The 288358-nt window shown below is 39.3% G+C and overlaps 1 protein-coding gene across 4 annotated transcripts; it reads left to right on the plus strand.

The window, feature by feature from the left end:
* The first annotated feature begins 143312 nt into the window (after positions 1–143312).
* LOC149163036 (uncharacterized) lies at positions 143313–145093 on the plus strand. Of its 4 annotated transcripts, none has more exons than XM_089435908.1 (4): positions 143313–143457; positions 143588–143880; positions 143968–144018; positions 144626–145093. In XM_089435908.1, the coding sequence occupies exons 2-4, from the start codon at positions 143613–143615 to the stop codon at positions 144826–144828; spliced, it is 522 nt and encodes a 173-aa protein (XP_089292034.1). In that variant the 5' UTR covers positions 143313–143457; positions 143588–143612; the 3' UTR covers positions 144829–145093. The 4 variants fall into 4 exon arrangements, with proteins under 4 accessions (XP_089292034.1, XP_089292036.1, XP_089292035.1 ...); XM_089435910.1 differs by having other exon boundaries at positions 143971–144018; XM_089435909.1 differs by having other exon boundaries at positions 143313–143452.
* The last annotated feature ends 143265 nt before the right edge of the window (positions 145094–288358 follow it).

Consider the following 288358-nt stretch of genomic DNA (forward strand, 5'->3'; position numbering starts at 1 on the left):
AGTAGCCAGTTTGCATTGATGCCATGGTGGAGGCATATGACTCCATAATTCATAACAGTGTTCAGGATGTGGTCTCGAGACTGGATGACAAGTTAGTAGTGAGCTCCCATTGGCTTTACAAGGTAGAGCAAGTTGTAGATGGTAGTCTGGACAAGCATAAGGCTAGATTTGTGGCCCGTGGCTTTTCACAGTTAGAGGGGATTGACTATGATGAGACCTTTGCCCATGTTGTAAGGTACTCATCAGATCTATATTGGCACTATTAGCACAGATAGGTTGGAAGATACATCAGATGGATGTAAAGATAACCTTCCTTAATGAAATGATTGAGGAAGAGGTGTACATAGAGCATCCTAAAGGTTTTGAGACCTTTGACTATGAGTCACATGTGTGTCGGCTCAAGAGAGCATTTTATGGGTTGAAGCAAGCACCCTGTGCTTGGTACACTGGGATAGATAGCTACTTCACTAGGTTGTGCTTCATGAAGATTGAAGCAGATGCGAACTTGTACCACATAGTGGTGGAAGGTAAACTATTAATCATTTTAGTTTATGTTGATGATCTCATACTAATAGGTGATGCTCAAATGATCAAATATTGCAAGGAGGACCTTGAAAGAGAGTTTGAGATGAATGACATGGGGCTCATGCATTAATTTCTTGGCATGGATGTATGGCAAGGAGATGGGAAGTTGTTTGTGTCATAGGGAAGTATGTCAGTGAGATACTCAGGAGATTTTGCATGGAGAGAAGAAAGCCTATGGAGACTCCTCTAGCTGGTAACTGGAGAAAGGAGGATTTTACTTCAAGGGACATATTGGAAGATATTGTTTACAAGAATCTTGTGGGTTCACTCATGTACTTGATGAACACATGATCGAATATGTGCTATGTAGTTAACTAGCTTAGTCAAGTGATCATTACACTTAACAAGTTGTATTGGAAGGCAACAAAGCATGTGTTGAGATACCTCAGAGGTACTTCTCAATATGGATTATGGTACAAGCAGACAGAGGGAGTGAAGCTTCAAGGATTCACTTATGCAAATTGGGAATGAAGTCCATCCGACCAGAAGAGCACATCAGGAGGGATCTTCAGTATTGGGCCAGTGGCAGTTTCTTGGTATAGCAAGAAACATAGATCGGTTGCGCTCAGTTCAGTAGAGGCAGAATACATGGCTATGAGTCAAGAAGCATGTGAGGTCATATGGATGAGGAAGATAATGGTTGTTTCTTTTGTTCGGTAGATGTATTCAACTGTGATTTACTATGATAATCAGAGTTGTCTCAAACTCTCTGAAAATCTATTTTTTCATGATTGTTTGAAGCATATTGATATATGATATCATCATCTCAAAGATTGTGTATTGAGGCGATTATGTTGTTAAAGTACAATCCCACGAAAGAGCAAGATGTTGATATTTTGACAAAGAAATTGTCAAGATGTAAATTTGAGTTTCACAGAGACAGGATGGGGGTAGATGATAATCCCTTTCTTGTTGAGAGGGAGTGTTGAGAAATGGCAACAAGAAATTCCAATTTAATTTGTCCTTGAATTAAATTGAGAGTTAAAATCAAATTCTATTCTCATAGAAACTTGTAAATAGTTAATTAAGTTTAATTAACTTAATTAGCATAGGAATTTCGAGTTGGAAGTCTTTTTGTAATCATGTATATGTTCTCCCTATGTTTTAGGGGTCCCGTATGAGTTTAAATTAAGTTGGAAATTAGATCAATCAGATTACTGAGTTATGTTCAGTTAAATTAGTTCCAAATTGTTTTTGGAACTAATAGAGAGTTAACAAATAGTTGGTGCACTAGTGCATCCACAAGTGTCATACTAGTTAACTGAATGTTCTCTCATCGAAAACTCATGCATGTTGATTCTGAGAAAGTCCCAGTTGAGACTAGAGTGTAGGGACAGTGTATTATCAGTTGTATTATTTACTGGAGTGTAAATATCATGCATGCACCAGAGATTGATCCTATGTTTGGATTGCACATTTTTGGAAGCATGAATTCCCTTTAAATATGGGATATTCATCCTAGGAATTACGCAAGAGATTATGGGTTGGAGAGTTGCAAAATTGGCTAAGTGTTGGCCAAGATCTTGCTTGTGAACTGAGAAAGTTGAGCATACTTGTGTGTAATTGTTCTAGTGAGAACAATCTTTGGATATTCACTCATATTTCTAATATGTGCAACACAAATAGTGAGGTTTTGAGCAGTGTCTTTCCCTAGATACATCTTGTGCTATGTGCCATTGATTTATCTTCTTCTTGTTCATATTTTTTTCATAGATCTATTGGCTTCCGCTGGTTGAAAGTAGAAGTAGATTCTTGTCATGTGCTTTAGTACATTGCATGAGCCTGTGAATTTACAGGATTTTCTACACCCTTATGCAAATGGAAAGTGGCAAATGTTAACAAGTATTAGAAAAATGGATATCAGAACATTTAAAATGTGACAAAAGAAATAGTTGCGACATTGGATGGGTGTGATATGGAACGGATGCGATATCGTATTCAACTGCCTTTAATAACTTTATTAGATCCATTATATCGAAGGTTTGTATTATAGATTCGATATCATAGGTTTTACAATTGTTACCATTTAAAAAATTATGATATACAGGTGGACGCGATATTCCGATAAGACCATAGTTAATACGCATATCGTGTCCACTTATCAGAAGGGATAGTATGTCGGAGGTTGGAAAAAAGGCCTATCGCAGATCGAAGGTGAATGAATATTGGATGTTAGAGATCGCGGGTGAATTATTATTTTCATATTGGAGCAAAGGCCTTTAGGGATATCAACGATTAGAGGGGTTGTTGTATCACAAATCAGAGATCGGGGAAATATGATATTAGAACTTTCAAGAGGTGACACATAACAAAATCTTCAATATGAGATTCTTCGATATGAGTGGAGGAAATGATGTGGCAGATGGGTCCAACAGATATCACAAGTTTCATAATGTGACTAAAAAAACTCCAATATGAATATTTCTCTAATATCATTTTTTTATACGTGTTATGAGTTATTTGTGTTTATATTCATCAAACTTTGATTATAGAGATTTTCAAAAGAATACTCTGATAACCTAAAGTTTTGCTATTTGTGTATTAAAGAGTAATTTCCACACGTTGTAACATGAGATTGGTTTCTGGGGATATTTTACTCATTAATCTAATATTTTTAAAACAAAAACATATTTACAAATTTTTTAACAAACAAAATTAATTAAAATTAGGCAAACTATAAAAATAAAACAAATATAAATAAGAATAAAATTAGACTTGAAATGAAGCAATCACACTCAAATCCTACATATAATAAAAAAAAGGTCCCCGTGTCTATTATGATAGAATAAAATGGGGGTGTTTTGTTTTCAATACAACAGTAGGATAGGCTTGTAAATATCTAAAAAAAATATTGATAGAGGTTATAAATCTACCTCTCAATGTGATAAACGATAGACTTGAATATTATTTTTGAAACTCTATTTATAGTTATAAACAATTTGTTTTATTTGATAACTTTGTTGTGTGTTATCTCAATGCATATATAATCCTTTGGAGAAGTCGTGTTGTTACCTACATCTCACAAGAGGGCCCCCTAGAGTTGTAAGGTTTTATTTTTTATTTAAAAATTCAATTCTGCATTTTATATCGTGTTTAATTAGTTCATCTAACTGTCAAGTTTCGATTTTGAATGAATGTTTAGCACTGAGTTTAAAGTAGGATTTGTTTAATCATTTTATTGTAGGATGAATCAGTGAAGTTGAGATCTCTTAGGCACATGAAAACTAGTATGACAGAGTGTGTTTCAATTTCCAATTAGTGTGATTATAGAGTTAATTTCTCTTCTTCTTTTTTTTCAGAGTGATTTATATTTAATTTCATTATTAGTTAAGCAAGTGTGATATTTTAATTCAAGAAAGTGTGATATTTATTTCAAGCAAAGTGTGATATTTCTTTCAAGCAAGTGTGATGTTTCTTTAAAGTTTGATATTTCTTTTAAGAAAGTGCAATAATTTTGATTTCTTTTTTGTTAAGAATGACATATTTACTTTCATGTAAGAGTGATATTTTTTAGAGAAAGTATGTGCATCTTGATATCTCAATTTAATCTAGGAATTGATTGAATAATAATGACTCCTATCAAAAACAATGAACATACATTTCATCAATATACTAGCCCTAGTCAATAATTTATGTGGTACTTTAACATCAATTAAATTACCAAATAGTAACCCATATTGGAAATGGTAGTCAATGGTGTTTTCACCATCATGCACATGACTCTGATTCTACAACTATTGATACACCTCCTTAAATTCCTCATCCTATGAATATGCCTCTTTGTATACGTCATGGGTGAATGGATCCATGTGCATAAGAGTCCCCAAAGTTGTAATCTTTGATGTGGGTGGCCTTGAAATCATGTCTTCCAACTTGTTTGTGCTTCCCTTCTTATACTTGATCGCCAAATGAAGTTGTTGTAAAATCCCTATCCACTTGTAATGCATGGTCTATTATAGCTTGCTCTGGACCTACAAGCACTGTAATGGCTGGTGATCTGTGTGGATTATTGTCTCCCATTATATAGTGCTTTCACTTCTTCATAAATTACACCATGGCATAGAACTCCTTGTTGTAGGTAGAGTAGTTAAGGACTAATTCATGAAATAATTCAGAATGGTACCATATAGGCCTTCCTCCCTGCATCAAGATAATTCACATAGTATACCCACTCACATACATCTCCACTTCAAAGGGATGTTGAAAGTTTGGTAATGCTAGAAATCATGCTTGACTAATCTTCTTCATTAACTCCTCGAAAGTCCTTTGTTGACCTTTTCCCCATTGGAAATTCTTTCCACTTGCTGTTATGGTGTGCAGCGGTGTTTCTACCACTGAAAACAAGGCTATGAATTTTCTCAAGTACTATGCTACCGCAATGAAACTCCTAACCTTAGAAACATTATTAGGCACTAACCATTTCATGATGGCCTCCATCTTGGAATCATCTATCTTCAACTCTCCTCCATCGATCACATACCAAAAATACACCAAGGAATGCTACACAAAATCGTACTTCTTGATATTTACTAACATCTAGTTCTTCTTCAATGTTTCCAGCACCTATGTCAAATGTGAAATATGTTCCTCCCAGGTAGCACTATATACCAGAGTACCATCCAAATAGACAATAACAAATGAATCTATAAAAGGGTGTATTACATCATTCATTAATATCATAAATGTAGCTAATGCATTACGTAGGAAAAATGGCACAACTAACCACTCATACAAACCTTGTAGGTTTTAACCCTATACAGAAATTACTTGCATACGAATTCTAAAACATAGAAAATAAACAATGTGAGAGCATAACACATAAAACACATATAGACAAATATTTTCCCCTGGATCCCAAAACGGGGACTACCAGCTTGATTTTGCATTATGTTCCTTTCAATGTTACAATACATATTTATACATGTCGAAGCATCCAATACAATGGATCGAAAAATATCTCGTCCAAAACCATGGAACAAAAACCATCGCGTCCAAAACCATGTGCGAAAAACATGCACAAAACCATAGGTAGGTCCACCCAACCTAATATAGCATCCAAAAAACAAAAAATTCTGGGGCGCTACCCTGGACCCCGTAAAGGGGGGTTACATGCACCCCTCAAACCCCCTGTGACCCCCCCACTACACAATCGGTGCAACAAAGGGGGGCCTTTGCCCCCCATCTAACCCCCTGATTAACTACGTGGGCTAGTCTTGGAAAGAATATAACACAACCCAACATTGTCCCACTTGTTATCTTCTTTCCACAGGGGGCCACAAGAGAGCTTAGTCATTTATCCAGTACTGAAATGCCCATTGTTTCTCTACACCAAGAGAACTTCTTAGAGCTCACATATTTTGTCAATGCATCTGCAGTATTCTTCAAAGTCTCCACCTTTACCAGCAACACCTTTTTGTCTTCTATCATATCCCTCAAAAAGTGATACTGAACATCAATGTTCTTTGTCTTTGAATGATATGTAGGGTTCTTTGCCAAGAAAATTGCACTTTGGCTGTCACAGTCTATCCTTATAGCTCCTTATACTAACCCCATACTTGAACACAATCTCTGCAACCAAACTGCTTCCTTGCTTGCATGAGTGGCTACAATGTATTCTACCTCTGTAGTTGATAGTGCCACTACAAATTGTTTCTTACTCATCCAACTGACCGCACCTCCAACTAGGTTAAACACATACCCACTTGTAGATCTTCTCTGATCTAGATCTCCAGCCCAGTCTACATCAACAAAGCCAGAAATATTCAACATTCTGTCCAATCCTGGTCTTCCTTGGTAGCACAAACCATAATCACTAGTGCCATGCAAATACCTTAAAACCCGCTTCACTACTGTCTAGTACTCCTTCCCTAGTTTTGACATAAACCTGCTCAATACTCCCACTACATGTGCAATGTCTGGTCTAGTACAAACCATTGCATACATCAGGCTACCGACTGCACTTGCATATGGAACACGGGACATGTCCTATTCCTCTTCTTGTGTCTTGGGACACTGTTCAGCAGATAACCTCACACCTACAGGAATAGGAACCTTCACCGGTTTACTATCATGCATATTAAACCTCTACAGTATTGTCTGGACATACTTCCTTTGGTTTAACCAGAGCTTCCTCTTTTCCCAGTCTCTTTTAATTTCCATGCCCAAAATATAGTTTGCAGCACCAAGATCTTTCATGTCGAATTTGGAGGAAAATTGGGTCTTCAAATCCTGGATAATTTCTTTGTCATTTCCAACCTGCAACATATCATCCACATATAAGACCAGATAAATAACACAGTCACAAATTAATTTAAAATACACACACTGATCTGCTTTACTTCTGGTGAAGCCAAGTCCCCATATAAATGTATCAAATTTATGATACCATATCCTTGGTGATTGTTTTAACCCATATAGAGACTTCTTTAACTTGCATGTCATTTCTTTCTTACCCTTCACCGTAAAACCTTCAGGTTGCTTCATGTAGATCTCCTCTTCCAGATCCCCATGAAGAAATGTTGTCTTCACATCCATCTGTTCTACCTCAAAATCAAAAGCAGCAGCAACAGATAAAAGTAATCTAATAGAAGCTACCTTGGCAATAGGAGAAAAAATATCACCAAAATCAATTCTTGGCACCTGAGAATAACCTTTTGCTACCACCTGAGCTTTGAATTTCTCCACATTTTCTTCTGCATTTGTCTTCTTCTTGAACACCCATTTGCTACCACTCAGTTTCCTTCCAGCCAGCAACTCCACCAAATCCCAAGCCTCTTTTTTGTGCAAAGATGCCATTTCATCAACCATGGCCTCTTTCTAGAGTTTGCCATCCTCTGAATCTACTGCTTCATTCACAGTTCATGGATCATCATCAGTAACAGATAAAGAAAAAATTGAATAGAAAGCAGATGGACTATACCTTTCCGGCTGTCGCCTTTCTCGAACTGATCTTCTCAAACCCAGAGTTTGTGGCTCTTCATCTTATGATTCCTCCATTGCTGTAGAGTCTGATTCTTCCTCCTTAAGCTCAAACTCTATCTTCTGAGGTTCCTTTGGTTGGAATTCATGTTTAATAACATCTTTCACCTCTCTAAACACCACATCTTGGTTGTACACAACCTTCCTTGTTACTGGGTTCCAAAGCTTATAACCCTTTAAACCATCCTTATACCCAGTAAAGATGCACTTTTCAGATTTACTATCCAACTTGGTTCTTTTCTCCTTTGGAACATGTACATATGCATCACATCCAAATACCTTCAGATGTGAAAGAGAGGGAATCTTACCAGTCCATACCTCTTGTGGAGTCTTATCCTCAAACGCTGATGAAGGTGATCTGTTGACCAGGTAACATGCTGTCTCCACCGCCTCTGCCTAGAATTCCTGTCCTAACTCGGCACTACTCGGCATGCTTCTTGCCCTTTCCATCAAAGTCTTGTTCATTATTCCTGCAACTCCATTTTGCTCAGGTGTGTATGGAGTAGTCTTCTTTCGTTCTATACCACACTTCTTACAGACTTCTTCAAATTCCTTGTTGCAAAACCCTCCACCATTATCTGTCCTCAACACCTTTATCTTCTTCTCTGTCTGGTTTTCCACCAAAGCCTTAAATTCTTTAATCCTGTCAAAGGCTTTAGATTTCTTCTTAAGGAAATATATCCATGTATTCCTTGAGAAGTCATCTATAAATGATACATAATACACAAACTTACCCAGTGATGGAACCTTCACAGGTCGAAACATATCGCTGTGCACAAGTTCTAATATATGTTTCACCCTTTTACCACCAAAGGGGAAGCTCACCCGATTCTGCTTCCCATATACACAATTTTCACAGAAATCAAAATCTAGAGAGTTATTACTCATACCTTCTACCATACCTTTACCATGAAGTACTCAAATTCCCTTCTCTCCATTATGTCCAAGCCTTTGATGCCACAACATGGTCTTCTCTCCAGAGACCACTAGATTTTATGCTCCACTTTCAGGAACCACAAAATTGTTGCACCCATCAACAATAGTGCTACCTTGCAGCTTGTACAGGGTTCCACTTCGAACTCCCTGCATCAATACTAGTGCCCCCCGAACCATCTTGTAGGTATCCTTCTCGAACACTATTTTTATCCCTGCATCATCCAGCTTACTTACAGAAATCAAATTTCTGGCCAATGCAGGAATATGCAAAACACCCAGAAGTGTTCTAACCCTTCCACCTTGCAACTTCAACTTTACTTTTCCATGACCAACAATTCTAGCCTTCCTATCATCCCCTAATAAGACATCACCACCATCGTATTTCTCATACTCGCAGAACCACTCTCTATGAGAAGTGAAGTGAAAAGATGCACCTGAGTCAATCAACCATGCCTCATGATCTACATGTGTACTTGAAGAAGCCAAGTACACATCCCCACCTTCGTTTGAGGTGGTTTTCACCTCTGTAGAAGGAGCATCATTAGATCCCTTTCCTTTATCAGGAGCTTTAGATTTACAGTCCCTTTTGTAGTGTCCTTCCTTTCTGCATTTCTAGAACACCACCTTTACAGGTTTTCCTGGAGATTTAGATCTCCCTCTAGATTTAGACCTCCCACTCGATGACTTATTTTTGTTTCTGTTCTGGGACCATCCTCATATAGACAAGGCATCACCATTTTGGCTCTCCATATTTTTCCGTCTCATTTCCTCTATTAGCAAGGATGAGACTATTTCATCAAACTGCAAGGCAGTTGCATTGTTGCCTATTGCAATAACCAGACTATCCTACGAATTTTCTAGAGAACACAACAAACTGATGCACTTATCTTCATCTAAAATTTTAATATCAACAAATAATAACTAACTTACCACAATATTAAATGCGTTTAGATGCTCTGTCACTAAGTCTCCATCTTTCATCCTTAGGTTATACGGCTTTTTCCGCAAGTACAAATTATTCACCAAAGACTTAGATTGGTACAAAGTTCCTAACTTGTCCCACAAAGCCTTCGCCGTAGCTTCCCCTAATACATTCAGTAATACTTAATCTGAGACACACAATTGTATTGTGCTCTTTGCCTTCCGATCCAAATTCTTCCATTCTTCATTGGACACTCCCGTTGGTTTAGTACCTGGATCTACCACGATCTACTGATCTTTATCCACCAACAGATCCTCCATCTTGAGTTTCCATAACTCAAAACTCTGACCATTAAATTTATCGATCTCTATCTTTCCACCGCTCGCCATCTTCTTTCACCACCAGAATCGATCCTACAAATCTCCCACTGAACAGGGTCTACCATAGGTCCGAGCGAAACCCCTCAGCAACAAAGGCATCCCCATGAAGCCAAAATAGCTCTGATACCAATTGTAGGTTTTAACCCTGTACAAAAATTACCTGCATACGAGTAGTAAAACACAAAAAATAAAAAATGCGAGAGCATAACACATAAAACACATATACACAAAGATTTTCCCCTAGATCCCAAAACCAGGTCTACCAGCTTGATTTTTCATTATGTTCCTTTCAATGTTACAATACATCTTTATACATGCCAGAGCATCTAATACCATGGACCGAAAACTATCGCGCCCAAAACCATGGACCAAAAACCATCGCGTCCAAAACCATGTGTGAAAAACCTGCACAAAACCATAGGTAGGTCTGTCCAACATAATATAGGGTCCAAAAAACAAAATTTTTTGGGGCGTTGCCCCATACCCCATAGAGGGGGGTTACCTACACCCCTCAAACCACCTGTGACCCCCCCACTATGCAATCAGCACAACGAAAGGGGTGCTTTGTCCCCCCTCTAATCCCCTGGGTAACTACCTGGTTTTGAAGGTGGACTTCCAAGTATCTTCTTCTTTGACTAGAACCTAGTGATATCCAAACTTCAAGTCCCGCTTGGTGAATTACTTTTCTTGTTGCAACTGATCCAACAAGTCATCTATCCTAGGCAAAAGGTATCTATTCTTGAGTATGATTTTATTCAACACCCTGTAATCTATACACATCCACCAAGTCCCATCCTTCTTTGGCATAATGATGATGGGTGACCCACATGGTGATGTACTCGGTCAAACGACACACTATTCTAGAAACTCCTTCAATTGTTTCTTCACCTCACTTGCTTCTATAACATAATTCCTGTATAGCCCAATATCTGAGAATGGGGAGTCTGGCAATAGTTTAATCTCATGCTCCAATTTTATCTTAGGTGGTAACCCTTTAGGCTCTCATAACACATCCTTGTATGCCTGTAACAACTCCTCCAATTGGTGTTTCTATTTCTTACTGCACCCCTCCAGGGATGCCTTGCTTATTATTGACTCCTCTTCAGATTGACTTTCTCTTAAAAGTAATAAAACTTACTTCTTGTTGGAACTGATCAATTTCTTGGCTTGGTTGGCACTTACCAGTGAAATTTTCAACTTTCCATTGTACACATTGATGTTCAACAATTCTCCATCCTTGACGAGTTGATACTAGTTATATATCCTCAGGAATATTGCATCGCGCATGTACATGTATGGACTTCAAAACATGAATCAACATACATGAAGGGGAACCACGTCTAGATCTACTTCATCAATAAAATCAGCATTGATAAAAAATCTAATTTTACATTGTTTTGTTACCTTTGGCTCTGCATCTTTATTTACCCATCCCAGTGTATATGGATTTAGATGATCACGAACTTCCAGCCCAAAATTATTGACCAACTTTGCCGCAATGAGATTTTCATATGATCCAGAGTTAAATAGAGCGTCAATATTTTTCTTCTTAACTTGTATCTTTATATGGAAGAGCTTGGCCATTTCTTTGTCTTCCTATTTGTTGGGATAGGGTCCCTATGGTCAATTTTTGTAATAGTTTTTATTGAAGAATGTAAAGACTCCGCGAAACATGGAATCAGAGTGCGAAGATAAGTAAGAGTCAAAGGGGCTTTAGCCCCTTTTATGGGTAGGCGATTGGTCTGTTTTGAGACTCACCCATGGTCCACGGGCCATGGTATCGTAATGAAAAGGCTATATATATATATATATATATATATATATATATATATATATATATATATATATATATATATATATATATATATATATATATATATATATATAGATGAGTCATAGCGAGTCTAGGAGAATAACTTTTGATAGAGAATAATTTTTGTAAGGGAAAGTTGCTAAGGCTGCAAAGCTCTGTTTCTTGTACTTAGGCAAAATGGGAAGACTCCTATGACTGAGTGCACGGAGACCTTGGTAAGTTTGCAGCTGAGCGCGCAGGGCCAAAAGAGTCTATACCTAAATGTTAAATCTAATAAAGACAATTTTGGATTGAATCTATTACATATGTTCCTTGTTCCTTATTTCTATTTAAGTTTATGCATCTTCGCTCAATGATCCGTTTTCTATGAATTAAAGCTTATTTACTACACAAAACTGTGGGATCTATAATATTTATGCATGATAAGGGTAATTAACTACCTTTGTGAAGTATTAGATTGATCTGTTGTAATTAATTTTTCAGAAAAGGGTATATCTACGCGAAGGCAGATCTAGGGATATGATTTGTTGCGTGAAAGTAGTGAATCTATACCTTTTATGCAAGTTAAGTACGATCATGTACCTTCGTGAAGATTTGAAGGTCATTTCGATAGAGTTGTAATAGTTGGCAGTCAGAAGGCATATATATGTGTGAAGACAAATCTATGCTATAGATCCTTAGGAAGAACATCACATAGGCCTCTGGATGCAGAAACCTGGTTCTAACATCCCCCAATACTACTTCGAGTGAGACTGCAACCTGCACTACGCACATTGTTGCCAAAAGGGCCAGCAGTTAGGGTTTTGTTGGTTGGCGCGAATAACTATGAACTTGGGCCAGCCCCCCTTAAGCCAACAAATGGTTCTGTTGTTGGAACCGAGGATCAATTTTAAGAATGTGTGATGTCAAATAACTGGTTCCCTACCAAGAAAGAAATTTAGAAGCAACTCGATCGAAAGGAACATGCATTTGTGGCTTAGGAGAATATAAATTTGTGGTTATCTAAGGAGCAGTGGTTGAGTAGATACCTATACTCAAATGAAACTCGGAACTTTTTATATTTCTTCCCTAGTGAATTGCATGAGTGGTTGTCTAGATTGGTAGATAGTCAGGGTACATGGAGGCTTGAAAACCCTATTATGTGGACTCGAGAGTTGGTGAGGTGCTTGGAAGCTTCAAAAAATAACATCACATAGGCCTTTGGATGTAGAAACCTAGTTCTAGCATCCCCCAATACTACTTCAGGTGAGACTATAGCCTACGCTACGCAGGTTGTTGCCGAAAGGGCCAATAGTTAGGGTTTTTTTTGGTTGGTGCGAAAAAGAGGATCATGAAGTGAAATGTATTATGGATATTGGTTGAGATGGACCTCCACACAGTGATAAGTTGGAGGGAAAATTTATATCCAACCGTTTTTGAGCATTTGTGGGCCTTTGCAGAATTTAAGGTTTACTTCCATAATGTATCCATCCAGGCGAGGTGAGACCCTAAGAAGATATGTCACAAGTTTCCATACTTAGTTACGGAGGTTGATGTGTAGGAAATCGTGGGACTTTGGCTAGCAGAGTAGCGGGAACCCACAGAGCTTGGCACAGGAACCAGTAAAGGAGGAGAGAGCTCCTCCGCATAGACAATAACTTAGCAGAAGAAGAAAGAAGTAGATCAAGCAGTGTCACACGAGAAGGTTGCTAAAAAGAAGAAAGACGTTGTTTCTAAGGTAGCTACTACAAAATAGCATGTTGAGAAAGAGCACACCAAAAAAGAGTACACAATGGAAGTCGAAGCATCAGATTCCAAGCACACTGAAGAACATGAATAGTTTGAATAGGGAGGAGATGGAGGTGATGAGCAAAGAACTCCCTTCAAATTGCATAAGCGGACCAAGAAGACAACCTCAGGACCCAGGAAAAAGAAAAAGTCATATAAACAGGTACACATGGATCCAATGGTCCTCACTGAGGGGGACTTGGACGAAATCGGGGATAAGGTCTGCGATACCATGGCATATTTGTGGACTCAATTTGAGCAACTATACATGCATACACTGGGGAGCATCTAAACGGATTTGTGCGAGCTGCATATTCAAGAAGGCATAATTTAGGCGAGCATAGGAAAAAAGAGTGGTGTTCAAGTGAGCCTACCACAAGAGAGCGAGAGCATGTTGGAAACAGAATGGACTCTGGACCTCAGAGTCATTCCCTTGCCAAAAGGTACATTACATGCAAAATCATAGGAAGACTACACCTAACTTGGAAAGATCAAAGACATGGGTGTGAATTTTGCCACACTCTCACTTCACACCCTCCACGCACTTCATCAATGGGTCTCGGATGAGCTTACGATCAGAGAGAAGCACGCACTCTCAGTAATCAGTGAAGTTAAATTGAACAATGAACAGATATTCACTGAAAAGGCTTAGGATCTTAAAGAAAAATAAGAACTAGCAGTGTGAAGTCAGAGCCTAGAAGCCATAATTACACAAGCATGTAACTCAGTACCAGAGTTACACATTCTAGAGGATGTGGCAGTAGCGGAAAAGATTCGGAAACTGGCTGCTGCAGTGCAGGAGTGTAAGGATGAGATAGGCAAAGTCACTTTTGATTTTCAGATACAAATCTCAGAACTGCAGTTGAAACTATAGCCGACTACTCCGCCAGAGGTTAGGTAGCAGTGCAACACAGCCATCAGGGAGCATATGTCTATGTTAGATACTGTAGTAACAACTACCATCATGTTTTTGAAATCACTATGGAGTTATGGACCATTTGTAGGAGGATCCAAACCTGTAAATACTACGTACGAAGATCCGAGAAGCACAATAGAAGTACGAAGAGGTCAAGGTGATTGTATGCACTTTGGCACCAGTCCAGTGCTTCACATGCTTATAGGAAGGGAAGCTACTACAGGCATATGTTGAGGAGCTATAGCACAAAGAATCATTTTTAAAGGCTAGAATTCAACCATGGATAAAGGAAGAAAGCTATATTTCTCTGTCTATTTAGGAGAAGATGAAGACTTTTCAGCAAACACAAAGGACCATGCGCCTCACAATGGAGGGGCCAACTATAGAGAAGTTGTTCGAAGAAGTGAAGCAAGCCACATTACAGATCATTGTGGACCTTGACGTATTGAAGATGGAGTTCAACAAATTCTACCACAAAGTGGAGAATCTATTTGAGTGAATCGAGGGCGAGTCACCATATTTGTGTTGGGGGCCCGTTGGGATAGGGTCCCTATGTTCATTTTTTCATAGTTAAGTCAATTTTCATAATAAGTTTTTTTAAAGAATGTAAAGACTCCACGAAACATGGAAGTAGAGTGTGAAGCTAAGTAAGATTCAAAGGGGCTTTAGCCCCTTGTATGGGTAGGTGATAAATTGGTTTTGAGACTCACCCATGGTCCGCAGGCCATGGTATTGTAATGAAAAGGCTATATATAGATGAGTTATAGTATTCTAAGAGAATAACTTTTGATAGAGAATCATTTTTGTAAGGGCAAGGTGCTAAGGCAGGAAAGGCTTGTTTCATGTACTTAGGCGAGAAGGGAGGGCTCCTGCAGCTGAGTGCGTGGAGACCTTGGAAAGTCCACAACTAAGTGCGTGGGCCCCTGCAGGTGAGTGCGCAAGATATAAAGAGTTTGTAAGTGAATGCTAAATCTAATAAAAAAAAATTTGGATCGAATCTATTGCATTTGTTACTTATTCCTTATTTCTATTTAAGTTTATGCATCTTCGCTCAATGATCTGTTTTCTATGAATTAAAGTGTTATTGTGCGAAATTGTGGAATCTATAATATTTATGCATGATAAGGGTAATTAACTACCTTTGCAAAGTATTAGATAGATCTATTGTAATTAAATGTTTGAAAAAGGGTAGATCTGTCGGAACGCAGATCTGGGGATACTATTTATTGCGTGAAAGTAGTGAATACATACCTTTTATGCAAGTTAAGTATGATCGTGTACCTTCTCAAAGATCTGAAGGTCATTTCTATAGAGTTGCAGTAGTTGATAGTCGAAAGGAATAGCTCTACACGAAGACATATCTAAGTGATATATCCTTGGGAAGAACATCACACAAGCCTATGAATGCAGAAACCTGGTTCTAACATCCCCCAATACTACTTCGGGTGAGACTGCAACCTGCGCTATGCAGGTTGTTCCCGAAAGGGACAATAGTTAGGGTTATTTTGGTTGGCACGAATAACTCTAAACTTGGGTCAGGCCCCCTTAAGCCAACATTGTTGCTAAAGGCTACTCAAATTCACCTCCTTCTGCATTGACATAAAATGATATTCTCATCCACGTTTGAGTTTCTTTCAACTTAGTTGCTTGAATCTGTAGCCATGAGATTCTTCTTCTTGTTCTTTGGGTTTAGCTCTAGATTCAACTTCTAAAACTTCTCCTCTATATGGCCATCAATGTTGCAGTTGTTGCTAGGATCTTTGCACTAGTGTGTTGTGGTTTTTGTCTTTTTATCATTCCCCCCTTTTTCTTCTTCTTCCCCTCCTTAGAAGCTTCATGTTTCTCATATTGTTTCCATCCACTTAATTGCACTCTTTTCATGCCTATGTTCTTTAGGTATTGTGCATGTACATAAGTAGCATCCACCAATTTAGGCTTGAAAAAAATCACTTTCTAGCGTAGATGGTAGTGCAAACCCCCCAAATACTTGAGGAGTACATCTGGGTTCTTTGGATAGATACCCAACAGTATATCCATATTTCATAATTATGTGGTGTACTCATGCATGCTTTGGCCCTATTTTTGTCTAAAGTAATGCCATCAGATCCACTAGTCCTCCATATACCGAATGGGATAAAATTGTGACTTAATGAAGGTTTTTAAATCCTCTCACTTAGTCACTAGGGGTTTTCCCTTCAACCTAAGGGTTTTCGTGTGGCTCTCCCACTAGGTCAATGCATGGCCCCTTAATTTAAGCCATGCAAATGAGATCTTATTCCCTTCCATGATCTGATGGGAATTGAAATAAACTTCTAGGTACTGGAATTAGTGGTTTAGATTTAGAGTGTCGATCTTACCATGGTACGGCTTGATATTGACATTTTCTTCCATTTTAAACAGGGACTATGATTGGTTCATGACACTCAGAGTGGCTTGATCTTTTTCGAGTTCTTTCTTCAACTAGTTCTTCATTTCTCCCTACTCTTCTTATCCTCATTCTGATTTGTCTTCTACATTTGAACCCCCATATTCTCGAAATATCCCTAGCTTGTTGTTCAGGGCTTCCATGAGGAGGTTTGCATTGCAGTTGATATCTGCAACTTGTTGTTACAACAACATAAACCTCACCTCTAGAAGATCACGAGGTTTGTTTACAAATTCGTCAGCCATGATTAGGGTTTTATGATTTTTGACCCCGTCGATATAGATCCTTTTAATATCCATAAAATAACCAAATAAACCCACTATGATACCAAATGATCCATAAACTACCATGGATATTCCACTAGATGGTTCATCACAACAGATTTGATAATAATATATTTAAATTCTGAAATCTTACACTATTACAATTTTATTAAAGTTCTAGATTTGTAAATTTAAATGTAATTAGTGCATGCATGTGAATGGAAATTACACAGAAAAGTAGAGAATGAAAAAATAATCTCACACACACACAAGACACAAGATATGCTCTGGGAAACTATTTTGGTAGAAAACCCATCTAGAAGATGAGGTTGTTTCGCTTTCTTTCTCTAACTGGAAAATAAGGTTGCAAATACAAAGAAGTAATGCATGTGACCCATGTGCTACTGAAGTGCATAGATATTCTCTATGTTATCTACCTCCCATCTCTCCTATCTATCTTTTCTCAACTATGGAACAAAATTATCCCAAAAGAATGGAATGCCTTTTCCTCCTAGTGGCTCGGTTATAACACAACAAAGAGTTACAATATAAACTCTTCTAGAGTCTTTTATATTAAGAACATGTGGCTAGACCCTTTTCTATGAATAACGTGGGTTGACACGAAATCCTCCCAAATTATAGGTGTGAAAACAGGAAGGTCAAATTTAGAGTGGCATAACATTTTCATATGGACTCCAATTAACGCACTTCTGGCACCGTTGGAAAGATCTTTGTGTGTAGAATAGCGTGAAAATGTGTGGAATTATTGTGATAGATTTTTACCCCCAAAAAAAATTGTTTGATTCCTCAAAACTCTCCGAGAAGGTTTCAGACCCTGTTTCACCAAACAAGGTCCTGGCGGTAAAAATGGTCCCATGTTCTGATTCCTCCACTTTTTCCACTATGAATGCATCAAGATGGATTAAAAAAATATAGTGACCTAACATGGATCCAGGAGTTTTGTTGAATGATAAATATTTCATTTCTCCATTAAGGGGTCATGTTAGAATAATAATGAAGAAACTCTTGAAAATCATTATATAGAAAGCCTACTTGGGGAATTTGACATCTAGTTTAAGAAGAGAAAGAAGCGCATAGATTGGTGAAAAACAACCTATATATCTCTCCAACCGAGCAATGGATTCAAAACATCTTACCATATTTTCAAACCCTATAACATGGGTAGTTCACATGTTGGGTTTGAAATCCATTCCTTTAGTGCTAGTGTGGTGCATTTACTTCAGAGGCATGCTCACATGGGAGGCATCCAATAAGATTCTGATCTTTAATACTCATCCTGTTCTAATGTTCATTTTCATATTTTTGGTTGTGATTGAAGGAATTATTTCTTACAAAATTATTCATGTGGAATATATAGAGAAGAAATCCAAAAACATTTAAAAAAATGGAGAGAAATTGTATCAAAAAGGACACAGAGATAATGTTAGTTGATTTATGTTAAGCATTACATTTTTTCCCCTGCTACTCTATGGTTTGGTTATATAATTTAAGTGTGGATGGAGGATTTTTTATATGGATGTACCTCGTCCCTTCAGGATCAGTGCACAATCTCATTTGAGGTAGTTGTTGTATAATAAAGGTTGGAAATGAAACATATCTTGGCAAGTCGAACCTATTTATTTTCTTGTATATTGGGATTGTTTGAACTACATGTTTAAAGATTTATGTTGTTGAATGAGGGAAAAGTGTAGCTTGATAGCTGATGGCCAAGCTATAGATAGCTATGACAATATGTGGAAAATATTTTATTAAATTATGTGACATCCTTGGAATCTTGGATGGATGTATTGAGCCTCTATTAAGCCTAAATAAATCAATAGGGATATAATTATTTTTGTTAGAATTAGCTACTCTAGTAAATGAACAATTGAAGTAAAGAAATCCAATACAACCGTCAAGGTGGAGATGCTAATATTGTAGTTGAATATATCAAATTTATGCATGCTTAGTAAAGTAAAATTATGTTCTTGGATCTTTTTGAGATTTTTGAAAAGAAACACATTGAGTCTATTCAACTCAATATGTGGGTGTAAGGTTGTTAGAATTGACTACTCTAACAATTTTTTAGTGAAATATTCAAGAATAAAAAATCACTTGATGATTAGTATATCCCTATCAGGAGGAAAATAAGAAGAGAAATGGAAGTTCCTAAGTAAGGTTGTGCATGATTCTAGAGCAAGATCATGTGTGTTAGGGATAGGAGAGATATTGGAAGCATTTGTGTTAGAGGAAGCAAGTGACAACACTTTTGTTAGAGAGAGAATGTGTGATAGCAATTGTGGCAGAAAGAAAATGGATAGTGCTTGTAGGAATGTTATGGTTGCAATGGATATTGGAGTAGTAGTTGAGATGATGGAAAATTTTATGTTTAGTTGTGTAAAATAAAATAAACTCATGACCATGATTTAATATGAGTCACACATTGTAATTATAACAAGCCTACATGTAATTTGATGTTTTTATCCCTGAAATGTTTTATGTACTTGGTATCTTCTTAATTTGGAGTGTATTGTATCTATATTTGTAACAACCTCGAGTTGATTTTCTATGTAAATAAAATAAGACAAATGTCATGGGACATGCATTCCAAGTTTAATGGAGAGAAAAACATTATAGTGGGAATCACTTGTGGTTTATTAATGGCTATGGAAATTGGCAAAGGCATTGGAAAAGGAAATTTAGAGGCAATAAATGGAAATTTAGTATGAGAAATAAAGGAAAATAGGAGAAAAGGGACATGAAGAGACACAAATATGCATGCAAGGGAAATTAGACAGAAATTAGAGGAAAAGGAAAGAAAAAGGAAAAAGGAAAGGAAGAGAATAGAAATCAAGGATCAAAAGGCATTAGAGAAGCAATTCACAACTTTTGACAATTCTATCTTTGATCACAGAAGAGAGAGGAAGCACTTGGACACAAGCAACCAAGAAAGGGAGGACATGGAAAAGGTTGGAAAATAAGTTACAGCAAGAGGACATTATAGGTAACAGGTTTCATGTGTGATTTAGTTGTTGATATTCGAATGCATGGTACATGCATCTAGCTATTTGGTTGCTTTGTTTTCATTGACATGGGATTTTCCTAGATTGATAGTAGTTTTCAGCCTTGCCTTTCCATTTCCTAGATATTCATGCTGTTGTGGTTTCCTTGTTTGGTTTAAGCTTTGGATGGTTGGTATACTTTAGATCCTTGTGAGGTGGTCTCGGGAAATTCCCAAGGGTCAAGGGTGGATATGGGCTTTCTCCTGGAACTCTTGACGGATGGGTGGAGATAAGAAAATTCTTCTAGTTATGTTGAAGAAAGATGGAGGGAATCCAAGATTGTCTGGTGTTTATGATTTATCAACCAGTTTAGGTTAAATCACCATGGTTGAGGGTTAAGGTGGTTTGGCCTCTAGAAGCACTGGTTGGTTCTATTTTGGTTTAACCCATATGATCCCATATTCATGCTTGGAATATGGCACGGGGATGATTTAATGAAAGAGAGATTTGGTTCAACCTAATCTATGTTTGGGTGGTACATGGAAGTCCCTGACTTGTTTGGCATTTGCATATGTTAATATAATTCATCTCCTTATTATGATCAATGAGCACATGTATTAGTTATTGCATTTATTTAATGATTGATTTGCCATGCATTCATACTAGTTATATGTTTGTTATAGGCATGGTTAAATGATGTTCTCTTGTTATGGATCTTGTTCATGATTTGATAAGCTATTCAATGGTTATGTGAATGCATGGCATAACTAGTATTTTTGCAGCTAGTTTGATAGGGCATTAAGCCTTCTTGATGATTCTTTTATGAAGTTAAGGAGACTTGAACATATATGCATTCATGAATTATATATTATCATGTTTACCATACGTTTGACGAAATTTTCTCATGTGTTTGGAAACTTATGAGAAATATCTAGCCTTATTATTTATCATATAGACATTCCATCACTTTAAACTTGATTCTGGAAGGTTCTGGGCTATTTTGGGTAGTGGCTTATAGAATAGCCCTAAAAATGTTGCACTAATGTCACAGCTGCAAGCATGGAACTAGTAGATTTTGGCTACAACCACACAGAGGGGGTCTTGTGTATGAAACTTATGCATGTAGTTGGGTTCTGAGTTCACTTAAAAGAAGTTCCATCTTAGGGGTTGTGGTCTGCCACCGAGGTGATTTGATGTCCCTGATAGGTTTCAGTAAGTTTCCAGTTAGTAGACCCCACTTCCATAACTCGAACTTGGATTTTGGGTCACGTCATAGTAACTCTCAGCTCATGTTTACCTAGAGATATTTTCAAAGCATATAAATGTGGAATGGGGTGGTTACAAGTTGGTATCAGAGAAAGGTTGCAGCACTGGACCTTCGGGTAAATGCAGATTGCTATGCATGCATTCAAATTGTCTATGTGTTTATCATGAATGCATTTTGGTTATTTATTGTTATGGTTATAATATCCATGTATGAGTTGTTATTATTGTGATATTGTATCTTGTTAATCTAGATTGGCCTATACAGATGCCCTCCCCTAAGATACCTTGAGATACCTTTTTATTATGTTTTATACAGCTAACAATGACATATTAAAAGAAATATAAGGCCAAGTGTTGGCTTATTGGAGCCTGACCCAGGTTCAGAGTTGAGTTAGCTAAACAAATCCTGCTACTACTGGCCCTTTCAGCAACAGTCCACATAGTGCGGATTGAGGTCTCACCCAAAGTAATATGGGAGGGTGCTAGAACTAGGTTTCTGCACCCTAGAGATGTCTGATGAGTTCAAGTGATCTGCGGTTCAACCCTGCACGCAGGTCGCTTTGTGCACTTTCTTGTACCTCACAGCCAGATATACTGCCTTCGCGCAGCCCTACTTGGGGGCTGAACACTGCCCTTCTGCGTTACTACCCAAGACCTTATTGGTATTCCAATGTTAGTTGATTATTTTAGCCTACTTGCGTGTTTTAAGTTATACTTAACAACATAAACCATTCATGTGCAGTAAATAAACAATATATTTGCAAATTATATCAAACATGCATTAACCCAAGAATAGAGACACAAAATTATGATAAAACTTCTCTTTATTAATTCCTTCCTTGGTTACAGACTTGACTCCACCCTATGCACTCAGCTGCAGTGGTCTGCACACTCAGCTGCGGACTACTAGTCCTTTGTGCACTCAGCTGCAAAGCCTTCTCCTACTCTACAACCCAAAGACACACTTCACTCTACTTCCTTAGACCTTCTTCTCTTTATTACTCTTCCTCTCTTTACACTTAAAGCCTCACTCTATTTATACAATCCCATGGTCCACGGACCATGGGTAGGTCTATCCAGCCGACATTACATTACAAAACTAGGGCGGACAACCCTGTGACTCTATCATACTTTTCGCACTCCGCGCCCACAATTTGCGGAGTTTTACAACAAGTTTGGGTCAAAACTTGGGATTTGAGCCCTAAAACATGCCTTGGAGGGGATTCCATGCCCTATAGGCCCCCAACACAAAAACTGTGACCCGCCCTCAAGTCACTCTTTCGGTGTGACGATCTTTGCACAGAGTCCCTCCAACTATTCTCGAACTGCGCAGAGGTCAGCAGCGCACTAAGCTACTACTTGTTGGATCTGTTGCATGTGATGTTCTAAGACCTCTATGTCTGGAGTGATTCCCATTAAAGTGTGCATCCCCTGTATGTGTGAAAGCTTGCCTTCAATGTCTACTATAATGGTGAAGACCTTGTCGATCCAATGTTGGATGCGCGCTTTGAGAACTACCTCCTTATGTCATGTCACATCCACCTGCTCCTTTAGTGCTTTATCCTGCCACATCCTTGCAAGCCGCTGGGTGAGCACCACTGTTTACGCAGTTCCTCGAACACTGTCATACTATTTTTGGGGTTCTCGTTGCTCTGTCTCTAAGCGTTGGATGTTGGGGTCCTCTTGCAGAGTGGTTAGGACCTCAAGTGATTCTTCCAACATGTTGGTGCAGTCTCACACTGCACCTCCAATTTCCTCCAATCCCACTGTGATAGCGCTAGTGTGTTGTTCTCAGACTTCCGAGGGAGTGGATGGCCTCACATTTAACCACAGCTTGGCTGATCCAAATTGGAACCTAGAACAATCTCTAAGTTTTCATGAACTCTGTAAAATTCATGCCAAAGTTTCAAAGTCTTATAAAGATCGAGCTTACCAGAGATATCCTCATAACAGTTGCAATTTGTGATCAACACAAACCAATGAGGACCCTCAATCAAGTACGCAGACCGTCGGCCCATGGTAACATGTGTTGTCACGAATTAGTAGAATGGGAGGTCATTTCAAGAAATGGGGGCAGTTTCTGATATGAAATTAGCAACAAGTCGCATATCGTCGGGTAAAACCCTCGAAGAAGGAAAATCCCCAAGCACCTGGACCCAAAAAGTTATAAAATGTAATGGATATCATGCTGATTCCATCAGAGGTGGGATCCCACAAAAACCGATAGAGTATCAGAAGGGCTTCAAGCAATAAGCGATTTCAACCAAGTCCCACCCGATGCCATATAATGGGTGCCATGCGTTCGGCTGAAGAGAGAGAAAACTGCTCACATCGGATGAGTAAACATCATGTTAGTTACGCGCTCGATATGGACGAAGACCATAGGATCTGGAGGCTCCAAATCAACGATGAAAATTCCTTCCGATGGACGACCAGACCTGACGAGGTAAAGAGACAGAGTTGTATAGGATTTGAAGTCCGACGTGGATGATGCATTGGCAGAAGGATGTGTTTCGTGGGAATTCTTGGAGTTAACGGAATAAATGGTCATTTTGAAAACGTCCAAGAGAACTGACACTCAGTTCGTTATGAAATGGGTGACCACCTCCCTGTGAGGCATTATATAATGATGATGACGCAGAACAGAGGAATTGAAATGGACAGAGGTAGGGGAACCAGAAAGCTGGGAAGCAGAAGGAATAGTCAAAAAGCAAATTGGCTTTAAAGCCACAAGCTGACAGAGAAAGAAAAGAGCAGTTATCCAGTAAGATAGAAGCAGAAAGCTGAGAGCAAAGAACAGAGAGAAGAAATCGAGCTGACCTATAGAAGAAAAAGGCCGCATCGAGACAGAGACAGAGAGAGAGAAAAGAGTCTGTGTACTCCAGAGAAGGATTGAGAAGTTCAAGCGAACTTCTCTGTAAAGACTTGTCATGTATTAAGTCTCAAATTGGACTCATACCATTGTGACCCATAGGAGGTCGAGAATCAGTAAAGAGAGTCTGTGTACTCCAAAGACTTGGGGAATCCAAGTACAGTCTCGCTGATATCCATCTATTGAGTGATACTGAAATTGAGTTCACTGTTATAAAAAATCTTCTTTGAAAACATAATAGAGAGGCCACCACTAAAGGCTAGACCAGGACATGTAGCCCAAGAGTATTGTGTGAACTCCTTATTAAACTTTTTGTGTTTATATGTTTTTTCTGTTGTGTTTTCTCTAACTGCTTCATTGTCTGTGTATTTCTCAATCTTATCAATCCGTTACATCAAATAACATAGGCACATCCATGCACATGAGTCTGTAATACCTTATTGTTTTTCTTCGATCAATTTCAAATCAAGTGGTATCAGAGCTCTAGGTTACTAAGGTTAGACGAGCATGTGCTGGATTTTGTTGTTGAATGCTAACTAGGACAAAGCTCAAATTAGGAGAAGGAGAGTTGGTTGAAGCTAACCCATAAATTGGAAGAGTCTACCCTAAGAGGAAAATGTCAGAAGAATGTCCCTTGGAATCAGACTCCCAGTTCATGGATAGTTTCATGTCCATGAGAGCCATGGTGGAGGAAATGTATAGAGAATTTAAGAAGGGTAGAGATGAAGATTCAGCAAACTCCAAAAAAGATAAAGGAGTAGAAGAATCTCTCCTCCATGATGATTCTAAAGGAAAAGGGAAAGAAGAAAAGCTTCCCACACCTCCTAATAGCCCTGAAAATAAAAAGAAAACATCTTTGATTAAATTAGATGTTAAATTTGATTTGGCGATATATGATAGAGATTTGAATGCAGAGACGCTGGATAATTGGATTAGACAGATTGATGTGTATTGCAGGGTGCAAAACATTGACTCAAACAAAAGTAAGATTCAGCTGGCCAGCCTACGCCTTGGAGGCACTACCTTGGTATGGTGGGAAGGCAAGACACAACCTGACATGAAGAAGCATGGTAAAATTCTTTTTTTCTGGAGTGAATTTATTTCTGCAATTAAAAAGCAATTCTATCCACTAGCTTATATGCAGCAAGCCACGATGAGCTAGCAAACTCTTTTCCAATTAAAAGGGCAAAGTGTACAAGGTTACACTCAAGAATTTAGAAATTCTAGGAATTTCTTTAAACTCACCTAAAACTCTACTGAAGTATATAGGTGGTCTACATAGCTATTTAAATCACACCATTCTCATGTTTAATCCCACTAGCATAGATGAGGTATCTATTCAGTCTACACATCTAGAGGCTAGAGGCAAGAATGTGAACCCAAAAGTTGGGGGGTCATCAAAACCCATTGCAAGCAAAAGCAAGGAAAAGAGAAAATAGAAATGGAAAGAGAGGAAGACAAATGTTGTACAAAAGACCAAGCCTTTGTGCACTCACTGCAAGAAGGATGGACATGATGATGAACACTGTTGGATTCTACATCCGGAGCTGAGACCCAAGAAGTTTGATGGAAAAAAGAAGAAGACTACTGCAACTATTCAAAAGGATTTGGGGTTAGACTCAGGAGATGAAACAACAATCGCGGCCACATGTATAAAATGTTGTCCGCTTTAGAGAATGCAGAAATCAAGAAGCAGGTACAGGAGCTGCTCGAGAAAGGGTTCATAAGACCTAGCACATCACCATGTGGGTTTCCTATTGTCTTGGTGAGAAAGAAAGATGGCTCATGGAGAATGTGCATTGATTACCGAGAACTGAATAAGATAACAATAAAAAATTGCTATCCCCTTCCTCACATAGATGATCTATTAGATCAGTTAAAAGAAGTTGTTTATTTCTCCAAGTTGGGCTTGCATAGTGGCCACCATCAAGTCAGAGTTGCAGAGCAAGATGCATGGAAGACTGCTTTCAAAAGAAAGAAGGGATTGTATGAGTGGTTAGTTATGCCTTTTGGCTTAACTAATGCTTTTGCTACTTTCATGAGAGTAATGAATGATGTACTCAGGCCTTTTATTGATGATTTTGTCATTGTATATTTAGATGACATTATTATATTTAGTAAAACATGGGAAGAACATTTGAAGCATGTCAAGCAGACTCTAGATGTTTTGAAAAGAGAGAATCTCTATGTTAAGCTCTCAAAATGTGAATTTGGGAAAACATCTTTGAATTATTTGGGTCATATTGTACGGGGTGGTGAATTGAAGATAGATCCCTCTAAGGTTGTAGTCATTGTAAACTGGCCTAAACCCAAATCTGCTATAGAAGTTAGAAGCTTCTTAAGAGCGGCACAATATTGGAGAAAGTTTGTTTCTAACTTTTCCTTGATTGCAGCTCCCTTACATGCTTTAACTGGATTGAACAAGATGTTTAAGTGGGGAGGAAAATAGTAGAAAGCCTTCGACACCTTAAAAGAAAAGATCAGTATATCACCAGTACTAGCACTGCCCAATCTTCAAATACCATTTGATATTGAAACAAATGCTAGTGACTATGCCATGGGAGCAGTGTTGATACAACACGGTAAACCCATATGTTATCATTCTGAGACATTTAATTCTGCAGTAGTTAATTACCCCACATATGATAAGGAATTGTATGCATTAGTATAGAGTGTGAAAAAGTGGAAACATTATTTAATGGGCAAAGAGACAGGCATACATACTGATCATCGACCACTTCAATATTTACAATCCCAAACTAAGTTGCAGCAATCAAGACACTATAGGTGGATGGGTTTTCAACAATAGTTTCATCTTGTCATCAGATATAAAAAGGGCATACACAATAAAGTTGCAGATATGTTGTCTAGACCAATCATAAATGCATCTATTATACTTAAGCATAATTCAGTATTGCATGAAAGCTACATTGAACAATATGCTCAAGATATAGATTTTAAAGATGTATATGCAACCTTAAGTCGTGGAAAACAAGTAGAAGAATCAGATTATCATGTTAAGTACCAACTCTTGTATCATTTTGGAAAGTTATGCATTCCACAAATTGAAAGAGTAAAGATGATTTGAGAAGCACACACTTCTCTAATATCAGGTCACTTTGGTGTAAGTAAAACAGTTGCACAACTACAAAGATTTTGTTATTGGCCAAAAATGAATGAGACAATTTCTAGATATGTAAGAGGGTGTACTATGTGTGCTAAAAGCAAGCCCAGCAATAGAAAACTAGACTTGTACACTCCATTACCAGTTCCTTCTCATCCTTGGGAAAGTGTTTCCATGGACTTTGTTGGGGGACTGCCTAAATCTAGAAAAGGTCATGACTATTTATATGTTATTGTGGATAGGTTCAGCAAAATGTGTATTTTAATACCTTGTAACAAACAGATTATAGCTAAACAAACAGCAAAGTTGTTCTTTCAGCATGTATGGGTTCATTTTCGATTACCCACTTCCATTGTATCTGATCAAGATTCCCAATTTGTTGGGAAGTTTTGGTCAAGTATGTGGGAATTTATGGGCACCAGACTGAAGAAGAGCACAACCTTTCATCCACAAACAAATGGCCAAACAGAAGTGGTCAACAGGACAATGATCCAGTTGCTCAGAGGCTATTGCAGCAAGCATCCCAAGTTTTGGGATGAACATTTATGTTATGTGCAGCATGCTTACAACCGTGGTAAACATTCGTCTACACAGATATCTCCTTTCGAGACCTCTTTTGGTTTCACACCAAGGTCTCCCTTGGATTTTGTCTTTGGTAAAGACATAGAGGTTGATGGACACAATGATGTGGATGAGGCAACCAAGTTCATTGAACAAATCCAAGAGATTCACCAGCTAGTATAGGAACAACTAGAAAAGATCCAAGCCAAGTACAAGGCAAGGCATGATAAGCATCGGATTGAGCATAATTTCTAAGTTGGTGATCAAGTCTAGCTGTATATCAGCAAGGACGGAATGCAAGGTGAAGGTAAGAAGTTGAAGCCAATAAGGTATGGACCTTTCAAGTTACTTGAGAAAATTGGTGAGAATGCTTTTGACCTTGATTTGCCAGCTTACATGCACATCTATTTAGTTGTTAATGCAGAAAGCTTGAGACTATTTGAACCTTCATTGATTGAAGATCCTGAAGAGTAGAGTCAGTTTCCTTCTATTGATGATATGTTACCTAAATATCTCAATGAATTACAAGAAGATACAGTTCTAGATAGGAAGGTGAGAACTACACGCAGAGGGGATGTTGAGTACCGAAGGATTGGACTCAAAGGTTCAAACCAAGCAGTGCGAAATGGATAGAAATTGGGCAAGTGAGGAATTTGTACCCTCACTTGATTGATGCTTAAAAACCAACTTTTGGTGGTCCAAAATCTTTTTCAAAGGGAAGGTCATGATCCGAATTGGATCCTAGAACACTCTCTAAGTTTTCATGAACTCTGTAAAATTCATGCCAAAGTTTAAAAGTCTTATAAAGATGAAGCTTATCAGAGATATCCTCTTAACAGTTTCCATTTGTGATCAGCGCGGAGCAATGAGGACCCTCGATCAAGTGCGCAGACCGTCGACCCATAGTAATGTGCACTGTCACGAATTAACAGAACGGGAGGTCATTTCAAGAAACGGGGGCAGTTATTGATATGTGATTAGTGACAAGTCGCATATCGCTGGGAAAACCCCTCAAAGAAGGAAAATCCCCAAGCACCTGCACCCAAAAAGTTATAAAATGTAATGGATATCGCACCGATTCAGTAAGAGGCGGGGTCCCACAAAAACTAGTAGAGTATTAGAAGGATTTCGAGTGGTAAGCGGTTTCAATCGAGTCCCACCCAATGCCATACAATGGGTGCCACACATCCAACGAAAGCTAGAGAAAACCGCTCACATCAGATAGGTAAACATCATGTTACTAACCCGCCCAATATGGACGGAGACAGTAGGATCTAGAGGCTCCAGATCGATGGTGGAAATGCATTCCGATGGACGACTGGACTTGATAAGGTAAACATATAGAGGTGTACAGGATTTGAATTCTGACGTGGATGATGCATTGGCAGAAGGACATGTTTCGCGGGCATTCTTGGATTTAATGGAATAGACAATCGTTTTGAAAACGTCCAAGAAAACTGACACTCAGTTTGTTATGAGACGGGTGGCCACCTCCCTGTGAGGCGTTATATAGTGATGATGATGCAAAACAGAGGAATTCAAATGGATAGAGGTAGGGGAACCAAAAAGCTGGAAAGCATAAACGAACAATAAAAAATATGATTGTCTTTAAAGCCACAAGCTGACAGAGAAAGAAAAGAGCAGTTAGCTAGTAAGTTAGAAGCAGAAAGCTAAGAGCAGAGAACAGAGAGAAGAAATTGAGCTAACCTACAAAAGCAAAAGGTAGCATCGAGATAGAGATAGAGAGAGAGCAGAGATTCTATGTACTTCAGAGAAGGCTTGAGAGGTTCAAGCAAACTCCTCTGTAAATACCTGTCATGTATTGAGTCTCAGATTGGACTCATACCATTGTGACCCATAGGAGGTCGAGAATTAATAAAGAGAGTATGTGTACTCCAAAAACTTGGGGAATCCAAGTAAAATCTTGTGATATCTATCTGTTGAGTGAGACTCAAATTTAGCAGTCTCACTATTGTAAAAACTCTACTTTGAAAACATAATAGAGAGGCCACCACTGAAGGCTAGACCAGGAGATGTAGCCCATGAGTATTGGGTGAACTCCTTATTAAACTTGTTGTGTTTATATGTTTTTCCTATTGTGTTTTCTCTAACTACTTCAGTGTCTATGTATTTCGCAATCGTATCGATCCATTGCATAAAATAACATAGGCACATCCATGCACATGAGTCTGTAATACCTTATTGTTTATCTTCGATCAATTTAGAATCATTGGTGATCTAAAGATTCAGCTCCATATGAACCTTTGTCATTTCTTCCCTGGCCTCATTGACTCCTGCTGCTAACCTATGGATCTGCACCTCCACTGGTAGATCTGTTGGGATGGCCACCTCTAGGATGCTTCAGCAAGAGTTGTCTATCACCCGCACCAGCTATTGATTTTGTGACACCAATTCATTGTGTTGCAAGCTGATTTGTTCCATATTTATCTTCTACTCGCTGAGGACTTGGATCGTGCAGCTCTCCTTAGCGCACAGCTCTACTGTTATCCCATCCTGCAATAGATATAATGTTTCACGGAAAAGGGCAGCTAGATTAACATTGGGACCTTTCATCGTGCTAACCGAAAAACTGTCGGCCTCATTTGATGTCACTAGAGCCCCTTCTAGAAACACTATTGTTTTTTCCATCTGTGCGCGCAACATCTGCTCTGCTGCCATGGATCCTACTACGAGGTTGGTTGAAACAAAACCAACCTGAGGGGGGTGCACCTGTAATTCCTGCAACTGTGCTTTGAGGGCCCCCAACACAATCTGGTTCTCCTACATGAAATCATGCATGATCTCGCTGATGTCATGCAGATCACCCTCAGTTAGGGTGATCGGGTCAATGGATAATTTCAAGGCCTTGACATTCTTCTACACTCCTGCCCGTTCTGCTGGGTGTTGGCACTTCAGCTGTGTGGACACGGTTCATGGGTTCGTGCCTCCTTCTTCTGTTTCTGCTTCCTCTGCTACCTGCCCTTGTGAAGGCGTTGCTTGGCCCTCACCCACCTTCACAGCTGCTTCATGTGCTACTACTGCTATGGCCTTTTCCTACTCGGCTGCTTTATGTGCCACTTCCTGCGCTTCTCACACTTTAGATGTTGTTGTTTCCTTCTGCCTTTTCTCGGCCAAATGTGCAATGTGCAACTTGGCATCATCTTTCTTCTTTTGCACTGCTAACCTCTCGAGTTCTGCAATGTTTGGGGCACACCATTCTAGAGGCCATGCCTCCAAGACATTGAAAATGGTGTTGTCAGTGGCTACAAAGGGTAGTTCTGTCCACTGCTTCATCGAATCCTTGTGCACCCTGATATATATGTTATGCATGTCTGCCTTAAATTTTGCAAAACTCTACAGACTGTTGTACACTGTGGGTGACAAGCACGGCTTATGGTTGATCCACATTTTGATGTTCATCTCCATGATCACCCAGAAGATCTTGCTGTCGCATATCCTTGTAGCATCCTTTGTGGCCCAAAGCAAAGCATACTTCGCGACCTCTGGTAATTCTCTATCAATTATGGATAATTGACTGTCCTTAGGAAATTCCCCTGCTACGAGCACTATGGATAGCAACAGCCATGCATAGTGGAATGTTTTGCCCTGTTCCTGGGCTGCGCGACAATTTTCTAAAAATTCTGTGCAGAGGAATTCAGACCAGTTCAACTGGACCCCCTTCGCACATTGCTCGACCAATGTGACCACCAGCGCAGGTACCTTGTCTACGCGGCACTTCCGCATAACTTTTCTTGTCATGATTTGGGTTGCTACGCGTACTGCTTTGTCCTTGATGCTGGAGATGGCATAGCTCCTCTTCTTCTTTTCCAGCTTGTACTTCATCTTCATGGTCTCCGCAATGGCCAAATCACTACCCTTTCCTTCCGATATGGTCGTGGGGTCCTTTCCTTTATATGGAAGCCGGGAAACATGATGAATCAGGTATGCCACAATGGGGATGGGCTCCTCTAGCCATAAATACCCATCATGCACCAGGTAGAGCAGCTGCCTAATGATGAAAATGGTTATTGGGGCGCGGTGGAAATGCGACACCCATAGTAGGTTCAGCAGCCCAGCCTTTTCCACACCGCGCAACCACTTCCATGGTTCTAATGTTGTCACCACCCCCGCGGTGTTCTGCTTCATGAGATTTCTGGTCTCAAGGTGAGGGAACTTCTCGCGGTCAGCGAGGTCCCAATCTTCAAATTTCATGGTCGGCATGTGGCCCAGGTGCATGCCTTCAAACATAATTCCATCTAGGAGGAGCAAGGTCTGGAGTGAACTCTTGGTCTCGTCCAGGTCCTTGGGCACTTTGGCCTTCCCTTTTCGGGGGGGGAGGGGGGACATAGGCAGGTAGTTTTGTCGCTGAGTGCAAAAGTTGAGTATCTACCTCCATGGCTTCATCTTCTTCTTCTGCGATGAGAAGCTCCTGCAAATTTTCTTCTTCTTCACTTATTTCTATAGTGACAACTTTCCCCTTCTCTTCCATCGATAGTTTTTTCTGTAGCAGGTTCCGCAGGGACACGCATTTGGGACCCATTGCTTGTTTATCCTTCTTGGTTCTTTGAAATACGTTGTGATTTTGGGATCTCTTCCACAATCTCAACACTTTCTAGGACATCCTCCATAGTTAGGGGTTGCGTGGCCTCATCGGCGGTCACCTCTTCTATCCCCATACCATCCTTAGTTGTTGTCATTATAGCTATTCAACAATCCATCACTCGCGAACTCAGAGACTTAATCAACGTTTGGCTCACAATACTCAGGGCTCTGCTCAATCGCTCAATTCAAAAATGACCAAGTGTTGTTTGCTGGGCAGCCCTTTGTATTTTATAGCGCTTTTTGAATTTGAATTCAACTGTTCCCCCCAATTCTAGTTCATTAATGCTTTCTTGGCAGTAGATTTTCCCAAATCTTGCCCATAAGTCGTGTCTTAAATGCCTTCCGCCCGCTCCATTTGGCCTTAATTCAAGCATCCCATCATGAATAGTGACTTCAATGGTCACTTTCTGGCCAACCCACTCGGCAGTGCAGCCCCTCATGCATGGTTGCAGACCTTGTGACTCTCTGCTTCTGCGCGCATCTCCAATATCACGCAGCTCCCAGGTAGAATAGTTTATAGTCCCGCGCTCCCTTCCAACTGCCTGGAGTGCTAAGACTTTCCTTCCCTTGGCTAGTCAGGTGGTCGCACCACCCATGTAGAGTTCCATCCTGTCCTCCATCATGGTTCCTAGAGAATCCCCACCTTGTATTGTTACGGTCGGCATCGTGCACTTCACCATTTGCAACGCACTACCTTGGTCACTATGCTTAGAAATATGTGGTCCAAGCCAAGGCATTAGACTGATCAATTCGCGGCAATAGGCCTTAACCCTGTCATCATGATCGCACGCCTCCTGCCTTACCATTCTGGTCTTTTTGCTGAGAAAATCTTTCTTTATTTCGTTCTCCATCTTCTTGACTTCCGCGTCCATCAAAGTGCTTTTCTTCCTTAACCATACTCTTTCTTCTTCAAGTTCATGGAGTCAAAGCTTTCCCTGTTGGATTTCTTCCTCAATTCCCATGCATTCTGTTCCTTGCGATTGTGTGATCCCTCCTTTTTGGGCTTCGTGAACCGTCATATCTATAGGTGCTACTGTCCGCGGACTAGGCTTCACATGCTCCATAGGGATTACAACATCTACTTCATATTTCAGCTTCAAAAGCACCCACGTAGTCAATGTTTTGCGCATGGTCCTATAAGCCCATGGAACCACTGGTACGTGTAGGTCCCAGTCATTGTGCTTCACATGGTGGACCGTGTTCAACACTTCACATACTTTGTTAAAGGCTTCCACGTGGATAATATTTTGTGCGCTTGGTCTTATCATACTTCCTGGTTGTTTTTCGCACCATCGTCTTGCCCACTCCTGCTTGTCGGTTGTGTTTCCTATCGCGAGGACGGTGTGCATTCATGCAGGTTGCACACCATATGCCTGTACCCATCTAAAAAGGTGGGTGCGCTAGTTGTTTCATCCATCCTACCTCGCTTTCATCTACATTTGAGGCTTTCCAATCTACATGAGCATCATCCCTTTGCATTCATGCCAGTCATCAAAATTTTGCTAATGCGTACCCCACCACCTTACGGGCATAGCCCGCAGTGCCCATTTCAGAGTGTCGAAACGTTGTTATTCCGGTACTTCTCTTTCAAATTGGTTTAGGAAATCCTCCACCTTGGTCAATCCATCATACACAGGAAAATCTCTTACCTCTGTTGTCACAGGGCACAGCAACCTTGTCATCATGTTGTAGTTGAGCATGGTTACCTCATGTAACTGGTTTTTCCATTGTTCTATCTCCTCGTTCGAATCTGAGGTGCAGGAGCTTTTGCACTCCCACAAAATCCTCCCATCCGTTGTTGGATTCACAAAGTCCTGCTCCTAAGCGGTTATCTTGTAGATACAGTCTATATCATCGTTGTTGTCGTAGTCACACACTGGATCTATGTAGCGCAATCCTTCCATAGGGTTCAAAGGTACCACTATGCGTAGTGATGTTTTCTCAAAATTCATCTTCTGCCCCTTTAGATTTATCAAACCATTCATGTCAGTGGCCCAATCTATTCCGAGTAGTGCGAGATAGGGATTGTTGTCATCAACAATCTCTATCACTTTGAAATCTACAAGTGCGCTCACACCTTCGATATCCACTGTTATTCCCTACAATCTTCCCATGGGTAGGATCTTTTGCTAGTTCGCCATTCACAATTGAATAGGGGACCATTGCAATGCGGGCCTACCCATGTTCTCCCATGTCTTCTTTGGTAGGACGTTCACATCCGATCCTAGATCCAAAATCACTTGATCCATTTCATATTCCTCGATCTACGCGGTCAATCTCATCTCTCTTCCTGTTTGTGTTGTGTGCTTCCTGAGCTTTCAGACTACGCGCGGTTCTCCTAGCATAGCCCCAACACATCTAGTGATGAGTTCTTGCAGTCCCTTCATAGCTTTTCTGTCACACATCAGCTTCATGCATGTCTGAAAAAATGTAGTGAGCATTGAAAAGTCCATTTCCGGTTCTAGTTTGTCTTTACTTCCTAAAGTGGAGGCATCCGCAAAGCTCTTCTTAGCCTCCCTGAATGTCTCCTTAGTGCACTCTAAATCAAATTTTGGTTCCTTTTTTGGACCCTTGCAAACCCAGGCACTCTCTTCGGGTTGCTTGCCTTTGTCATCTCCTGTTGTAGTACCACTTCAGAGCACAATATTTACATTCGGGTCTTCCTCACACGGCTCAGACCTCATCATTCACAGGTTCTGAGTCGGGGGAGGTTGGAGTGCTCCTTTATCGTGCAACCTTGCTATCAACGTGGGACAGTCCTCCATCTCATGATCAAACTAGGTACAATATAAGCATGATGGTCTTGTAAGATTTGTACAATCGTGGGCATAATGCCCTGGTCCTCCGTAATTGTAATAGATTAGTTGTATGTGCCCTCTTCCTGGTCCCATTCCACCTCGACCGCGTCCGCGCCTTTGAAATCCAGTGCGCGCCATCCCTGCATTTTGATTGAGGGCCCATGTTTTGTTCTGAACTCTATAGATAGGAGTCTGATCCATCATCAATTCATAACTTCTACAGGTGCGCTCATCGTGGCCTACTGACCTGCAGAAATTATAGAAAAATTGCTAGGAACTCTGCGTACACTTCTGTAATAGATGGTAGTTATCTGTAGCATGCTTTCCTCCTATCTGAAAAATCACACACCATAATTTAGGCGCTGCACTCGGTCCTACCTGTGCGTCTAGTCTCAATGGTAGTGGTCCTCCTGCCGCCAGGTAGTTCGCGAATATTGTATAATGGTCCTTGTCATGTCCCTGGCCTTCGCACTTTACACACCATACCTCCTCGTGCGGTTCTGGGCAAGTTGTCCTGTCTTGTTTCAAAATCTGCATCTTAAGGCATAAGTTTTTCAAATGCGTGTGGATCTGTTGGACTCCTAGGTTAGGATCTTGTATCGAGGTCTCATGCAGTCTCATTGCGATTTCCAAGGCCTTGGCCTGAGTGGATAACTTCAGCTGTGAGAGCATGTTCCATAGATGTGACATTAGCAATGCTACAACCATGCATGTTGTTGCCCATCCATCAAGGTTATGTTGGCTTCACAAATCACACACTTCAGTCCCTAATCCTACTCCCAGGGGGTCTTGCCTGGAACCATTACGATTTCCTTAAATCCAATAATCTACTGTGTCTCTAATTTTAGCCTTCTAATTCCCTGTTCATTGCAGCTTGGATAACCACAATCCCTACGTTTGGATTGTCATTGGAATGCTTAATGTAACACATTAGTGCGTGATCCTACAAAGCACTCACCAGTGTTACTTTCTTTATATTGTCATCTGTGACTGCCTACGCTTCCCATACAACCTTTACCACGAACCACAACTAGTCAAAATCTTTGTTCCCTACTCCTTAAACACTGACAACTTTATCATGCTCGCCATATTGAACTATGGTGGTGGCAGAGGTGGTGTGGACGAAGACAGAGTTGAAGATGGTGAAACTGGTGGTGGTGTAGGTGGGGGTGGTATGTGCAGAATTCACTGCTTTATCAGACTTATTGCACTTCTTGGTGAAACTTTTGCAAGCTCTTCCTCACATTCCAGTGGTGGTAAAATTAGTGGGCTAGACTCTAGTTATGCACTACCTTCATTTCTGTAGATCCTCCCACTCCACGTAGCCCCAAACATCAATTTATTCGCATAACCCGCTTTTCACACAGTAGCATTTTAATCCAAGTGTTCAAATATTTAACATACTTACCTCGCGGTCCTTTGAAGAAGCGTCATTCCACCTCGCTATAGCTGAGTGAAGTATCTACCGTGAACTCAGTGATAAACCCTCCTATAATTCAATCGAACCAATGGTCCACAGTGCGTGCGATCTTATCTTCTAATGCTTCCAGCCGGCGCACCAACTCTGGAGTCCACACAAAGGGTTTATCGATCCTACACCTTCCTTGACTTTTTTCTAGCTTCGTGATCCACTCATACAACTCAGAGGGGAAGGATGCAAAGAAAATTTCATGGATTTCTATATAAAAGTAACAATCTAACCACTCTTCCTTTGGTAACCATGGATTCTTGTCCTATGCCGCGAACTCGTGAATCTTTCTTTCCAACCACTCTTCAATTCCTTTCTTTATCGGATTCCAATGATACGATATCAGAAATCTTTTATGCAGATCCTGGTCCCAGCAATAGAACCATTTGTTGGCTTATTGGGACCTAACCTAGGTTAAGAGTTGAGTTAGCCAAACAAATCTCAGTACTACTAGCCCTTTCGGCAACAATACGCGGAGCACGGACTGAGATCTCACCCAAAGTAGTATGGGAGGGTGCTAGAACCAGGTTTCCACACCCTGGAGAAGTGTGATGAGTTTAAGGGATCTGTGGTTCGACCCTACACACAAGTCGCTTCGCACACTTTCTCGTACCTCAAAACTTGATATACTGCCTTTGCGCAGCCCTACTCAGGGGCCGAACACTGCGCTTCTGTGTTACTACCTAAGACCTTACTGGTATTCCAATGTTAGTTGATTATTTTAGCCTACTTGAGTGTTTGAAGTTATACTTAACAACATAAACCATTCATGCGCGGTAAATAAATAGTATATTTGCAAATTATATCAAACATGCATTAACCCAAGAACAAATACATAGAATTATGATAAAACTTCTCTTTATTAATTCCTTCCTTGGTTATAGACTTGACTCCACCTTGCGCACTCAGTTGCAGCGGTCTGCGCACTCAGTTGCAGACTACTAGGCCTCTGTGCACTCATCTGCAAAGTCTTCTCCTACTCTACAACCCAAAGACACACTTCACTACAATTCCTTAGACCTTCTTCTCTCTATTACACTTCCTCTCTTTACACTTAGAGCCTCACTCTATTTATACAATCCCATGGTCCGCGAACCATGGGTAGGTCTATCCAGCCAACATTACATTACAAAACTAGGGTGGACAACCCTGTGACTCTATCATACTTTTTGCGCTCCATGCCCGCAATTCACAGAGCTTTACAACAAGATTAGGTCAAAACTTTGGCTTTGAGCCCCAAAACATGCCTTGGGGGGGATAACATGCCCAACACCAGGAGATGAAAAGAACAATAGTTGAGTATAGTTCATATGACTTTCTTTATAGGCCTAAATAAGCCTTAGTAGGATGGGAGAGATCAGTTGAGTGTCAAGGAGAGGGGAATTCTCCGCGTTTGGTAGACACATTGAGAAGTTTGAAGGAAGCCAATGAGCATTTGATTGAGGCAAATTAAAGGCCTTCCAAAGCTCAAGAAAAGAAAGCCTAAGTTAATGCAATAATTCTTTAGAGCCTTTCAAATTTTTAGAAGCAGGTACAACTAGGGATCAATCATGGACAGGAGGAAAAGACAAATGTTGCAGATGAAAGGAGGTATCATAAGGCGTATAGGATGGACATGGATGATATAGTGAGAGGTGACATATCCTTGGATACACCTAACCAAGGGGCTAGCACTCATGGATCTTATTCTAGCTCTGGTTCTGAGAGACATCATTGTCATCATCACCAACATCCTTATAGGAGGATTGGAAGGGGGTACTTTCCAGAGGATCTCAAGAAAGAAAAGCCTCCTACTTTTGATGGGGAAGTGAAGAAATCACACGCTGCAAAAACATGATTTCTTGGGATGAATAAGTTATTCAGGTTGCATGATTATTCAAAGAACATGAAGGCCCATATAGCTACATTCAGTCTCAAGGGAAAGGAAAACATATAGTGGAAGGATGTTAAGCAGGTCAAAGGCATTAGGAAAGAGCAATTGATTTAAAATGATATTAAAAGACTCTTGAGGAAAAAGTACTTGTTTGAGAGGTAGTATGATGGAAACGCCAAGGAATTCTATGAGATCAAGATGGGTTCCGCGATAGATGAATAGTACATAACAAAATTTCTAGAGATGTTGAGGTATGTGCCCTACCTCAATGATGAGAAGACAAAGGTCCAAAGGTTCATCAATGGACCACCATTAGCATTCAAGGAAAATATTGTGTATGATGAGCCTCGGTCATTGGAGGAAGTCATTAGAAATTTGAAGCATTGATATGAGCAATGTAAGTGTAAGTTTGAGTTCAAGATGGATTGGAAAGGTAATGAGAATACTAAATGAAATTGGCCTAATAATTGAGGACAGTATCAAGATGCAGGCAACAAGGAGATTATGGCACCTCATAAGAAGTTCAATGCATCTAAGAGAGGACATGGATCTTAGCCTGAGGAGCAGCAAAATAAAGGTGATGGAAAAAAACCTTTGAGGTTTTGGACGTGTGGTGGACAACATCATAGGAAAGATTTCCCATTGCATCAGGATGGCAGGCCTCATATTTACAGTGCTCGAGAAGCACAGACAACTGGGGATGTAGGCTAGAGCATTCCCTAGATATATGCAACAATGAATGATAGGAAAACATACCATCATGCACCTATTATCGAGCTGGAAGGTAAGCTTTGTGATCAAGTTGTTTCTATTCTGATTGATCCTAAACCAAATTATAGCTATATTAGTCCTGAACTTGTGGATCATTGCTAAGTGAATAAAGAAGTGCGTGCAAAATCTTGGTTGGTGCAGTTGGCTATAGGGACCAAGAGAAGATTCCATCACTAGGAGAGATCTTGTGCATTTGATTTGAATGCAATGCCTAAATCAACACATCTAAATGTGCTTCCTTTGGGATCATATATCATGATTTTGGGCATGGATTGGTTGTTCATTCACAGGACCAAGGTGGACTTTTATGACAAGGCCATTGAGTGCCTAGACGATGATGGAGAAAATAGATTCTTGCAGGGAAATATGCCTACATCAGTGAGAATGGCTATAGTTATGTAGGCCAAGCATTATCGCAGGAAGGGATGTTTATTTTTTTCAATGCATCTTTCCATTGACAAAGGGAAGGACGCTAGCGATACTAAAGTCCTTAGGAAGTATCATGTCTTACATCAATTTCAATATGTGTTTCTTGGAGATATTCCAGAGATACCGTCTCATAGGGAGGTGTAATTTTATATTGATTTGGTACTAGGAGTAACACCAACATCTAAGGCACCACATAGGTTGATTACTCCAGAGTTGGTGGAACTGAAGTTTCACCTTAAAGAGATGCTTGAGAAGGGATACATAAGGTCAAGTGTGTCACCTTGGGGTATGTTAGCTACCTATACCAATAGGTTTCATATTTCATGATTGGCTATGAAAGGTCCAAATATGCTCTGCTTTGATGATTCAAAGATCACATATTTCCAAGACAATCCAATCTGTGCTTATAGCTTGGTGTGGACTTAAATTTTGATGGATGGTCCAACAGTCTAATCTGGATCATTCCATGGTTTAAATTTGCAGTTGTAGATTAGAGAAAGAAGTCTGTTCAAACTGTTTAATCTTGGCAGATAAGTAGTTCACGTAGAGAAGAAAAGGCTCCCAACAGCTTAATCTGGGACCTTGGAAGAAATAAGGGTAGAAGTAGATAGAAAAAACAAGACAAAAAGCCAAATAAAAGAAAAGGCAAGTAAGGGTTTGCAAGTCCAAGTGCACCCTCCAAGAAGAAATAAAAAATGCTAGGCAAAGTAGCTGGGTAAGTAGATGGGGTTGCAGAAGTGGTATTCATTCCAGATTGAATCTTGCTGGTTAAAAGAGAAAAGCAAGGCACAGGAGCATGTCTAATTCCCCAATTTCCCCTTCCACTCTTATTACTAACATCCCTTCATCCATGGAGATTGATGAGAAATTTCTAAGGTTTTATGATGGTTCTTGTTCATTTAAAAGCCACATTTCCTGTGTAAAATTCTTTTCATTTTGATCTACTCTCTAAACTAAGTATGTTTCAAATAAACTTAGTGGTTTCCCCTTCATTTACCCTCTCATACATCTTAACCACTAACTCTACTATCTAAATCCCCTATGTCCCCCTTTCCCTACTATAAATAACACTAAGGTGTATAAATCCCAGCACTATGTACATATCCTCCTCTTGGCACTATAGCCAAATAAATGGTCAAGGGAGACTTTAGTCCATCTGGGACTGTGGTCAACCCTATCTTGGAGCTGCTCTAACCTCTGGTTATGAGCAGTAACCTTTTCCCTCAGCCCTCACCATCCCTTTGCTCAAAAACACAAAAAACCCCTTTTTCCCTTGCTAAAATCACCCCTATAAACCCCTTTTTCTGATAAAAACCCTTGACAAACCCTTGAAAAGCCGAAAAAATCCCAAAACACATGAAAAACCCACTTTCCTATAGTTCTCCGCCCGAAATATTAAATTGAATATTATAATGGGCCGGCGGGCCCCCCTCAACCTGCACGATCCGTCGGAGGACCCGCCAGCCGTCCGATCTCCGCCGCCCAGATCTAACGGTGGGCGGTCATTTTCGTCCCCCGACCTGCCGACCTTTAGCGTCCGGGGAAAGTGGTTTCCCGCTCCGTACCCTGGACGCGTGTCAATCGCTGGGGTTGTTCGGAGCCCCCCTCCCCAATACCACTCACCAGCAAAGGCGGTGCGGGGAACCCGCTTACCACTATTCCGATACCGCCGTCCCTTATGTCATCATTGCGTCACCCTGACGTTGTACCTGTCACCCACCACGTGCCATGTGATCCTCCACGTACCCCTGCCACCTTATTCACCCGCCACTGTGTCCTGCCACCCGGCTCACACCTCAGCAGCCACGTCTCCTCCGTACCCGGGCCCCACCATGACGTCATGCTGACGTCATCGGCGGAAAAGCGCCAAATGCATACTTTTTCCAAATTTAACGTTATAAACGACCAAATGAGCCGTTTTCGGTCATTTTCACATGCAAAAGAAGTAGCCGTTGTCGACCAGCTGCCGCGAAATTTGTCCCCAGCCATCAAATTCGACATTTCGACCGCTACAAGTCCAGAATTCGACGGCATTAAACCTCCACAGCCCGGCCCGCAGGCTTCCAAGCTAGTTTTCCAGGTATTTCACCAGTTTTCCCCACTTTTGCCCATGCATTCCAATTCTCTGTAAATTCACCATTAAAAAACTGGTAAAAATCCTAAATTCAACTCTGCTTGTTACCTAAAGTAAACCCAAGCAACCTGCACCACCCCTGAACTATAATTCGGCATTAGAGCGGTCATTCCACGGGCCGAAACCATAAAATTATCCTCGAGGGGCTCGGCATTGTTCCCTTTTGCCGAGTACAGGCCAGCTTGCATTTTCACTGAGAAAAACACTTCAGACTTGGTCTGTATTGGTCCTATTTACTCAAGCTTTTCAAAAAACCTTGTAAACAATTGCCATCACCTTATTTTCAAATCAAGTTTTACAATGGCCGCTTCTGCATCCTCATCCCTCAGTGTAGCTCCATTGAATCCAACAAGTAGAGTGCTGGAGACCTTGCCATTAGTTGACAAGGACTGTCTTATTGAAGACTTTGAGGGCAACAGGGACTTCTTGCAAACTTTCAGTCAGTTGAGAGAGGACTATAAAGATGGTCATGGCACACATGGGATATGGGAGTCAAACCTACCATATTATTGTCTCCCAGCTGTAAATGTCTTCCCTGAGATCATTCACCTATGTGCTGAAAACTATAATGGGCAGCACAGAACTGTTAGCACTCCATCTGGAAGAATCCTTTTCTACATTAATGCTGAGTCTATCAACAAGATGTTACATTTTGATCAGACAGAATTGCTAATCCCGTTTTCCTTGAGCTATTTGATAGAGACTGGTGAAAATATGACCAGTGAGTAGATTCAAAAGGTCACCAGAGATTTCATGAGACCTGAGTGCCAGCCTGCAGAGCCACCTCCCTACCTAGGTATCCATTTCAATGACATAGGCAGGCTTTTACTGGACATGATTGCCTATGTGCTGGGATACAAAAACAATGAGCATGTGGACAAAACGATGCTGGTATTGCTATCTGTATATAGCCCACGCCAACCCCCTGCCAGGAAATATAACTTTGCTAAATTCATTGCCAATAAGATTCATGATCAGCTAAGCAAGGTGGACAGGCAGGGGGTCTTCAAGTACTCAGCCTATATTTAACACCTATTCATGTACTACCACTCTGAAGCCTTCCCATGCTACATCAGAAGGCTGGATCAGAAAGGGGAAAGAAGATCTGTTATCTTCTGGACCTCTGTCTTTCATAAGGTCACAAACTCACCCTATACTTACTGTGAATTTGTTGACCAATTTGTATACCCAGTCTCTTGCCTGTTAATGAAGTCCCCTCCTCCCAGGGTATCAAATGAGATAAAGAAAGCTCTGCAGCTTTCTAGAAAATATAAAATAGGTGACTGGTACCTATATGAGAACCATACTGTCATTAGGATTTATGGCTGTGAGCTCTGTCCATACAGGCTCCCAAAATATGTACCGATGAGGTTATTTGCCTTGGAATATTACAGGCAGTTGATTCAGTCAGACCTCACCCATTTCCACAGCGCCAAAAGGAAGGCCCACCTCAAGTTCAAACACGAGTTGGGCCCCTTCATCATGAACAAAAAAGAAGGGTGGGAAGAGGCAGACCTAACCCTCAAGGATAAGTACAAGTTATCCTATAGTTTTCGGTGGGTCCATTATGACCCCCAAGGTTTCATCACTGATAGAAGAAACAAGTATAGGCTGATAGGCATTAAACATTGCCAGTACCCTCACATTGAAAAATATGCCAACCTGCAAGAATGGCAGATGGACACTCTAGTTGAAAATCTAACTGAGGAAGAGAGAATGCTAAAGAGTAGGAGGGAGCGTGAAAAGACTATTGACCTAGACTATGTGCAGCAGGTACCTTTCAGACCGCCTTATTCAATAGGAGAAGGGACCTCGGCTACAAATACTGCATCATAGGCACCTTCTACATCAGCACCAGTGTTAGATAAAGGCAAGGGTATAATGGGTACAGAAGAGGAGGTAACGAAAGAAAAGCCTGCCCCTGAAACAGAGCAGCAAACAGGGCAACAACAAGAACAGCAACAAGGGCAAAATGTCCCTCCACAGACTCAGCTACCAGCAGCTCCAACACTACAAATTCCACCTCCACAAAAAGAGCCAGTAACTGCCCCAATCTTACAGACCCCAGCACATGAGGAAAGGGGAACTAAAAGACAAAGAGAAGAGTCCACTCCTCTCAGTGGATCCTCCCACCAGCCAGAAGCCAAAAGGAAAAGAGTAGACTCCCCAGAGGTGGAAGACATTACTGATGATGTCTTGGATAGTGAAAGAAAAGACAAGGAGGGCAGTCAACACACAGGTACAAGCTCCTTTCAGCAGGAGCAAACTTTACAACACGGCTTAGAGGTGTCCTCCTCTTCCCAGCTGAACAAGAAGCCCAAAAGCACCAAGGCTTCCTTCAAACAGATAAAAGCTCAGAATGAGCTGCTAAGGGCCGAGGTCTACAAGCAATTCGTAGATGCAACACCAGCCCAGCAAGAGAGACTATCATCGGTATACGACATTCAGGAGGAGAGACTGCTCCTGAGTCACTTCAAGCCAATGGGGCCGGAGCCTAAGACACCTGCAGATTTCATAAAGACAAGGGTGGAGGTCCTAGCCAGGGATATACAACCCATGGACCAGATTGAACTCCACAGGCAAACTAGAGAGATGGTCTATACGACCCTAATAGAGAAGGCCACCTTGGCCCATGAGCTGAAGGAGTCCCTAAAAAACACCAACACCCAGTTGGATTTTGAGAGATTGTCATCCCAAGCCAAAGACAACAGAATAAAGTCCCTGGAGGAGATCATCATCGATCTAGGACATGATCCTAGTGATCCAACGGGTGTAAAGGCCCTCATGAAGAAAAAAGATGATGACTTGAATGCATTGAAGAAGAGGTTGAAGCTGCAGCCCACAGAGCACCCTCAAACAGCAGAACTCCAAAAGAAAAAACGGGTTGAGGACCAGCTAGACCTCCTAATGCAGCAAGACCAAAGGATTAGGGAACTGGAGAAAGATCTGGAAGGAATATTAAAGGAAAAACAAGCAGATTCCACTTCCCAAGCTCCTCCAACTACATCAACTACAGCAGCAACTTCAGGGGCAGCAGTGCCCCCTACAGCAGAAGCAGCAGGAACAGCAGTGGCACCAGATGCCAGTCCAAGTATAGAAGAATTGACCAAGGCTGTCAGAGCAATGGAGCTCCAAGCAGACGAAATAAAGAAGGCCAAGGAAAAATTGGCAGAGCTGGACTCCAAGTACACCAACTCCAAAATGACTGTAGCAGAGCAGGGCAGAGAAATAAAGGCCCAAAGAGACAGGATAAAAGCCTTAGAAAAGGAGTTGAATCTAGATACAGCTATGGCTGACATAAAGAGAATCCTATGGGCTAAAATTGGCCAATCCATCAAACAGCAGTGGAGGTCAATAAAAATAATACATGAGCAGATGGATTTGATGGGCCAAGCACAAGCGGAAATTCAGAAGGCCAAAACAGTACTAGGAAACAAAACAGAACAGGCAAACAGGATGATAGACTTCCTGAATAGATAGGAAAGGGAAGAATTAGCAGCCATAGGCATTCCCAACAGAACAGAAGCTGTCCTCTCTGCCAAGAAGGCACTAACTCTAAGAAACTATATACAAACAGTAGAGAGGAAATTTTTTGAAATGCAAGCAGATGTGGAGGGATACAAGGCCAAAATGGGAGTGCTGCAAGCAAAAGGCCTGCCCAGCTTGCTAAGTGGTGCAGGAAAGCTGATCTCCCTAGATCAAATGGCCAACAGAATGGAAACCACTATTGAAAATCAGATTATTGCATCTGGCAGTACATTTGAACCAGCAGGGCCTCCTACAGGACGGAGCATATATGAAAAACTTGAAGGCCTGTTCTTTATTGAGAATGAGGTGAACCACCTGTTTGAGACCCCTCCCAATCTTTACAAACATACAGAGGCAGAGGAAACATTGATAAAAATACGCAGACATCAAATGCCTAAGGAGGATTGGTGGCAATTCATGCTTCAGATTTTGCCACGATAGCTTCAGTCATTCGGCCACTGCCAGCTCCAGGTCACTTTAAAGACAGACAGCATGATAAAGTCAGCATTAAAAGCAGCTGAGTAATGACTCATCACATAAGAAGATGACAGCTAGCCAAGTTTTGAACAGCGCATCTCCAACCGACTCTAACAGCCATAAAGACCAAATATCTTCTGACTATTTGACAGATGAAGCATAAAGGAATTTCGGCTGCATTCACTCCTTCAGCTACTGCATTTTAGAGATTAGCATATGATAAATGAGATATTAACTCATTTCGTTGATATTTTTGATGTAAACTTTTGTATATAAACTCCCCTGAGTAACTCATAAGGGGTTGGTAATTTTCTCTATGAGAACACTTGTATTGTACACTTTCAATTATCTAATACAAAGGGCTGGATGAGCTCAGTGATTTCCTGAAATTATTTGATGTCTAGAGGATGCTCCATGTGTTGATGCAGAATTCCTGTGCTGTCTGACGAAATAACAAGTTTTCTTCAAAACTCTGTTCTTGTTTTTCTTGTGTTGATCAAATCAAACTTATTTCACACTAAGCTAGCAGTAAAAAGAAAGAATAGTACAAGATTTGTTTTATTACACCTTGTGCTCAATTTTTGCTGCTGTAAATGTTTGTCCTCAGGGTTAAATATGTACATGAATTCTTAATTGCTCATGTGTCTGTTAATTCTTTATGTATGAATATCACCTAGAAATTCTTAAATGCTCCTAGGTCAATATTCTCACTGTATTACTCCAACAGTTAAACTGCAAGATTCTTAATTGCCTTGCACTAACTGGATACACTCCATTCCATCACTATTACAAACGTTATTTCTCATACACTAATCTGGCTCTGCAGCATCACTACAGTATCACAGCAACACATCAAACAGTTAAAGGACCACTGACTCCATAGCCCAATGGACTAGAACTCTTTGGAAATTGCACAAGAACCTAGACTGAAATTATCATCCAAGCAAAAACTCAAAACAGACGTGAACTTATAGCTAGCCTAAAATCATCACAAACAAAGATAAATCAGAAAGAGAGAGCCCTCTCTGATTACAGTGTGGCTAGGCACTGTAATCCAAAGATTGGTTAGTGGTTACCCCGGCCGTATTCCCTTGGGAGTCATAGGGAACAACCTGGGTGTTAACATAATTGGCGACTCCACTGGGGAGTGCTTGAGATTTTTCAATTACTATATATCTTCCATAGCTACTATCAAGCCTGAAATCAGTCAAGAGGCCTTTAATCTGTTTCTGTATCACATTAACAGCTTTAGGGAGGAGCTTGTTTAGGGAATCTTCATCTTAGCTCTGAAAATATATAGCCATTCCAAAATCTTCATCCAGTCCTTGCAGATATAAAAATTTCCTACAAAATCCTAAAAAACAGTTAGAAGCTGGCTCCCAAGAAAAATCCACGGCACACTAGGGCAAATCCTGATCCTAATCCACCCATCATTGTTGATAATCCAAATACCATCCCAAGAAACATTAGGAGGCAGCAAAAGCAGGAGCAGCCTGCTGACTTAACCTCAGATTCAGATCATCCTAACCTTATCTCTACCCCATGCAAGGTCCTTTTCCGGTCTACCCCTAGTACCCCTAGTTCACCATCCGCATCTCAAAGTCCCCCTCTCACATCTTCATCCACTGCACATATCCCCTTGACCAACACTCTAGGGTCACCCCTACTTGTCACCCCTGTGGTACCCACTGTTCCTATTATCCCAGCTACTCCTGTTAATCCTCTAAACCCTATAAATATGGCTAACAGATATGCACCCTTGCAGATACCAGCTAATGTTGCAGCTCTGCCCCAAGATTACCAAACCAAAATCTCATATTTTGACTCCAATGGTCCTCTGACAGCTGTTCAGCATGCTAAGAGGATGCAAGACCATTTTGAGACCTATGAAATAGATGATGACAGTGTCAGGATGAGGATGTTTGTTCAAAGCCTAACTGGGGATGTTAGAACTTGGTTTAGATCCCTGAATGCAAACTCCATCACAACACCTGATGAACTGTATCAAGCCTTTACTAGTAGATGGGACAAGAAGAAAGATCCTTTGCACATACTTGGGGAATATGACACTATCAAAAGAGGTCCCCAAGAGACTGTTTTGGAGTATTGTGCAAGATTTAACAATGTATATAACGCAATTCCACAAAATTTAAGACCTCCTCCTGATTTAGCCTTGTACAAATTCCCTGATGGTTTTGACCCTGACATGGCCTATCAATTGAAGGAAAGAGATCCTCAATCCCTTGCAGAAGCCCAAAGGGTTGCTGTCACAGTGGAAGCCAACCTGATTGCCAAAAGGAACAGGGCAAGGTTGGAAAAGAGGACTGCTTTCAAGGAGGAACCCTCTACCTTTGATCAGAAGCTGGATGCAATACTCAATGGAATGAAAAGATTGGGGGATAGAGTGGAATCGGTTGAGAGAAAATCATCATGGGAAGCACCACAAAACAACCCTCCTAGGAATCCAAATTTTAGGAGAAATCAAAACCCAAATGTCAGCAAGACCAGTGCTGACCAAGACATAAGACCCCCTTTCCAAGAAAATTATGCAGAAACTTCCACATCAATAGAGCCCAATGAAGATCCTGAGATTAATTTATTGGGTCTAGATGGTGAAAGTCAAGTTTTCCTAACACAAGAAGATCATGAGGATGATGAAATCAAACTGTTCCAAACTAAATCATGGGAATCCTTTGACTTCAAACAAGGCTATGACACTGCTGTTTATGAAGTCCATAAACAATACAAGCTGAGGAGCAGAACTGTGAATGTAAACCAGCCTGAAAAGATAAAGGATAATCAGCAGCCTGAAAGGGTCATAGTCACAGAACCTAATGACAAAATAAATTCACCTACAGAAGAAGTGATTGTTGAAGAGATCACTGAACCACTGTCCTTAAGACAGCAACCTCTGGCCACTTCATCTTCTCATCCTAATTTAAATGTTACTCCTCAAGAGATGAGTAAAAAGGATAAGTCCCAAAGTCAAGATAAAAATCAACAAGGAGATTTAATGAACAAGGAAAGGACTGTCACCTACAACCCCAAGGCCCAATCTGAAAAACCCTTTGACTTAGAAACAGAAATTGGCAAAATAAAGATAGCTATTCCTCTCTTGGAACTAGCCAAGCATGACATCTATAAACTACAGATCAAGAAGTCCCTTCAACTCACTAACAGCAAAGATGATGTCAATGTGTTAGATGACACTCCAGAATTATTGTTTGGCCCAGAAGTGGATGGAAAAACAATAGTTACAGGGGTACTACCTTTTTATGTCAGCTTACATATTCATGACAAAATACTACACAATGCAATGTTTGACTCAGGTGCCTCTCACAATCTCATGCCAAAAGCAGTCATGGAGAGATTGAATTTAGACATAACAAGACCATACAAGGACCTGTTTTCCTTTGACTCCAGCCAAGTCAAGTGTTTAGGTCTCATAAAAGACTTATGTGTGTCTCTGGTTCAATACCCAAACAAGACAATCCTAATGGATGTGGTAGTTGCTGATATCCCACCTAAGTATGGGATGCTGTTATCAAGATCATGGGGAGCTAAACTCCAAGGTTCCCTACAATTAGACATGTCATATGCCACCATCTCTGTTTTTGGGCAACCAAAAAGACTGTACAGAGAAACACTTATGAAATACATGGTCAGCAGTGAAGAAAAGCCTCAAAACTTTCCCATATATGCTGTCCATTCAGACATAGACTCATACATTCTCTTCAATGACACCACAACTCCCCTAAAAGGTGAGGTTGAAACCAAGATATTCATACAAGAGGAAGATTCGAATGAAAGTATTACCACCCATGAAACAACAGTCAATCAAACACTAGATGTTGCTGCTGCCCTAGTTGTCAAGAACATCCAATCAAACGATGAGACTGTCCTAGAAGACAAGCTAGATGAAAAACCACAACTTCTACTCACATTGCCAGCCCATGAACAGATAATCAAATCTCCTTCCCAACAGGATATTCTATGGTTCCTTGAATTTGATGGCTCGGTCAACAAGTTAGGGGCAGGAGCTGGAGTTTGGGTACACAACAAAGAAAATAGTCATGCAGAAGGCAGAGCCTATAGATTAAACTTCAGATGCACTAATAACATGGCAGAATATGAAGCTCTTTTACTAGGCCTCAAGTTAGTAAAGTTCTTGCAAGCTGCCAGGGTCTCGATCATGGGTGATTCAGATTTGGTCATTCAACAAGTGAAGGGAAACTTTGTCACCAATGACAAAAGACTAAGGACTTATAGGTCTGCTGTTGCTGAGGTACTAAACTTTTTCTCTGAATTCCAAATTACTAAAATTCCCAGAACCCACAATCTACATGCTCATAGTTTAGCCACCTTTGCAAGTACCTGCAAGTTACCTTTTGAGCCCCATCATTGTTTTACAGCTGAGGTAAAACACAGACCCTCTATTCCAAACAATGTCAATGATTGGCAAGTATTTGAGGATGACAAGCAAATAAACCATTTTTTAACTCTGCAACAAGAATTTGCAGGATTAAATATTGACACTGATAGAGCAAGTCAATCACAAATACTTGATACAGCAAGTCAATCACAAATACTTGATACAGCAAGTCAATCACAAATACTTGATGGAGCAAGTCCATCACAAATACAGTTTCAACAGATTGCTCACCCAATATCACCTAGAACTGCAAAACTAATGCTGAATCCAACCATTTTCAACGAGGAAAACATTCAGCAAATTCAACAAATTAACTATGAAGAGGTGGCCAATGCTGAAACTGAAATCATAGAGCTGAAAGACAATTTTCTTCCAACGGGCCTAACTCCACTAGAAGACATCTTTGACTCAAATGACATCCCTAGAAAACCAAAAATGCAGCCCTTAAATGCAGCCATTGAAGAGTGCAACATAGGTACAAGTGACAAGCCCAAGATAATTAAATTATCTGCTTCCTTACCTTCTGACCAAAAGCCAAAATACATTGACCTCTTCAAAGAGTTCCAGGATGTCTTTGCATGGAGCTATGAGGACCTAAAGTCCTATGACACCTCTGTAATCCAGCACACTATCCCTCTCAAACCTGATCAAAAGCCCTTTAAACAAAAATTGAGGAGAATCAATCCTATGCTTCTCCCAGCAATGGAACAAGAGGTACAAAAAATGTTCAAGGCAGGCATCATAGCACCAATCAGATTCTCTGAGTGGATCTCCAACCTGGTCCCTACAAGAAAGAAGACTGGTGAAATTAGGCTGTGTGTGGATTTGAGGAATCTGAACCAAGTATCCCTTAAAGACAATTACCCCTTACCCAAGATGGATCACATTTTACAGAGAGTAGTGGGGGCTTCCAGAATTTCTCTACTTGATGGATTCTCAGGTTTCAACCAGATCTTAGTTCACCCTTATGATCAGGAAAAAACAGCATTTACAACCCAATGGGGAACTTTCAAATATGTAAAGATGCCTTTTGGATTGAAAAATGCAGGGGTAACTTTTCAAAGAGCCATGGATATTGCCTTTGCCAAGGAGATTCATGACTTTTTAGTCATTTACCTAGATGACCTTACACCTTTCTCAAAATCAGACCAAGAACATATAAAACATTTGAGACAGATCTTCCTTAAATGCAGAAAATATGGAATTTCCTTAAATCCCAAGAAATCCCTATTTGGTTTAGAGGAAGGTAAGCTGTTGGGCCACATCATTTCTAAAGATGGCATAAGAATTGACCCAGATAGGATACAGGCTATCCTACAAATGCCCCACCCACGGAATGTCAAAGAGTTGCAAGGATTCTTGGGAAAAATCAATTTCTTGAGAAGGTTTATCCCAAACTTAGCAGAGCTAATCAGATTATTAAATAACATGCTAAAGAAAGATTCAAAAGTAAAATGGACTGTTGAAGCCAATCAAGCCTTTGAAGGTATAAAATTGGCCCTTACCCAAACCCCAGTGTTGACCAATCCTCAGTTTGACAGAGAATTTATCATTTTCTCTTTTGCCTCCCAGCATACTATTGCTGTTGTTCTATTACAAAAAGATGACCAAGGTAATGAGAAGCCAATTGCTTTCTTTAGCAAAGCTCTTAGAGATGCACCTTTAAAGTATCAAATCATGGAAAAGCAAGCTTATGCTTTAGTCAAAGCAATTAAAGACTTTAGGATTTATATCCTTTATTCCCATGTTATAGCATATGTGCCAAGTCCTATTGTCAAAAACATTCTCACCCAAGAAAATTTAGAGGGCAGAAGAGGAAAATGGATTGCCAACATCTTGGAATTTGACATTGAGATAAAACCTACAAAACTGATAAAAGGGCAAGGCTTGGCCAAATTAATGACAGAAACAAATTTTCAAGCCTTAGATATTAACCAGCTGGACAGTGAACCAGAACTGGCGACTCCAAAGATCAATGTAGCCTTTGAACAATCCCCCTGGTATTCTGATATCTGTTATGTGTTACAAAACCTGTGTGCTCCCCCAGGACTGTCCAGAACCAAGTGTAGATTCTTAAAAATGAAGACCTCAAGATTTTGTGTCATGGATGGCAATTTGCTTTGGAAAAACCATGAAGGTATATTGCTGCACTGTTTAATTGAAAATGAAACTGACAATATCATAAAAGAATTTCATGCAGGTGACTGTGGTGGACACTTGTACTGGAAGTCCACTGTGGACAAGATACTAAGGGCTGGATATTACTGGCCCACCATGTTCTCTGATGTCAAGAAATTCATCACCTCATGTCATAAATGTCAAGTGTTTGAGGGAAAGAGACAGTTGCTGCCACTTCCTTTAAGGCCTATTGCAACAGAGAGACCTTTCCAACAATGGGGATTGGACTTCATTGGGGAAATTCATCCCTCATCTTCAGGCCAACACAGATGGATTTTAACAGCAACAGACTACTTCACTAAGTGGATTGAAGCTGCCCCATGCAGACAAGCAAATGATTCAATAATTATTCAGTTCTTGGAGAACAACATATTGGCTAGATTTGGCTGTCCTGACAAAATAATAACAGACAATGTTGCTGCTTTCAGATCCAAGAAAATGGTGAACTTCTGCCATAAATTTCACATCACTCTGGGCCATTCCACTGCCTACTATCCCCAAGGAAATGGCCTTGCTGAGTCATCAAATAAAAGTCTGGTAAACATCATAAAGAAAGTACTTGAAGAGAACAAAAAGAATTGGCATAAGAAGCTTGTGAATGCCCTATGGGCAGATAGACTAACAACCAAAAGATCAATTGGGACCAGCCCATATGAGTTGGTTTATGGATTAGAGGCCAAATTCCCCTCATCACTAGGAGTGCCTGTTATGAAGCTTCTTCAAGAAAGCCAAGCTGAACCAAATGATATGCAAAGAAGAATCAATCAAATCATATGTCTGCAGCAAACTAGAGACCAAGTTTTCAGCAGAGTTCAAGTTCTACAAGAAAAATTAAAGAAGGCTTTTGATAGAAGAACTAAGGCAGAAGATTTCAGTGTGGGAGACAAAGTCCTCAAGTGGGATGCAAGGAGAGAAGACAAAGGAAAACATGGAAAATTTGATTCCTTATGGAGAGGACCATTTGCTGTCCAAGCAGTGCAAGGTAACAACACTTACTTCCTAAAAAGTCTGAATGAAACTGACTTGGATGAAGGTCCTGTGAATGGCAGGATGCTGAAGCATTATTTTGACTATTACCCATGAGTACAGCCTGAGGCTCCCTTGTATATATGCAGATGTATATATTATTTTCTGTCTAGATTGTAAAAATGTAGTTTTCCAAGTTTATTGACTGTCAGCAAAAGGAAAATAGAATCAGAGGTCTACCAACAAGGGAAGCACACAATTTTGGCACTTCAAAGCAGCAAACTTCAAGACTGGCAAGAGCAATCAAGGAGCAAGGCAATCTGACCTGTTGTTCTTGGTCTTTCAAATGAAAAACCATCCCCATGTGGAGCCACTGTTAGCTACCTATACCAATAGGTTTCATATTTCATGATTGGCTATGAAAGGTCCAAATATGCTCTGCTTTGATGATTCAAAGATCACATATTTCCAAGACAATCCAATCTGTGCTTATAGCTTGGTGTGGACTTAAATTTTGATGGATGGTCCAACAGTCTAATCTGGATCATTCCATGGTTTAAATTTGCAGTTGTAGATTAGAGAAAGAAGTCTGTCCAAACTGTTTAATCTTGGCAGACAAGTAGTTCAGGTAGAGAAGAAAAGGCTCCCAACAGCTTAATCTGGGACCTTGGAAGAAATAAGGGTAGAAGTAGATAGAAAAAACAAGACAAAAATCCAAATAAAAGAAAAGGCAAGTAAGGGTTTGCAAGTCCAAGTGCACCCTCCAAGAAGAAATAAAAAATGCTAGGCAAAGTAGCTGGGTAAGTAGATGGGGTTGCAGAAGTGGTATTCATTCCAAATTGAATCTTGCTGGTTAAAAGAGAAAAGCAAGGCACAGGAGCATGTCTAATTCCCCAATTTCCCCTTCCACTCTTATTACTAACATCCCTTCATCCATGGAGATTGATGAGAAATTTCTAAGGTTTTATGATGGTTCTTGTTCATTTAAAAGCCACATTTCCTGTGTAAAATTCTTTTCATTTTGATCTACTCTCTAAACTAAGTATGTTTCAAATAAACTTAGTGGTTTCCCTTTCATTTACCCTCTCATACATCTTAACCACTAACTCTACTATCTAAATCCACTATGTCCCCCTTTCCCTACTATAAATAACACTAAGGTGTATAAATCCCAGCACTATGTACATATCCTCCTCTTGGCACTATAGCCAAATAAATGGTCAAGGGAGACTTTAGTCCATCTGGGACTGTGGTCAACCCTATCTTGGAGCTGCTCTAACCTTTGGTTATGAGCAGTAACCTTTTCCCTCAGCCCTCACCGTCCCTTTGCTCAAAAACACAAAAAACCCCTTTTTCCCTTACTAAAATCACCCCTATAAACCCCTTTTTCTGATAAAAACCCTTGACAAACCCTGGAAAAGCCGAAAAAATCCCAAAACACATGACAAACCCACTTTCCTATAGTTCTCCGCCTGAAATATTAAATTGAATATTATAATGGGCCGGCGGGCCCCCCTCAACCTGCACGATCCGTCGGAGGACCCGCCAGCCGTCCGATCTCCGCCGCCCAGATCTAGCGGTGGGCAGTCATTTTCGTCCCCCGACCTGCCGACCTTTAGCGTCCGGGGAAAGTGGTTTCCCGCTCCGTACCCTGGACGCGTGTCAATCGCCGGGGTTGTTCGGAGCCCCCCTCCCCAATACCACTCACCAGCAAAGGCGGTGCGGGGAACCCGCTTACCACTATTCCGATACCGCCGTCCCTTATGTCATCATTGCGTCATCCTGACGTTGTACCTGTCGCCCACCCCGCGCCATGTGATCCTCCACGTACCCCTGCCACCTTATTCACCCGCCACCGTGTCCTGCCACCCGGCTCACACCTCAGCAGCCACGTCTCCTCCGTACCCGGGCCCCACCATGACATCATCGGCGGAAAAGCGCCAAATGCATACTTTTTCCAAATTTAACGTTATAAACGACCAAATGAGCCGTTTTCGGTCATTTTCACGTGCAAAAGAAGTAGCTGTTGTCGACCAGCTGCCGCGAAATTTGTCCCCAGCCATCAAATTCGACATTTCGACCACTACAAGTTCAGAATTCGACGGCATTAAACCTCCACAGCCCGGCCCGCAGGCTTCCAAGCTAGTTTTCCAGGTATTTCACCAGTTTTCCCCACTTTTTCCCATGCATTCCAATTCTCTGTAAATTCACCATTAAAAAACTGGTAAAAATCCTAAATTCAACTCTGCTTGTTATCTAAAGTAAACCAAAGCAACGTGCACCACCCCTGAACTATAATTCGGCATTAGAGCGGTCATTCCACGGGCCGAAACCATAAAATTATCCTCGAGGGGCTCGGCATTGTTCCCTTTTGCCGAGTACAGGCCAGCTTGCATTTTCACTGAGAAAAACACTTCAGACTTGGTCTGTATTGGTCCTATTTACTCAAGCTTTTCAAAAAACCTTGTAAACAATTGCCATCACCTTATTTTCAAATCAAGTTTTACAATGGCCGCTTCTGCATCCTCATCCCTCAGTGTAGCTCCATTGAATCCAACAAGTAGAGTGCTGGAGACCTTGCCATTAGTTGACAAGGACTGTCTTATTGAAGACTTTGAGGGCAACAGGGACTTCTTGCAAACTTTCAGTCAGTTGAGAGAGGACTATAAAGATGGTCATGGCACACATGGGATATGGGAGTCAAACCTACCATATTATTGTCTCCCAGCTGTAAATGTCTTTCCTGAGATCATTCACCTATGTGTTGAAAACTATAATGGGCAGCACAGAACTGTTAGCACTCCATCTGGAAGAATCCTTTTCTACATTAATGCTGAGTCTATCAACAAGATGTTACATTTTGATCAGACAGAATTGCTAATCCCGTTTTCCTTGAGCTATTTGATAGAGACTGGTGAAAAGATGACCAGTGAGGAGATTCAAAAGGTCACCAGAGATTTCATGAGACTTGAGTGCCAGCCTGCAGAGCCACCTCCCTACCTGGGTATCCATTTCAATGACATAGGCAGGCTTTTACTGGACATGATTGCCTATGTGCTGGGATACAAAAACAGTGAGCAAGTGGACAAAACGATGCTGGTATTGCTATCTGTATATAGCCCACGCCAACCCCCTGCCAGGAAATATAACTTTGCTAAATTCATTGCCAATAAGATTCATGATCAGCTAAGCAAGGTGGACAGGCAGGGGGTCTTCAGGTACTCAGCCTATATTTACCACCTATTCATGTACTACCACTCTGAAGCCTTCCCATGCTACATCAGAAGGCTGGATCAGAAAGGGGAAAGAAGATCTGTTATCTTCTGGACCTCTGTCTTTCATAAGGTCACAAACTCACCCTATACTTACTGTGAATTTGTTGACCAATTTGTATACCCAGTCTCTTGCCTGTTAATGAAGTCCCCTCCTCCCAGGGTATCAAATGAGATAAAGAAAGCTCTGCAGCTTTCTAGAAAATATAAAATAGGTGACTGGTACCTATATGAGAACCATACTGTCATTAGGATTTATGGCTGTGAGCTCTGTCCATACAGGCTCCCAAAATATGTACCGATGAGGTTATTTGCCTTGGAATATTACAGGCAGTTGATTCAGTCAGACCTCACCCATTTCCACAGCGCCAAAAAGAAGGCCCACCTCAAGTTCAAACACGAGTTGGGCCCCTTCATCATGAACAAAAAAGAGGGTGGGAAGAGGCAGACCTAATCCTCAAGGATAAGTACAAGTTATCCTATAGTTTTCGGTGGGTCCATTATGACCCTCAAGGTTTCATCACTGATAGAAGAAACAAGTATAGGCTGATAGGCATTAAACATTGCCAGTACCCTCACATTGAAAAATATGCCAACCTGCAAGAATGGCAGATGGACACTCTAGTTGAAAATCTAACTGAGGAAGAGAGAATGCTAAAGAGTAGGAGGGAGCTTGAAAAGACTATTGACCTAGACTATGTGCAGCAGGTACCTTTCAGACCGCCTTATTCAATAGGAGAAGGGATCTCGGCTACAAAGACTGCACCACAGGCACCTTCTACATCAGCACCAGTGTTAGATAAAGGCAAGGGCATAATGGGTACAGAAGAGGAGGTAACAAAAGAAAAGCCTGCCCCTGAAACAGAGCAGCAAACAGAGCAGCAAACAGGGCAGCAACAAGAATAGCAACAAGGGCAAAATGTCCCTCCACAGACTCAGCTACCAGCAGCTCCAACACTGCAAATTCCACCTCCACAAAAAGAGCCAGTAACTGTCCCAATCTTACAGACCCCAGCACATGAGGAAAGGGGAACTAAAAGACAAAGAGAAGAGTCCACTCCTCTCAGTGGATCCTCCCACCAGCCAGAAGCCAAAAGGCAAAGAGTAGACTCCCCAGAGGTGGAAGACATTACTGATGATGTCTTGGATAGTGAAAGAAAAGACAAGGAGGGCAGTCAACACACAGGTACAAGCTCCTTTCAGTAGGAGCAAACTTTACAACACGGCTTAGAGGTGTCCTCCTCTTCCCAGCTGACCAAGAAGCCCAAAAGCACCAAGGCTTCCTTCAAACAGATAAAAGATCAGAATGAGCTGCTAAGGGCCGAGGTCTACAAGCAATTCGTAGATGCAACACCAGCCCAGCAAGAGAGACTATCGTCGGTATACGACATTCAGGAGGAGAGACTGCTCCTGAGTCACTTCAAGCCAATGGGGCCAGAGCCTAAGACACCTGCAGATTTCATAAAGACAAGGGTGGAGGTCCTAGCCAGGGATATACATCCCATGGACCAGATTGAACTCCACAGGCAAACTGGAGAGATGGTCTATACGACCCTAATAGAGAAGGCCACCTTGGCCCATGAGCTGAAGGAGTCCCTAAAAAACACCAACACCCAGTTGGATTTTGAGAGATTGTCATCCCAAGCCAAAGACAACAGAATAAAGTCCCTGGAGGAGATCATCATCGATCTAGGACATGATCCTAGTGATCCAACGGGTGTAAAGGCCCTCATGAAGAAAAAAGATGATGACTTGAACGCATTGAAGAAGAGGTTGAAGCTGCAGCCCACAGAGCACCCTCAAACAGCAGAACTCCAAAAGCAAAAACAGGCTGAGGACCAGCTAGACCTCCTAATGCAGCAAGACCAAAGGATTAGGAAACTGGAGAAAGAGCTGGAAGGAATATTACAGGAAAAACAAGCAGATTCCACTTCCCAAGCTCCTCCAACTACATCAACTACAACAGCAACTTTAGGGGCAGCAGTGCCCCCTACAGCAGAAGCAGCAGGAACAGTAGTGGCACCAGATGCCAGTCCAAGTATAGAAGAATTGACCAAGGCTGTCAGAGCAATGGAGCTCCAAGCAGACGAAATAAAGAAGGCCAAGGAAAAATTGGCAGAGCTGGACTCCAAGCACACCAACTCCAAAATGACTGTAGCAGAGCAGGGCAGAGAAATAAAGGCCCAAAGAGACAGGATAAAAGCCTTAGAAAAGGAGCTGAATCTAGATACAGCTATGGCTGACATAAAGAGAATCCTATGGGCTAAAATTGGCCAATCCATCAAACAATAGTGGAGGTCAATAAAAATAATACATGAGCAGATGGATTTGATGGGCCAAGCACAAGCGGAAATTCGGAAGGCCAAAACAGTACTAGGAAACAAAACAGAACAGGCAAACAGGATGATAGACTTCCTGAATAGACAGGAAAGGGAAGAATTAGCAGCCATAGGCATTCCCAACAGAACAGAAGCTGTCCTCTCTGCCAAGAAGGCACTAACTCTAAGAAACTATATACAAACAGTAGAGAGGAAATTTTTTGAAATGCAAGCAGATGTGGAGGGATACAAGGCCAAAATGGGAGTGCTGCAAGCAAAAGGCCTACCCAGCTTGCTAAGTGGTGCAGGAAAGCTGATCTCCCTAGATCAAATGGCCAACAGAATGGCAACCACTATTGAAAATCAGATTATTGCATCTGGCAGTACATCTGAACCAGCAGGGCCTCCTACATGACGGAGCATATATGAAAAACTTGAAGGCCTGTTCTTTATTGAGAATGAGGTGAACCACCTGTTTGAGACCCCTCCCAATCTTTACAAACATACAGAGGCAGAGGAAACATTGATAAAAATACGCAGGCATCAAATGCCTAAGGAGGATTGGTGGCAATTCATGCTTCAGATTTTGCCACGATAGCTTCAGTCATTCGGCCACTGCCAGCTCCAGGTCACTTTAAAGACAGACAGCATGATAAAGTCAGCATTAAAAGCAGCTGAGTAATGACTCATCACATAAGAAGATGACAGCTAGCCAAGTTTTGAACAGCACATCTCCAACCGACTCTAACAGCCATAAAGACCAAATATCTTCTGACTATTTGACAGCTGAAGCATAAAGGAATTTCGGCTGCATTCACTCCTTCAGCTACTGCATTTCAGAGATTAGCATATCATAAATGAGATATTAACTCATTTCGTTGATATTTTTGATGTAAAATTTTGTATATAAACTCCCCTGAGTAACTCATAAGGGGTTGGTAATTTTCTCTATGAGAACACTTGTATTGTACACTTTCAATTATCTAATACAAAGGGCTGGATGAGCTCAGTGATTTCCTGAAATTATTTGATGTCTGGAGGATGCTCCATGTGTTGATGCAGAATTCCTGTGCTGTCTGACGAAATAACAAGTTTTCTTCAAAACTCTGTTCTTGTTTTTCTTGTGTTGATCAAATCAAACTTATTTCACACTAAGCTAGCAGTAAAAAGAAAGAATAGTACAAGATTTGTTTTATTACACCTTGTGCTCAATTTTTGCTGCTGTAAATGTTTGTCCTCAGGGTTAAATATGTACATGAATTCTTAATTGCTCATGTGTCTGTTAATTCTTTATGTATGAATATCACCTAGAAATTCTTAAATGCTCCTAGGTCAATATTCTCACTGTATTACTCCAATAGTTAAACTGCAAGATTTTTAATTGCCTTGCACTAACTGGATACACTCCATTCCATCACTATTACAAACGTTATTTCTCATACACTAATCTGGCTCTGCAGCATCACTACAGTATCACAGCAACACATCAAATAGTTAAAGGACCACTGACTCCATGGCCCAATGGACTAGAACTCTTTGGAAATTGCATAAGAACCTAGACTGAAATTATCATCCAAGCAAAAACTCAAAATAGACCTGAACTTATAGCTAGCCTAAAATCATCAAAAACAAAGATAAATCAGAAAGAGAGAGCCCTCTCTGATTACAGTGTGGCTAGGCACTGTAATCCAAAGATTGGTTAGTGGTTACCCTGGCCGTATTCCCTTGGGAGTCATAGGGAACAACCTGGGTGTTAACAGGGTACACCAACGTTGTTTGTAAGGAAGAAGGATGGTACTCTCATATTGTTGATCGATTACAAGTAATTGAACAAGTTGAATAATAATAAAATGTATCCTTTAGTACGAATTGATGATTTTTTTTATCAGTTGAAGGGAGTTGCAGTTTTTTCAAAGATCAATCTGACATCAGGATATCATCAGGTGCACATCAAAGAAGAAAACATTTACAAGACTGCATTCCATACATGGTATGGGCACTATGAATTTTTAGTGGTTCCTTTTGGTCTTACCAATGCTCCATCTACCTCCATGTGTTTGTTGAACAGTGTGTTGCGCCCTTATCTAAATAATTTTGTGATAGTCTTTGTTGATGATATATTGGTATATTCAAATAATGGAGAGGAGCATGCAGAGCACCTGATGGTCGTGTTGAGATTCTTCAAAGAGCTTCAGTTGTATGAAGTCCCAACTAGACCTCACATCGTTTGGAGTAGGAGCCCCATACAGAAAATAGGCCCAACTACCATATTCTTAAAGATTTTCCTTGGTTGCAATAAACAACATAGCATAGTACACATATACTTTCGAGGTAAGAAAGTAAGTTCACCTTCAGAAGTATTCAATTTTAAAGTGTATAAATGTTTTTTCACAGAAGGGAAGAGAAAGTGATTCTTTAAGAGAAAATAAATAGTATTATCCTAATAAATACAAACACACACATATATAAAAGAATCGTCAATTATCTTATGAAATAGTTCACAAAGAAACAATGATCATGAAAGCAATAGGCACACAATTCAAAGATGCATACTAAATCCAACGTGTTGTGTATGGAGCTTGATTATCTTCTTTATTCAAAGGTATTGCCGCATTGGACCCCGTTTTGTAATGGGGAGGAAATGCCACTCGTTTACGTGCACCACGAAGGGGGTCCAAGGGGGTCAATCTAGACCATTCATTAGGCAGAAATATGATGGTAGAAGTTATGTTTAATTTATATTTTTTTTCCCTAGAAGGAAACCACTTGATATATATGAGGGAATTGTATTTTGGCTATGTAAATGTGTATTCTGAGCGAGAAAGACAAAGGCGATTGTGTGAAAGTGGAGAGGGAATTACAACGGATTTGTTGTAGGTTGTATCTCTTCATTTTGTTGAATAATATAAAAGGAAGGACTGGTTGTTTCTCCATGGATGTAGCCCAAATTGGGTGAACCATGTATATCTGTGTCTCTCTTGTTTTATGCATTTTCTGTGTTTATATTTCTGCAATATTTGTATGTGTTCCATTGCTCTATAATATATAATTTTCTAACACAACATAATAGTTCATTTTCATTAGTATGTATAGACATAGACATACACTGCAAACAATGAAAGAATATTCTTATAATCATTCAAGATGTATGCATGAAAGTGCATTGGATCCAAGAGCTTCAAAGCATTAAGTGAAAGTCCCAAGATACACCATTACAATGTGTTGATGGTGTTGGAACCTGCCAACATGCAAGGGGATCTCCCCAATGTGAATTCCCAATTAGACCACACATTATTTGGTGTAGGAGCCCTTTTGGAAATAAGGCTCGACTGTGATTTTCTCAAATTTTTTCCTTGGCTACAATAGTTAGCACAAGAGAGTAATGTACATGTACTTTTGAATGAACAAGTGTGTATGTCTTATGGAATGTTCAATTGGAGAATGTATCATGTTTCTTTCATTGGAGAAAAATGAAAGTGAGACTTTAAGATAAGAGTAATAGTACTAATCTAATAAAGACACACGAGCATATATATGAAAGAATTGTTAATCAACTAGCGAAGTATTTCATATAAAATTAATGATCGTTAAAACAATTACAACATAAATTCAATAAGATAAGCACCAAAGCCACCGAAATAGTTTAATTTCTTTAGTACAAATGAAAACAACATATTGATCTGAATTTAAATAGGAACGCAACAAATTATAGATACAACCATAAATATAGAGATGCGGTAGAAATAACACTTCATTTCATTAACATCATATATTTAAATATGCTTACAAACATAATGGAAATAAGACTAGCTCGGGCGATGGTAGCTTATCTCTGAGAAGAGATGTGGTGGCTACATGCCCCTGAACTGTGTTGCAATGAGGCTTGAGAGCCTATTTATTATTGAGAAACAATGGAAAACCCAAAAAATCCAATAGCCTAACCCTAGGAGATGAAATGCCACACTATGGGCCCCGTTGGGGTAAATTGGTACATCAACTTCCCTGGGTCGTAACTTTGGCATGCGATCTTCGTTTAACGCACATGATACCTCGTTAGAAAGATCTATCTGAGGACTAAAATTGTTAATAATGAATATCAAGTTGAAATATTATATTCATCATTGGTGACTTTTCAAAAGAAAAGAATCATTTAGGGCCTCAAAATGGCTCCAGAAGTTCACAATCTGAAAAACTGCCAAAAATAGTAAATTATGCTACAATTAAGAAAACTGAAAAACTGAAAGAAATAATGGTGGGGTTCCAAGTGGAATAGGTGAGTGGCCACCAATATCCTCTTGTATCACATATATCACAAAATTCAAAGAATAGTCTTAAAAATTTTACAAAATATGCATGAAAGTGTTATGGATGAAAGAGCTTCAAGTATTAATCAAAATTTCTAAGATACATTGATATAATGAACACCACTAGCTCCAATAGTGGAGCGTTAGAGCTACTAGTTGCACTCTAAAATAACTATATTACTCTCTAACACCTATCTGGAGAAGCCAAGGTGAAAATTCCATTGCTTGAGCTATGAGGGTGTATATATAACAAATGGGGTGACTATTCACCTCCCTTATGACTCCTGGACCCCCCTCATGACTCTTGAACTTCCATATGACCCTTTGAATTCTACATGATTTTCCACATTCTATAGGTGACTCTTAGACTTTGACTTAACTTTACATTTCTCATATTATTAAACATTACATAATTACATCCACAAATGATGTCGCACATGATGACTCATAGGACTTCTTGAAGTGAAAGTCTGACAAGAGATAACTTGGCACTGCTAACATGAAATTGTCAATGATGTGGAAAATGTCAAGTCAATATTATTTTCTTGTTATATTTGTGTCTTCATGAGAGATGTTGAATTATCTTCCTCTTCCTCCCCCAAAGGTTTAAAAATAGGGAGTCTTCACTATGATCTTGATGTTCCAACTTTCTTCACAATCTAGTGTCCCTTGATCTTCTTGCTCAATGATGAGATTGTCCTTACAACTCTGTAAGTGTCTTCTAGCATAGACTCCTTCTCCTTGATCATCATCTTTTCATGTGAAGACGTAGTACTTGCAACTGAAAAATCACTCATAAAAGGATGAAATCAGACCAGAAAACTCATATTCTTGAATTGAGGCTTCTGTGATCCATAATAGTTGTAAGAAGAACTTCGGTGTAAATCACATGTAGAAAGACCTTTGTCGACGCGTTTCGAACCAACCAGTGTGGTTCATCGTCAGGACAAGTTGAAGAAACAGATCCAACTATGCATTTTAAATAGTCTGAACAGAGCCTCCAACGGCTATCTTGACCAACAGCTAATTTTGACTTAGGGACAAGAGTAATAAAATTATTTTTATAATTTAAAGGAAGCTAGTTATATTCGGTGACCATAACTTCAAAATACATATAAATAAAATAATTTTAATTGGTGCTTAAGTTAATAGTTAGTTAAAAAGGTATCATTTAATAATTAATAATTATAAGTTATTTGAAATTTAAATGGGATTTAGTTATATGGAAGACCTTCCTTTTAATAAAAATAAAATAAAATTAAATAAATAAATGAAAATACATAAATAAATATATATATAAATAAATAAATTCAATTAAGAACGTAGCTAGTAAAGGTAAAAGTTAGTTGAAATATATATATATATATATATATATATATATATATATATATATATATATATATATATATAATAAAATAAATAATTAAATAGATAAAAATAATAAATAAATCCGAAGAAAAAAAAAGAATAAATAAATAAATAACTAAAAATAAAAATAAATAAAAAACTAATGATAATAATACAAATATATATATATATATATATATATATATATATATATATATATAAAAGAAAAAAGGGAGGATATTAGTTAAGATAATATTTATTAATAACTATCGGGAAAAAAATAAATAGAAAGAGCGACACAAAATAAAAAGGAGAAGGATAAACCCTAAGAGGAAGGAAGGCTCTAGGGGGACAACGAAAGCTTGAAAAGGATAAAAAGGGGGGGGGGGAGGAAAAGAAAGACTAGGATGAAAGGGCAGGGATCCAACAGCTACTGATCTTCCAGCCGTCATCTCTATTGAGATTGTTAGGCCTTCTTTCAATCTCAATAGCTTCCCTGAATTTACGATGATGGAACTGAGCAACTTTGGCAACAACCTTGGCCTCCTCTATACAAACCTGATGCTTGGTCTTTTCCACATGCTCTGCTAACGCTGAAGACTTGGTTCTCCCATGTCTTAGGTCAACTGCATGTTCGCTGATCCTCTGATGGATGGAGCACCCTGTTTCCCTGATATAGGGGGTCCCACAAGAACAAGGGATCAAGTAGACACCCTTCATGTCCTTAGGGTCAACGGGATCTTTCACCGATCGGAGGGATTTACGAATGGTGTTGAGGGGCCTAAAGGTTGAGGGAATATCATACCTCTTAAGGATCCAAGAAATCTTGTCTGTGGTTCCTTGGACATAGGGAAGATGGGCACCTAGACGGCGCTCCCTCGGTTCTTTTTTAATTAACGCATTTTTAGAGGCTTTAAGGAAAGCCTTTTGACCTAGGTGCCTACTATAGCCATTCTCCACAAAGACATTAAGGAGATGGGATGTCTCCTTATCAAAGCTCTCATTATCAGAAATCCTAAGGGCACAAGTAGCGAGGGTGTTAAGAACACCCATCCTTTGAGCAGGGAAATTATGTACGGTCATCCTTAACAAGGATGATTACTGTAAGAAGATGTTAGATCATCTTTACAATAGTGGTAGTTATAAAAAACTGCCCAAGAACCCTCTAAAGAAGATTTTTAGGACAGTGGCTCTCACCATCAAGTCTAGTAGCTCTGTGAGTTCTCTGTGCCACAAACTCATTGAGAGCAGTCCCATTACTCCTAGGATCTATGGGTTACCTAAGATTCATAAAGAAGGGGCCCCTCTGAGACCTATCATCAACACCATTGGTGGTCTGACCTACCTTCTAGTTAAGTTCCTTGCCCTTAAACTTAAGCCCCTAGTTGGCCGCACTGAGTCCTTCGTGAAAGACTCTGAATCCTTCATTAAGGAGCTTAAGGATATTAAACTTAACCCTGATGACGTTCTCGTCAGCTTTGATGTGGTCTCCCTTTATACTTGCATCCCTATAAAGGAGGCCTTGGAAGTGATCTATCGCCTAACAGATCCCGATACCGCGCATCTAGTTGCGATCTGTCTCACTTCCACTTTCTTTTGTTTCGAGGGTGAGTTCTTTGAATAGACCTGTGGTGTTTCCATGGGCTCCCCCCTTTCCCCTATTGTTGTGAATCTTTTTATGGAAGATTTCGAAGCCAAAGCTTTAGCCTCTGCTCGTCTCCTTCCCAAGCTATGGAAAAGGTATGTAGATGACACTAATATCATCTAGTCCCATGGCCAACAGGATTTGGATCTCTTCTTCAAATACCTCAACTGTCAGTCCTCTGCCATTAAGTTCACCATGGAAAAAGAGGTCAATGGTTGCCTCCCTTTTCTAGATATTCTTATTTCTAAGAATAAGGACGTCTCTCTCTCCCACTCAGTGTTCCAGAAGAAAACACATACTGAGCAGTATCTTCATGCCATTTCCCATCATTTCCCTGCTCAAAAAATGGGTGTTCTTAACACCCCCACTACTCGTGCCCTTAGGATTTCTGATAATGAGAGCTTTGATAAGGAAAGATCCCATCTCCTTAATGTCTTTGTGGAGAATAGCTATAGTAGGTGCCTAGGTCAGAAGGCTTTCCTTAAAGCCTCTAAAAATGCGTTAATTAAAAAAGAACTTAAGGAGCGTCGTCTAGGTGTCCATCTTCCCTATGTCCAAGGAACCACAGACAAGATTGCTCGGATTCTTAAGAGGTATGATATTCCCTCAACCTTTAGGCCCCTCAACACCATTCGTAAATCCCTCCGATCGGTGAAAGATCCCATTGACCCTAAGGACATGAAGGGTGTCTACTTGATCCCTTGTTCTTGTGGGACCCCCTATATCGGGGAAACAGGGCGCTCCATCCATCAGAGGATCAACGAACATGTAGCTGACCTAAGACATGGGAGAACCAAGTCTTCAGCATTAGCAGAGCATGCGGAAAAGACCAAGCATCAAGTTTGTATATAGGAGGCCAAGGTTGTTGCCAAAGTTGCTCAGTTCCATCATCGTAAATTCAGGGAAGCTATTGAGATTGAAAGAAGGCCTAACAATGTCAATAGAGATAACGGCTAGAAGATCAGTAGCTATTGGATCCCTGCCCTTTCATCCTAGTCTTTCTTTTCCTGCACCCCCCCGTTTATCCTTTTCAAGCTTTCGTTGTTCCCCCTAGAGCCTTCCTTTCTCTTAGGGTTTATCCTTCTTGCTTTGTGGTTTTTTAATGGTCTTTTTCCTGTCCTTCTCCTTCTTTTTATTTTGTCGCTCTTTCTATTTATTTTTTTCCTCATAGTTATTAATGAATATTATCTTAACTAATATCCTCCCTTTTTTCTTTTTTTAAGGTATACTTATATATATATATATATATATATATATATATATTTGTATTATTATCATTATTTTTTATTTATTTTTATTTTTAGTTATTTATTTATTTATTTTCATTTTTATTTTTAATTTTATTTATTTATTTATTTTTATTTTATTTTATTTTTTTTCTTCGGATATATTTATTTATTTATTATTTTTATCTATTTAATTATTTATTTTATTTTATTTTACTTTTATTTCTATTTTCATTTTTATTTATTTGTTTATTTATTTTTATTTTTTTCAACTAACTTTTACCTTTACTAGCTACGTTCTTAATTAAATTTATTTATTTATATATATTTATTTATTTATTTTTATTTATTTTATTTTATTTTAATTATTTATTTATTTATTTATGTTTTTTTTAACTTATTATTATTTTCTCGTTCTAATATATATTCCTTTTAACTAACTATTATCTTAAAAATACCTTATATATATTTTTATTAAAAGAAAGGTCTTCCATATAACTAAATCCCATTTAAATTTCAAATAACTTATAATTTTTAATTATTAAATGATACCTTTTTAACTAACTATTAACTTAAGCACCAATTAAAATTATTTTATATATATATATTTTAAAGGTATGGTCACCGAATATAACCAGCTTCCTTTAAATTATAAAAATGATTTTATGACTCTGGTCCATAAGTCAAAATTAGTCGTTAGTCAAGATAGCTGTTGGAGGCTCTGCTCAGACTATTTAACATGCATAGCTGGATCTGTTTCTTCAACTTGTCCTGACGATGAACCACACTGGTTGGTTCGAAACGAGCCGAAAAAGGTCTTTCTACATGTGATTTACGCCGAAGTTCTTCTTACAACTCTATTCTAACATGCTTATTGAAAATAACTTATTGACTTGGAATTGAGTACTTGATTGAGAGGAAGGATCAAGGATTTCACAGTGTGTAGTTCCATAGTCCAGGAGTGATGTGTTGAGGCTTGTGATTACACAATGAACAGTACTGGAGGCCTGGACATGAATATTATGTAGTTGAAGGTCATAATGAGGCAGGCTTTCGCACTGTGATTATGTAATGCATGGTTTAGGAGAAAGGGAGGTTGAGAGATTACATAGTTGTGTAGCTCAAGGAGCTAGGGAGGCAAGTTGTAGAATGGGATTATGAAATTTGTAAATGGAGACTAATAGGGAGGCTTTCTTTCACAATTCTAGGGTCAGTAGGCCGATATTGATCATTGTGATTGTGCAATGTGTAGTCCTTGGAGGCATAAGTTGCGCATTCCACAATTTTAGAAGGAAAGGGCACATACTTTAGGCTTTCCACTACAAAATGTGCAATCCTTGAGGGAAGAGTGAGCTCAAGATGATTATGCAGAAAATCTTCTAAAATTTGGCTAAGTGTGCAATTGGGGAAGAAAATATTAAACTAAGGTATGACTTGAACATAATCACACACTCAGATTCATTGACAACACAACATTAAACAATTGGAACTCCAAAACAACATGGTCCACTTAATGCGATGGTAAAACAACATACTCCTCCAAGTGCAACAATTAGGGTACACTCTGCGACAACATTGACGACACTTGTATGACAGTGCATGAAACTTTCGGAATGAGTCTAATACATGTCTATATGATAAATAGGATCCATCGACACCAAATTTTCCTCTTGAAATAGACCAGAACATTTTTTTCGCAATGTGAAACACTTCCCATGAAACAAGACAACACGTAGGTTTTCTTTCAAAAGAGACTAGAAAAATTAGAGGATTTACATGGAACAACTCTTAATACTAGAAATGATAGCTTGCAAGGTTAGAGAAGGCTCTGAAATTTGGGTTCATAAAACAAATTTGGAGGATGTTGTAGCAGCAACAACACTTTGCAATACACTAGTAGGATTCCAACTTCTTTGCCTTGGTCTAGCTCTATGTATAGGGTCTAGTTCCTCAAGAAGTATTGATTCATCATGTGGATTAATCTGGTTTTCCCACTTAACCTAGTTATAAAAATAGTCCACTTCATTCCTTTCATGGTTAAACACATTCATAGAGCTATCTATATCAAAATTGTTTCAACTTGGGATAAGGGTAATATAATTCGTGAGTTTAAGATAATCAAAGTATGAGTTTTCATCTCTGTTGTTTCTCTACTTCCAGTAGGTCTATACAGTACCCTAACAGAGTCACTATGGGAACACTAGAATTGCTTGCTACCAACGAGCTTGATCGGAACCATGATGAAGTTTCCTGCATCACCTCTCTACGTAGGAAGCCTTTTTCTTTTTTCACCCTTTATTTATTTTATCTATAGAATTGAGCAAAGACACTTATTTATTTCAATGGGGTGAAAGAAGGATCCTAACTTATTGAGAGAAGAAGAGATTTTTCCTTCAAAGAAGCATACATATAACCATTGATATAAATTTTCTCATTATAAATTTTCCCCTTGTACTTCTCTACTTGATTGGATCATCATGTAAAACAATGAAACATTATAGAACCGAGCTTAGAAATGAGTTTCCTAGAATAAATACAGGTATCATGGTTCTACACAAAGCTCTCCTCGTGGAAGGATCATATATTCCATCAAAACATCATTGACTGAAATATATGGACCAAGATAAGGAAGAAGGATTGTCATCTAGTTCACTCTTATTTCACCTAGCTCTTCTTGAACAAATAGTGATCTAAGCGTTGGGCGAGGCACAAAGATTATAACATGACCTTTTAGAAGGCATGGCCTAAAGATTTTCACCACCATATACACTATGTAAGCTTGCTTATTGATGGTAGGATAGTTTAATTTAGTTCCTTGCAAGCCAACACTCATGAATTATATAGGTCACTCATTACCTTGATCATCCTTTTGCATGAGAATGGCTACAAGAAAAGTATCAAAGTCAGAGGTATACATCAAGAAATATTTGCTGAAATCTAGACTATATAGTGTTGGAGCTTTGGTTATTTCTTGCGTAATATACGTGAATGTGTTTTTTTCCCTTTTATACGATTTTTATATTTCATCCTTCTTGATCATCTCCTATAATGGCTTTACTATATGTGTGTAGTATGAGATGAACTTACAAAGGAAATTGATTTTTACTAGGAAGGATTGCATAGTTTTCTTGCTTACTAGAAAGGGAATTCGGGTGATAGTTTTGAACCATTGTAGGTCCACTTTAATCCCATTCTTTGCAATGATGTGGCCCAAGATATTTCCCTCAGACACTGTGAAAATTCCCTTCTTAGGATTCAAAGATATATCATATCTGAAACATCACTCGAAAATTACCTTAAATGATGCAAATGTTTAGATCTCTTCTTCAAAAAAATGGTCACATCATCTAAGTAAACCACAATGATTTGTCCAATCAAACCATGAAATGTGATGTACATAGCATGTTGGAAAGTAGATCTTTCATTGATAACCCAAAAAGAAATTCGTTTGAAGGAAAAAATACCCGACCTTGTCCTAAAAGTGGTCTTATGTCTATCAGGTTTTGCCACAACAACTTGGTTGTCACTAGAAAACCCATCTAGTAATGAGGCCATTTTTGACATTGATGAAGTTTGCAAAATTTGTTCCATAGACATCATTTGGTAATTATCCTTCTCCAAGGTGCAGTTCAAATTGTGAAAGTCAGCACACAGGCATATCTCTCCGAACTTATTCCTTATGGGACCTAGATTTGAGATCCATGTTGAATGATGAAATTTCAATATGATCCAAGCATCCAACAGTTTCCTTAATTCTTTCTGAATGAGGGGATCAAGCTAGGATGAAATTTTCTCAATTTTTGTTAAAAAGGATTGACCCCTCCCTTAATGGGAATCACGTGGTCGATTTTTCACATATTGTAAGTTTTGAGGACATCGTACATCTACGCAAATACATCTTAGTACTACTTAAAGAGGTGGATAAAATCTTGTCACTCTTGAGGCATGCAAAAAGTATCGAGATTTACATACTTTGGATCTTCTTCCATGCCAAGATTCATGTGTTCATGTGAAATTATGGAGCTATGATTCTTTGCATTGAATGGCCTCTTAAACCGATTTTGTAGGTTGTAAAACTTTTCTAGTTATGCCAAACCTTTGGGAATGGTATTTACTTTACTCGTTTATGCTGACCCCTATAAAAAAAATTGTACTCGTTTTCATCGATAGATACATCCTTGAATACATCAACATTCACAATAAAGTCTGGTATCTACTAGTCATCATTGAAAACACGAAAGATAGTAATATTATCAGGAACGGATGGCCTATAAATAATATCAACTAAAGATCCATCCCTTAAAGTTGAAAACCTAGTAGAAACATTTTATAATGTATCAGCAACGACATTATGAATTCGAGGAACATAAATAATATTGAAGGCTTGGAAATGTGAAATTAAAAATCATATCATTTGCTGATAATTCCTAAAATTAGGTGACACACAATATATTGTATTTTGTACTTGTCGTGTAGCAATTTTGGATTCACCTATTTCTTTGAGTATTTCAAGTGAGGTCAACAGATTTCTTCAAACCCATAATGAGTACTCCATATTTAGAAACGTTGTTGGTGCACTCAAATTATAAGGAGAAAGAGATCAAATGATTTTTCCGTCTTGGGTATATTAAAATGCATCTAGCTCCAACTCCCTCCTATGTCTTTGAATCATTGAAATACGTTGTCCAAATGTTAGCAGTACTAGGGCTATGTCCTATATTAATATTATTTACATCTATTGTACAAGAGTCATTTGAAATAGTTGAATTTCAAGGAAGGAGTACCATCTGTGTATCTGGTGGGACAAGTGAGGGTTGTGCTAGATAATATTCGTGATCTAATTCCATAAGTTTTTTTCCAAAATTAACATCTCCAAATCCTACCAGCTTGTTATGTCCCTCAACTTGTGTCACAGTATGTCTCATATAAGGCCCTCTTTCTACTTGAATATGGCTATTTATGCCCTTATACGTAAGACATAAATGTGTCCAGTGAGTTGAAAAATACCCATGTAGCTTGTTGGACTAATCACTGCTCAATAGTAAACCATAGCCTTCGATAATTTCCACAATCACAATGTTTATGCACTAATGAACTCTATGGTCTGATGATAAATGAATGATAACATTGTTGAGTTCACCAATGGATTGGACAAATGATTTTTCCAACTGTATGATCTGAGCATCAATTTTATCCCATTTAGTGTTAATTTTCTTAGCCACCAATAATGGAATAATGTTCATGAATGCACTAGAATCAACCAAACAATTATAAACATTATAATAAAAATGTTCAAAACTTAAGAGAAACGAAGGGTAGAGTGTTAGAATTCAAATTGACAACATTAACTATATATTTGATGATATCTTTAGAGTTACTAGACATTATCTGAGAAGCATAAACTGCCTTACCTACTGAAGAGTATGATGAGAGTGCATGGATAATCAATTCTCGTTGTCCCGTTATCTTTGCGAGCTCAAATATTGAAATGTTGGCATGAGTTCTTTTCATATCATCAACAATGTTGTAATCGATAGTTTCATTTCAATGGGTTGTGTTGATGTATTGGGTGGTGTGTATTTATTCGAAGCTTCAGGAGTGGTGGACTTGTTCTTGTTGTTGGTAGAAGTGTTCATAGAAGAGGGGGCACTTCCAGACTTGTTCTGTGAATTCTGAGTTGAGTAGGAAGATGGTAGAATCCTTCTCAACGACTTCTTCTTGAGATCTTGCTGAGAGGCAGGTCCTTTTCTCTTCAAATTATAACGACCAGTTTCTTGCTATGGAGGATCTCCACTCACTGGTGGTTGATCACCACTGGGCTTGTCAACATTGTATATGACATGAAATGCATTAACTGAGTGTCCAACACCTAAAATTTCTTCAGCCACGGTGGGTTCATCCACTTCTTCTATCTTCTCAGGTTGTTCTTATACTAACAATGTGTTAACCAGGTTAGTTGCCATAGTGTTGATATTACTATTCCATTATGTGCCTTTGTTTTTAATGCTTCTCTTGGTGAAAAGTACAAAAGTTTTCCATGCCCAAACTTTTGACTTTGAACAATACGTTAGACCTTTAAGCATATTTAACGAGTTGAGAATTATTGTTCTTTTTAAAGAAAGCAGGCTTGGAGAACTTATTGTTGGTGGTTTTCTCACTTGACCTCCTCTTTCATTCAGATACTTCATTCATGAGCACCTTCAAAGACTTGGTCAAGCTTTCCATATTAAAATAATATTTCTCTTTTTTTGGTGGAAGAGGCTTGTGTTTTCTTACCAGATTACTTGGAGTCCTTAGGAACTTCAGTGTCTTAAATGTCTCCAATAGAACAAATGTCCTTCTCAATAACAAGATCTTATGCAAAGTTTAAATACAGAGTATCCTCTGCATCCCTTTTGACAAACACATAAACGTGAGTTGACAAGGCAGCTGTATAATGGTCTTTTGTAATGCCATCATGTAGTTTCCCATCTATGGGGAACTTTTTCAACAAACGAGTAAATCTTTAGTTTAAATATTTGACTCTTTCTTTGTCGCCCATTTTCAGGTCACCAAGTTATTTTAATAACATGGTGAGAGCCTTATCATTAGAATTTTTTTTGCAAAAACAACTTCTTAAACTCCCTCCAGCTATATATTGAATTGGCTGGAAAGTTGTGATACCATACTGATGCTTTACCTTCGAAAGTGTATATAAAGGGTCTACAAGCAACATCGTCAATACGTACCTCAAGCATTTTTAAATGCATATAGAAATTGTCAATATGATATTCTACTTCAGTATTCTTATCAAGATCGAACTTCAAGAGAAACTTTTCTGGATGTTTTCGCTTCTTGTGAAGATTATCTAGAAGAGTGAGTGGCCCTTGGGCCATCCAATCCAAGTCTGCATTAGCCATTTCTTTGTCTCCCTCCTCCTCTTCTTCTGAGTATGAACATGATTCTCCTTCACCGTTAAAATCTTCATTATAATCAAGATGTTCCTCATCATAAAATTGAAAATCATCCCCTTCATTGTCAAAATTTTCCTCAACAAGTGGAAGTTCCCCTTGGTGATTTGTTCTTTCCTTAGGATCAACCAACTCTTCGAGGATTTCAATAGCTAAATATTCCACCAAAGAAACCAATTTATGGTTGGGAGTTGTTTCTTTCTTTATAGGCTTATGATGTAGAATGGAAGGAATGGGGAGTAGACCAAGAGCTCTCATGAAATGACAAGTAATAGGTCAGATTACCTAGAGTTGATCATAAGTAACTTCGAAATCTTGTCCAAGACATGGATGAGATGTTTCCTCTTTCTCAATACTATGAGTTGGAGTGGACATGGGAACATTACTACCTTGCGCATAAGTTTGCTTGTTAAAATATGGTGAGTTATTAGCCATAAAAAGGTGACTTCCCTCCTTCTATTACTAGAACGTTGATGGTGTTGGAACCCACCAAAAGCCAAGTTGGTCTCCCTGATGTGAAGTCCCAATTATACTGTAAATTGTTTGGTGTAGGAGCCCTTCCATAAATAAGTCACGAATACCATTTTATTAGAGATTTTCCTTGGCTACAATAGTTATCATAAGAGAGTAATATACATGTACTTTTGAATGAACAAGTGAGTATGCCTTGTGGAATGTTTTGTTGCAGAATGTATCAAGGTTCTTTCACCAGAGGGAAAGGAAAGTGGGCCTTTAATGATTTGAATTTGAAACTACTTGAAATTTGTTTGCAAGGTATTCAATTCAGAATTAAACATGTTCAAAAGACTTCCATGTCTTGCAGAAAGAAAACACATGAAATTTTCAACTGTTCATGACCCATTGAAGCATAGCAGAATTATTTCCTTTTACTGTTTAACACATTAAAATGAATTTGTTCTGCAAAATAAACCAACCACAGATGCAAAAGAAGTTGATAAAGCAGTTCACCCCCTCCAGGGCTACGTCTGCTGGGTCCAAAGCTCCCAAATGGGCTTGTCCTTGTTTTTATAAAATGCTCAAATTGAAAATACAGCTGAATAGAATCACCTACACGAGAAATAGATGGTATAAATGGATTCAGAACACTTGAATCCTTCAGGATTGACTATTGGATCACCTCCAATGGATACCTGCAACCCTGTACAGTCTTCCCAATACTGGCCCCTAGTGGCTCCTAGAACTTTCACGGCTTCAAAACGTATGCAAATGACCTCTGATGGCTGTAAGACCTACACCAATGGCTTCAGAAGGTCGAAAATACCCAAAATCAAAAAACAATTCGTCCAAAACCGACTTTCCTAGCCAAAGTTATGGCCATTTACTCCTGACTGCCAGTTTGGCCTAACAAAACCCCAGTTACATTTAGTGACGGCCAGTTAAGCCCGCCAAATATGGCGGGACCGCCAAATTTGGCGCTCCGCCAAATAATCCACCAACTGACTGCTGTTACATTTAATGTTACATGTGACCAGCTGGCGGATTTACTTCGGATTCCGTGCCCGGCGGTTAGTGTGCTGGCTCCTGGTTCCCGGGCCGAGGTCACATGGAGGGCGGGCTGGCCCTTAGGGGCTGGCCCCCCTTTGCTTTTCCCGCTCAAACAATTTTTTAAACTTGATAATCACATGACTCTGCCCTTTGAACAAGTCCGTTGGCTGTGGCGCGTTGGTAAACCTTTCGGGTGACAAGGCAGAGGTCACGGGTTCAAACCCGGCCCATGCCCAAAACTTTTTAACATGCGCACAAACCGTTTGGCTGACGTCATCTGGGGCCACGTGGCGCCCTCCGGGCCTGCCACGTGGCGGCCTATGATTGGCTGCTGAAAGGGAATATTCCCTAGAATATTCCAAGGAATATTCTGCGGAATATTCCTTTTTTAATTTTATTTTTTTTTAAATTCAAATTTTCTAATGTTTTGGGCAAAATATTCTTTTGGCCATATCTTCCTCATACGGCGACCGTTTTTCGAACCGTTTGCGGCGCCGGAATCGGGAGGACGAGCACTTTCCATTCGTTTAGCTTTGAACTAGTTCTAAGCACTTTAAATTTTGAGCATTTTTACGACACTTAGGACATGAGCACCTGATCACGCCTCCCCATTGGGAAGCTTTTGGACCCCAAAAGCCTTCAACTACCTGTTAAAGAGGTGAGGGTACAGCTCCCTCACTTTGTCCACCTCCATCCACTTTGCCTTTTTCGGTTTGCTGCCTTTGAAACCAACCCGAACACAATCTACACTGCCCCTCCTTGAAGTGCGTGTCCTTCTGTCAAAGATTGTATCTTCTTTCAGCTCATCTAAGAATTCTGGCGAGAAATCTTCTATAGATGGCAGTTGAACAACACTTTCATGATCAGCAATCAAAGGAGGTTCATACAAACATATGTTCTCCACATTGACAACAGAATACATTTGCATGTAGGAAGGCAAATCTAATTGAAAAGCATTATTTCCAACCTTCTTGAGGATTTTGAATGGACCATAACGAATAGGATTTAGCTTTTTACCTTCTCCTTGCATCCTTTCCTTACTAATGTACAGCCATACCTCATCCCCTTCTTGAAACTTGTGATCGACTCTATGCTTGTCGTGTCTTTCCTTGTACTTGCCTTGACTCTTCTCAAGCTGTTCTTGAATTTGCTGATGTATTTGCTGAATTATTTCAATGAATGAACGAGCTTTGTCAATATCACTATGTCCCTCTATGGCGACATCTTTCTCAAGAATGAAATCAAGAGGTGATTTTGGTAAGTAACCAAAACAAGCTTCAAACGGTGAGGTGTTTGTGGAAGAGTGCTTGGCACGGTTGTAAGCATGTTGTATGTAGTGCAAATGTTCATCCCAAAGCTTGGGATGTTTGCTGCAATAACCTCTCAAGAGGTGCACAATGGTTCTGTTCACAACTTCGGTTTGTCCATCTGTTTGCGGATGGAAAGCAGCGCTTTTCTTCAACTTTGTGTCCATCATCTCCCATAGGTTGGACCAAAAATTCCCCACAAATCTGGAATCCCTGTCACTAATAATGGAAGTAGGCAAACCAAAGTGAATCCATACATGATGAAAAAATAATTCAGTAGTTTGTTCAGCAGTTATAGTTTTCTTACAAGGCATAAGTATACACATTTTGCTGAAACGATCAACTACTACATATAAATAATCATGCTGCTTTCTAGATTTTGGCAAACCTCCTACAAAATCCATAGAGATGCTCTCCCATGGTCTAGAAGGTACCGGCAAAGGAGTATACAAACCAAGCTTCCTATTGCTAGACTTGCTTGTAGCACATAATGAACAACCTCTTATGAACCTTGAAACATAATCTACCATGCGAGGCCAATAGCAATACCTCTGTAGATGTGCAACTGTTTTGCTCACACCAAAATGGCCAGCAATAAGAGAAGAATGAGCTTCTCTTATGACATTTATCCTCTCCCCATGTGGTATACATAACTTTCCCAAATGAAATAGCAAATTGTTATGCATGTGATAATCATTTTCCTCTACATGATTCCCTTTACTCAAGTTAGCATACACATCTTTAAAGTCATCATCAAATGCATATTGTTCTATGTAACTATCATGTACAATGGAATCATTCTTAAGTAAAGTAACAGCACCAATAATAGGCCTTGAAAGCATATCAGCAACCTTATTCAAAGTACATTTCTTATACCTTATTACCAAATGGAACTGTTGCAAGAAGCCCATCCATCTGAAGTGTCGTGACTGTTGTAACTTGCTTTGTGATTGCAAGCACTGTAAGGGCTGATGGTTGGTATGTATAACAGTTTCTTTGCCCATCAAATAGTGTTTCCACTTTTTTACGCTTTGTACCAACGCATACAACTCCTTATCATATGTAGGATAATTTACAACAGCACCATTAAAAGTTTCAGAATGAAAAGCAATAGGCTTACCATGCTGTAGAAGAACTGCACCCATAGCATAATCACTAGCATCAGTTTGTATCTCAAATGGCTGTCTCAAATCCGGTAATGCAAGGACTCGAGCTGAACTAATCTTCTCTTTCAAAGATTCGAAAGATTTTTGCTGCTTGCCTCCCCATTAGAAAGCACGCTTCACACTTGTCACTGCATGCATAGGAGCTGCTATAGAAGAGAAGTTAGAGATAAACTTCCTCCAATATTGAGCTGCACCCAAAAAACTTCTTACCTCTGTTATGGATTTGGGAGTAGGCCACTTCACAATAGCCTCAATCTTAGTAGGATCAATTCCCAAAGCACCTCCTCCTACTATGTGTCCCAAATAAACCAAAGAAGTCTTTCCAAATTCACACTTTGACATTTTAAGAAATAACTGATTCTTCTTCAAAACATCAAGTACTTTTCTAACATGCATGACATGATCTTCTCTAGACTTGCTGAAAATTAAGATGTCATCTAAGTAGACAATAACGAAATCATCAAGAAAAGGACGCAAGACATCATCCATTACCCGCATGAAAGTTGCAGGTGCATTACACAAACCAAATGGCATCACAAGCCACTCAAAGAGTCCTTGTTTGGTTTTAAAGGCTGTCTTCCATATGTCACTTTCTTCAATTCTTACTTGATGATATCCACTACGCAAGTCTAACTTAGTGAAATATCGAGCATCTTTCAGCTGGTCTAGCAAATCATCTATCCTTGGGAGTGGGTAACGATTCTTCATCGTTATCTTGTTCAAGGCCCTGAAATCAACACACATACGCCAAGTGCCATCTTTCTTTGGAATCAGTACAATCGGTGACCCACATGGTGAAGTACTTGGCCTTATGAAACCCTTGTCCAACAAGTCCTTGATTTGCTTCTTGATTTCAACATTCTCCATAATAGACATGCGGTACATGTCTATGTTTGGAAGAGGACAATCTGGATGCAAATGGATTTCATGCTGAATCTCCCTCTTAGGAGGCAAACCTGTTGGCTCCTGAAACATCTCATGATATGCATCAACTACATCATATAGATCTGATTTAAGTTTTGGATCACAATTTTCAAATGACTCATGATTCACATCAACCTTGGGCTTAATCATAAGAAGAACAAAATTCTTACTTGAATTGACCAGCCTTTTTACCTGTCCTGCATTCACCATCGCTATATTTGTCTTCTTGCGATGAGCTCTAACAATGAACTCCTTGCCATCTTTGAAAAGATGATATTTGTTTTCATGGCGATGAAAGATAGCTTTCCTGTCAAACAGGTAGGGACTTCCCAAAACAATTCCTGCTATATCAAAAGGTACCACATCAAGTTCAACTGTGTCAATAAAATGTGCAGTAATTGCAAAGCGCAATGTGCACTTTCTTGAAACTTGTAAATTTGCATCCTTGCAAATCCATCCAAGTGGATATGGCTTCGGATGTGGAACGGTCTCAAGTTTAAGCTGCTTGACCAAGTCCTCTGATATAAGGTTTGCTTGTGACCCACTATCAAAAAGTGTGTCAATCTTAGTATGTTTTGAAATCACCCTCACATGAAACGGTTCAATTCTTTCTTCCTCGTTAGGAGCTTGTACATGGCAGTTTGAGGTACTAGTGCTGGCTTGAGTTTCAATTTCTTTTCCCTTCAAGTTTTTCAAACCCATGGCTGCAATTTTGGTTTCATCACCTGAATCTTCCCCTATATCTTGTGGTGTAGATGTAGTAGCAGCAATTTTCTGTTTCCCTTTGGATTTGTTAGATTGAGGTCTTTTTTCAGGATGTAATTTCCAACAGTTCTTCTCCTCATGGCCTGGTTTAGAACAGTGTTTACATATCACTTTCTCACTCTCCTGTTTGAAAGATGCATTCTTTTTTCCTTTTCCCTTGGAGGTTTTCTCTTTGCTTTTCCCCTTGGGGGGCTTGTTTCTACCCTCTTCAAATGTGTTTTTTCCCCTTGCCTCTAAATGGGTAGCTTGGACACAAACCTCGTCCAGGCTAGTAGGGTTAAACATCAAGATGGTGTGTCTAAGGTAGCTATGCAAGCCTCCAATATATTTCAGCAAGGTTTCTTGGGTCTATAAATCTACCCCTAACAAGAGAGCTCTTCTCCTGAATTCTTGGGTGTAGTCTTGGACACTCTAACCCATAAGTTGTCTGAAATTTTGCCAGTTCATAATGGCTTTCTGCATGTGAGCAAGAGGATAAAACTGTTTTTTAATGGCTAACAGAAATTCAGGCCATGTTAAGGTAACCTTACCAAATTTCTTGATCTCCTCTTTAGTCTTGGCCTCCCACTAGACCAAGGCTGCTCCATCCATTCTCAAAGAAGCCAACTGAATCTTTGTGGCATCATCATGCATATTCTGGATCCTCAAGTAAACTTCCAACTGCCTAATCCAGTTGTCAATCTTTTCTGCATTCACTTCACCATTAAACATAGGTAATTCGAATTTTACATCAAGCTTCAAAAAAGGACTTTTTCCAGAGGATCTATGCTTATGAACAGAAGAAGACGAGGATGAAGAGGAAGAAGGTGAAGATGGGGGTGGTGGATCACCATTACCTCCATGTCCTTTCTTGGAATGATCATCATCCTTCTTACCTCCTGAAGAGCCCTCTCCTTCATGTGGACGTTTGGACCCTTCTCCAGCCAATTTCTCATTTCTTTCTTGGTACAATATCCTCACCATTTCAGTGAGATCTAAGAAAGCCTTTCTGAAGACTCTTTCTTCTTCTCTTGGATCTGTCTCTATAGGAATTTCTCCTTCATGTTCAGACATCCTTGAAGCTTCTGCTGAGACTCTTGAGGGTGAAATTGAAGGTGGAGGTGATGGCTCGCTGGCCTTCCTTGACTGAGGATTCTCTCGTTCTCTAGTCAACTGTCCTTCCCCTTTTTTAAGTTTCAACCTGGTAAGCATCAATACTTGCAAGACAATTAGAATATCTTTGCACAAAAACAATCAAAAGACAACTACACCAGAGATTGACTGAAAGAGCTTTTATCTACTTTGCAATTGTATAACAAGAGCATTTCGAAGGCTTCCTGGCTCATTTCAGGCTCTGTCTATAGCTTATTTGACTGATTTTGATACAAAGAAGCAACAATCTAGCTCTGATACCAACTTGATCTAAATTTGAAACTACTTGAAATTTGTTTGCAAGGTATTCAATTCAGAATTAAACATGTTCAAAAGACTTCCATGTCTTGCAGAAAGAAAACACATGAAATTTTCAGCTGTTCATGACCCATTTAAGCATAGCAGAATTATTTCCTTTTATTGTTTAACACATTAAAATGAATTTGTTCTGCAAAATAAACCAACCTCAGATGCAAAAGAAGTTGATAAAGCAATTCACCCCCTCCAGGGCTACGTCTGCTGGGTCCAAAGCTCCCAAATGGGCTTGTCCTTGTTTTTATAAAATGCTCAAATTGAAAATACAGCTGAATAGAAGGATCTACAGGAGAAATAGATGGTAGAAATGGATTCAGAACACTTGAATCCTTCAGGATTGACTATTTGATCACCTCCAATGGATACCTGCAACCCTGTACAGTCTTCCCAATACTGGCCCCTAGTGGCTCCTAGAACTTTCACGGCTTCAAAACGTATGCAAATGACCTCTGATGGCTGTAAGACCTGCACCAATGGCTTCAGAACGTCGAAAATACCCAAAATCAAAAACAAATTCGTCCAAAACCGACTTTCCTAGCCAAAGTTATGGCCATTTACTCCTGACTGCCAGTTTGGCCTAACAAAACCCCAGTTACATTTAGTGACGGCCAATTAAGCCCGCCAAATATGGCGGGACCGCCAAATTTGGCGCTCCGCCAAATAATCCGCCAACTGACTGCTGTTACATTTAATGTTGCATGTGACTAGCTGGCAGATTTACTTCGGATTCCGTGCCCGGCGGTTAGTGTGCTGGCTCCTGGTTCCCGGGCCGAGGTCACATGGAGGGCGGGCTGGCCCCCCTTTTCTTTTCCCGCTCAAACAGTTTTTTAAACTTGATAATCACATGACTCCGCCCTTTGAATAAGTCCGTTGGCTGTGGCGCGTTGGTAAACCTTTCGGGTGACAAGGCAGAGGTCACGGGTTCAAACCCGGCCCATGCCCAAAATTTTTTAACATGCGCACAAACCGTTTGGCTGACGTCATCTGGGGCCACGTGGCGCCCTCTGGGCCTGCCACATGGCAGCCTGTGATTGGCTGCTGAAAGGGAATATTCCCTAGAATATTCCAAGGAATATTCTATGGAATATTCCAAGGAATATTCTGCGAAATATTCCTTTTTAAATTTTTTTTTTTTTTTTTAAATTCAAATTTTCTAATGTTTTGGGCAAAATATTCTTTTGGCCATATCTTCCTCATACGGCGACCGTTTTTCGAACCGTTTGCGGCACCGGAATCGGGAGGATGAGCAATTTCCAGTCGTTCATCTTTGAACCAGTTCTGAGCACTTTAAATTTTGAGCATTTTTACGACACTTAGGACATGAGCACCTGATCATTTAAGAGAAGAGTAATAGTACTAATCTAATAACTACACATGAGCATATATATGAAATAATCATTAATCAACTAGTTAAGTAATTCACATAGAAGTAACGATTGTTAAAACAATTACAACAGACATTCAATAATATAAGCACCTAAGCCACTGAAATAGTTAAATTCATTTAGTAGAAATGAAAACAAAATATATTGCAAACATTCAAATAATAGTCTTACAGCATTTATGAAATACACATGAAAGTGTGTTGACACAAAGAACTTTAAATGTTAAGCAAAAGTACCAAGATACGTCGATATAATGAACATCACTAGCTCCAATAGTGGAGCATTAGAGCCACCACTTGCTCTTCAAAAGAACTATCTTCCTCTATATTGCTTTATTGGAGAAGCCAAGGTTAAAATTCCATTGTTTGAGATATCAGGGTGTATATATAACAAATGGGGTGACTATCCACCTCCTTTGTGACTCTAGGACTCCCCTCATGACTCTTGAACTTCCATATGACCCTTTGACTTCTACATGACTTTTCACATTCTATAGGCAACTCTTCGACTTTCACTTAACTTTACATTTTTCATATTATTGAAAATTACATAATTACATCCACAAATGATGTGGCACATGATGACTCATAAGACTTCTTGAAGTGACATTCTGAAAAGACATGACTTGACATTGCTAACAAGGACTTGTTGATGATGTGGAAAATGTAAAGCCAATCTTCTCTTGTTGCTATCTTTGTGTCTCCATGAGAGATGTTGCATGATATTTTTTGTCTTAATGAGAGATGTTGTTTCCCTCTAGAATTTTTGTAGAGAGAGGGAGCTGATAAGTCAAATTTAAGATCCCTAGCTAAAAAATAAATTAAATCATAGATGGGGGAGAATTTACAAGCCCTGGTGCCATGGAAAATGTTCCAAAGTTCAAATCCACACTCATGGAGCCCCCACCAACTAAGTGCAGCCAGATAAAATGAAAATTGGAGCCTAAGCGCTCGTATGGTTAAATTCTGAGCAGGTTAATGGGCGAATCACCATCTGTTCACACCCGACTAGCCCTTGGTAGTATTTCAGGGGGGTAACCTGCATGGGTTATAAGCAAGCGCTACCCCCCGGAGTTGACAAGTCAATTGTGTGGGCCTACCTATCCAGCACCCCAGATTGATTTTGGGGCATAACCGATGGATCTGACATTCTACCCTTCTACCAGTTGGAGGATGGCGGGGACCGCCCGCCACAACAGTTAGTCTGTTGGCACCATTCAAGCGAACAGGGTATTCGAAAAAGAATGGTAACAGCTCCGCCATCCTCCCACTCTCATCCATATTTCTCTTGTCACCACCCAATCCCCTTCTACCACGCTTCCTCCCATGATGTCAACCCCACATCAGCTAGCCGTTTGCCCCTCTCCACCTATAAAAACCCTTCTCGCCTAGAATTTTTGAAAGTCTCAAACTGCTTTCTGTATATTCTGTAAATGTTATCCAGTCTCTCTTCCAGTCCAAAACACCCCCTCCAACATCGTTTTCAGATTCTCTAGGGAAAATAGGTAACCGTTCAATCCCTTTCACCCGCAAATTCATTTTATTATTCATTAGAAAATGAATAAGTCAACCCTTAAGCCCTCTAAAATTCGTGAGGCTAAAATTTCCTCTAGTGTCAAGTATGGCTCAAATCTATAATATCCCATAAACATTGAGGTGCAAGTTGTGCACCCCTCTAGTGCTAACCACATCCTATTTCAAGTATTATTCCCTGTTGTTTTTCTTGTTTGTGTACAGTCATGTGGATTAATTCGAGTGCCTACGTCTCAGTTTCGTAGCTTCCAACAAATAAAAGCAGTTTTTTTTTCGACTAGGATGTTGCCTCCAAGAAAAGATAAGAGCCTGAGGGTTATTCCCAATTTATATCCTCCTACATGGCCATTGTTTGATTCCAAAAGAGTAAAATGTTTGGGATGATTAAAGATTTGGTGTTAAATATGGCTCAAATTCCTGTAAAAAGTGTAGTAATGGACATTGTGGTTGTTGATATTCTTGCAAGGTTTGTTATGCCCTTATCCAGGTCATGGGTTCCAAGATTGGAGGATCTATCAAACTAGATTGAACATATGCTACCATCCTTGTGTTCAATGGAGAAGAAATATGACTATATAGAGAATTGAGATTTGTAAAGACAGTTAAAAGAGTTGATTGTTCAAGTAATGCTCCTCTGTTTAGTAAAAGAGAAATATTTCTCCTATCTGTTGTTAAAGGAAAATGATCTAATCATGGATAAAACATAGGTTGAGTGTTCTATTCAGTTAAACAAACAATCACTGGAATGTAATAAAGTATGGAAGTTATACTTTGATGGTGCTTATTCTATGGAAGAAAATGGAGTAGGTGTGTTGTTGGTGTCTCTAGAAGGCAGTATGATTCCTCTTTCATTCAAGCTAGAGTTTGAAGGCAATAATAATGTTCATGAGTATGAGGCTTTACTATTAGCACTGCAATATGCCAGGAATCTCAACATCAGAAGCTTGACAATGCTTGGAGACTAAAAGTTTGTGGTAAAGAAAATTAGAAATCAATTCCAAGCTAAACATCCAAGATTGAAGGCTTACTGAAATGAGGTATGGGACATCATTGAAAATTTCTTCTTAGCCTTCAATATCCAATTTCTACCCAAAGATAGAAATCAGACGGCAGGCTCCTTGGTCGTAGCTGCTATTAATTTCAAGCCTCCTCAAAACCCATTATTCAGATATGAAGTTGAAGTTAGGTACAAACCTTTAGTGCAAGACAATTTCAAACATTAGCAAGTGTTTGAAGATGAGGAACAAATTAAGTGCTTCATGGAGGTTATTGGGGAGTTTTCTAACACTGTAATTGACCACGAGGATGAGGAAGTAATAGATGAATAGAAAGTCAGTTTGGGAGAAACTATTGTTGGACACAAGATTTTACAATTGAAGGGAAACACCATCCCCAGGGGATTGGTCCCATTAGAAAGGTTTTTTAACCCAAATGATGTGGCTGCCAAACCTATTGAGCAATAGTTGGAGCAACGGGTGGAAGATTGCAGCATTGGTACAGAACAAGACCCCAGGATGATAAAATTGGCAAAAGCAGTGCCTGGTGAGTATAAGTAGAAGTATCTGGACCTTTTTAAGAATTATATGGATGTGTTATGATGACCTAAGAACATTTGATACTACTATGATTCAACATAAGATACCTTTAAAGGGTAGGATGAAACCATATAAATAGAATCTCATGGAAATTAATTCTTTGTTACTCCCATCAATTGAAAAAGAGGTAAAGAAGTTGCTCCGGGCAAAAATCATTGTACCTTTGAGATATGCAGACTAGGTGGAAAACTTAGTCCTTGTCAGGAAGAATAATGGGGAAATAAGGTTATGTGTTGAATTCATAAATCTAAAGGTTATGTGTTGAATTCATAAATCTAAAGAAGGCGTAATTAAAAGATAATTACCTGCTGCCTAAAATGGAATACATTCTACAGAAGGTGGTAGGTTTAGCCCGGATGTCTATGATGGATGGTTTTTTTGGATACAGTCAAGTGGTTTTCTACCCTGAAGATCAGAAGAAAATTTCTTTCACCACGCCCTAGGGAACATTTATGTATGCCAGAATGCCCTTGAGCCTCATAAATGCAGGAGCCACTTTTTAGAGAGCCATGGATATAGTGTTTGTGGGAGAACAAGACAAATTTCTGGTAATTTACCTGAATGATATCATTGTTTTTTCAAAAATAGATGAAGAACACATTGAGCATCTAAGGCTCACTTTTGATAAATGTAGAAAGCATGGACTATTTTTAAATCCCAAGAAATCTCAGTTTGATTTAAGTGAGGGAAAATTACTAGGGAAAATTATGGCAAAGGAAGGGGTGAAGATTGATCCCAAAAGGGTGGAAGCCATCAACATCATCCCATTACCCAAAAATAAGAAATAAATATAGATTTTCTTGGGTAGACTCAACTTTATAAGGAGGTTCATACCAAACTATGTTGAGATATTCAAAGGAATTACAAAGATGTTGAAGAAGGATAAAGAAGTGAAGTGGAATTTAGAAGCCAGGGAATCATTTTCTAGAATCGAAAAGGCCTTTGCAGAAGATCTTGTGTTAGTAAACCTAGATTATTTTAAACCATTTTTTCTTTTTTCTTTTTCTTCCCCTCACACAATTGTTGTTGTCTTACTGCAAAAAAATAATCAAGAGCATGAACAACCAATTTCACTTTTCAGTCAGGTGCTAAGAGATGCCTAGCTAAAATACAATATTTTGGAGAAACATGCTTATTCCTTGGTCACATCCCTAAATGATTTCAACATCTATGTCTTGCAATCAAATATAACTTCCTATGTTCCTACAACTATTATGAAAGATATCTTGGTGCAAGGTGATAGTGAGGGAAAAAGAGGAAAATGGATTGCTAAAATACAAGAGTATGATATGGATATCAAACCTACCAAGTTGATCAATGGGAATGGGCTAACTAAAATTCAGTATGAAGCAAATTTCCAAGAATAAATTTATTGGCTTGAAAAGAGGGGGAAAGTGAAAAATTGGGGCAACAATAAAGGATTGAAACCTCAGCCCAGAAAATTCACATGAAATACATTGTATCCCATTGGTATAAACATATTTTCCATTATCTACTCTTCCTAAGGTGCCCAATGAACTTTAACAAAATTAAGTATGGGGCTTTAAGGTTACAAGTCTAGAAATTTGTTATCTCAAATGGCCAATTGTATTGGAAGGATCCAGTGAGGATTTTACTCTTATGCTTGGTTCAAGAAGAAATTTACAAGGTGATTGATGAATTCCATAATTATGTTTGTGGAGGACATTACAACTAGAGAGCTACAACCCACAAAATCCTCAAGGTAGAATTTTATTGGCCCAAGTTGTTTGGGGAGGTGCATACCTACGTTCAGGCCTATGAGAAATGTGGAAGGTTTGTATAAAATAAGAAATTAGCACCTTTTCCTTTAATCCTTGTTTTCGTTGAAGAACCTTTCAGGAAGTGTGGTTAGAATTCATTGGGGAATACATCCACCTTCCAGTGGTTAGCATAAGTAGATACTCACATCTGCTGATTACTTCACTAAGTGGGTAGAAGCGCCCCCGGCCAGAAATGAAATGGATGTTGTAGTCATTAAGTTTGTGGAGGAAAACATCCTTGCCAGGTTTTCCTTCCCCAAGAACATTGTCACTGACAATGCTCAGACATTCAAGTCAACCTACTTTATTTATTTTTGCCAAAAATATAACATCATAGTAGGCCATTCTACCACCTATCATCCACAAGGAAATGGATTGCATAAATCTTCAAATAAAACCTTACTAAGGATTTTGAAGAAAATAATATCAGAAAATCAGAAGAACTAGGATTCACAACTTAAATTTTCCCTATGGGCCAATAGGGTTACCACCAAGAGGTCCACTCAGAAGTCCCCTTTTGAGTTGGTTTATGGGAAGGATGCAATCTTCCCCATGAAATTGGCTATGCCAGTAGCTAAATTCTTACAATATGTTGAGGAGGAACCAAATGCCCTGACTAAAAGGATTAATCATTTGGTAGAACTTTAAGAGAGAATGGAAGAGGTAAATCAAAGTTTGATGAGTTACTAGGAAAAAATGAATTCCTTCTTTGACAGAAAGAAAAAATACAAGTATCTACAGCCAGGGGATTTAGTTCTTAGAGGGGATGTCAGAAGGGAAGACAAAGGAAAACATAGCAAGTTTGACCCCCTATGGTTTGGACCTTTCAAGATTGTTGAAACAAAAGGGAATAACACCTTCCTGTTGGAGAATTTAAATGGTGTAGTGCTTGAGCTGCCAGTGAATGGGTAGTTTCACAAGCCTTCCTTCCAACACTGAAGAAGTCCACTCTCATCCATTATAAATATCAGTGAGCCATTGTAAATACCAGCATTATTTTGTGGTTTTTATTACATCATTTTTTTATAGTGGTTTAAATAAATGACTCCATACCCAGGGAGTAAGGCACTAATATGTAGGTTCTCAATGCATTGTATACATTACATTGTTCCCAATTGGAGCCAATGTTGTTTCCCTCTAGAATTTTTGTAGAGAGAGGGATATGGGAGGTTAAATTCAAGATCCTTGGCTAAAAAGTCAATTAAATCAAATATGGGGGAAAATTTACAGGCCCTAGTTCCATGGCATACGTTCCAAAGTTCAAATTCATAGTCCGCAGCCCCCACCAAGTAAGAAAAGTCGGCTAAAATTAAAATCATAGAATAAGAGCCCGTATGGTTAAAGTGTGAGTAGGTTAATAGGTGGATCATTGTTCGTTCACACTCGACCAGCCCGCAACATCATTTTAGGGGATAACCTATGCGGGTGATAAGCAAGTGCTACCCCCCAGAGTTGACAAGTCAACTGGACAGGCCCATTGATCCAACGACCCATATTAATTCTTGGGGGTAACTGATGAATCCGATATCCCACCCTTCTACCCATCGGAGGATGGTGGTGACCACCCGCCATAATGGTCAGTCCACTGGTGCCATTCAACCAAGCGGGGAATTGAAAAAAATGGTAATAGCTCCACACTGCTCTTTCTCCCATCCAATTGTCGCCTGTCACCACCCACTCCCCTTCTGCCACACATCCTCCCATGATGTCACCCTCATGTCAGTCAACCATTGGCCCCCCTACATGATGAGCCTCATAAATGGGTAATTATATGGGCTCATTTTACCTCCTAACCTAGTCAACACAACTATTCTCTTAGCTTATTTTATGATTTTCTAATTATATTTATGCTTATAGAGTGAGTTGAGTTAGTTACTGTGCCATGTCTTCTAACATGTACTTAATGCAAATTATTGATGAGTTTCGAGGTCAAAGTCAAGGATCCAATGGACAAATGGCAGCAATAAATCAAAGTGGAAAAAGGAGAGGACTTATAGGAGGGAATCCCCCTCATTTATTTCTCTTCACTTCGAATTCCCCTTCATTTAGCTCGGAGTACAAGCAGCCGAATCATGCACTAGAAGGCAGTCGAGCAAGTGGAGGATGACTGATGATTATCTCGAGTTTTGGGAGCCAAGCCTCCCTGATTTTAAGGAAGCTATTGGTAGCTTCATTTGTATAAGTAGAGGGGCATAGGGCCTCACTAGGGTTGGATTTTTGTTGGATTTTTGCTTATGTAAACTCTGCTCCAACTTCGAGCTTATTATTTTGTGACAGTTTCATGTAATCTTGTTATTGTTTTGATAATAAAGATGGAATCCTTTTTGAGATAGCACTGAGTTACCTCAAAGGGTTGAAGCTCTTGGGTTAGGGCCCAATCCAAGCATTGAAGCTCCTCTTTACTTATATTTGTATGTTTTATTTCAGTTTGTAGATTAGGTTGCTGTTAGATGTATTTCTTTTATGATTAAGAATAGGTTTTTTTTATGATTCAGTGGTTTGCTTCCATTTGTGCTTTCTATAGCAGGTTAAACAGTGATCATCAATGACTCAAAAGGCTAGAAACAGTGCCTTGGCCTCTCTTCCTCCATTTTGGACCATGATTTGAGGCAAAGACCCTCTTTTTGCCCCAAAAACACATATTTTCCTCCTTCATAGGACTTCTACTGTTTGTAGCTTTTTAGTAGGTTAATAGTCCAACTTTGCTTTTCTTTAGATCTTCTTCATCATGCTCACTTCTTGATTTTTATTATTATTCTTTCATGCTTCCCTTTCCTACATCATTTCTTAGCATTTCCTTTCATAGATAATAGTTTAGACCATTTTTATGCAAAACTCTATTTTTCCTAAATACATTCATTTCACTTGTTGCTTGATTTCCTTAGTTAACTAGTTGTTTCTTTGTAGCAGATCTCTTCCAGCAGTAGGCCAACTTATCAGAAATCACACCCTCCATCTGATCCATGCCCTATAGGTCTCCCAAATCTCACCTCAATTCTGCCCTAGTTTCCTGCATTTTCCATAGAACCTCTTCCTCTCTCCTTGAGCAAACCCAATCATCTTTTTCTCTCTGGGTGATTCATGGTAGACCTTAGGCACCTTAATACCTCATTCCAGCCTTCATCCACATTTTTCACCCACTCTCATACCCTCCAAACAGTGGAAACTATTCTCGGCCTCCTCCTGTAGGCCTCCTGAAGATTCTCTGTTTTCCTCCTATAGATTTCCTGTGTCCTCCTGTAGATTTTCCCGTAAGCTTTCTTTTGAAGGTTGGGCATCGAAAAAGCCTCCAGAAGGCCACCTGAGACCTCCTATGATCCATCCACACCATCCTACATCCTCTCAAGTCCCAAAACCACCCTTCAACACCACCTATTCGCTGCCACATTCACACACAATAAATTACATGCATGCCAATTTCACATAAAAATACATAAAAATCCAAAAATATTTCTTTTTCTTATTTACTTCCAGAAATAGCATAGTTAGATTTTGTTTACTTCCTTGAATAGGTAATGGCATTCCTTTTATGGCTTTCATGCACTTTCTGTAAACGTAGAATTAGTTGGTTAATTAGGGTTCACTAGGTTTGCTTTACATTTCAGTGTTTCTCCTTTCTGCAGTTAGAATAGCATCTATCTTTCTTTCCTTTCATCACATATAGAGCTTCTTCTGGAATCCATAGAAGTTGGCTCAATCTCCTTGTGATCTTATGCCAACTGACCAAGTGACAACTTGCAATGAGAACTAGTACTTGTGCATACAACACCGACGCTTCTAAGTGTGTTACGAACTATCGGATTGATAAGAGTAAAGTAGACAGCCCTGGAGTTGCAACATTATTGTTGTAATACTGGTGCTCACCACTTTGCTTATAAAAACCCTTCCCTCCAAGAAATTTCAAAGTTTTAAACATATTCCTCATGCAAGCACCTGTTATTCTCTGTTTGTTCTGCAAACATTATATAGTCGTTCAACCAATCAAGAACACCCCCTCCAACATAATTTTCAGCTTCTCCATGGAAAATAGGTAACCAATCATCCTGTTTCACCTGCAAATTCATTTGATTATTCATTGGAAAATGAAGAAGGCAACCCCTAAGCCCTCTAAAACTCGTGAGGCTAAAACCTCCTCCAATGTCAAGCATCTCATGGACACTAAGGCGCAAATCACAGACCCCTCTAATGCTTACCACCTCCTATTTCATGTATTATTCCCTAATGTTCTTCTTGTTTATGTACACTCATGTGGGTGAATTCGAGTGCCTGGGTCTCAGTTTAGTGGCTTCCAACAAATAGAGGAAGTTTATTTTTGACTGGGATGTTGCTACCAAGAAATGATAAGAGCCTGAGTGTTATTCCTAGTTTATATCCTCCTACATGGCCATTTCCTTAAAACTCATTCATGGTGTTTCCCATCCGAGGGTTCTCCCTAAAAAATAATCAATCCTCCAGCTCAACAAGGGTGCTAGGGTGGGGGACTGGTACTTGTTTGACGTTCACAGAAATTAGGGTCTATGGGTGTGAGCTTCCTCCTTACCACTTACGTGTGTTTATTACCATGAGGATTTTCACTTGAACTCATCAGACAGATCCTGAATCTAGACCAAGTACACTTTGTCCCGGTGAGGAAAGAATATATGCTTAAATTGGGCATGTCTATCAGGCATCTTATTGTAAATTCTAGGCAGTCCCACTGGGCAGTTGAGGAATTACATAGGGAGATAAATTTAACCTAGGGGAAGTTTGTCATTATGATCCTCATGGTGTCATTGCCATGGGAAGAGAGAGCATAAAAAGTTCGACTTACGAACATGAGGATATTCCTGAGATTGAATGGAAAACTAACTTTGATTTGTGGCATATTAATACAAAGATGGAGATTGAGAGTAAAAAATCAAAGGACAAGGAAAAAAAAGGATCATTGAACAAGTTGAAGTTGTCGAGATGGATGATGTACATCCCAGTAAAAAGGAAAAAACCTAAGAGATATAGGAAGAAGAAATTGAGACCGGGCTAGTAGAGACAAGACCAAACAACCAGGTTTCCAGGTGACCTTGGAAGACCCATTACGGACTGATGCCTCATCCTCTTCAGAGCTAGTTGTTCTAAGTTACAAAGGAAATGTTACTGCTATTGAACCAAGCTAGCCTATTATAAAGGTCATTGAAGAAAGAAACAATAAGGTAAGAGATGTAGCAAAAAATGGTATCTCACTCAGTCCCCTATTAGACCATACTTCAGAATGTCATGGACTTGGAGAGAAATCAAATGAAATTCTCCCTGCAGCACCCACTAGCACAGTCATGTCCTTTGGGCTCTCAGTTAAAGGAACTAGATGTTTTGTTAAACTTGACCAATCTCCCTCTACTGGATAAGGTTAAATTCCACAAGAAAGTGGGGGAAATGTTGTATAGTGAACTCGATAGAAATGCAATGACCATCAACAAGACTGAGAAGTTGTTATAGAAAGCAACAACAAGCTTGAAACAAGAGAGATCTAACTCCATATCTCTACACATGCATAATGAAAATTTCAAGGAGATGATTGTGAAGTTGGGGGTAAGTCCAAAAGAAAAATCTACATTTGAAGCCCTCCTCCAAAGTTCACAAGCACAGATACAAGAGCTAAGGAACAAACTGAAGATGTTGGGCAATGAACATGTGCAATGTAAGGAACTTGCACAGGTGGAAGAAAAGAAAGAAATCTTGACCAAAGAGATGACAGAAAGGAAAAAATAGATAGTAGCCCTCAAAAAGCAAACAACAGAACATCAACAAAGGATAGACAATCACATTTTTGCAATGCTTGTGCCTGAAAATCCCCAAAATACCACAGAGAAACTCACCAGGACCCTCACCAAACTCCAGCTTTCAGAAGGGGAACTTAAGAAAGTGAAAAAGGGTTTGGACATTGCCTGGAGGAACCTATCACAAAAATAAAAACATCTTGAAACAATGTCAACTTTGAAACGAGAACTGATAATGTTACCCATTTCGTAGAGATAGCTAAAAAGTGACCCGATTTTGAAAAGGGGTGAGGCAGAACACACATACTTTTTTAGAGCATAGTTTTTGGCACTTTAATTTTTTTTCATGTACATTATGTTTTATAATGTTAGTGATTTGCATGCTGATTTAAAAAAGTGGTGATTCTACATCAAGCCCTTTTTTTAAAAGACCTATTTTTTTAGTTTAAATTATCTAATGTATGAAATGTAAATAATTATTTTCTAAATTTAACAATTTTTGAAGTGGTCTTCTTCTTCATATTTTAATTTTTTTTTTGTAGTGGGGTTTTTATTGTTTTGCATATTTAAAGAAGAAGGTTGATATTTTGAAGTTTCGATATTTTACATATTTATATATCGTTAATTAATTTTATAATGCACATGAAATAATTGTCTCTAAAAAACAATAATTTTTAACAATTGACATAAAAATAACCATTTTCAACATAAATATAACTAACAAATTACACATTTTGATCATTTTTTTGTAATTTTTTGCTAGAAATGACATGTCCAAATCACAATTTTTATAGGAAAATTTTAACTAAAAATGGTTAAAAAATAGTTTTCTTAATGAATTTCATGTCAAAAAAATAATAATAATGACTGTTTAAAAAAAGATTATTAACATAAAAATTAAAGTGAAAATCACATAATACAAATATTGAACATATAACAACATTAATTGAATGCTTATTCTTCTCATAAAATGTCAAAGTCAAAACATTACAAGTATAACTAATTAATAGTTACAAAAAATGAGCTTGATTTCTAAGCATAACTTAAATTTAATCAACAATATCACATAATCCAAACTCTTCATCCTCCAAAGTTTCATCATTGTCTTCTTCCACAATATTTTCTGCTTCATTTTTCTCATTTTCCTCTTCTAATGGATCTTTGATGTCTGTGAATCTCCCAATGTATGCCTTTCCAATCATTCCATGTAATGGTGGTTGAGGTTCCTTTGCCTTTTTTGCCACACGTGATTCACTAAAGTCCCCTTTCTTCAACCCAATTTCTTTCATTGCATTTGGAATAAATTGAAGAGCATTAATTCTTTGCTGAATAAAATTGCATTGTATTGGATCTTTTTCAATGGCAATGCATTTTCTTCCTTTTTGAAGGCAACATGATAGTGTTGTACCTAATTATCAAGCACAAAAGAAATAATGAAGTAAATTAGTACAGGGAGAGAGAATTCGCTGAAGATGAACCCTACTAGCATTTTCACCGCCTCCTCGCTTTCGGCCGCCGTCTAGCCTCAGGACGGCCCTGTCGATACAGGAGATGCGCGTTTCAATCACGGCTCTTTGGTTTATTTCATCTCTAATACGCCTGTTTTCAAACATATTCTGAAAGCACCCCTCCCCCTCATTTGTTTCGCCCTCGGCCCTGTAGCTGCCAGAACTTGGACCTGTGCCGCTGCTTCTCGCGCCAGCCGCCCCCATCAGAATGCAGGTGTAGTGGCTAAGGAAGAACGCGCAGAGTATTCTCTTGTCTCTCCTCAGGCGGCGATCCCTAGGAAGAATACTCCGCTCTAGAAGGATGCCCATTCATATCAGTGCCCTCTCTATCCCCCCAAAATAGCCAATAATTTGTTCTAGATCTTCAAAAAAAATTAAGCTTCCTAGAACTGCCTGGATGGATCATCCGGAAGCTCTCATGGGCGGAACACATTGACAGATTCATTAATATTTGGACCCTCTCCTCTTCTCCTCACAATCCCCTACGGCAAGTGCAGGAGGAGAAAGCCCTTCAAAGCTCCAGCCTTCTCTCGTCTTGGATCTGCAAAGGAAAGAAGAACACTGATCTTTCTGCCGAGTTCCAGATCCAGATCAAGCTTATCTACAGCAAAAATCTGCTACATTGGGTAAGCCCGTCGGATCTTGTGCAGGACCTCATGCATTCTCTGGATCTCAAGTTGGGGATACCCTCTGCAGCTCAACGACTTCTCCATGAAGGTAAACAACTTGAGGACCCTCTCCCCCTGTCTTTTTACAGTATTAAAAGAAATGCATCCATTACTCTTATCCTTCACCTGAGAGAGGGAGTTGCTGGACAGTCATCCTCAGCTAAGACGTTTTCATACAAAGACGGTGTCCATGTCAGATGCCTAAGAAAATAGTTCCACCAGTTCAGGCTTCCAAACCTTTTCTAGTGGACAAACTCGAGGAAATCCCCTCCATTGAAATCATGCATCCTACGCTGGATGAGAAAACCCACACGTTTGCAGAACAAGCCATTATTTGCAGGTTCAATGGGTTATGGCCACCCACAGCAGACCTCTACCAATGGATTCACTCTAACTGGACCAACAATTGCAAGGTGTTGTTATGCTCAAAGGGCTTCTTCATTGTAGTGTTTGTTCTAGATGAGGACTACCAGAAAGCCTTAACAGCATGCCCATGGTTCTGGGGCTCAGCAGATCTATTCCTCACCCCTTGGTTCCCAGACTTCGATCCCTCTATAACAGTCATCACCAAGCTCCCCATCTGGGTCAGACTTCTAACTCTTCCAGCGCACCTATGGCATTTTGCAGTATTCCAAGGGATCAGAAATTCCCTAGGCCGCTTTCTAGACACAGACGTCTCTAGAGGGGAAAAAGGAATATATACCTTTGCTAGAATCTGCACAGAAATCAACATGAGCAAAGGTCTCCCTGACCAGATCAATCTCAAAATTGGAGACTTCCATTGGACTCAGACCCTGGACTACGAGAACACGGCCTTTCGTTGCCGTAACTGCCATCACACAAGGCACCTTAAGGGATCTTGTCCCATGATGTTGGCCCAAAAGAAGAAAGTCAGTCCTAAGCAGAAATCCAAAGGCTGGAAGCCTCATGATCCACCTCCCATGGATGACTTTGATTTCAGCTCGGACGAAGAGGAAGAGGTTGAGGAAGGAATGGAAGCAAAGCTGGCACAGGATCCGCCCTTGACTGATCCTGAGGATTTGTTTGTCCCTCCAACCTCACAGAAAAGGAATCATGAATCCTCCACCTCGGATTCAGACAAGGAGCCCTCCCCGTCTGCTCAGCTCAGTGTGCAAATCATGCCGGTGCAACAAAGTCCTCTTGACTGGGTCAAAGTTAGTAAAAAGAAAGGAAAAAAGTGAAGTATAATTGATTCTACACATGTTGGGTAGAATCCTCTGTTCTGCTCTGGCTCATCTGTTCTTCTTGTTTTTCGTGCTCGGTACAACTCTCTTCTCTTTTCTTTTTTAGGGGCCGAGGTGGATAGCCTTGTTACACTAAAATTTGTCACCATGACTATTTGCAGTCAGTATGGCTCCATCAATTGTCATACTGTCCTCCTTGGCAAGTCTTATACCTCTGCTCCTCATGTCAAACTCCAAGAAAGAGAGAAAGTCCTTAAAAATCAATATAACTCTGGTTACGCAGTTTCTCTTACCCTTACCTGCGTGTACGCACCTCAAGTTCATAATACCTGCATACTTGTACGCTCTGTCTGTAAAGGGGTGGGTGCGTACTCCTGTAAAGGTCAAAAGGCACAAGTTTTACTGCAAAAAAGTTACTTGTGGTCGAATCTAGAGCATTCTAGAAGATGGTTTGACGTGGATTGAGCGCCTCCAGATGGTTCATGCATCCCAAAGAAAGAGGAACTTATCCCATCAAGAGGGGAGCTATCCCATTGAAATAGGGGCTTATCCCATTGATGGTGGACTTGATTAACTTCCTCCAAAGAATTATAAATACAGGCATTGGGCCAGAGGGAGGGGAGGTTGAAAGCTAAACATTCCTAAGGGTAGATGCTGCTGAAATTAGGACTCCCTTTTAGAGCTTGAGAGGAGAGATTCCAATCCTTTCTTAGCTTCATTTGGAAGTGGGTGAGCTGATCAAAGTAAAGGAGAACTCTTGCTGGACCCTGGGAGGGACCTGCACAACACCAAGGCACTGGTTGTAATGGTTTCTTTTGTTTCCAATTAATACAATTAAGTTCATTTTTCTCAACAAGTTGTTATATATAATTTGTTTCATAAACTCCTTGGTCTTTATGATGAATATGTTTTATTATATGAGTTATTCAGGTGCTATGTAATCGTTTGCTTGTTAGTGAATGCAGGCTTCAAGGAGAAGGAGGAGCTCATCTGGATCGAAGAGGCTTGGCTGCTACAAACAACGTTGGACTAAAGGTATGCTTTAAACACCTGGTTGATTTTATTTTAAATGCATATTTAGGGAAAGATAGTGCTTGATTGTCTTGTTTGTCACTAGAAAGCCTTCGCTTCTAGGGAGGTCGGTTTTGTCCGCAAAATTGACTCTTTCCGCATGACAAAATGGCTACTCCACTGGGGAATCCATGGATTTGATTGATTTCTCTTTTGATTGATACTTTGATTTGAGAAAAGTCGATTTCTTTCTGGTTTTTGACTGATTGCTGTGAATTTGGGTGGAATAGCTTAGGGTTGAGTTAGTTTTTATTTTTCTTGATTTTGAGAGCAGTACACACCCTCTGCGTTAATCACAGTGCGTACCAGTATGCACTTCTGCTTTGTACACAAAACGTGGCCGCACCTGTGCAAACAGACTACCTGTGTACCCTGTCAAACCTTTAGAAAATTTCAATTTTTTCCTTTTTTTTACCTGTTAGATTTTGTTTATAGTTTGTTTATTGCTGACCAGATCCACTGGCTACCTATCAAAAGTTTTCATCTAAGCTTGTTTCATTAGCATCAAGGGTTTTAGTGAAGTTCATAGAAGTTCTAGCCCTAGGTTTGATTTTTGTATTGGTCTTGTAGTGACTCTGGCTTTAGAAGTTGTAAAAACGTTGGATATCCCTGGTCTTTTCAGTCTTCTTAGGAGTTAGACCTTTCATAAAATCCACCTTTGTGAGAAACCTACCTTTGTGTTGTCTCTTTGTGGAATTTCGAGAAGGCTTGTTGGTTAAGCTGTGAATTTCATTCTTAAGAAAAAGAACAAGAGCTTTTTGTTTTTGTTTTTGACTAGTTTATGATTCTGCATGAATTAGTCCTTGGTTGAATTGTAACTGAGTAAAACATCCTGGAATTATATTTTGTAGGCTTTTACCTCATTAGATTTGCTTTTAGGTAAATTTCTCTTAGATTTGCTTTAGGTAAATTTCTCTTAGATTTTCATAGATCTTAAAATTGATTTTTGTTAAAGTAGTTTTACATGCTTTGTTAAAATAGGAAAAAATACAAAAATCTCTTTTGGAAAAAAGTTTGTTTTAGTAGCGTTTGAAGTCTTTGAAAAGAGAAAGGAAGTTTTTGTGAAATAATTAGTGGTCATGTGTTGTGTGCTTTGGAAAAGATAAAGAGATTGTTTCTTTGATTTTCATTGTTAAGAAAGTTGTCTTTATAAATTTTGCATTCTCCAACTCTCTTAGCTAGGGAATTCATTGAAAAGGAAAGATAGTTTAAATCATATTAGGTGCATTTTTTTTGTGGATTTGAGTCGAGTCTACACACCATCAGTTTCATCTCCACTACCTTTTGTCCTAAAGAAAAGCCATAAAAATTAACGCTTAAAGTAAAATTAACTTAGTAACTTTTTATTTACTAGGGCTCTGAAACACCAACATAGATCAGGCTAGTGTCTTGGAGTAGGAGAGTAATTAACTCTCCAAGATAGCAAAACCAAACAAGTAACTCATTTTGTGGTAGGATAAATCCAATAGTTACATTTATGCTCTGGGAAAGCTCCCCTTAAAGGAGAAGCACGAGATCGTGTCCGAACCAGTGAGGGGATCAATCCTCCTTCATTGGGAACGACGCCAGATATGCACATACTACAAACGGTAAACCTCAGATTGACCATTGTCGAGGAGCCTGGGGTCACTTGTCGGTAAACCTTGGATTATTGTCAAGGAGCCGGCAAGGGGATTGAGCTTGTTACTCTGCCCTTGTGTGCTATCGGATCGTAGACTGTTCCCCCAGGTATATTTGTTGTTGTTGGTAACCTTAGTGACTATTATCTTTAGGATTCTACCCAAGGTGACGGTGGAGGGAAGATCCCACTGTACCTGGAGCAGACGTCAGCTAGACTCACTTGGATTTTCTGGGGGGTTCACTTCACTCGAGACGGTTAAAGTGGAGGAACTTGTGCCAGTCTATTCATTAAGCAGGTTGCCGAGGTAACTGTTCCACCCGCCACTTCTGTACTGAATTCTGCGATGTTGGATTTCATCACCAACTAGTGTTTTTGGTCCGGAAGGTTACTGTTTGTGTATGGTTTGACACCCTAGATTCTTTAGGCGTGTGATTCGAATTTGTTTGGTTCTTTAGAGACTTTAGGCGGTTTGCTTTGATATTTTACTTTGTTTGCGTGTGCAGTAGTTAAAAGTTTTAACTGTGGCCGAATTACCGAGACAGTCCCGTAGACTTCGGGGCCAGTCTCCTGAGGTTGTAACCGTGGCCGATTTGTTGAGGAAGTCCCGTAGACTTCGGGGCCAACCTCCTGAAGACGTCCCAAGTCATTACGAAGGTTTGAAAGTCCTCGTCACTCCTAGTGGCAGTAAAGTAGGTTCATCTGAAGAAGGAGAGTCTTCGTTGGTAGTTCATCCTGATTACCAAACTCTAGAAACAGGTTATAATCCTGAAGCTATTTCGGTTTCCGAGCTTGCTGGTAGTTTTTCATCTACTAGTGATATAGGCGAAGAACCTGAGATATCTGAACCTGGTACTCCAACATCGGGGTTGGTCTCTCCAACTTCTAGTGCTCCTGATTCACCTAGGGTAGAAAGAGTCATCCCCGAAAATCTTCCTTCTGGTTTGATAGCTATTGAAGAACTTGCTCCGGAAGAAGAAATAGGCGTCCCTATCCCTGAGAATCAACCTACTATTGATCTAAGGGAGCGTGAATCCATTTTTTACAGTCCACCTAGAAGTACTACTTGGTATCTTTCTTTAACTAATTATTTGGACAACTCAGGGTTAAGTTTTTCACCACCTTATCCACCTAGGGGTATTTATACTCCCGTAAATATGTCAGGTCAGTCGTCCATGTTTACTCAATCGCCTGAATCTTTTTTATACGGCGGTCCTTCTATTCCCTCTAGGTATCAATCACTTTCTGGTACTTTTGCGGGAGCATCTCCTCAACCCATTGAACATGGGTTATTAACTGGAAACAATGGTAATAAACCGTTGAGCATAGAAAACATTCTTATGATGTCAGGTTCTATTCCCAGTTCTCAACCTCAAGGTGGCCAGTTACCGCCTGGGGGGCAGCCTCAATTAACGCCTGGGGGGCAACCTCAAGGTACACAAATTGTGTCTGGGGGGCAACCTCAAGGATAGTATGTACCCGTGGTGCAGTACATTCCTCAAGGTCAACCCCAGCCTCAATATGTACCTCAAGGTCAACCTCAGTATCAATTTATACCTCAAGGTCAACTCCAGTATCAGTACATGCCTCAAGGGTATCTACCCCAAGGTTAGTACTCGAAGCAAGGTTTCCAACCACCCTAAGGTCAATCTTATGTTCAAGGTACGGGAAATGTACCTTTCAATTATCAATCCTACCCTCAATCCAGTTATGGATCTCAATATCCTCAACCTATTATGGGTCAATACCCTGGAATGAACATAGTGTGGGATCCATCGCAAATTCAACAGGTATTGCAGCCAAATGTACAGTTGTCATCTCAAACTGGACAACCCTTAGTTTCTGGTTCACCCCAGCAACCAGTCCAATCTAATATTCAAACGTCTGTACCTTCAGTAGTTTCTCAGTCTGGGCCTATTTCGCCTCGTACTCCATCTCAAACGACTGCTGCAACTACCGCAACATCTGTTCAGTCTACCCCACTTACTTCTGGAGTATCGACGGCTCCGGTTTCTACTGTCTCTGTATCTACCCCTCAGACATCTTTACCATCGTCTGGATCCACGATTCAAACTATGGTTCAGATGCCTGTAGGACAACCTGGTTTAAGTACGGTTGTTACAAGTCAACCACAATTCACTTATCAACCATACCAGGGACAGTACCAATTCGGTCCTGCTGTCCAGCAGCTAGTTTACCAGTATCAACCGTATCCTGGGTACACTTATCAACAATCACAACAACCCCAATACGGTCTGGTTAATCCTGGTTTTCCAGGAGGATACAATATCCCGAATGCAATTCCCATTCCTAGTTTTCCTAGCTATCCTCCTCCTGGGACTGGTCTCGTGACCCAGAGTTTTAGGGATCCTAATCGGCAGTTACCATTTATCGCAACTTTGGATTTACCAGACTTGTCGCGCCTAACGAACGATCCAATTAATTATCTTCTGTTTTGGCCACCAATGCCAAATAAGTTGCCCAGTGACATTCCCAAGTTCGAAGGTAAGTCTGGAGAGGACCCGTCGAATCATGTGATGACTTACCACCTCTGGTGTGCCTCTAATTCCATCTCGGATGATTCGATCCGCTTACGTCTTTTCTAGCGTACTCTCATTGGTCTTGCGGCCAAGTGGTACATTGAGTTACCACGGGCCTCTTTTTATAATTTTAGTCAGTTAGCTACCTCGTTTTTAACTCATTTTCAGTTGCCGGTCAGATATGATAATGGCACGGAGTTACTAACTTCATTAAAACAATCGACGTCCACATATATTTCCGATCATATTCATGAATGGAGACGTCGAAGGCGGTTAGTGAAATTTTTTATCCCGGACCAGATCTTAGCTGAATGGTTTGTTAAATCATTGTTACCGAAGATTACTGAAGACGTAGCTAAGGCCGAAGTAGTTACTGAGGAGCAAGTGATTGCTCAAGCGCAGTACCTTGACTTAGTTTATACTCAGTCAGGTACGTTACACGAAAAGATCCCAGATCTTCCTAAGTCAAATCAAATCGTTGTTGCTCCTTCAGGGTCTCATGCTGCTGATGGCATGATTGGTACGGTGAACACTAAAAGCAAGAAGAAATCCTCAAAGAATTCTTCTCCTATTATAACCTTACTAGATTCCCCGACAGGAGATTCTTCTGCTGAGGTTTCCACCGATATTCACGCTGTAGAGTCATCTACAGCTAAATCAAAATCTGGTGGGAAGAAGAAAGGGAAGAAGAAGAATAAAACAGACAAAAATCCAAAGGAAAAAACTGAAAAGTCGGAAACCAATGACGAAAAGCGCAAACCTCGTTATCCTTGTCTTATTTGTGAAGAAGAACACTTTACAAGAGACTGCCCTCATCGAGCAGAGGTTGTGAAAATCGTCAAAGGTTCCCAAACTCCTGCTGTTTTGAAAGATCCATTTCCAAAGCAGGATAGTAAGATGATAGGTTCTTCCTCGAGTGCTAGTGAAGAACCCATATTGATGATGTCTCATGTAAGGATTGCGACTCGATCGCAAGATTATGGTAGTAAAAGTCCTGTTGATGGCAAAGAAGCAGAATCTTCTCATTCTAATCCATCAACCTCAGCTCCCGGATCCGATCCTCTACAGATCGAGAAACCTAACCCGGACTTAGTAATCAAACTGCCTGCCAAGGTTATACTTCGAAAGTCTGCTTTCAATCCACATGCGAGAGCAGCCCAGAATTATAACATTGTTGAGGACTTAGCTGTTTCACCCTCAGCAATGTTGGCTTTGGAAGTGCTACAATCGTGTCCAGCACAACGCAAGTTACTTTTGTCGGCTATAGGAGCTATTGATGTTCAGGACCCGAACCTAATAATCTTTGATCTAGAAAATAGTACACCGTGTTTGCCTCATCAAATGGTTTTCCAGATCCCAGTGATAGTCAAAAACAGGCCTATTCATTGGACTGTAATTGATGAGGGAGCTTCCACGTGTATTATGTCGATACAGTGTTGGAGATCGCTTGGTTCTCCTTCACTAAATCAATCCCCGACAATTCTTAAGGCCTTTGATGGCCGTGGGTTTCATCCTTTTGGCATTCTATAGGATTTTCCTATAGGGGTTGAAGGAAAAACCGTTAGTCTAGATGTGGAGGTGGTTGATGCCCCTCTAGACTACAACCTTCTCTTGGGTCGAAGTCGGTCTTACGCTATGACAACGGTCGTTTCATCGGTCTTTCGAGTAATTAAGTTTCCACATAATGGCAAGATCGTAACAATAGACCAGCTGGCCTACTTTTCATCCGACCCATCCTCTTCAGAGAGTATTCAGCATGTCGGTAAAACGGCTATCCCTTACAAGGATGTTGGAGTAGGATTAGTTAAAGATGCCGGTTTACTGGGAACTTTTCCTTTTCCTCCTATCAACGCATTGTCTTCGTTTGCATCCATTCATATGATTACATCAGACACCATTGTTTATGACGATCCTTGGATCATTCCTTATGAATCTGAGATAGACTCATTTGGTGATGCTATGCCTTTGAGTCCATATGAAATTGCCTATGAAGCCGTGCAGTCTTTTACCGACCCGCGTTCAACCAAAATTGACCAAATGAATGTGGTCCATGAGGAATCACTTTTCACATCAACCTCGGAGTTAATAGCATTTCCCAAAGTTGTTTCATCTAATGAGCAACTTCGTGAAGTCCTGTGTGTAGACGATTTACCATGGGAAGATCTCCATCACAGATCTTCGTTTTTACCTGAGGATGATCGTTTTGAAAATGATTTCTCATCAATCTTTACAGCTGAATATGTCAAAGAAGCTCAGAATCCAATGAAACATCCTGATTCAGAGCTGAATTTGGGAAACATCTCTCGAACTATTCCCATTGACATTTCAGTTAAGCCTAGAATTGTTGAGAACATTCATATAGGTGCCTCGTGTACAGATGACGAAATTCAAACATACAAGGCCCTATTTCAAGAATTCCGTGACGTGTTTTCCTGGTCCTATGAGGAAATGCCAGGAATTGATCCCACGATTGTTGTCCATGAGATCAAGACTTACCCGGACGCTAAACCCGTCTGGCAACTTTTGCGTCAGATTCACCCACGAAAAGCGGCTGCAATTAAAGCAGAAGTTGAGAAGCTGTTGAAAGCAAGTTTCATTTATCCGATCTGGTTAACGGATTGGGTATCGAATATTGTTCCGGTTAACAAAAAACAGAGAATAATAAGGATATGCATCGACTATAGGGACATTAATCGAGCTTGTCCAAAGGACAACTACCCAACACCCTATACCGATCAAATAATTAATGATTGTGCCGGCAGTGAAATATTTTCCTTTATGGACAGTTTTTCCGGTTACAATCAAATCAATATTCTACATGCCGATCAACCAAAAACGGCTTTCATTTGTCCATGGGGGACATTTGCTTATTGCAAATTACCTTTTGGGCTTAAGAATGCTGGAGCAACTTTTCAAAGGGCGATGTCTTATGCATTTCATGACATCAAACACATTGTGCAACCGTATCTCGATGATTTTCCCGCTCATTCATTACATCGAGCTGACCACCTTGTCCATTTACGAGCAATCTTTATGAGGTGTAGGCATTATCGAATTCGGTTGAACCCACACAAATGTGTCTTCTGTATAGAAGTGGGTCGATTACTGGGATTTGTAGTTTCGAAAGCCGGCATTCACGTCGATCCCTCGAAGGTAGAAGCTATCATCAAATTGCCTCCTCCTTCGAGTCTTCGCCAACTCCAAAGTTTGCAGGGGAAAGCAAACTTTTTACGACGATTCATCCCTAACTACGCCGAGGTTACAAATGGTTTTACAAGGTTGTTGAAACAGAATGCTCAATTCTCTTGGGATGAGATAGCTTAGAAATATTTTGATGCACTCAAGCACGCGTTGACCCATGCACCGTTGCTGCATCCTCCCAACTACAACCAGGATTACTTTTTGTACCTCGCCGCTGCTCATTCCACCATTGGGATGGTCTTAGTTCAGGAAGACGAATTCGGAACGGAACATGTGATATATTACCTTAGTCGGACGTTAAATCCAACTGAGCTAAAATATTCACATGTGGAGAAATTGGCATTGGCAGCCGTTCAAGCTGTCCAACGTTTTCGTCACTACATTCTACTCCGTAAAAATACAGTCATTTCGGATTGCAACCCTATGATCTACATTTTGACTAAACAATTGCTAGGGGGAAAGTACTCTAAATGGATTGTTATCCTGCAAGAGTTTGACTTGGAGTTTGAGAAATCTAAGTCTAAGAAATCTTTAGTTTTTGCAGAGTTAATGTGTGACTTCCCGCGTGCTGACTTTTGCAGAGTTTCTCATCAGCACTTTAGATCCGTGGTATGGGGATATCATCGTCTATCTCCAGACCCAATCCTTTCGGCCTGAAGTTTCAAAGTCGGAACGTCGAAAAATTCGATTCCAGTCCCAACAGTACAAAATTATTGGAGATACTCTTTATCACCGTGGGGCAGACTTGGTTTTTCGACGTTGCTTAACTCACGAAGAAGCTGAAAGGGTTCTGAATGACTGTCACTCTGGAGCATGTGGCGGTCATATGTCTGGGTATGCCACAACCCAAAAGATATTGCGCGCTGGCTACTTCTGGCCGTCCTTGTTTAAAGACTGTATTACTGCGGTCCGAAAATGCCACAACTGTCAAGTGTTTGATCGAAAGATGCGCGCTCCACCTGCTCCTCTCCACCTTATAATTGTCGTTGGTCCTTTTGCCAAATGGGGTATCGATTTTATTACATGTAACCCTCACTCGGCCGGGGGGCATGCGTATATCATCCTTGTGGTAGATTATTTTACTAAGTGGGCCGAGGCGATGCCTACATTCGAGGCAGACGGCAAGACAGTTGTAATTTTCGTGTTTAATCACATAATTGCTAGGTTTGGTGTCCCACAAGCGATAATCACTGACCATGGGCACCATTTTCAAAACGTCATGATGACAGAACTTACAGGCCAGCTTGGTTTGCGTCACGATAGTTCAACTCCTTATTATCCACAAGCAAATGGTCTTGTTGAGTCCATCAACAAAGTTTTAGTTATCATGATCCGACGAATCATTGGTATTCATCAGTCGAATTGGCACAACATGTTATTTTCAGCGCTTTGGGCGTACCGAACCTCAGTGAAAACATCAACAGGGTTGACTCCTTTTCAACTAGTTTATGGTTTGGAAGCTGTGCTACCCATTAAATGCGAATATGGTTTGGAAGCTGTGCTACCCATTGAATGCGAAATCCCATCACTGCAAATGGCCATCGAGTTACTTCCAGCTACTTCTGAAGAGGAGAAGCGTTTATTATACCTAGCTCAATTAGATGAGACTCGACGTGATGCCGCATTGGTGATCGAGACTCACGCAAACGCATGAAAGCTCAGTATGATCGAAATGTGACCCCTCGAAATTTTTCGGAAGGAGACCTAGTGTTATTATATGATCAAGCTAATGATAAATTAGGTGCTGGAAAATTCGTTCCTATGTGGCATGGGCCCTATATTGTCAAGCAAAAGCTAGCAAAAGGGGCCTATGAGCTGGTAGACTTTGACGGGGACTCTTTGGGTAAACCCAAAAATGGACTTTACCTAAAGAGGTATTATGCTTAAATGATGGGTATGGAGAATTTTTAGTTAGGTTAGTTTTTCTTTCTAGCTGGTGTGTTTGTTAGTTTAGACAGTGTGCTTAGCTTAGAGAGTGTGTTTTTCGTCGTTATTCTGGCTTATCTTGGTTTTACTCTTGATATTGCAGATGTCGATGCCTCTCCAAACATACATTGGATTTGTTGATGGTGCATGTCGTAGTACATGGAATATCTCTTCCGCAGCTTGGGTTATCTATTCGCCCTCTGACGAGTTAGTTTCTATGCATGGGGTGAGCCTCGGTCAAACAAAAAACAACATTGCCGAATACAGTGCAGTGATTGAGTTATTGTCTAAATCTATTTCATTTGGGATTCGGGGTTTGATAGTGAGGTTAGATTCTGAACTCGTTGTATTACAGCTTAATAGAGTGTATGCCATTAGAAATCCAGTTTTATTAAGGTTATTTTTTAGAGTGCGTCTCTTGGAACGTGAATTTGATTACATTGAATATCATCATATTCCAAGGTCTTTAAATACATTAGCAGATGCAATTGCTTTTCGAATGTTAAATAGACATTTGCAATAATCATACATGTAAATTTAAAACCATTCCATAACATGATTTACAAGATAAGCCGGTAATAATGATATATATAGATAGGAGTGTGTCAAAAAATACATCGTCTTCGACCATAGGTTGAAAAACACCTTATGATCGGAAAAAATGATAAGTACAAAAAACCAAAATGTCGCATGTGTCTACAAAATGACCATCCAATCACTGGTGATGATCTCTATATGACACCACTGCACGGGCCACCCTACACAAGAACCTCCTAAAAGGTCCTGGGACCCCGACTACATAGCGCTGAAGCCTGATAGGAATATCATCTATGGTAGTCTCCGGTATATCTGCTGTAAGACGCTCTAGGTCATGTTCCAACTCAGCTAAAGTCTCTGTGGCCTCGTCCTGTGGGGCCGGTGCCGCTGCAACTGGTAATCTCCTCTCGAAAGGTCGGAGATTGGCTGGACGACGTGGGCCTACATCTGCATTTTGAAAATTATTACTATCAGTTTTGAGACGATATAAAAACAAACAAAAAATAGATAGTTTAAAAAACTTGTGGAAAATGAAGTTACCTGTGTCATCCCATTGTTCTCCCAGTGGAAGAACCATGTCCGGATCTCCACGAAAATCAACTCCAGCATAAGGAAAATCCTGTATAGAAAAGACCTGGTCCTCTAACTAGTGAAAGTACTCCAGAGTAAATCGGACAACCTTCGTGCCCTCATCAGGATGACGGGCCATAACCGCAACCCATCACATCAATTTCGGTTCTCGAGGAAGCCCAGCCTCAACAGTGAGCTGCTGTCGGATCAGCATCGGAACCCTCTCTAAGCCAAAACTCACAACTAAAGGCCCATAACCAAAAGTCTTTAGCTGTCCGTTTTTGGCTCTAGTCAGTTGGCCTTTTAAATTGGCCAACACAACATCACACCAGTTGAAAATGGTACCTCGATAGCAATCAATCGCCATCCGCATCTGGGATCCAGTGGCAATGTGTAAAGCGGCAACCCCGCAAAGTCTAGTAACTGTAAAAGCAATCACCATAAGTTCAGGGTGGGATATAGTTTTGATCTCTATCCCCTTCTCCTGATTCTGAGTGTTACACCACTCTAGTCGGAGACCAGCGATGGACTGGCCACCCGGCCTAGTCCCGAACAGAGTCAATTGTTCGCCTCTCTTGGGCAAACCAGTGAGAAAGTAGATATCTGAGGGCTCTATCTCAAGCTGGTGCCCTCCAATATAAAAACACTGGTCCTGAACATTCCATCTTTTTACCAGCCACTCTAGAAATCTCACTTGGGCCCTCATGCCAGGTATGGCCCAGTATTTATAAAGGCCACATGCCTTCAAAGCATCAATTGACGGTTGATGATTAATGGCGGCCAAATCAACATCTTCGTGCTCTCTCTCGCGCCAATCAAGCATGGTGAACAATCTACACACCAGAAAACATCCATTAGAATCCATGAAATCAAAAATTTTTGGTCCAATTTAGAGAATTTGGGGTTTGAAAACTCTTTGCGCGGAGTACGCACCCCGCCTTTAGGAACAGAGCGTGGGTACGCAGGTTCCCTTAAGGCAAGGTGTGTACACCCAACATTTTCCCAACTGAGAACATGTCGGGGTACGCGGGTCCCTAGTGTGGCACCTGCGTACCCCGAAAGGCGGTTCTTGAAACCCCAAAGCCTCCAAAAAAAGAAATCTAGGGCCTAAAAACGAATTCTAAATGGATGAAATTGAAGAGGAGGATGTTGTAGAATACCTGAAAGAGACGGCGTTCGATTTCGACGATCGGATTCTCCGCAATGTCTACGGGAAGTTTCTTGCCAAAAGCCCTTTTTCTCTCCTCAACAGTAAAATGGTAAAAATGAATTGGTAAAAGCCCTTTTTATAGGTTTTTTGGGTAAATAAATGGTAAATTTGTTTATTTTTCACCATGAAAAGGTATTTTTCAAAGTATTTTTATCTATCTTCAACAGGTATGAGTAATGTGTTGGTTTTTGTGCAGGATAAAGGATTTTCAGGGAAAATTATCATTTTTTACAAACAAAAACATCAGAGTCATCTTTAAGCCCTTTTCTGACTCCTAAAACATGAAAAGATCGCCGAACGTTTCTTTTACACTCATTAAAACGGAATTAAAAGACGGTCCTCTTACAGCCCTTTTCTGACCGTAAAAACACGAAAAGATTGCCGGATTTTTGTCGTTTCAAATCCGATATTGGAAATAAAACGACGTGTCCTTGATCGCTTTTTACTTTTCAGATCAGAGACACTAATCATGAAAGTACTCCTTGGTCATAACGATCAAGCAGTTCTCTCAAGTATTATTTTATACTTTTTCGGGCTTGGGAGACACAAATTTACGAAAAAGGTCAACCCGGAGTCTTCTTAAGTTTTTTCAGACTCTCTAAAATTGAAAAATGCAGAGTTTCTCCTATATTGGACTCGTAAAAATTTCACAGTAAAGGACCTGTTCGATTACAAACAGGAACGGACCACTCCTTCTTAGGGTTCGAATCTAAACTAAGTTGGACTCATCCGAAGGATGAGCTTATAATCAAGCAAATGTTATCCTCCTCAAGCTTGTAAAAAAATAAAGGGGTACTTGCCAGAAATGGTGGGGGAAAAGAGAGAAAAATGAGCCTATTTGTTATCCTCTGTCTCAGAAAAACCTTATCACCACTCTTGAACACGACACTTTTCATTCACCTGGGTTGGGAAATCCTTTGCCTAATAGTTGATCAAACCACATTGGAAGTCTTCAGCCAGTTTCCGAGTATTAACTTTGGGTCAATTGTCACCAAGCCATTTGTTGTGTCATTATGTGTTCAAGAGGTCACTGCAAATAAACCATTCATCTGCAAATACCTGTCATCCATCTTGACCATCACTGAGTCAGTCCTTACAGCTACATTTCTTCAACTTGATCTATGATTTCGTGTTGTGGGCTTGCCTACAACGGATCACTTTCTATTGACATCAGCACATTATCTAGAAAGATGATCTAGGAATCGTCAGTACCTTGAAATCTGCATGCCTCAATGGCAGGTTTCTCGCCTTTGACGACAGTTTACATCATTGACTTTCGATCGAAGGATTCCGTGACATGTTCGACATCAACACATTTATTCACATCTCATGGATTGTACTGGGTACTTTGAGAACCATTGACATCACTGGTGGTCTCTCTCACACTTGTTAACAATTTACATCATAAACTGGTAATCAAGTGGTTTCTACCATGTTCGACATCAACTCATTTATTCGCATGGATAGAATCGTACTATTTCGGGAACTAGAAATGAAGACCCTGGATCTAGTTTCCACCATCCAGGCTGCGAGGAGTTTTGTATTCATTATATAGTAGACTAATCATAAACATATGGCTGCGTCCATACTGTGTCTACATGAGTCTATGATTATGATGTACTACGAAATCATTCCTATATCAGAGCAGTAGTTAGTTTGTTAGTTAAAGTTTTCAATCTGAGTATGGGAATTCCTACCTCAGTGATGATATGATCTTATATATGTATTTTGTGTTGAATATTTGCAGGTTCCAACTGGGCTCTCCACAAGATAATCCTTGAAATGATAAAGTGCTTCACCCTTCCTAGATGATATGAAACCCTAATCTACTACAGGCTTCGCACTTTAGGGGGCAATCTGTTACACTAAAATTTGTCACCATGAATATTTGCAGTCAGTATGGCTCCATCAATTGTCATACTGTCCTCCTTGGCAAGTCTTATACCTTTGCTCCTCATGTCAAACTCCAAGAAAGAGAGAAAGTCCTTAAAAATCAATATAACTCTGGTTACGTAGTTTCTCTTACCCTTACCTGCGTGTACGCACCTCAAGTTCATAATACCTGCATACTTGTACGCTCTGTCTGTAAAGGGGTGGGTGCGTACTCCTGTAAAGGTCAAAAGGCACAAGTTTTACTTCAAAAAAGTTACTTGTGGTCGAATCTAGAGCATTCTAGAAGATGGTTTGACGTGGATTGAGCGCCTCCAGATGGTTCATGCATCCCAAAGAAAGAGGAACTTATCCCATCAAGAGGGGAGCTATCCCATTGAAAGAGGGGCTTATCCCATTGATGGTGGACCTGATTAACTTCCTCCAATGAATTATAAATACAGGCATTGGGCCAGAGGGAGGGGAGGTTGAAAGCTGAACATTCCTAAGGGTAGATGCTGCTGAAATTAGGACTCCCTTTTAGAGCTTGAGAGGAGAGATTCCAATCCTTTCTTAGCTTCATTTGGAAGTGGGTGAGCTGATCAAAGTAAAGGAGAACTCTTGCTGGACCCTGGGAGGGACCTGCACAACACCAAGGCACTGGTTGTAATGGTTTCTTTTGTTTCCAATTAATACAATTAAGTTCATTTTTCTCAACAAGTTGTTATATATAATTTGTTTCATAAACTCCTTGGTCTTTATGATGAATATGTTTTATTATATGAGTTATTCAGGTGCTATGTAATTGTTTGCTTGTTAGTGAATGCACGCTTCAAGGAGAAGGAGGAGCTCATCTGGATCGAAGATGCTTGGCTGCTACAAACAGCGTTGGACTAAAGGTATGCTTTAAACACCTGGTTGCTTTTATTTTAAATGCATATTTAGGGAAAGATAGTGCTTGATTGTCTTGTTTGTCACTAGAAAGCCTTCGCTTCTAGGGAGGTCGGTTTTGTCTGCAAAATTGACTCTTTCCGCATGACAAGCCTTTCCTTTCCGGCAACCTATGTTCTTGCCACTCTTGGCTGTATCTTCTTATTGTACCATATTTCCTCTTAATAGAATTAGTTTTTACTGAGAAAAAAAATGAAGTAAATTAGTACAATGACATACAAATTAAGAAGTAAGATATTGAAATTCAATTCCATATAATAAAACTTACCTAATCTAGAAAATAAATCTAGAACCCAATCTCCTTCATTTGAACATATGTCTATAAGATAGTTAATCAATAACTGTGGTTTTTGATAAATATTAACTCTCTCATTTTGCTTCTTTGTCGTCATATGTTAGTTTTCTCACAACAACTTCATAAGCCAGTACTTGGCTATGTCTCTTTCCATCTACCCGATTAAAAATCATAGACATATAGCTATCATCTTTTTCCCAACTATCAATATGGATGAACTCGTAATCATTTATAAATAACTGATCTTCACGGTTAAGAAGATTTGACTTTTTCCTGTAACATGAAATAGTAAAAGTTCAATTAACTTGTACATAAATGATTTTTTTAACATTAATCAAATATATATTTTCAATGTCTTACCATGTCAGTTGCATCCTTGAGTTTGTTTTCCCCTTGAAGATTGACAATAACATTGCCAATTGTGTGTTTGAATCAAATGTCACAAATATCCATAATGGTGATGATGTGACTTCTAGAAATTCTGCAACCACTTTACTAAGAGCTTGATAAGTATAAGGGTCACTATCATAATCAATGTTTGGGATATTGAAACCATGGGGAATATCTGCAATAACTAGGGCATAATCCCTTTTAGGTATGAGTTTAGCAATGTCTTCACAGTCGCCTTGTATTACTTGATATTGAATAGTTTCAAGCCCATTCCAAATGAAATGAGTAAGACGTGGATCAAGTTTAACATTCCTAAGATGTCGCTTCTTCAGTCTTTCGATCTTAATTTTTTCAATAAAGGTTCTGAAACTATATGGTGCTCCATTTGCATCCTTCCTCATCTTTAATAAAATAAACAAATATATGTATAAGTTATAAAATAAAAATAGTATACAGATGAATAAAAATGAATGTATAAATAAACATACCTTTTTATATGCAAGATAAACAAATTTAATGTTGATGTAGAACTTGAATCTGGATAGTTGCGTACAACATCATCCCAACTATATTCATTCAATAATTTAACCATTTGTTCTTGTATTTTCATGTAAACTTTGTGACTACGTAGATAAAGTAAAAAAAGTTAATATAATGATATGTATAACAAATACTACCAAGAACAATATGTTATATTGATCCAGGTGGATATTGGTGGCCACCTGCCAGGTCCACCTGGACCCCCACCATTGTCTTTCTCAGCATTTTCAGTTTCCTTAATTGTAGCACAGTTTACTATTTTTAGCAGTTTTTCGGGTCCTGAACTTCCGGAGCCGTTTTGAGGCCCTAAACGACGTTTTTTTGGAATTCTGGGGCGACTGAGCCCTGTGTTGCCTCCCAAAGTGGTAGTACTCGGATAGATCTTTCTAACGAGCTATCGTACGCGTCAAACGAAGATCGTATGCCAAAGTTACGACCTCGGGAAATTGATGTACCAATTTACCCAAACGGGGCCCACAATTTGGCGTTTCATCTTCTAGGGTTAGGTTTCGGTATGTGAAGGGTTTTCCATTGTTTCTCAACAATAAATAGGCCTTCGAGCCTCATTGTAATACAGTTCAGAACAGTTCAGAGGCATGTAGCCATCACATCTCTTCTCAGAGATAAGCTACCATCGCCCTAGCTAGTTTATTGCCATTTCTGTTTGTAAGCATATGTCAGTATTTTCCATTAATGAAATGAAGTATTATTTCCACTGCATCTTTGTGTATATGGTTATCTCTGTAATTTGTTGCGTTCCTGTTTAAATCTGGATCAGTGGTATCAGAGCGGTCTGCTTTTTCTCTGTTTTTCTTTACATGTCCCCAACAAGGTCGGGATATAAGGAGTTAGGGCTTGAACTGGTTGAACCTTTGCAAGACCAGCCTCGCAAATCCCGACGGCCTCCCATGGCGGACGAGAAGAAAGACGAGGGGGCAGGAGATCCCATCAAAATCTTGCTCGAAGAAGCGCTCGAGCGACAACGGAACGCGATGATGGACAGCTTTGCGCAGATCCTTCAGCGGCTACCCAGAAGCGGCGCATCGGCTTCCAGCAGCTCCTCTGGAAACGCCACACCCTTTAAGGTACAAGTTAATTTTGAAATCCCCATATTCGAGGGTCAGATAGACGCCGATGCCGTAGATAAATGGTTAAATCTGCTAGAGGGTTATTTTTCTGTTCATGAATTTTCGAGTCGGGAAAAGATTGTTTTTGCTCTTCTCAAAGCAGCCCCCCACGTCAAGGACTGGTGGGAAACCTACTGCGAGCAGAAGGATGAAAGTACTGGCTCACTATTTTCAGCCGCACCCACCTGGGATTCGTTCCGGGATGCCATCAAGGAGCAGTACTACCCTGTCGGAAGCTATGAGGATGAATACATAAAGTGGACCACGCTGCGGCAGGGAAGGGACCAAGATGTGCCGGAGTTCACCAATCTTTTCCATACCCTTCGCACAAAGTTGGGTATCAAGGATTCGGAGCAACATTTGATACTCAAATACCGTGGCTGCCTGCACAAGTACATCCAGGAAGAAATACAGTTCCTAAACATCCCCTCGCTCGGCGCAGCATACCGGTATGCCGTCAAAGTCGAGCAGAAGTTTAAACAAAAGAAGCGAGACTTTGGATCTGCGAATCCAAAGCAGGGGAAAGGTGCCCCTAAACCACAGAACAAAGGACAAAGCCAAGGCGGGACAGCCCAAGACAACCAGCTGAAGCTGCAAGCAAAGAGCAACGCCGCGAAGCCGAGAAAGGACACTGGAAAATGGTGCGAGTTCCATAAGAGCTCCACTCACAACACAAGTGAGTGTCGGGCCAAACAGTCACTGGTGGCTGAGCTAAAGGTTTCAGAATCAGATGCATGTTCCGACTCTGAGTCAGAACCCGATAAGGGGTATGAAAAAGGGAAGCAGATCATTGATGCGGATCCCAGCGCCACTGTTGCTACCGCAAAGATCCAGAAAAATGAACCCGAAGATCCAGAGGAGGAGGAGCGTCTCTTCCACTCCCAGATGTGGGTCAAGGGCTCCCCGATACAGTTCATTGTTGATAGCGGGAGTCAAAAGAACCTCATTTCGGCAGAGGTCGTGAAGCGGTTGGGCTTACCGACCACAGCACATCCACAACCATACACCATTGGGTGGCTTTACCAAGGGCGAGATCTTCGCGTGAGCCAGCAGTGTCGCCTTCCATACAACATCAAGCCCTTCACGGATGAGGTATTGTGTGACATTGCTCCCCTTGAAGTTTGTGATGTATTACTAGGACAACCATACTTGTGGAAGCGACATGCTGTGTATGAATCAAGGCCCCGTGCTGTTATTATTACATTGGGAAATAAGTTGTTCAGGATACCAGAGGTACCACCACCTGCCGCCATCTCTTTGATTACTGCAAAACAATGCAGTAAGATCATTTCCAAAACCAGGAAATTTGTTTTCCTGATGATACGCCCTCAAGGGAAGAAGAAGACAGTGGCCGCGGCCTCCAAACAAGGTCCCTCTGCACGGCAGCTACAAATGGACAAGATTGTGGAGGAGTACAAAGACATCTTCACCTCCCCGGCAGGGGTTCCTCTGCACTGTCAAGTCAAGCACTCCATTGATCTGACCCCAGGTGCGCCGCTACCCAATGGACCAATTTATCGGCGCTCCGTTCTGGAGAACAATGAAATCAAGAGGCAGATTCAGGAGCTCCTACAGAAAGGTCACATCCGTCCGAGTTCTTCGCCCTGTGGGAGCCCGATAGTGTTGGTACAGAAGAAGGATGGGACGTGGAGACTCTGTATTGACTATCGGGCGCTGAACAAGATCACTGTCCGTAATAGGTACCCGATCCCGCGGATTGATGACCTCCTAGACCAACTAAAGGGGGCGAAATATTTCAGCAAGATCGATCTGAAGTCAGGATATCACCAGGTACCAATTGAACCCTCAGATGTGTGGAAGACTGCCTTCAAATCCAAGGAGGGCCTCTTCGAATGGTTGGTCATGCCTTTCGGATTGACGAATGCTCCTGCAACCTTTATGAGGCTAATGGATGACATCTTGCGGCCATTCACCAACTCCTTTGTAGTAGTATACTTGGATGACATTCTGATCTTCAGCCAGAGTTGGGAAGAGCACCTCCACCACATCCGACAGGTTCTCCAAACACTGCGGCAACACAAGCTATGTGCCAATTTGGAGAAATGCACTTTTGGCATGACCGAGGTTCAGTATCTGGGATACATCATTGATGAACAGGGGGTGCATGTCGATCCAGCCAAGGTCCAAGTCATTCGGGATTGGCCCTCTCCAACCACTCTAACAGAGCTCCGCAGCTTTCTAGGTCTTGCCAACTTCTACCGCAGGTTTGTGTTGGGATTTTCTCATATTTCTTGGCCCTTGAGTCAAGTCACCAAGGGCGGGGCGAAAGCAAAATTCTTTTGGTCTGAATCTCAACAGAAGGCATTCAGGGAGTTGAAGGATCGCCTCTGCACGGCACCAGTGCTCGCGTTACCAGATTTACAACAACCATTTGAGGTCGAGACAGATGCCTCTGACTATGCTATTGGGGCAGTCCTTACTCAACATGGACATCCAGTGGCATATCACAGTGAAACACTTTCAGACACAGTCCGGAAGTACCCCACTTATGATAAAGAGATGTATTCCATTGTACAGGCCTGCCGACAATGGAAGCATTACATTTTGGGGAAGGAAACGGTCATCCACACAGACCACCGACCTCTGCAATTCATACAGACCCAAGGGAAATTGCAGAATGATCGCCATCAGAAGTGGTCTACATACCTGCAACAGTTTCACTTGAATATCAAGTATAAAAAGGGCAGCACCAATAATGTTGCAGATTGCCTCAGTCGACCACCGATCATGGCGCTAACCACCGTGCTCAACTCTTGCGGGCACGAGACTTCTGATTGGCCACTTCTCTACAAAAGCGACCCAGAATTCGGCCACACATACCAGACACTCTTGGAGGGTCGGCAGGTTGCAGATTTTCACCTCCAGGATGCCCTATTATGCCACCTCGGTCACCTTTGTGTTCCTTCAAGCGAGCGTGCCAAGATGATTTGGGAAGCACACTACAGTCGGGCTGCTGGGCATTTCGGGGTCGAGAAAACAGTGGCAGTACTGCAAAACTATTTCTATTGGCCGAATCTTCGACAGGATGTTGGGAAGTACATCCGATCATGTACTGCCTGTGCCATTGCCAAACCGACCATTAAGAAGCAAGGCCTCTATACCCCGTTGCCTACCCCTAGTCGACCTTGGGAATCCATCTCCATGGATTACATGTCAGGCCTTCCTTCCACTAAGCATGGAAATGACTGTGTTTTTGTGGTCGTCGACAGGTTCTCAAAGATGGCCATTATGATGGCCTGCAAGAAGAATATCACAGCAGAAGCCACTGCTAAACTCTTCTTTGAACGAGTGTGGGTGCACTTTGGGATCCCACAGTCTATCATCTCAGATCGGGACAGTCGGTTTCTCAGCACATTTTGGTCCAGTCTCTGGTCAATGCTGGACACCAAACTCACGAAGTCCACAGCCTTCCATCCTCAAACTGATGGCCAGACAGAGGTTGTCAACAGGATGATTGTGCACATTCTGCGCATGTATAACTCAAAGCATCCACGCACATGGGACGAGAGCCTCCCCTATGTTCAGCACAGCTACAACCGAGCTCTTCACAGCTCCACTGGCCATAGCCCTTTTCAGGTGGGTTTAGGATTCCAGCCACTATGCCCCATTGATGTGGCCATGCCACTTGCAGCTACTCACATGAATTCAGCTCATGTCCAGTCCGAAACAGATAAGGCCACCAGCTTCATTGAGCGCATCCAACATATTCGCCAGCAGGTCCATGACATTCTTGAGAAATCAAATGCCAAGTACAAGCAGCGACATGATCAACACCGGGTGCCACACAAGTTTCAGGTGGGCGACAAAGTCTGGTTGCATTTGCAAAAGGAACGCCTTACTGGAGCCTATCGGAAATTGAGACCACTTCGATATGGTCCTTACACCATTACTAAAGCTATGGGAGACAATGCATTTGAGCTCAGCATTCCCCCATTCCTTGGCCTGCACCCAGTGTTCAATGTGGACCGCCTTCGGCCATACTTTCCACCATTGCTAGACACATCCGACATTGCAGAACAGCTCAAACCCACAGAATTAAATCCGATTGCATGGAACAAGCTGCAACTGATCGGATCATGGACACACAGATCAAGAACACTCGCCAACAGCATATCCAACTGTATCGAGTTGTCAAAGCAGGCCAACTCCTTCAGCAGGGCAAGTGGCTCACCAGGGAACAAGTTCAGCAGAGGTTTCCTCATCTCATGGAGGAGCTCAACGCAATGGGGACCATTGCTTCCTAAGGGGGGAGGAATGATCCAGGTGGATATTGGTGGCCACCTGCCAGGTCCACCTGGACCCCCACCATTGTCTTTCTCAGCATTTTCAGTTTCCTTAATTGTAGCACAGTTTACTATTTTTAGCAGTTTTTCGGGTCCTGAACTTCCGGAGCCGTTTTGAGGCCCTAAACGACGTTTTTTTGGAATTCTGGGGTGACCGAGCCCTATGTTGCCTCCCAAAGTGGTAGTACTCGGATAGATCTTTCTAACGAGCTATCGTACGCGTCAAACGGAGATCGTATGCCAAAGTTACGACCCCGAGAAATTGATGTACCAATTTACCCAAACGGGGCCCACAATTTGGCGTTTCATCTTCTAGGGTTAGGTTTCGGTATGTGAAGGGTTTTCCATTATTTCTCAACAATAAATAGGCCTTCGAGCCTCATTGTAATACAGTTCAGAACAGTTCAGAGGCATGTAGCCATCACATCTCTTCTCAGAGATAAGCTACCATCGCCCTAGCTAGTTTATTGCCATTTCTGTTTGTAAGCATATGTCAGTATTTTCCATTAATGAAATGAAGTATTATTTCCGCTGCATCTTTGTGTATATGGTTATCTCTGTAATTTGTTGCGTTCCTGTTTAAATCTGGATCATATATTTAAAAGAAAATTATAATCTAGAAACAAGTAAAAATAATTCAACCAGCATACTTTTGAAATTCCTCAGGCATTTCCTCCAATAATAATTCCCTAACCTCACACAAGATAATATTGCTTTGACAATTTTTTCATCCTTCACTCCTTGCAATGCTCTCCAAGGTGTGAAATTTATATCTTCTGGAAGCTGCTTCATTTCAAGACTTGATTTACTGTTGCTAGATATCAATGGTTTAGACCTTTTGGCCTTCTAGTTTTTAATTCCAGTGTTCTCCCACGTGCTAAAAATATAATTAATCAATTCCCATATCTCTTCAGTTCTAAATTCCAACTAGAAAATGTTATCAATACCTCTGAATAAATTAGTATTTACTCTGCTACCTTTTGAATTGATTTTCTCCTCAATTTGATAGCCTATTTCCATACAAGATTCCTTTCAGAAATCTATAGTTACATTTACCTTATCCCCACCACATTTTTCTTCAAATTCATTATGAATAAATCTAACCCTTTGGATGAAAGTCATAAACATCCTATATTCATTATATGAATTATGATCCCATGCCACTAACTTTGCTTTTGTATCTGATAAACCAGCATAAATGATACATTTCATTATTTCAAAATGTGGGTTATTGGGATATTCCTCCATCAATTTTCTTTGAGCTTCTACATAATGGTTCCCCCCAAGCACATAATAATTTTATTCAAAACATTTTTACTTATCAAATGCTTCTTTGTTGGGAACTTGAACTGATCAACAAGAAGCACATAATTAACACATTAGCATATGAATTGTACCTCATCAATGTCTTCAAGTTGTGAACATGTAGGTGGTGTGGCTTTCTAATTTGATGTTTACATTGTCCTTCACTTGCTTTATAGATTTGTCTCACGTTAAGCTGAAATGTACAACCACCCTCAATTAAGTTTCTCTTTGTCAAGTTTTGTCGAATGGCATTTTGTTTTGTTTTAATAATTCCATCCTCTAAATCAGCTCCTGGTGTAATGATTTCTCTACTTTCTTTTGAAGTTTCACTAGGATCTTCACTGTTGGTAATGACTACTTGAGAATGTTCAACTTTACTTTTCTTCCTCATAACATTCTAATCATTAACTATAACAGATTTATTCTTGGGCATTGTTACTTATGGTCTTTTACGACTCTTCTCCTTTCTAACATCAGTTCCAATTTCATCCTCAGTAACGAAAACCTATTCTTTAGTGCTAGTTTCAACTTCCTCATCTTCAAAAGTAACATGTCTATCTTTGCTAGATTTATCCATTAGAGGCATTTTTTTTCTGATCCCTTGGATGTAGTTTTGTAGCATCATGAATTACTACATTTTTCTTGTTTTCCATATCTTCTTTTGACACTAAGTAGAAACTACTGACAGCTTTCATAATATCATGCTATATGAAATGAATGCCTCCGAACATAATTGAAACACTTTCAACATAATTATGCCAAACAAAATATCGTATGTAAATAAAAACAAAGTTATAAAAATATAATGAGATAGTTACAATAACACAAAACACAAATATAAATAACAATACTTATGATATTTTGTTTCATCTCATTTACGATTTGCTTACACAGCTTTGTAGATACCTCTCTCGTGCCATACAATGAATATAATAACTAATATTTAATCCTTTCATGTGATGGGCAGTTTTGTCAATATGTAAACAACTTCACTGTCCGGTACTGAACATATGTCTATGACCTTTCCCAGCACCTCATAAATTCCATTATCGTTAGGTATAAAAACATATAGATCTATCTTCACATCATCACTTTCTCCTTCTTTCACATACCAGAGATTTGCTAGAAGTTTCACTTATTTTTATTTCTTCTAGTATGAAATCATCTTATTATCCTTTGAGGCACTTGAAATATTTTTATCTATCAACTTAGGTTTGATTCATTTAACAGTTTCATTTGAAGTTCCACCTTTAACAGTCTTTGGTCTAGAAATATTGATAGAAATCTTCTTTAATGCCATTTTCCTAAAAAAAAAGACACATATAAATTAGTAAATTGCAAAAAATAATAGCTTAAATTAACAAAAAAACAATAAACGATAATTAATTTTGTAAAACATAACAATTTTAAAAAAAAATAAGAAATTTAAAAAATATAGTGCCCTACCACCACACCCCGAAAATCGAATGGCCACTCGGTCCAGCAGTTGGGCCCAACCCCCTACCCCACCCTGGCTGCCCATCAACTGCCCCCCCCCCCACCCCACCCCCATCCCACCCCCGTTGTTGGGCATGGGATCCCCCGCAACATGTGTTTAGGGCTCAAAGCCCAAGTTTTGGTCAATTAGATTGTAAGACTCCGCAAATTACGGGCGCGGAGCGCGAAGTCCAGGATGAGTCAGAAGGTTGTCCGCCCTAAAATATTGTAATTTAATGTAAAGTTGTGTCAGCCTACCCATGGTCCGCGGACCATGGGATTGTATAAACAAAGCGAGGCTCTAAGTGTACACTAAGTAAGAAGAGATAGAATAGCGAAAGCATGGTTCAAGGTTAGAGTTGAATCTGAAGTGTACTGGGTCATATTAGTAGGAAGACGCTCTACAGCTAAGTGCACAGAGGCCTAGTAGAGTCTACAGCTGAGTGCGCAGACCCCTACAGCTGAGTGCGCAGGGCGGAGTCGGGTTTGTACTTGGAATTGAAAGTTAATAAAGAGAATTTACTCTGTGCATTTGTTCTTGAATCCATATTTTGATGTTATACATTACTTTTACTCTATTTATTTACTACGCGCAATTGATGAATACTTGTATGAATTCTTATATATGAAAATAATCTAAGTAATTAGCTAACAGAGCCTAATTAAGGAAGACTTGGGTAAATAACACGGGTTGTGTTGTGGCTAGAACTGCGTGAAGACAGTATCGCAGGGCGCGAGGTAACCGTTGGTGCGCGTAGCGTAGTAAAGGTTGGACCATGTACCAATCACCTTATATCAGACATCCCTAGGGTGCAAAAACGTGGTTCTAGTACCCTCACATACTACTTCAGGTGAGACCTCAGTCCGCGCTCCATGGACTATTGCTGAAAGAGCTAGTAGTACTGGGATTTGCTTGGTTAAATCACTTCTGAACTTGGGTCAGGCCCCACTAAGCCAATACCTACCCCACCATGGTGGCCCAATGGCCTGCCGCTCCAGCAAGTAGTTGGACTGCCAAGGTGGAGTGGGGGGGCTAGCACCCAGCCCCTTGCCCCACCCCGGCGACCCAACTTCCGGCAGGGACGACAGGTTGTTGGGCCACTAGGGTGGGGTGGGGGGCTTGGGCTGCCGGGGTGGGGCGCTAGCCCCCCTGCCCCACCTCGGCGGGTCGTTGGGCTGTCGAGGTGGGGTGGGGGGGAGGGTGCCAACCCCCCCACCCAACCCTGGCGGCCCAATGGCCACCACCCCGGTCGGCTGTTGGGCCACCATGGTGGGGCAAGGTGATGGGTAGCCAGCCCCCTCGCCCTTCATCCAAGCACCTGTTGGGCCGTCAGGAGCATGATCGGCCCCACCACACCCATGGGCATGTTGGGCTGTCGGGAGCATGATCGGCCCCACCACACCCACGGGCCTGTTGGGCCGTCAGGAGCATGATCAGCCCCACCACACCCATTCCGAATGTAGTGGGTAAATCTGTCCCACAAAAATTTTTAATTTCTCAAAAAAAAATCATTAAACTTATTTAATTTTAAAATTTTCACAACAAAAAAATTAACTAACCTTTCAAATGCGATAATCCTCCGTTGAATATGTTGTTGATAGCAATGTAGCTGCTCCACAAATTAGCTCCAAGTCTTTTAAAGAACCTTGGAAAACCTTGATGTGATGTGAGGAATAGTGAATGAAATTTATTATGTAGGGTAAATTACGGAATTGTTTTACCATACGGTTAATGTGGGATTAATTTGTTTTCATAAATTTTAACATGTAAATTTTTTTATGGCAATATAGGAAACTATGATAAAGCAAACATTATGGAAATTTTTATAGCACGGTGAATGTGGGATTAATTTGTTTTAGAAGGTATAATAAAAAAAAATCAATTGTCTAGTAAATATTAAATTGTTTAAGTAATAAATTAATTTATGTAAAAGATTTAGTTTACAATTTTAATTTAAAAAATTTATTTCATAAGAAAAATTTAGTTAAAATTTTTCAATAAATTGTAGAAGAAAATAATGGAGGGAAATACATGAAACAAAATTTTTGGAGGGAAAAATTTTGGCGAAAAATTTTGGAGGGAAATTTTCATTCTTTAAGCTATATATTATCATTAGGAGAGTCTGCATTTGTATCATTCAACCTCTTCTATTTGAAAGGAATGAATTCTTCTGATAGTGAAGTTTCACTTTGTGAAGCATCAACATCTTCTCGCATAACAACTCTATTCATATTGATGAATATAACAGAAATTCTTCCACTATGAATAGAGAGTCAATTCTTCCACTTAGTCCTAATCCTAAGGACTATGAGAGAAGCACTGATGAAAGATAGGATGAAGAATTTCAAATAAATAAAGAGTCACGGTTTCCACTTAGTCCTAATCCTATGGATTATGAGAGCAACATTGATGAAGAGAACGATGAAGAATTTCAAAAGAATGGAATGTCACAGTGTCCACTTATTCCTAATCCTATGGACTATGAGAGCAACTGTGATGAAGAGCATGATGACGAATTTCAAAAGAATGGAGTGTCACCGTGTCCACTTAGTCTTAATCTTATGGACTATGAGAGCAATAGTGATGAAGAGCATGATGAAGAATCTCAAAAGAATGGAGTGTCATAGTGTCCACTTAGTCCTAATCCTATGGAATATGAGAGCAGCAGTGATGAAGATCATTATGAATAATTTCACAAGAATGGAGTGTCATAGTGTCCACTTAGTCCTAATCCTATGGACTATGAGAGCAACAGTGATGAAGAGCATGATGAAGAATTTCAACTGAATAGAGTGTCACAATGTCCACTTAGTCCTAATCCTATGGACTATGAAAGCAGTAGTGACAAAGAACATGATGAAGAATTTCAAAAGAATGAAGTGTCACGGTGTCCACTTATTCCTAATCCTATGGACTATGAGAGCAGCGGTGATGAAGAGCATGATGAATAATTTCAAATGAATAGAGTGTCCACTTAGTCCTAATCCTATGGACTATGAAATCAGCAGTGATGAAGAACATGATGAAGAATTTCAAATGAATACTGCCACGATGTCCACTTAGTCCTAATCCTATGGACTATGAGAGTAGTAGTGATGAAGAACATGATGAAGATTTTCAAATAAATAAAGAGTCGTAGTTTCCACTTAGTCCTAATACTAAGGACTATGAGAGCAATAGTGACGAAGGACAGGATGAAGCACTTAGTCCTAATCCTAAGGACTATGAGAGTAGTAGTGACAAAGGACATGATGTAGAATTTTTAGTAAGTAAACAATCACATTTTTGACGTAGTCCTAATCCTATGGACTATGAGAGCAGCACTGACAATGCACATGAGGAATAAAATCCAATAAACATCGAGTCAAATTTTCCATATAGTCCTAATTATAAGGACTATGATAGTAGCACTGAAGAAGGGGAAGATGAAGAATATCCTCCAAGTCAGTATTTCAAAAGCATAGATGATCATAGTGAGGATAACATTCCTCATAATGATGATGAAAATGCTTATACAAATGATGATCCAATGATGGATATGTTGCCAAGAAATATTGTATCGAGGAGTAGGAGCAGACCTTTTCGTATCAATACAAGATGTTCTAGTTATACAAGGGGTAGAGCAGAATATTTGATGAGAATAAGTTCTATCAGCGCTCTCATTTCAAGTGAATGTTGTCAAAAATATTGCTTGAAACATATGGATTTCAAGTTTGCATTAGAGAAAAGGAAGATATATTTGTCAATGAATAAAAGCATGCAAAATTCATATTTAGTTGGGTGCATGCAATCTACATTGTCCTGTTATGATTAACATATTAGGTCTTTATTTATCTATAGAAATCCTTTCGAAATGTTTCATTCGATGGGTAATTTTCATCTCTCAAGAATCCAAGAAAAATTGGAAAAGGATCCCACATTTTATTCATAAGTACATCATAAACAATAGTTTGGGCCATTATCAAATACTACAATGTCATGGATGAAAGTTTTCTTTTCAAATCGTGGAGAGTGTATGCCAAGTAGAGAGACAATACATATTCCATATAATTTTTCAAGACAATAAGTCTACAACTTATACAAAGAATATGCAGAAGGTGCTAAGGGACATGGTCGATTTATTACATATAAATATTTTGTGAAGGTATGGAAGAAAGAATTCAACAATGTTTGTATTCCTAAGAAGATAAGGATGGGGATTTGTAGTACATGTGCTTCTCTTAAATCAAAAATGGATAAATGTGAAGGGTTAGAAAGAGGTAACCATTCATAACTTTAACTTTTAAAATTGCATAGTCATCAACTATGACAATGTATTTCTTAATGACTTTCTTTTATGTTGTGCAGATTCCATTGTCAAAGAACTTCAAGAGCATTGCGGTCAACAAACAAGTGAAAGGAAAAAGTTGCACAAGCATCGAAATAAGTTTTATGATAATGTGAATAAATATTTGGGTTTGATAATTGATGGTATGGACCAAAAGAAAACAGTTTTATCACATTTTTTTTGCACACCCAAAAATTTACAGGAGGAAATTTTTTTTCAGTATCACTTAGTCAGTTGTATGGTCTTCAATGCGAAAATGTTACCAAGGGTGTACTTCATAGCTCCAAATATTCATAATGATGAAAGTATGGTCTGGTAATCTTCCTGAATTTTTGTATCTACAATTGGACAACACTTGCCATTAAAACAAAAATCAGGTTGTTTTTGGATATCTAAACATGCTTGTTGAATTGAGAATTTTTCAGAAGGTAAAGGTTGGTTTCCTTCATATTGGGCACACTCATTACCATATTGATCAGATGTTCAGTCATTTTTTGGTCACATTGAGGAGGAAGGAAGTTGGGAGCTTGCCATCATTAATTGAATGTATTAAGAAATCATACATGTCAGAGCCTACTTTTGATGTGTTGGAAGAAACTATTGACATGCGAAGGTTTATTTTGGGATCACATGGTGAGGAGAAATGCATTGAACAACTTAATGACATTAGCTTCCGACATCAATTTCATATCAAAAAAATTGATAGGAAAACACTAATATGGGGCAAGAAGTATTCAACTATTGCAGAATGGGAACCATCATCAGGTTTGGAATTTTTGAAGTTCATTCCAAATCATCCAATATTTGCATCAAATATATTGTTATTACAATCAATCTTTGAAGCTCATAATGCACACAGACAGAGTAGAGATATAAATTATTCTGAATGCCTAGAAGAAATTAAAAAATACATTAGCTATACATTTGAGTACTTTGACATTGCTTATTTAGTTTGGTGGGAGTCATTTTTCAATAATCAAATTGATCTCATTTCAAGAACAACAAAGGAAGATATACCTTTGAAAAATCCATTTAGTTGTCCACAAAATGGGTCAAATGAACATGAGGAAAGAAACATTGTTGAACAACAACAATCTCAAGCTATTATTAATTCTTCACATGTAGAGGAAAGAGAGATGTATACGGGTTCCAGAAGATCTCGTGCACAACGTGAAGCAATGGAAGACCTTTATAGGGGTTCAGTTCAAAATGTTAAGCAGGGTTGCATGATCGCAATGCTAGCAGATGGAGATCCCAATGAATATACGTTCTGGGTTGCTAAGGTTATAAAGGTCTTTACAGAAAATGAAGATGTTATAGGTGTTGAAGTATATTGGTATGCCACAAATACATACCCATTCAATGGTGTGTATAAGCCAGAGATGGTAGTTGATAAAAAATATGGCAGAAAGAGAAAAATAAAGGGTACAAATATAAATCGTCACTACACAAACCTCTTAAACTTGGAGGATGTTGACATACTTGTTTATGACTTCAGTTTAACAAAGAGAGGAACTCTTCGCTTCAAAACGATAGAGATTCTAAAAAGGTTGTTACCAGAAGGAACAATGTTGAGATGGGAGTCTACTGAAACCAGTCATAGATCCAGAAGAATTTTGAAACCTAAAATGGTGGGCATGCATGTGGACTCAGATGGGGCACTAGTTGATGAAAGAGAAGAGTATGGAACATCTTCATCTGCATCTAGTCATTCATATGAAGATGTGAATTATGATGGTGTGCAAGAAAATATGAGTGATTTTGAATACTTGTCTAAGACAATTTATATAACTAATGTTTGCATCGTATCTTGAAATAAAAATTTTGATTTCCATATGGTGTTAAATCAGAAGTTATGAATCCTTTTTGTGTTGTTGGATTATATGTTTTAATTATGATGATTTTTATTGTTTAGAATATCTACAATGCAACAGTAAATTAGAGATATAATGTATGTTTCATTCAATCTACAAATAATGACATTTTGATTAGTTTATTCATGTAATTTGTTCATAATGTCATGGTTTTTAAATTTTATGGTTGAAAAATTTGCAAATTTTTTTGTATCTTTAATGTTATGGTTGAAAACAATTAGAATTTCAGCGATCTTTAGTGTGATGTTATTATATGTTTAACAACATGGATGAAAGCTAATAGAATTTTAATGTGTTTCAGTTCCCATTACTTTATCTTTATCATCATTACTAAAAAATGTTGAAATTATACTTAGGAAAGAAAAATGTTATTCTACCAAAAACATTAGCGTGTTTTTTTCCTCAAAAACAACTCTTTTTTTGCACATAAAAAATCGGTTTTACTCACATTTTTTAACAATGTTGAAAATTGACCCTAAAAAAAAAAAAAACCATCATTCCAGTATCAACACTTTCATTTCTAGGGTGTTTTTTGCACAATTTTTGCACGAAAAAATTGTTTTCACTACCATTTTTAAAACATGTTCAAAATTGACCCTAAAAAAAACCATAGTTCCAGTATACACACTTTTCGTTTTTAGCACTAATTTTTTATGTTTTTTCGGGGTTTTTTTGCCAAAGTTCCCATTTTGAGTTTATAGTTCTCATTTCAAAGTTTACATTGTTCTGAGATAGCCAGGACCAACACAGACATAATTAGTAAGAACTTACAAGCAACAAACTAGGAGATTACTGAGCTAAAAGGTAAGTTGAAAGGAAATATGTCTCTCCTGCAAGCCAAACAACTTATCTAGGATGAAATCATAGCATAAATGAAAAGAAATTGGGAGTACATAACTCTGATGGATGAATAAAAAAATTGTAATCAAGGATTATGAGTTTTTCATCCTTGCAACCAAAGAATATGGGGAAAAGAACTCCCAAATTTCCAAGAAGTTCATCCAGTTTGTGAATGAAAGGCCACTTAGTGAGTTGAGGCCAATTGATGTAGTAGATAGAGTGTCTTCTATCATGGAGATCTCTAAAGTTATTCAAAAGGAGGAGGCCAGAGTCAAAGTTGAGGAATGCCTAAGGGTGGTACAGAAAGATGTGGATTCTTTCCATGTTGAGTTTGATGAAAGAGTCAGGGCAGGGTTGCCTAGCTATTGGGATCTTGTGGGAATGCTAATCCCATGGACACAATACAACCAGATGTTAGTGGAGGCCAAGAGCAAGGCATATTCCTCCCATGAGAATATTGCCACCCTTAAAGGTAAAACATTGGTTAACTATCTCAGAAAAGGGTTCTAGCTGTTAGGGTTGATAAAGACCTTGTTCTTCCCTAGGTTGGACTATACAGGGGTCACAAATCTCAATAAATCATAACAATGATTCTTCCATGATCGTGTACCAGCGCCAACATTATGGAAAAGGTGTGAGAAGTTTGTAAATCCTCTTGTTCTTCAGATCATCAACCCGGCGATGCTAGCTACAGAACATGCTTATCATGACTAAGGATGTTGTTAATCGTGTCGATTGTGACACTTTGATTTTCTGTTTATGTAAATATCTTATTTCAGAAGAAACTATGTTGGTTAGTTAGAATTTAGTTTGTATAGTTGTGTCAATGAGAACGCTAATATTTTTGTTATGATTATTCACTGCCAAATCAGGAAAGAATATTTTGCAATGGGCTCTCCATGTGAAGCCTTATATAAACATTTTATGATATTGAACCAAGGGTTCAGAATATTGGTTTTCCAAGAGAGAAGCTGATGAGCCTCATCATTGGGTAACTATATGGACCTTAATACACCTCATAGCTTATTTAAATCAACTCTTCTCATAATTCCTTACATATTTTGATTATATTTTGCTTAATGAGATGAATAAAAGTGAGATGTTATGCCTAGTGGACTAATGTGCATTGATTGCAAGTTGTTTAGATCAAATCATGGAAATTTTGTCTAATTAAGGGCAGAAAATCGAATGAGACAAGGAGGAGAGATTGTAGGAGATAGATCCTCCTCATTTACTCCTCACTCATTCGAATATTCCTCCATCAAATCACACTACCTTGGAGTTACAAGCAGCCGAGCCATGAAGATCAAAAGGAAGTCAAGCCAGTGATAATTAAATAGCCAGTTCATCTTGAGTTTGCGACCGAGCCTCCCTATATTTAAGGAAGTCATTGGAGACTTCAATGGTATAAATAAGGAGGCCTAGAGCCTCATTAGGATTCAAATTTTCAATGTAAAAGCACTAAGCATTTTTCAGTTTCAAGACTTGTGGACGACATTGTTATGTAATTTTCTAGTTTGATAATGAGAATGAGCATTTCCTTGATCCAACACTGAGTTGACCCAGAGGGTAAAGCTCTTGGGTTAGGGACCAACCCTAGCAACAAAGGCTCATCTTCTTGTATTTTATTCTTAGTTGATTTCATAGATTAATGGTTGAATATCAAAAAGATGATAGTAGGTATCTTTGGCCTCACTCCTCCCTTCAGGGACGATGGTTTGAGTAAAAAACTCCTATGCAACCCCAAAAAGATAGAATTCTAATTTCTTATGGAATTTAGGGTTTTCTGTTACTTAGGCCAGCATCTTACTAGTTTTTAGAATAGGATTTAATTGTCATTTCTAATTTCTTCAGCCTTGCACTAGATCTCCTAAAGGTTTCACATTATTCGACAAGTTTTCCCATGCATGAAATAACAAACTAGATAATGAAATTTTGTTTTTCTTTAGTTAATTGAATCTTTCTTGTTTGACATGATTTATGGATAAATGTTAGTGATTGATGTAGTGCAGGAGTTTCAGTAGTACAAACATATTTCATGACCAGCAACCCCATCCTAGCCTCATCCATCTATGATTATCACTTTTTCCACTAAGTCCCTTCACCAAATTCATCATTCCATACGAATACTTCTCCAAGCTTGTTGAGCAAATCCAACCATCTCACAAGCTTTTTTTTGAGCTCTGAAGGAGTCCTAGGCACTCCCTTGCCTCATTTCTCCCACCATTCACCTTCCCTAATCCCTAAACCACCTTCCAAATCCCTCCTCCTGCTCTCGGTTGTATCTTGTAGGAATACAGGGGATCCTATAGGAGCATTAGGACATCTTGTAGGTTGACCTGTAGTGGCACATTTTGAGGCCGAATTGTGAAAAAAGCACCTAGAAAGATAGGATAAGACCCCTACTTAGCTCCCAAGCCATCTTACCATTCACCATAATCCCTAATCCACCCGCCACTTCACCAAGAGAACTTAGCATTCACATTTTCACACAAAACGACAAAAAGGAAAAAGAGTTATTTTGTTCATTTATATGCATAGCAGTAGAATGTTTGGATGTTTCAAATTGCATGCCTAGGATAGTAGGATTACACACAAGTTAACTTAGCATTCTTTTGAAGCAAAGCCTCTTAGCAGTTAGTTAGATGAATGGTGTGTTTAAGCATTTGATTTCAGTCTTTTCCTTACTATAGTAGACAAGAGTTCATTTAGAGTAAATTTTCCTTTTTCCTCATTGGTAATCAAGCTTCTTTTGAATCAATAGAAGGCTGGTTTGAGAAACCATAGTGTTCTATCACCAGCTTAGCAGTGACAAAGAGTGGACCCATTGCATCTACTTGTGTACACAACATTGTCACCTCCAAATTTGTACGAACCCCGGGTTGATAAAGTAAAGTTGGTAGCCCCAGGAGTTGTAGCATTCTTGCTACAATACTGGTGCTCATCACTTTTTGGCATCGTTGCCTAGGATGTGTCTAAATAAGATGTGATTTCTACTTTCTTTCTTCCATTTCTTATCTCTGACATTCTGCTCTTAGCTTCATTTCTGCAAAAGTAATTGTAAGTTAGTTTGCTTTCTTTTCCATTCTATAAATAAGATTTCATTCAAGCAGTTAGTTTCCATTCAATTTGTGATTTCAATAATGAAATTAGCCTCAAAGCTTAAAAAACACAAAATAAAACAAAAACAATTCTTTCATGCCTCATAGGAATAGGGATAACTTAGGAAAATTTCTACCAAATACCCCCACCACTTCAAACTGCCAACCTTCCCTCTTCTTAGGTGGTCGTGATTTGGAGGACCCCTTAAGTGAACAACTAGAGATATTTGAAGAGCCTATAGGAGGAGAAGAAGAAGGAAAACCCATTCCAACTAACGTAATGGTTGAAAATAGAAATGAAAGAGGAGATAGAGAAATAATTGAGGGTGCCTTTCCAATCATAGAAATGAATGGGGATACCAAGATGAAAAACATAAGCCCCTATGCTCTTCCTCATTTCCATGGCCTAAAATCTGAAGATCCAGACACTTTCTTGTTTGAGTTTTCTGTCATATGCAAAACTTATGATTACACCACTGATGATCAAAAGTTAAAACTATTCCCATTCACTCTCAAGAATGCAGCTCTGTGATGGTTCATGGGTTACCTGGCGATAGCATCACAAGCTGGCTCAGATGTAGCAAGCCTTCAACAACAAGTATCGAGACTACTGTAGGTCCAAAGACAGTAAAGAGGAAATTTTTAGGATGACCTTGGGGCATGATGAATCCCTATAGGATTATGAAGACATATTCCATCTTAGCTACAAAAGGGCCAGGTGCACACTTGACCTTGAGTCACTGAAGCTAGTCCTACTTAGAGGGGTAAGGGAAGATCTCCTGAATACCATAAACCTGCTAGTAGGAGGGGACATCTACCAGCCACCCTATGAAGATGTCAAGACTTTCTTTAGGAATCATTCTAGGGTAGCTAGGAAAAAGGGTAGGGGTAGTCAACCAATGGCCAGCCCATCCTCTTCCAACACATCCATCAAAGGTGAAATTGGAAATATGATGGAATATTTCAAGAGTGAAATGTTGCAAACCCTTGCCCTACAAATGGACACTTTGCACATCAAGAGAAAGCAAGAGGAAGCAAAGAGATCATTAGCCAAATTTTTCCCTAGATGCACAAGGAGGCACCCTAGAATGAATGTCCATTAAATCTGAATGAAATCTACTCGATTTGTGAATAAAACCACACCACAAACAAGTTCCCTTCTCTACCTAGACTAAAAGATGTGTATCATGGAACTAAAGGGGTGACTGAACAACTCTACTTCATAAATCAAAGGAGACCTCATGGGTCGCAGCCGTACCAGTAGGGCATGCAAGGGTCATCCCATACATATTACAACCCTAACCATAACACATCCATTCCCTCTTAGGCCCCCCTGCTCATCCCTCCTGCGCTACACCTCCTCATTGGTATTTTTCACCTCAGTACCATTCCCAGCCAACCATCCAGTCATTTCAGCCATATACTCTGCCACAACCTTAGTTGAATGCACCACCCCAGGGGTGGAGGCCCCCATACAACAATGCTCCAACTTTATTGCCTTCACCGCCTACTCAACCACATCTTTTACACCATGCTCCACCTAAAAAACCTTAGATGCCTGCCCAACCAAATTCGAACCCAAAAAATAGATAGGCACAACAAGTGTACACTGGAGAAACATCCTACCCTGCTTATGCTGTGGAGATTCAAGAAATCAACTTGAGATCTGAGAGAGTAATCCCAGACAACCAACCTCCACCTCCACCTTGGGAGAGTGAGGGGGAAAGGGAGGAAAGAATTCCTAGAGTGAATCCACCACCCTTTCCTGAATGATTAACTCATCCAGTCCAACCTACCCCAGAAGATAATGAACTTCTAGCTGAATTGAAAAACCTATGTGTCAAAATTCCACTTCTTCAAGCCATCAAGGATGTACCTATTTACAAAAATTTGATTAAAGAGAAGTTTTTTAAACATCCATGGAGGTGAAAAAGAGACACCCCTACCATTAATGTCATTGGACAGCTCTCTAACTTAATGTTGGGGTAGGAAATTTTCCCAAAGTATTTGGACCCTAGAAGCCCTATAGTAGATGTGCACATCAATGGCACCATTGTCCCACACACTTTGATTGATCTTGGGGATGCCATTAATGTAATGACTAAGGAAACTATGCTCAAGCTCAATCTCTAGGGTTCATTAAGAAAGAACACAATAGTCTTGCAACTTGCAGATAGTTCCACAGTGACACCCGAGGTGATTATTGAGGATGTGATGGTCTTCATTGACACTTGGGAGTACCTTGCAGGCTTCCTAATTCTCTAGCCTAAGGCCAATCTTACCGGTTATCTTCTCATACTCGAGAGGCCTTGGTTAGCCACTGTCGATGCCTACATAACCTGTAGGGCTGGAAATATGACTATAAAAAATGGGCATCTATCCAAGCAGTTAGTCTTGTACCCTCCTTCTCAGCCATCTCTAGAACATGACTTACCTTTATGGCTAGAAGAGGATGAATAAGGTGAAGTCTACTCAGCCCAAATCTATACCTTAGAAACATCCATGGGAGAAGGACAATTGGATGAAGATGATTTGATTGAACACATACTCCAAAGTCCAACTCCCAGCACCTTGTCCTTAGAGGAAGTAGTAAAGGAAACCAAGAGAAACCATCATATTGATCTATGCTTAGCTTATTCAAACCCTACCCATGTCAAAACCATAGAATTTAGCCCTGAAAGAACTTTGAAAATCAACCCCTCTCTTTCTGTACACCAAGAAAAGTTGTGCAACATGCTAAAGGAACATCTGGATGCCTTTTCTTGGAGTTCAAAGGAAATGAAGGGAGTCCATCCCTCGATGTGTACTCACCACATTTATATCAAAGAAGGTTGCAAACTAGTCTGACAACTCTAAAGGAGAATGAATCCAGCCCTCAAGTATATAGTCAAAGAAGAACTGCAAAAGCTGCTAGATGCAGGATTCATTTACCCTTTCTCAGATAGTGAGTGGGTTTCTCCTTTGGTGTTGGTTCCAAAGAAAAATGGGAAGTGGAGGATTTTTGTTGATTACAGAGAGTTTAACAAAGAAACAAATAAGGACCATTTCCCTCTACATTTCATTGACCAAGTGTTAGATAGCCTGGGAGGGAAGAAGTTTTTCTCTTTCTTAAATAGGTTCAACAGGTACAATCAAATCTAGATTAGCCCAGAAGACTAGGATAAAACCATCTTCACCTACCCTTGGGGTACTTTCACTTATAGGGTCCTTCCTTTTGGCCTATGCAATGCCCCTGTCACTTTCCAGATGGCAATCCAAAGTATCTTTCCCGAGCTAGTCCATGATGCAGTAGAAATTTATATGGATGATTTTACACCATAAGGGTGTGATTTCCAAGAGGATCTATCCAACTTGGGTAAGGTGCTGAACAAATGCATTAAAATGAACTTGTCCTTTAGTCCCGAAAAATGTGAGTTATTGATGACTGCAGGGATTGTTCTAGGTCATTCAATATCCCAAAAAGGATTGTAGGTGGACCCAAATAAAATAACCATCATCCAAAGGGTCCCACCTCCGCAAAAACAGAGGGATGTCAGAATTTTTCTAGGTTTAGCTAGATACTAGATCGGAGATTTATAAAAGACTTCAGGTCTGGAAACCAAGAGAAACTAGGTCTGCCTCATCCAAAGGAAAAGGTCCCCTATAGGAGACACAGAAGGACCTACAGGAAGCAGAGGCCATCCTATAGGAAACTCTGCTAAACCTACAGGAAACTCAGAAAATGGACCAAGAAGGGATCATGTAGCAAGAAATAAAGATGGAGGATCCAGAACTCAGGGAACCTAGTCCTCAACCCAACCTTGACTCTTACTACAGGTTCATTGAAGTTCTTCTCTTTGCTCTTGTCTTCAACTCTTCATGATATATCTTGCTTCTACTTCATATTCATTCTCCAAAGGAGTTGGTTATAGTATTATAATCTTCCATGTCATCTTGAACTCCATCCATTTGTCATAATTGAGTGTTCCTTTATCTCTCTTTTTATGGTCTCTTTGTGCTTCACCTACATAAGCATCTTTGCAACATTCCCTTGATGTCCTCCTTGAGAATCATCTTGCTATGTAAAGAGAATAACACTTGTAAATCAATTTCACTCATGATAAGACAACATCATTCCTGAAATCACCTAGTCTACCTTGTTTCTCATACAACATAATGACTTAGGTGGGATAGTACACAGGTGTTGAGGAACAAGGCCTTCTTTAGTGTTGTGTGCAGGAGAAGGAGGCAAGCGATGAGGGACTGAGCATTATGACTGCATAATGCACAATGACTAAGGGAGAGGTGGTCCAAGGATTGTGTAGTGGGCAAGTCTAGGAATTAGGGTGCCATGAATGAGCACTGTGACTACACAGTGCACAATGGTTGAGGGACAGGATCAAGGGACTATGCAGTTGAGCACTACAAGGGTCTAGAAGAGGCTCCACTATCCACTGTGATTGCATAGTGCATAGGGAAAAGAAGTTCTCATCAAAATTGTGCATTGGGCAAGAGTAACTAGCAAGATTGAGTGACTAAGCACTTTAGTTGCTCAATGTGCAGTTGAGGAAGACTGTCTTCTAGCATTGCATAGTGTGCAGTTCTAGGATGTAGAGGCATCATCATTGTGGATTAGGACTGCGCACTACACAGTTGCTACCGGTTGAATATTGGCCATTGATTGACCAAGTTGTGAGGACAATGAAAACTCTGAAAATGACTAAGTGTGATATCATTGATACAAGAAGGTGAGAGTAAAAGCATGTAACAAGAATTGAACATGATCACACATTCATAAAAAATAAACCACATAACAAGGAGACACATAGTACCCAAAATCAACATGTATTCATTGAAACAACAACAAAGTGACACTTACCTCCAAGTGCAACACTTAAGATATACCTTTACTACACAAGTGTCAACTGCAAAGAGAAAGTGCACAATACCTTGGGTATGAGTCCAGAGCATGTCCCTAGCTAGATAAGACCTACTGATGTAAGAGAATGTGCTAAATTTACCTCTTAAAGGTCTTCCAAAACTTCCTTTCACAAAGAATGACACTTTCCCTAACAAAAGATGACACTTTGGATTCCTTTAAAAAGGGACTTGAAAACTTAGAGAACAAGTACTAGATCACTTTAACAACTAAAAATGACAATTCACATGGTCGAAGGAAGGCTCCAAAATTTGAATGTAAGCCAAATTTTGGAGGGTGTTGTAGCAGCGAAAACACAACCAAGGTTTGATATGTTGCATGAATAGGTCTACTTCAACAAAGTGATAGAACAATGAAACCTTACCTTTGAAACTCTGATGGTTAAACAAAATCAAACAAATGAATCCCCATAGTCCTATTATAAGATGACAATACTACCACAAAAAATATGCCAGCGAAGCCCAACACTTGATTATGATGAAACCCTTACTTCTACAGGTAATACAACTTTAGTCCAATAGATCACTTTGTTAACCAAAGAATATTTTTTAGAAATAGGTCTTTGACTTCTAAAATTTTTTCTAACTTTTTTTGTCTCTTTATAAGAAGGATACAAAAATGATCATATAAACAATGATAACTGCAAATCATGTAGCATGATCCAAATAGTAAAGCCTCCCAATTACAAATTATGGTTACACTAGATAAGTTATAAAAATTTGGCCAAATAAGGTGTAATGAGAAAACCCCAAGATCTTTCTAAAATTCTACTCAAGGATTACTCAAAATGTTTATTAAGAAAATATTCTTTGGCTTGACCACAATGTATATCTATGCAAGATTGAAAAGGTTTCTTAATTATAGTGCTAACATACCTTAGTCACATCAATTAGGTTGGCTTGATTGGTTCTGTAGTGATATATATACAAGAGACCAAGTCTATTCAACATTAATATGATGTGAACCAGTCATTAAATTAGACAAGATAGACACTTACAACAACCTGTATATGTTATAGGTGGTAGGCCGAGACTTTTCACAAGCTCATGGGTCAAGGCAAGAACAAGAGTGAGACCGCAAACGTATGAATCAATTCTTCAGGATTAAAAGGAAGTTGAATATCCAAATTGACTAAAATGACCACTAAACTTATGCCCTAGTCATTCAATAGGCTTCATATTGCAGTCAAACTTTTTTATGATCCTTACATCATGTCTGTCACAGAAACTTGCTTACCTAGGCCGAGACTTGTATTGATTTTAGCGGATATGGAATTGGCACAAATTGTTTTATGACATTGAAATCATTTTGCTCAGAATTAGTCCTTGATATACTATAATGGAAGGGTCGGAATGGCATTTTTGGTCCAAACAAACCTTTTTTGGTCCTTAATTTAAACCTTCAATGAGCCGCAAGTCCCATAAGAGCTTTGAAGATCATGCAAAAAATTTCTACAGGACTTCCTATGGGTACACTAGATCAAAGAGACACATTTAAAGGATGTACATTGGGGAAGTACATCAAAGCTTCCTTTCATGATAAATACATTTGAGCACAAGAAATCCTTGATCGAGTTCACTCATATGTGTGTGGACCTTTCTCAACAACATCCACAACCAAGCACAGCTATTATGTAATATTTGTTGATGATTTTTCTCGTAAGTGTTGGATTTTTGTCATGCAGAAGAAAGATCATACATTCGATAAATTTTGTGAATTTAAAGCACTTGCTAAGAAAGATATTGGCAGGAAAGTTAAAGCTCTCAGAAGTGATAACAGTGGAGAATGTGTGTCCAATGAATTCAAGAACTTCTGTGCAACATAAGGCATTCAATAAGAATTGATAGAACCTTATAACCCATAGCAGAATGGGGTGGCTGAAAGGAAGAACATAAGTATTGTGGGAGTGACATGGAAAATACTACATGATTAGGGCTTTCACTTGTTGTCTAAAGCATGCAACAAAACTTTTTATTTTGTAGAACAGAAGTCCCCATCGAATTCTTAGGATGAGTAAACCAGAAGAATCTTTTTCAAGTAAGAAACTAGATGTGGCACCTTCAGTATATTTAGTTCATCAGTCTACTATCATGTTACCAAGGATGCACAGAAAAAGCTAGAACTAACTGCTGAGTTGGGCATATTTATGGGGTACACTGATACACCTCACAACTATCAGGTGTCCTACCATCCAACAGGATGAAAGTGGTCATAGAGATGTGAATTTTGATGAAGAGAAGGCCATGATATGTTTCCTTTAGAGGGAACTTTAGCTACATGCAGTTGAGGAGCTTTTATATCCAAAGGAGGAACCTCAGGATGATGTGGAGTAGCCACATGTAGAGGAGCAGAAAGTGGAATCACCCACTCATGCAGAGACTTCCAGAGATGGGAGAAAGTACACCAGAGAGGCTGATAGGTTATCGCATGATGCTAGATAGAATGTGGGAGCACCCACATCACAATGTAGGAAGAGGAGGTCACGAGAGAAATGCATTGGCTACATGGCTCTGATCAGCCAGAGTGTAGAGATTGAGCCATCCTCATTCGAGGAATCAATGTAGAAACCAGTGTGGGTTGATGCCATGGTTGAGGAGTATGACTCCATTATCAAAAACAATGTTTGGAAAGTGATCCCAAGACCAGCAAAAAAATCAGTGGTCAGTTCCACATGGATTTACAAGGTAAAGTAAGTAGCATATGGGAGTGTGGAGAAACACAAGGCTAGATTTCTGGCCAGAGGGTTCTCTCAAGTAGAGGTAATTGATTATGATGAGACTTTTTCTCCTGTAGCAAGGTACTAATCAATCAAACCTATTTTATCATTGTTAGTGCACATGGGATGGAAGATACATCATATGGATGTAAAGACATCATTCCTCAATAACATGATTGAGGAAGAGGTGTATATTGAGCAACTAGAAGGTTTTGAGACCTTCAACATAGAGTCGCATGTGTGTAGACTTAAGTTAGTGTTGTATGGACTGAAACAAGCACCCCGTGCTTGGTGCACCGGGATTGACAGTTATTTCACCAGTTTGGGCTGAATCACCAAAACTGAAGTAGATGTGAACCTTTACCATATTGTGGTTGAAGGTAAATTGTTGATTATAATATTATATGTTGATGATTTGATTCTAGCAGGTGATGAGAAGTTGATTAAGTCTTGCAAAGAGTATCTTGCAAGAGAGTTTGAGATGAAGGACCTCAGGCTCATGCATTACTTTATAGGTATGGAAGTACAACAAGGAGAGAAGGCACTATTTTTCTCTCATGGAAAGTATGCTAATGAGATGCTGAAGAAGTTCCACATGGAGAGTAGAAAACCCATGGAGACTCCTCTAGCTGCTAACTGGAGGAAGCAGGATGATACTTCAGGTGAATTAGTGGAGGATACTATTTATAGACAACTTGTGGGTTCAATTATGTACTTGGGGTCACGTAAGTCCACCAATAAATGTAACTCAGAATGAGTTCATGCTTTACCAAAGGATCGACATCGAGCTAGTTGGGTGGGAAATATGAGTCAGAGATCGGGCTAGTCGAGCGTGATGGCATAGTTGGGTGGGACAGCAAGTCGAGGCCAAGTACGAGTTGGTTTTGTATGGTGGTTGGCAGTTCGAGGGTTGGGGCTCTGATCTTAACCGCGTTCGTATTTTCTCCCGAGTAAGCTAACTCTTGAATACATAAGAGAATGCACCCATACACATGGATTCATCCATGGTGGAAAAATGGCCACGTGAGTGCCACATTGGAGACTACATGTGTGTCACATGGTGGCCACTTACGATGTGGAAAGATCTTTTGTGCTTGTCTTGAATGGCCTTATCTCTTGATCCATAAGTCAATTCGAGGTAAAATTTATATCATTGGAAAGGTCCCGACAAGACAAATGTAGAAATTTCATCCATTTTATGTTTGAGGAAATTGATAAAGATTGAAAAATTAAAACCTCGTCTGCGTAATTGTACCTTGGAGGTTGGTTCCACATAGTAACTGCCTCCTAATCTTTGTTGTGGGCTGGAATAAGAAGGGGGTGTATTGCATTAAGAAACTAAAAAGGGAAGATGATATTAAGTTTGTCTCAATTTGAACCAAGTGGGACAATGTTAAAATTATTTCTTATTAATGTTAGGAATGTTTCTTATTGTAGCCCAAATTGCCACAAACCCATATATGTGGTTGTGTAACTTCCCATGGAGTGTTGGTTATGACCAGTAAAAAACACCCCATTAATTCTGATTTAATTAACGATCATTGATGGAAAGATCATTATAAAGACTAGTGGATTAGAAGGATCCTTGGTTTACCAAGAAAGAAATTGCATGTGACTCCAACCTTTGGCACATTAAGTCTTGGATAGATTAGAATATCTCTCTATTGGGTTCTTAAGGATTTTCTACATCAAATCTAATCACCATGGCCAGAGGTACATGCCATTTTATTCTACTTAAATTTTAAGCTTACATGGCAAAGATGGAAAGTGGAATCAAAATCATGGGATTTTGGTTTATTTTGCTAAGATAAAGCTTGACTATAGAAAATAGGAATGATCATAGAGTATTCTTTCACTTGAGGTACCATACGTCCCAATGTTATACTTCCCTTATGCAGGTTGAGTATTGGGAGTGGTTGCATCCCTTGTTAGAACCTCTGAAATGTTGTATTCACTCCATGGTATGAAAATTATTCCTTGGATAGTATAGCATAGAATTAAAAGCATTTATTAGTAACTTGGTTGTTGGAATAACATATATTATTTGGTGTGGCTTTGACAATGTTTTATTGTTATTACTAGTAATTGGTTGTAAGGCAACTATGATATACATCCACACACATTGTATTTTATAGAGAGTGTGTATTGGATATTGTATAAAAGCTATAACCATATATTAGGATAGCTTTTTTAGTTTTTATTTATATTATATATTTTACCCATCCTAATTGTAATTATTTGCAATTATTTGAATGTTATATTTTGTCAAAGAGAAATTTGAATGAAGGTATGAGGACAATGTGAATGTAGATATAGGCATGTGAATAGTGTTAGAGATCAAATATAAATATAAATATACATATCATAGACAATTATTCGTTATCATTAATAGTTGTCTTGACATTATAACCTCAACAAACAAAAGCATTTTAATATGTTTGCTAAAGAATAGTGAGCAAAAAAAGGTTTGTATTCAAAATCACTAAAAATAGACATTGTGATCAATTTTGAATAGGGATTTACATATAATAATTTCTACTTTCATAAAGGAAATGTGCCATAAATCTCATGTTTTTTAATCAATTACCAAGAAATCAAATTGAAAAAGATTGCCAAAAATCAAACTATGTTCTATTCTATTACATCATTCACTATGAGTAATGACATGGACTTTGAAAGGTTGGAATAGCTTCAAATTGTGATAATATCTTGAAGAGTTACGAAACATTTCCTCTTGCTTTGAGCCTTTAAAATATATATATATATAGAAAAACAAGCATTATTTAAGATTAGGTAAATAGTTTTAATGATCTAAAGAGTCATACATTTTGTATAATAAATTAATACATATACCTTATTATTCTTTATATATGATATAAATTTCTTAATATTTTATTAAATTTATAAATTATATTTTGTTTTACCATTAACAATATATTTTTTAGGTAAATATTCATGATTAGAAATAACCCGAATTCATATTAATCCATCCATGCATCAAATCCATAAGAAATCTTTCTCAAATTTTGCTCTTTTAAAAATATATATAAAATAATTTTCCCTAATAAAAAAAAATAATATTTCCATAAACTTAATTCTTCCTAATCTTTTAGGATTCTAAAATTAAAATCAATGAACAAACAAATCTTTAAATTAACATAATATACAATGTTTTTGTCAAAATAGCCCAAAACATATATTTTCACCTCAACAAACACTGCTTAAACAAGTCCATATAAAATTTAAATATAAATGTATTTAAAAATGAAAAATAAAACTTTCACCCCCATAAACTTTTCACAAAACAATAACATTCGTTTGATCCAAAGCAAATTTATAAAAGCAAAAGGAAAATATACCAAAAAGCTAGATACTATATTTACGAGATTGAAATACTAGGATAGAGGTACAGCAAGAAACACGCAAGGGAATCAATTTTGGCACCAATTCCAGAGTGAATCAAGAGCAGAAAGTAGAAAAGCTGCATAAAACTTTGAATCGATTCTTTTCTTTATGGAAAGCAAGAGAACAAATATCTGAAAGTGTAAAACCCTAACCTCATTTCCTGTGTAATTTGTCATAATATTAACGTAAAAGCGGCCCCATCAACCCATTTTACACGTATATAAATACATGCGATTGAGCAGTAGCAGCACAGGAAAGGAGAGCAGAAAGATCAGTTCAGTAAGCTCTCACTACTACCCCTAGCCCTAGCCGTAGCCCTCTTATTTTGACCTAAAACTTGATCAATATTTCATGTATTTTCTTCATTAGGTATGGTACTGAAAATTGTTTGGATTGTGTTGTGAATCAGAATTTTTGGTGCAGTGGGAGAAGAAATGGCTGCTGCAAACAAACGTCAGCCCCCTCCTGGATACCCAACTGGAGGAAATGCAGAGGAGGAAGCTTCTCGAGTTGATAATAATAACAGCGATGAGAATGAAACCGATCGGGGCATAAGCGCACGCTTCATGGTTGGTCGCCCTAAGCCTCGGTCACATGAACGTTACCCTGGCCCTGGCCTTGTCCCTTTTGATGATTACGTTCCTCCACCGCCGCCTCGAGGACCACACCGTGCGCCGGGCTATGATTATCCTCCTCCTCATGGTAAGTAGCACTGTCTTTTGGTCACTCATCCATTCTAATATTTGTAACAAGGGTTTATGAGTTCTGCTTCTCAATCCTTGTTCACAGCAGGTTATGGAGTTCATCGCCACCAAACCCCTGTGGAATTTGAAGTTTCTGGTAAGGTCACTTAACGTGTTTGGTATTGTTGTTTTTTTATAATTCATTTGGATTTGAATTAGAACGTGTTTGGTTTGTTGTTGTTTTTTTTATAATTCATTTAATCGGCGAATTTTTTGGTAAAGAATTAGAGACTTTTTTGGAAAAAATGTTTACTTCATCTAAATTTGAATTAGTGATTTTTTAGCAAAGAATGTTTACATTAATTGTAGAGCTGAGACTTCTGTGATCCATAACAAGTTTGCTAGAGATTTTTCTGCGAAAATCACATGAGAAACAATTTATCATGACAAATGGTTTCTTATGTGATTTTCACCTAAAAATCTCTGACAAATTGAGCTGAGGCTTCTGTGATCCATAACAAGTTTGCCAAAGATTTTTCGGCGAAAATCACATGAGAAACATGAGAAACAATTTATCATGACAAATGATTTCTCATGTGATTTTCGCCTAAAAATCTCTCACAAATTACACTAATCTTTAAAAATTTGAATGAATCAATTTTTATTTTTATTTTTTTTTTTGACAAAAATGTCTCTATCCATTCACCATCAATTCAAATAATTTTCTATCATTTTGAATGTTTTTGTTTAACGTCTATGTCCAGATGACGAGGATGAGGATGAGTATGAAAATGGATATGGACAGCAGCAAATTCCGTATGGAAAAAAACCTCAACAATTCTATCGACGAGAGACTTATGTTGTTGAACCTTCTCCTCCTCGCCCTCCCCCTCCCCCTCGCCGGCGTCCAGTGTCATATGCTCCGGAGGGTAACTATTATGTTAGAAATGAGTACGTGCGATACTAAGTTTGTTATGGAATATCAGTTTACTATGATAACTACCTAGAAACTAAGTTTGGAATATCAGTTTACTCTGATAACTACCTTAGCTACCTATGATAACTACCTAGAAACTAAGTTTGGAATATCAGTTTACTCTGATAACTACCTTAGCTACCTACTTTATGTGTGAATAACATATTGGGCTATGCTAGATTTATCTTAGCCCAGTAACGCTACGTTTGATATGTTATCTATATGTTTGCCCGTTAAAGTTTGTGTTATTTTGACAGATTTTGGTTGATATAATGGTTTGTCTCTGGATTATATCGAACAATTTTAATCAGAATTTAAAAAATAAAATCCACAAATACTTTCTAACATATTTTCGAAAAGAAATTACATTTTACATATATACTTCATCCATCGTTTTATTATTTTATATTTATTATGGGGTTTATTTTATGATTTTTAAATTATAAAAAATTGAAATATATAGATTTTACAAACTTTGTATAGTTATGATAAAGTTTTAAAAATTATTATGGCTTTGGAATTATAAATACATGATTCATGGTTGAGTCTAGGTGTATAATACAATTTCATTCTGATTTATGAGATATAAGATTTATGAGATATAATAAGTTTATTGAATTTAATTTATATTAAAGAAAAGAATTATTTCATCAAATTAATTTAATTAAAATAATTATTTTATAATATTTTATTTGAAAATTTTAATTATTATTTTTTATTTATAAGTTAATATCATATATATATGATATTGAATTGTCTATGTAATAGTTTTTTTGCTAATTAAAAATAACAAATCTAAATAATAAAAATATAAAGTCAAAATGTAAAGGAAAAAAATTATTATTTAATATAGATTATTATTTTTATAATTTTATGGGTTTTGAAATGTATTTAGATATTTCTTTTAACTTTTGGTATTGTGCTGAAAATTGGAAGAGAAGAGTGACTTCTAATTAAATTATATTGATTATTGTGTTTTTTCCTTTTAAATTACAAGACATTGTATTAAATTTTTTATATCTTTGTAAATATTGAATTGTATTATTAAGATTTACATATTTTAGAAATTATTGATGTGAAGGTATTGAAAATTTAATTATGCAAAAGGTTGATGTTATATACATACATACATACATACATACATATATATATATATATATATATATATATATATATATATATATATATATTTCATTTTTTCAATTGTGTAGATAGATTTTTGTATTATAGTGAACCTATCTTTATAACTGTAAAATGAAATATATAATAATGTTACATATTATATGATAAATTATATTGGAACCCATTGAAAGAGCAATTTGGCTTTTTAAAATAAAATATTTATATTTTAATAATGTCATTAATTTCACATAAACTAGAAGATAACATATTGTAATATTTTGTCATTTAAAATGAACAGCTATGTAAAAGCATTGTTTTCTTATTATATGCAAAAAAAAAAAAAAAAAAAAAAAAAAAATGAAAATATATATATTCCAAGCTTTTTTACATTTGTTTTTATAAATTTTTCATATTAAATGTTAATTATTAAGATTTTCATGTATGAAATGATAATATATATATATATATATATATATATATATATATATATATATATATGTGTGGAAAACTTGTTTAAATACTAGTGCAAAAATATTTGAAATTTTTAAGTAAAAAATGATTATTAATACCAATTATATAGTTGCAAAATCAATAAAAACATAATTTTTTTCTTCAAAATACTCTATTGCATTATGAGATGGAGAAACAATGTTTTATATTTTAAGTGTAGACATCATTTTCTGATTTCAAGTTTTTGTGATCCATATTACATCATTGTTTTAAATTTTGAATACTCTATTACATTATAAGATGGAGAAACAATGTTTTATATTTTAGGTATAGACATCATTGCTAGTTTTAAACTTTGAATTCATTTTAATATATTTTTCATGTGTAATAGTATATATTCATTTTAATATACATATTATTTAATGTTAAAAAGCATCGAAGTAAAATTAATTGAAATATATTTTCCACTTAAAACATATAATTTTAAGATAAATATATGTGATTTTTTTATAATAAACATTTTTTTAGAATTTTTCACTTAACATTACAAAAAAAACTATGGAAAAAAACTCTAGATACACTAAGGTCGATATATAATCCCATATTAACATAATTTTCAGATAAATTAAAAACAATTATCTTTATATTTGAAAAATATACCTGTATAAAAGAATGAGTAAAAAAACTATGGAAAAAACTCTAAATATACTAATGTTGATATATAATCTCATATTAATATAATTTTCCCATAAATTAAAAACAATTATTTATATATTTAAACAATAATAAAAAAATATGCATATATGAAAGGAGTAAATATATATATATATATATATATATATATATATATATATATATATAGAAAAAACAAAACTTCATTAACATTAAAATATATAAGGATTTAGAACAAAGTAATATATTTGCATATATTCTTCGGTGAAAGTGTTGTGAGGCTCAGTGAAAAAGTTCGGTGAAAGAGTTCTTAGGCTCGGTGAAAGAGTTAAAAACATACTCTATATATTCTTGGCATATATTCTTACTTTGTGTTCTGAGGCTCGGTTAAAAAGTTAAACACGTACTCTATATATACTTCGGTGAAAGAGTTCTTAAGCTCGGTGAAAGAGTTAAAAACATACTCTATATATTCTTGGCATATATTCTTACTCTATATATTCTTCTATATATTCTTGGCATATATTCTTACTCTATATATTCTTCGCATATATTCTTCCGTGAAATTATTCTGAGGCTCGGTGAAAAAATTAAACACGTACTCTATATATACTTTGGTGAAAGAGTTCTGAGGCTCGGTGAAAGAGTTAAAAACGTAATCTATATATTCTTGGCATATATTGTTACTTTATATATTCTTCGCATATATTCTTCGGTGAAAGTGTTCTAGGCTCGGTGAAAAAGTTAAACACGTACTCTATATATTCTTCGGTGAAAGTGTTCTGAGGCTCGGTGAAAGAGTTAAAAACATACTCTATATATTCTTGGCATATATTCTTACTCTATATCTTCTTCACATATATTCTTAGGTGAAAGTGTTCTGAGGCTCGGTGAAAGAGTTAAAAACATACTCTATATATTCTTGGCATATATTCTTACTATATATATATTCTTCCCATATATTCTTCGGTGAAAGTGTTCTGAGGCTCGGTGAAAGAGTTAAAAACATACTCTATATATTCTTCGGTGAAAGTGTTCTGAGGCTTGGTGAAAGAGTCTACGGGTTGCGGTGGGCACAGGTGATCTGCAGTCAGTTACCAAAGATTACCAAGGGCAAACGGGCGATCTGCAATCAGGTTTTCTGATATGAGGTGCACACATTCCTTATCTTTTTCTTTTTCTAATACATATTTGCTCATATAATTTCAAGTATGAATATTTCACCACAGTTACCAAAGATTACCAAGGGAAGACCTACCACAGTTACTCTACAAGGCCTTTATGAGTATATAGAGTCTTTAGAGAAACGTACAGAAGAAAGAGAAGCCAAGCTACAAAAAGAGTTAGAAGCCATGCTGGAAAATAAATTTGCATCTCTTGAAGACACGATCCAAAAACAAATAGAAAATAAAATAGAACTAATAGAGAATAAAATGGAGGCAATGGAGACTAGACTGCAGGTTATAGAAAAACATAACCAAGATACTAACCAACCATCCCAGCGAGGAGATGCTGATACTTTAGAGAGTCTTAAAATGAAAGACATGATTAAAGAACTAGAAGAAAAAGTTAATAGCCACCTCACCCTAAATAATGTGGTAGATAAGTTAGATATCAAACCAATTAAAGATGAAATGAAAAAATTATTAGAATTAGACCACGAACGTAACAAAAGGGCCTTAAACATTATAATATTCAGTTTAAAAGAGGAAGTAGATGAGGATACTTTAGCCTTAGCCCAGACAGAACTACATAATAGATTACAAATTGAAACATTGTGTCTCACAGAAGCAACAAGGTTGGGGAAATTAACCGAGAATAAAGGAAGACTAATCCGCATAAAGGTGAGCTCCACTGATCATAAGCACGACATACTTAGTAAAACCTCAAGTATAAAAGGAACGGGAATATTCATAAATGAAGATCTCATTCCAGAAGACCAAGCAGAATTAAGAAAGGAGGTTCAAAAGGTAAAAGAAGCTAGAAAGGAAGGAAAATGGGCAATAATCAGAAATAGAAAAGCCTTTATTCGAGATAGAAACCAAAAAGATAGTAATCAATAGCAATTAAACATGCTTCGGATCCTTTCTTGGAATTGTCGGGGCTTCCCATGGAACAAAGGCCCCAAGCTAAGTTGGATTTCAAATGATGTTGATATTATTTTGCTTGTTGAAACTTGGGAGCATGAAGAATCTAAGGTCCCTAACATAGATGGCTTTACGCTATGGTCTACCTGGAACAAGCGATCCTCCCATAGAGGCATTGGGGGAATAGCTTGTTACATTAAGAAGAACATCTCCCCCCATGTTAGGATTTATAAAAACGACCCTCACAACCAATATAGTTGGATAGAGATCAAAGACATTAATAATAAAAAGTCCTACATAGCAATATGTTATTTTCCCCCATTAATTCTAACTTCTATAAGAAGAAGAATCTAGATAAAACTAACCCTTACAATGGTTTAGAGAATGATATTTCTAGCCTAAGGAATGACGATAATATCCTTTTAATAGGTGACTTTAATGCTCAAACTTCAAACAACCAAGCTATTATTCTAAGCAATCATTCCAACCCTAATCCTCTTTGGTTAGACGAAGACCCTACTCTGGCTAGGAGGTACAAAAGGAACTCTTAAGATCTCGGGGAAAATTTGTTTGGGTCGGAGCTAGTCAAGCTCTGTAGTGCTCAGGATCTCATAATTTGCAATGGTCTAAAGAAGTGGCCCAATACTAGCAAGATGACCTGCATCCATGGACTTGGTAGCAGCGTGGTAGACTACGTCATTTCCGATCTCCCATTATACAACGAAATAATAAATTTTGACATCTTAAACGACCACGAACCTGACTCTGATCATACGCCTTTACTTATAACTCTCAATTTTGTCATGCATAGAGTTCCCATAGAAAATAATACTTATAGCCAAAAGAACTTAATATTTGATAGAAATAAAAATGATCTCTTTCTAAATGAATTAAAAACTAATTTGCTTCCTTTATCTAATATAGACAACATAGAAGACCTCTATCATAATTTTACTACAACCCTCTCATATTCTATTAACAAGTTCTCAATTGAAGTTTCAAATAATAAAAGAAATAGCAAAACCAATCCATGGTATGACAAAGATTGTAAAAGTGCAAGGAGAGCAATTAAGGAAGCTATTGATGAATCTCTTAAAATGGACAAGATAAAAATATACAAAGCCCTAACTAAAAGGAAAAAGAGGCAGTGCATTCGTCAAAGACAGGAGAATCTCTTACACCTCTCTAAGGTAGCTCCTAAGAAATTTTGGAGGCAGATTCTAACTAGGAAGACTAAGGATAATAATAAAATTGCTCTTCACGATTGGAATTCCTATCTTAAAAGGCTTTATGAATCTCCAAATGTCATGGATAATTTGGAAACCCTTCTCACAACGAAAGAAGTTTTCTCTTTAGAAGACATTAAGTTTGGGGTTAATCGCCTTGCTAATGGGAAAGCTAAGGACATTGAAGGTTACCAAGCGGAAATCTTAAAAATTGGAGGTCCTGCCCTCATCCCCCACATCCACAAGCTTTTCAATCAAGTAGTCAAGCAAGGGTTCCCTAAACCTTGGACTGAGAGCCTCATTATCCCTATTTTTAAAAGTGGGGATACAAATAACCCCTCTAATTATTGAACAATTATGATCAGCCCTCTCTTAGCCAAGTTATATGGTAGTATTTTGGAAAAGAATTTAAGCATATGGCTTGAAAGTGAAGGTAAGCGGGCTAAAGGCCAAGCAGGTTTCAGAAGGTATCACTCAACAACAGACCACATTGTTACGCTTAGGATCATTGCGAAGGAATGTCGTAATGATAAATCCAATTTATTTTGTTGCTTTGTGGACTTTAGAAAGGCTTTCGATACGGTTCCTAAATACAACCTTTGGAATAGATTAGAAGAGCTAAACGTTCCTCTCGAGTTGAGAGCTGCCGCTATAAGGTTATACAAGAATGTAATTGCCAATCTAAAGAGCAATGAAGGATGGTCGAAAGATATTAAGTGTAACATCGGAGTTAAACAAGGTTGCCCCCTCTCCCCTACCCTATTTGGAATTTACATCGATAAGCTCGAAGGCTATTTAGAGGAAGCAGGATGTGATGGCACGATCTTAGCTGGGACAGTCGTCATCCTTCTTCTTTATGCTGACGATATTGTTCTTTTGGCAAGGTGCCCATCTGATCTTAATAAGCAACTCAGGCTTCTTAAGGATTTCTGCTCTACCATGGGTATGACTTTTAACACTGACAAAACAAAAGTTATGATTATCAAATCCAAGAAGGACACTTACGCTAATTTTATGTATGACAATAATAGCTTGGAGGAAGTGTATTCTTACAAGTACCTAGGAATTGATATTCATCACAAGCTCAACTCGAACCATAGCATTGGGAAAAGGATTAATGGGGGGTGGAAAGCTTACTTTGGTATTGAAAATAATTGTAATATAGCAAACCTTGTAATGTGGGATAAAAAGAAGTTCCTCTTTGAAACTTTAGTCACTCTTGTTATCTTATATGGCTGTGAGGTTTGGGGTTGTAGCATCTCCAGAGAATCATGGAGAAAGAAGAGCAAATCCAGAAGCGTTTTATAACTTATAACCTGAAAATTAAAAGTAATACACCCTATCCTATTCTCCTTATAGAAGCAGGTCTTTCCCCTATTGAGGGCCTAGCTATGCTTAGGTTTCTGTTGTACAAGCACAAAATCAGTAACATAGACGATCATAGATGTTGGGACTCACAATTGACCTATTTTTGACCTTATCTTTTTCCGTATTATTACCCTTTTGCAGTCATAAGTTGAAAGCTTTTATTTTATAATGACATATTGACCCCAAGGTATGAAGTAACCTTCCGCATATCTATGTTTAATTTTTTATTTCATATTCGTGAATATCTTTATACTTATCCTTGGAAACGCTGACTAAATTGTCAAATAATTGTCTTAAGCTTGCAGGAGTTATAATGTATAGTTGCTGTAACACCAAAAACAGCAACTACGCAGTTGCTGTAACACCAGAAACAACAACTACGCAGTTGCTGCAACACCAGAAGCAGCAACTCCGTAGTTGCTACAGTCAGCAACAGCAATTACCTAAAGCAAGTTATTTTGTAACAGCCACGAACAACAGATGGCTATCTAAAGAATCTTGACGTGGCATAACCAAGCGGAAGTCTAAAGAAAGAAGAACACAGTCAGCATGAACAGCATGGGGAAATGGCGAAGGAATATGAAGATCCCGAGAAGATGGTCAAAGTCAGTTACCCGCTGTGTAACAGCTAAAGCTCAAGAAAAGAATGTATTATCATACTGTTGTAACAACACTCTGAATTGCTTATTTTTGACAAGATGGGTTAACTGAATAGGCTGTAATACTTTATTGTAATAGATGTCTCCTCTATAAAGAGGAGACATCTACATGAAAAAGGGATTAGTCGGTGTCTATGGTCAGTCTGTAAGCGAGATTCTGAGAACATCAGCAAGTCTGAACTCTACTGTATTTAATCTTTTTGGCAGATGAATATAAGACTGTTTTGAGCACTTAATCCCGTCTTCGTTTTCTTGGGGAATCTTGTGAGAGGGACTGGGCCCACCTTCCTCACAAGATTCACCCATTTACTTTCTTGTCAAGTGTGTAAGTGTGTAGTAGTTTCTTTCTGGTACTCTGTTTGGATTTGATAGCATTACCTCTGGTATTCTTTGTTTTGCTAGTACTCTGTTTCATTAATCACTTGAGTTTGTTTCTCACCGGTGAATGAGAGTGCAGTGTGCATTAGTAAATCTGATTATAGGGGCAGGTGCTGAACGTCCCCATCTAGAGGATAGGGTCCTGATCCTCTGCCAACAGAGCGTCCATTACTTCGCTTTCCAGATTCGTAGTTTTAATTAATTGCTTTCATCTTAACAAGTACTGTAATGACATAGTGTAAGAATTACGTATACTACAGCTTTTCGATGCTTTTAGATTTTGAGTACATACAGTACGCAGTAGCCTTTGAAATAAAAAGACTTTCCCTGGTTGACAATTAATGTGGTACTTGAATGTTTAATTCATAAACAATTCAACTAGCCAACAATAGACTTCCTAAGCTAGCTTTAAATTCTATCCAAAACCACCTAAGGCTCAATCGAGGGTGGCATAAAGACACAAGGGCCTGGTTAAACTATTGGGAGATCAACGAAAATGATGCATTGCAAAACATAAATAACATTAAAGATATTGTTACTTCTAAGTTCAAAGAAAAAATGTGGTGTGAGAAAGACTTAGCGGCTAAAAGAAAATTAAGTTATTATAAGAAGGTCATCAACCCCACCCTTGAAGATCAAAAGTATCTCTCTATTTTAACTAGCTCAAAGAAGAAAATTAATATAGCAAAGATTAGAACGAATTCTCATGAGCTCCATAGTGAAACAGGTCGTTAGACAGTTCCTAAAATGCCATGGACTGAAAGGATCTGCCATATATGTGAGAATAGGAACATCGAGGATGAAAACCACTTCCTCTTAGAGTGCCCCGCGTATAACCACATTAGATCTCAGTTTCACAATCTTTGTTACAATACTGACCTCCCTAGCCTTTTACAATGTCAAAATTATAGTGAGCTCGGGAGGCTTCTCTCCAAGCTTTTTGAGCATAGGAATAAAATCTTAAATCAAAATAGATAATTTGTTTCTTTAGGTCTGATAGACCATTATTTGGTCTCAGCATTCATTATAAAAACAATAATAAAAATTTCAACTTAATTATAATATACATACAAAAATTATAATACACATACAAAAAGAAATTCACAATAAAATTCATTTATATACATTGATTTTGTATTAAAATAACCCTCTCATAATATTCAAAGTATCTTAGTAAATACTGAAAACAAGTGACGTGATTATATCAATTCATTCTCATGCCGTGAACACATTGTTCATGAATGGTAGAAATACACTAATAAGGACCAATGTCCTTGGGATTCCCTATTGGTTAATGTAATCACACAATGCATTGGGATTACTTATAAAAATATATATTAATCAATATAAAATATTATTTTTATGATTTCGTGAATTTTTAAATATTTTTATTATTGTTATTTTTGTTTTTGTTTTATCAGGGGAAATTGGAGAGTATTGGATTATAATTACAGTTCATTAATTATTATAGTTTTTCTTTTAAATTTTATATATATAATTTTTTTTCCAATGGAAAAATCTGTAACCTTTTATTTAAAAAATGAAAAGTTACAATTGCAGATGCATGATGCATTTCCATAAGCTGCCCAATGGGCTCAAGTGCCATGGCACCCAACACAACGTTACGTGACTAACGTGCAAAAATGATGAAAAATAATATAGAGAGAGAGAGAGGGAAAGTAGTGAAGGCAAGAAAAACTGAATTACATATGTGAGTAAAGCTCACGCTTCAGGTTTTTCTTCCTTTTTTCTTTTCGACCTTGCGCCACTCTCCTTGGGTGGGCTCAATCGAGGCTATGACTAACTGTGTTTCAGCTTTTTGCAAGCCTGATTCCTTGTCTGAATCTGATGTGCCGGATTGGTGGTGCCGCTTTATCCCTCCCATGTTCTGGTCATCGTTTATCTTCTCTGCCTGATTTGGGTGAAACTGTGGAGCCTTGTTGTCTGATGTGGTTTCCTTCTGATTCCCTGTTTCAGCTTCCTCTATGATGGTATCATCCTCTTCTGATTCTTCGTCTTCTGATATCGGAGGGGCTTTCTTTTCAGAATCTCTCTTCTTTACAACATCATCTATATTCTGCCATCCTTTGGGCTTCCTTTGTTGTGGCTTGCTCTTGTTGAAACTTTTACATGCATTGTACAGATCACCTGTTTGTTGACATCCCCTGCATCTGAAAGTTGTATTCTCATAGTCCAAAGATTGTTTCCACTGTGAATTTTTGAAGTTCAGAATTATACTTTCAAGTAATCCTTGGCTAAGATCTACCTCGACACATATTCTAGCAAAAGTAAAGATTCCCTTTATATGTCTTGCTGCATCAATCTTTAACATTTTCCCGAGGGTATTCCCAATAACTGTTAAGGCCTTGGAATGCCAGAAATGTAACGGGAGGTTATGCAGCCTAACCCATACTGGCATCCTTGATACCACCATAGTGTTGGCATCAAACTCCGGGAACCATGGAGTAACAAAAAGTCCAGCACTGCCCCAGAACCATGGCCCTTGATTGAGAATTTTTTCCTTTTCTTCTTCTAAGTGGAAAATTACTATGAAGAAACCCTTAGAGCATAGGTGTATTTGGCAGTTTTTTGTCCAAACCGTGTGGATCCATTGGTATAATGCATCAGTTCTAGGCCAAAAGCCGTTAAATCTACAAATAACAGCATTTTTTTGTAGATCTGAGAATATGTAATTTACCTCTGGTAAGTCCAAGGAGATAGAGGGGCTCTCTGGCGATTGATCCACGATATACTGCCCTGGGGGTACATTAGCAGCTGTAGATTCTTTCCCCTTTAGAGGTTCTTTCCCTTTGGCTGCATCGCGATAGGTACCTGTAGGTTTTGAGGAAGCTCCCTTGGATCCACCTCGCAATCGCAGATTGAGGATGATGGTTGAGTCCTTTGCAACCCTATAGTGCTGGAGTGTGTGTTGATCCTGTAAGCAGAGCCCTGAAAATAATAGATTTTGTAATGCAACTGGAATTCCCAGTTTGTCCTGGATCTCTTTTTTTAACTCCAATACACTCATCCATTTCCAGATCTGCACACAAACGTGTCTGCCTTCTGTTGATCTGATAAAAATTTGCTTCAGATCCGCTGAGTCTACCTTGTCCAAGTCCAGTTTTACGGATTTGATTTCTGGATCTGGCGGATTTCCACCTATCTTCTGCCTGGATCTGGGCAGATCGGATAGATCCACCCCGGATCTGCAATATTTGGCCCGATCTGGTGAGCAGTCTTCCAGATCTGGGCTCCTGTTGGGACGATCTCCCATTTGCACGTCGCGGTCTGCGAACCCTCTGTTGAATCGATGCGAGTATCCTCCGATCTGCCGCCTGGGTTCTTGGGAGTCTTTAAACTTGCTCATATCAGATAGATCCGGCCTGGATCTGCAGGGTTGGGGCCATGCATTTGTGTGAAGAGGCAGATCTGCCTCATGCAGTCCCTTGTCTTTGCATGCAGGAAGCGACTGAGGAGGGATACGCCTGACGCTCATCAGACTGGCGGATCCTGTGAAAATCAGGCCAATCTCTAACGATTTTCCACCCCCGGGTTGGGTTCTAAGCCCAAAGGGCTTCTTTTCCAACGCTCCCTGCGCAGGATCCAGTCCATGGATCATTTGAATCTGGCCCCATCGTATGATAAATCGAACCTTGGACCTCAGGATTATCTTGCAGCAGCGGGTGAGGGGCAAGGGATCAGATCCTTTGCTTGCCGTCAGTGCAGATCTGCTCAATTTTTGTTCAGAGAGATCAGAGACCTTCGTATTGACGGCACGGCCTTCAGCAGAAACGGGGTTTTCTCTCACGAGATCTACGCTCGTGACTTCCAGGGTTTGTTCGCCATCGTATTTCACGATGAGCTTAAACTCCACCGAGCGATAATGGCACAGGGCATCGCCGCCGCAGGTGTTGCAGTCGCAGGAGAGTCTCATTTCCATGGCGCCCGTCGTCCTAAATTATATATATATATATATATATATATATATATATATATATATATATAGATATATATATATATATATATATATATAGATATATATATATATATAATATTTTTATATATTTTATTATGTATATTTAATTATACAAATATTTTGAAATTTTATTTATATTAAAAATTAAAGTAATCTAAACCAAATATTATATATATATATATATATATATATATATATATATATATATATATATATATATATATATATATATATATATAATATAACTTTATAATTCCACTTATTTAGTAAAAATGAAATGCAGAATTATACATTTTTTTTGTGTTACATATAATATAATCAAATATATTCAAGGTCATTGAAAGATCAAGTATATATAGTTTTATATTTTATGATGTTATTGGTTTTATTGAAGTTTGAACATAATAAATTGTAATATCTTGTCTCCTAAAAGATGGATGATGTAAAGAATTAATATTTGATATCAAAAACTTGTACAAATAAAAATGTAAAAGATTTAAGAATTTCTAATTTAAAAATATTGTAAAGGATTTAAGAATTCCAAAGTTAAAAATATCTAGATCAATTACATAATTGCAAAATCAATGAAAACACTACTCTTTTCTTCAAAACATGAATGATGAAAAATGTTTTATAGTTTAGGTGGTGAACATCTATACTAGTTTTTAAATCTGAATTAGGTCCTAAAAAAAAATTATATGTAGTAGCATGCATCTATTTTAACTATTATCTTATTTAATGTTAATAAAGATAAAAGAATATTAAATAAAATTATGTATCCATTTTAACCATTATATTATTTAATGTTAATAAAGATAAAAGAAAATTAAATACAATATTTTGTTCACATAAATATATAAACTATTATAAAAAACATTTTTTCATTGTATGTGAAAAGTAACAAACATTTCCCTAGCATTGCAATAAAACCATGGAAGAGATCTCTAAATGCACTAATGTTGATATATAAAGTTGTATTATATAAAAAAAAAAAAAAAAAAAATTTAAATATATATTTATACGTTTGGGAAAAATATTAAAAATACACATATGTATGACTCAGACATATGAAGGATAAGACATCAAAATTTTCTCACCATAAAATCCAATTATATACATTGAGCCTGGGTTAAAATGACCCTTTCATAATATTCAAAATATGTCCGCAAGTAATATGTTTATAAAATTCAAAATATGTGCATAAATAGTGAAAACAAGTAATATATTTATAATAACTCATTTTCATTTTATGAATACCAGAAATAAATCACTAATAAGAAAAGGACCGTTGTTTATTATCTCTATACAACTTTGGAATTACCTACTGATTAATGTAATCACACAATACAATTGTAAGAATAAATTCATTGTATACGAATTACCTATTGGTTGATGTAATCACACAATACAATTGTAAGAATAAGTTCATTAGATTCGATAATTTTATGAGATAAAACCCAAAAAACAATTAACAAGGTTGAGTTGATACCCTACTTGAATTCCTTTAATATGCAAACCATGAAATGATATGAAAAGAACATAGATCCACATCCAAGGAAATTTAAATTCATTTGGGCCTAAAATATGTGGGGTATCCTTGATGTTCATAATTGATCTTAGGCCATAACATTTTCTTCCTTTTCCGATAGATATTTTTTGAAATAAATATTTGAAAAAATTTAATTCAAAAATTTATTTTAATTTTGTCTTGTTTTTTGAAATCTATATGGCTTCAAGCAGTAGTCTTGTGCAATTATATATTTGGGTTCTTAAGGAAAAAATTATGAAGTTTGGAAATTAAGATGAAAATATTGGTGTTTTTCCAATATGTCTAAAGATTTTGTAGTTTATAATTATATAAAAAGAGTTGATGAGGTAGTTGAGTAACCTTTGAAAAATGTGTAAAAAAATCAAGTTAAAGATAACAGGAAGAAGGATGCAAAGGCATTCTATGTCATCTAAAATGGCTTGGATGAAAGTATATTTTCAGATATTTGAATAAATAAGTTTTCAAAGATAGTGTGAGATTTCTTAGATATTAATTATCACGAATTATTAAGGTAAAGAAAGTCATGTTACAAAAACTAATAATGAATTTGATAATCTGAAGATGAAAGGGTGATGGGAAATATATTATTATATGAACCAAGTCATGAACATTGTTGATCAACTAAGTATGAATAGTGAAGAACTTTCAAATCAAAAAGTGGTAAAGAAAGCTCTTATAACCTTGTGTTGATGGTGTTGGACCCGCCAACATGTCAGGGGATCTCCCTGGTAAGAAGTCCCAATTAGACCTCAGACCTGTGGGTGTAGGAGTCCTAATAGTGGGTCATATGGTAATGCCTTGACCGTAATTTCGCACAGAGGCAAGTAAGATGTCCTTGTTGGTAGCAAGGGTAAAAGAGCTGCGGCGAGACAAGGAAGATGCGTGAACGTTTCTAACACATGGAGAGTGAGGTGAGTGCGCCCCTTGGAAACTTGTAATAGTACTTGGCTTGGAAGGGGACACACGATAAAAGATGCATCACCCGCTTGAAAGCAAGATAGCGAGCGATCCAAAGTGATGTTTAAACCAACAACACATCTGCAAAAAGATTTATACAATTGCATACAAAATGGTTCATACACAAATGCATAAGTAAAATAACATACATTGCTATAGCAACCAGAATAGTCCAACTAAAATAACAACATATGCATGAAAATGTGTTGGCTCTATTATATTAAGAAGTGCAAGTTCCGGTCATAAAATACATCCATGTCCAACCACTAGTTCCAATAGTGGAACGTTACAGCCACAACCACCTACTCCTCCAAAGAGATATACTAGCTCTGCACAGTGCAGAAGCCAAGGCGTGTTACAATATTTTCCAAACTTTCTCTAAGATAGTCCTATCGAAGCTTGGCTGACCAAAAGCCTTTACAATGAGTTATGAGGGACTATTTATAGCAAAGGGTGGGGTGACCCTTGACATTCCATTTCTGACAATTTATCTACCCTCATGATTCTTCATCTACTCTATGATTGTTACATCCAACTATTGACACTTGAACTTACACTTGATAATACGTTACATTGCAATGCACATGTACCCATGTGAAACAAAATGGCTTTAAAAAGCCATGCAAGACATCACTATGACTCAGACAATTGTGGGAAGTCCAACTCTTCGACATACTCGAGATGATTGACATTAGTGAACTGAAGCCAAGATCAGTAGTCTGCGATGGTGTTCGTGTACTCCAACATGACATCTTTCTAGAACTTGACTCTTGCCTCCATAGCATCTAGGTACATTGATCGAGATCCTCTATCCAACTCGTATGAAATCATGTGCATCATTGTCTTTAGTGCGACTGGACCAACAACATATGTGTGCATGATGTCTGCACTGATTGGAAAGTTTGGGTTGTGGCTATGCACATCAACTCGTCAAAGTATGAGTCAAGCTCTAGTCGGACTTGTGCCTTTTTCTTCACCTGGCTGAGAGTCCCAATAGATTGGATTTCATGTGCACACACCACAACATCCATACTCTTGAATACACATGCATGGGAAGCCTATAGACTAGTGATGAGCTGCGGGAGCTCTTCATAGTTCCGGATCTGACTCCAGATGCATGCCTTCAGCTCGACCACTCTGGGCTTCATCATCTTAGGCAAGTGAAGCGGGGCTCCCTTGTATCTCATCATCCATGTTTGCATGTAATCAAGAGCAGCATGTACATTTGATGAGATATGTATTCTTCTAGCACATTGTTGTTACCATCTGTTGAGATGGACAACTGCCTTATGCACAGTACCAAACTTGGAATACAATGCCCACATGACTGTGTCAAGGGACAACACTTCATCTAGTATTTCCTTCTTCAATTTTGCTCGGGCGGATGCTGTAACCAATTCTGCTTGGGTGGATGTTGTAACCAATTCTCCTCCCTGCTTGGCCATCTGTAGCTCCTTCGTCATTCGCTCATTCTCAGCTATTAGAAAGAAAACACTCGAGTTAATGCCTTCGACATAAGCTTTGGTAGCATCTGCCAATGCTATTAGATGTTTGCACACGTCACTCATTCCTCATACTGCGCAGGAGACGTATGATCTTCTGGAGTTGACACTCTGCACGATTGTACAACCCTATGCTGAGACTCATTGAATGAGATATTGTGCATCTCTCCTTATGGCTAATCTCCAAGGATTTCAGTGTCTCCTTGTTCGTTTGGGACTTGCTCATCTTCTAGATGTGGTGAAGCTGGTGGGTTGACCTCTTGGTGGGCCGGAATGAGACGGTGAGGCATACCAATCAGCAATGTTTATCAGTGCCTCCATTGCTACCTTCAACATGCAGGGTGGATCCTATTTGAATATCATAATATAAACTAAGGTGAAAAAATGATCAGATAGCCATGTGATAACTCCTATGAAGCTTCATTTGGATAACATCTTACAATAAGTGTTCACAATAGTATTTGTCGATGTCCATGGCCACATCAAGCCGGGGAACTCCTGTTGGGCACAGATTGCATCCAAGATGTAGGCGGACATGTAGATTTCTTCTTGCATACCTTTGGGCATATGTCAAGCCCGTGTTACCTATTCCTTTAGCTAATGAGCCAACATGCCGAACTAGCTACATGATTTTCCCTCTCTGCCCAGTTGATCCAGCATGATCACCCAGCTTTGTGGGAAGGTTTCTGTGCTTTCTTGGCCATACAGTCGACATGCAAAAATGACCAAGTATTGGCATGCCTTTTGCAGTATCTTCGTCTTCTAGACCTAGTTGGGTGGCATCCTAAATTTAGCCGGCTCCTTCATCCATTTCTTCAAAATGTCTCTGGAGTTGGCATTGTTGCTAGGTAAGTTGAAGGGAGTCTCCATGATGGTCACGGGCTCCGACATCTGATACATCTCATCGTAATCTTGTGCCGTGAAGGTAGCAATATCTGTCCAGCTAACACTGCTCAATATCATCGTCTTGGGATCAGTGCGCGAGACGATTGAATGTATCATGTCTGTGCATGGGAACACGGGATACCTACATGAAATCTAGTACAAGCTGGACTTGTGGATGTTCACATACACCTGGCAGTCTTTGAGGTCTTCCGCAAATGTGCCTACAAATGCATCCTTGACCTCTTGCCATTTCAGCTTGATGTCCTTATCTAGAATTAGCTTTGTATCTTCATAGATCGGTAAACTTGTGGACACTCGCTCAACTGCTACTCGAGTTGTACTTCCGCCAGTGTCCTTTGATCCTACTCTCTTGGAGGCCATTTATTCTGAACTGCAAAGAGCAGACAAACACTTGCTAGATCTAGAGACAAAGCGACATGCATGGCAGAAAATCGGTCAGTGAAAACCAAAGCAAACTTGAGGAAAGACATGAAACATACCTGGGGATTGATAGGAAAGGATCAGACAATTTCTTTTGGGAGGTTGGCTGACTGGCTGCCAGAAATGTGAAAAAGGAAGATTGAGTTGTCTGGGGAGGTTGGCAGGTTGCTAGATTTACGTAATGTGCAATCCAGGCTGGCCTGCTGGCTGCTAGAATTGTGCAATACACAATTTTAGCTGGCAATGAGTACAGGCCCAGTGACTGCATTGTGCAATTTTCTAGCCCAGCAGTCACTGTCCCTTAGAATTGCGCAATTCAATCCTGGAGGATGACTCCTGGGTAGAAGTGTGCATTTCCTGAGAGGAAGACAGAGCCTTCCTTCTCAGGATTTCACAATGCTTCTTGGTGGGGCAGAGTCCGAGCCAAGGCTGCCCAAACCCACTGATGGGCAACTGAAAGCAAATGTAATGGTGAATGCATTAAAATACTGAGTGTAAGAAGAAGCAAATGATCATGCATGCAAACATTGAACGAATGATTCAAAAAATGGAACAACATACATGTGGGCGAAGAAGGTCCCTGACTCGACGATCGTTCGTGCAAAACAGTTTCATGCATGCGACAGTAGTGAGATGCTAACAAAAACTGAAACGTGTTAGTACAAGGTAGTATGCATGTAAACAACAACAAGTGTTCAAAAGAATCAAGCAAACAACACTCACACAAGCAAAAATACAAAAATGACAGAAATGTTGCATAAGAAAAGTTAAGATCACTTACCCGTGAATAGCTAAGCTGGATGTGTCGAAGAGCCCTAGATGTGTTGTGTGATGCCAAAACTCCAAGTTTGATGTGAATAAATGAGCTCTGAAATGTCGAATAAATAAGTTTGAAGCTCATGACGCGCATGCCACAAATCTAGGAAAAGGCAACACTTTGAGGAAAGCTTCTAAAATGATCTTTGCATGTAACCTCCAACAGCTAAAAATAACTCCCTAAAATCTAGGGATACTTTTTGCATGTTGCTTTTTCTATTCAGGGAAAACGCAACCCATGCATGCAAGTCAAGTTTTCTTTGTCCTAGGTGGAACCGGTCAAGCCAACTACACATGCAAGAGCCTGCTCAACTGCTAGGAAAAAATGTGCATTTATGGGAGGGAACTAGGCTAGATTCTCAAGGGATTTGCACAATTTCTAGGCAGAGTAGCTGACTGCTGCCTAGGATTGTGAAATTCCTAGGCTGAGCTGCCCTACTGGGAGGAATTGCGCAATTTTCTGGGTGAAGCTTTACTGGCAGATTTGTGCAATTATGGATCCCAACAGGATACCAAACAAAATTGCACAATTTCTGGAGGGAAGTCTGGTTTCCCTCCAGAATTGCACAATTTCTTGAGGAAGCTACTTAGCTTACAGCTGGACCAAGTCTAGAGAAACAGCCTGTGAGGGTAATGGAACAAGCTTTGATGGATAGGCTGCCTTTCTACAAGAAAATCACTTAAGCTTTTGTACTTGATGAAGCAAGACATGCTGCGGTGAAAGGTTTGTAGGGAGGCTCCAAAACAAAGCTAATGAAAAATTTTAGAGAGTGGTTGTAGCTGCTACAATAGTTGGCAACACACTTGTAGAACTCCAGCTCTCTGAATGGACCTTGTTCATGAAAAGAAAGTATAACACCTCTGAAAGTATTGTTCAGTTCTCAGATCGTCTTGGTTTCCACACTAGCTTGATTGTAATATGTATCTTTTGCCAAGCTCTTGGTCGATTGACACATATTCCAAGCCAAGTGAACACAATTTTTTTTATTGGGGTTGAGGGGTATATTGGTGCACAAGCAGTATAATCATTAGACTCTTAGTTTCATCTTTGGTGTTGCTCCGCTACTAGTAGTCCTAGACAGTACCCCGGCGGAGTCATGCAAGAACACAAGCATCGCTCCATTACCAGTGAACCTGGTCAGTACCCCGGTGGAGTTACTTGCATCACATATCTATACAAGAAGCCTTTCTTTTCTTTCGACTTATTCATTTTTCATTTTTTCATTTTCACTTTTCATTTTTTTCAATTTTTCATAACTATGCATAACACTTATTCATTTCAGAGGCGGAAGAGGGATCCCAACTTATTGAGAACAGAAGAGGTTGTTCCTTTAGAGAAGTAATTTATTATATACCCCTTACATGCTTCTTAAGATTTCCCCCTTACCTTACTCTACTTGACTAAGCTAACAAGGTTTAACCCAAAAACAACCAACTAGAGTAGGTGACACTTGTTAGCATGCAAGCATTGTGTTTTCACCAAGGTTCACTTCGAACATTACATATTTTCCATCGACGTATCACGTAGTAAAAGTAACAAGTTCTTCATACAAAGGCAAGATGATAAATAACCAAGTAGTGATAGCTTCACAATGCACCTTGTATTTTATCCAGCTTGTTTCAAGATTCAGACATGCTTTCATGTGAAACTACACCGCTGTGGACGGTGGTTCGGGTGTGAACCGCCGTCCACGGCTTTTTATGATTTCATTTATAAATGTCTGCATGAAGGTTGAAAAGACCCTTCCTCTCATTCGAAAAAGCCTCATTTCGAAGAAGAAACACTGTGGGAGTATCTTGCCACTCAGGAACAACTAATCAGAATACTTAATCGGGCTTACGCTTGTTCCCTCTCTCAGCTCCCCATATTTCACTCTTTACCTCTGAAAACTAAAAGAAAGCCAAGGATCTGTTCCATAAACGAAGAGACATCTGCAACCTCGTCTCTTGAAGATATTGTGCCTGAATCCCTGTAAAGTATTGACACTCCCTAGCAAGAAATTCCTGAAGATCCACTCTCTGAAGGTAATCCCTGGCCCGATTTGGGAAGTCTTAATAAAGAAATCCTTGAATAAACCTTCAACCAGAACATCCCTATCCTCGATATGGCTAATATTCTTCAACTATGTGGAAACCAACTCCCACCTCCTCCAGGAGCACTTCCTCCCTGGCTCACTCAGGACGCCGTAGTGGTACCTAGGCAACAACATCCTTACCCAAGAATGCAGAAAGCGTATTGCCTAAATTCGACCCTGGGAAGGGAGACACCACTAATAACCATATTCACTCTTTCTTCCTGGTCGTGCGAATGTTGGGGGTAGCCGATGAAGATATAGTATGTTGCCTATTCCCCTTTACCTTGATTGGTACAGCTTCCACATGGTACTTTAGCTTGAGAACTGGATCGATCACCTCGTGGGCTGCCTTTCAATAGGCCTTTTTAGACAAGTATGGCGATGACAAAACCCCTGTAGCCTTAGTTTTAGAACTATCCCATTTGAAAATGTAAACCAAAGAAAATGTTAAGGATTTTAACATCTAGTTCAACACCTTGTTCAACAGAATCTCGGCCACCGCTAGACCTAGTGAGGAGGTGCTCATGGAATTCTACATCACTACTCTCCCTGTCCCTACTATGATGTGGGTCAAAAGGAGTAATGAAAAAACCTTACAGGGTGCTATCGATGAAGCAGTAAAATTTGAGAATGAAATGCTCAGTCTCACAGCGTGCCATCATATAACTAGAGAAAAGAAAGCCTCTCAAGCAGCCAAGAAGAATAATGGGAGTGATAACAAAGGGGCTAAAACCAAAGAAAAGGATACCACAAATGTAAAAATTTTGCATCGGATCATTAAGAAGTTGACAAATATAGTAATCAATATGAAAAGGAATTCTAGAGAGAGTACAAGTGGGAGTGGAGGAGAGTATAACAACATAAAACCTTTCAAACCTTTCTATCGTAAGAAGGTAGAAGGTGGTCATGGTCCACTTGCATTGCCTGCTTCACCCAATGAAGGGAATTTAAATACAGAAGAGTTGGCCCTTATCAGATCGCTCCTTAACCAAGAAGAACCTATAGTGGAGCTAAAGCCAGAACAAGAAGATGAGGAAGAATACCAAGTAGAAGAGCCCCTGGAAGAAGAATCTCAAATCAACGTACTGTGGGATTTCTATACAAATGAGAACAATGATGACTAAGGAGACAGTATGGTGGAAATCCACACTAATGAAATCCACACACGAAGCAAGGGGCCACTTGCGGGTGCAATGAAGCCTATAGATCAGACCAAGAAAGATGTTCGCCTTGTGAAGGCACCCACTCCCAAAGTCCCTATTGAGAAGAGTAGACCTAGTGATCAGTCCAAGAATACCCCAGTTGCGAACCATCTAGAGAAAGAAAATGCATCTCCCACTGCAATGAAGGAAACTCAAAATGGTAATCTCCCACCTAAGAATAACAAAACTAGTATGTTTACTCTGCCCTATCTTGTTTATAACATTGATTACAATATTGTGGATGATCTTAAGAAATCTAGCGCTAATATCACATACTTTGATTTGTTGAAATTAACTCAACAAAGAGATTTTCTCTTGAAAGCTATGAATGAGCGGAACTGCAAAACCCCCACCATCCCAAGCATCCAAACCTAGAAGTCAGTCTCCAGACCTGTTAATACTCCTAGCGAAACCCAAAAGCCAGCAACCATGGAAGCCACCCTATCAAAAATGAATCAAAACCCCAAAGATGTCAGTGCAGCCATGATAGGAAGGAAATCAAAATCCATGACTCCCCCTTTCTTAATCACATTTGAAATCTTCAACATGAACGTACACAATTGCGTGGTAGACTCAGGTGCCTCATTAAATGTGATGCATTATGTTGCTGCTAAAAGACTTCATGCGATACCTGAGAAAACTGGAACCCAAATCATGCAACTAGATAGGACAAATGTGAAAGTAATTGGGGAATTGAAAGATGTGTTGATCCGGATGACTGCTAAACCACAATACACACAATTCATTGATATAGTGGTAGTCGATATACCTGAGGCTTATGGAATGCTGCTTAGTAGGGATTGGTCAGCAAAACTGAATGGATATTTCTCAACTGATTGGTCCCATCTCTTGTTGCCTCAGAAGGGAAAGGGTGATATGTTAAGAGTTTATCGTGAAAGATACATGAAGTATGTAGTAATGGAGCTAAATGGTCCCAACTAACCTATAATGTTTACCAACTCTATCCTTGGGAATTATAGTTTCAATGTTTGTGCCACAGAAACCTGTTTTGGAGAATTCCATGTAGAAATAACTAAAGAAACTGTAATAAACACATAGTTGGAAGCTCTCCCCTGTAATCCAACTGATGAACCACCTTCTAATATAGTAGATGATAGAACTAGTTTCATAGGAAGAAATTCAATTGATGTAACACTAGACTCTATATTTGTTAGGATCCCACCCTAACCCCCTTATTTATGTAGTGGGATCGAGTCATAGTAAAGAGTCAATAAAGCCCATATTAATAATTGTAAGTGGTTAACCCGCAATTAATGACGGGACCACAGTTAGTTGCAAATGGGCCATGGTATTAGATAGATGGTATTAATAAAACGCATGGTATTGATCCATGGTATTGCATGTATGAGTCATATATAAAGGATAGAGACTCCCTGCATGGAGCATCGTGTCTTATTTTTGTATCGAGCTCTACTCTATTGGAGGTTGCCCCCTCGAAGAGGGCAGTGAACATTGCTTCCTGAATAATAAAATATTTGTTGTTGTCTCTCACTATTCTATGTTCTGGGTATCTTTCTTCGCATATTTTGTATTTGGGTATCTTTTGCAGGTTAAGAGCATAACAAATGGTATCAGAGCACTTTCCAGGGCCGGTGGGATCTCCATTTCTTAGCAAAAAAAAATTTGGCTAGAGACGTGTTCCGACGTCTTTAAACCACGGGATCTGTCATTGAGTGCATAAACCTGCGGATTTGGGGAGGCATGCATGCAGGAAATACAAGAGGTGGTCATGCTTGTTGGACTCCCTTGTAACACCTATGGGTGCCCCTTCGAGTAGTAGCACAGTAGACAGAACCGCGTACGGACTGTCTTCCAAGTACCTTCTAGGTATATCGGAAGCCCCTTAGCTCCTTTGCAACCTCGCCATAGATAAATCGTCAACCTTCTTACTGCTACAGTACACCGAGAATAGCACTCGGAGAGATTACTCGCCCGTACGATAGGGTAGTCGGGTTGTACGGCTAAGGGTACGGTTGATCCTCCTTAGTTAGAGCCGTGAAACATTGGGTCGAGTACTACTGTCAGATCCTTATGTATATTGCGATCTGTAGCACCTGACACTCCTCGAGACCATAATTCCCTTTCCTATCTAGGGATCACGCATCATCTCTGCCAAATCCGCTCGCGCAAAGGGGTGTAGCAGCAACAGACATCAGTCCCGCAGTTCCGAGTTAGCAGACCAGTCATTTCGATCTATTAGATCCATCAAATCCGCAGAAGTAAACTGTTCCACCGCTCAGAGCTATCCGATCCGCCATTCAGATCTCTCGGATCCACCTGATCTCAGTAGTTGTGTGGGGTTCCTATATCGGGGCATGATTTTCGCAGGACTTTTGATAGCATTGACATTTTGAGGATTTGGCTACTGCAGTATTCCTAAGGAAGGAGTAAAACTTCAACTTGTTGCCTCAGAAGGGAAAGGGTGATATGCTAAGAGTTTATCGTGAAAGATACATGAAGTATGTAGTAACGGAGCTAAATGGTCCCAACTAACCTGTAATGTTTACCACCTCTATCCTTGGGAACTATAGTTTCAATGTTTGTGCCACAGAAACCTGTTTTGGAGAATTCCATGTAGAAATAACTAAAGAAACTGTAATAAACACACAGTTGGAAGCTCTCCCTTGTAATCCAACTGATGAACCACCTTGTAATATAGTAGATGATAGAACTAGTTTCATAGGAAGAAATTCAATTGATGTAACACTAGACTCTATATTTGTTAGGGTCCCACCCTAACCCCCTTATTTATGTAGTGGGATCGAGTCATAGTAAAGAGTCAATAAAGCCCATATTAATAATTGTAAGTGGTTAACCCACAATTAATGACGGGACCACAGTTAGTTGCAAATGGGCCATGGTATTAGATAGATGGTATTAATAAAACCCATGGTATTGCATGTATGAGTCATATATAAAGGATAGACACTCCTTGCGAGGAGCATTGTGTCTTATTTTTGTATCGAGCTCTGCTCTATTGGAGGTTGCCCCCTCAAAGAGGCCAGTGAACATTGCTTTATGAATAATAAAATATCTGTTGTTGTCTCTCACTATTCTATGTTCTAGGTATCGTTCTTCGCATATTCTGTATTTGGGTATGTTTTGCAGGTTAAGAGCATAACAATATTTTGGACACTCTATTTTGATGGCTCTAACTGCCTTGAAGGTGCAGGTGCTGGGAGAATTCTCATTGATCCACAAGGGAACCAACATCTAATGGCCAGCCGGTTGGAATTCACGTGCACCAACAACACGGAAGAGTATGAAGGCTTGCTGCAGGGCCTGAAGAAAGCCATTGATATGAAGGTGAAAAATCTTAAAGTTTTTGGTGACTCATAGATAATCGTGGATCAGGTAAGGAAAAGGATACACTGCAATTCACCACACCTCGTAAGGTACCAGCATAAGGTATGGAGCTTAATTGACAGACTTTATTCTTTTAATATCACATACATACCTCGAGGGTAAAACCAAGATGTCGATCTGATGGCTAGTATGGTTGCTAAACTTTTACTTGATTTCATATTGAAGAAGAATAAATGTTATGTTGAATTGATTTTTAGACCATCTGTGCCTAATAACATCTCAAATTAGTAGGTGTTTGAAGATGACGAGAAAATCCTTGAGTTCTTGCACTGCGAGAAGACATTCAAGAATGCAGTCATTGATGAAAAGGAGCATGACAGTCTTATGAATGAGAGGGAAGGTGAGGAAAAGGATCAGTCTAATATGATTCCCAAGTCAGTTGTCAAGATGGATCACTTGTATGACCTGCATAGTAAATTCAAGAATCCAACCAATTGCAAAACGCATAGCTCATCCATGAAGTACGAATTGGTCAACCTTGGGACCAAAGAAGACCCAAAAACTATTAATTTGGGCTTGGGATGCTCCCCACAAGAAAAGGTTGCATTTGTCAAGCTATTTAAAGAATACAAGGACATCTTTGTTTGGACATATGGAGACCTAAAAACCTTTGATACCAGAGTTATGTAGCATGCAATTCCTTTGGAAAAGGAGGCTAGGCCCTACCAAAAAAAGCTTCGTAAGATGCATCCAAGCATATAACCATTGGTGAAGAAAGAATTAAACAAAATGTTGGATGCTAAAATCATCTTTCTTGTCAGACACACACACTGGGTAGCCAATCTCGTGCCAGTAAGAAAGAAAAATGGAGACATCAGGTTGTGTATTTATTTTAGAAACTTGAACAAAGCATCACAAAAGGATAACTACCCTATCCCTTCTATGGAACACATTCTTCAGTGCATATCTGGGTCTGAAATGTTGTCCCTATTAGACGGATTTTCAGGATACAATCAAGTGTTAGTATCTAATGGGGATTAGCTGAAGAAAAACTACAACACTAAATGAGGCACCTACGCATACCGTAAAATGCCTTTTGGACTTATCAATGAGGTCTCCACATTCAAAGAGATATGGACATAGCTTTCCGAGGGTTGATTAATAGATCAGTACTAGTTTACATGGATGACATCACTGTGTACTCATATCACAAAAGGGATCATATTTATCACCTGAGACAGATTTTCAAAAGATGCCGAAGGTATGGGATATCATTGAATCCCAAGAAGAGCATCTTTGCAATCACAGAAGGGAAACTACTGGGTAATATCCTCTCTAAAGAAGGGATTGTTATTGATCCTGAAAGAATAGAGACCATCATGAGAATACAACCCCCTGAAAATAAAAAGGCCATGCAATCTTTCTTTGTGAAGATCAATTTCGTTAGAAAATTTGTCTCAGGTTTCACAGAAATAGTGCACCCCATGTAGCTAATGATGAAGAAAGACGTTATGTATAAGTGGAGCGATGAAGCTAAGAAATAATTTCAACGAATCAAGGAAGCCATTGCAGAATCTCCTGCATTGGTCAGCCCCAATTTTGGCAAGGAATTCTTCTTGTACACTTTTGCTTCTGATCTTTCATATGCCGCAATTCTCACTCAAAAAATGATGATGACAATGAGGTCCTTATTTCTTACATTATTTCTAATCTCCAAGGAGCAGAACTAAAATACCCAGATGTGGAGAAATAAGGCTTTGCGGTTTTTAAGGCCATAAAACATTTCTGCCCTTATTTATTAAAGGCCAGGACTATAGTAATCGTTCCCCATCCTATTGTGAGAGCCCTCTTCATGCAGAAAGAAATGGGTGAATAGAGAGGGAATTGGATCACCGCACTTCAAGAATTCGACCTCAAGATTAAGCCAGCAAAGATAGTCTGAGGGCAAGGGTTGTGCAGGCTAGTAGCAGAAGCCTTGGCAGATAAAGAAGGGGCATCTGAAGAACCAGAAGTGCAGAGCATGCAAAACAAACAAGTAGAATGCAGGGAGGATCCCCTATGGATTAATGAAGCACCGATATATGAACGCGAGTCATCAGAAGCCCTTTTGGATCCTGAGTCGCAGTATTATGACATACGCTTCTATCTCACATGGGGATCATGTCCTGAACACATGGATGCATCACAGAGGAGAGTGCTCAAATTGAAATCTAATCAGTATCACTTGGCCAATGACACATTATATAGAAAAAATTATGATGGAATTTGGCTGAGGTGTTTGGAAAAGGATGATGCCAACCATGTATTGAAAGAAATGCACGACGGCCCAATAGGTGGTCACTACAGTGGAGAGACCACTGCTCACAAAATATTAAGAGTTGGATATTCTTGGCCCACAGTGTTCAGAGACTCACATGCCTACGCTCGCAAATGCAAAGTGTGTCAAACTACCACAGGACTGTTGGGTGTGGAGCCTAATTATCTTCTTTATTCAAAGGTATCGTCGCATTGGACCCTAGTTCATAATGTGACGGCAATGCCACTTGTAAAATATTCATTGCAAAGAGGGTCCATGGGGGGCCAGCTGCGACCTTTGGGATCCCCCCCGGCGAGGGGATCGAGGGTAGCACCCCCGAAGCTAAGAATAGATGTAAAATTGCCTTGTAAAATGTTGTAATTTTGTAGTCAATCTGGGTCGTTCATTAGGTGGAGCTCTAATGGTAGAAGTTATGTTTAATTTAGGTTTTTTTTTCCCTAGAAGGCAACCCCTCGCTATATATGAGGGAATTGTATTGCATCTATGTATATCTATATTCTAAGTGAGAAACAGAGAGGAGATTGAGAGCGAAGAGGGAATCACAGCGGATCTGTTGTAGGTTGTATCTCTTCAGTTTGCTGGATAATATAAAAGGGACTGGCTGTATCTCCGTGGATGTAGCTCAAACTGGGTGAACCATGTATATCTGTGTCTCTCTTGTTTTATGCATTTTCTCTGTTTATATTTCTGCAATATTTTATGTATTCCATTTCTCTATAATATATAATTCTCTAACAACTGGTATCAGAGCTAAAGGTCTTTTTTGGCTGATAAAATTGTAGGAGAGAAGGGTTCCTGGTTCAAGTGGGAGTAATGGCAGAAGATGGTAGGTTTAGGGTCAAAAAATTTAACGGCCAAAACTACCAGCTGTGGAAGACGCAGATGGAAGTTTATTTATACCAGAGAGATTTGTACCAACCATTGAGCAAAAAGACAAAGGGGTCGAAGAGTATGAAAAACACAGAATGGGATATTCTTGACAGAAAAGTACTTGGAACAATACGGTTGTGCCTAGTGGCATCGGTAGCGTTTAATATTTCAAAGGAAACGACAACAGAGGGTTTAATGCCGAAATTGGCCAAACTATATGAAAAACCCTCGGCCTCAAATAAGGTATTTCTTATGAAGCGTTTATTTAATATGAAGATGTCAGAAGGTGGATCTGTTGCCGATCATTTAAATGAGTTTAATACAGTTACCAGTCTGTTAAGTTCTGTAGGGGTAACTTTTGATGATGAAGTTAGGGCTCTGTTATTTCTGTGCTCATTGCCAGAAAGTTGGAATGGTTTAGTTATGGCCATTAGTAACTCTATCTCTGGATCTAGTACTTTAAAGTTTGATGATGTTGTTGGTGCAATCCTTAGCGAGGAAATGCAATGGAAAAGCTATGGTGAGACATCAGGTAATGCTTTGACTGCAGAGACTAGGGGAAGAAAAATGGAAAATGGAAAGAGGAAAGAGCCCTGGATATCGCAGTAAGTCAAGAAAAGGCAAATCCAAATCCAGATTAGGGATAGTGTGCTGGAAATGCAAGAAGAAAGGACACCTAAAGAAAGACTGCATGTCTCAAAAGGGAAAAGAAGGAGATGTGTAGTAAGAAAATAATTATGAAGCGAATGTAACAGGTGATGTGTTGCAATATGCTTTGATTCTTTCATTAGAAAATATTATTGATGCCTGGATGGTAGATTCAGGGGCCTCATTCCATGCCACACTTGATAGGAAACATTTTTATGATTATGTTGAAGGAGATTTTGGACAGGTTCGATTGGATGATGATAAACCCTGTAAAATCATTGGAATGGGTACAGTTTTCATTAAACAACAAAATGGAAAGCAGTGGCTATTGAAGGAGGTAAGGCATGTTCCAGATCTGAAGAAAAATATAATTGCAACAAGGTAGTTGGTAGGTGAAGGTTGCGTAACTACTTTCATAGATAAAACCTGGAAGGTCACTAAAGGATCCCTGGTAATAGCGAAATGAGGAAAGGTTGGTACGTTGTATTTATGCAATGGTATTTCTAATTATGTTAATGCTTTAACCTCTACAGGAGAAGATACGGCATTGTGGCATCATAGGCTCGAGCACATGAGTGAGAAGGTGATGCAGATTCTTCACTCAAGAAATTTGTTGCCAGGTTTGAAGCATGTTGATTTAAAATTCTATGAGAATTGTGTTTGTGGAAAACAAAAGAGAGTCAGATTCCTTAGAGTTGGGAAAGAAAAGAAGAGCGAAAAATTAGAGCTTGTGCATACAGATGTATGGAGACCTGCTCAGGTATCATCTCTTGGTGGCTCTCATTATTATGTTACTTTTATTTATGATGCAACCAGAAAAACCTGGATTTATTGTATTCAAAATAAATCTGATGTATTTGATACTTTCAAGAAATGGAAAGCTTTGGTTGAAAATGGGACAGGAAAAAGGTTGAAGTGTCTCAGATTAGATAATGGAGGTGAATATTGCAGCAAAGAGTTTGACATGTACTGTTCAGAGAATGGAATTCGTAGAGAGAAGACAGTTCCAGGAACACCACAAGAAAATGGTGTGTCAGAAAGGATGAACAGGACAATCATGGAGCATGCAAGATGCATGAGATTGCATGCAGGATTGCCTTTAAAATTTTGGGTAGATGCTGTAGATACTGTCATTTATCTAATAAATAGAGGGCCTTCAAATTCCTTGGATGCTTGTATTCCAGAGGAGGCATGGATAGGTAAAAATATAAACTACTCTTTTTTAAAGACTTTTGGCTGTGAAGCCTTTGTCCACATTAATAAAGAAAATAGAACAAAGCTTGAGGCAAAATCAAAGAAATGTACCTTTATTGGATATTTTGTTAATGATTTTGGTTATCACTTTTATGATTATGAAAACCACAAGATCATTAGGAGCAAAGATGTCATATTCAATGAAAAGGTTTTATATAAGGATCAGCTGCAGGAAAGGAAAAAGAAAACAAATAATACACAATGCTTGACAAGATCATAGGAAAAGTGATGGTGCCTGAAAATCATAATGATCAATAGCCAAAACAACAACCACAACAGTAAAAAGCACCTCAAACACCTGAAAGTGGTGTTAGAATATCTACCAGTATAAGTAGATCCCCTGAACGATACTCTCCTTCATTATATTATGTATTGTTGACTGATTCTGGTGAGCAGTGCAGGTAGAAACCAGGAAAGAGTGGGAGCAAGCCATGAAAGAAGAAATGGACTCCTTAGCACATAACCAGAGTTGGGACTTAGCCAGATTGCCTACATGTAAAACAACATTGCAGAATAAATGAGTTTACAAGTTGAAGGAAGAAGATGGAGGTAGAAAAAGGTATAAACCTAGACTTGTGGTGAAAGGGTTTGCACAGAAAAAGGGTATAGACTTTGATGAGATATTTTCTCCTCTTATTAAAATGATTTCTATCAGAACTATTTTAATTCTAATACCAGCTGAAGATTTACATCTTGAGTAGTTAGATGTAAATACATCCTCTCTCCATGGGGATTTGGAGGAAGAGATATATATGCAGCAGCCATAAGGATATGAGGTAAAAGGGAAGGAGAAACTAGTGTGCAAGTTGAGGAAGAGCTTGTATGGCTTAAAACATGCTCCAAGGTAGTGGTATCTAAAAGTTGACAGGTTTATGTCTGAACAAGGTTATACTAGATGTCACTCTGATCATTGTGTTTACCTCAAAAGGCAAAATGATGGCCGCTATATTATTGTATGTAGATCACATGCTTGTTGTAGGTCCTAACATGCAGGAAATTAATGCTCTCAAAATAAAATTGGCAAACTCATTTGCAATGAAGTGCTGCAAAACAAATCCTTGGTATGAGAATAACTAGAGATAGGAAAAATTGCAAATTAACATTGTCTCAAAGTGAGTACATATAAAAGGTGTTCAAAAGGTTTAATATGCAGAATGAAAAACCATTTAGTATACCTTTGGCTAGCCATTTAAAATTAGGTAAGGAGGAGTGTCCCAAGACTCAGGAAGAAATGGCTCATATGTCTAAAGTTCCATATGCATCAGCAGTTGGAAGCTTAATGTATGCAATAGTCTGCACAAGGTCTGATATTTCACATGTAGTGGGAGTTGTAAGCAGGTACATGAACAATCCTGGAAAAGAACATTGGATGGCAGTGAAGTGGACTCTTAGGTATTTGAGAGGTACCACAAATCAAGCATTATGCTTTGGTGGTTCAAACATTGCTCTATAGGGATATGTTGATGCAGATATGGCGGGTGATAGAGATAACAAGAGAAGCACAACAGGGTATGTGTTTACTGTAGGTGGAACAGCTATCAGTTGAATCTCAAAACTGCAAAGTGTTTGTTGCACTCTCAACAATAGAAGCAGAGTATGTTGCTGCTACAGAGGCTAGTAAAGAAATGAATTGGTTACAAAGGTTTTTGGATGAATTGGGTAAGAAGCAGGAGTTGGGAAAGTTATACAGTGATAGCCAGAGTGCCATACATCTTGCAAAGAACTCTACATTTCATTCCAAGACTAAACATATAAAGCTCAAATACCATTTCATACAGTCAGCATTGGAAGATGGACAGTTGAAGCTGGAAAAGATACACACTAGCTAGAATCCTGTAGATATGTTAACAAAAGTTGTAACCAGGGAGAAACTGAGAATTTGCTCAATTTCAATTGGTCTTCAAGTATGATGAAGAAGATGAGAAACAACCAAGTCCAAAGTGGAGTCATTGTCCAGCAAATGAAGCAGTGGTGGAGTTGCTATAATCAGTCTCCAAGTGGGAGATTGTTGGGTGTGGAGCCTGATTATCTTTTGTATTCAAAGGTATCACCGCATTGGACCCCAGTTCATAATGGGGAAGCAACGCTACCTATAAATATTCATTGCAGAGGGTGTCCATGGGGGGGGGGGGGGGGGGGGTTGCAACCTTTGGGACCCCCCCCCCCCCTGGTGGGGGGATCGAGGGCAGTGTCGCTGAAGCTAAGAATAGATGTAAAATTACCTTGTAAAATGTTGTAATTTTGTAGTCAATCTGGGTCGTTCATTAGGCAGAGATCTGACGGTATAAGTTATGTTTAATTTAGGTTTTTTTTTGCCCTAGAAGGAAACCCTTCACTATATATGAGGGAATTGTATTGCGTCTATGTATATCTGTATTCTGAGTTAGGAAGAGAGAGGAGATTGAGAACGAAGAGGGAATTACAACAGATCTACTGTAGGTTGTATCTCTTCAGTTTGCTGGATAATATAAAAAGAAGGACTGACTATTTCTCCGTGGACATAGCCCAAACTGGGTGAACCACCTATATCAGTGTCTCTCTTATTTTATGCATTTTCTGTGTTTATATTTCTGCAATATTTTATGTGTTCCATTGCTCTGTAATATATAATTCTCTAAAAAGGACACTAAAGAAAGCCAATTGTTCCCCTTAAACCCATTATGATTTATCGCCCATTCCAGCAATGGGGCCTCGATGTCATAGGCAAGATCACTCCAAACTCCTCACATCATCATAAGTATATACTCACAGCAACAGAATACTTCACCAGATGGACTGAAGCCATCCCACTTCAAAAGGTAAATGAAGACGAGGTAATATCATTTATCGAGAAATTCATTATCAACAGGTATGACATCCCTGAAGCTCTAATATTTGACAATGCTTCTTACTTTTCATCACTGAAATTGACTGAATTTGCTATTAATAAATCAATTCACGTCAAGTATGCCTCAAACTATTACCCCCAAGGAAATGGAGCTGCAGAGTCCTCAAATAAGAACCTCATATGCATAATACGTAAATATGTCACTAACAACCAGAGGAACTAGCACAATGCTCTAACTAATGCCCTTTGGGCCAATAAGGTCACCCATAAAGTGGCTGTAGGAAACTCCCCATACTTCCTTGTCTATGGACAGGAAGCCATCTTGCCTCCAAACATTACCCTTCCCTCTTTACAGCTCTCCCAAGTTTAAAGAGGAACCCCTTCAGCCTTTCTTCAAGAGAGGATCAACCAACTGGTGAGGTTCAAGGAATTGAGAGATAAAGCTAGAAATAAATTTAGAAATCACCAAATGATTGTGAAGAGGTGGTTTGATCGCCATCTAGTAGGAGATAAAGATTACCAAATAGGAGAGATAGTCCTGAAATGGGACAAGTTGAATGAGCCAAAAGGTAAGCACACGAAATTCCAACACTTACGGTTGGGCCCATTCCAAGTTTTTGAAAAAATTGTTCAAGGAACATACAGGTTGAAAACTTCAAAGGAGAGATTGAAAAACTCCCTGTTAATGGCCAACATCTAAAGAGATACTTCCAGTAGCCACCACATGGTGGTTACCTCCTGAGTAGGTTAGAATTCATTTTATTTTGCTGTTAGTTTAGTTGTATTTCTCTCTTTTCCTTTTGTTTTCTACAAATTTTATTTTCCTGCTGTTTTGAATTACAGTCCTTTTCAACCAACTGATTTTGGCCCTCCCGTCTTGTTCTTACCTTTCTCAGATTTGCCCTCATTCACCACCTTCAGCCTTTCCCTTCCTCATTAACTTGCTAATGATTCTATTGTTTCTAAATCCATCATTACCTTGCAAATCAAACAAATTTTCAATCAGCCCATGAGAACTTGAAAATCAACTATGGAATTCAAACCAAAACCACTCATTGGCATTTGTTGGGAACTGGGTAAGATCTATTGATAACTTGGATATCTGGAGCATGTAGGGGCATCTTTATAAAACAAAAATGTGTAACTACAGCTGGAATAGCATGGACAGACGCTCCATTTTGAATAAATCCCACTCAGACCTAGCCTATACTTAGCTGTAAGGTTTGCAATCATTTTCCATTGGTTCCATCCACCACACTAAATTGTCCAACACTTGTTATCTACAAGTAAATGTTCTTTCATGGGCTGAACTCATTATCATATACCATGTAGCAAATCCAATTGTGCTCTAGTCCTTGTGCCTGAAACCGGAAGGACCTATTTAAAAGAAAATGAAATATCAAGTCTTTGTGCCAATCTGGAAGGATAAGTTGTTTGGGAAGCCGGTTAGAGTAATGACTGTTGTTGGGCTTAGAGTACCGGTTGACACATTAAGCCCAACCTTGCTTAAGCGGTTTAAAAATATGGCATGATCCATGACTGTGCCCCATTCAATCATATGAAAAGATAGCACTGAAATTCTCATATAAAGAGTAGATAAACATATCTATATCAAGTTTGATGAGCAATAAAGAGCTGAGGTAGACACCTGAATAGGTATTGACAGACCAGTGATGGCCCTGAAAGGATTTTTGAAAGTAGAAAACAGGTAAAGGAAGGTCAATAAACCCCATAACATGACCATTGGAGAATGCCTGTCAAAACCCTATCAGTAAGTAGAAGCTATTTGTCTTTATCCCACCTGAAGCAATTAATGTTGAAGTGGAACCCATGCATATTCATCTGTATAGTTTTCATTTCAATTTTATCTTAACACCCTGATGTTTTATTGATCTGAGGTTTACTTGGAAACAACGATAACTGGTTCGCCCAACGGTTCGCCATTTGTTATGCCCACAACTGCCACCCTATCAAAACCTACCTTGGTAGCAATTTTGAATGGGTCCCGTAGAAGTTAATATTTCATCTCTCTGAATGATCTGTTTTACCCGAGGGATTTAGCTCTCTGGGGAGTCAAATATTCAATTCACAAATGGTTAAACCCCCCTTAATAAATCCCTCGCATATAACCTTGTTTAAGCCCTTCATTCATATGCTCATCAGGATTTATTTAACCCACAAAACCTTCCATCGCATCATTATTCCCATCATAGCTCTTTATAGCGGAAATGCTCAAAAACATGTGTAAATCCCCTTTTCCACCTATCGCAATCAACACTAAGACTTAGTGTTCACTGTTATCTTCCAGACCCGACGATAGTATTAACCCAAATTCATATATTTCGGGTCTGGAGCCATATCACATATTACAATCAGTGGGGTCCTGAGGCTTATATATATATATATATATATATATATATATATATATGGTGCGCCACTATCCTCTCGACCTGAAGGCATTATTAACCGTATTCTATATATATCGGGTCCGAAGCTATATTGCATATTGCTATCAGCCAGGCCCAACTCTTATATATATAAAGGCGCGCCACTGTTTATTGGACCTGATGGTTTTATTAAACACGATATATATGTTTTGGGTCAGGGACCCCATCGCTTATCACTATCGGCAGGGTCCGAGGTCTATATATATGGCACACCGTAATCACCCGAACCCGCCGATGATTATAGAGCCGGGCATATAAATTTTCAAGTCCGACCCACCTGCAAGACTTGGGTTTTCCCGTTTTTTCCCGTGTTCTTTAATAATATATTGGGTTCGGGGTTTTTCAAAGAGGAATCTTATGCGGCGGACCCAAAAGGATTATGAACCATGACATATATGTATGTCGAGTACGGCCAATCAAAAGCCGCAATTGGCATAGCTTTAAGCCCAAACACATGGCACGATGTGATGCAATTTGGCGGACCCGATAGAGTATAGGCCCCCGTATATAATATTTCAAGTTTGGATTTTCGGTTTAGTTCGGTTTTGTGTTTTACAATGATTTTCAATGAAAACCGAGTTTTCGCTTGCAAGACTTAATCGATGTGTGAATTAAAAAAAAGGGGGCCACTTCTTTCACATTTATTCCTTCTGATGTTATAAATGCTTCATGAAGGAAAGATTGGTGTTTTTAAGCATTTTTATCTTATTTATATAAGCATGACTGGTGTCTATTATCGCTGCAGGCGAGGAGTAAAGGATGCATAAGTGGATCTAGAGAACTTATATATGCAGGTGTGTTCCGTTGAATGAGCCGGCCTTTGGCATCCTCAGTCGGTTTCCAGGTGTTCCCTGTATATTCTGAAAGCGAAACTGCCCCAAATCTCATCATGAAGAGATGACACACATTCATCCTCTTCTAATCAACATCTATTCATTTCCCCAGGAAATGAAGCACTCTAGTGATAGAAAATTCCCTCTACATGTCAGTAGTGACACCGATTGTTCTACATCTGTGTATTCTGGTCTATATATCGAAGAGAACAAGGGGAAGGTGAAAGGGTTAAGGGAAGGCCAAGAGTCATTTCCAACTGCATTAATATTCCCCTTGGATAGGAGAAAGGGGCTTTTTGTTTGGAGAAAAAAAATTTGATTTATTGTGAATAAAAAATATTTTTTGGTTCAAGAAGGAGCCTGTGTTTTAGATTTATTTTTCCTTTTCTCTAATATGTTTAGAATCGGTGTGTTGTTGCTTGTATAAAGAAAAATGTGATTTGTTTTATGCATATTGATAACTAGCAGTTCATGGTTCTTTATGGTTATTTGAATGTGATTCAATAGCATCAATAATTCATGAAAATTCGTTGATTCCAGACTTTGTTAAGAATCAGTTGCAAGCGTTATTTGTATGGAAAGGAATGTATATTCCTGTATAAGTAATTGGATCATGATTAAGATTTAATACAGACTTGTTCTTATGTGGACCAGTAATTGATTCATTTGGACTTGGGATTTATATATGATGTTTAACCACCCTTTGTTTAGCTCCTGCAGGATAGATTAGGATAATTAGGACTAGACCAGAGCAATTAGAGGTAGTGTAGATAGGATTTAATACATAGAGGTTAGTTTTTTTATTTTGTTGATTTAATTGAAGTCTTCTTCCCAAAAGAAATCTTTCAACACCTATTATAGTTCACGAGATCCTTTAAAACTCATTGGAACTAGCCACTCCAAACGAAAATAGGTCTAATTGGGGTCTGTGATTGGGTTAGTTCCCCTTGTTGGTATAGCAAAAATTCGCCATGTCAACATGATGGTAATAGATTCGGCATGTGAAAAAAAAATCACAGAGGGAGAAGAGTGCAAGACTCCATGATATATCTGCAAAGGTTCAAAACATGATGAGAGGACATATCTTGTCATCTAACTGTCCTTCTAGTGCCAGAAATGTTGACAGTGATGGACCTGCTAACATGTTAGGGGATCTCCCTGGTAAGAAGTCCCAATTAGACCTCAGACCATTTGGTGTAGGAGTCCCAATAGTGGGTCGTACTATAATGCTTTGACCGCGATTTTGCACAGAGGCAAGTAAGAGGTCCTTGTTGGTAGCAAGGGTGTGACAGTTGTGGCAAGACAAGGAAGATGCATGAATGGTTCTAAAACATGGAGAGTGAGGTGATTGTTCCACTTGGAAACCTATAATAGTACTCGGCTTGGAAGGGAACACACGAGAAAAGATGCATCACCATCTGGAAAGCAAGATAGCGAGTGATCCAAAGTGATGTTTAAACCAAAAGAACATCTGCAACAAGACTCATACAATTTCATACAAAATAGTTCATCTAAGTTAAATAACATACATTTCTACATCAACCAAAATAGTCCAACTACAATAACAACATATGCATGAAAATGTGTTGGCTCTGTTATATTAAGAAGTGTAAGTTCCAGTCATACAATACATCCATGTCCAACCACTAGTTCCAATAGTGGAATGTTATAGCCACAACCACCTGCTCCTCTAGAGAGATATACTAGCTCTGCATAGTGGAGAAGCCAAGGCGTGTTACAATGCTGTGCAAGCTTTCTCTAAGATAGTTCTATCGAAGCTTGGCTAACCAAAAGCCCTTACAATGAGTTATGAGCGACTATTTATTGAAAAGGGTGGGTGACCCTTGACATTCCCCTTTGTGACAATTCAACTACCCTTATTACTCTTCATCTACTCTATGACTATTAAATCCAACTATAGAAACTTGAACTTACACTTGATAAGATGTTACATTACAATGCACATGTACCCATGTGAGACAAAATGTTTTGAGAAAGCCAGGAAAGACATCCCTATGACTTAGACAACCGTTGGAAGTCCAACTCTTTGGCATCCTTGCGATGATCGACATTAGTGAAATGATGCCAAGATTAGTAGTCTGCAATGGTGTCCTTGTACTCCAAGGTGACATCTTTCTGGAACTTGACTCTTGCCTCCATAGCACCCAGGTACATTACTCGGGCTCCTTTCTCCAACTTGTCTGAAATCATGTATGTAATTGTCTTTAGTGCGGCCAGACCAACAGCATACTTGTGCACGATGTCTGCACTGATTGGCAAGTCTTGGTTTGTGGCTATGTGCATCAACTCGTCAAAGTACGAGTCAAGCTCTAGTTGGACCTGTGCCTTTGTCTTCACTTGGGTGAGAGTCCCAATAGATGGGATCACATGTGCATGCACCACAACATCCATACTCCTGAATACACGTGCATGGGAAGCATGTAGACTAGTGATGAGCTGCGGGAGCTCTTCATAGTTCTCGATCTAACTCTAGATGCGTGCCTTCAGCTCGACCGCTCTAGGCTTCATCATCTTAGGCAAGTGATCTGAAAATGGGGCACTAAAGGCTTCTTGTGAACTTACAAGAACCTCTCCCACTTCCAAAGCTTAAATTATTCCCAAGTCTTTATGATTAACCAAATGCAGAATTAATAATGCTTGAAAATAAGTGTATGCTTGTGTTTATTTTTTACTGTTTATGTGCTTTAAAATTTTGTTTTTTATGCTGATATAACATACATATAACAGTAAACAATGCAACCATAAAACAAACACATAAGACAGCAATTTAATTAGGAGTTCACCCAAAACTCTTGGGCTACGTCTCTGTGAGCTCTAGTCAACTTGACTAGGCTCTCTGGGATTATGGTATAAGTCCTTTTACAAGCTCCTATCTCAACTCCATTGGTATACACAGAACACAATGGGTTTAGACACCATTTTATCCCTGGCTCTTGAAGCTCTCAGCTTTCTAGCTCTACGCTCTCGCTCTGCCTCTCGGCTCTGGTTCTAGCTCTGGCTTTGGCTCTTGGCTCTGTCTCTTGGCTCTAGCTCTGGCTCTAGCTCTTCACCTCTGGCTTCTCTGAGCTCTCAACAATCCGCTTGACCTCCAAGTGACTGTCTCAATAACTTTCTGCTCTCTGGTTTTCCACTTGACCTCCAAGTGACTCCAAGTGTCCCTCAGCTGCTCTGCAATTTAGCTTTCACTCTCTCTACTCTCTTCCTTCTCAATTGAGCTCTCTACCTCCTTTGAGGTACTTTTCCGACTTTTCGGCTACCCCAGCCATTTCTCTGCGTATCATCATCTCTTTACGCCTTTGCGGCTTCCGTGCTCCTTGTCAGTTCAACTGGCCATCTGGCTCTGTGGCTCTATGGCTTCAAAATACATCATTTCCTATAAAAACACTCACTTTCAGTGTGGCATGAGGATCTAGAGCGATCACAGAGGTTTTTGGGCCTTCTCTTAGGAAAAAACCCGAAAGCAGAGAAAATTTCATTACACAGAGATTTCTAGAAAATATATTATCAGACGTGAAATCTGGATGTGAAACCCATTCAATCACCCCTAAAAACCCTATCAGATCCACCATTAGGCATCATATCACATCACGTAGGCATATTGGGAAAAATCCCAAATACACGAGAAATACGTGAAAAACCCAACAAAATCATTTTTATCGGACTTCAAATTATATTGAAATCGCCATAATATCACATCGGGTCCACCTTGGGTCTCTTTCACAATCTCCATCGTCGATTTGGGTGATCTTCGATCCAACAATAAACATGCCGTTTCGGGCAGCTTAAGGGTACTGAAGTTACCCTCTCGAAAAGGCGGTTTCTCTACTCCTCTGCCAAGCCATGCATCGTTCATTGTAAGGGATCTGGTGAAGGTGGCCCAATACCACATACCACCTGAGGCTCACCTGAAATCCTGCTTTATCAGAACTCAAATAACATGGCGCCATGTTTATAATTCCCTTTTGGGTCCGCTTTATCGCTTCGGGAAATTTCCTTTGTATTTCAATTTTTACACTGAAACGCGCTTATACACAGGAAAGTGCCTTTTACCAAAACTCAAAACTTATCGAACCATGCCTATAAAGTCCATCGGGTCTGGCATTATCACCCCTTTTACATCATTGAGAGGTGACGTTGCGATGTGATATATCACAATCTCAAGTCACGTTGGCCCTAGGGTCTATCCTTTTGCCTTGTGGCATCGCCGATGCTGATCTACTGATATCAACAATCGCAATATCGCATCGGCCTGAGGTCCCTGCCTTAGTTTATATGCACAAGCTTGCCTCTGACCCAATATGTCGGGGATCGACAATCAGGGGTTTCTCCCCTTTCTGCTTAAGTCCACCTTTTGGACCTCCTCCGATGCGATTTCCCTTTATAAGGGTTTTTTGCCCATTTTAAGGGATTTTGCCTCTTTTTCCAAAGAACAAAGGGCATCTTCTTTCTGCGATAACTTCTGCATCCTAAGTCCATTTTTGCCCATTCAAGTTGCAGTAGATTCAGAATGAAAAGATCTCTACCATGGGGCTATTTCTAGGAACTTCCTTGGACTTTCATTTTCCTCTATAAGGAACACTTAGACTTAGAAATCTATCCAAAATCCATTTTGGATCATGCCTTCCTACTAAAAGAAGTTTTGGTCTCCAAAAGACTGATATAATGATCTGAATAGTAAATGAGAGTAACAGCACCCTCTTCCTTTAGCCTCCATAGACTTGCCTTGCATAGTGTCTCTGAACCAAAGCCTTTGATCACTCTCCTTCCTGGATATGCTAGTCCTCCTGGGAAGAACTGTCTTCCTTTCCTGCAAAAATCCTATTGAAATGGTCACAGAAGGTAGTTTTAACTTTTCTGTATTTGATCATTGATCCAAGGTGGCTCAAACAATTGTGAAGTACATCTGCTCCACAAAACTTTCAACTGTACCTATTTGAAAAGCTGTCAACAGCAACTGTTAACAACAACAGAAATACAAACAACAACTGGATGGCCTAAAATCCTGCTTCAACAAAAGAAATAGATTTCACATCTTATGAACACCTCCATGTCTTACATCTGCATACAAATGATGGACTAGATAATAAGCCCACAAAACATGCCTTTAAAACAAATGACCCTTCAAGTCAAGCATGTAGAAAAAGACTGTTAGGACTCTTTTTCAAAGATGAAACACTTCATCATTATCTTCATCTTGGATACCAAGTTAACTTCTCGCAAGTCAACATTACATTCATGTTTACAACCAAGCAATCAACCCTTCAAGTTAATTACTCATACATGTTCTAATACAAGGAAATCAACAACATCCCTGTGTTCATGCCTTCATGAGGAGGTGAATTGAATGAAGAAGTAGCTCCATTTGGAACACCATCAATCTCTTCAAGGCTATTAGAGTTTCCACAACTCTCGGGTTCAAGTGTGTGCTTCTGAACACCTTCATCCTGCAAATGATGTTTCAAGCTATTGCATTCCTCCTAAATATAATCTTCACACTCTTGAGGTAGAGGATCTAAAATGAAACTCCTTCTTGGAACTATTTCAATGGCCTTCATGGCGGCTTTGGAACTCTCTCCATAAGCTTGTCCATAGCCAAGACCCAAATACTTAGGCCTTTCCTCAACCATTAATGGTTCAACAATACCTTGTGCATGTTTACCCAAGCCTTTTCCCTCATAGCCCATCTTGGACATTAGCTTGGAACCTATGCCTCTGGTATGCTTTTCAAAAGAACCAATATAAACATTCTTAGAATAATTTTAAGACAAATTGGAATGGTTTACCTCTTCTTCAAGATGATACTTGATTAAGGCTTCTTTGGCAACAAAGAGCTGTGTCTCCAACTCATGCATCCTTTTCAGGTTCATATTTGCAATATGAAGTTGCCTCTCCATTTCCTTCAAAAAGCAACTGCTTCTCTTCCTCCATGGAATTCAACTACTCTCTAAGTATGCTACTCTTCCTTCCATCCTCATACATTTCTCTCACCATATCCATCATGGTGGCCAAGTCTTCCTTCATGTCTTCATCAAATACTCTTGTGAAGACTCGAGAATTTGAGGATTCACTTGTAGAAGTAGTCATTATGTCAATGAACAAAAGAAATTCAAACAAGATTATCAAAGAGCTTATTCAGCAGCCTTTTGGAGAAAACCTCTTGTGCTTCAAGGATTACCTTGAGGTCCTTTGGGATAAGAAGAATGCCTTCAGCCCTTCTTCCTTCTTGTCCTTCCTAGACTGAGCTATCAATAACTTTCCCTTCACCTCTGCAACTCACACAATAGTCAGTCTGTAACAAGCATACAATCAATCAGACAATCAATCCTGGACTACCCAAACACCTTCCAAACAAGCAATATTTGCTCTATCAATCAAGCATTCTAATATAACCTTCTTTGAAGGTGGGGTTAACCAATCTCAAGCTCTAATACCACCTGATCTGAAAATGGGGCACTAAAGGCTTCTTGTGAACTTACAAGAACCTCTCCCACTTCCAAAGCTTAAATTATTCCCAAGTCTTTATGATTAACCAAATGCAGAATTAATAATGCTTGAAAATAAGTGTATGCTTGTGTTTATTTTTTACTGTTTATGTGCTTTAAAATTATGTTGTTTATGCTGATATAACATACATATAACAGTAAACAATGTAGCCATAAAACAAACACGTAAGGCAGCAATTTAATTAGGAGTTCACCCAAAATTCTTGGGCTAGGTCTCCGTGAGCTCTAGTCAACTCGACTAGGCTCTATGGGATTATGGTATAAGTCCTTTTACAAGCTCCTGGCTCAACTCCATTGGTTTACACAAAACACAATGGGTTTAGACACCATTTTATCCCTCATTCTTGAAGCTCTCGGCTTTCTGGCTCTGAGCTCTCACTCTACCTCTCGGCTCTGGCTTTGGCTCTAGCTCTAGCTCTTGGCTCTAGCTCTTGGCTCTGACTCTGGCTTTAGCTCTTCAACTCTAGCTTCTCTGAGCTCTCAGCAGTCCGCTTGACCTCCAAGTGACTGTCTCAACAACTTTCTGCTCTCTGGTTTTCCACTTGACCTCCAAGTGACTCCATGGCTCCCTCAGCTACTTTGCACTTTAGCTCTCACTCTCTCTACTCTCTTCCTTCTCAATTTATCTCTCTACCTCCTTTGAGGTACTTTTCCGGCTTTTCGGCTACCCCAGCCGTTTCTCTACGTATCATCATCTCTCTACGCCTCTGTGGCTTCCCTGCTCCTTGTTAGTTCGACTGGCCATCTGGCTCTACGGCTCTGTGGCTTAAAAATGCATCATTTCCTATAAAAATTCTCGCTTACAGTGTGGCATGAGGATCTGGAGTGTTTACAGAGGTTTTGGGGCGTTCTCTTAGGCAAAAACCTGAAAACGGAGAAAATTTAATTACACAGAGATTTCTAGAAAATACACTATCGGACGTGAAATCTAGAAGTGAAATTCCATTCAATCACCCCTAAAAACCCTATCAGGTCCACCATTAGGTGTCATATCACATCAGGTAGCCATATTGGGCAAAATCCCAAATACATGGGAAATACGTGAAAACCCTGACAAAATCCTTTTTATAGGACTTCAAATTATATCGAAATCTCCCTAATATCGCATCAGGTCTGCCTTGGGTCACTTTCACAAGCTCCACTATTGATCTGGGTGATCTTTGATCCAACGGTCAATATGTGGTTTTGGGTGGTTTAAGGGTACGGAGGCTACCCGCCCAAAAAGGCGGTTTCTCTACTCCTCCACCAAGCCATGCATCGTTCATTGTATGGGATCGGGTGGAGCCAGCCCAATACAACTTACCGCCTGAGGCCCACCGAAAATCCCACTTTATTGGAACTCAAATAACATGGCATTGTGTTTATAATTCCCTTTCGGGTCTGCTTTATTACTTCGGGCAATTTCCTTTGTATTTTGGTTTTTACACTAAAATGCACTTATACACAAGAAATTCCCTTTTACCGAAACTCAAACTTATCGAACCACACCTATAAATTCCATCAGGTCTAGCATTATTACCCCTTTTACATCACTGTGAGGTGACGTTGTGATGCAATATATCGTAATCGCAAGTCACGTTGGCCTGGGGGTTCATCCTTTTGCCTCGTAGCATCATTGATGTCGATCCACCGATATCGACGATTGCAATATCGCATTGGCCTGGTGTCCTTGCCTTAGGTTATATGCACAAGCCTACCTTCGACCCGATATGTCAGGGATCGGCAATCGGGGGTTTCTCCCCTTTCCACTTAAGTCCACCTTTTGGACCTCCTCCAATGTGATTTCCCTTTATAAGGGTTTTTTTCCCATTTTAGGGGATTTTTCCTCTTTTTCCAAAGAACAAAGGGCATCTTCTTTCTGCGATAACTTCTGCATCCTAAGTCCATTTTTGCCCATTCAAGTTGCAATAGATTCAGAATGAAAATATCTCTGCCATGGGGCTATTTCCAAGAACTTCCTTTGAATTTCATTTTCCTCTATGAGGAACACTTAGACTTAGAAATCTATCCAAAATCCATTTTGGATCAGCAAGTGAAGTGGGGCTCCCTTGTATCTCATCGTCCATGTTTGCATGTAATCAACAATAGCATGTACCATCAATAAGATACATGATCTTCTAGCACATCATTACTGCCAATTGTTGAGATGGACGACTGCCTTATGCATAGTACCAAACTTGGAATACAATGCCTGCATGACTGTGTCAAGGGACAAAACTTCATCTAGTATTTCCTTCTTCAATTCTTCTTGGGTAGATGTTGTAACCAATTCTCCTCCCTGCTTGGTTGTCTGTAGCTCCTTTGTTATTCGCTCGGTCTCAGCTATCAGAAAGTGAACACTCGATCTAGTGGCTTCAGCATAATCTCTGGTACCATCGGCTAATGCTACTGGATTTTTGTGCATGTCAGACATGATCACTCATTCCTCATACTGCACAGAAAATGTATGATATTCTGGATTCAACACTCTGCGAGATTGCACAACTTTATGTTGAGACTCGTTGAATGAGATGTTGTGCATCTCTCCTTCTAGCGGATCTCCAAGGATCTTAGTGTCTCCTTGGTCGCTTTGGACTTGCTTATGTTTTGGATGTAGTGAAGCTGGTGGGTTGACTCTTGGTGGCGAGGCATGAGGTCAGTGTCTTTCTCTAATTCTTGTCACTCCATACCTATATCCATTTGTTCAAGTGCTCAATCTATCTCTTGGGTGAAGTCTTGCTCCTGCGATGGCTCCCCCTGTTTTCCTAATGCAAGTTGCTCTGATGAGTCCACTACCTGTACAAGCGTTATTTCATCTGTCTGCACAAGTTTTGCCCCCTGTTGTACATGTTGCTATTGCGCTTCCCTCTACTGTTGTCGCAGATCCTGTTCCTTCCGGAGTTTCTCCTTCAACTCATGCAACTCCTTCTCCATCTCCTCCATTCTCTATTTATCTCTCTGCCTTTGCGTGTTTCACTTGTCGAGTTGTTGCCTCTTTGCCTCTATAGCCATAGCTTCTTTCTCCACAAGTGGATCTTCTTGGAACTTGCAGCATTTCTCTTCCTCCATGTGATTTAAAATCTTCATCTTGCCCCTGTCGCGCACTGGTATGTTCACCTCTACTACTATTGCTGCTTCTGGTGCTCTTCGGGATGTTGCTTCATGTTGCTTCACTAACCATTCCATAGCGAAGTTGACCGTTCATTGAGTCTGGAGGAGTTGTAAAAATATCTCCATGGTTCCTCCTCCGCCCGATGACATGCCCCGTGGATCCAATTGAACTATACTCTCACGCAGTGATATTTCACAAGACAATGCGGGTCATACGGATTATAACTTCGGAGGTCGAATGGATACTTCTTCATCTGCTCTGCTTCGACATCACATGCTTTAAACTCCAGATCTCATATAACCCAATGCGCAATAGAAGAGTGGGCCAAGGTGCCTTCTTCTTTTGGTGCATCTTAGCTGTTAATCCTGCCAAGATGTGATATGCTACATCCTGCATGACGAGTATGTCCAAGCAAAAACTTTGGTAGAACATGTGGAGGCTTATCCACATTATACATCCATATGAAGGTGTCGAACGGTGAGGCATACCAATCAACAATGTCTATGAGTGCCTCCATTGTTGCCTTCAACATACAGGGTGGGTCCTGTTCGAATAGCATCTTGTAAACCAGGGTGACAAAATTATCGAATAGCCATTTGATAACTCCTCAGAAGCTACATTCAGGTAACATCTTACAATAAGTGGTCACAACAGTCTTTGTCGATGTCCATGCCCACTTCAAGCCTAGGATCCGTTGTTGGGCACAGATTGCATCCAAGATGTAGGCGGACATATATATTTCTTCTTGCATACCTTTGGGCGGCTGTCAAACACTTGTTACATATTCCTTCAACTGATGGACCAACATGACTGACCAGTTACATGCTTTTCCCTCTCTTGCTAGTTGGTCCAGTGCGATCACCCAACTCTATGGGAAGGTTTCTATGCTTTCTTGGCCATAGAGTCGACATGCAAAAATGACCAAGTATTGATACGCCTTATGTAGTATCTTTGTCTTGTAGACCTGGTTAGGTGTCATCCTGAATTTAGCCAGCGCCTTCACTCATTTCTTCAAAATGTCTCTGGAGTTGGCATTGTTGTTGGGTAAGCTAAATGGATTCTCCATGATGGTCATGGGCTCTGACATCTGATACATCTCATCATAATCATGTGCCCTGAAGGTAGCAATCTCCATCCCATTTACACTGCTCAATTTCATCGTCTCGGGATCAGTGTGCGAGAGGATCCAATGTATCATGTCCGTGCATGGGAACACGGGATACCTACATGCAATCCGGTACAAGCTAGGCTTGTGGATGTTCACATACACTTGGTGGTCTTCGAGGTCTTCCCCAAATGTGCCTGCAAATGCATCGTTGACCTCCTGCCATTTCAGCTTGATGTCCTTGTCTATAATCATCTTGGTATCTTCAAAAATTGGTAGACTTGCGGATACTCGCTCAACTACTGCTCCAGCTACACTTCCGTAAATTTCCTTTCATCCTACTCTTGATCCGAATTGGATCCTAAAACACTCTCTAAGTTTTCATAACTCTGAAAAATTCATGCCAGAGTTTCAAAGACTTACAAAGATCAAGCTTATCAGAAATATCTTCGGAACAATTGTAATTTGTGAGCAGCGCGGAGCAATGACCCTCGGTCAAGTGTGCAAACCGTTGTCCCATGGTAATGTGTGTTGTCATGAATTGGCAAAACGGGAGGTCTTTTTGAGAATGTGGGAGGTTTCCGATATGCAATTAGCGACAAGTCCCTAATCACATATCGCCTGGCAAACCCCTCATTGAAGGAAAAACCCCGAGCGACCCAGAACTGAAAAGTCAGAAAACTATACGAATATCGCACTGATTCCACCAAAGGTGGTGTTATCACCTAGAACTACAGTCCATGTACATAATGTTTTCCCAAACAAAAAAAAAAAAAAAAAAAATTCATTGTCAAAAAATGTGTGTCAAATGGTTATGGTCCTATGTGTGTTACTTAGGGATCATGTTTTAAAAAGGTATTGATGTGAATCATTTTCAAAAACCGTTAGTCATCCTCCATCATGATTATTTAAGGCATATCTTATCTTGTTTGCGTCATTGGTCCTTTTCGCAGTTTTGCAGCGCAGTTTGATTGGCTGATTTGGCAGAGCAATGATGTTTTAGCTTTTTCGTAGCGTGTCAATAACCAGCCATTTCATAGCGCATTTCGTTAATTTATAACTGTCTGCGCTACGAAATCGGGGATTCGGGGATTTTGCAGCGCGGATTCTTGAAATGTCAAGTCTGGGGGGATGAGTCATTAGGTCCGTCCATCTATTGTCAGTTGGTGTCCTCTCCAAGTCATTATGAGTCATCATTCCGCCATGAGGTTCAGAACCACGCACATAAAAATCATTCAAAGTGATTTTGTAATGTATGGTAGTGTCATGATATTTGTTCATAGTGCGTAAACTGACTTGCTGTTTGATAAGACTGTTAAAGCGCAAAGGAGCCCGAGTTTTTATTTAAAAGGACCTGATTGCAAGCGAGCTTGCATTCCAAAGTTTAAATTTGCTTTTTGAGTTGAAGCTGCTGTTATTTCTCTGTGTGGAAGTTTTCAAAGCAAAATGGAGAAGAGGGAGCATCGATCAGGAAGGTGCCAAAGAACAGAACCGGAGGGGCTGGATCTTGCATTAAAGAATGAAGGAGTAGCAAAAGCTTTTAGAGATGCTGGTTGCTGGAGGTTTTGTGAGAAGTTGCAGGGAGGGCATGCAGAGGTGACAAAAGCATTTGCAATGAATTTTACAGGTTTAAACTCTAAGGTGTCCATGCTAGAATTCCCTGTATCTCCAGAAGCTATTTCCAATGTGACTGAGATTCCGAGAGGAGGACATGAATGGTTCAAAAATTTCAAATTCGATATGAGCCCCTGTAAGGAATTCTTGAAGGAGCCTTATGTAAATGAGGATCTCACAAAGGCTGTGCCAAGGAGTTACGTGAAGGAACATTTTGCACTGCTCCTTACATGCATCCAAAAATATTTAACATGCGAAGGGAGGTATAACAAAGTTTATTCCTATCATTTTAAACTTTTGTTACATTTCACAGGCAAAGCATCTATAGATATCCCATTCTACTTATTCAGAAGCCTTAGTAAGATGTGTGATAAAATTCAACTGAAGAAAGATGACTGTGAAACATCACTGTTTCACCATGGTTTAGTAAAGCTGTTAGTGTTAGATGGTTTGCAGAAAATTGGTAAAGATTGGAACTCCTTTATTTTTATGGCTGGCTTTCAGAGCAAGACAGGCCTCACTCCATTGCCTGTTAGGGAAAGAGAAGAGTCAATTGAAGAACCTACTCTTACTGAGCTTAGGAAGGAGGTGAAAGATCAGAAGAAGACCAAAACCAAGTTGAAGAAATCAGTCAAACCCTTGGTTGTCAAGGAGCCACCTCAATCATCATCAAAAGAGAAGGTCAAGCACAAGAAGGATACACCTGGATCAAGTGAAGTTGGAAAGGTATCAAGAGTAAAAACAAGAAGTCAATTAAGCAAGGAGAAGGGCAAATCAATTGTTGTTGAAGAAATTCCTATGTCAAAGGCTAGTTTAAATGATTTACTTGAAGCTATTGAGCTTGAACAAGATCAGCCAGTGCAGATTGAGCCAATAGAGTTTGAGCAGGACCAGCCAGTGCAGCCAATGCACATTGACTTAACCCAATCTTCTTCACCAGAGAGCACGAAGAGATCAAAGGCTTCGAAGAGGTTAAGGTTTGAGGAGCCTAGTGAAGAATATGTGTTCAAGCCACGAAGGCCAGTTACAAGGAAACAAATGAAAGAGGCTGAGAAAGTGCATAAAGAAGAGGTAGCTGTAAAGATGCCCAGTACAGAGGTAATTGAAGTTTTGACCAAAACAGTGCAGGCAGCCAAGCGTAAGGACAATAGGGTCATTATTACCCAAGGAGGAAATGTCATAGCTATAAAGAACCAGGCAAGAGCAACACAAGAAGAAGTGGCCCAGGTAAAGAATGTTTCTAAAGAGCGTGCAATGAGATATGCCAGTTATAGAAGGGCTGTTTTAAAAGGTTGTACAAGCCTATTGGGTCAAGCTGGCTCGGGATCTGATGTATATTCGTGGACGGTACCAACACTTAAGCAAGAAAAACTCATAAGAAAGCTGAACATGAGCCTGAGATCAGAAAATAAGGCTTTGAAGAAAGAGGTTACCAGTTTGAAGAAGAAGCTAGGTAAACTAGCTTGCTGATTTAAAGGAAAGGTGATTTTCTAAAGTTTTGATAAATTTTGGTTTAAGCTCCATCATTTTGAAGCCATTTAGGTCCCTAACACCTGTAGTAAAGGTCTGAAGAAGTCATGAGTCTAAGCAGAAAGCACTTCAAGACAAATATGCTCTGTTTTAACAAAAACAGCAGTTTCGTAGCGCGCTACGAAACTGCTGTAGATGCTGTTTTATAAGGAAAAAATGAGTTTGATGATGAAGTCAGCGAATTTTTGAAGGAAATACCTCAAGGACAGGAGGGAGACTATACAAGACTATCATAACTATTCAAAGAATGACAGCTGTGCATTTTAGAGAAAAAGTGAAATATTTTGTTTTTTGCCAAAGTCTTGTTAAAGGTACTTTATGACCGAATTGTTAGGGTTCTGGTAGGGTTACCGGAATTTTTGGTTGTACACCTGTTCAGTCCACGAGGCATCCAGCTCATGAGACATTTGGTGTTATGCGTTGTTTTTGAAGAATTAAAGAACTGAGACGTGTTCTTTAAGTAGTGAAGAATAATGGAAGACAGAGACCGTGGAATCAGGGCACTTATCTTAATTGGTTTATGAGCCATCTGCACAGCTAGTATCCAAGGCCAGCTCGTTCAATGTATTCTCCTCCAACATATCTCGGCCAAAACAGAAAATATACAGGTGTCAATAATCAAGGAAGGAATCATGCATACGAGGAGATGAAGTTAGAGTTTCAGTGTGATTAGAACTCTATGTAATTACAGTTCAATACCTTATGCATTTAATGAGTTTGTTTTAAAATAGATAAGGTTAGTTAATGATAGGCCATCGAGCTCCCCTCATGCTGGAGGAGGAGACTCAAAATAGTTTAGTTCGTTTTCCTATATATAGTGAAAACTCTGATGTAATGGGGGTTGGAGGTTTATACAAAAAACAGAGTTTTTATATTGACTGATGTAAAAGACTTTTGACAGTAATAGAAAGATTACTTTTTCTTCTCAAGATTCATCTTGTGTTTAAATGCTCAGAATATATATGGTTGTGTCTCTTTCTTTCTGTTTTACAGCTCCATAGATGTGCAATCACTCTGAATTCACCTAGTGCTCAGATTTCCTGTGTATGTTTATGAGTTGAGGTTCCTTTGAGAAATGTTTTGAGTGTTTAGACATTATATGCCTTGACTTCCATGAATGAGTAGTTGGTAATTTACTGCAAAGGTATTTGACTCCATGAGCCCAATGGAAGAAGTCTTATTTTGTTGTTCCAACCAACTTATTTTCATGTACTGTTTGAAGAGTTAGCCATCTTTTCTTGTTATTAATTCATATCAAAAATCTGTGAGAGAGCCCTCTCTGATTAAGGAGGCTAAGCCTTAGTCTAAAGCCTGGTTTGAAATAGTTGCATCAGATCTTGCTAAGTAGCAGCCCTTAGTACACGATTTTGTGATAACAGGTGGGTCCCACATAAAAACCAGCAAGATATGGGAAGGGCTTCGAGCGATAAGTGCTTTCAATCGAGTCTCGCCCGATGCCACACACTAGGTGCCATGCATCTAGCAAAAGAGAGAGAAAACAGCTCACATCGGATGGGTAAACATCATGCTACTTACTTGCCCGATATGGACGAAGACTGTAGGATCTGGAAGCTCCAGATCAACAGTGGAAATGCGATTCAATGAATGACTGGATTCAACGGGGTAAACAGGCTGAATTATATAAGGTTTGAAGTCTGGCATGGACAATGAGTTGGCAAAGATTCGTGTTTCACAGGAAAATCTTGGAGAAAATAGAACTAATGACCGTTCAAACATTTCCAAGAGGACTGACACTCAATTCATTATGAAACAAGTGGCCACCTCCCTGTGAGGCGTTACACAGTGATGATGATGCAGAACAGAGGAATTCAAATGGACAGAGGAAGGAGAACCAGAAAGTCGGGAAGCAGAAATGAACAGTCAGAAAGTAGATTGGCTTTAAAGACACGAGCTAATAGAGAGAGAAGGGGGAAGCAATAAAAATAGTAAGCAAGTTGAGAAATCTACGAGTAGATAACAGAAAAGAAGTCGAGCTAGCCTATAAGAGCAAAGGTAGCACTGAGACAAAAATAGAGAGAGAGACAAAGAGTCTATACACTCGAGAAAGGGCTTGAGAGGTTCAAGCAAGCTCCTCTGTATATGCCTGTCATGTATTGAGTCTCAGATTGAACTCATACCATTGTGACCAATAGAGGTCGAGATTCAATAAGGAGAGTCTATGTACTCTAGAGACTTTGGGGATCCAAGTTAAGTCTTGTTGATTTATATCTGTTGAATGAGACTCAAATTGAGCTCACTATTGTAAAAACTCTGCTTTGAAAACATAATAGAGATGCCACCACTAAAGGCTGGACTAGGAGACGTAGCCTAGGAGTATTGGGTGAAATCATTATTAAACTTGTTGCATTTATATGTTTGCCTATTTTGTTTTCTTTAACTACTTCAGTGTCTATGTATTTCGCAATCTTATCGATCCGTTGCATAAAATAACGTAGACACATCCATGCACATGAGTCTGTAATACCTTAATTAATTGTCTTGGATCAATTTCAGATCAAGTGGTATCAAAGCTCTAGGTTACTGAGGTTAGACAAGCTTGTGCTAGATTTTGTTGTTGAATGCTAACTAGATCAAAGCTTAAATTATGAGTAGAAGAATCTCTCCCCCATGACCATTCTAAAGGAAAAGGGAAAGAAGAAAATTCGCCCACACCTCCTAATAGCCCTAAAAGTAAAAAGAAAACATCTTTGATTAAATTATATGTTAAGATTGATTTGTCGATATATGATGGAGAGTTGAATGCAAAGAAGCTGGATAATTGGATTAGATAGATTGATGTGTATTGTAGGGTGCAGAGAATTGACTCAGAGAAAAGTAAGATTTAGCTGGCCAGCCTACACCTTGGAGGCACCTCCTTGGTATGGTGGGAAGGCAGGACACAAGCTGACATGAAGAAGCATGGTAAAATTCTTTCTTTCTGGAGTGAATTTGTTTCTGCAATTAAAAAGCAATTCTATCCACTAGCTTATATGCAACAAGCCATGATGAGCTGGCAAAGTCTTCTCCAATTAAAATGGCAAAGTGTACAAGGCTACACTCAAGAATTTAGGAAAAGATCTTTGGTTCTAGGAATTTCTTTAGACTCACCTGAAACTCTGCTGAAGTATATAGGTGGTCTACATAGTTATTTAAGACATACCATTCTCATGTTTAATCCCACTAGCATAGATGAGGTATATGTTCAAACTACACATCTAGAGGCTAGAGGCAATAATGTGAACCCAAAAGTTGGGGGATCATCAAAACCCACTGCAAGAAAAAGCAAGGAAAAGAGAAAACATAAATGGAAAGAGAGGAAGACAAATGTTGTACAAAAGACCAAGCCTTCGTGCACTCACTGCAAGAAGGACGAACATGATGATGAACACTGCTGGATTCTGCATCCAAAGCTAAGACCCAAGAAGTTTGATGGCAAAAGGAAGAAGACTGCTGCAGCTATTCAAAAGGATTTGGGGTCAGACTCAGGAGATGAAACAACAATCGCAGCCAAAGGTATAAAAGGTAAAAATTCTGAAGCATCTACTAGTAATTCTGCAAAATCTACTGATAATGAAGAAAATGAGAGGAAAGAACATGAGCTTTTTCATATTCGAGTTATTTCCAAGCATCAAATGTTAGAAAATTATATATTACGGAGCAATGGAACACATAAAATATTGCAGAAATATAAACACAGAAAACGCATAAAACAAGAGAGACACAGATATACGTGGTTCACCCAGTTTGGGCTACATCCACGGAGAAACAACCAGTCCTTCTTTTATTATATTATCCAGCAAACTGAAGAGATACAACCTACAACAGATCCACTGTAACACCCTCTTCACTCTCAATCTCCTCTCTCTTCCTCACTCAGAATACAGATATACATAGACACAATACAATTCCCTCATATATAGTGAGGGGTTGCCTTCTAGGAAAAAAAACCCTAAATTAAACATAACTTCTACTGTCAGATCATCCGCCTAATGAACAGCCTAGATTGACTAGAAATTACTAGACTTTTACGAGGTCATTTTACATCTATTTTTAGCTTCGGGGGTGCTGCCCCCGAACCCCTACCAGGAGACCGCTGGCCCTATTAGTGTTGGTATCTTCATCCCTCTGTCAGAGATCAAATCCTCTTGTTGCATTGCATATTAGGTGTCCCGCCCAGTCAGCTGCATTCCATTAGGTGCATGGATCATCTGACGGTAGTGGCTTCTCCTACAGTTTCCCTCATGTCATTTACCTGCTAGCTCATGTTTATTTATCAAAAATTGTATACAGTCACCTTTTTGTCTTAAAGATTGCAGAAGTCTTTTCTAGGGTTTCATTGTCATTTAGGTCTAGGGTTTCATCAAAAAGGGTTTCAAAAAGTCCAATAATAACCAGCAGGCACATGAGGAGGTTCCAGCATCAATAAATTTCATAATCAAGTGTTCAGAGATGTGTTTTTCCTCAAAACTCTGTTTTGAGGAAAAACAGGGTATTTTTAGATTTTATTGTACAAATTCATGTAATTTTATCCCTTCATATGTAAATTACTTCACCTGCAACCCTAGTCACTTTTCCTAGCCTCAGTAGCTCCAACCCCCTACAAAACAAACAAAACATAAGTCATTCAGTTCATCACAAGTTCTAATAAAGTGAAAAAGCTCAAAACAGAGTTAAAATAAAGTCATTTTCAAAACATTGTAAAAGTGGGTTTTGCAAACCAAAAATTTAAAGGCTCCTTGTATATAAGTCATTTCTCCAATTTGAAAAGCTCATTTGCACTCAAAGACAAAGTTGGGCAAAGCAAAGTCGTGTTGGTGAGCAAGTAAGACAAAGTTGGTGAAAAATCACCCCAAGACAGAGGCGTGATGCATTGGGCAACTGGCATGGTGCATAGGGCCATGATCTCCAGTTCAAATTTACACGGGCATGGTGCATACACAGGGTGCGGCACGTTGGGTTTGATGCGCAGCGCATAGAGCCGGTAAGCCCAAAATCTTCAGCAACTTCTCCAAAATGCCAAAATCACCCAAATCTTCTAGTGTATAAGTAAGTACAGTCCTCCTCTTGGCTAGTGAAAGATTTTGCTACAAAGTTTATGGTGGTTCTCTTATGGTGATTGTTTAAAAAGAAATCAAACCCTACCTCTTGAAATCTCTCAAAGGAAATTGTTGCCTAGTGTTAACACCCAGGTTGTTCCCTATGACTCCCAAGGGAATACGGCCGGGGTAACCACTAACCAATCTTTGGATTACAGTGCCTAGCCACACTGTAATCAGAGAGGGCTCTCTCTTTATAATTTGTCTCTGTTCTCTGGAGATTTTAGGCTAGCTATGAAGTAAGGGTGTTTAGTTTTATGCTTTGGTTGAGGGATATCTTTCTGTACTTGAAGTGTGCAATCTGCAGATGATTTTATTTCATTGGGCAATGGAGTCTGTGGCTACAAGTGTTTAGAAACCTTGAGGTGATTTACTGAGATTACAGGGCCAATTAAATATTTCATATAACAAAGTTAGATTATGATGGTTATATGTAAACAACCAGTGAAAATCATTTAAGAATTTTTCACTAAAGCTGGGGTGTGGGGAAGAGATAGATGCCTCAGGAGCAAACTTGAATTCCTGAAAATATTTATCACAGTGAGAGATATAGCTTGAAAGTGTAGCAATTAAGAATTACACCTTATTTACTCTATCTGGAAGAAAACATTTATAACAACTTAGATTGAGTTCAGGGTAATCAGTGATTAAATCCTGGAACTATTCTTTTACTTTGCCATTAAGTGTAAACTCAGAAACATGAAAGAACATGAAAGACTAGAAAACATATAACACAGAGGTTAAAAGAAGACTTATTGTGCTATGAAACATGCAGGAATCCTGTAACAATCAGCAAGCCACCACAGTGCATCAAGGAACACAGAGCTTTGGAAATTCCATCCACCTTTTGTATTATTTCCCTGAGAGTTATACAGCAACAGAAGTATAGAGATGAAATCAACAACAACCCTTGAAAACTCATGCGAAGGGGGCTTTATAGAAATGTTTATACAAAATATCTCAGGCATTGAGTCATCTGAGAGAGAAATATCTTCATTACTTCGTACAGAAAAGTAGAAAAGAAGTTATTACAGCTTTGAATGCAGCATAACTGCTCTTTAAGTCTGTCAGAGGATATTTTGACCTTTGGAGGTCAGTGAGTCGGTTGAACCACTTTGCTTTAATGCTGGAAAATGTGTCTTTACGTTTGCTGCGCTGTATTTTCTCGGCCCTGCCACCTGTGACTGTGCTTGCTGCTGTGGTGACCGAATAGCCCTGCTGAGTTGGCTCAGCCTTTCATCTTTCCTCTGTATGCTTATCTACCAAGATTTTCCCTGTGTATGATCACTTATCAATTGGACAAAACATAATATTACAGGTTCTGGCTTGATAATATTATCTGTGTCAATTTATTCCAGACTTCCTGTGTGGGCAATTGGTGCTTGACAATTGCCTCTATGGTTTCATCTGCTTCTGTATATTTATAGAAATTTGGAGGCACATCGAACAGATGATTGATCTCGTTCATGATAAAAAACAAGTTTTCCACCCTATTATATAGAGTCTGCCCTGATGCTGGCCCTGATTCTGCTGAAGTGCTGGGTTGTCCTACAATTTGACTTGCAGCAAAGGCATTGACCCTTTTAGCATAGTTTTCATGGGTAAGCAGTCTTCCCACACTGCTTAGTAGGCTGGGGAGGCCTCTGTTTTGCAATACCTGAAACCTGTCCATGAACTTGTTGATTTCGGTCTGCATATCTTGAGTCCTCCTTTCTAATGTTCCAACCAGGTTTCTTAATGTCAGGACCCTTTTAACCATTGAGATTGTCTCAGTCCTGTGAGCAATTCCCATGGTGGCTAGTTGAGAGCTTGTCCTGTTATTCAATATGTTGATCATCCTACTGGCAGCATCAGGCATGTTGCCAAGGCTTGCTCTTGCTCTGTGTATCTCCCTATTTGCCTTTGTAATGAGCACTGACTGCTCATCTATGGTTTCAATGAATTGCCACTGATCAGTAATGGACTGGCCAATATTGGCCCACAGGACTGTTTTAAGCTCTGCTGTCACCTTATCTAGTGTGAGCTCTTTCTCAAGCTCAATTATTCTCTTTTTGAGAGCTTTTATCTCTCTTTCCTTCTCAGCCACATTCTGTTTGCTCTTATCATATCTTTCATTTATTTTAGCCAAAGATTCTTTGGCTTGATTAAGCTCTAACATTTGAGCTTCCAGGACTTGAATTTCGTTTTGAAGCTTCTACATATCCAGACTATGAGTCTGCTCTGTTGTTGGTGCAGCTGTCGATGTAGTTGGTGCTATAGGTTCTGTTTGCTGAGGAGGAGGAGCAGTAGTTGGAGCAGCTTCCTCAAGGTTGATTACTTCAGGAGGAGGCTTTGAGGTTTGCCCTTCTTCTCTTTGTTTCAAGGTTGCCTGTAGTGCTGCTTTTGCAGCCTTCGATTCTCCCAGCTTTTCCTGAGTTTGGATTAGTTGCTTGTACAGAGATATCAACAAGGTTGTGGCCTCTTGATCATGTCTTTGCTGGGCAACATCATCTGTTTGAGGGTGAATTGTGGCTGGGAGTTTGATCTTTCGCCTCAAGGCTGCCATGTCTGCATCCCTCAATTTTAATATCTCTTGTATGCCTTTGATATCTTTGGGATCATGCCCAATCTCTATGATGATGTCCTCTAAGGACCTTATTCTGTTGTCCTTTGCCTGGGATGATGCTCTCTCCAACTCTAGCTGCGAGGCTGTATTGTTAAGGCTATTTTGTAGCCTGTAGTTATCCAATGTTTGGTCTGCCAAGGAAGCATAGACCATCTCACCCGCTTGCTTATGCAGTTCTATCTTGTCCATTGGGTGGATATCCTTGGCAAGGACTTCCAGGTTAGTCCTCAAGTAGTCAGAGGCAGATTGGGGCTGCACTGCTGTTGGCATAAAATGACTCATGATCATTTTGCCTTCCTGCACATCATATGCAGACATGAGTCTTTGTTGATTGGTGGGAGCCATGTTTAACAGATGGTTATACAGCTGTATCTTGATGGGCTCATTTCTCCTCTTAATATCGATGAACTGTTGTTTAATGCTGCGTCCACCTTCTCTTTGCTGATTTGAGGAACTCACTTCACCTCCCATTGCTCTATCATGTTCCTGTTGAAAGGAACTTGCTGATGCTTCCCTGCTGGGTGGGACCATACCAAAAGACTGTCCTATTGGCATTTCTTCCTCTGAGAAGGGATTAATTCTCTGTCTTTTCTCCCCATGAGTTGCTGATATTGTAAGGGGAGTCTCTCTGTCCCTTTTCCTGCTTGTATCCTCCTTTTGTGGAGTTCGGAGGATTGATGCCTCAGCTGAAGTTTCTTGCCTTGGAGGCACAGTTTGTTCAGTGGATTTAGGGGCTTCCACTGTTTGCTCTTGCTGGACAGGCTGTTCCTTCCTTTGTTCTTCCTGTTGTTGTTGTTCTTCTTGCTGCTGCCCTTCTCCCTGCTGCTCCATCTCTTCTTGCTGCTGCACTAGTGTTTCCATTTGCTCCTCAGTCATAGGAGGTGGCTGTTCCACCTGCTTTTCTTTGCTTTTGCTGGATGTCTGTGGAGTATTCATGGCAGCTTGCTGATATGTTGTCGAGGATGAGGCAGCTGCTCCAAGTTGTCTTTTATATGAGAGGGGGACATGTCCACAAGTTTCTAAGTCAGCTTCTTTTTGAATATTTCTAGCCTCTCTTTCTAGCAGCTCTTCACTAGTAATCTCCTCTTCTAGGGTACCCTCTTCCTAGCTCAATGCATTGGCATACTGCTCAATCTCAGGCTGCCTCACATGTGAATAGGTACCCAATTTGTATCTTATCCTCCCGAGGGAAACAAAATGATTGGGGTCATAGGGTATCCACTCAAAACTAGTTTGCAGTTTGAGAGCTTCTAGGATACTATTTGCCTCTTTCCATCCCTCCTCTTTTTTGTTGTATAGGAAAGGGCCCAGCTGGCTCCTTACCTTCAACTGTGCCTTCTTGTTCTTACTTTGGAAGTGGAGGTAGTCGGCATTCCCAAATTGCCTGAAGTATTCTAGGGCAAAAAGCCTCATGGGGACATACCTTGGCAGCCTAAAAGGCTTCAACTCACAGCCATATACTCTGATGACTGTGTGGTCTTGGTAAAAGTACCAATTACCAATGCTATAGGTTTTGTTTAGATGGAGAATTCTCCTCATGTCATCAGTTAACCTTGGAGGAGAAACACCATACAATGATGTCATAGTTGGATGAATGAACAAGTCTATGAATTCACAGTATGTGTATGGTGATACAGAGGTGCAATGAAAAACAGAGGTCCAAAACACGACTGACCTTGGATTCCCCTGGGTATTAACTTGCTTCAGGGGAATGAGGAAGTTGCCTGGTTGATAAAACAAGAATAGATGGTAAATGTAGGAAGTGTATCTGAACAGTCTTTCCCTTTGCAGATTCATCAGCTGGTCATGGATCCTATCTGCAATATATGTGGCATAGTCATAATGTACAGCTGGAGGCTTTCCAGGAGAGAATATAGACAACATTGCCATTATAATATCATCCACATCCTCCACTCCCCTGAACCCTAGGACATAGCTGATCAAATCCACTAGCATTCTGCCCAATTCATTTAAGTATGCATATCCAATAGGAGGAGTTCTGATGGCTTCAGAGCCTGGTTGTACAAACAGTTGGTTGATTTTGATGATCTAGTCATTTGACAACTTGGTCCCCTTCTTTATCAAGTTCTGCATGTAGAGGGGGGTCAATGGTTTTGCAGTGCGGAAATGCAGCATCTCATTTATGCTCTCTGGGGTGATATGGAACAGAATTGAGCCTGTGGGGCTGAGGACAGCTCTTTGGCATGGATCATAGCACTCCTGGCATCTGTGGATCAATTCAGGCATAGTATTTACCTGGGGGAGGTTGTAGATGGGCAAGTTTGAGTCCCAAATCCCTAGGATATCAGCTCCACTAAGGTGCTGGGCTTTCAACTCATTTAGCAACTGAATGTTGTATTTAGAGCCTAATGGAAACCAATCCAACATTTGATAATCCATATCTCCCAGAGCTTTCCATTCTAACTCCCTATGAGGGGTATTGAGAGGCTTGATGTTCAGTGCAATTGGAGTTTCCATGGCCTATTAAGCTTCTGACTTGCAGGTGAACTGGTTGAAGTAAGCAGAACAACACAGAGGTGATTACTTGCAACGAAAGTGTGAATTTCAGGGACCAGAGGGTGAAATGAGCATACAGCAGTTGAAATATTGTTTAACAGATTGATAAAGATAAATAGAAGGGCTGACCAGAACTTTTCTATGGTGAATTTAGCCAGCAGAGGTTTCTAGCTCACGGTTGCGCGAGCTACCTGTGAATTCAGGTTGTTTCAGTCAAATGCAGGTTTTGTAAACTGTTGGTTGTCTTGCCAGAGGGAAGTAGGTGCGGGCTACTGGATACTAGACGGTAAATTCAGTGTTTTAACACTCCCTTAACAGTTTGTTCGAAGAAATTTGGATAAAAACCAGGTGCAGAGAATAATTTCGAGAAATACCTTGCGGTTTGTCACTGATGGTTGCAAATGCAGGTACGGCAGAGGCGCCCGTGGTTTCAGAGTTGAACGGTGCAGGTTGGCGCTGGTATGGTCGTCAAATTCATGCAGCAACAACAACAGTCTCTTTCGGCAAAAGTAGAAAAAACACGAAATTTTGGCTTAAAATAGATTTTTGGCAATATTGGCGCGCTTTTGGGATGACGTCAGCATGACATCATCAGGTGATGTGGCAGGCCCTGGTTGGTCCACGGATATGCTAAAGTGGCGGACATGTCAGCAGAGGGACGGACGAGTGGGGTGATGCGACGGCGGGGTGGCGGCGACGTGGCTATGACGTGGGCATGACGTGGGACCAACAAACCGGGCGGTAATTGCAATAGTGGTTACGGTTTTTCTCGGACCGCTTACGATACGGCCCTGGTTTTGTCAGAGGCCGCTCCGAGAGACCTGAGCAGGTGACGCGTGGCCGAGGACTGACGTAACCCTTCGTCATTTTCTCGGGCGCGAACCGTCAGGCGTGGGGGCCGCTCCGATATCAATGAGAGCCGTCGGATCACATGGGTCCGATCCGAAGGTTGACGGAAGGGCGATGTGATCGAACAATACGGAGGGGGGCTGGTTTAATTTATTATTTGTTTTTGAAAGCTGCGCCCGGCGGAAAACATTAGGATATGGGTTTTTGTAAGGTTTTCAATGTATTTTGGAAAATCACATATATGCACCGAAACTTTGGAAAAGCGGTAAAAGGTGGGTTTTTGGGTTTTTTCATAATTTTCAAAGCGGTTATGGGTAGGAGGGGTTTTTACAAGGTTTTTTCTTTACAATCAAAGGCTTAATGGATGGAATGACTTCAAAGAAGGGAGAGGGGTGAGGTTTAGGTTCATCAAAGTGACCAGATGCCAATTTGATTCCTGACAGAGGATTTACTGGCTATAATGCCAAGGGGAGGGATATTTATACAAAATTTGGGGTTTATACACCATGGTGTTAATACTAGTAGCGGAAGGGTAACATAGAGGAATTACATAGTAAAGTTAGAGTTAATATGGGGGGAAATGTGAATGAGGGGGAAGTCACTAAGTTTATTTGAAAATTACTTAGTTTAGGGAGTAGATCAAATTGAAAAGAGCTTTAGACAAGAAATGTGGCTTCTAAAAGATTTAAGAACCACCATGAAACCATAATCTCTTCCATGAATCTCAGCTGATGAGGGAGTGTTAGTAATGAAATGGAAAGGGGAAGAAGGGAGGTTAGACATGCTTCTTGCTTGCTGCAACTTGATGAAAAATGACACCTTCTCAATTCATTGATTTTCCTTTGGTAAACAAAGTTAGCACACATGCAAATTGTAAGAAATGACCTTTCTGCAACCCCAACTGCCTACCCATCTTTTGCCTAGCATTTTTTTATTTCTTCTTGGAGGGTGCACTTGGACTTGCAGACCCTTACTTGCCTTTTCTTTTCTTTGGCTTTTTCTTTTGTTTTTCTATCTACTTCTACCCTTATTTCTTCCAAGGTCCCAGATTAAGCTGTTGGGAGCCTTTTTTCTCTACCTAAACTACTTGTCTGCCAAGATTAAATAGTTTGGACAGACTCGTTTCTCTATTCTACAACTGAAAATTTAAAACATGACATGATCCAGATTAGACTGTTGGACCATCCATCAAAATTTGAGTCCATACCAAGCTATAAGCACAGATTGGATTCTCTTGGAAATATGTGATCTTTGAATCATCAAAGCATAGCATATTTGGACTTTTTCATAGCCAATCATGAAATATGAAACCTATTGGTATAGGTAGCTAACAGTGGCTCCACATGGGGGTGTTGTTTCATTTGAAAGACCAAGAACAGCAGGTCAAATTGCCTTGCTCCTTGACTGCTCTTGCCAACCTTGAAGTTTGATGCTTTAAAAATGCCAAAATTGTGTGGTTCTCTCCTTGGTAGACTTCTGATTGCATCCACCTTTCGCTGGCAGTTTTAGGAAAACTTTGAGAAATTGCATTTCTACATGTTGACAGAAAATAATATATACATCTGGATATGTACAAGGAAAAACTCAGGGTGCACTTATGGGTGATATTCAAAATAGTGCTTCAGCATCCTGCCATTCACAGGACCTTCATCCAAATCAGTTTCATTGAGACTCTTAAGGAAATAAGTGTTGTTTCCTTGTACTGCTTGGACAGCAAATGGTCCTCTCCAAAGGGAGTCAAATTTTCCATGTTTTCCCTTATCCTCTCTTCTTGAATCCCACTTGAGGACTTTGTCACCAATGTTGAAATCTTCTGCCTTAGTTCTTCTATCAAAGGCCTTCTTTAATTTTTCTTGTAGAATTTGAACTCTGCTGAAAACTTGGTCTCTAGTTTGCTGTAAACATATGATTTGATTGATTCTTCTTTGCATATCATTTGGTTCAGCTTGGCTTTCTTGAAGAAGTTTCATAACAGGCACTCCTAGTGATGAAGGAAATTTGGCCTCTAATCCATAAACCAACTCATATGGGCTGGTCCCAATTGATCTTTTGGTTGTTAGTCTATCTGCCCATAGGGCATTCACAAGCTTCTTATGCCAATTCTTTTTGTTCTCTTCTAGTACTTTCTTTATGATGTTTACCAGACTTTTATTTGATGACTCAGCAAGGCCATTTCCTTGGGGATAGTATGTAGTAGAATGGCCCAAGGTGATGTGAAATTTATGACAGAAGTTCACCATTTTCTTGGATCTGAAAGCAGCAGCATTGTCTGTTATTATTTTGTCAGGACAGCCGAATCTAGCCAATATGTTGTTCTCCAAGAACTGAATGATAGTGGAATCATTTGCTTGTCTGCATGGGACAGCTTCAATCCACTTGGTGAAGTAGTCTGTGGCTGTCAAGATCCATCTATGTTGGCCTGAGGATGAGGGGTGAATTTCCCCAATGAAATCCAAGCCCCATTGTTGAAAAGGTCTTTCTGTTGCAATAGGCCTCAAGGGAAGTGGCAGCAACTGTCTCTTTCCCTCAAACACTTGACATTTATGACATGAGGTGGTGAATTTCTTGACATCAGAAAACATGGTGGGCCAGCAGTACCCAGCCCTTAGTATTTTATCCACAGTGGACTTCCAGTACAAGTGTCCACCATAGTCACCTGCATGAAATTCCTTTATGATATTGTTAGTTTCATTCTCAATTAGGCAGTTTAGCAATATTCCTTCATGGTTTTTCCACAATAAATTTCCATCCATAACACAAAATTTAGAAGATTTCATTTTTAGGAACCTACATTTAGTTCTGGACAATCCTGGGGGAGCACACAGGTTTTGCAATACATAACATATATCAGAGTACCAAGGGGATTGTTCAAAGGCTACATTGATCTTTGGAGTCGCCAGCTCCGGTTCACTGTCCAGCTGGTTGATGTCTAAGGCTTGGAAATTTGCTTCTGTCATTAGTTTGGCCAAACCTTGCCCTTTTATTAGTTTTGTAGGTTTTATCTCAATGTCAAATTCCAAGATGTTGGCAATCCACTTTCCTCTTCTGCCCTCTAAATTTTCTTGGGTGAGAATGTCTTTGACAATAGGACTTGGCACATATGCTATGACATGGGAATAAAGGATGTAAATCCTAAAGTATTTAATGGCTTTAACCAAAGCATAAGCTTGCTTTTCCATGATTTGATACTTTAAAGGTGCATCTCTAAGGGCTTTGCTAAAGAAAGCAATTGGCTTCTCATTTCCTTGGTCATCTTTTTGCAATAAAACAGCAGCAACAGTATGCTGGGAGGCAAAAAAGAAAATGATAAAGTCCCTGTCAAATTGAGGATTGGTCAAGACTGGGGTTCGGGTAAGGGCCAGTTTTATACCTTCAAAGGCCTGATTGGCTTCAACAGTCCATTTTACTTTTGAATCTTTCTTTAGCATGTTATTTAATAATCTGATTAGTTCTGCTAAGTTTGGTATAAACCTTCTTAAGAAATTGATTTTTCCCAAGAATCCTTGCAACTCTTTGACATTTCTTGGGTGGGGCATTTGTAGGATAGCCTGTATCCTATCTGGGCCAATTCTAATGCCATATTTCGAAATGATGTGGCCCAACAGCTTGCCTTCCTCTAAACCAAACAGGGATTTCTTGGGATTCAAGGAAATTCCATATTTTCTGCATTTTAGGAAGATCTGTCTCAAATGTTTTATATGTTCTTGGTCTGATTTTGAGAAAGGTGTAAGGTCATCTAGGTAAATGACTAAAAATTCATGAATCTCTTTGGAAAAAGCAATATCCATTGCTCTTTGAAAAGTTGCCCCTGCATTTTTCAATCCAAAAGGCATCTTTACATATTTGAAAGTTCCCCATGGGGTAGTGAATGTCGTTTTGTCTTGATCATCAGGGTGTACCAGGATTTGATTGAAGCCTGAAAATCCATCCAGTAATGAGATCCTTGAGGCCCCTACCACCCTTTGGAGAATGTGATCCATCTTGGGTAAGGGATAGTTGTCTTTGAGGGATACTTGGTTCAGATTCCTTAGGTCCACACACAGCCTAATTTCACCAATCTTCTTTCTTGTAGGGACTAAGTTGGAGATCCATTCAGAGAATCTGATTGGTGCTATGATGCCAGCCTTGAACATTTTCTGTACTTCTTGTTCCATTGCTGGGAGAAGCATAGGATTGATTCTCCTCAGTTTTTGTTTAAAGGGTTTTTGATCAGGCTTGAGAGGGATAGTGTGCTGGATTACAGAGGTGTCATAGGACTTTAGGTCCTCATAACTCCATGCAAAAACATCCTGGAACTCTTTAAAGAGGTCAATGTATTTAGGCTTTTGGTCAGGAGGTAAAGAAGCAGACAATTTAATTATTTTGGGTTTGTCAATTGTACCTATGTTGCATTCTTCAATGGCTGCATTTAAGGGCTGCATTTTTGGTTTTCTGGGGATATCATTTGAGTCAAAGATGTCCTCTAGTGGGGTTAGGCCTGTTGGTAGAAAATTGTCTTTAAGCTCTATGATTTCAGTTTCAGCATTGGCCACTTCCTCACCATTGATTGATTGAATTTGCTGAATGTTGTCTTTGTTGAAAATAGTTGGATTTAGCATTTGTTTTGCTGTTCTAGGTGATATTGGGTGAGTAATCTGTTGAAACTGTATTTGTGATGGACTTGCTCCATCAAGTATTTGTGATTGACTTGCTGTATCAATGTCAATATTTAATCCTGCAAATTCTTGCTGTAGGGTTAAAAAATGGTTTATTTGCTTGTCATCCTCAAATACTTGCCAATCATTAACATTGTTTGGAATGGAGGGTCTGTGTTTTACCTCAGCTGTAAAACAATGATGAGGCTCAAAAGGCAGCTTGCAGGTACTTGCAAAGGTGGCTAAACTATGAGCATGTAGATTTTGGGTTCTAGGAATTTTAGTGATTTGGAATTCAGAGAAAGAGTTTAGTACCTCAGCAACAGCAGACCTATAAGTCCTTAGTCTTTGTCATTGGTGACAAAATTTCCCTTCACTTGTTGGATAACTAAATCTGAATCACCCATGATTGAAACCCTGGCAGCTTGTAAGAACTTTACTAACTTGAGGCCTAGTAAAAGAGCTTCATATTCTGCCATGTTGTTAGTACATCTGAAATTCAATCTATAGGCTCTGCCTTCTACATGACTATTTTCTTTATTGTGTACCCAAATTCCAGCCCCTGCCCCTAATTTGTTGACTGAGCCATCAAATTCAAGGAACCATAGAACATCCTGTTGGGAAGGAGATTTAATGATCTGTTCATGGGCTGGCAGTGTGAGTAGAAGTTGTGGTTTTTCATCTAGCTTATCTTCTAGGACAGTTTCATCATTTGATTGGGTATGTTTGATATTCAAAACAACAGCAGTATCTAGTGTTTGATTGACTGTTGTCTCATGGGTGGTAATTCTTTCATTTGAGTCTTCCTCCTGTGTGAGTATCTTGGTTTCAACCTCACCTTTTGAGGGAGTTGTGGTGTCATTGAAGAGAATGTATGAGTCTATGTCTGAATGGACAGCATATATGGGAAAGTTTTGAGGCTTTTCTTCACTGCTGACCATGTATTTCATGAGTGTTTCTCTGTACAGTCTTTTTGGTTGCCCAAAAACAGAGATGGTGGCATATGACATGTCTAATTGCAGGGAACCTTGGAGTTTAGCTCCCCAAGATCTTGATAACAGCATCCCATACTTAGGTGGAATATCAGCAACAACCACATCCATTAGGATTGTCTTGTTTGGGTATTGAACCAGAGACACACATAAATCTTTTATGAGACCTAGACACTTGACTTGGCTGGAGTCAAAGGAAAACAGGTCCTTGTATGGTCTTGTTATGTCTAGATTCAATCTTTCCATGACTGCTTTTGGCATGAGATTGTGAGAGGCACCTGAGTCAAACATTGCATTATGTAATATTTTATCATGAATATGTAAACTGACATAGAAAGGTAATACCCCTGTGACTACCGTTTTTCCATCCACTTCTGGGTCAAACAGGAGTTCTGGGGTGTCATCCAGCACATTGACATCATCTTTGTTGCTAGTGAGTTGAAGGGACTTCTTGATCTGTAGTTTATAGATGTCATGCTTGGCTAGTTCTGAAAGCGGGATTGCTACTTTTAGTTTGCCAATTTCAGTTTCTAGGTCAAAAGGTTTTTCAGATTGGGTCTTGGGGTTATGGATAACAGTCCTTTCCTTGTTCATTAAGTCTTCTTCTTGATTTTTATCTTGACTTTGGGACTTGCCTCTTTTACTCATCTCTTGAGGAGTATCATTCAAATTAGGCTGAGAAGGTGAAGTGGCCACAGGGTGCTGTTTTAAATACAGTGGTTCAGTGATCTCTTCAATAATCACTTCTTCTGCAGGTGAATTTATTTTGTCATTAGGCTCTGTGACTATGACTCTTTCAAGCTGCGGATTATCCTTTATCTTTTCAGGCTGGTTTACATTCACAGTTCTGCTCCTCAGCTTGTATTGTTTATGGACTTCATAAACAGCAGTGTCATAGCCTTGTTTAAAGTCAAAGGATTCACCTGATTTAGTTTGGAACAGTTTGTTTTCATCGTCATCATGATCTTCTTGTGTTAAGAAAACTTGACTTTCACCATCTAGACCCATTAAATTAATCTCAGGATCTTCATTGGGCTCTATTGATGTGGAGGTTTCTGCATAATTTTCTTGGAAAGGGGGTCTTATGTCTTGGTCAGCACTGGCCTTGCCAACATTTGGGTTTTGAGTTCTCCTAAAATTTGGATTCCTAGGAGGGTTGTTTTGTGGTGCTTCCCATGATGATTTTCTTTCAACCGATTCCACTCTATCACCCAATCTTTTCATTCCAGTGAGAATTGCATCTAGCTTCTGATCAAAGGCAGAGGGTTCCTCTTTGAAAGCAGTCCTCTTTTCCAACCTTGCCCTGTTTCTTTTGGCAATTAGGTTGGCTTCCACTGTGACAGCAACCCTTTGGGCCTCTGCAAGGGATTGAGGATCTCTTTCCTTCAACTGATAGGCCATGTCAGGGTCAAAACCATCAGGGAATTTGTACAAGGCTAAATCAGGAGGAGGTCTTAGATTTTGTGGAATCGCGTTATATACATTGTTAAATCTTGCACAATACTCCAAAACAGTCTCTTGGGGACCTCTTTTGATAGTGTCATATTCCCCAAGTATGTGCAGAGGATCTTTCTTCTTCTCCCATCTACTAGTAAAGGCTTGATACAGTTCATCAGGAGTTGTAATGGAATTTGCATTCAGGGATCTAAACCAAGTTCTTACATCCCCAGTTAGGCTTTGAACAAACATCCTCATTCTGACACTGTCATCATCTATTTCATAGGTCTCAAAATGGTCTTGCATCCTCTTAGCATGCTGGACAGCTGTCAGAGGACCATTGGAGTCAAAGTATGAGATTTTGGTTTGGTAATCTTGGGGTAGAGCTGCAGCATTAGCTGGTATCTGCAAAGGTGCATATCTGTTAGCCATATTTACAGGGTTTAGAGGATTAACAGGGGCAGCTGGGATAATAGGAACAGTGGGTACCACAGGGGTGACAAGTAGGGGTGAACCTAGAGCGTTGGTCAAGGGGATATGTGCAGTGGATGAAGATGTGAGAGGAGGACTTTGAGATGTGGATGGTGAACTAGGGGAATTAGGGGTAGACCGGAAGAGGACCTTGCATGGGGTAGAGATAAGGCTGGGATGATCTGAATCTGAAGTTAGGTCAGCAGGCTGCTCCTGCCTTTGCTGCCTCCTAATGTTTCTAGGGATGGTATTTGGATTATCAACAATGATGGGTGGATTAGGGTCTGGGTTTGCCCTAGTATGTCGTGGATTTTTCTTGGGAGCCAGCTTCTAACTGTTTTTTTTTTTTTTTTTTTTTGGGATTTTATAGGAAGTTTTATATTTGCAAGGACTGGATAAAGATTTTGGAATGGCTATATATATTCCAAAGTTGAGATGAAGACTTACTGAAAAAGCTCTTCCCTAAAGCTGTCAATGTAACACTGAAACAGCTTTAAAGGCTTCCTGACTGATATACAGGCTTGGTCTATAGCTTTGGGAGATAGATAGAAATTGGAAAATCCTAAGAAGTCCCCAGCGGAGTCGCCAATTATGTTAACACCCAGGTTGTTCCCTATGACTCCCAAGGGAATACGGCCGGGGTAACCACTAACCAATCTTTGGATTACAGTGCCTAGCCACACTGTAATCAGAGAGGGCTCTCTCTTTATAATTTTTCTCTGTTCTCTGGAGATTTTAGGCTAGCTATGAAGTAAGGGTGTTTAGTTTTATGCTTTGGTTGAGGGATATCTTTCTGTACTTGAAGTGTGCAATCTGCAGATGATTTTATTTCATTGGGCAATGGAGTTTGTGGCTACAAGTGTTTAGAAACCTTGAGGTGATTTAATGAGATTACAGGGCCAATTAAATATTTCATATAACAAAGTTAGATTATGATGGTGATATGTAAACAACCAGTGAAAAGCATTTAAGAATTTTTCACTAAAGCTGGGGTGTGGGGAAGAGATAGATGCCTCAGGAGCAAACTTGAATTCCTGAAAATATTTATCACAGTGAGAGATATAGCTTGAAAGTGTAGCAATTAAGAATTACACCTTATTTACTCTATCTGGAAGAAAACATTTATAATAGCTTAGATTGAGTTCAGGGTAATCAGTGATTAAATCCTGGAACTATTCTTTTACTTTGCCATTAAGTGTAAACTCAGAAACATGAAAGAACATGAAAGACTAGAAAACATATAACACAGAGGTTAAAAGAAGACTTATTGTGCTATGAAACATGAAGGAATCCTGTAACAATCAGCAAGCCACCATAGTGCATCAAGGAACACAGAGCTTTGGAAATTCCATCCACCTTTTGTATTATTTCCCTGAGAGTTATACAGCAACAGAAGTATAGAGATGAAATCAACAACAACCCTTGCAAACTCATGCGAAGGGGGCTTTATAGAAATGTTTATACAAAATATCTCAGGCATTGAGTCATCTGAGAGAGAAATATCTTCATTACTTCGTACATAAAAGTAGAAAAGAAGTTATTACAGCTTTGAATGCAGCATAACTGCTCTTTAAGTTTGTCAGAGGATATTTTGACCTTTGGAGGTCAGTGAGTCGGTTGAACCGCTTTGCTTTAATGCTGGAAAATGTGTCTTTACATTTGCTGCGCTGTATTTTCTCGGCCCTGCCACCTGTGACTGTGCTTGCTGCTATGGTGACCGAATAGCCCTGCTGAGTTGGCTCAGCCTTTCATCTTTCCTCTGTATGCTTATCTACCAAAATTTTCCCTATGTATGATCACTTATCAATTGGACAAAACATAATATTACAGGTTCTGGCTTGATAATATTATCTGTGTCAATTTATTCCAGACTTCCTGTGTGGGCAATTGGTGCTTGACAATTGCCTCTATGGTTTCATCTGCTTCTATATATTTATAGAAATTTGGAGGCACATCGAACAGATGATTGATCTCGTTCATGATAAAAAACAGGTTTTCCACCCTATTATATAGAGTCTGCCCTGATGTTGGCCCTGATTCTGCTGAAGTGCTGGGCTGTCCTCCAATTTGACTTGCAGCAAAGGCATTGACCCTTTTAGCATAGTTTTCATGGGTAAGCAGTCTTCCCACACTGCTTAGTAGGCTGGGGAGGCCTCTGTTTTGCAATACCTGAAACCTGTCCATGAACTTGTTGATTTCGGTCTGCATATCTTGAGTTCTCCTTTCTAATGTTCCAACCAGGTTTCTTAATGTCAGGACCCTTTTAACCATTGAGATTGTCTCAGTCCTGTGAGCAATTCCCATGGTGGCTAGTTGAGAGCTTGTCCTGTTATTCAATATGTTGATCATCCTACTGGCAGCATCAGGCATGTTGCCAAGGCTTGCTCTTGCTCTGTGTATCTCCCTATTTTCCTTTGTAATGAGCACTGACTGCTCATCTATGGTTTCAATGAATTGCCACTGATCAGTAATGGACTGGCCAATATTGGCCCACAGGACTGTTTTAAGCTCTGCTGTCACCTTATCTAGTGTGAGCTCTTTCTCAAGCTCAGTTATTCTCTTTTTGAGAGCTTTTATCTCTCTTTCCTTCTCAGCCACATTCTGTTTGCTCTTATCATATCTTTCATTTATTTTAGCCAAAGATTCTTTGGCTTGATTAAGCTCTAACATTTGAGCTTCCAGGACTTGAATTTCGTTTTGAAGCTTCTGCATATCCAGACTATGAGTCTGCTCTGTTGTTGGTGCAGCTGTCGATGTAGTTGGTGCTGTAGGTTCTGTTTGCTGAGGAGGAGGAGCAGTAGTTGGAGCAGCTTCCTCAAGGTTGATTACTTCAGGAGGAGGCTTTGAGGTTTGCCCTTCTTCTCTTTGTTTCAAGGTTGCCTGTAGTGCTGCTTTTGCAGCCTCTGATTCTCCCAGCTTTTCCTGAGTTTGGATTAGCTGCTTGTACAGAGATATCAACAAGGTTGTGGCCTCTTGATCATGTCTTTGCTGGGAAACATCATCTGTTTGAGGGTGAATTGTGGCTGGGAGTTTGATCTTTCGCCTCAAGGCTGCCATGTTTGCATCCCTCAATTTTAATATCTCTTGTATGCCTTTGATATCTTTGGGATCATGCCCAATCTCTATGATGATGTCCTCTAAGGACCTTATTCTATTGTCCTTTGCCTGGGATGATGCTCTCTCCAACTCTAGCTGCGAGGCTGTATTGTTAAGGCTATTTTGTAGCCTGTAGTTATCCAATGTTTGGTCTGCCAAGGAAGCATAGACCATCTCACCCGCTTGCTTATGCAGTTCTATCTTGTCCATTGGGTGGATATCCTTGGCAAGGACTTCCAGGTTAGTCCTCAAGTAGTCAGAGGCAGATTGGGGCTGCACTGCTGTTGGCATAAAATGACTCATGATCATTTTTCCTTCCTGCACATCATATGCAGACATGAGTCTTTGTTGATTGGTGGGAGCCATGTTTAACAGATGGTTATACAGCTGTATCTTGATGGGCTCATTTCTCCTCTTAATATCGATGAACTGCTGTTTAATGCTGCGTCCACCTTCTCTTTGCTGATTTGAGGAACTCACTTCACCTCCTATTGCTCTATCCTGTTCCTGTTGAAAGGAACTTGCTGATGCTTCCCTGCTGGGTGGGACCATACCAAAAGACTGTCCTATTGGCATTTCTTCCTCTGAGAAGCGATTAATTCTCTGTCTTTTCTCCCCATGAGTTGCTGATGTTGTAAGGGGAGTCTCTCTGTCCCTTTTCCTGCTTGTATCCTCCTTTTGTGGAGTTCGGAGGATTGATGCCTCAGCTGAAGTTTCTTGCCTTGGAGGCACAGTTTGTTCAGTGGATTTAGGGGCTTCCACTGTTTGCTCTTGCTGGACAGGCTGTTCCTTCCTTTGTTCTTCCTGTTGTTGTTCTTCTTCTTACTGCTGCCCTTCTCCCTGCTGCTCCATCTCTTCTTGCTGCTGCACTAGTGTTTCCATTTGCTCCTCAGTCATAGGAGGTGGCTGTTCCACCTGCTTTTCTTTGCTTTTGATGGATGTCTGTGGAGTATTCATGGCAGCTTGCTGATATGTTGTTGAGGATGAGGCAGCTGCTCCAAGTTGTCTTTTATATGAGAGGGGGACCTGTCCACAAGTTTCTAAGTCAGCTTCTTTTTTAATATTTCTAGCCTCTCTTTCTAGCAGCTCTTCACTAGTAATATCCTCTTCTAGGGTACCCTCTTCCCAGCTCAATGCATTGGCATACTGCTCAATCTCAGGCTGCCTCACATGTGAATAGGTACCCAATTTGTATCTTATCCTCCTGAGGGAAACAAAATGATTGGGGTCATAGGGTATCCACTCAAAACTAGTTTGCAGTTTGAGAGCTTCTAGGATACTATTTGCCTCTTTCCATCCCTCCTCTTTTTTGTTGTATAGGAAAGGGCCCAGCTGGCCCCTTACCTTCAACTGTGCCTTCTTGTTCTTACTTTGGAAGTGGAGGTAGTCAGCATTCCCAAATTGCCTGAAGTATTCTAGGGCAAAAAGCCTCATGGGGACATACCTTGGCAGCCTAAAAGGCTTCAACTCACAGCCATATACTCCAATGCTGTAGATTTTGTTTAGATGGAGAATTCTCCTCATGTCATCAGTTAACCTTGGAGGAGAAACACCATACAATAATGTCATAGCTGGATGAATGAACAAGTCTATGAATTCACAGTATGTGTATGGTGATACAGAGGTGCAATGAAAAACAGAGGTCCAAAACACAACTGACCTTGGATTCCCCTGGGTATTAACTTGCTTCAGGGGAATGAGGAAGCTGCCTGGTTGATAAAACAAGAATAGATGGTAAATGTAGGAAGTGTATCTGAACAGTCTTTCCCTTTGCAGATTCATCAGCTGGTCATGGATCCTATCTGCAATATATGTGGCATAGTCATAATGTACAGCTGGAGGCTTTCCAGGAGAGAATATAGACAACATTGCCATTATAATATCATCCACATCCTCCACTCCCCTACACCCTAGGACATAGCTGATCAAATCCACTAGCATTCTGCCCAATTCATTTAAGTATGCATATCCAATAGGAGGATTTCTGATGGCTTCAGAGCCTGGTTGTACAAACAGCTGGTTGATTTTGATGATCTGGTCATTTGACAACTTGGTCCCCTTCTTTATCAAGTTCTGCATGTAGAGGGGGGTCAATGGTTTTGCAGTGCGGAAATGCAGCATCTCATTTATGCTCTCTGGGGTGATATGGAACAGAATTGAGCCTGTGGGGCTGAGGACAGCTCTTTGGCATGGATCATAGCACTCCTGGCATCTGTGGATCAATTCAGGCATAGGATTTACCTGGGGGAGGTTGTAGATGGGCAAGTTTGAGTCCCAAATCCCTAGGATATCAGCTCCACTAAGGTGCTGGGCTTTCAACTCATTTAGCAACTGAATGTTGTATTTAGAGCCTAATGGAAACCAATCCAACATTTGATAATCCATATCTCCCAGAGCTTTCCATTCTAACTCCCTATGAGGGGTATTGAGAGGCTTGATGTTCAGTGCAATTGGAGTTTCCATGGCCTATTAATCTTCTGACTTGCAGGTGAACTGGTTGAAGTAAGCAGAACAACACAGAGGTGATTACTTGCAACGAAAGTGTGAATTTCAGGGACCAGAGGGTGAAATGAGCATACAGCAGTTGAAATACTGTTTAACAGATTGATAAAGATAAATAGAAGGGCTGACCAGAACTTTTCTATGGTGAATTTAGCCAGCAGAGGTTTCTAGCTCACGGTTGCGCGAGCTACCTGTGAATTCAGGTTGTTTCAGTCAAATGCAGGTTTTGTAAACTGTTGGTTGTCTTGCCAGAGGGAAGTAGGTGCAGGCTACTGGATACTAGACGGTAAATTCAGTGTTTTAACACTCCCTTAACAGTTTGTTCGAAGAAATTTGGATAAAAACCAGGTGCAGAGAATAATTTCAAGAAATACCTTGCGGTTTGTCACTGATGGTTGCAAATGCAGGTACGGCGGAGGCGCCCGTGGTTTCAGAGTTGAACGGTGCAGGTTGGCGCTGGTATGGTCGTCAAATTCATGCAGCAACAACAACAATCTCTTTCGGCAAAAGTAGAAAAAACGCGAAATTTTGGCTTAAAATAGATTTTTGGCAATATTGGCGCGCTTTTGGGATGACGTCAGCATGACGTCATCAGGTGATGTGGCAGGCCCTGGTTGGTCCACGGATATGCTAAAGTGGCAGACATGTCAGTGGAGGAACGGACGAGTGGGGTGATGCGACGGCGGGGTGGCGGCGACGTGGCTATGACGTGGGCATGACGTGGGACCAACAGACCGGGCGGTAATTGCAATAGTGGTTACAGTTTTTCTCGGACCGCTTACGATACGGCCCTGGTTTTGTCAGAGGCTGCTCCGAGAGACCTGAGCAGGTGACGCGTGGCCGAGGACTGACGTAACCCTTCGTCATTTTCTCGGGCGCTAATCGTCAGGCGTGGGGGCCGCTCCGATATCAATGAGAGCCGTCGGATCACATGGGTCCGATCCGACGGTTGACGGAAGGGCGATGTGATCGAACAATACGAAGGGGGGCTGGTTTAATTTATTATTTGTTTTTGAAAGCTGCGCTCGGCGGAAAACATTAGGATATGGGTTTTTGTAAGGTTTTCAATGTATTTTGGAAAATCACATATATGCACCGAAACTTTGGAAAAGCGGTAAAAGGTGGGTTTTTGGGTTTTTTCATAATTTTCAAAGGGGTTATGGGTAGGAGGGGTTTTTACAAGGTTTTTTCTTTACAATCAAAGGCTTAATGGATGGAATGACTTCAAAGAAGGGAGAGGGGTGAGGTTTAGGTTCATCAAAGTTACCAAATGCCAATTTGATTCCTGACAGAGGATTTACTGGCTATAATGCCAAGGGGAGGGATATTTATACAAAATTTGGGGTTTATACACCATGGTGTTAATACTAGTAGGGGAAGGGTAACATAGGGGAATTACATAGTAAAGTTAGAGTTAATATGGGGGGAAATGTGAATGAGGGGGAAGTCACTAAGTTTATTTGAAACTTACTTAGTTTAGGGAGTAGATCAAAATGAAAAGAGCTTTAGACAAGAAATGTGGCTTCTAAAAGATTTAAGAACCACCATGAAACCATAATCTCTTCCATGAATCTCAGCTGATGAGGGAGTGTTAGTAATGAAATGGAAAGGGGAAGAAGGGAGGTTAGACATGCTTCTTGCTTGCTGCAACTTGATGAAGAATGACACCTTCTCAATTCATTGATTTTCCTTTGGTAAACAAAGTTAGCACACATGCAACTTGTAAGAAATGACCTTTCTGCAACCCCAACTGCCTACCCATCTTTTGCCTAGCATTTTTTTATTTCTTCTTGGAGGGTGCACTTGGACTTGCAGACCCTTACTTGCCTTTTCTTTTCTTTGGCTTTTTCTTTTGTTTTTCTATCTACTTCTACCCTTATTTCTTCCAAGGTCCCAGATTAATCTGTTGGGAGCCTTTTTTCTCTACCTAAACTACTTGTCTGCCAAGATTAAACAGTTTGGACAGACTCCTTTCTCTATTCTACAACTGAGAATTTAAAACATGACATGATCCAGATTAGACTGTTGGACCATCTATCAAAATTTGAGTCCATACCAAGCTATAAGCACAGATTGGATTCTCTTGGAAATATGTGATATTTGAATCATCAAAGCAGAGCATATTTGGACTTTTTCATAGCCAATCATGAAATATGAAACCTATTGGTATAGGTAGCTAACACCTAGGGTTTGAACTGTTGTTTTGGCTGCCAAGTCAATCTTGTTATTCCCTCACCTTTCCACTCCCTCACTCATTTTCCCTGATTTCCCTATTCCCTAAATTCATACATTCTTAAAACATCATCTATTCCTACCCCAATTCCCATTTCCCAAAATCCCAAATACAAATTCCTAAACCCTATTCCTATACCAAAAGCTCCCAAAAATTCCCTGTTCCCTTAGCTAAACCCTGTCCCAATAGTACCTAAATCCCTCATTTTTTCCTCCCTCCACAGTCCCTCATATCACTTTTCCCTTGGTGGCAGAAGTCAAAAACATCATGAATCACCTACTTCTCATCAAGATAGCTCATCCACCTAGCAGAGATGGAATCTGATCCCTCATATGCTTATGAAGAGGAGACACACAGTGACTCACCTACAGAATTACATGCACCCAGGAGGCCTAATAGAGGTGGCAAGCATATTCGAGAAGAACCAACCACTCTTACTAAGTTACAGGCCTGCCCTCTTGCCATCACTTGTTTCCAACACCAATCCTGCTGTTATCACAAAATCAAGCCCTGAAAGGCTGCTGATCAGGTAGACCTTGTGTAACTCTTTCAAACCAACTTTTGGTTGAGGCTTAGCCTCCCCAACCTGAGAGGGCTCTCTCACAAGATTAAAGATTTGGATAATGAATAAGATGGCTAACTCTATAGATTGAAATCAAATGAAAATGTATAAATGGTTGAAATGCCAATCAACAAGCATCTATTGGGCTATGGAGTCAGAGTATGTTTTAGTACAACAACAGATCAGCTTACATGGAAGTCAGGGCATAAAGAGTTTTAATCTACTAGCAAAACAGAGACATGATATAGGAAACACAGTCTATGAACACATGAAGGAAGTTAGAGCATTATCAATGAATTCTAAGTAACATGTGTTCATACCACTGCAAGTGAGCAAATGAAGAAATCCATGAGGAAATAAAACACATAAAACCCTCTCTGAATCCTGAGTAGTAAAGCCAAACTTCTGCATTAACATAAAACATACAGTGTTCTGCAATAACATAATATGCACTGTTTCTCTTGAAATTTCCAACCATTAATACATTAGTTCTTCTCCCATATATAGATTTCATGGAGATTCCTTCCTCCAGCATGAGGGGAATTTGAATTCCTCCTAATTTGACACCTATTGACACTTAAAACTAACTATTTAATACAAAAGGACAGCTAACTAGGAGTCCTAGAGACCTAATACAACTAGGAGTGTAACTCCTTATTATGATTACAACAACCTTATCTAAACATTTAAAACATTATTTGACACCTAAGACTCCATGAAGTCGAATTTGATGGTGCTCATAACCTTCCAGCTGGCCCTTGATGACTCATCCTTTTGGTGTTCCTAGAAACTAGGAGACTGTCCCTTGCTCTGTTCTGGCTGAAAAGTAGGTCTTGGGACAGAGCTCATAACTTCTTGTACAAAATGTATTTGGACAAACTGAAGGATACTTTTGTGAATCAATCCATGCTGAAAAAAAACCTCTTTTGGTTTTTTGAAACACTACTCCAGCTGCCCAGAATCGATCCTTGAAGAAGATGTGTAAAACAGGAAATGAAAAACTGCACCTACAGCAGTTTCGTAGCGCAACTTTGGTCATTAATTTCTCTCAGATCGTAAATGAATTTGAGGAAAATGAAGGAGGTTTTTGTAAACCAATCCATGCTTAACAAAAACCTCTCTTTGTTTTTTTAAACACCTTCCCTACCGCCCAGAATATTTCTTTGAAAAACAGGTGTCAAACAGAGAAATATGCCTGTGGAAAACTTGCACCTACAGCAGTTTCGTAGCGCAAGTTTGATCATTCATTTCTCTCAAATAATAATGGATTTGAAGAAAGTGGAAGAGGTTTTTTTACTTCAGTGTCTTAAGAATGAAAACCTCTTTCACTTTTTAGAGATGAGTTTTTAACTGCTCAGAAACGCTTCTAGAAATTGACTGGTAAAAACAAGGAGAGAAAGTTCCTCCTTTTTTGCTTTTGGTCTCCACAAGGATCTTCTTTGATTACACAAAAATGTATTGAAGTGCCATGTTCTTCATGTGCTGTAGACCTTGTCCATGCACCCCTGTGAAAATAAAACCTCTTTAATGCTGCCTGAGGGATAATGAACAATACTAGCTGTGATCACTTTTATAACAAATGGTTTATGATTCATATATGCTTTTCCTTTGCCTGTTTTGCCCTTGCTGGATGTTTGTATTGTGTAAATGATCCTTCTTTAGAAACTCTCTTTCAAAAAGGTTTCCCTTTTGTCCCTCAAAGCTACATCTTCTTCTTGAGTGCTAACTGCCTTGCTTGAATTGAAATGAAGAACTCTGATCTATGTTGACCCTGAGTTTGCCAAGTGCTGCTTATGCATGAAAGGAACACGAAAGTGACCAAGAGCAAATCTTCCTTACATTACCCATTTCTTTGAAATTTTTTTAGTGATAACAGTGGCTCCACTTGGGATAGTGTGCCCTTGTGGTACACTAAGAACCTGCAATTCCAGTGCCTTATCCTCTTATGATAAACAAAAATTTATTTGACATGCATCTCCTTTAAGTTTCTTGGGCCTTCACCTTAGGCTTAAGCTTGATGATCACTGTATGAGAAAGAAGTCTATATCTACTGAAAAAAAAATGCTCAGTCAACCTTGAGCTTATTTGCAATTTCCTACCTACCTACCCTATCAATTTCCACTTGTAGGTCAAGCAACATGATATTTCCAATAAATCCAATCAATTGTCTTTTCTGATATTGGAGGCTCTTGACTGTATCTGACCTCAAAATAACCATGATAGTGAAATGACCAAATCAACTTATAATGTACCTGATCTTCATAATGCAAATGAAAATGAAATACTGGTGTGCAAAGCTTTGCCATGTAATCACTTACAGGGTCAAAAAGGACATGGTTATTTTGATGATCATCATAACACTCTACATCTTCAGACAACTGATTCTCAACCACACAAAATTCCTTTGATATGTTATCCAACTGCTTTTCTGAATGATTGTCATAAACAATATAATTTTTCTCTTTCTTATGATCATTTATTGTTGTAAGCTGCTGAGAAGTTTGACATAAAAAACCAACCTTTTCCTCTGCCTGAGGGTCGAAAAGCTATCTTCCAGTACTTCTTCTTGTTGTGTATAATCAATTTTATCTTCATTATGATTCGAAGACTGAGAATATTGCTGCATCTCTTCATTCATATCAAAGGATGAAACATGGTTTTCACAAATAAACCCCTGCTGATCTTCATGCTGCGTTTCAATAGATGTTATACTTTCTTCTTGGTGCTGAAATACATTGTTATGAAGAGCCTCTAAAATTTCTTCATCCATAAATTCATCATCATCATAACAATCCTCCAAGTATTGAATAAGACTTAAAGAATGTCTACAGCAATCTTTGAGCAGCAATAAGGAAGGATAACATTCTTTATACATCTCATAGAATTCATCATGAAAACTAGCAAGCGAATATATTGAACCATTTTCCAATTTTTTATACCAAGACCATGCTTTTCCTTCTAAAGTGGTCATAAACATCTTCATGAGACAATCTTCAGGGAAATGAACCTTAAGACTGCGTACATTCATATGAAACCTAACCAAATGAAGAGCAGCATCATCTTTCTTTTCATCTTTGAATATTGGAAGATCCTCTAACCAATCAACCTTTGGCATAGGATTTGGAAAACCAGAGATATGAGACCGATTCATAGGAGCATACCTGGTATTCATTCTTGCAGTGGAACTCATTTTGAAACTTCATCAAGCTACTGATCTTCTAGCAGTGGAGTCACCTTCTAATTTGTTATTTGATGTGTGGAGTCGCCAAGGTAGTTTTGCAGCCTCAAAATGATGTTTGAGCTCCTGCTACCTTCAGAAGTTCAGCCATTGATTTCGGGAATGAATAATCTTCAGACTCCCGGCAGACGCACCAAAATGTTATCTCAAAATCAAGCCCTGGAAGGCTGCAAACCAGGAAGACTTCAAGTAACTGTTTCAAACCAATCTTTTGACTAAGGCTTAGCCTCCTTAGCCTGAGAGGGCTCTCTCAAAAAGGGTTATTGATTTTGACTATTAATAAGATGGCTAACTCTTGTGGAATAACATTGACAAATATGAAGGCTGGACAAACATTACATAAGTTTCCATTGGGCCTATGGAGTCAATCATACTTCAGTAAACAATGATACTGCCTTTACATAGAAGTCAGGGCATTTAGCATTTAGATGCTCAGAACACAACTCATATAAAACCACAGTTTACAAGTGCATACAGGAAATCAGAGCACAATCAGTGAATTCTGAGTGATTATGCATTTATACAACTGTAAAAGACATGAAGGAAAGAATAAAATCACCATTCTGAACATGGAAATCCTTTATGAATCCTGAGAAGAAAAGCAGCCAACTTATATTACTGAACTCTGTCTTTACATAAGCCAAAACAGTACTCTGTTTTATAAAATATCCAACCCTCATTACATCGTTGTCTCAGCTATATATAGAATCCTTATTCTAACTAATTCGAACTTCCTCCTCCAGCATGAGGGGAATTCGATAACTGCCTCTAATGACACCTATCAGCTATTTAACTAACTATTAAATACAATAAAGTGCTGACTGGAGTTTTAAAGAGTTCTAAATTAACTATGACTCTAACTCTATCTTCCATGCATAATGACTTCTCCTTGTTCTTTGACACCTGGTCCCCTTTTTGATGTGGCTGGGCTGGATGTTTAATACTCCATATCGACCTTGAACCCTGAATCCTTTAACTGCTCAGTAGTGTTGGGAGATGTCCCTTGCTTCTCGGTTCCAGTTTCCCTCAAATTTCTCAAATGTACAGCAGCATGTCTTCTAGCTTTTAATAACCCAAAATATGGAACACTGCCACGTTCCTGATGTGTTGGAGGCTGCATCGATGGATATGTGTGCAGGCAAAAGTTCTTTGTATCCAACTCATTTAATACCCTTTGAACGGTGATAAAGTGGCTTTATAACAGAAATTTAACTTGGGTTAAAATATTCCACCCTTTTTAAGGTACACTTGTCTTGATCTGAATGGCTATTGTAGCTCCATCTGATATCTTGCACATCCTTTAGGTATCTCCCTTTCAAAATTCCCGCTCATAATACCAAACTGCCTGTCTGCGTTAAAATCATCACCTACAGCAGTTTCGTAGCGCGCTACGAAATTGCTGAATTATTTTAAACAACTTGCCTTTGTCCCGAGATCTTTACCACCAAACATTTGATTGCCAAAAACTCCCTTTGACCTTTCACATGTATAGCAGGGATTTACATGCCTTCAAAAACAATAAGACTAAGCAAATTTGACAAAAATTTGGAACAAAACCTTTCTTTAAAAAAATGTTATCTCAAAATCAAGCCCTGGAAGGCTGCAAACCAGGAAGACTTCAAGTAACTGTTTCAAACCAATCTTTTGACTAAGGCTTAGCCTCCTTAGCCTGAGAGGGCTCTCTCAAAAAGGGTTATTGATTTTGACTATTAATAAGATGGCTAACTCTTGTGGAATAACATTGACAAATATGAAGGCTGGACAAACATTACATAAGTTTCCATTGGGCCTATGGAGTCAATCATACTTCAGTAAACAATGATACTACCTTTACATAGAAGTCAGGGCATTTAGCATTTAGATGCTCAGAACACAACCCATATAAAACCATAGTTTACAAGTGCATACAGGAAATCAGAGCACAATCAGTGAATTCTGAGTGATTATGCATTTATACAACTGTAAAAGACATGAAGGAAAGAATAAAATCACCATTCTGAACATGGAAATCCTTTATGAATCCTGAGAAGAAAAGCAGCCAACTTATATTACTGAACTCTGTCTTTACATAAGCCAAAACAGTACTCTGTTTTATAAAATATCCAACCCTCATTACATCGTTGTCTCAGCTATATATAGAATCCTTATTCTAACTAATTCGAACTTCCTCCTCCAGCATGAGGGGAATTCGATAACTGCCTCTAATGACACCTATCAGCTATTTAACTAACTATTAAATACAATAAAGTGCTGACTGGAGTTTTAAAGAGTTCTAAATTAACTATGACTCTAACTCTATCTTCCATGCATAATGACTTCTCCTTGTTCTTTGACACCTGGTCCCCTTTTTGATGTGGTTGAGCTGGATGTTTAATACTCCATATCGACCTTGAACGCTGAATCCTTTAACTGCTCAGTAGTGTTGGGAGATGTCCCTTGCTTCTCGGTTCCAGTTTTCCTCAAATTTCTCAAATGTACAGCAGCATGTCTTCTAGCTTTTAATAACCCAAAATATGGAACACTGCCATGTTCCTGATGTGTTGGAGGCTGCATCGATGGATATGTGTGCAGGCAAAAGTTCTTTGTATGCAACTCATTTAATACCCTTTGAACGGTGATAAAGTGGCTTTATAACAGAAATTTAACTTGGGTTAAAATATTACACCCTTTTTAAGGTACACCTGTCTTGATCTGAACAGCTATTGTAGCTCCATCTGATATCTTGCATATCCTTTAGGTGTCTCCGTTTCAAAATTCCCGCTCATAATACCAAACTGCCTGTCTGCGTTAAAATCATCACCTACAGCAGTTTCGTAGCGCGCTACGAAACTGCTGAATTATTTTAAATAGCTTGCCTTTGTCCCGAGATCTTTACCACCAAACATTTGATTGCCAAAAACTCCCTTTGACTTTTCACATGTATAGCATGGATTTACATGCCTTCAAAAACAATAAGACTAAGCAAATTTGACAAAAATTTGGAACAAAACCTTTCTTTAAAAAGAAAATTCATTTAGCAGCTAACTAGCCTTCAAGTCTTCAACTTTCTTCCTCATAGCTTTATTCTCAGCTCTTAGGTGCATATTTATCTTTCTGACGAATTTGGCCTCTTTGATTGCTGGTACTGTCCATGTGTGAAATTGTGCATGGCCATCAACTACTGAATTCAACTGGTTTTCATAGGTTTCAGTTCCTTTCCACACAGCTTTACGATAATTTGCATACACGACTGCAGACTCCCTAGCGGCTTCCTTCAGTTTGGCAATCTCATATTTAGCTGCTTCTAATTGGCTCTTTATAGCTGCAATATTATCTGCTTGAGATGTGATGACTGTTCTGCTTGTATCTTTTTGCCTAATTTTCTCGGCTTCCTCTGTTCTGGGCAGCGCTTCCTTCACTTGCTTCCTTGTAATAGGTCTTCTGGGTTTGAAAATAAATTCTTCACCTGGCTCATCGAATTTAAGCCTTTTTGAGGCCTTAGACTTCTTGGTACCTTCTGGTGATGACTGTGTCAAATCAATATGGACTGGTTCAGATTGCTCAAATTCAATGGCCTGTAACAAATCATTCAAGCTTGCCTTAGACATTGGGCTCTCTTCAACAGCTATGGCTTTACCTTTTTCCTTATTAATTTGGCTTCTTGTCCTTACCCTTGAGACTGCTTCAGATCTGCTTGTTTCAGGTACAGTCTTCTTATCCTGAGTTTTTTCTTTTGTTGATTGCTGAGTTTGTTCTTGAATAATTAATGGCTTCACTGGTTTTCTTGGCTGTGACTTGTTTTGCTTTTTAGCTCTTGCTTCTTTTTGAAGTTCAGCTATTGTGAGTTCTCTGACTGGTTGTGGAGTAAGGCCAGTCTTGCTTTGGAATCCAGCCATGAAAATAAACGAATTCCAGTCTCTGCCTATCTTTTGGAGGCCATCTAAAACTAGCAACTTAATCAAACCATGATGAAATAAAGAGGTTTCACAGTCCTCTTTCCTCAGCTGCACCTTATCACACATCTTACTCAAACTGCGAAATAGGTAAAAAGGAATGTCTATGGAAACTTTCCCAGTGAAATGTAAAAGCAGTTTGAAATGGTAAGAATAGACCTTATTGTACCTTCCTTCACAGGTCAAGTATTTCTGAATGCAGGTGAGAAGAAGAGCATAATGTTCCTTGACATAATTTCTGGGCACTGCTTTTGTTAAGTCTTCATTTACATATGCCTCCTTTAAAAACTCCTTACAAGGATTCATATCAAACTTAAAATTTTTAAACCATTCTTCCCGTCCTCTTGGGATCTCTGTTACAACAGATATTGCTTCTGGAGACACCTGAACTTCTAGCATAGCTACCTTTGAATTTAAACCAGTGAAGTTTAGCGCAAATTCTTTGGTTACCTGCGCATGTCCTCCTTGTAGCTTCTTGCAAAAGTTCCAGCAGCCAGCATCTTTGAACGCTTTCTTCACGCCTTCATCCCTCAACGCTATATCCAAGCCCTCAGGTTCAGTCCTCTGGCATTTACCGGATCTGTGCTCTTTTCTCTCCATTTTCCTTTCAAAATCTTCACACACACAGAGTCTAACAGCTTCAGTTGCAATGGTGGTTCAGTTCTTTTTAATTCAGCCTCGCTTGAAATTCAAATTTTTTCATTGAAACACTTCCATACATAATCAAACAGACAGGTCACTCATGCAGCACTTACGACTATCATAAAGGTCTATGCACGGTAGAATCTATTGGGAATGATATTTCTGTGCATATCAACAGATCTATTGGTGGGGTAGTGGCAAATGAGCGCTCAAACGTGATACGAGAGGTACATAAACTGACATGAGTGGACACAACTGATGACTCACCTACGGACTTGACATTTCGGGAAGGGTTCGCTGCGAAATGCACGAATCCACGATTTTGCAGCGCTGTTAGTTTTAAATTCTAATGATGCGCTGCGAAACGGCCTAATCATAACGCGCTGTGAAATTGCTAAACCATGATTGCGCTGCGAAACTGGCCAATAGGATTACGCTGCGAAATCCCTAAAAGACTCGGTGACTCAGATGAGACAAGACATGACTATGGAACAATGATGGTGGAGGAGAACCAATAAGAGTCGAGTATGGTTTGAGTTAAAAACTTTAAAACTCCAAATCCTAAGTTAGGGAAAATAAAATGACATCAACTTAACACAGACCTTTGTCATTAGACTATGACAAACAATTACATGCATCAAATTTCTTTTTTTTTTTTAGTTCTAAGTGATAACAGTGGCTCCACTTGGGATAGTGTGCTCCTGTAGTACACTAAGAACTCGTAGGTCCAGTGCCTTGTTTAATTTCTGAAAACATACACAGAGTTGACAAGCATTCCTTTCTAGCTTTGTGGGCCTTCACCTCGGGCTTAAGCTTCCTGTTCAGCTTGTCATTTATTTTTAACAAGAAAAACTAATAAAACGGTTATATACAATGTTTGTGAGACACTTGGCAGAGATTCAATTAATTGTAATGCTTTAGGAACCTGCCATTAACAGGTCCTCCAGCATATGGTGTTCCATCAATCTCCTGCAGAATGTAGGTGTTATTCCCATGGAAAGCATAAATTTGATATGGCCCTTTCCACAAATTTTCGAATTTACCATGTTTACCTTTCTCTTCAATTCTAGCTTCCCATTTCAGGACTTTATCATGAATCTGAAATGTAACCTCTTTTATCTTTTTGTCAAATGCTCTCTTGATCCTGTTTTGGTTTTGTTGATGACTGTCAAACACCTCATTTCTTTTCTCCTGCAAAGCTATTAGCTGATTGATCCTTCGCTGTATAGCATTTGGTTCCTCTTCTAATCCTTGAATCAGCTTCATTACTGGTACCCCGAGAGATGTTGGAAATATAGCCTCTGCTCCATACACAAGCTCATATGGTGATGTTCCAATGAACCTCTTTGTGCAAATCCGGTCAGCCCACAGGGCATATTTCAGTTTCAAATGCCAAGCCTTTTTATTTTCTTGCAGCAGCTTCTTAATGATCCTCACAAGACTCTTGTTTGATGACTCAGCTAACCCATTTCCCTGTGGATAATAAGCAGTGGAATGTCCAAGGGAAATGTGATACTGATGAAAAAAATTAATCATTCTTTTGGACTTGAAAGCTTGAGCATTATCTGTAATGATCTTGATTGGGCAACCAAATCTTGATAATATATTATTTTCTAAGAAAGAAATAATCACTGAATCATTTGCTTGCCTTGTGGGTATTGCCTCTATCCATTTTGTAAAATAATCGGTGGCTGTGAGAATCCAGCGATGCTGCCCTGATGAGGGAGGATGGATTTCCCCTATAAAATCTAATCCCCACTGCTGGAATGGTGCTTCAACATAAATAGGAACCAAGGGCATTGGCATGAGCTTTCTCTTTCCTTCAAATACTTGACATTCATGGCATGTGGCTATCTTTTTATAAATATCTCTAAACATAGTTGGCCAAAAATAGCCAGCTCTCAAAACCTTGTTTGCAGTGGCTTTCCAATAGTGATGACCTCCGCAATCCCCTTTATGAAACTCATCAATTACCTTATCAGCTTCTTCTTCAATGAGACAGTTTAATAATATTCCTCCTGCATCTTTCCAAAACAGATTTTGGTTATACACAAAATATCTAAGAGATTTCAACTTGGTAAACCGAGCTTTGGATTTTGAAAGGTTATCAGGAGCTCTATTATGCTGCAAGACAAATGCTATATCTTTATACCATTCTGAGATCAAGAATTTCTCATTTATTTGGACCAACTCTTCTTCATTTTCAGAAATTTCTGAGATCTCTGTGCTTAAATTAATATCAATACAGTCCAGATTTGACTGAGTCAACAATTTGGCTAGGCCTTGACCCTTTACCAACTTGGTGGGTTTGATCTCAATGTCATACTCCAACAGCTTTGCTATCCACTTTCCCCTTTTTCCATCTGGATCAGCTTGTGTAAGAATATCTTTTATAACAGTATTTGGCACGTATGCAACAATGTGAGAGTGCAAAACATAAATCCTGAAATCCTTAATGGCTTTCACTAATGCATAAGCCTGTTTCTCTAAGATATTATATTTCAATTCAGCATTAGCCAATGTCTTGCTAAAGAAAGAAATGGGCTGTTCAGTACCTTGACTTCCTTTTTGCAATAAAACTCCAGCAATTGTGTCTTCGGAAGCAAATGTGAAGATCAGAAACTCCTTGGTAAAATCCGGGCTGATGAGGACTGGTGCTTGAGTAAGTGCTTTCTTAATCTCTTCAAATGATTTCTTTGCTTCAGCTGTCCATTTAAAATCTGCTCCTTTCTTTAACATCTTTGTTATGTTCTTAACCACTTCAGCAAAGTTAGGAATGAATCTTATAACAAAGTTAACTTTCCCAAGAAAGGATTGAATCTCCTTCTTGCTTCTTGGTAAATATAACTTTTGAATTGCACTAACTCTATTAGGATCAATCCTAATTCCCTCTTCAGAAATAATATGTCCAAGCAGTTTGCCAGAAGTTAAAGCAAAAATACTTTTGGTTGGGTTTAGAGAAATACCAAACCTCCTACATTTCAGTAGGACCCTTTCAAGGTGCTTTAAGTGGTCTTCTTCCTTTTTTGAAAAAACTGTGATATCATCAAGATAAACCACCACTGATTTGTCCTTCTCTTCAGCAAAAGCAATATCCATTGCTCTCTGGAAAGTTGCTCCTGCATTCATGAGGCCAAAGGGCATTTTTGCATACATGAATGTTCCCCATGGTGTAGTGAAAGTTGTCTTCTCCTGATCATCTGGGTGAACAAGAATCTGATTGTACCCTGAGAAGCCATCAAGCATAGACATCCTTTGTGAACCAACAATGTTTTGCAGAATGAAATCCATTTTGGGGAGAGGGTAATTATCTTTCAATGAAGCTTTGTTTAAGTTCCTGAAGTCTATACAAATTCTAATCTCCCCATTCTTTTTCCTGACTGGTACCAAGTTAGCAAGCCAATTTGAGAATCTGATTGGAACAATAATTTTAGCATCGAAAAGCTTTTTCACTTCTTTTTCAATCAGTGGCATTAGAAGAGGATTAATCCTCCTTAGCTTCTGCTTAAAAGGCTTCTCATTTTGCTTAATAGGGATGGTATGTTGTATGATTGAAGAATCATACTGTTTCAAATCAGCATAGCTCCATGCAAAAACATCAATGAATCTTTTCATCATTTCAACATATTTGGTCTTCATATCAGCTGAAAGGAACTTTGAAATCTTGACTATTTTAGGCACAACTGAGTCACCTAAATTACAGTTTTCCACTTCCTCCTCATTAGCTTGCAATCTTGGTGCTTTGAACACATCATTTTGATCAAATAATTTTTCCAAAGGAATGAGGCCTTTAGGGATTAAATTATTTTGTAGCTGTAAGACTTCAGAACTTTCTTTTGACTCTATTAACATGTTCTGCTGATCTATCTGATTGTGCTCAAACTCTTCTTTTAATTCAATGAAATTTCTTACATGCTGATCATCCTCAAAAACTTGCCAATTTATGATATTATCTGGTATGACTGGTCTATGGCGAACCTCCACTTCATAACCATCAGAAGAGTGCTTAGGAATGATAAATAGGCTGGCTGAAACAGCAAGAGAGTCTGCAATAGAGTTTTGGTCTCTAGTTTTGAGGCTAAAAGAGTAGGTTTGAAATTTTTCTAACATCTCCAACACTAAATTTCTGTATGCTCTCATTCTTGCATCCTTGGTTTGATATGTACCTTCTATTTGTTTAATTACCAATTCAGAATCTCCACAAACAACAATATTTTTGGCTTTCAACTTTATCAAGGCTTCCAAACCTAAAACTAAAGACTCGTACTCAGCCATATTGTTGGTACAATCAAAGTTTAATTTGTATGAGAGAAACTTACTTTCTTCAGTTGGACTAGTGATCCAAATGCCAGCTCCTGCCCCTTCTTTTCCTGCTGATCCATCAAAGTACAATGACCAACAGCCCATGATGTCCTTTTCATCTCCTTGCTGTCCTTCTTGACTCTGATTTTCTGCAGGTTTATCTTCTAATTCTCTCCCAACTGATTCATTGAAAAGGATAGCTGAACCAAGGCCAGTATCACATGAGTAAATAGGAAAATTCTGAGGCTTTTCTTTGCTGCTCACCATGTAGGCCATCCTTGTTTCACGGTACAACCTCCTTTGCTCACCAAACACTGGAATGGTAGCATATGTAAGATCCATCTGCATTGTGCCCTTGATTTTTGCTGCCCATGACCTTGAAAGAAGCATTCCAAACTTAGGTGGAATGTCTGCAACAACAATGTCCATAACAGTGGTTTTTGCTGGAATTTGTGTAAGACCCACAACAACATCTTTTATCAAACCAATGCAATGAACTCTCTTTGAATCAAAGGAAAATAAATCCTTATATGGCCTAGTAACCTCTAACCCCAGTCTTTCCATGATTACCTTAGGCATGAGATTATGTGATGCCCCCGAATCTAACATAGCATTATGTAGAGTCATGTCATGAATGGTAATGCTTCTGTAGAAAGGAGGAAATTCCTCATTTTGTTCATCCTCAAGTTTTGGACCCAAACAGATAATAGGATTATCTTCTTGTACATTTAGGATATCAGCCACTCCTGGTTGTGAATTAAGCATTTCAACAATTTTGCTTCTGTATTTATCTACCTTGAGAATTTCATTAAAAGGGACTGATATTTTAATTTTTGCAATCTCATTCTCAATATTAAAAACAGAAGTAGACTTGTCAATTTCTTTGGAATGAGAAGGAATTTGAATGTCCCTTTTGTCAAGAGGAGGATCATCTTTACTTTCACCCACCTTTGCTTTTTCCTTTTTATCATCAGCTGTCCTTGAGGTATTCTTCTTGAGCTGTGCTTTGTTTGTTGTAATAGGAACATCTCTATTCCTAAGATTATACTGCTTTTGCATCTCAAAAATAGCATGTTGATAGCCCTTTAAAAAATCTGAAGGTTCTTCTTCTGATTTTATCATGCTGGACTCATCATGTTCCTCCTTGGTCAAGAAAATTCCTGACCCTTCCTCATCAAAACAATGAATTGATTCCTCAGGGACTTCAGGTTCATCCTCTTCATCTACCAAATTTTGCTGGAAAGGAGGTCTCACTGGAGGATCAGCCTGCTGATTTCGGTTGTCTCTTGGCCTTTGCTGATTCTGAGGTCTTCTGAACTGAGGGTTCCTAAATTGAGGTTCTTGTTGTGCTGGAGGAGCAGAAGCATTCCCAAGAGCTAATCTGTCCATCAATTTCTCCATGGTTTTCATCATTGTTTCAAACTTGTCTTCTTGAGCAGATGTGGAAGGCTTCTCTTCCTCCTTCAACTTAGACTTTGCCATCTTTGATTTCTTAGCAGCAAGCATATTCACCTCTACCTTAATTGCATCATTTTGCATGTCAGCAAGAGAGGCGGACTCCCTTTCTCTGAGTAAAAGAGAAAAATCTGAATCAAATGATTCAGCATATCTCAACTGTGCCAAAGCTCCAGGAGGTTTCAAATGAGCTGGAATAGAATTATATACTTTGTTAAACCTCTTAGAGAAATTTTGAACAGTTTCCTCTGGAGCTCTCCTAAGATTGTTATATTCAGTAAGGGCTTGGACAGGGTTAGTTCTGTTTCCCCATTTCCTTAGAAAACTGTCTTCAAACTCTACCCAACTATGAATGCTTCCAGCTCTAAGGGCTTTAAACCATTTTCTGACTTCCCCAATGAAAGTCTGAGCAAACAATCTTAGTTTTACATCTTCATCATCCACTTCTTCCCTGTCAACAAAATCATTGAACCTATCCACATGTTCTTCTGCTGTAATATCTTCATCACCTCCCCATGTTGGAATCCTAGCAGCATATTTACTAGGAAGATCATGTAAAACAGCAGGGAGAGCTAGAGGAGCATACCTAGCAGGTATAGCCATAATGAATGGAGGAGCAGTGACAACAGGTATTGTATGACCAGTGGGAGCAGATCTTGTGTGAGATAGTGTCTGAGGACTATTTGGACTAACAGAGGCAGAAGATAAAGTATTGGTACGAAAAGGGCTGTTTGGACTTTGCAAACCACTGACAAAAGAACTCCAATTTGGGAGAGGTAAACCAGTTTTAGATTTGAGCAAAACTTCAAAAGGATCAAGTTCCTTGAGCTGATTTAAGTCCTCTTCCTCTAATAGCAATTCCGAAGTAACAACCTCCCAAAACTCTTCCTTATCTTTTTGTGACACTAAAGATGAAGTATCAATGCCTCTTTTTTGTAAATCTAAAATAATTCCAATAAGCTCTTCTTCGTTTTCAGACCTCAACAATACCTCTTGAATTTTTTCATCAACAATTTTATCTTCAAGACTTCTAGAAAATTCAGGAAACAAAGATTTTGAAATGGTTGAAGTACCTGGTATATCAGAAAATCTTTGCTTGCTTCTTGAGATAAGGTTGGGATTATCCACAGGACTAGGTGGGTTTGGGTCATGATTACTCCTTGTATATCTTCCTCTCGAAGCCACCTTTTAAACTTTAAGATTGAATGGAGTCACCAAGGTAGAATGCAGCCTCGAAAACCTTTCTGAGCTCCTGCTACCTTCAAAAGTTCAGCTTCATAATTTCGAGAATGAGTAATCTTCAGGCTCCCGACAGACGCACCAAAATGTTATCACAAAATCAAGCCCTGAAAGGCTGCTGATCAGGTAGACCTTGTGTAACTCTTTCAAACCAACTTTTGGTTGAGGCTTAGCCTCCCCAACCTGAGAGGGCTCTCTCACAAGATTAAAGATTTGGATAATGAATAAGATGGCTAACTCTATAGATTGAAATCAAATGAAAATGTATAAATGGTTGAAATTCCAATCAACAAGCATCTATTGGGCTATGGAGTCAGAGTATGTTTTAGTACAACAACAGATCAGCTTACATGGAAGTCAGGGCATAAAGAGTTTTAATCTACTAGCAAAACAGAGACATGATATAGGAAACACAGTCTATGAACACATGAAGGAAGTTAGAGCATTATCAATGAATTCTAAGTAACATGTGTTCATACCACTGCAAGTGAGCAAATGAAGAAATCCATGAGGAAATAAAACACATAAAACCCTCTCTGAATCCTGAGTAGTAAAGCCAAACTTCTGCATTAACATAAAACATACAGTGTTCTGCAATAACATAATATGCACTGTTTCTCTTGAAATTTCCAACCATTAATACATTAGTTCTTCTCCCATATATAGATTTCATGGAGATTCCTTCCTCCAGCATGAGGGGAATTCGAATTCCTCCTAATTTGACACCTATTGACACTTAAAACTAACTATTTAATACAAAGGACAGCTAACTAGGAGTCCTAGAGACCTAATACAACTAGGAGTGTAACTCCTTATTATGATTACAACAACCTTATCTAAACATTTAAAACATTATTTGACACCTAAGACTCCATGAAGTCGAATTTGATGGTGCTCATAACCTTCCAGCTGGCCCTTGATGACTCATCCTTTTGGTGTTCCTAGAAACTAGGAGACTGTCCCTTGCTCTGTTCTGGCTGAAAAATAGGTCTTGGGACAGAGCTCATAACGTCTCGTAAAACATGTATTTGGACAAACTGAAGGAGGATTTTGTGAAACAATCCATGCTGAACAAAAACCTCTTTTGGTGTTTTGAAACACTACTCCAGCTGCCGAGAATCGATCCTTGAAGAAGATGTGTAAAACAGGAAATGAAAAACTGCACCTACAGCAGTTTCGTAGCGCAACTTGGGTCATTAATTTCTCTCAGATCGTAATGAATTTGAGGAAACTGAAGGAGGTTTTTGTGAAACAATCCATGCTTAACAAAAACCTCTCTTGGGTTTTCGAAAACCCTTCCCTACCGCCCAGAATATTTCTTTGAAAAACAGGTGTCAAACAGAGAAATATGCCTGTGGAAAACTTGCACCTACAGCAGTTTCGTAGCGCAAGTTTGATCATTCATTTCTCTCAAATCATAATGTATTTGAAGAAAGTGGAAGAGGTTTTTGTACTTAACTGTCTTAAGAATGAAAACCTCTTTCACTTTTTAGATATGAGTTTTTAACTGCTCAGAAACGCTTCTAGAAATTGGCTGGTAAAAACAAGGAGAGAAAGTTCCTCCTTTTTTGCTTTTGGTCTCTACAAGGATCTTCTTTGATTACACAAAAATGTATTGAAGTGCCATGTTCTTCATGTGCTGTAGACCTTGTCCATGCACCCCTGTGAAAATAAAACCTCTTTAATGCTGCCTGAGGGATAATGAACAATACTAGCTGTGATCACTTTTATAAGAAATGGTTTATGATTCATATATGCTTTTCCTTTGCCTGTTTTGCCCTTGCTGGATGTTTGTATTGTGTAAATGATCCTTCTTTAGAAACTCTCTTTCAAAAAGGTTTCCCTTTTGTCCCTCAAAGGTACATCTTCTTCTTGAGTGCTAACTGCCTTGCTTGAATTGAAATGAAGAACTCTGATCTATGCTGACCCTGAGTTTGCCAAGTGCTGCTTATGCATGAAAGGAACACGAAAGTGACCAAGAGCAAATCTTCCTTACATTACCCGTTTCTTTGAAATTTGTTTAGTGATAACGCCTGCTATGAATTTTTTGAGATGGTTGCTAGAATTTAGTTTCATCATGAGTTGGCTCGTTTGTTTGTGCTTTATTTACATGATGGTCAAGCCACTCTAGCTCGTGTCACATTCACATTAACACCAGAATCTATTTCGCTAGCAACTGGTATTCCTAACATTGGAGAGCAATGGAACAAGAGGCAGCAAATTGACACGCAGCATTATGAACCATACATCAAGCCCGACCATTTGAGACAACTCAGCAGAGTGTTTCCTTTCCGGTACCTTAAAGATTCTTATGCTCCTTTCATAAATTTATCATGAAGTATTTCAGTTGTGAGGGTCGGTTTTCCCATTTATATGCTTATCATATCAGACTTCTGATGCATTTTACTAGGGTGAGGATGATGAACCTCCCCTACTTCATGTGCTGAAACATTGAGAAGATGACCACCCTAGTACAGCACAAGACTCCTCAGTAGCAGTTCAACAGTATATATCATTTTTCTCTCATTAAAATTGTGGTCATCCATCAGCTTGGCTTACAGGGCATCACTTGGGAGGACTTCATTTCTCGTGAGTTTTTCACAGCTCCTCAGGGACCTTCAGAGACTATACATGAGATAGGTGGACCTTCATATTAGCATGAGGGTCATGAGACACAAACCGCTAGTATGCCGGTGTTTATCACTTATCAGAAGGGCACTAGACGGTTGTTCGCAGCAGCTAAGCGAGTATTATCTCCAGCCGGGGTGGAAGGCGTCTCACTTCCATCATCAGCACAATAGGTTCAGGACAAAGTCAAGAGGCCACTACAGTCAAGTGACCGTGAGACTGATTTCATTCTCATTGAGGGTGATGATATTGATATGGGCCCGCAAAGCACAAATCTCAAAGAAGTCATTCAAGAGCAGCAGGCGGACATCAATGCCTTGTCCATCAACTTGGATAGGGCTAAATGGACAATACAGTACCTGGAGCAAAGAAATAAGTAGCTTGAAGATCAGCAAGCGATTATGGAGTTGCAAAACATTCGGGAGAATCGCCAAGCTGCCCAAAGGAGGAGGGTGGAGCTCACTTCACTTGAGCAAGAGGTTAATTCTGATCGGGAGTCATGGCTTGAAAGATCCAATATTGGAGAGGAGGTTAGAAAAGGCCATCAATGAGAAGAATATGCTGAGAAACATGGCATATCATTATTTGTCAAGGAACATGGTGTGCCAAGCTAGAATCAGGAGCTTGAAGGCAAAATTGAAGAGAGCATCAAGGAGGCAAAAGGAGCATGAAGGACTTCAGATATTGGCTGAGGCTTCCTTAGCCCAAAACAATGCTTGATGAAGAAGACTCAGCCCAAATTTCAAAAATTTGGGGCACTTTTTGCATTTTTGGAATTTTTGGCACAAAAAACAGGATTTTCTCATCTATGCACCACACCACCTGGCGCTCGCTTTTGATAGGAGCCTCCAAATGACTAAAACTCAACATTTTCAGATTTGGCATGAAAAAATATGCTTGCCTACTAATGGACAAAAAATTTCGACAGGTTTTGAGCCCTCAAAAAGGTCAAAACACTCAAAAAATGACCTCACTGCCCCTATTTTGACACATAGGAAGCATCGTTTGGAGAACTGAATTTTGGAGGGGCAAATAGAGGCCAAATTGGAAAATTTCACTTGGGTTGGAAAGTAAACAGGTAAACCTTTCCACCAAGAACACTTGGAGAGAATTTTGACACCAGGAAGGCCTTAAAAAGTGGCTCCAAATAGGCGCTATGCATAGAGAATCAGGCGCGGCGCATAGAGGAAATTTGGCCCAGTTTGACCAGGAATGCTCTGTTTTTCACCCAGATTTTTCCAATTTGACTTTTTCACATGCTTAGTGTCAAATTTGTGATGTAATTTAATATACATTTATGGATCATTATGCAAATATGTCAAATTTCCACTTATGGAGGTAGATTCATCTGTTAAAAAGTTGTTTGAAACTGAATGAATCAGTTCCCTTGTTTCTAGAGGCATGTTGTTCTGTTGCTTGATTTCTAGTTCTCAGTTTAGAATTAGTTGAAACAGGTCCTAAACATGTGAGATCGACCCCTAGAGGCTAGGATGAGCTATGGTTGGGCTATATTATTTTGTTTTTCAGTCATTAGCATGGTTGGACTTTTGAGAAAGCCTTGAGCTTCATTGTACACTCATATCAGCATTTTGGCTAAGGAATTGAGACCAGGATTTGCAGCACTCTTTGGGATCCCTGTGGCATTTTTTTTTGGTACAGTGCTTTTCTCTATAATTGTGAATTTACTTATGTGTTATGTATGACATTATCTATCTTGTTTCTTCCTAACTAAATCAAACAAGAGTGTAAGTAGAATCCATTGAAATTGCAGTGCTCTACTTGAGGTTTGCTTTAGTTTCTTGATGTTTTCAACTGTTTGGAGAGGATCCATGGTTTCTCTTGCCCTTTTCAACTCCTCACCTATCTAATCCTTCCACCTCATTCGATTTGAAGTGTCGAAATCAATTGCCTACATTGCCCCATTGAGATCTCTGCAAAGCTGAGCCTCATTCCCCACACTCAAAATTTGATTTCCCATTTGAGCCAGCAAAAACATCATTTTATTCAATCAAACACTTTTGCACACATACCTAGCCTAAGATCAGTAGTTATATCAGTCATCTCAAGCCTTTAGCGATTGTATTTTGCTGAGATTGATCCGGAGAGAGCCCTCTCCCAACCTGGTAGGGCTAGCTACCAGGTTAAGCGTGGTTTGATGTTGGCCTTGATCCTACCTTTATCAGCCTGAGGTAGATTTAGGCTCTAACATAGTGGCGACCATACTAGGGAAGAGATTTTTTATTTGTTAGTGTTCTTCGTTTTATAAACTACAGACGGAGTCTGAAGATTAGCTAGGTAGCCTTCAAAACTCTTTTGCTTTGCATTAGCGCAAGTAAATAAATGCTACTTCAGTCAATCTCCGGTCTAGTCTTATAAATGGAATATCTAACTTGCGAATCACCCCAGTACATATCATAATTCTAAGCTTTTGGATGATAAGTTTAGGATTTTATAGGTTGAACAAGTTGTTAATGTCCATTTGATTTCTTGGAAATAATAGCACATTGGCTTCCAGAAGACATACTAGAGCAAATTCAGATCCTAATCCCCCTCCTGTGTATGAAAATCCCAATCTTATTCCGAGAATCCTTTGCCAAGGAAGTTCTATGATTCCCATGTTCAAATCTCATTCATGTCCTATTGGCTTTGTGTATCTTGAGGATCTTGAGTTTGATGAGCAGTTCGAGTTGTCTTTGTTTGAAACCAAATCTGAAAGCGTTGTTGCTTCAACTACCTTAAATCCCGATTTTGTTAGAAATCTTGAAACTAAAAGTGCCAATAAATCCATTGACAACTATATCTTGAACCAACTCCAGACTTCAATTGTGGCTTCTAATATTGCTGATTTCTTAAATACTACATCTGCAACCCTTGGGTCATCTACAATTGCATCTAGCTCAAAAATTCCCACCGAACCACCTTTCATTCCCACCATCCCTGTGCAGCCTATTGTCTGTGATCAAAAAACTACAGTATTGTCGCCTCCGTCCACTCCTTCTACTCCTCAAACATCCAATATTGCTTTGCCTCCACACACACCTCCTCATACACCCCATACATCAGCTCCACCCACTCCCCCAACATCCCCAAGACCGATTACAAATCCACCAAGAGCAATGGCTGCTCATTTTGCACCCCTCGTGCTGCCCCAAAATTTGGATGACATGCCCGCCGATTATCAAAGTAAAATTCCATTGTTTGATAGCACTCCTCACAGTGTTACAGCTCAGCAACATGTGGATAGGATGACAGATTTCTTTGACCTCCATGAGATTGATGCAGAAAATGTGACCATGAGACTGTTTGTACAAACCTTTGGTGGTGAAGTGAGGAAATGGTTCAGAGCTTTGCTGGCTGCAAGTATCACTACATTGGCTAATCTGCAGAGAAAATTCTTGGATCGCTGGGAAGTGAAGAAAAATCCTCTTCAAATCCTTTCCGAATACGAGAACATCAAGCGGAATGTTGGTGAGTCTGTTCAAGATTACTGTATTAGATTCAATTCAGTTTACAATGCAATTCCTGATCATATAAAGCCACCTATGGGGCTGGCCTTGATTAAGTTTCCAAACGGTTTTGATACTGATATGGCCTATCAATTAAGAGAGAGAGATCTGGCTACTTTGGAAGACATGCAGAAAATTGCAGTCAGTGTTGAAGCTAATCTCCTTGCCAAGAGAGCTAGAGCAAAGGCTGAAAAGAAGGTAACAATAAAGGAAGAGGTTTCCACTTCAGATCAAGTGCTTCGGAAGATGGAGAAGATGTTTGATAGATTGAAAATTGACAAATCTAAACCACAAGTCGGAAATCCTAACTTCCGTGGCTAGCAGCAACTACAATTTAGGATAAAACAAAGAGAGAAGAGAGCACAAGATCAAGTAGTGCAGCAGCAGGTGAAGACACCCTTGCAGCAGAATTTTGTACATGGTCCGGAATCAGATGAGGAGGAGAATGTAATCGGAGAAGAGAATCATTTCTTTATGCCTGATGATATGCCAATTTTCATCACTGAAGATGAAGAGTACTCCGAGAATTCAGCTGAACAAAGGGATGAAAATTTCATTTTGGCAAATGAAACAGTTCTTGAGGAAGAGTCCGATGAATACCAAAGAGGATACATGAATGCTTTGTCAGCTCAGCAGTGACAATATTCACTCTAAAGTAGAGATGTGCCCGTAAATCCAATTCAGAAAAGGAAGGAGGCAGCAACGTCAAAGAATGATCCTCCCATTGTGCAGAAAAAGGGAAAAGAGATAGTTGATCCTAACACCAAAAAAACGCCATCAGCAAGTGAAAGACCCAATCAGCCAAATGTGTCAAAGGAGAAAACGGAAAAGAAGGATGTTTCAGTGAAAGAGGTAGAAAAAGTCTCAGTTTTTAACTTAGAAAATGAAATTTCTAAGTTAAAAATATCCATTCCTTTGACTGAGTTGATGAAGAATAACAATTATAAAGGTCAGGTGTCTAAAATCTTGAATTTAGATCCATCATCCGACATGGTAAACATGGAGGATGACAGTCTCGGGCTGATCTTTGGGCCAAAATTAGAAGGTCAGTCTCAAGATAGTGATGTCGCTCCTTTTTATATCAATCTCAGGGTGCATGACTTTGTGTTACATAATGCTATGTTTGATTCTGGAGCCTCTCATAATCTCATGCCTAAGGCTATCATGGAGAAATTGGGATTGGATATCACTAGAAAATATCATGACCTTTACTCTTTTGATTCCGGTAGAGTAAGGTGCATTGGTCTTATCAAGGATTTGGTGGTCAGTTTGGATCAGATTCCAGCTAAAAATGTTTTGATGGACGTGGTGGTGGCGGATATACCTCCTAGATTTGGCATGCTTTTTTCCATATCTTGGGGAGAAAATATTAAAGGGACAATGCAGCTTGATTTCTCCTATGTTACCATCCCCGTGTTCGGTCAGATGAGGAAACTATACCGGGAACAGAAAATGAAGTACATGATCACTATCAAGGAGAAGCCGGTAAATCATCCAATTTACTATGTACATATTGATTGAGAATCATTTGTTTTGTATTCAGATAGCTTTAATGATGTAAACAGCCAAGTAGTTGAAATAGAAGACATTCCCAAGATCACTGAAAATTTCAGAGATGTCTTAAAGCAAGAAAGGCAAAGACTTGATAGTACCACTAAGCAATCAGCCTTCCGACAGTAGCAGCATAATGATGGACAGCAAGGAAGAGCAACAGAACAAACAAAATCTCAGCATTTGGAAGAGGATGAAATAGGCCTGTGGAGCATGGACTTTGATGGCGCGGTAGGAAGGGAAGGTGTTGGGATTGGTATTTGGATACGAAACCCTGTTTTCACCCCAAACAAAGTGCCAAGCAATGTAAGGGTTTGTTCTTATAAACTAGCTTTTGACTGTTCAAACAATGAGGCCAAATACGAAGCTTTAATTGTTGGTTTGAAAGTTCTTAGAAAATTGAATGCTAAAAGGATTTCAATGTATGGCAACTCTAAGTTAGTTATCAAGCAGGTGAAAGGGGAATACCAAGCTAGGCATCCTCGAATGCAGGCCTACCACAATGCAGTGTTGGATATCTTGAAAGTATTTTCTGATTATACTATAACCTGTGTTCCCTGTGCTCAGAATGTCATTGCAGATTCACTTGCAACAGCAGCAAGTAATTTGAAAATTCCGATGAATTCAAACAACAAGTTTGAGATTCACATGAAGCATTGCCCAGTTGTCCCCGACAATCAAAGGTATTGGCAAGTGTTTCAAGATGATGATGAGATCGATGAATTTCTGCAAAATAAAGGTAAGTTCAAAGACACTTCTATTGATGTGGAGTACGATGATGGTGAAGCAGATATAGAAGTCAATCAAATGGAAGTTTTGCATCTCAAAGACAACATCATTCCTAAAGGTCTAATACCTTTAGAGGAGTTGTTCGATCAAGATGATGTGGCCCGGAAACCGAGCTTGCTACCAATCGAGAAAGAAGTTGAGGATGTGAACATTGGATCAACTGAAAATCCTAAGATGGTGAAATTGTCAAAGGCATTGCCTCCACAAGTAAAAGCAAAGTATATCAGTTTGTTATCCTCTTTTACTAATGTATTTGCTTGGGATTATTCAGATTTGAAGGCATATGACACAAGCATAATTCAGCATGTCATCCCTATCAAGCAAAATCAAAAGCCTTTTTGTCAAAAGCTAAGAAGAATAAATCTAAAGCTGCTGCCCTCAATCGAGAAGGAAGTGAATCGGTTGTATGAAGATGGTATCATAGTCCCCATAAGATTTTCAGATTGGATTTCAAACTTGGTGCATGTCTGCAAGAAAACAGGTGAGATCTGGTTATGCATTGATTTTAGAAATCTGAACAAAGTATCCTTGAAATACAACTATACATTTCCTAAGATGGATCACATACTTCAAAGAGTAGTTGGAGCATCCCGCTTGTTGCTACTCGATGGTTATTCGGGTTATAACCAAATTCTGGTCCATGAGGATGATAGAGACAAAACCGAGTTCACCACTCTGTGGGGAACTTTTCATTATGCAAAGATGCCTTTTGGATTGAAAAATGTTGGTGCAACCTTTCAGCGGGCGATGGATATTGCGTTTTCTAATGAAAAATATGTCTTTCTAGTTGTTTATCTTGATGACTTGACCATTTTCTCTAATTCAGATGAAGATCACCTTTATCATTTGAAGATTGTGTTTCACAAGTGTAAGAAGTATGGCATCTCTCTCAATCCAAAGAAAAGTTTGTTCACCATGGATGAAGGTAAGCTTCTCGGGCATATTATCTCAAAGGAGGGAATCTGTATCGATCCAGCTCGGGTGGAGGCCATTCAAAAGATTGATTTCCCATGAAGTAAGAAAGAAATCCAATCCTTCAATGGTAAGATAAGTTTCTTACGTCGCTTTGTGCCCAATCTTGCAAAACATTTAAGAGAAATCACAGACATGATCAAAAAAGATAGTGCAGTAAGGTGGATTGAGGAAGCAGTTAAGTCTTTCAATTTGGTGAAATTAGTTCTTTCTTCAGCTCCAGTTTTGATCAGCCCGGATTATACTCAGGATTTTATTTTGTTTTCATTTGCCTCGAATCATACTATGGCAGCAGTCTTGATGCAAAAAAGAAACCAGCTTGAGAAACCAATTGCATTTTTCAGCAGAACCATAAGGGATGTGGCATTGAAGTACAATATAATTGAAAAATAGGCCCTTGCTTTGGTAAAAGCATTGAAAGATTTTCGGGTTTATATTTTTCATTCTCACTGTTAGAATCGGTCTTAAGCCCTCCATCAGCGATCAAAACTCTTTGCATTTGCATATGTAGGTGTCTCATCAGTGTCAATTTTTGCATCCCGTTAGGCATGCCATAACCCTGATGGAGGAGCTGGTGTGTTGTACCCCTCCTGGCATTGCTGGTTCAGGTCATTTCAGTCATTAAGCTCTTTCAAGCTTGTCTTATCTTGTCTTGAGGTCAATTTCCTAGGTCTAGGGTTTTGGTCAAATATGTTTACAGGGTCATGTGTCTGAAAAGTCAATGAGTATTCAGCAAGCCAGAGGGATGATTGTAAAAGTGTTTCTTCAAGATTTCTTATCTGGTACAGCTAATCTTCACCTTGGATTTAAAAACTCTATTTTTAAAGCCAAGGTCATTTTCCAAGTTTTTGTAAATAAGTGATGAAATTTCAAAAGTCTTCAGCGAACAAAATGCAACCCTGGTCCCCTTGCCAAGATCCCTCAGATGATCTACCTGCAAAAAGAATCAAGTCAAAGCACTCAATGAGTCAAATTCAGGACAAAAGAAACCAAAAAGTCAGTGTTATAAAGTGTCAAAGAGAAAACATTAGAAAGTGGGTTTGTGAATGAAATTTTTTCAAATGAAACTTATAAAAACCCCAAATTCCCTCCTATCACTCTCATGTGCATCCTAGACGCTTGCAAGAGAGGTTTGAGAGAGTGATTGAGAGAAAGGAGCGAATACAGAGCGAGTTCGGGCATTGGACTGGTGCGCGACCCGTCAGGTGCGCGCGACCCGTCAGGTGCGCGCGACCCGTCAGAGGGTCTTCCACAGTGTAAAAATACAAAGGGCGCGACCCGTCAGAGGTGCGCGACCCGTCAAGCTGTCTCCCTGCAAATCGATTTTAAACTTGCTCAAACACTCTCCAAGCCATCAAATCATTTGAGCATAGAATTCAGCACTTTTTACAGGCAGACAGCAGTACAGTTTGTCCACTTTGCTCCTAAACCATGTCAGAAACCGAAACTTATGAGCAAAGTGATGACCATTCATCATCTTCAGAGGTTGAGGTACAGAGGAGGCCTCGTAAGGGTGGTAAGGGTGGACATCATAAGCGAGAGGAGCCCACCTCTTTGGCAGAATTACAGGCCTGTCCTATGGCAGTCACTTGTTTTCAGTACATGTCTTGTTATGAGTTCTGTGAGAGGATCTCTCGGATTCAACACCACAGAGAGTTGGCCCGCCTTTTTGTTTTACACTTGCATGATGGACATGTCAACCTTGCAGGGGTGAACTTTACATTGACACCTGAGATGATCTCACATGCTACAGGGATACCTAATGTTGGTGAGGTGTGGAATAAGCGCAAGATGTTAGATAGTGTTCACTTTGAGCCTTATGTCCGGCCACCATTCATGAGACATTTGGCGGGTGTTTTTCCATTCAGGTTTCTCAGGAGCGAGTATGCTCCCATGATGAGGCTCATTATGCACTATTTTACCTGTGAGGGCAGATTTTCACAGGTGTACTCATATCATATTCGCCTCTTGATGCACTTCACTCGAGTGAGGATGATGAACATCCCAGTTTTCTTCTTTCAGAACATTCAGAGGATGGTGCCCATGTTGCAGAGGAAGACCCCGGCACAACAGTACAGGAGCCTTCACCATTATGGTTTGATTCAACTAGTAGTATTGCATCAGTTGACTCAGCAGGGCATCTTTTGGGAGGAGTTCATCTCTCGTGAGTTTTTCACAGCGCCATCACAGCCACATCCTCAGGTTGTTCATGAGGAGGGAGGACCATCACAGCAGCATGACATCCCTGTCACTAGACATGTCAGCTCCTCACCTCTGGTTACCTATCAGAAAGGCCCAAGGGCCTTATTTGCAGCAGCTCGGCGAGTACTATCTCCACAGCAGGTGGAAGGGGTCTCACCTTCATCATCAGTTCAGCGAGTGTTATCTCCACATCAGGTGGAAGGGGCCTCGCTTTCTTCACCAGCACAGGTACCAGGAAGGGGCAAGCAGCCCATGATTCATGAGGGGCCATCAGGAGTTCCAGATATTGAGCTTGTGGATCTTGAGGCCAGTTCTCCTAGCCGAGAGGCAAAGGAGATCATTCAGCATCTCAGAGCTGAAAATGATGCCTTGCAGAGGAGGTTAGAGGGAGCACAATGGACAGTCTCATACCTGGAGCAGCGCAACAAACAGTTGGAGGATGAGAAAGTCCTTGATGAGCTATGGAGGATTAGAGGAGACCGAAACTTGAACAGAAGGAGGCCCGGTGACCTATTGCCTGCTGAGAGAGAGTCCATGCTCATCCGGGTCAATGCACACTTGGAGAAGCTGTTGGCTAAGGCCAACCAAGAGAAGAGATTGCTAAGGAACATGAAGAACCATTACTGGGCAAGAATGCATGTGTGCAAGGCCAAAATGAAAATGTTTCAAAGGCGGTTGACCGAGGCACTGAAAAGGAGAAAGAGGCCAAATCCTCTCTGTATCTTGGCTGAGGCTTCACTCAAGGATCAAGGCACTAAATAGCCCAGCCACAGCACAAATCCCAAGAAATTTTGAGAATTTTGGGTGAATTTTGGCATTTTTTGGCAATTTGCAGGTTTTTCCCATTAACGGGTCTCACCCCCTGCGCGACCCTACATCAGGGCAACTCCTTTTAACCAAAACTCAGCATTTCTAGATTTTTCATGCAAAGTTACATATGCTCATGGATGGACTTGAGATTTGGTGAAGTTTTGGGCCTCCAGAAAGTCAAAATACATGCAAAAATTCACTTTCTGCCACGTTTTTGAATTGCAGAAAGCAGTCTTGGGAGATTTGAGTTTTGACAGGGCAAATGAACTCCAAATTCAAACATTCCAGTTGGGTTGGAAAGTAGACTCACAGACCTTTCCAACAAGCCCACTTTTTCTCAATTTGGCCACCTGAAAGTTCCCCAAACATGGCTCCAAAGGCGTGCGACCTGTCAGGCAGTGGCGCGCGACCTGTCAGGCAGTTTTGTCCAGAAATGCACTGTACAGCTCGGAAAAGCACAGTTTGACCCAGTTTGACTTTTTGGGATGAAATGTGATCCTATTTGATGTAATTTGATGTAATTATTGTACTTTTTAGACACTTTTACTCTTATGTAACACTTCTAGAAGATTCATTCATGAAAATGGTAAATATTAAATGAATGAATTGGTTTCCTAGGTTATAGAGGCAAGTTGTTTTGACTGCCTAGTTTGTAGTGCTTAGTTTAGAAGTGGTTGAAATAGCTCCTAGGATAGTGAGCTCGACCCATGGAGGCAGGGAAAGAGGTTAGATCATCTATATTATGTACTTTCTTGCTCATTTTCATGGTTGGACTCTTGAGGGAGAAGCTCTTATTGTATTATTTCACTGTATCTCTGCAATTTTTGGCTAAGGAAGACCAGGGTTTTGCAGTCCTCTTTGGGATTCTTGTGGACTCATGTGTTGATGGTGTGCTTCTTAATGTTCTTGTAAGTGTGTTCTGTGATTCATCTCCTTTCTTTCCTTCTGCATATTAAACAAATGAAGTGTTAAAGTAAGAATTCATGCTTGCCATGCTCTGCTTTTAAATTTGTTTAATTTCTATGTTTTCTACTGTTTAAGGAGAATTCAAAGTATTATTTTCTCTCCTTAGCTCCTCACCGGTCTTTTCCATCCACTCACCTCAATCAAAGGCATCAATACGGTCTCCTACCTCGCCCCAAAGAAACCCCTGCAGAAACTGTGTCAAATCCTCGCACCCAAAATTGCAATTCCTCAATTTGCCACCAAAAACCCAAAAAACCCCAAATCAACCTTTTTAATCAGTTCACTAGCCTAATATCAGTGTTACCTTGTTGGTCATCTCATCCCATTGAATATCTACCGAGATTTACCGGAGAGAGCCTTCTCCTGCCCCGTAGGGCTAGCTACGAGGCTAAATGGTTTGATGTTGCCTTGAGGTTTACCTTTCTGAGCCTGAGGTGAAATTTCAAGCGCTAACACTCACATCCTCACTTATGTCCCTAATGCTGTTGTTAAGGATGTCTTAGTGCAAATAGATCCGGAAGGGAGAAGAGCAAATGGATTGCTGCCTTGTTGGAGTATGACGTGAAAATCAAATCGACAAAGCTCATTAAAGGATAGGGGATGGCTAAACTAATGGCTGAGTCAAATTTTCATGCCTTGGACATTAATCTAATTACTGCTATGTCCGAGGAAGAAGAAGAGAATCTGCCCTCTCAAGTATCAGAAATTTTCCTTCTTTCTCCTTGGTATTCGGACATTGTATATGTACTCCAAAATCTGTCATCACCACTTGGAATGGCTAAGAACAAAAGTAGGACATTGAAATTGATGGCTGCAAAATTTTGTATTATGAATGGTGCACTCTATTGGAAAGATCCCGGTGGTGTCTTGCTGAATTGTTTAGTAGAAGAAGAGGCAAAACAAGTTATGGAAGACTTTCACAAGGGAGATTGTGGAGGCCATCTTTTCTGGAAGACAATAGCCAACAAAATCCTGAGAGCGAGGTATTATTGGCCAACTCTTTTTGCTGATGTGTACAAAACAGTGGCCAACTACCACAAATGTTAGATTTTTCAAGGTAAGAGGAAGTTAAAACCTTTACCGCTCAAGCCCATTGAAGTGAGTGCTCCATTTCAACAGTGGGGTTTGGATTTCATCGGTAAAATTAATCCTTCTTCTTCAGCACAGCATAAGTGGATCCTCACAACGATGGATTATTTCACCAAATGGATTGAGGCGATTCCTACAAGGTAGGCCACCAATTCGGTAATTATCTCATTTCTTAAAAACAACATTTTGTCTTGTTTTGGTTGTCTCAATAAGTTGATCACTGAAAATGTAGTAGCCTTTAAATCGAAAAGAATGATTGACTTTTGTCATAAGTATCAAATCAATTTGGGGCACTCGACTGCCTATTACCCTCAAGGTAATGGATTGGTGGAATCCTCAAATAAATCTCTTGTCAACATTATCAAAAAGATGCTGGAAACTAACAAGAAAAGTTGGCACAAAAAGCTGGTCAATGCACTTTGGGCAGACAAGGTAAGTCAAAAGAAATCTATAGGCATGTCTCCTTTTGAGCTTGTGTACAGTGTGGACATAGTCTTCCTGACCTCTCTGGCAGTCCCGGTGGTCAAAATTCTGCAAGAAGCCAACAGCGAAGATGATAGTTTGAACCGGAGGATCAATCAAATCATTCATTTGCAGCAAACTAGAGAGGAGGTATTTCAAAACACTTTCAAGTTGCAGGAGAGAATCAAGAGGATATATGACCGAAAATCAAAGGCGGACAAGTTTGAAATAGGAGACATAGTGCTGAAATGGGATGCAAGGAACGAGGAGAAAGGTAAACATGGAAAATTTGAAAATCTTTGGAAATGACCTTACAAGATCGCTGCAAATTGGGGCCAGAATGCTTTCCTTTTGCAAGAGCTGAATGGTGAAGACTATCCTGGTGGGCTAGTCAATGGTCGGCTCCTCAAACGGTATTATTTGTGAAATGTTTTCTGCTGTCCTACTCATCATTGTATATACCGGTTTGTTTAAATTCCATTGCAAGTGTGTATTGTTTTCATTCTTCAGTTTGGGGCCCGAGGTGAAGGCTATAAAGCTGAGGTTTGATTTCAGTTTTGGTTTGGTTTGATAGAGTCAGGTCTTTCAGTCAATTTCAGTCTTGAAAATGAGTCAATTTTGAGTCACATTCAGTCCTGAAATTGAGTCATTAAGTCAAGAGTTTGGTTTCGGTTTGTCGAAGTTATTGACTCCATAGCCCAATGGACGAAGGCACTACTTGCTTTCCCAGAGATCTGTAGTTCTTGGCACCTCCAAGGAGCTACCATCCCCATTGAAGCCAATTTTAGTGTCGATATCTTCATCCCTCTTCTAGAGATCAAATCCTCTTGTTGCATTGCATATTAGGTGTCCCGCCCAGTCAGTTGCATTCCATTAGGTGCATGGATCATCTGACGGTAGTGGCTTCTCCTACAGTTTCCCTCATGTCATTTACCTGCTGGCTCATGTTTATTTATCAAAAATTGTATACAGTCACCTTTTTGTCTTAAAGATTGCAGAATTATTTTCTAGGGTTTCATTGCCATTTAGGTCTAGGGTTTCATTAGGGTCTCATCAAAAAGGGTTTCATTGCCATTTAGGTCTAGGGTTTCATTAGGGTCTCATCAAAAAGGGTTTCAAAAAGTCAAATAATAACCAGCAGGCACATGAGGAGGTTCTAGCATCAATAAATTTCATAATCAAGTGCTCAGAGATGTGTTTTTCCTCAAAACTCTATTTTTAGGAAAAAAGGGGTATTTTTAGATTTTATTGTACAAATTCATGTAATTTTATCCCTTCATATGTAAATTACTTCACCTGCAACCCTAGTCACTTTTCCTAGCCTCAGTAGCTCCAACCCCCTACAAAACAAACAAAACAAAAGTCATACAGTTCACCACAAGTTCTAATAAAGTGAAAAAGCTCAAAACAGAGTTAAAATAAAGTCATTTTCTAAACATTGTAAAAGTGGGTTTTGCAAACCAAATATTTAAAGGCTCCTTGTATATAAGTCATTTCTCCAATTTGAAAATCTCATTTGCACTCAAAGACAATGTTGGCCAAAGCAAAATCGTGTTGGTGAGCAAGTAAGACAAAGTTGGTGAAAAACCGCCCCAAGACAGAGGCGCGGTGCATTGGGCAATAGGCACGGCGCATAGGGACACAATCTCCAGTTCAAATTTACACGAGCGCAGTGCATACACAGGGCACACCACGTTGGGTTTGATGCACGGCATATAGAGCCGACAAGCCCAAAATCTTTAGCAACTTCTCCAAAACACCAAAATCACCCAAATATTCTAGTGTATAAGTAAGTACAGTCCTCCTCTTGGCTAGTGAAATATTTTGCTACAAAGTTAATGGTGGTTTTCTTATGGTGATTTTTTAAAAAGAAATCAAACCATACCTCTTGAAATCTTTCAAAGGAAACTGCTACCTAGCGTTTGAACTGTTGTTTTGGCTGCCAAGTCAATCTTGTTATTCCCTCACCTTTCCACTCCCTCACTCATTTTCCCTGATTTCCCTATTCCCTAAATTCATACATTCCTAAAACATCATTTATTCCTACCCCAATTCCCATTTCCCAGAATCCCAAATACAAATTCCCAAACCCTAGTCCTATACCAAAAGCTCCCAAAAATTCCATGTTCCCTTAACTAAACCCTGTCCCAACAGTCCCTAAATCCCTCATTTTTTCCTCCCTCCACAGTCCCTCATATCACTTTTCCCTTGGTGGCAGAAGTCAAAAACATCATAAATCACCTACTTCTCATCAAGACAGCTCATCCACCTAGCAAACATGGAATTTGATCCCTCATATGCTTATGAAGAGGAGACACACAGTGACTCACCTATAGAAGTACATGCACCCAGGAGGCCTCATAGAGGTGGCAAGCATATTTGAGAAGAACCAACCACTCTTACTGAGTTACAGGCCTGCCCTCTTGCCATCACTTGTTTCCAACACCAGTCCTGCTATGAATTTTGTGAGATGGTTGCTAGAATTTAGTTTCATCATGAGTTGGCTCGTTTGTTTGTGCTTCATTTACATGATGGTCAAGCCACTCTAGCTGGTGTCACATTCACATTAACACCAGAATCTATTTCACTAGCAACTGGTATTCCTAACATTGGAGAGCAATGGAACAAGAGGAAGCAAATTGAAAAGCAACATTATGAACCATACATCAAGCCCGACTATTTGAGACAACTCAGCAGAGTGTTTCCTTTCCGGTACCTCAAAGATTCTTATGCTCCTTTGATGAAATTGATCATGAAGTATTTCAGCTGTGAGGGCCGGTTTTCCCGTTTATATGCTTATCATATCAGACTGTTGATGCATTTTACCAGGGTGAGGATGATGAAACTCCCCTACTTCATGTGCCGAAACATTAAGAAGATGACCACCCTAGTACACCACAAGACTCCTCAGCAACAGTTCAACAGTATATATCATTTTTCTCTCATTGAAATTGTGGCCATCCATCAGCTTGGCTTACAGGGCATCACTTGGGAGGAATTCATTTCTCGTGAGTTTTTCATAACTCCTTAGGGACCTTCAGATACTATACATGAGATAGGTGGACCTTCATATCAGCATGAGGGTCATGAGACATAGATCTCTAGTATGTCGATGTTTATCACTTATCAGAAGGGCACTAGACGGTTGTTCGCAGTAGCTAAGCGAGTATTATCTCCACCCAGGGTGGAAGGGGTCTCGCTTCTGTCATCAGCACAACAGGTTCAAGAAAAAGGCAAGAGGCCGCTACAGGATGAAGGCCCATTAGGTGAGTGTGAGACTGATTTCATTCTCATTGAGGGTGATGATACTGATATGGGCCCGCAAAGCACAAATATCAAAGAAGTCATTCAAGAGCAGCAAGCGAACATCAATGCCTTTTCCATCAACTTGGATAGGGCTAAATGGACAATACAGTACCTAGAGAAAAGAAATAAGCAGCTTGAAGACCAGCAAGCGATTATGGAGCTGCAAAACATTCGGGAGAATCGCCAAGCTACCCAAATGAGGAGGGTGGAGCTCACTTCACTTGAGCAAGAGGTTAATGCCGATCGGGAGTCATGGCTTGAAAGAGCCAATATCCACTTGGAGAGGAGGTTAGAAAAGGCCATCAATGAGAAGAATATGCTGAGAAACATGGCATATCATTATTTTTCAAGGAATATGGTGTGCCAAGCTAGAATCAAGAGCTTGAAGGCAAAATTGAACAGAGCATCAAGGAGGAAAAAGGAGAATGAAGGACTTCAGATATTGGCTGAGGCTTCCTTAGCCCAACATAATGCTTGATGAAGAAGACTTAGCCCAAATTTCAAAAAAATTTGGGCACTTTTTGCATTTTTGGAATTTTTGGCACAAAAAACAGGATTTTCTGCTCTATGCACCATGCCACCTGGCACTCGCTTTTGATAGGAGCCTCCAAATGACAAAAAATCAGAATTTTTGGATTTGGCATGAAAAAATATGCTTTCCTACTAATGTCCAAGAAATTTGGATAGGTTTTGAGCCCTCAAAAAGGTCAAAAACACTCAAAAATGACCTCACTGCCCCTATTTTGACACACAAGAAGCAGTGTTGGGAGAACTGAATTTTGGAGGGACAAATGGAGGCCAAATTGGAGAATTTCACTTGGGTTGGAAAGTAGATAGGTAGACCTTTCCAACAAGAACACTTGGAGAGAATTTTGACACTAGGAAGGCCTTCAAAAGTGTCTCCAAACAGGTACTACGCATAGAGAATCACGCACGGCGCATAGAGGAAATTTGGCCCAGTTTGACCAGGAATGCTCTGTTTTTCACGCCGCTTTTTCCAATTTGAATTTTTCACGTGCTTAGTGTCAAATTTGTAATGTAATTTAATATAAATTTATGGATCATGATGTAAATATGTCAAATTTTCACTTATGGAGGTAGATTCATCTATTAAAAAGTTGTTTGAAACTGAATGAATCAGTTCCCTTGTTTCTAGAGGCATGTTGTTCTGTTGCTTGATTTCTAGTTCTCAGTTTAGAATTAGTTGAAACAGGTCCTAAACATGTGAGCTCAACCCATAGAGGCTAGGATGAGCTATGGTTGGTCTATATTATGTTTTTTTTCAGTCATTAGCATGGTTGGACTTTTGAGAAAGCCTTGAGCTTCATTGTACACTCATATCAGCGTTTTGGCTAAGGAATTGAGACCAGGATTTCCAGCACTCTTTGGGATCCTTGTGGCATTTTTTTTTGGTACAGTTATTTTCTCTGTAATTGTGAATTTACTTATGTGTTATGTATGACATTATCTATCTTGTTTCTTCCTAACTAAATCAAACAAGAGTGTAAGTAGAATCCATTGAATTTGTAGTGCTCTACTTGAGCTTTGATTTAGTTTCTTGATGTTTTCAGTTGTTTGGAGAGGATCCATGGTTTCTCTTGCCCTCTTCAACTCCTCACCTATCTAATCCTTCCACCTCATTCGATTTGAAGTGCCAAAATCAGTTGCCTACCTTGCCCCATTGAGATCTCTGCAAAGTTGAGCCTCATTCCCCGCACCCAAAATCTGCTTTCCCATTTGAGCCAGCAAAAACATCATTTTATTCAATCAAACTCTTTTGCACACATACCTAGCCTAAGATCAGTAGTTATATCAGTCATCTCAAGCCTTTAGCGATCATATTTTGCTGAGATTGACCCGGAGAGAGCCCTCTCCCGACCTGGTAGGGCTAGCTACCAGGTTAAGCGTGGTTTGATGTTGGCCCTGGATCCTACCTTTATCAGCCTGAGGTAGATTTAGGCTCTAAGAGGCCCCCGGACCCGCCAGCCGGGGGGATTTACCCCCCCCCCCCACCCTATGTGGAGGGGTGTACAGTCTTCCTGGGGTATACATCCAGCTGAAACCTTTCAATACAGAAGATAATCAGGCTCCACACCCAACATCAAAAGATTGATACTTTGTTTGATAAAGGCTCACAAGTAAATTTAATTTCTGAAGAAATTGTAAAGAAGCTGGGATTACTAACCACACACACAAGAAGCCATATCCATCAGGTTGTTTATGTGATAAAGCAAAACTAAAAGTGACTAGACAATGTAAACTTAAGTTTTCTTTTGGGTCAACATTTGTAGATGAGGTTGAGTTAGATATAGTTCCTTTGGATATATGCAGAATTGTTTTAGGAAGTCCTTACTTGTATGATAGGAAAGCTATTTTCTATAGAGCTGAAAACAAGTATCAACTCGTTAAAGATCGAATCGAATATATTGTAAGAGCTCATAAACTCAAGAATAATGATACTCTCATAAACTCAGGACAGATGAAAAGAATTGTAAATTCATGCAAACAATTTTTAATGATGGTTGTAAAGGAAAAGAAACCTGATAAAACCAGTACAGCAAGTTGATTTAGAAAAATTTGTTTCATAATATGATATACTATTTCAAGAACCTAAAAGTCTGCCACCCCAAAAGGAAATAGTACATGATATTAATTTGCAGCAAGATGCTCCATTGCCTAATATTGGAATGTACAGGTTGTCCTCTTTAGAGAATGTAGAAATCAAGAAGTAGGTACAGGAGCTGCTCGAGAAAGGGTTCATAAGACCTATCACATCACCATGTGGGTCTCCTATTGTCTTGGTGAGAAAGAAAGATGGTTCATGGAGAATGTGCATTGATTACCAAGCACTAAATAAGATAACGATCAAAAATCATTATCCCCTTCTTTGCATAGATGATCTATTAGATCAGTTAAAAGAAGTTGTTTATTTTTCCAAGTTGGACTTGCATAGTGGCTACCATCAGGTCAGAGTTGCAGAGCAAGATGCATGGAAGATTGCTTTCAAAACAAAGCAGGGATTGTATGAGTGGTTAGTGATGCCTTTTGACTTAACTAATGCTCCTGCTACTTTCATGAGAGTAATGAATGATGTACTCAAGCCTTTTATTGATGATTTTGTCATTGTATATTTAGATGACATTCTTATATTTAGTAAAACATGGGAAGAACATTTGAAGCATGTCAAGCAGACTCTAGATGTTTTGAAAAGATAAAATCTCTGTGTTAAGCTCTCAAAACGTGAATTTGGCAAAACATATTTGAATTATTTGGGTCATATTGTAGGGGGTGGTGAATTGAAGATAGATCCCTCTAAGGTTGGAGTCACTGTAAACTGGCCTAAACCCAAATCTGCTACAGAAATTAGAAGCTTCTTAGGAGCAGCACAGTATTGGAGAAATTTTATTGCTAACTTTTCCTTGACTGTAGCTCCCTTACATGCTTTAACCAAATTGAACAATGTGTTTCAATGGGGAGGCAAATAGCTGAAATCCTTCGACACCTTAAAAGAAAATATTAGTCCATCACCAGTACTAGCATTGCCCAATCTTCAAATACCATTTGAGATTGAAACAGATGCCAGTGACTATGCCATGGGAGTAGTGTTGATGCAACACGGTAAACCCACATGTTATCATTCTGAGACATTTAATTTTGTAGTAATTAATTATCCCACATATGATAAGGAATTGTATGCATTAGTACAGAGTATGAAAAAGTGGAAACATTATTTAATGGGCAAAGAGATAATTATACATACTAATCATCAACCACTTCAATATTTACACTCCCAAACTAAGTTGCAGCAATCAAGACATTATAGGTGGATGGGTTTTCTACAACAATTTCATCTTGTCATCAGATATAAAAAGGGAATACACAATAAAGTTGCATATATGTTGTCCAGACCAATCATAAATGCATCTACTACACTTAAGCATAATTCATTATTGCATGAAAGCTACATTGAACAATATGCTCAAGATATAGGTTTTAAGGATGTTTATGCAACTTTAAGTTGTGGCAAACAAGTAGAAGAATTGGATTATCATGTTAAGGACCAACTCTTATATCATTTTGGAAAGTTATGCATTCCACAAACTGAAAGAGTAAAGATAATTCGAGAAGCACACACTTCTCTAATATCAGGTCACTTTGGTGTAAGTAAAACAGTTGCACAGCTGCAAAGATTTTGTTATTGGCCAAAAATGAATGAGACAATTTATGGATATGTAAGAGGATGTACCATGTGTGCTAAAGCAAGCCCAGCAATAGAAAACTATGCTTGTACACTCCACTACCAGTTCCTTCTCATCCTTAGGAAAGTGTTTCCATGGACTTTGCTAGGGGACTGCCTAAATCTATAAAAGGTCATGACTATTTATATGTTGTTGTGGATAGGTTCTGTTATCTCAAAACTAGACCCTGACAGGCTGCTGATCAGGTAGACTTCAAGTAACTCTTTCAAACCTACTTTAGGCTAAGGCTTAGCCTCCTCAACCTGAGAGGGCTCTCTGAAAGGATTAATGTTTTTGATTATGATTAAGATGGCTAACTCTTGTGAAACAAAGATGGAAAAATGAGAGCGGTTGAAGCATAATTAAAAGGTATCCATTGGGCTTATGGAGTCACAATTGTTTCAGTATAACAATGATATCAACCTTACATAGAAGTCAGGGCATTTAGATTTCTACCATTCAGAACACACCAGAAACATATAGGGCACACAGTTTATAAATATGTGAAGGAAATTAGAGCACAACCAGTGATTTCTAAGTAATCACACATCTATACCACTACAAATATTGAAGAGAAGATAATACACAACATTCTAAACAATAAACTCCTTCTGATTCCTGAGAAGTAAAGTCAAGTCTTGTATTACTAAAACAGAGTCATATACATAGCACAATAGTTCCAATTTCTCTGAAATTTTCCAACCCCTGGTACATAGTTGTTCCTGCTATATATAGAATTATTTACGAGACTAAGATTCCTCCTCCAGCATGAGGGGAACTTGAAATCTGCTTGCTATGACACCTTTTCAAACTTTAACTACTTATTAAATGTAAAAAACTGCTAACTAGACGTTTTAGAAACCTAGGACAATTAGGAGTCTAACTCCAGATCATGCTGGTAATAACATTAATTACAATCAAATCTCTTTCTCTGACAGGTGGTCTCCTTCAATTTAGATGTGGTGGATGTTTGAAGCTCCTTACTGGTCCTTAATGTTTTATCCCTTTACTACTGCTGAGAAGTAGGAAACTGTCATGTTTTTATGCTTTTGGTTTCCTCAAAGATATTCGGAACCAACTAACCATGTTGATCTTCTTTTAATTACCCAACCATCTATTTGAGTGCCACGTTCCTCATGTGTTGTAAGCCTGACCCATATACGTGTGTGATGACAAAGCCCTTTTTAAAGCTGATTGAAAAGTCATTTACAATACTATCATTTGTATAACAAAAGGTTTAAAATTCATATAACCTCTTTCCGCTTGTTTTCCTGTGGCTGGTTTCTTGCATATTGTAGATGATCTTTTCTGAGCTTTCCTTTCAAAAATATCCACTTGGTCTCTCAAAATTTGGTCGACTGAGCTTTAATTATGCAGCTACAACTATGCATTATGCATTCTTTTCAGCAGTTTCGTAGTGCGCTATGAAACTGCTGTGTAATCACAAAACACAGTTTAACACCAAAATCTAACTGACTTGAGCCTCTTTTATCTTGACATATCCCTTTCAACTATCCTGAGGCTATCAAAATTGAGCAGAGATGTATCCTTCTTCAAGAAATTATAACAAGGTAAATTATCAAAATTTTGAATATAACCTTACTTGTTGTGTGGTTTCCTTAAAAAGATTTTTCCCGTTGGCTCAGCTGCAACTTCAACTCTTCAATTTGTCTCTTCATAACCCTATTCCCAGCTCTAAGTTTCATATTAACTCTCCTGATGAACATCGCTTCCTTTATTGAAGGGACTGACCAGGTATAATATTGTGCATTACAGTCAACCACCTCGGGTATTTGGACTGTTTTGTCTTCCCATAGAGCTTGCATTTTGTCAAAATGAGCTTCCCTAATTGCATGCTTCCTAGAGGCTTTCTTCAATCTAGCAATCTCAAGATTAGCTAACCTCAACTTATTTTTCAATTCTTCAACACTACATTCCTCTTGCGAGATGATTTCCTTTCCCTTATCTTCTTTATGCAGTTGTGATGATGATTGTAATGAAGTCACAGGTCTGTCATGGGTTTTTGTGATCTCCTCTGTTTCACCTGTTTCTGGTAGCATCTCCTGTATCTGTTTGAACTTCCTTGTCATGGGTCTTCTTGGCTTAAATACAAATTGAGCAACCTGATCATCAAGCTTGAGCTTTTTTGAGGCTTTGGTTCTTTTAGTCTTTTCTTTACCTGATGCTATCAAATGTGCTTAAACCAGGGGAGATTCTTCAATGTCAATGGCTTGCAGTAAGTCATTCAAGTTCCCCTTTGAAACAGGGCTGTCCTTAGCAACCACCTTCTTGCCTTTTTCCTTAGCCAATTGACTCCTGGTCATTCTTCTCTGGACTACTTCTCCTGCAGATGATTCACGTCTGCCTTCTTCGACCTGAGTTTTCTTTTTCAGGGACTGCTGGGGTGTGTCCTGGATAACCATTGATCTGGCGGGCTCCCTTACTTGTTTCCTAACTTTCAATTTGGTGAATCTCTTGGATCTTTCTATATGATGACCAGTTGTTGGTGGAGAAAATTTCACATCTTGGTGACTGAGACCAGTTTCATTTTCAAAACCAAACATAAACATAAACGTGGTCCAGTCTCTACCTAGTCTCTAGAGTTCATGCAAAACAATCAACTTAACTAAGCCATGGTGAAACAATGAGGTCTCACAGGCTTCTTTCCTTAGCTACACCTTGTCACACATTTTTCTTAGGCTATGAAATAAGTAGAAAGGTAAATCAAGAGATATTTTTCCTGTGAAATGCAGCAGAAGCTTGAAATGATATGAATACACCTTGTTATATCTCCCTTCATAGGTAAGGTACCTCTGTATGCAGGTAAGCAGATTAGCATATGAGTCCTTGACATAATTTCTAGGCACAGACTTGTTTAAATCTGAGTCAATGAACTCCGGCTTCAGAAATTCTTTGCAGGGAGTCATATCAAATTTAAAATTTTTAAACCAACTTTCTTGTCCCCTTGGAATCTCAGTAACTGTGGATATTACCTCTGGTGAGATTTTCAATTCAAGCATCCCAACCTTTGAATTCATTCCTTTGAAATTCAAGGAAAATTCCTTGGTTATTTGCACATGACCTCCCTGGAGTTTCTCGCAAAAATTCCAACATCCAACCTGCTTGAATGCCTGCTCAACTTCTTTGTTCCTCAAGATAATGTCTACCCCTTCAAGTTCGTTCCTCAAACATCTACCTGACCTGTGTTCTTTTCTTTCTGGAGATCCTTCCATGAGACTTCAGCATAATGAAGGTTTGAAATACTTGCACTGCTCAATCTTCGATCCCTTCCTCGCTTGATAACTGCCTCACTTGATGTACAATGCATTCAAATTGAACGCTTGCAGATTTGTTCCTCATGCAACGAATACAGTCATAATTATGACTGTGAATGTCTGGCTCTTCTTGAAACTTGCAATCTGTGCGTACCAAGGTACCTAACAACTGTAATAATTAAGATAAGTGGTTGGACATGATATGTGAAGTGTATAAGCTAACCATGGATGATGCAACCATAACTGAACTTGACAGATCTGACAGTTAAGAAATATTTGCTACGGATTGCACGAATCTCCGATTTCGTAGCGCAGCCAGCGTAAAATCTGGATTATGCGCTACGAAATCACCTAAAGCATGTTATGCTGCAAAAACACCTAAAAGGATTTATGCGCTGCGGAAACACCTAAAAATGATTTATGTGCTATGAAATCACCTAAAGAGCTTTGTAACACATAATAACCTTTGAACAAAGCTGACACATGGAAATTTTGTGATTTATGAGACCAGTGATGAATGAGAATGAATATTTGACCTTTATTTAAGCATACCATCAAGACTCCTAAGACTTAGACTCTAAGGCAAACAAAAAAAATCAAATCTAGACTAGCACCGAACATTTACCATCAAACTAATGTGAGAAATTTGGGAATTATAATTCTTAAGTGATAGCAGTGGCTCCACTTGGGATAGTGTGCTCCTGTAGTACACTAAGAACTCGCAGGTCTAGTGCTTCATCCATTTTATGACAAACATAGATTTGCTTGACAAGCATCTTTTTCCAGCTTCTTGGGCCTTCACCTCAGGCTCAAGCCTTCTATTCAGCTTTTCATTATTTGCAACAAAAGAAAAACTGATAAAACGGGTATATACAATGTTGTGAGAAACTGATAGTATTTCAATCAATGATAATGCTTTAGGAACCTGCCATTAACAGGTCCTCCAGCATATGGTTTTCCATCAATTTCTTGCAGAATGTAAGTGTTGTTTCCATGGAAAGTAGAAATTTGATATGGGCCTTTCCACAAATTTTCAAATTTACCGTGCTTACCTTTCTCTTCATTTCTGGCTTCCCATTTCAGCACTCTATCGTGGATCTGAAAAGTAACTTCTTTGATCTTCTTATCAAATGTTCTCTTGATTCTATTCTGACTTTGTTTATGACTGTCATACACCTCATTTCTTTTCTCCTGTAAGGCTATCAGCTGATTGATTCTTCTTTGTACAACGTTTGGTTCCTCCTCTAATCCTTGAATTAGCTTCATTACGGGTACTCCAAGTGATGTTGGAAATATGGTTCAGCACCATATACTAACTCATATGGCGATGTTCCAATGGATCTCTTTATACAAATCCGGTCAGCCCATAAAGCATACTTCAATTTCAAATGCCAAGCTTTCTTGTTTTCTTACAGCACCTTCTTAACGACCCTCACAAGGCTCTTGTTTGATGATTCGGCAAGGCCATTTCCTTGCGGATAATAAGCAGTAGAGTTTCCAAGAGAAATGTGATACTGATGGAAAAAATTAATCATCTTCTTCGACTTAAAATATTGAGCATTGTCAGTTATAATCTTCATTGGGCAACCAAATCTTGATAATATATTATTTTCTAGGAAAGAGATAATCACTGAATCATTTGCTTGCCTTGTTGGGAACCCTTCTATCCATTTGGTAAAGTAGTCAGTGGCTGTGAGAATCCAGCAATGCTGACCTAATGAAGGAGGATGAAATTCCCCTATAAAATCCAATCCCCATTGCTGGAAGGGCACTTCCACATATATAGGAACCAAAGGCAAAGGCACAAGCTTCCTCTTTCCTTCAAATACTTGACATTCATGACATGTAGCTACCTTTTTATAGATATCTCTTAACATAGTTGGCCAAAAATATCCCGCCCTCAGGACCTTGTTTGCAGTAGCTTTCCCATAGTGATGTCCTCCACAATCTCCCTTATGGAATTCATCAATTACTTTATCAGCTTCTTCTTCAAGGAGACAATTTAACAATATCCCTCCTGCACCTTTCCAAAACAAATTTTAGTCATACAAAAAATATCTTAAAGATTTCAGCTTGACAAACCGGGCTTTGGACTTTGAAAGATTAGCAGGGGCTTTATTATGTTGCAGAACAAATGCTATGTCCTTGTACCATTCTGAAACCAAGAATTTTTCATTTATTTGGACCAACTCCTCTTCATTTTCAAAAATTTCTGAGATCTCTGTACTTAAGTTAATGTCAAGACAGTCCAAATTTGATTGTGTCAGCAACTTGGCTAAGCCTTGACCCTTTACCAATTCGGTGGGTTTAATTTCAATGTCATACTCTAATAATTTTGCTATCCACTTGCCCCTTTTTCCATCCGAATCAGCCTGTGTTAGAATATCCTTTATAACAGCATTTGGAACATAAGCAACAATGTGAGAATGCAAAACATAGATTCTGAAATCCTTTATTGCTTTCACCAAGGCATAAGCTTGCTTCTCTAGGATATTGTACTTTAGTTCAGCATTATCTAATGTCTTGCTAAGGAAAGAAATAGGTTGTTCAGTACGTTGATTTCCTTTTTGCAGCAAAACTCCAGCAATTGTATCCTCAGAAGAAAATGTAAAAATAAGGAATTCCTTGGTAAAATCTGGGCTAATAAGTATTGGTGCTTGTGTGAGTGCCTTCTTGATCTCCTCAAAAGATTTCTTTGCTTCAGTGGTCCACTTAAAGTCTACTCCCTTCTTCAACATCTTTGTTATATTCTTAACAACTTCAGCAAAGTTAGGAATGAAGCATCTAACAAAGTTGACTTTTCCAAGAAAGGATTGAATCCCTTTCCTACTTCTTGGCAGATCTAACTTTTGAATTGTACTAACTCTATTAGGATCAATCCTAATTCCTTCTTCAGAAATGATATGACCAAGAATTTTGCCTGATGTTAAATCAAAAATACTTTTAGTGGGATTAAGAGAAATAGCAAACCTTCTACATTTCAACAAAACTCTTTCAAGGTGCTTCAAATGATCTTCTTCTCCCTTTGAAAAAACTGTGATGTCATCAAGATAAAACACCACTGATTTGTCCTTTTACTCAGCAAAAGCAATATCCATTGCTCTTTGAAAAGTGGCCCCTGCATTCATGAGACCGAAAGGCATCTTGGCGTACATGAATGTTCCCCATGGCGTTCTGAAGGTTGTCTTCTCTTGATCATCTAGATGCACAAGAATCTGATTGTACCCTGAGAAACCATCAAGCATAGACATCCTTTGTGACCCAACAATGTTTTGTAGAATCATATCCATCTTAGGAAGAGGATAATTATCTTTCAATGAAGCTTTATTCATATTTTTGAATTCTATACAAATCCTGATCTCACCACTCTTTTTTCTAACTAGGACCAAATTAGCAAGCCAATTTGAGAATCTGATTGGAACAATAATCTTAGCATCAAAACGTTTTTTCACATCCTTTTCAATCAATGGCATAAGGAGAGGATTAATTCTTCTTAACTTCTGCTTGAAAGGTTTTTCATTCTCCTTAATAGGAATGGTATGTTGTATAATTGAAGAATCATATTGTTTCAAATCAGCATAGCTCCATGCAAAAACATCAATGAACCTTTTCATCATCTCAATATATTTAGCCTTCATATCAGCCAAAAGAAATTTCGAAATCTTAACCATCTTAGGTACAACTGAATCCCCTAAAATGCAGCTTTCTACTTCCTCCTCATCAGCTTGTAATTTTGGATCCTTGAACACATCATTTTGATCAAACAATTTCTCAAGGGGAATGAGACCCTTTGGAATTAAGTTGTTTTTTAATTGTAAGACCTCAAACTTCTCTTTTGATTCCACAAACATATTTTATTGATCCATTTGAGTGCTCTCAAATTCTTTCCTTAACTCAATGAAATTCTTTACCTACTGATCATCCTCAAAGACCTGCCAATTATTGATGTTATCTGGTATAACTGGTCGATGACGAACCTCCACCTCATATTTTTCAGAAGAGTGCATAGGAATAATAAAAAGACTGGTAGAAACAGCAAGAGAATCTGCGATATAGTTTTGGTCTCTGGTTTTGATAGTAAAAGAATAAGCCTAAAACTTTTCCAACATATCCAACACTAAGTTTCTATATGCCCTCATCCTTACATCCTTGGTTTGATAAGCACCTTCCACTTGTTTAATTACCAATTCAGAATCTCAACAAACAACAATGTTTCTAGCCTTCAACTTTAAAAAAGCTTCTAAGCCCAAAATCGGAGATTTGTACTCGGCCATATTATTAGTGCAATCAAAATTTCGCTTGTAGGAGAGAAACTTACTTTCATTATCAGGACTTGTGATCCAAATCCCAGCTCCTGCCCCTTCTCTTCCTACTGAACCATCAAAATATAATGACCAACAACCTATTGTGTCTTTTTCATCTCCTTGCTGATCTTCTTGACACTGATTTTCTGAAAGCCTCTCTTCTGATTCATTGAAAAGAATGGCTGATCCGAGACCAATATCAAATGAATAAATGGGAAAGTTTTGAGGTTTATCTTTACTGCTTACCATATAAGCCATTCTAGTTTCTCGATACAAACTTCTTTTCTCACCAAAAACAGGGATAGTAGCATAGGTAAGGTCCATCTGTATCGTGCGTTTGATCTTTGCTGCCCACGATCTTGAAAGAAGCATCCCGAACTTAGGTGGAATGTCGGCCACAACAATGTCCATGACAGTTGTCTTTGCTAGAATTTGTGTGAGCCCCACAATGACATCTTTAATCAAACCAATGCATTGAACTCTTTTTGAATCAAAGGAAAATAAATCCTTATATGGTCTAGTTACCTGTAATCCCAATCTTTCCACGATCACCTTGGGCATAAGATTATGATATGCCCCTAAATCTAACATAGCATTATGTAAGGTCATATCATGAATGCTTATGCTTATGTAGAAAGGAGGAAACTCTTCATTTTTTTCATCTTCAAGTCTTGGACCCATGTAAATAATAGGATTATCTTCTTGCACATTTAAAATATCAGCTACTCCTGGTTGTGAATTAAGCATTTCAAAAATCTTACTTCTGTATTTATCTACCTTGATAATTTCACTAAAGGGGACTGATATTTTGATTTTTGCAATCTCATTCTCAAGGTTAAAAATAGAAACAGTTTTCTCAATTTCTTTAGTAGGGGATGGAGCTTGAATATTCTTTTTGCCAGGTGGAGAATCACTTTTACCTTCAACAACCTTTGAGTTGTCTTTCTTGTCTTCAATAGCCTTTGAAGCATCTTTCTTGGCATGTTCTTTGCTCGCCGTAATGGGCACGTTTCTATTCCTAAGATTGTACTGCTTTTGCATCTCAAAGATAGCATGTTGATAGCCCTTCAAATAGTCTGAAGGTTCCTCTCCTTGTTTAGTCATACTGGACTCATCATGTTCTTCCTTAGTTAAGAAGAGGTATTCCCAAGAGCCAACCAATCCATCAGTTTTTCCATGGTCTTCATCATTGAATCAAACTTATCTTCTGGAGCTGAGGTGGAAGGTTTCTCTTCTTCTTTCAATTTAGTTTTTGCCATCTTTGATTTTTTGGCAGCAATCATTTTTACTTCCACTTTAATTGCATCGTTTTGCATGTCACCAAGAGTAGCAGAATCCCTTTCTTTGAGTAACAAAGAGAAGTCAGAATCAAATGCTTCGGCGTATCTCAGTAAGGGCTTGGACAGGATTAGTCCTGTTTCCCCACTTCCTTAGAAAAATATCTTCAAACTCTGCCCAACTGTGAATGCTTCCAGCTATAAGAGCTTTAAACCATTTTCTAACCTCTCCAATGAAAGTTTGTGCAAACAATCTTAGCTTCACGTCCTCATCATCAACTTCCTCTCTGTCAACAAAATCATTGAATCTGTCTACATGTTCTTCTGTTGTTATTTCTTCATCCCCACCCCATGTTGGAATTCTAGAAGCATATTTGCTGGGAAGGTCATGTAACACAGCAGGGAGGGCTAGTGGAGCATACCTAGCAGGTACGGCCATAATTAATGGGGGAATAGTGATGACAGGTACTGAAGGGATAGATGAACCAGAACTGATATGAGGTGGATTCCCTGGTGTCTGAGAACTACTAGGACTAGCAGAGGCAGAGGATAAGGTGCTAATACGGAAAGGACTATTTGGACTTTGCAAACCACTGACAAATGTACTCCAGTTTGGAAGGGGTAGACCAGTTTTAGATTTGAGTAAGACCTCAAAAGGATCAAGTTCTTTGAGTTTATTTAAATATTCATCTTCTAACAATAATTTAGAAGTAACAACCTCCCAAAATTCCTCCTTATCTTTTTGTGACACTAAAGACGAAGTATCAATTCCTCTTTTTTGTAAATCTAAAATAATTCCAATGAGTTCTTCTTCGTTTTCAGACCTCAACAACACCTCATGAATCTTATCATCAACAATTTTGTCCTCAGGACTTCTTGAAAATTCAGAGAGCAAATATTTTGAAAAAGATGGAGTACCTGGTATTTCAGTAAATCTTTGTCTGCTCCTTGAAATGGTGTTTGGATTGTCCACAGGAGTAGGTGGATCTGGGTCAGGATTGCTCCGTGTATATCTCCCTCTCGAAGCCACCTTTTAATCTTTTGAAAATATATGGAGTCACCAAGGTATATTGCAGCCTCAAAAAGTCTTCAGAGCTCTTGCTACCTTCAGAAGTTCAGCTTCTTGATTTCGAGAATGAATAATATTCAGACTCCCAGCAGACGCACCAAAATGTTATCTCAAAACCAGACCCTGACAGGCTGCTGATCAGGTAGACTTCAAGTAACTCTTTCAAACCTACTTTAGGCTCAGGCTTAGCCTCCTCAACCTGAGAGGGATCTCTCAAAGGATTAATGTTTTTGATTATGATTAAGATGGCTAACTCTTGTGAAACAAAGATAGAAAAATGAGAGCGGTTGAAACACAATTAAAAGGTATCCATTGGGCTTATGGAGTCACAATTGTTTCAGTATAACAATGATATCAACCTTACATAGAAGTCAGGGCATTTAGATTTCTACCATTCAGAACACACTAGAAACATATAGGGCACATAGTTTATAAATATGTGAAGGAAATTAGAGCACAACCAGTGATTTCTAAGTAATCACACATCTATACCACTGCAAATATTGAAGAGAAGATAATACACAACATTCTGAACAGTAAACTCCTTCTGATTCCTGAGAAGTAAAGTCAAGTCTTGTATTACTAAAACAGAGTCATATACATAGCACAATAGTTCCAATTTCTCTGAAATTTTCCAACCCCTGGTACATTGTTGTTCCTGCTATATATAGAATTATTTACAAGACTGAGATTCCTCCTCCAACATGAGGGGAACTCGAAGTCTGCTTGCTATGACACCTATTCAAACTTTAACTACTTATTAAATGTAACAAACAGCTAACTAGACGTTTTAGGAAGACAATTAGGAGTCTAACTCCAGATCATGCTGGTAATAACATTAACTACAATCAAATCTCTTTCTCTGACAGGTGGTCTCCTTCAATTTAGCTATGGTGGATGTTCAAAGCTCCTTACTAGTCCTTAATGTTTTATCCCTTTACTGCTGTTGAGAAGTAGGAAACTATCCTGTTTTTATGCTTTTGGTTTCCTCAAAGATATTCGGAACCAACTAACCATGTTGATCTTCTTTTAATTACCCAACCATCTATTTGAGTGCCATGTTCCTCACGTGTTGTAAGCCTGACCCATATACGTGTGTGATGACAAAGCCCTTTTAAAGCTGATTGAAAAGTCATTTACAATACTATCATTCGTATAACAAAAGGTTTAAAATTCATATAACTTCTTTCCACTTGTTTTCCCGTGGCCGGTTGCTTGCATATTGTAGATGATCTTTTCTGAGCTTTCCTTTCAAAAATGTCCCCTTGGTCCCTCAAAATTTGGTCGACTGAGCTTTAATTATGCAGCTACAGCTGTGCATTATGCGTTCTTTTCAGTAGTTTTGTAGCGCGTCAAGATAAAAGAGGCTCAAGTCAGTTAGATTTTGGTGTTAAACTGTGTTTTGTGATTACACAGCAGTTTCGTAGCGCGCTACAAAACTGCTGTGTAATCACAAAACACAGTTTAACACCAAAATCTAACTGACTTGAGCCTATTTTATCTTGACATATCCCTTTCAACTGTCCTGAGGCTATCAAAACTGAGCAGAGATGTATCCTTCTTCAAGAAATTATAACAAGGTAAATCATCAAAATTTTGAATATAACCTTACTTGTTGTGTGGTTTCCTTAAGGAGACTTTTCCTGCTGGCTCAGCTGCAACTTCAACTCTTCAATTTGTCTCTTCATAACCCTGTTCCCAACTCTAAGTTTCATATTAACTCTCCTGATGAACATCGTTTCCTTTATTGCAGGGACTGACTAGGTATAATATTGTGCATTATAGTCAACCACCTCGGGTATTTGGACTGTTTTGTCTTCCCACAGAGCTTGCATTTTGTCAAAATGAGCTTCCTAATTGCATGCTTCCTAGAGGCTTTCTTCAATCTAGCAATCTCAAGATTAGCTAACCTCAACTTATTTTTCAATTCTTCAACACTACACTCCTCTTGCAGGATGATTTCCTTTCCCTTATCTTCTTTATGCAACTGTGATGATGATTGTAAATCTTCCTCTTCTAACAATAATTCAGAAGTAACAACCTCCCAAAATTCCTCCTTATCTTTTAGTGACACTAAAGACGAAGTATCAATTCCTCTTTTTTGTAAATCTAAAATAATTCCAATGAGTTCTTCTTCATTTTCAGACCTCAACAACACCTCATGAATCTTATCATCAACAATTTTGTCCTTAGGACTTCTTGAAAATTTAGAGAGCAAAGATTTTGAAAAAGATGGAGTACCTGGTATTTCAGTAAATCTTTGTCTGCTCCTTGAAATGGTGTTTGGATTGTCCACAAGAGTAGGTGGATCTGGGTCAGGATTGCTCCGTGTATATCTCCCTATCGAAGCCACCTTTTAATATTTTGAAAATATATTGAGTCACCAAGGTATATTGCAACCTCGAAAAGTCTTCAGAGCTCCTGCTACCTTCAGAAGTTCAGCTTCTTGATTTCGAGAATGACTAATCTTCATACTCCCAGCAGACGCACCAAAATGTTATCTCAAAACCAGACCCTAACAGGCTGCTGATCAGGTAGACTTCAAGTAACTCTCTCAAACCTACTTTAGGCTGAGGCTTAGCCTCCTCAACCTGAGAGGGATCTCTCAAAGGATTAATTTTTTTGATTATGATTAAGATGGCTAACTCTTGTGAAACAAAGATAGAAAAATGAGAGCAGTTGAAACACAATTAAAAGGTATCCATTGGGCTTATGGAGTCACAATTGTTTCAGTATAACAATGATATCAACCTTACATAGAAGTCAGGACATTTAGATTTCTACCATTCAGAACACACCAGAAACATATAGGGCACACAATTTATAAATATGTGGAGGAAATTAGAGCACAACTAGTGATTTCTAAGTAATCAAACATCTATACCACTGCAAATATTGAAGAGAAGATAATACACAACATTCTGAACAGTAAACTCCTTCTGATTCCTGAGAAGTAAAGTCAAGTCTTGTATTACTAAAACAGAGTCATATACATAGCACAATAGTTCCAATTTCTCTGAAATTTTCCAACCCCTAGTACATTGTTGTTCCTGCTATATATAGAATTCTTTACAAGACTGAGATTCCTCCTCCAGCATGAGGGGAACTTGAAGTCTGCTTGCTATGACACCTATTCAAACTTTAACTACTTATTAAATGTAACAAACTGCTAACTAGACGTTTTAGAAACCTAAGACAATTAGGAGTCTAACTCCAGATCATGCTGGTAATAACATTAATTACAATCAAATCTCTTTCTCTGACAGGTGGTCTCCTTCAATTTAGCTATGGTGGATGTTCGAAGCTCCTTACTGGTCCTTAATGTTTTATCCCTTTACTGCTGCTGAGAAGTAGGAAACTATCCTGTTTTTATGCTTTTGGTTTCCTCAAAGATATTCGGAACCAACTAACCATGTTGATCTTCTTTTAATTACCCAACCATCTATTTGAGTGCCATGTTCCTCATGTGCTGTAAGCTTGACCCATATATGTGTGTGATGACAAAGCCCTTTTAAAGCTGATTGAAAAGTCATTTACAATACTATCATTTGTATAACAAAAGGTTTAAAATTCATATAACTTCTTTCCACTTGTTTTCCCGTGGCTGGTTGCTTGCATATTGTAGATGATCTTTTCTGAGCTTTCCTTTCAAATGTCCACTTGGTCCCTCAAAATTTGGTCGACTGAGCTTTAATTATACAACTACAACTGTGCATTATGCGTTCCTTTCAGCAGTTTCGTAGCACGTCAAGATAAAAGAGGCTCAAGTCAGTTAGATTTTGGTGTTAAACTATGTTTTGTGATTACACAGCAGTTTCGTAGCGCGCTACAAAACTGCTGTGTAATCACAAAACATAGTTTAACACCAAAATCTAACTGACTTGAGCCTCTTTTATCTTGACATATCCCTTTCAACTGTCCTCGGGCTATCAAAACTGAGCAGAGATGTATCCTTCTTCAAGAAATTATAACAAGGTAAATTATCAAAATTTTGAATATAGCCTTACTTGCTGTGTGGTTTCCTTAAGGATATTTTTCCCGCTGGCTCAGCTGCAACTTCAACTCTTCATAACCCTGTTCCCAGCTCTAAGTTTCATATTAACTCTCCTAATGAACATCGCTTCCTTTATTGCAGGGACTGACAAGGTATAATATTATGCATTATAGTCAACCACCTCGGGTATTTGGACTGTTTTGTCTTCCCACAGAGCTTGCATTTTGTCAAAATGAGCTTCCCTGATTGCATGCTTCCTAGAGGCTTTCTTCAATCTAGCAATCTCAAGATTAGCTAACCTCAAATTATTTTTCAATTCTTCAACACTACACTCCTCTTGCGGGATGATTTCCTTTCCCTTATCTTCTTTATGCAGCTATTATGATGACTGTAATGAAGTCACAGGTCTGTCATGGGTTTTTGTGATCTCCTCTATTTCACCTGTTTTTGGCAACATCTCCTATATCTGTTTGAACTTCCTTGTCATGGGTCTTCTTGGCTTAAAGACAAATTGAGCAACCTGATCATCAAACTTGAGCTTTTTCGAGGCTTTGGTTCTTTTAGTCTTGTCTTTACCTAATGCTATAAAATCTACTTGAACCAGGGGAGATTCTTCAATGTCAATGGCTTGTAGTAAGTCATTCAAGTTCCCCTTTGAAACAGGGCTTTCCTCAGCAACCACCTTCTTGCCTTTTTCCTTAGCTAATTGACTCCTGGTCATTCTTCTTTGGACTACTTCTCCTGTAGATGATTCACATCTACCTTCTTTGACCTGAGTTTTCTTTTTCAGGGACTGCTGGGGTGTGTCCTGGATAACCATTGATCTAGCGGGCTCCCTTACTTGTTTCCTAGCTTTCAATTTGGTGAATCTCTTGGATCTTTCTGTATGATGACCAGTTGTTGGTGGAGAAATTTTCACAGCTTGGGGACTGAGACCAGTTTCATTTTTAAAACCAGACATAAACATAAACGTGGGCCAGTCTCTACCTACTCTCTGGAGTTCATGCAGAACGATCAACTTAACTAAGCCATGGTGAAACAATGAGGTCTCACAGGCTTCTTTCCTTAGCTGCACCTTGTCACACATTTTGCTTAGGCTACGAAATAAGTAGAAAGGTAAATCAAGAGATATTTTTCCTGTGAAATGCAGCAGAAGCTTGAAATGATATGAATACACCTTGTTATATCTCCCTTCATAGGTAAGGTACCTCTGTATGCAGGTAAGCAGATTAGCATATGATTCCTTGACATAATTTCTAGGCACATACTTGTTTAAATTTGAGTCAATGAACTCCGGCTTCAGAAATTCTTTGCAGGGAGTCATATCAAATTTAAAATTTTTAAACCAACTTTCTTGTCCCCTTGGAATCTCAGTAACTGTGGATATTACCTCTGGTGAGATTTGCAATTCAAGCATCCCAACCTTTGAATTCAGTCCTGTGAAATTCAAGGCAAATTCCTTGGTTATTTGCGCATGACCTCCCTGGAGTTTCTCGCAAAAATTCCAACATCCAACCTGCTTGAATGCCTGCTCAACTTCTCTGTTCCTCAAGATAATGTCTACCCCTTCAGGTTCGTTCCTCAAACATCTACCTAACCTGTGTTCTTTTCTTTCTGGAGATCCTTCCATGAGACTTCAGCGTAATGAAGGTTTGAAATACTTGCACTGCTTAATCTTCGATCCCTGCCTCGCTTGAATGGCTGCCTCGCTTGATAACTGCCTCGCTTGATGTACAATGCATTCAAATTGAACGCTTGCAGATTTGTTCCTCATGCAATGAATACAATCATAATTATGACTGTGAATGTCTGGCTCTTCTTGAAACTTGCAATCCATGCGTACCAAGGTACCTAACGACTGTAATAATTAAGATAAGCGGTTGGACATGATATGTGAAGTGTATAAGCTGACAGTGGATGATGCAACCATAACTGAACTTGACAGATCTGACAGTTAAGAAAGATTTGCTACGGATTGCATGAATCTCCGATTTCATAGCACAGCCAGCATAAAATCTGGATTATGCGCTACGAAATCACCTAAAGCATGTTGCGCTGCGAAAACACCTAAAAGGATTTATGCGCTTCGGAAACACCTAAAAATGATTTGTGCGCTACGAAATCACCTAAAGAGCTTTGTAACACATAATAACCTTTGAACAAAGCTGACACATGGAAATTGTGTGATTTATGAGACCAGTGATGAATGAGAATGAATATTTGACCTTTATTTAAGCATACCATCAAGACTCCTAAGACTCAGACTCTAAGGCAAACAAAAAAAATAAAATCTAGACTAGCACCGAACCTTTACCATCAAACTAATGTGAGCAATTTGGGAATTGGAATTCTTAAGTGATAACAGGTTCAGCAAAATGTGTATTTTAATACCTTGTAACAAACATATTACAGTTGAACAAACTACAAAGTTGTTCTTTCAGCATGTATGGGTTCATTTTGGATTACCCACTTCCATTATATCTGATCAAGATACTCAATTTGTTGGGAAATTTTGGTCAAGATTGTGGGAATTGATGGACACCAGATTGAAGAAGAGCACAACTTTTCATCCACAAATAGATGGCCAAACAGAAGTGGTCAATAGGACAGTAATCCAGTTGCTTAGAGGCTATTGCAACAAGCATCCCAAGCTTTGGGATGAACATTTATGTTATGTGCAGCATGCTTATAACCGAGCTAAACATTCTTCTACACAGAGATCTCCTTTTGAGACCTGTTTTGGTTTCACACCAAGGTCTCCCTTGGATTTTGTCTTTGGTAAAGACATAGCAGTTGATGGACACATTGATGTGGACAAGGCAACCAAGTTCATCGAACAAATCCAAGAGATTCACCAGGCAATATAGGAACAACTGGAAAAGAGCCAAGCCAAGTACAAGGCAAGGCATGATAAGCATCAGATGGAGCATAGTTTCCAAGTTGGTGATCAAGTCTGGCTATATATCAGCAAAGACAGAATGCAAGGTGAAGGTAAGAAGCTGAATCCAATAAGGTATGGACCTTTCAAGATACTTGAGAAAATTGGTGAGAATGTTTTTTGCCTTGATTTATCAGCTTACATGCACATCTACTCAGTTGTCAATGTAGATAGTGTGAGACTATTTGAACCTTCATTGATTGAAGATCCCGAAGAGTAGAGTCAATTGCTTTCTATTGATGATATGTTGCCTGAATATCTTAATGAATTGCAGGAAGATACAGTTCTAGACAGGAAGGTGAGAACTACACGCAAAGGGGATGTTAAGTACCTTAGGATTGGGCTCAAAGGTTCAAAATCAAGTAGTGCGAAATGGATAGAAATTGGGCAAGCGAGGAATATGTACCCTCACTTGATGGATGCTTAAAAACCAACTTTTGGTGGTCCAAAATCCTTTTTAGTGGGAAGGTCGTGATTCGAATTGGATCCTAAAACACTCCCTAATTTTTCATAACTCTGAAAAATTCATGCCAAAGTTTCAAAGACTTACAAAGGTTGAGCTTATCAGCAATATCTTCGGAACAGTTGTAATTTGTGAGCAGCACGGAGCAATGAGGACCCTCGGTCAAGCGCGCAAACTATTGGCCCATGGTAACGCGTGTTGTCACGAATTGGCAAAACGGGAGGTCTTTTTGAGAAATGGGGGAGGTTTCTGATATGCGATTAGTGATAAGTCACTAATCGCATATCGCCGGGAAAACCCCTCAATGAGGGAAAAGCCCCGAGCGACCTGGAACCAAAAATTCAGAAAACCGTACGGATATTGTTATGAAACCAGCTCACAAAAAGATAGAAAAGATAGATCAACGCCTTAGAATTCAGCCTCTTCGAGGGGAGACCTCCTTTACATTACACAAATGAATGATTCTTTGATGATTCAATTGACAAAACCTCCTTTCTATATATAGGAGTCTAAGGAGTCACAATATAACCCAGCCAACCTAACAATAATAATATAAAGGCACAAAAATAACAATAGAGGGATTCTATGGGGCACAGTGATAACAATATGGGGACAATAGAAGCACAACAATATTAATAAGGGATACAACTACAATAGTAATGGGGTAATCACTAGTATTATAGGGACCTAACATGCCTCTCTCCTTCAAAAAAGTGTTGTCCTCAACGCTTGAGTAGTTCTAGATGCTTCTGTATAAAATTCTCATCCTCCCATGTGGAATCTTCAGTGGCTAAGTTCTTCCACTTGATGAGATACTCCGAAATTGATTGACTTTGTAGCTGTCGAGTTCTTGTTTCTGTGATTGCTTCTGATTCCAATATAATTTTTCCTTCCTCGTCAAGTTCTGGCAATATTGTTTGAACTGGGAGATTATCACCTATAACCTTCTTTAAACATGAAACATGGAAAACTGGGTGCACTCGAGAAGCTGCAGGAAGCTCCAATTTGTATGCCATAGCACCAATCTTTTGCAACACCTTGTACAGACCATAATACTTTAGTGATAATTTATTCTCCTTCTTAGCTTACTTGAGGGACATTTGTTTATATGGTTGTAGCCGTAGGAATACCCAATCACCTACATCAAAACTTCTTTCACTGTGATGTTGATATACCTGTTGTTTCATTCTATTCTGCGCCAACACGAGGTTATCCTTTAGGATTTGGCGGACTTGTTGTTGATGCTCGATGTAATGTTCCACTGCTTGAACCTTAGAATTTTCTCGTAAATATGATGTGATGGATGGTGGCTGATATCCATAAAGTGCCATAAATGGGGTCATTTTTGTTGCTGTATGGAAGGAAGTGTTATACCACCATTCAGCCAGAGCCAACCATTTGACCCATTGTCTCTGTTTATCAGATACAAAGCAACGAAGATATCCTTCCAAACATTTGTTTACTATCTCAGTTTGCCCATCATATTGAGGATGACAAAATGAGCTATGAGCTAACTGAGTACCAAGACAAGAAAACAATTCTCTCCAAACATTTCCAGTGAAAATAGGATCTCTGTCACTTACAATAATCTTTGGGCTTCCATGTAGCTTTTGAATTGTTTCCATAAATGCAGTAGAAACTGTACTGGCTTTAAATGGATGTGATAATGCACAAAAGTGTGTATACTTGGTAAGTCTGTCAACTACCACCATGATGACACTCTTTCCATCAGACTTGCGTAAACCTATGATAACATCCATTGAAACCTCCTCCGAACATTGGCTTGGAATGGATAAAGGTTGTAATAGACCCGGGGTCTTAATTGTTTCAACTTTATTTTGTTGTCAAACCAAACATTCCGCCAAAAAATTTTGAATATCTAATTTAAGGCTATCCCAAAAAATTCCTTCTTAACCCTGTGGTAAGTTTTTAAAAATCTTGAGTTCCCTCCTAAGGGAGAAGTGTGCAATTCCATAAGAATCTTTTGTTTGAGTTGGGAATTCTTACCGAGGTATAAGCGATCTTTATACCATAATGAATCATTTTTCCAGCTAAATGTGTAAGATGTACTAGAATCTTGTTGTAACTATCGAATAAGTGCCCACACTTCTTCATCATTATTCCATTCCTCCCTTGCTTCGTTTATCCAATTTGGTTGGATAATAGAAATGGCACACAACAATGCTTCCACATCCTCATCCTTTCTTGAGAGTGCATCTGCCACCACATTTTGCTTCCCTTTTTTGTAGATGATTTCAAAGTCATAACCCAACATCTTTGTGACCCACTTTTGTTGCTCTTCAGATGATAATCTTTGTTCTAAAAAGTATTTAAGGCTATCATGATCCGTTTTTACCTTGAAGTGTCTTCCCATTAGGTAGGGTCGCCATTTATTAAGTGCATGTAGTAGTGCCAACATTTCCTTCTCATAAATAGCTTTGTGTAAAAACTTTCCCTTGATTGGACGACTTTCAAAAGCAATGGGTCTTTCATCTTGCATTAAAACAACACCAATTCCATTTCCTGAAGCATCACATTCCACAAAAAAGGTTTTTGTGAAGTCCGGTGTAGCTAAGACCGGTACTTGGCACATTGCCTATTTAAGATGTTTGAAGGCCTTTGTTTCTTCTGGCATCCATGAAAATGCATCATTCTTCAATAATGTTGTTAGAGGTGCTACTATTCTCCCATAATTCTTAACAAACTTGTGATAATACCCTGTCAACCCGAGAAATCCTCGCATATTATTTATGGATGTGGGGATTTTTCGTTCCTTAATGGCTTTAATTTTGCTAGGGTCTACCTTAACTCCATGAGATATAATATTACCCAGATATTCCACCTCTTTTACTCCAAAGAAACATTTGGATCTTTTTGCATATAATTGTTTCTCCTCCAATAGTTGTAGCACCTTGTCAACATGTTCAACATGATCCTTCCAAGACTTGTTGTAGATTAGTATATCATCAAAAAATAATGACACAAATTTTCTAAGGAAGGGTTTGACAATGGAATTCATCAAACCTTGAAATGTAGAAGGTGCATTGGTAAGGCCAAAAGGCATGACCAAAAATTCATAATGACCCTCATGAGTTCTCAATGTTGTTTTTAGAATGTCTTCAGTCTTCATTCTGATTTGATGATATCCTGAATGAAGATCCAACTTGGTGAAGTAAATTGATCCATGCAATTCATCCAGTAATTCATCAATGAGAGGAATGGGAAACTTATCTTTAATAGTGAGCTTGTTGAGCTCCCTATAATCCGGACATATGCGCCATGATCCATCCTTCTTGTGCACCAATACTACTGGAGCAGAGAAAGAACTTTGACTAGGTCGAATTATACCAGCCTCTAGCATTTTTGCAACCATACGTTCAATTTCACTCTTTTGGGCATAGAGATATCTGTACAGCCTGATGTTTGGAGGAACACTTCCTGGAATTAGATGAATAGCATGATCATGATCACGAATAGGTGGGAGACCTTTGGGAGTCTCAAATACCTTGGAATGATTGTCCAAGACTTTTTGGAGATCTGGATAAATAGATGATTTAGATGTGGAAACATCTAGCGAACATAATTGTGCAATTACACCTCTTTGTTCCCTTTTTTAGAAGCTTTGTCATACCGTTAGAGCTGATTATCTTTCCTGGTTTCCCTGAAATACCCCTTAATTCAAATTCCTTTCCTTCCACAAAAAAATTAATGAAAAGTTCTTGAAAATTAAAAGCTATTGTACCGAAGGATTGTAGCCATTGGACTCCTAGTACAACATCAGCACCTCCCATTGGAATGGAAAGAATTGGGCTAGTCAATACATATTCTCCCATGGATAGCTTGATATTATGGCACTTTCCAGAGAAATTTATTGTTCCTCCATTTGCAACCATCACTTGACACTCTAGTGCTGGATACAGGAAGAAATTCAATTCTTTTGCTACCTTACAATGAATAAAATTGTGGGTACTGCTTGAATCAATCAACACTATTACCTTTTTCTTCTTGATTTGTCCTTCTATCTTGATGGTTTGAGGATGGTAATTCTAGCCCATCCATTACAAGATATGGTCAGATTCATTTCTTCTTTATCTAGGCTTTGTTCCTAGAGTATATCCTCTTCTTTTGACTTTTCTTGCTCCTTTTCTTCTTCCTCTTCACAATCTACGTAGAATAATTTCTTCTCAGTACACTTATGACCTTTAGTGTATTTGCTATCACAACTGTAACAAAGCCCTTTTGCTCCTTTTCCTTCCAATTGTTGTGGTGTCAACCTTATAGGTTGTGGAAGACTAGGGGCAACAATACTTCCATCTTTATAGTTGTGAGTGGTATGTGTTAGCTCTGCTATAAGATTAAGCATTTGATGTATTAAAGTAGGTGTTGGGCAGTGTTGATTTTGGTTGCAAAGGAGCTCGTAGCAGTTTATTATATCCTTCTCCTTCATTTGCATTATACCCTTATAACTCCCGCCACCTCTGTTTCCACCTCCTCTTCCATTCTCCTATTTCTCCCCTAACCCATTATTTCCATATTTCTCTATAGTCCTTTGTAAGCCCCGCTTAAGCCCTTTTTCCGGCTCCCGGGCGTTTTTTGTTTTAACACTATGAAACCCGTATAACCCCTTTTCCCTTTGGTCCCGGGCGCAAAGCTAAAACTATGAATCCGTGGATTATACAGCCGCACGCATATAATAAAAATCATAACCCGTCAGGCCCTCACCTGTCACATCATTTAATAAGCGTGCACGATTAACCTTGACCGTCCGATTATCCATCGCCATGATCCAACGTCATACACAGCCCCAACGTCGCGAACCTGCACATCCAATAACCCATGGGGAAGGTTGTTTCCCCACCGTCCCATCTTCCACGCGGTACCTTATTACTGGATCATGCCTTCATGTACAAAAACTTCCATAGCTTCCGAAGTGGTGCGGGGAAACCGCTTACCACCCTTCCTGTACGTCCTCCCGAGCGTTATCTCCTACGCACCTTCCGCTCCCGTCAGCCATTGGATCATTCCCGCCGCGATCCAATGGCCATCGTTCATCGATTCCCATTTGCTCCCGATAGCCCCTCAGATCCAATATTGTCCGTCCGTTTGAGCTATCCAACGGTTAATGTTCATGCCCAGTCCATCATCCATTTTCAATGCATTTTTCAGTGTTTTTGCCCTGTCCCATGCACGCGAAGAAGGAAGAGATGGTCCGGTACTTAGCACATTGAATCCTCAGCTACCTCATTCAAAGAGCAGCATGGCCAAGGATGAGAAGGACGATCCTAGAATAATTCAATGATTGCAGCAGTTATTGAAATTTATTCAGACAACACTTCACCTATTTAGGAAGCACAACAAAGTACCAGTAAATGTCAAATTGGTCCATTAAAGCAATCAAACAGTATCAAAGCCCATGTCTAATTGTAAATGTGGTTGGTGGCCAGTTATGACCCCTCCACGCTTAGGGCAGCAGAGTTATTTTGTATACAAACTCTATATATACCCACAAAGAAGATGTAATGAGGTTGATGAATGTTATTCTGATGTAAAGTTCAACTTCTGGAGACTGTAACTACTGTGATACCTATAGTTTCTGGTCTTCATTTTCAGCTAATGCAAGCTTCTTTTGTTGTTAATTGCTCACTTTCCACTTCTTCTTCTTTTTTCCAGGCTGTGTCTGTATGCATTTTTCATGTACTCTTGGTGTTTAGCGTTAGAGGGGCTATCATCCCACCTCTATGTTAGAATCTAGCATGTATCAGTGAATGTGTACGCAGCTTTCTGTTGTTTTAATGCCATAGAGCTTTCATCCTGTCTATGCATTAGGAAAGAGATTTACAGACCTTTTAACTAGTTGCAGCTAGCCATCACAAGGTTTTGTACATCTGCTGGTGTGATCAGTATTCTCCATCATCACATTTTCTTTAAACTATGAGTAATTGGTGGTCTAAAGCCTTGTAGTCTTGGGGTGTTCACCCATGTCTGGGGTTAAGCATAGTAGAAGTGGTTATCTGGCTTGAATATGCAGCATTTCCTTCATTCATCCACCATTTTTCCAACATTTTGTTGAGTTTATATTGTTCCCGAGAATCTCTAATATACAACCTGTTGTGTTGTACAACAACCCCCCCCCCCCCCATTTCATAAAATTTTTATTTTCAAAACTATAATATGAAATGGGTCCCTTTTAGATTAGATTGGTATCAACTTATCATTATTCAAAAGGTCCAAAAATAAATAAAACATTATAAACCTTTTTGAAAAATCATATAATCGGTCTTATAATAAAGAATGAATAATCCTTTATTATTGCGATAAAGCGATCGCAAGATCGCATATCGCAATTACAAAGGATGCATGACATAAGACCCATTGGTTTTCCCCGATGCGATAATGCACAAATGACTATCGGATATTGGGAAGGCAAGCGATCATAACAAAAGGCCCCTCTCTTTGCTCCGTTGCGATATCGCTATCGGCGATCAGGGAATGTAGAATGCATGCATCTAAAGCCCTCGTTTAAAAACTCCCGATGCGAATTGGCAATATCACTATCGGCGATCGGGGATTCCAAAAGGACACCAATATAAAAACTTAAGCATTCCCTCGATCGCCGATTGAGATAAAGCTAAGCATAGATTTCAAAAAGGATTGATAAGGACGGGATATATTATGGTTAATTAGTATTAAAGGACTTTCTCTTCCCGATAGTGATTCACTTACGCTCAACCGCCAAAACATCAAAGCCATGCTTAAATGAATTATTCGGCCAATAAACGATATGATGAGAATTTAAAGGATTGACAGGTTTAAACGGCCATTTAATGGAACAGTAAGGCCAAAATCTCTTCAGAGATTGTATCCGCGGCCACCTTAAGTTAATCCTCCATTATTCATTGATTAACATATCTCGTTCATTTTTGGTTTGCGCCACCAATTATCCACATCACGTTCATTTTCTCTCATGTGCAGAGCTCCTCTGAAGCAGCAAATTCAAGCCAAATGGGGAAGAAATCTAAGAAAACTGGAACAGCTTCCGCTTCCGCAGTAACAGGACAACACATTGCCGATCCAGGACCAAGCAAAAAGGGACTGATCTCGGACACCACATGTCTAGGACTCGGTAAAACTACTTGGCTGAGCATCCACAATCTGATTGAGGCCGAAGAGCCTGAGGTAACAACAGTGCAAGCCACAGCAGACCCGACCAGGAAGTCTGATGCTACTCTAAAGGATTTAGCCGACTCTTACCTTCATCAGATAGCAGCCCGAGAGCAAATCCTCCCATATATAGATGTGGTAAGATGGGCAATTGAAGAAATCCCAATCACAAACAGAACATTTTGCACCATCGACGGGAGAGTGTTCGACTCATTTCAACCCGATGATTTGAGGCAAATGTACCATTTGCCTACATCGGAGAAGAAGTACAATAAAGCATTTCTGGAGAAGTTCAGAAATGCAAATGACATTGAATCAGAACCTATACGGGATTGGAGGCAAAACCCAGCAAAACACAAGCATGACTCTTCAGGTAAGTACTCTGTCGATTCCTTGTGTTCTCCTTATTGTTATGCCGGAGTAATGATGTGTAGGATTTGGGTGTCACATGATTCCTCAAACTTCACTATAGAGATGGTACCTTTAATGGAAGAAGCATGCAATAGTGAAACAATGGATTGGGGGAATATATTGTCTGATAAGTTAGCAACAATGGTTCTTGAATTCAGAAACAAATCCCGCGTTACTGAAAGGTTCATTCCCCCATTTTACTATAGTTCCTACATCTTGGATACCCTCTATTTTAATTCTGAATTTCCTGTGCTGGGGTGGAGATGGACTCCACAAGACCCCATGCCCATTCATATATACCACTAGAAGTTGTGGAAATCCCACTATAAACACCACCTATATCAAGTTTGCAATGGATTTATGCTACCCATTCACTATGCCATTTTTGACAAACCTAATCCTAAGATTTCCTCACAAGCAGAGATTGACTTGACAGCCATAGGGAGATGGTTCAGAGAAGAAAAATTCACCTATGTAAGAGTTCTCGGCAGCCATGCCAAGCCTCATGTCCTCCCCTTATATACACCCGAAAAATTGTTGGCCCGAGAGATAGCATATCAGCTTACATCCGAAGAAGTTAGACAGACTCTAAGGATTAAAAAGAAGCAGGTTTGGCCTCCTTTTCCTCTAAGGTGTGGCGTTTACACTCTGCATGACTATAAACATGCAGAGAAAGAAGCAGATAATATTAATACATTGAATCTCGCCACTCTTCCTAACAAGCGATTTGATCCAAACAAAGTTGCCTACAATGCACTTGAACAGGCAAAACTCACTAAATTTGAACATAAAGATGATGAGTTTGATGACCTGTTCTCCTCAGCCGAGTCGCTATTTCAGGTTCAAGCACTAGCCATGATGAGATATCATGACGACGAGTTAGTTGAATTTAACAGACTTAGAGAGCAGAGGTTGCAAACTCTGCCTCTAGATCTATTAGCAACAGCTTCGATGACACAGTCAAGTGAGCCTGAACAGTGACTTACCAATGAACCTCCTGCTACATCAGAAATTGCTGGAGAAATCCAAACAAAAGAGCAGGAGCAAGTGCAGAGGAAAGAGCAAGAGGAAGTGCAGAGGAAAGAGTAGGAGGAAATACAGAGGAAAGAGTAGGAGCAGACCAGCACAGACGTAAATGTCGATGCCCAGATTGACCCGAAGTTGCTCTAGGAATGGCAGCAATTCGATTCAATCATAAGAAATCTTGAACGCTCAAAGGAAGCCGATACATCTAAAGCGGCTGATACACAAGATAATGCATCAAAAGAGGTTCCAAGTGGAACCAGCGGCCTACCCCCTTCTACAGAAATAGAGATAATTCCCAAAGATCCTTCAGATCAGATCGTTTTGCAAGTGGAGGATATACCTCCATTGGATGTCTTTTATAGCCCAAAGCATAGGGCTGTAGTAAAGCGACAGTGGAAAAGGAGAAGGATTGATCAACCTTCCCTAAACAAAGAGTGACAGCCAATGTGGTTTGGAAAGAGGAGTTTGATCCTTCTAATGACCTAACAAAATTGTCCCAATTTGTTGGAGCCTATTCGGCGGCCACCATGGACAAGGCATCAGAAGTGACTAATCTGTTAAGAGAAAAGGACCAAGCAATCGCCTCGCTACAAGAAAAGTTATCGGAGGCACAACAGAAAGCAGAACAACTTGAACAGCAGTTGTCTACGTAGCAACATATAAACAATCAATTGAATAAACAATTGCAGGAAGAAAAACAAAGAATTGATTCAAGTGCAATTCAAAAGCAGAAAGAGTTGTCGGAAGCATTGGCAAAATTGAAAGCAGTGAATGAACAGATGGTGAAGTCGAAAGATGGGCAAATTTCTCAATTATCAGGCCAAATAGAAAAGTCCAAGAATCTTCCGCAGCCTGCCGAGTTCAGAGCAGAAGCACTACAGATTAACAAAGCATTGGTAACACAAATAAGACTACTATGTCAGAAAATCGCTCAATCAAAACCCCTATGTGACACAACAACATCAATAATTGATAAATCAGTTGATGCTAGAACAGACTTGGAGCAGGCCGATGAGATCTTGACCAATTTTCTTGATTGGCAGGACACTGATGAGGGATAGGCAGCTAATTTGCCAAAAATCTTAGAATCCCATAAAGAGATCCTATTTATGGAATGGTAGTCCCAGTTAATGAAGGTAGAGAGAGCAGTTTCCAGATGCAAATTAACCACAAGTAATTTGGTTGAATTGATTAATGATACTCTCTACTTATCTAACATGATCTCTCAATGTACCCCAGGTAAATTACTATCGGCTAAAACATTGGAGCAGTCATGTTATCAAGAGATGGAAAAGAATGGGAGATTGATCGTAGGTATTAATAGTTTGACTTGGGACACCTATTGGTTGTTCCTAGTAAAACCATACAGCCAGAGAGCCGCCCTCAAGTGCCTAACAGATGCAATCGGGTGTATCATTCCTGATATACAAGATGCCACCTATGCTGCTCAACTCAATTCTCGTCTCAGCCGCCCTCCAGAAGTGGAACCAATGCTAGCAATATGCCAACTCAGGTCAAAAGGCAAACAGCCAAAGTGATGAATCATGCTGCCGACTGCCAGATTGCTATGAGGAAGATACTCCAAATCAAGTTGTACCAATTAAGTAGCATTTTAATTTTATAGTTAGTTAGTTTTAATCAAGTATTTATAGACCCTTTCAATGCATTGGAAAGGGTCATAAAGTTTTTGTATATGACTTAAACCTGAAGTTGCACTACTGCACTTCAGGCATATTTTTTTATAAATACTGGGCCAATTATTCCAATTTTGACAATGAAGCTTTTATGTGGATGTGCACTACTGCCTTTATTTGAAAGTATTTCTGAGTTGGAAGAAGGAATTCAAATAGCGATTGATGTTGGGAATGATTTGCAGCTCATATGGTACTACTATCTATGTCTGAGTTCATTCTTTTTTTGTGAATTGTTGTTTGATCTGTCTTGCTATTATCGAATATATGTGTGTGTTTTTAACAACATTCTTTACAATTTCCACTACTGGATGTTTACAGCATGCTTTTCTTTTATCATACATGTATCGGTAATATAAAAGGATAAGTGTAACAATGTTTTGTTAATCACTTTGTTCAACTATTTGAACAAAGCAATCATTAAGTGAATGAATGTCTATGTTTATTGTGTAGAGTCATCTATATGCCTATCGATGAACAGAGATCATCAAGCATTGCACTTAAAAGAATAGAAGCCTCCTGGGATAGAATAGTCATTTATGTTTTCGTTGTTAGATTAAGTCATCCACTCATTATTATTTATTAGAAACCAATCACTCATCCATCCCCTTTTATTCATTATTTGGAAACTGGTCCCATTATATCTAGTCGAAGCCACCATCCCAAACGGAAAAGGAGCCGTATTAAGGTCTGGACCGGGTGGTTATCCCTCAATGTTGATACAACGATTTTCAGGGCATCAACATTTTTGCCGCTAGAAGGAAGGCCTAACTATGAATGGCGAGAAAATCCAAATCTACAGACCATTCTAAGAGTAAATCTCCCTCCACATCACCTCGTACTTCCCAATTGCATGTTGGTTCTCCAATATCCAAGCAAGAAGAAGAGGAACCAACTACCACTGCTCAAACCCAAAATACTCCAGAACGATTAAGTCCTGAGTCCCCTGAAGTTCAGTTACTCATCCATAAACTTCAAGGCTTCTCGATATCACCACAGAAATCTGAAGTATCTCAAAGCAGTGAGACTTTGCAATTCAATCTACCTCATCCTCTCACTAGACTTCAGAACGAAAAGCTCGGTATTGAACCTACTGAGCTGCCCTTACCTAAAAGGAAAAGGGCAAAGAAGAACACTGAAGGATCTGATAGTGAAGCTTTTTCATCCACATCCTCCATCTCATCTTCCCTAGTGCGAAGTCAACCATCCACTCCCTCATTACACATTGTTGTTCATCAGGGATTAGGAACTTCAACATCCCAATCGGCTCAATCCTCAATATCGAGCCCTTCCCAAACATCTGGAATTTCATCAGCCATCTCATCCACTACTAGTGTTTCAATGGAAAATCCATGGAATAGACCTGGTACAGTCAATATGCCTACACCATTACATGCATTACCTGATGCTCTTGAAAAATGGCTACCCAAGTTTAACCCAGATTATGGAATACAAGCTAAGGAACATATTAATAACTTCATGTTATCAGTTAATTTGAAAGAAGTAACAGAGGAAGATTTTTTCATTAGGCTTTTCCCTTATACTTTGCAAGGATTAGCAAGATCCTGGTATTTTTCCCTACCTTCTGGATCCGTTACCAGTTGGACTACTTGCCAAGAACATTTCTCACTAAGTATGGTGATGATAGATCTTTAGCCACATTAATAAATGATCTCTCCAATCTTAGGATAGAGCATAGGGAACCGATTAAAGAATTCAATGCCTGATTCAATAAACTCTTGAATAAAATCCCAACGGCCTCCAAACCAAGTGAGAAAATCAGAAGCGAATGGTATATAACTGCCCTACCTGCCAATATAGCTATTTTCGTAGACAGGG

The sequence above is a fragment of the Pinus tabuliformis genome, chromosome 5_2 (assembly GCF_031772625.1).
Source record: "Pinus tabuliformis cultivar Carrire ecotype Pingquan chromosome 5_2, CPIR1, whole genome shotgun sequence".
Taxonomy (NCBI): domain Eukaryota; kingdom Viridiplantae; phylum Streptophyta; class Pinopsida; order Pinales; family Pinaceae; genus Pinus; species Pinus tabuliformis.

What these genes read in the sequence shown, in the direction of transcription:
- LOC149163036 (XM_089435908.1), top strand. Translation starts at nt 143,613, where the DNA reads ATGGCTGCTGCAAACAAACGTCAGCCCCCTCCTGGATACCCAACTGGA. An exon ending in TGATTATCCTCCTCCTCATG is followed by an intron (nt 143,881 to 143,967) that starts GTAAGTAGCACT and finishes CCTTGTTCACAG; the next exon opens with CAGGTTATGGAGTTCATCGC. An exon ending in TGTGGAATTTGAAGTTTCTG is followed by an intron (nt 144,019 to 144,625) that starts GTAAGGTCACTT and finishes GTCTATGTCCAG; the next exon opens with ATGACGAGGATGAGGATGAG.